We start from the raw sequence: 265,477 nt of genomic DNA on the forward strand, positions 1-265,477 counted from the left end.
CAATAATTTACATTAGATTGAACCATATATTTGACCATTTTTAAGCCGCTTGTTAACTTATACAATGGCAATTAAAAAAAATTTTTTTTTTGAAATTTATTTATTTTGAGACAGAGAGAGAGCACACTCAGGGGAGGGGCAGAGAGAGGGAGAGACAGAATTTCAAGCAGGCTGCACGCTGTCAGCACAGAGCCCGACTCAGGGCACGAATTCACTGTGAGATCGTGACCTGAGCCGAGATTAAGAGTTGGATGCTTAACCGACTGAGTCACCCAGGCGCCCCTACACTGGCAATTTCATATGGCTTAATCAAATATAATTATTCCTTTGTCATAGGACATTTAGGTCCTTTCCAGATCTTTACCAGTATTGTGATGAACATATTTTAGCTGTCTTTTTTTTTTGGGGGGGGGGTGGCGGGGAATATGGTTTCTTAAAGTATAATTAGTTAATAATTAGGTAATAGATCTTTTGCACAACTTTATTTTTTAACTTTTTTTTTTCATTTCCTTAGAATTCCCAGAACTAGAATTGCTGGGCCAAAGAATAGATATCTTTCTATAGTATTTGATATTTTTGCCAAATGCCTTCCAAAAAGATTAAATTCTTTATTCCTACAAGCATTATTTGAAAGCGCCCATTTCTATACATCCTAGCTATCATGGTAGGATAATTTAAGAGTCTGGGTTAAATAATAGTGATAGCTAACATTGAAGAGTTCCCACTTAATCCTTACAACAATACTAGAAGGTAGGTCTTAATCATTATCCCTATTTTATAGATGATGACCCTGAGACAGAGAGTTTAAGTAACTTTCCTGAGGTCACACAGCTAGTAAGAGGAAGGGTTAAGATTGACTCGTAGGCAATATAACTGAAATTTGCACTCTTTTCCTCTACATTGTATTGCCTAACTGTATCATTGTTTTAATTTGAATTTTTCCGGTTAATGGTAAGGTTAAAGATTTTTCATATATTTATAGATTGCGTGTATTTGTGTGTGTGTGTGTGTGTGAATTGCCTATTTATGACCTTTGCCCATTTTTTTTTTTCTTACAAGTGTTTGTCTTTTTCTCATGGTTGTATCTACTGCTGCCTTTCTGGGAAAAGTTTAAAGCCCGACATTAGAGTTAACTTCCTTGATTCTTTCTAAGGGTGAGGTTTTGGCGGCATGGTTTCTGAGAAAATTCTCTCTATATCTGAATTTAGCCTTGTGCCTTCAGAAGTGAATTATTGTGCTCACTCTAGAGTTTCTGTCACCCAAGTCTGTTGTGTGTGTGTGTGTGTGTGTGTATGTGTGTGTGTGTGTGTGTGTGATGAGAGGAAAGGGGCTTTTTTCTCAGCCCCTTGGGGAGATAATCTGTTTTATTATTCCATCTCATTGTTTCACTGAGACCAAACATACATTAGCATCTCCCTGGGTGTTGTCCTCTGCTTAGGGAAGAAGGAGGGCTTGCCTTTTGGTCAGGCTTTGTATGGCTGGTTCCGATTAATATGCTATGTTCACCTTCCTGTATAGGATTTCCAGACCAAGTGTGATTTCCCAGCTGGAGCAGAAAGAAGAACCGTGGACGCTACCGCTCCAAAATTTCGAGGCAAGAAAGATCCTACGGGAAAGTCACACAGGTGAGATGTGACTATTACGAGGTGGGAAGAAATCTAACCCTTGCTTAGATGAAGAATTTGGAATGCTGCCGTAGACTTCTGTTCTCACTTTTACAGATTTAAGTTGGACTTCTTGGGCAGTCAGTAACGGACCAAATAAAGTCTTCATTTGGTTCATTTATTTAAAAAAAAATTGTTTTACATTTATTTATTTCTGAGAGACACAGAGAGACAGAGCACAAGTCGGGGAGGGGCAGAGAGACAAGGAGACAGAGTCCAAAGCAGGCTCCAGGCTCCGAGCTGTCAGCACAGAGCCTGACGTGGGGCTCGAACTCATGAACCGTGAGATCATGACCTGAGCCGAAGTCGGACGCTTCACCAACTGAGCCACCCAGGCACCCCCCCTTTTTTTTTTAATTAAAAAAAGTTTATTTTTGAGAGAGCGTGAGTGGTGGAGGGGCAGAAAGAGGGGGACAGAGGATCCGAAGCAGACTAGGCGCTGACAGCAGCAAGCCGGACGTTGGGCTTGAACTCACAAAGCACAAGATTGTGACCTGAGCTAAAGTCCCTTCATTTTATTTTTTTTAAGTAAACTCTTTGCTCAACATGGAATTTGAATTCACAACCCCAAGATCAAGAGTCCCAGGCTCTGCTGACTGAGCCACGCAGACACCCCTGAAGTCTTCATTTTAAAATAAGCATTTCACTTTTGTCTATACTATAACATCTTTGAAAAGAGTTGCCGGATTTGGACAATATGTGGCATATACTCTTGAAGGATATCAAGGTTACTTCAAGAGTCATCTTAAGGGGCACCTGGGTGGCTCAGTCGGTTAAGTGTCTGACTTTGGCTCAGGTCACGATCTCGTGGTCTGTGAGTTCGAGTCCCACGTCGGGCTCTGTGCTGACAGCTCAGAGCCTGGAGCCTACTTGGAATTCTGTGTGTGTCTCTCTCTCTGCACTTCTTCCACTCACTCTGTCTCTCTCTCTCCCTCAAAAATAAACATTGTAAAAAAAGAATTCATCTTAAAAAGGGTTTAGGAATTTAGGTTTTGTAAGCTTGATAAACTTCACCGAGTTCATCTGGCTGGTTCAGTCAGTACAGCCCATGAGTCTTGATCTTGGGGTTGTGGGTTCAAGCCCCACATTGGGTATAGAGACTACTTAAAAATAAAATCTTTGCAACAGCAAAAGCGGCTGTATAATATAGATATGATAAAATAGATGGGATACACCAGCCTGTAGTATAAAAATAAAATCAAATCTTTAAACAAGTAAATAAAACTTTTCACAAGGTTTAAAATCAGAGTAGTCAAATTAAGTGTAGTCTGTTGCAAAACCACTAATCTCAGTCTTCCTTACTGCTTTCTGATGTTTTTCCGGATAATTGGTTAACTTGTGTTAATTTTTCAGACTTTGAGAATCAGGTGACCAAAGTCAGTCGGGACATTTCAGAAGCAGCAGAACGGTGTGGAACATCCTCAGAAAGGGCCAATAAGGATATTTCTCCTCCTCCTAGCTGGGGAGGAAACTGGGAGAGGGACCTTGAGTTAGAAGGGGAACACGGGGCCCTCCCAGGAGAGGGCCAGCCGGAGCCCTTTCCGCAAGAGAAGGATTTAAACGAGCTCCTGGATGGATACGCAGGAAAGAAGCCCGTGTGTGCAGAGTGCGGGAAAAGCTTTAACCAGAGCTCCTATCTCATAAGACACCTACGAACCCACACTGGCGAGAGGCCTTATAAGTGCATCGAATGTGGAAAAGGCTTCAAGCAGAGTTCAGACCTTGTCACCCATCGCAGAACGCACACGGGAGAGAAACCCTACCAATGCAGCGGCTGTGAGAAAAAATTCAGTGACAGCTCTACACTCATCAAACATCAGAGAACCCACACAGGCGAGAGACCCTATGAGTGCCCCGAGTGTGGGAAGACCTTTGGGCGGAAGCCACACCTCGTCATGCACCAAAGAACCCACACGGGAGAGAAGCCCTACACGTGTCTCAAATGCCATAAAAGCTTTAGCCGAAGCTCAAACTTCATCACCCATCAGAGGACCCACACGGGCGTGAAGCCTTACAGGTGCAGCGACTGTGGGGAGAGTTTTAGCCAGAGCTCAGACCTGGTGAAGCACCAGCGAACTCACACCGGAGAGCGGCCCTTCAAATGCGCTGAGTGCGGAAAGGACTTCCGAGATAGTTCTCACTTTGTAGCGCACATGAGCACCCACTCGGGGGAAAGGCCTTTCAGCTGTCCTCACTGCCGCAAAAGCTTCAGTCAGAGCTCACACCTGGTCACGCACCAGAGGACACACACAGGTGAGAGGCCGTTCCAGTGTGACAACTGCGGGAAGGGATTCGCCGACGGCTCTGCCCTCATAAAGCACCAAAGGATCCACACGGGGGAAAGACCCTATAAATGTGGCGAGTGTGGGAAGAGCTTCAACCAGAGCTCCCACTTCATTACCCATCAACGAATCCACGCAGGAGACAGGCCCTATCGCTGTCCCGAGTGCGGCAAAACCTTCAGTCAGCGTTCCCATTTCCTCACACACCAGAGAACCCACACGGGGGAAAAACCTTTCCACTGCAGTAGGTGTGACAAGAGCTTCCGCCAAAAAGCACATCTCTTATGCCATCAAAACACCCATTTGATCTAGGAAATGGTCTGCTGCCCCTTCCAGATTTTCATTTCTCTTGTCTCCAAGTGCTCCATGTAGAGAAAGCCTGAACCTGGGCATCAGAGGCTCAGGTTGGGCCCCGGTCTGTCCTCTGTCTTCTTCCCTGCTTTAATGGCGGAGATAAACTCATAGGCACCAAATAATATCCTGAACACAAAAGGCATTCCTTCAGTGTTTTTGACCGACCTTAGGGGTGAGTTTGACGGTTGATGCTTGGTAAGTAAAAGAGAAGTGAGATAAATGTGGCCACATTATCACTGTTAGTGAATAATATTTGAGATCTTATCATAAGCCCTTAATACCGTATAATGGCTGGCCCTTAAAAGGCGCTCAGTACGAAGTTGGTTGCGTTTAACTAGTCTTATAACTTGATAAGGAATCCGTTAGTGCAGCCCCGCAAGCCCAGAACTTGCCAGAAATGAGATTGCCACTAGAAGATTTGGGGTGTGAACACAGAAAACAGAAAACACTCTCCCAATCCAGGGCTGTGCAGACATTAGTCACCAGATGTCTCATTGCCATGACGAGGCAGAATTCTCGAAGAGGATGTTTGTGGTCCTGTGATTTAGAGGCTGAAAGAATTTCAGAAGCTCTTTGTACAGCCGTGTATGAGGTACTCCCACTGGAGGTCTGCTGTCATCTGAGGCACAAATATCCAAGCCCAAGGGACCTGGAAGGGGACTATAAAACTATGGAAGCAACATTGCTGTTAAATATTACAGGGATCCTTCCTTCCTGGCATTTAGCTGAAGGAAACAACTCCTGTCTTTGAATCGCCTGGGTCATTGGCCCGTGAGTTTTAAGTTACTGTGACTCCCTAATTTTTTTTTAAGAGTCATTCATTTGAGGCACCAGTACATTTCTGTATTTAACTGAAATAAATTGAGGGAAGGCAGTGTGTTGGAAAGAACACTGACTTCCTTGAGAAGGTGAGGTGTTTGAGACCCGGCCCTGACATTTAATTTGGCCAGACTTTACCTTCTCTCAGCCTCTACCTTACCTACCTCACAAGATTGTTGTGAGGCTCTAATGCGCACACATGCACACACACACAAGCACTTTGTTGTTAAATTATAAAGTAATGATATCTCTAAAGTGCAGTGTTGCAAATGTCTTCCCTCCAAGGAACTCTGGCTAATATTTCCCAGGCGTCCCATTTTCTCTCATAATAACAGACTTCTTTCTCTACCTGTTGAAAACCTAAGGCCCGAAAATGCTAAGCAACTCCTCGTGGGTCACCTAGGCGACACAGAGCCAGGATTTGGCTGCGAGTCTCTAACAACATAAAACAGACCAGCTCTGACATTTGTTAGAGTGTCTCTGAGACATTACGTGTAGGACTGGCCGCCCCATGTTATCTGTACCAAACCGTTCTGAATTTGGAAACGATGGAAGGATGTAGCCTAAGTTCCAGGGAGCTTTACAGGACCCTGGGCTGGAGGTCCTTGATCGTCATGGAGTGAGAGTGGAAAGGCAAGGACAGGCACACGTGGCTTGGGGGGGGGGGGAGTTCACACTCTAAGGGAAAAGCGGTGAGCCAAAGGTAGTCTTCTGAGGCAAACACAGCCACAGTACTGGAAAAAAAAATTAACAGTAATTCACAGTATCATCAAATATTTCAGTCAACGTTCACATGTCCCTAACTATCTTATGTTGTTTTGCATTTTTTATTGTTTTGTTGTTGTTGCTGCTGTTGTTTGTTTGAATCAAAATCCAAATAAGGTCTCCATAGCGATTGAGGTGGTATTTTCCTTACAAGCCTTGATCCGAAGTTCTCCCCTTTCTTCCTCCCTCTCTCTGTTCTTGTAACTTCCTTGTTGAACAAACCTGGTTGTCCTGTGGTGCCTCCCACAGCTCTGCGTTTTTGCTGATTCCATCCTCTGGGCCCTTTAACGCGCTCCTCCAGCCTCCTAATATTGGCATTCGGATCTGTAAACATGATCAGATTCAGATTTGCCGGGGCGGGGGGGGGGGGGGGGGCGGGGGGGGGCAGGCAGGAATAGTCCAGAGTGATCTCGTGTCTTCTACCAGGAGGTACATAGTGCTGTTTTGTCTCCGATATTAGCAGCCATCAACACGCCCTTGATTCATTTGGGTTTGCCAAACGGTGAGGCTTTATTTATTTCTATCACTTATTCCTTCTTCGTTTATTAGCGGGAATGCTTCTATCAACAGAACTCCCTCTTCTCATCTCTCTGGTTTCCCTGAGGTACAGTTTGTATAGGAACAGCACACCCACTGTTTTATCAGAATTCCTTCACTCTTTAATTTTTTTTTTTTTAAACGTTTTTTATTTATTTTTTTGGGACAGAGAGAGACAGAGCATGAACGGGGGAGGGGCAGAGAGAGAGGGAGACACAGAATCGGAAACAGGCTCCAGGCTCCGAGCCATCAGCCCAGAGCCCGACGCGGGGCTCGAACTCACGGACCGCGAGATCGTGACCTGGCTGAAGTCGGACGCTTAACCGACTGCGCCACCCAGGCGCCCCCCTTCACTCTTTAAATATCGCCACCTGCATATCAGCCTCCGTGCCCTAGATTTCGAAGCTCCTTCCGTGAGAGGCTGTTTCTGACAGGACATTTATACACGCATTAATCTCGCTTTTCCAGTGGACTCCTTTGGTTTTTTTCCAGCCTTCTTCCCCGCCAGTTTGTCTGGTTCCCCGTGAAACAGTGCGCTAAAGAGTTCAGTAAATACTTGAATGATTCCTTAGGGACGGACTGTAACTTGCCAATTCGTACTTCCCATCACTATCCTGGCCTGAAGCAGGAGAGGCAGCCGCGGCCGTATTAGCAGGGAATGATTTTACATCCCTTTTATGGCACTGTGAGAGTATAGCATCTTCGCTCATTTTATCTGCCATTTTATCACTCATTGTATCTATCTACCCAAGTATCATCCTGAATCCAATACGATCCGTTGTTAAACAACAGTAATAATTTGTAAAATTGAGATGAGAAGGCAAGGGAAAGACTGGCTGGCGGAGGTAAGGGGTAATTTACGTGAAGTCCAAGGGTACATCCCTCCAGGGGGAGAGTGCTTTGTCCAGGGTAGGCTGTAGAATGAGGTATACAGAGGTGAGCATCATATCCCTCAGAAGTGACATCCTGAGAATTTTGCACTGAGTTTATGGAAGGTGTCTTGGAAGGGTAATCCCACAAGAAGGAGCCAATTAGGGACTCAGAGGGACGCAAAAGCTTCATTATTAAACACAAGCAGCATAACCCTGAACCCCGCCAGAACTGCGATGCGCACACATTGTCTGCAAATGACACGTAGGGGGCAGGATGTAGAGGCGGCACAGAACCAGGGGGCACAAGACCCAGTTTCTGGTTTGGGTGCAGTTAGTTACCAGCCGACGGTCCTTGGACAGGTCAGCTGATCACCGTCAGCCTCAGCCCATCAGTTCAGGCAGAGAAAGATCCTTCTGGCTGCTGCGCTTCACACACCCGGGGCTCTCGGAGCGCCCAGCACCGTCCGCCGCGGGGCACGGCTCTTCTGCGCGTGCTCCTTCGTGCTCTGGGAGGAGGAGAGCGAGGGGCCCATGGCCTGGGTTTTTCTCCATCTCCCAAGCCTCAGCCCCCCCCTCCAGGCGCCTGGCTGGCTCATCGGTGGAACTTGCAACTCTTACTGGTGAGTTGCAGCCCCACGTGGGGCTGGGCAGAGCGCATCCAGAAAAACAACAAGCGACACCACCCCCCCCCCGCCCCCCCCCCGCCAGCCCCATTGCCGCCAGTAGTTAGCACATTACCTCCAAACAAAAAGCTCTGCAGGCTCCAGCCTCTCCTATCTCTACTTCCTCCCAACGGTGTTTAGTAGACACCACTGGCTTGTCACATATTAAGTCTTTTTCTAGTACCTTGTTTTTGATGATGTGTATCTACAAATGTGTCCAGTAAGATGTGAGCTCTTTTTCAACGTTTTTTATTTATTTTTGGGACAGAGAGACAGAGCATGAACGGGGGAGGGGCAGAGAGAGAGGGAGACACACAGAATTGGAAACAGGCTCCAGGCTCCAAGCCATCAGCCCAGAGCCTGACGCGGGGCTCGAACTCACAGACCGTGAGATCGTGACCTGGCTGAAGTCGGACGCTTAACCGACTGCGCCACCCAGGCGCCCCAAGATGTGAGCTCTTGAGGGGCAACGTGTGACTTGCTTTGTGGCTCTGCCCACCGCCCCCCCCCCCCCCCCCCCATACACAGAGCCATGAGCAGGAAGACTCAAATACTATTGGTGAGAGTTGAGGTAAGTGACCTTCCGTATTTTCCCTTTGTTTCTACCCTATTATTACTGGGCCATTAGCTTCTTGCACACACGCCATATCTCCTCCCTCCATCACTTCAAAATGCACATCGTTACCAACCTGTACCAATTTCACTTCTCCCGATTCCTTTCAACCCTACGTCAGACCTCCATCTCTCCTGCCACCTCTCAGCTCCAAACGACCACCACTCTCTTCTCTGAATTCCTGCCCTAGGCTCCTACTGCTCTCCCTGCTTTTGTTTTTGCTCTAATTCCTTCTCACAGAAACCAAAGTGATTGTTTAAAATCCTAAATCAGGGGTGCCTGGGTGGTTCAGTTGGTTAAAGCATCTGACTCTTGATTTTGGCTCAGGTCACGATCCCCCAGTTCGTGGGTTTGAGCCCCATGTCGGGCTCTGTGCTGACAGTGCAGAGCCTGCTTGGGATTCTCTCTCTCCCTCTCTCTGCCCCTCTCCTACTTGCTCTCTCTCTCTCTCTCTCAAAATAAAAAAAAAAAACTTAAAAAATAAAATAAAATCCTAAATCTAATCACATCACGTATCTGCTTAAATAAAGCCCACAGCTTCCCATTGCTTTTAGTATAAAGACCCAAATCTTTAACCAGACCTACAAGCCCCCCCTTGGCCTGACACCCCCAGCCTCTTCTGATATCACCTTCCTTCTCACCCACTGTGCTTTCGCCTGCCCACGTTCCCTCCATTCCTTGATCACAACAAGGTTGTATACATCTTAGAGCCTTGGTCCTAACTGATCCCTCTGCCTAGAATGTTCCTCACCCAAATCTTTGCTTAGATTCCTATTTGTCAACCAGCTTTCAGCCTGAAACTCACCTTCTTGCAGAGACTTTCCCTGACTGTCCCTATCTAGTCAGTCTTCCTCTCCCAGTGCCCACTATCCCATTGCCCTCTCTCATTTTCATCAAAGTCCTTACACCTGTCTGATATCTTCTCATTTATTATTCTGGTAAAACTCCATATTAGGAGGGAGCCACTTCTCTTGTTTCCCCGTCTGTTGCCTGCACCTAAAAGAGTGCCCGACATGTGGTAGGCGGTCAATAAATGCTCACTGGATGGATGGACGCACACTCACAGGCAGGGATCTCACTGTGTTGGAAAAGTAACAGCACGAGACGAAGGTGGACAGAGAAGGTAAGTGCGAGTCACACCAAGAAAGCTCTTAGTTGTCAAATTGAAGATTTCAGATGTTATTCTCTGGAGAAGGGAGTGCTGCTAATGGTCCAGTAGAGGCCAAGCAAGATCAGCAGCTGAGGAAGTTTGGTTTGACAGCTATCTGTAATTTACATTATCGAGAGAGACACTGAAGGCATTGCCAGAATCTATGATATAAAGTGTTTAATAGCACAATGCCCAGCCCACGCTAAGTCATGGTAGGTGGTTATCATCATGACTGAGCACCATGGCAGGCGCTGGAAGACACCAAAACAATAAAGCAAGATCATTAAATCTTCCTACCTCAAAATGAACTCTCCTAGACCCCATTATATTTCTTTCTTCTTCAGCTTCTTCTTCTTCTTTTTTTTTTTTTTTTTTTTAATCAAACTTCTACTCACATGTAGTTATTCTCAGACTCTTTTAATAGGGCTTCCCAGCCCCAGCATGCTTTTGGCTTAGATTCCTCTTTCTCCCTTATTTGCTCTATTTTGTTGGTGCCAAGTTACATAGCCACTGCCTCTACCCTGCTTTTTCTCTGTTTAAATTTGTAAAAGCATCATGAGCTTTCTTTAAAATTTTCCTTGGGGCGCCTGGGTGGCTCAGTCGGTTAAGCGGCTGACTTCGGCTCAGGTCATGATCTTGCGGTCGGGCTCTGTGCTGACAGCTCAGAGCCTGGAGCCTGTTTCAGATTCTGTGTCTCCCTCTCTCTGACCCTCCCCCATTCATGCTCTGTCTCTCTCTGTCTCAAAAATAAATAAACGTGGGGCGCCTGGGTGGCGCAGTCGGTTGAGCGTCCGACTTCAGCCAGGTCACGATCTCGCGGTCCGTGAGTTCGAGCCCCGCGTCGGGCTCTGGGCTGATGGCTCGGAGCCTGGAGCCTGTTTCCGATTCTGTGTCTCCCTCTCTCTCTGCCCCTCCCCCGTTCATGCTCTGTCTCTCTCTGTCCCAAAAATAAATAAAAAACGTTTAAAAAAAAAAAATTAAAAAATAAATAAATAAATAAATAAACGTTAAAAAAAATTTTTTTTTTTAAAAATAAAATTTTCCAGAAATACAGAACTACCCAAAATAATAAATAAATAAATAAGTAAATAAATAAATAAATAAAACAGGAGGGGCGCCCGGCTGGCTCAGTCGGAAGAGCGTGCAACTCTTGTTCTCATGGGTGTGAGCCCCATGTTTGGTGTAGAGGTTATTACAAATAAATAAACCTAAAAAAATAAAATTACTGGTCCCTGAGCATTAAAAAAAAAAAAAAAGGAAATCCCTTGTCTCTTCCTCATTCCCTCCCCCAATTTCACCACCCAGATTTCAACTCTGTAATAGCCCCACATGCCACATCCTGTGTCTAGCTCCTCTTCTCCAACCCTACTGCCATCATCTGAACTAAAAGGATGGTTTTCCATCTGGTCTCTTTAACTTTTCCCTTCACTTCAGCTCAGCAAACATTTACTGAGTGCTTACCACACACCAAAGCCTACACTAGACCCTGGAGGTATAAAGACAAGACAGTGAAAGAGGTCCATGTTGAAGAGCTCTTGAACTTCAGGAAGTTACCGACTCTTTCTGACCCTTATCTCCTTATCTGCAGAATGAGGATAATCCCAGTGCCTTCTTCATGGGGTTGAGTGCTGATCAATGGGATGACACACAGAAAACTGTCTATACAGTATCTGCTTTCGTCTGCCCCATAAATGTCAATGACAACAACGATAAGGATGATAATCTTTGCCTTGGAGGAGTTTATCATTTAATGGGGAGACTTGAAGAATAAGAATTTTCTAGGGGCACCTGGCTGGCTCAGTGGGAGGAAAGTGCAACTCGATCTTGGGGTTGTGAGTTTAAGCCCCATGTTGGGTGTAGCAATTACTTACGAAAAAAAAAAAAAAGGAATTAAAAAGGTAGGAGTAGAGAGCTGAGCCACTGAAGTGTAGGAGCTTGGACTCATCCTCTAAGAATACGTTTCAAAGCATGAGCCAAGGGCACCTGGGTGGCTCAGTCGGTTAAGCGTCTGACTTTGGCTCAGGTCATAATCTCATGGTCTGTGAGTTCAAGCCCCACGTCGGGCTCTGTGCTGACAGCTCAGAGCCTGGAGCCTGCTTCAGATTCTGTGTCTCCCTCTCTCTCTGCCTCGTCACTTGCACTCTGTCTCTCTCAAAAATAAACATTAAAAAGAAATTTTTTAAATAAAACAAAAAGCATGAGCCAAGGCTCACTTGCATTAGTAACACTGGGGGTGCTTGTTCAAAATACAGATTTAGTGGTCCCACCTCTGACCAACGTGGTAAATTCACACTGTGGAATACTGTACATCAGAGAAAATGAACAAACTACAGTTACATGCATCAACACAATGAGCCTCAAAAGCTCACTAGTGAACACAAAAATAGGACAAAAATACACATAGAAGAGTCGAAAAGCCATAAAGATGAACACAGGAAATATTAAACAATATATTGCTTGGGCAGTAGGGATGAACACAAGTTATAATGAACAGCGAAAGGTTTATGAATACAAAATCCAGGGTAGAGGTTAACTGGAATGGGAAAAAGAATGTTATATTTCTATTTCTTTTTTTTTTAAGTTTTTTTAATGTTTATTTTTGAGAGAGAGAGAGAGACAGAGCATGAGTGGGGGGAGGGGCAGAGAGAGGAGACACAGAATCTGAAACAGGCTCCAGGCTCGGAGCTGGCAGCACAGAATTTGATGAGGGGTGGAACTCACGAACCGAGAGATCATGACCTGAGCCGAAGTTGGACACTTAACAGACAGCCACCTAGGTGCCCCTAAGTTTCTATTTCTTAAGCTGGGTACCGAGCACACAGATTTTCTTTTTATCATAATTCCTCAAATTAATATGCATCACTTACATACTTTTTATTTATATTTCACAAGGGGGGAGAAAAAAGAAACAGGAAAACAGAACAGTTTTCCAGAGACTGACCTTTTCCACTTAAATCTCACAAAGTTAAGTTATAGTATGAGGGAAAAAAAATAAAAATAAGAAAAGGGCATTCCAAGCACCAAAGTCTAAATAGACACTAGGCCAATCCCCACCATTCTTTTCCAATCACACCCTCATAATTTCTCATTTTTCTTTCAGCTAAAAAAAAAAAAAAAAATCCCTATATGTATAAATTAGTGAAAATAAATGTCCAGAAGTTTCTAGGCCCACCTTCTATAAACAGCCAAATGTGTACCCCTGTCTAAATGAAGATACCCTGCTACATTGGTAGTGCTCTTCCGAACGATTTTTTTCCCCCAGAAAAAAATGTTCCCACCTTTTAGATTATTTCCACAGGGTGTGAATATTTTTACAGCTCTGATTAATTGCTTCCAAATAATTTTCTGAGCAAATTGTACCAATATACAATGCTATCAGCAATAAATGACTAACAGTTTTACTACACCCTTATCCTTGAGAAACATTTTGCTAATTTAATAGACATGATTCTCACATATTGTTTTCATTTGCATGCATGTCTTTGATTGCTAGTGAAGTTATGCCTGTGTTTCACATGTTAGCTTCTTTCTTGTATTTCTTCTGTTGTCTGTCATTTGTATACTTGGGGTATGGGATCAGGATCAAAAACTCGACTACTGAAGGGGTACCAGGCTGGCTCAGTTGGTAAAGTATGAGCCTCTTAATCTTGGGTGGTGAGTTTGAGCCTCATGTTGAAGGCAGGGTTTTCTTAAAAACAAAACAAAACAAAACAAAACAAAAACTTGACTATGTGAATTTGAGAAAGTCACTTTTTTTTTTAAGTTCATTTATTTGTTTTGAGAGAGCGGGAGAGAGACAGAGCCTGTGAGTAGAGGAGGGGCAGAGAGGGGGAGAGTGGGCTCGATCCCACAAGTCACTGATTTTTTTTTCCTGTCTTCTTCCCTCCCTCTCTCTACTATACTATTTTTTTTCCACTTGATATGTTATACATGTTCATTTTAGAAATATCAGAAAATACAATTAAGCAAACGAAACAGGTAAAATCACCCATTATTCCGCCTTCTAGAGATCAATACCATTTAATACATATCTTTTTAAACCTTGCTCTAACATAAGTAGTAACAAATATATCACCTAACCTTTCTGAGCCTGTTTCCTCTTCCATAAAAAAGGAATGAATACTTGCCTCTCAAGTTGATGATTACATGAGCTGGTGTATGTGAAAATGATTGATAAAGTTCAGGATGTTATATAAATGCAAGTTGCTGCTATTAGGACATTAAATACTCTTTTCTCTGCTAAGCAAAAGAAAGTAGACACTTCGTTCACTGAACGCAGCCCGCCCAGCCAGCACGGTTTTTTCTCTCCCTAGAATAACTTCCTGATGCAAGTATTCACTCTATTTTTCAAAAAGTTCAATACATAAGATCTAGAAAAAATATAAAGGGTGGTGCAAAGAACAACCATGTACTTACCACACAGATTAATAAAATTTTAGGGGTGCCTGGGTGGCTCAGTTGGTTAAGCATCCGACTTCAGTTCAGGTCATGATCTCAAGGTTGGTGGGTTTGAGCCCCAAGTCAGGCTCTGTGCTGACAGCTGGGAGCCTGGAGCCTGCTTCGGATTATGTGTCTTCCTCTCTATCTGCCCCTCCCCCGCTTGTGCTGAAATAAAAACGTTAAAAATTAAAAGAAAAGAAAGAAAGGAAGGAAGGAAGAAAGAAAGAAAGAAGAAAGAAAATTTTACCCATACACATACACATAACGGTTTCTGTGAACATCTCCTCAATTACAGTCTTTCCTTCCCTGAACCTCATTCCACTCTTCTGAATTTGGTATTTCTTATTCTGTGATATTGTGATTTATAATAAGAAATACATATTTAGTCTTCATCCCCATTTCAGGCACAGAGCTTCCAAAACTCTTGAATTTCCTAAGCAAGCATGAAGAGTGATAAATGTGTCTTTTCTAATGTTAATGAATGACTTTTGGAAAGCAAGTCCCTTTGGGGCCTGGTTGCCAATGGAGCCAACCACGTGGTCGGAGGGTTGGAATTTTCAGTCCCACCCCCCTGAGCTCTGGGGAGGGAGAGGTGCTTGAGTTGAAGCCATAGGCGACTACCAACAATTTAATCAACTGTGCCCACATAATGAAGCCTCCATAAAAAATTAAAAAAAAAAAAAAAAGGTGGGGTTTGGAGAACTTCTGGGTTGGTAAATGCAGGGAGAGGGCAGGAAGAGGGCACGGAAGCTCCACGCCCCCTCCCCAAGCCTTTCCCTCTTGCATCTGTTCTGTCTGGCTGTTCCTAAGTTATATACCTTTGTATAATAAACCATTAATCTACCAAGCAAAATGTTTGAGCAAGCCACTCTAGCAAATTGACTGAATTTGCTAGAGGAGATCCCAGGAGGTCCTAGCTGATTTATAGCTAGTCGTTCAGAGAGGCACAGGTAAACAACCTAGGCTTACTGGTCTAAAGTGGGGATGGGGTGGGGCAGTCTTGTAGATCTGAGTCCTTTACCTTGTGGAATCTGATGCTGTCTCCAGGTAGATAGTGTCAGAAATGAGTTGAATTCTCAGGCATCCTGCTGGAGTCCAGAGAATTGTTTGATGGTGTAGGAATGCCATATTGGACTCTGAGTCTCAAAATACACTCCTATGCATATATATATATATATATATATATATATTTACATAGATTTTTTTAGCTTTTTTTTTGCTTATTTATTTATTCTTGAGAGATAGAAATCATGCAAATGGGGTAGGGGTAGAGACAGAGAGACAGAATCCCAAGTAGGCTCCACACTGTCAGTGCAGAGCCTAATGCAGGGCTCAAACTCACGAACCATGAGATCATGACCTGAGCCAAAGTCAGACACTCAACTGATTGAGCCACCCAGGGGTAAAATCATATTTACATTGGTTAAAAAAAAAATTTTTTTTTATTAAGTAAACTCTACACCCAACATGAGACTCAAACTCATGACCCTGAGATCAAGAGTCACATGTTCTCCTGACTGAGCCAGCCAGGCACCTCTACATAGAGATACTGATATAGATCCCTAAGCAATATATAAACTTGTTTAAATTGGTTTGTATAAACCAATGTGTAAACTCAGTTTGCATAAATTTGCTTAAGTTGTATATGAATGGCTATCCCCCCAGGTAAGTATTCTGTACTTTCTCCCTCTTCAATATTGTATTTGTGAGATTCATCCACGTTGGTACATGTACTTCATTCATTTCCCTGATGAGCATTTTGGTATGTCTCCTTGTGTACATATATAAGAATTCCAGATATATATATATATATATATATATATATATATATATATCTAGAAGTGGAATTCTGAGGTCATATGGTAAGCGCACATCACATCTTTAAATAGATATTGCCAAATTACCATATTCTCCAAAGTGGTTGTACTAATTTCCATTCTCACCAATAATGTATAAAAATTTCTTTCACCATTCTTCCTTGTCAACCCTTAGTTTTGTCAGACATTAAAATTTTTCTGATCTGATGGGTATGAAAAAACATCTCATTGTGTGTGTCTGTGTGTGTGAGAGAGAGAGAGAGAGTGCAGGAGTGGTGGAGAGGGGCAGAGAGAGAAAGAGAGAGAGTGAGAGACAGAGACAGAGAATCTCAAGCAGGCTTCATGCTCAGCACAGAGCCCAATGCAGGGCTTGATTCTGTGACCTTGGGATCATGACCTGAGCCAAAATAAAGAGTCAGATCCTCAACAGACTGAGCCACCCAGGCACCTTGACATCTCGTTGTGGTTTTAACATGCATCTCCCTAATTAGTAGGGAAGTTAAACAGCTTTTACAAGTTTATTGAGTATTGGGGTGCCTGGGTGGCTCAGTCAGTAGAGCATGTGAGTCTTGATCTTGGGTTTATGAGTACAAGCCCCACATCGGGCATAGAGCTTACTTAAAAATTGAAAAGAAAAAAAAATAACCCATAAAACAAGTTTATTGATTGTTCATGTTTCCTCTTTAGTGAATTCTATGTTCATAAATTCTATGTTCATAAATTTAGGGCCCCTTTGAAGCACTCCCTTTCTGTGAAATATTTCCAGATCTTCTCCATCTGGTGGACAGGATCTCCTTTCGATCTCTCTAACCCTTTGTACATCTTGGGTTTCACTTACTTTATTTCATCGTTTATACTTGTCTAAAGGACAGAGACTACCTTTAACTCAACTTTATGTCCTTGTTAGTACCTAGTGCAAAGTAAACATTTCATGAATCTTTGGTGAACCAAATCATACTCCTCCCCTGCTAATAAAGTCTTAAATAATTCCCTATTGTCTACAGGAGAGCATTGGATCTCCTTATTGTAGAACTGAAGACCCTTACGTGAGCTCTGGCATTGACTCTCCTTTCTTGTCTCTTCTGGTATGACCCTGCCTTTTGCCCCAGATACTGGAGTCTTCATCCACAATGAGGCCCCTGTCTACAGATGTTTAGCTTCTCTCCCTGCAGCCAGGATGACATATGGATCCCACCTGTTTTAGCCACCCATCAGATTATCTAAAACACAATCTGGGAATTCTGAAGCCAGAAGCTTGCTTTTACTCCTGAGCATGGCTCTTGCTCTGAATCTATCATTTGTGTACTGAGTACATACATCTCTTTATCTAGGTGACTTGGATTCAACTGATGGAAACCCAAAACACTTCACTTCAGCATCTAAGCCTTGAATTAGCCCCAGCACAGCCTGTCCTACCTCTTCAGAGTCCGAGGTGTATCACAAATAGAATATATGAATACATGCCCATCCCCACATTGTATCTCTCCACCTTATTCAATGTAATTCACTAAACACTCATTACACACCTGTTATATCCAGACCCAGCCCAAGGTGCTGGGAATACAGCATAAACATGACAATTCTCTCAAGAAGCATATGGAAGAATGCCTGGATGGCTGAGTTGGTAGAGCCTGTGACTCTTGATCTTGGGGTCGTGAGTGTGAGCCCCACGTTGTGTATAAAGTTTAATTAAAATAAATAAGATCTTTTAAAAAGTTAAAAAAAAAAAAGGAAACACATAGAATAGTTGGGGGAAACAGACCTACAGACACATCATTTTCAATGCAAAGAAGAATATGAGTGGCACCTGGGTGGCTCAGCTGGTTGAGCACCCGACTCTTGATTTCAGGTCAGGTCATGATCCCAGTGTTGTGGGCTCTGAGCTGAGCCTGGAGCCTGCTTAAGGTTCTCTCTCTCTTCCTCTGCCCCTCTCCCCTGCTTGTGCTCTCTCTCTTTCTCTAAAGAAGGAGGAGGAAGGAGGAGGAAGGAGGAGGAGAGGAAGAAGAAGAAGAAGAAGAAGAAGAAGAAGAAGAAGAAGCATCCGAAACCAGAGATGGGCTATACTCCTGAGCATCAAGGAAGGCTCCATGAAGGAAGTGTCACTTAGGGCAGTTGGTATATAAACGAGTAGGTGAATACAAGGCCTGATCTTGAAATTTAAGCTTTGTTTGAGCTTCACATGCGAATTCTGCTACATAAGACACTCTGATACATGAGGGTGTTGCCAATGAGTCCACTGAACTGAACAACACGATTGGTACTTATGGTTCAGGGAACCCAGTTCTATACTGTGAGGAACAAGCTAGAACTTGGCCATTTTCTCACCAGGCTGGATGTGGGTCAGTTAATTAGTGTCTGAGGGAGGAACATGGCTACATGTGTCTGTGTCTCATTTTTTTCCGTGACAGTCTTTATCTATGTTTCAAGTCTCACGGTACTTTACATTGCTCTATTCTAGCAATATAAGTGGTGGTAAAAATGTTGCCAGTTTGCCCATAATCTCACGAAAAGGCCTTGTAAGATTTTCTGTACTCCGCTTCTGGAGGGGCCCATAGCAAAGCAGCATTCCTCCAAGAATGTGAGCATTCTGCCACCTGAATACCAATCTTGAATGGGGAGTGAAAAAGGGAGAGGTGACTTGTAGCCCTTCTCACCCAAAATATCCACTCATTACCCAACCAACAACCCATGGTCTCTGAGGAAAGAGGAGGTCACAGCCTCTACAAAGATTGGGCATATTTCCAAAGAGGTTCCACTTGGACTTCTTGAAGCATCATGTTGGCTTCTACTCTTGGGGAAGAGTGAGGCAGCTAGGAGGTAAGTGGGGCACATATGCACAAACACATGCCCATACACAATACATTTTTATTTTTATTTTTTATTTTTTATTTTTTTAATTTTTTTTTAACGTTTATTTTATTTTTGAGACAGAGAGAGACAGAGCATGAACGGGGGAGGGTCAGAGAGGGAGACACAGAATCTGAAACAGGCTCCAGGCTCTGAGCAGTCAGCACAGAGCCCGACGTGGGGCTCGAACTCACATACCGTGAGATCGTGACCTGAGCCGAAGTCGGAGGCTCAACCAACTGAGCCACCCAGGCACCCCCACAATACGTTTTTATAATTCCCTGGCTTTGTTTATAGTTTTCCCAAGTTGTGCTTTCTCACACTTTCCACTGGTTATTCCTTGGAAGACTTGCTTAAATAACACCTCTTCTAGGAAACCTTCCAACATCTAGTAAAAATCAACTGCTCTCAGGGCTCTTGGCTGGCTCAGTTGGTAAAGCACGTGACTTTTGACCTCGGGGTTCTGAGTTCAAGCCCCACATTGGGTGTAGAGCTTACTATAAAAAAAAAAAAAGGCAACTATTCTGTGCTTAGCACTCCTCAAATGACAGTTTTTTCCTTCCTTCCTTCCTTCCTCCCTCCCTCTTTTTAAAGTAGGCTCCATCCCCAGCGTGGGGCTTGACCTCACCACCCTGAGATCAAGACCTGAGCTGAAATCATGAGTCAGATGCTTAACCAACTGAGCCACCCAGGCACCCTCAAATGATTTCTTGATGTCCAAAAGCTCCACGAGAGTACTCTGTCATGGCAGTGCTCATGATGTTCTTGGTGGATGTGGCCTCACAAATCTTTCAACTCAGTTCTCTAGGTAGCTATGGCCACAGACAGGGGTTGGCACATCAGCAGACGAGTGTTCACATACATGGGCTTCGGGTCAAGTGCAGTTTGAATTCTGGGTATGTCACTAATTACAAGTGTAATCTTTGGAAAATAAGGTAAACTCTTTTTTCTTTTTTTAGTTTATTTATTTATTTTGAGAGAGAGAGAGACAGAGCACATGAGAGGAGACAGAGAGAGAGAGAGAGGGAAAGGGAATCCCAAGCAGGTTCCGCACTGCCAGCATGGAGCCAGATGTGGGGTTCGAACCCCCGAACTGTGAGATCATGACCTGAGCAGAAGTCAAGAGCCGAACGCTTAACTGAGTCATCCAGGTGCCCCAAATTAGTTAACCTTTCTGAGTCTGTTTCCGTATCCTTAAATTGTCTCGTAGGCCTGTTGCGATGATCCAAAAAGATGATTCATGTCAAACATTTAGAATTGGACCTGGATGGCACTATTACAAGTTCACTGTTGTACCTAGTGGCCTACTGTCATCGTGTCGATGTTTAAAAGGCAGGCCACGAGAGAACTCTGCCCGTGCAGGCTTCTCTCAGGATCCAGGCCTGTGAGGAGGGGGCTCCTGTTTCAATGACCTCTTTTCTCCATACTTTGATCTGGGTACCTTCTGAGCTCATGGTTCCTAACTATGTCTCTTGGTAGGTCCTTGTAGTTATCCTTTGTCTTTAGCCTTGAGACAGCAACAGTAATGTCTTGCGGCCTATTCTAACCCCAACCCGGAAACCAATGCCCCAACTCCATTCTGGGCTGACTTCCTGTCTTCCTCCCACAACGTCCGGGTCTTTCTCGTCAGTTGTCCCTCGGCCAGGACACAGATGTTCACGAATGTTTCTCCAAGGGTTTCCAGAGGGAATGAGGCACGTGCAAAAAGCGAACAAACAACTTCTCAGTGATATGCTGTTTGTAACTGGGAGGTGGAGTGAATGGTAATTTGCCAGAGATTTTAGAATCAGAAAGACCTAGACCACTGGATTCCTAACTCTGAACCTTACAACGTTGAGCAAAATAGCTAACCTATTTGTACCTGCTTCCTCATTTATAATATGAAGATAATAATATCTTTCTCATAGAGTTATTATGAAGATTATATAAGAATATATATATATATATATATATATATATATATATATATATACGTATATATACATACACACACACACACACACACAGCCTAGAACATTCTGGAACATAGTAAGTTGGTAAATGGCCGCAATTATAAACAGGTAGTTAAAACATTTTGCGCCTGGGGCAGCTAGGTGGCTCAGTCGGTTAAGCATCCAACTTCCGCTCAGGTCATGATCTCACAGTATGCGGGTTCAAGTCCCGTGTCATGCTCTGTGCTGACAGCTCAGAGTCTGGTGCCTGCTTTGGATTCTGTGTCTCCCTCTCTCTCTCTGCCCCTCCCCAACTTGTGCTTTTTTATCTCTCTCAAAATAAAAAAAAAATTTTTTTTAATTAAAAAAATACCACAAAGACCCGCTTGATGCTATACTGTAATTTGCTGCCTATGATTCCTTTTGCATTTCTACCCTTAGTTTACCCAAGTTGTTTAGGCTATAAGAAGACAAAGAAATCAGGTCAGAGATCAGATTGAATACCCATTTATTATTGGATACATCTGCGCAAAAGACTCATTGAATATATGGAGTCAGTCCTGTTGGAGAGGAATAGGGTGCCCAGCTAGCTCATGGTCCATTTTATGCAAGGTTTTGTCATTAGCATATTTAGTAAGACCACCTCATTCCCCTCCACATACACCCAATGTCTTTGGGCATATGCGTTAGTTTTCTTTTTCTTTTTTCTTTAATCTTTATTCTTTTTTTTAATGCTTATTTATTTATGAGAGAGAGAGAGAGAGAGAGAGAGTGAGCAGGGGAGGGACAGAGAGAAAGGGAGACACAGAATCCAAAGCAGGCTCCAGGCTCTGAGCTGTCAACACAGAGCCTGACACGGAGCTTGAACCTGTGAACAGTGAGATCATGACCTGAGCAGAAGTCAGATGTTTAACTGACTGAGCCACCCAGATGCCCTATAATGTTTATTTATTCTTAAGAGAGTGCAAGCATGTGAGGGGCAGAGAGAAGGGGAGACAGAGAGAGAGGGGGACAAAGATGTCACATTTGTTAACTATTCATGCTGAGTTTAGTTACCCAAATGTCTGTCTTTGAGGAGTTAATGGTCTGTTTGGGAAGATGGATAAGTAAATAACTAATTGTAATTCCATGAACTAAGTGCTATAATGGACTCACATAAGGTTGCAGACTTCCTGGAATCAAAGACACCTTTGCTTGTGGGATTGCATCATCAAATTCCAACAGCCTTTTGGGACATTTAGAATATCCTAGGGGCGCCTAGGGGCGTTGGTAGAGCATGCGACTCTTGATCTGGGGGTCACGATTTTTGAGCCCCACCTTGGGGGTAGAGTTTATATCATCATCATCAGACTATCCTATCAAATGTATGTTTTAAAAAACTTGATCCACAACAGCATACATTTATCCCTGGAATTACTTACTTAGCCTCTTCTGTAAACCAAAGTTGGAGCCAAGCTTTTTGTGAAGAGTCTAACTTTATTTGGATCCATTTAACTATTCCGAAAGAGTGGATCTGTCATTAATTCTAGCGCTGACAGTTCTTTGATCTTTTCTGAGAAATTAATTAAGATTGCACATCTGCAAGCAATGATAATTATGTTACTTTCTCATCTACTTCTTATACTGGTAGCTGGCTAGTTTTTTGTTGTTTTGTTTTTTTTATTATTATTTTTTTAAATGTTTAGTTATTTTTGAGAGAGACAGCATGGGCTGGGGGAAAGGGAGAGAGAGAGAGAGAGAGAGAGAGAGAGAGAGAGACTGAGAATCCAAAGCGGGCTGTGTACTGTCACTGCAAAGCCCAGCGTGGGGCTCAAACTCACGAACCGTGGGATCATGGCCTGAGCCGAAGTCAGTCACTTAACCTGACGGAGCCACCCAGGTGTCCCTGTGTTTTGGTTTTTTAAATGACTGATTGTAAGTCCTATCCTGATTTCAGAAGCATTAAAATGTGAAAAACTTGGGAGTTCTTTTTGAAGACGTGTGGTTTCTAGAGTCCTTCTGGGAAATGAATGAGGAAGTGATTAATTTTGCCTGGGGGGAGGAGGTGACATGTAAGTTAGGTCTGGGAAGTTGAGTAGCAGTTTCCCAGGCAGATAAGGGGGTTAAAGGTATTCCAGGTCAAGAGAAACTTGTATTATGGTGCTTATCTGAATCTGTCCTGTTAATATTACTCCATTCCCAGGAGTCTATAAATTCCTTGAGCTTATGAACCAATTTTATCTCCCAAAATGGCCATTTGGCTAATTATTTTGTAATTTATTACTTTTTAAAATTTGAATTCAAGTTAGTTAACATACCACGTAGTATTGGTTTCAGGAGTAGAACCCGGTGATTCATCACTTACATACAACACGCAGTGCTCGTCCCAAGAGGTGCCCTCCTTAGTGCCCATCAGCCACCTGTCCTCAGTGCCCATCCCCCACCTAGCCCGTCCTCCTACCTGCCTCCACTGCAGCAACCCTCAATTTGTTCTCTGTATTTGAGTCTCTTATGGTTTGCCTCCCTCTCTGTTCTTATCTTAGTGTTCCTCCCCTTCCCCTACGTTCATCTGTCGTGTTTCTTAAATTCCACACAGGAGTGAAATCTATTTGTCTTTCTCTGCATGACTTATTTCACTCAGCACAATACACTCTGGTTCCATCCACGTTCTTGTAGATGGCAAGATTTCATTCTTTTTGATCGCCGAGCAGTATTCCATTTGCATACATACCACATCTTCTTTATCCACTTGTCAGTCGATGGACGTTTGGGCTCTTTCCATAAATTGGCTATTGTCGATAACGCTGCTATAAAATGGGGGTGCATGTGTCCCTTCAAATCAGCATTTTTGTATCCTTTGGATAAATACCTAATAGTGCAATTGCTGGGTTGTAGGGTCGTTCTATTTTTAATTTTTTGAGGAACCTCCATCCTGTTTCCAGAGTGGCTGCACCAGTTTGCATTCCCACCAGAAGTGCACAAGGCTTCCCTTTCTCTGCATCTTCGCCAACATCTGTGGTAATTTAATTTTCATTCATTTATTTCATAGTTACTAACTTTATTCATATTTATTCTTACTGACAAAAGAGTATTTTAAGTACCTCATCGTAGAAAACTTGGTTAATAGAAAAAAGCAAATAAACAAATTCCACAACATCCATTGTAACTCCACTACCTGGGGAAACTACTGTTAATATATTGATGTGTATGCTTCAAAGCTCTTTTTTTCTATTCACATGCACATCTATATGTATTTATTTGTATACTTTTTAAAAAAATATTTTAATGTTTTATTTATCTTTGAGAGAGAGAGACAGAGTGTGAGCAGGGAGGGGCAGAGAGAGAGGGAGACAGAATCCGGAGTAGGTTCCAGGCTCTGAGCTGTCAGCACAGAGCCCAATGTGGGGCTTGAACTCACTGATGGGGAGATCATGACCTGAGCTGAAGTTAGACACTTAACCGAGCCACCCGGGTGCTCTTATTTCTATGCTTCTAAAGCAAAAATGGTATCATAATATATTTATTGGTTTGCAATTTGTTATTTTCATTTAGGCATCATATTAGAAATATTAGAAATACCCACCATCAGGGGCACCTGGGTGGCTCAGTCGGTCAAACATCAGACTCCATGTTGTTTCAGATCATGATCTCACTGTTCGTGAGATCAAGCCCTGTTATCAGGCTCTGTGCTGACAGTGCTGAACCTGCTTGGGATAGTCTCTCTCTCTGTCCTCTGTCTCTGACCCTCCAAAGCATGTGGGCACGCACACTCTCTGTCTCCAAAATACACAAACATTAAAAAAAAAAAAGAAGAATTAAAAAAAAATACGAGTCACCCAGAGATTGACAGCATTGCCTAGCCAGCCTCCCATTGAAGGAAACATTGCCCAGCTCTTAGTTTTCTATCCTTACTTGGCTGTATCTCCCGACCGCAGCTAAATGAACCAAAGGATTGGCATCTGATTGAAGGGCAGCCTCCTGTGGGCGATCAGAGGCATACCTGGGAGGTGGAAAGATGAGCTGGGCCAATCATGCCACTGGGTTATGGAATTGGGCAACTGAGACTATCCTAAAAGGAGCTGATGCCGTAAGGATGTCATGGCTTTGAATTAAGGCCATGGGAAGCCAAATAAATAGAAGTCATAGTTGTGAAGGAGCAGAAAAAACTAGAATGGAGGAGGCTGGTTGTCAAAAAGAGGAGGGGGGTAAGAGCAGACCTGTAGAGAAGCAGAGATGCTCAGAGGAACAGAGCCATGCCTTCAGCCTTCCACGAGTCCTGTTTTTCTCTTGCTGCAGTTCTAGTCCATATATATTTTCCCGGTAGCCAGTCAAACGTGACCAGAACCACAAGTTATCGATGTTAGGGGTGTCTAGCATTTCATTGTGTGGAGGTGCCATTGCTGATTTCAAAGCCTAATGATGGGCATTTAAGACATTTCCATAAGCGTATTTATTGCTAATTTTTGCACCTTAAAAGTATTTTCATTATGGGGCACCTGGCTGGCTGAGTCAGTAGAGCACGTGACTCTTGATCTTGGGGTTGTGAGTACCAGCCCCATATTGGGGCAGAGTTTACTTAAAAAGAGCAGGAAAGAAAGAAAATAGTTTCATTTTGATAAATTTCAAGAGAGGAATTCCTTGGTTGAAGGGTAGCTGCCTAATGCCAATTTGGACTACAGAAAGATTGTATCAATTTACAGCCCAAGCAGCTGTGCAGGAGAGTGGTTGCTTTGTCACTTTTTGCCAACAGTATCAATGAAAACAAACAAAATATTTCTACTCTGATAGGTGAGAAGTACTAAGTGGCCAAGGATGGTCTTCATGTGCATTTCCCTGAATCTCAGGTTTATTGACCAGGCATGGGGGCTTTGTCATTAGACCTGGCGTTTCAGTTCCAGCTCTGCCTCTTACTACGTGGCTTCAGTTGAATTACTTAGTTCTCCACTTCTCATCTGTAAATTAGAGATAATAATAGTTCTTTCCTTTCCTTTTCTTTCTTTCTTCCTTTTTTTTTTTTTTTTTAAAGTAAGTTCTGGGGCGCCTGGGTGGCGCAGTCGGTTAAGCGTCCGACTTCAGCCAGGTCACGATCTCGCGGTCCGTGAGTTCGAGCCCCGCGTCAGGCTCTGGGCTGATGGCTCGGAGCCTGGAGCCTGTTTCCAATTCTGTGTCTCCCTCTCTCTCTGCCCCTCCCCTGTTCATGCTCTGTCTCTCTCTGTCCAAAAAAAAAAAAAAAAAAAACAAACGTTGAAAAAATAAAGTAAGTTCTACTCTACTGACTGAGCCAGCTGGCACCCCTAGGAGTTCTTACTTTGTAGAATTATCAGGAAGTTCAGAAAAGAAAATAAATACAAAACAGTCTCGTAAAGCCTCAGTAGCTTTCAGTTAGTATAATTATGAAGAATGGCTTAATTTGTGAACATCAGATAAAGCTATGTGAGATATCTGAAATTCAATGGGAGATTGATTTAAATACCTGTTAGAATTGCATGTTTCTAGGAATAAGAAAGGACTCACAGGGGGTGTCTTGTTGGCTCAGTGGGTAGAGTGTTTTGGGTCATGAATTCGAGCCCCACCTGGACCTAGAGCTTACTTAAAAAAAAAAAAAAATGCCTGAGCGTATTAGGTTCATAACATTTATCATTAGAGATAAAACACATTTATGTATTTGGATTCCATCCATTCCAAAGGTCTTTAGAATTAAAATGAAAACATAGGTAAGTGTTTTAAAAGCCAAGACATAGAAAATAAAATCAAAAGGTAAACTGGATAGGACTTGCTGGTTTCTAAGGGTAGTCAGAGGAATAGATAACAAGTTTTCAAATCTATGACATAATATAGAAAACAGCTCAAAGTGACAGTTGGCACAATGAGAAAAATGGTTCTGAAAGTCTGAAGCTCCAGGAGTTATATCTAATGGAAATCTCTGATCAAAAGTAATCTTGGGGCTCCTGGGGTGGCTCAGTCGGTTGAGCCACCAACTCTTGATTTCGGCTCAGGTCGTGATCCTACGGTTGTGGGATCCGGCCCCTCGAGGGGCTCTGAGCTGGGTGGGGAGCCTGCTTGGGATTCTCTCTCTCTCTCTCTCTCTCTCTCTCTCTCTCTGCCCCTCCCTTGCTCGCAGGCCTGGGTGGTGCACTCTTTCACTAAAATAAAATAAAATAGGGGCGCCTGGGTGGCGCAGTCGGTTAAGCATCCGACTTCAACCAGGTCACGATCTCGCGGTCCGTGAGTTCGAGCCCCGCGTCAGGCTCTGGGCTGACGGCTCAGAGCCTGGAGCCTGTTTCCGATTCTGTGTCTCCCTCTCTCTCTGCCCCTTCCCCCGTTCATGCTCTGTCTCTCTCTGTCCCAAAAATAAATAAAAACGTTGAAAATAAAATAAAATAAAATAAAATAAAATAGGGGTGCCTGGGTGACTCAGCAGGTTAAGTGTCCAACACTTGATTTTGGCTCAGGTCATGATCTAAGGTTTGTGAGTTCAAGCCCCATGTCAGGCTCTGTGCTCACAGTGGAGTCTGCTTGGGATTATCTTTCTCTACCCCTCCTCTGCTCATTCTCTCTCTCTCTCAAAAATAAAATAAAATAAAATAAATTTAAAAAGTAATCTTAATTAACTAGGTTGGAAACTTTCTTAGCAGCTATGTACCTTTCAACTCAGAGACACTTTAAAATTAGTACAGAAAAGCTTAATGGGGTAAAAACTATGGGACTAATATGTTAGGGTTAAGAAGAAATATGTGCAGGGGCACATGGGTGTCTTAGTCGGTTGAGTGTCTGACTTCAGCTCAAATCATGATCTCACAATTCGTGAGTTCAAGCTCTGCATCAGGTTCTGTGCTGACAGCTCAGAGCCTGGAGCCTGCTTCAGATGCTGTCTCCCTTTCTTTCTGTCTCTCTCCATCTCACGCTCTTTCTCTCTCTCTCTCTCTCAAAAAAAGTAAACATTAAAGAAGAAATATATGCATATTTCACATTTTATGCACTTGCAATGTTTAAGAAAATTTGGCTTATTAGAGTGACAGTCTTATATGTCTACTGGATTAGTTTTAGACTTAAGATTGTGAGTTGATATCTTACTAAGTTTGCACATGGAACTGGGCTATTTAAGAGAAATTTAGATTCATTTTTTGTAAGTTTATTTAATTTATAAGAATTGCTAAGCCTTGAAAAGTTTCTAGGTTAGAAAACTGAAGAAATTAAATGGGAAACCAAATAAATTAAGTTTATAGACATAATTTTAAATGATTGGAGATGTTGAATTAACTAAGTTTGTAAATGGGACCAAAAAGTATTCAAAGTTTCTGAAAAGTGATTGGTAAAATATGCTAGGCTTAGAATAATAAAATTTGTAAGCTGAACTTGACAATTTTAGAAAGAACTAACTTTTGAATTTGTAATAATTAAACCTTTGCCTGTTTTTTTAATTTTTTATTTATTCTCTTAAGTTTATTTTGAAAGAGAGCATGAGTGGGGGTGGGGGGAGGAGAGAGAGAGAGGGAGAGAGAGGGAATCCCAAGCAGGCTTCTCGTTGTCAGAGCAGAGCCTGATGCTGGGCTCATCTCCCGAACCCATGAGATCATGACGCTAGCCAAAATCAAGAGTCCAGCGCTCAACCAACTGAGCCACCCAGGCACCACCCTTTGCTTGTTTTTTTAATGGAAAGTGTTTTGTTCTAGGTTTTCAAGGTCCTCACTTTAATATTTTGAAGGAAGAGCAAATAGTTGAAAAAAGGCTAGACCAAAAAGCCTGGAGTCAGGTTATGAAGGGGCTTATTCGGCATGCTGAGGAACTTGGACCATATCCTGAAGGGAATAATGAGAAAAATGTAAAAAGGAGGAATGCAAAGGCATTTGCACTTTAGGAAGAACACGCTGGTGACAGTGAGGAGTGAGTTGGCCAAAGAGAAAACAGAGATGGTGACAATCTAAACAGTATAATCACAATGGGGATAGAGACAAAAGCAAGACACTTCAGAACACCGGCTGGATGTGCGGAGTGAGGCAGGGAGGCTGGGGTGTCCTGATGGCCAACAGAGCACTTCTATTAACAAAGACTATCGTAGGAACAGAGTCGGTGTTCAACACGTTAAATTTGAAGTGTCTGCAGGATTCACAGGGGAACATGTCCATTACACAGCTGAAAATACCGAGTCGGGTCTTTTACAGAGCCTGGTCTGGAAATGTACAAGCTCTTCAGCAGTTTAAGGTGAGTAAGAATAAAAATACCCAGAAAGAGTGCGTAAAATGGGGGGGAAAAAAAAACCCAGAAGGAGCGGGCAAAAAACAGAAGAGGCTAAGAACAGAATTCCAATGAATACCAATATTTTAAGGGCAGGCCACAAGCTGCAAGGGGAAGAGGCATCCTAAAAAAGGGCAAAGAATCCCCTGAGAAAAGAGGAACTTAGGAAGAACAGAGGCAGGGGAAACTAAGAGAAGGAGGCTTGGACAGTCTCCTGTTTTAGCATCCACTTCTCAAGTACGCGGTGTGTGTGTGTGTGGGGGGGGGGTGTTAAGCCGTTCTAATCTGGTGACGAGGGGCGAATCTGGAGAGAAGACTGAGGCCAGGCTGCAGGGCTGTGCCTCCCTTATGGCAGTTTGGGTCCTGCTTCTGTTCCTCAAGAACACTTTGGGTCACTGCAAATGCAAAGGACGCCTTCCTGGAGCGCTTTGGTGCAAAGGAGTTTAGCTCCACCGGCAGGGGAAAAGAGGAGGGGCCATGGTTTTTATTTCAAGCCTTTTTTTTTTTTTTTTTTTTTTTTTTTAACTTTTATGTGCTTTTATTTAACGCTGCATTTAATCCCGGTCCATAAGCTTTTGTTTCTTCTGGAATATCTTTTTCTTCTGCGCAACCTCCTCTTCTAGTTTAGGAACAATATGCTGTTTCGGTTAGGCGGCGTTTTCTGTCCCCGAGGTGCGGTCGGGGCGGCGGCCGGCAGGGCAGGGCTCCAGGGCGGGGGCCGCCTTTCCCGCGGAGCGAGGCGGACCGCGAGCGCGGGGGACGGGTGGGCTCCGCCCCCTTCCTTCCGCCTCCAGAGGGCGTTACCGCCGGGGGCGGGGGATTGGGCGGGGCTGAGCGGCTCGGGCTCCGCCCCCACCCCAGCTGCCTTCGGCGCGGCAGGGCGAGGCGCGGCCGGGCGGGGCCGGAGGGGCGGGGTCGGATGGGGCGGGGCCGACGGGGGCGGGGCGGGGCCGACGGGGCGGGGCGGGGCCGACGGGGCGGGGCGGGGCCTCAGGGAGCAAGGCAGCCCGCGCACTCTGCAGGAGCCTCAGCTGCCGTCGGCCGCGCCTTCAAGGTCTCACCGCTTCCTCAGCAGAGACCCGGGCTCGGCCGCCATGTCCGCCACGGACGATGTTGACGGACTGGGCGTGGTCCGGCCGCACTATGGCTGTGAGTGCGGGGCTCTGCGGCGCGGGGGCTTCGGGGCCGGGCTCGCTGCCTCCGAGGCGCCTTTTTCCCGGGGGGCTCAGGCGGGCGGGCGGGCGCGGCAGGGCGGCTGCGGGCCGCGCGGACCCGGAAGAGCCGGCCGGGCCGGGCGGCGGGCGGGAGGGGCGGCGAGGCGCGCGACCTGGGCTTGGAGGCGGCGGCGGCGGCGGCGGCGGCGGGGACGCAGGCGGCCCTCTTCGCCTGAGCCCGGGCGCCGCGACGCGAGGGGCCCCACCCAGAGCCTCCCGCCTCGCAGCGCCGCCGAGATTTGGGGGAGACGGCCTAGGGTGAGGTGGCAGGAGGCCGGGGCAGGGCGTGTCCCGGAGCGCTGGGCTCCGCTCGCGCTTCGCGGGGAGGCGCTGCCCCGGGTGCCGCCTGCGACGTGGACCCGGGGTCGGGACCTGCGGGGGGCCCCGGGCCAGCGGAGACGTGCGGCCCGGGGCGGGCCACTTCACCTTGCTCGGGCTTCGTTCCCTGGGCAGGCTTTCAAAAATTAAAACAGAGAGAGAGGAAAAAAAAAAAAAAAAAAAAAAAAAAAAAAAAAGAAAGAAAAAAAGAAAAAAAAGAACCCCTGTGACTTCCTCATTTTTCCGAACCTCGTTTTCTGTAGCCGTCCAGGGGACGGCACTGAGCTTGTAGGCGGCCCAGCTACCGCTGGCCGCAGGAGGGTCCTTTGGAATCCTGAGATTTCGTTTTTATTTTCTTTTGTGAGAGTGATGGTCCGCTTTTAGGACAATTTCACTCAACAGTTACGTGTGAGGGATTGTGTCACGTTTGTGAAATTAGTAAGAGCAGGCCCTGGCTGCCAAGAGCGTCTCAATCAGAGAAGGACAGGTGTACGAGCTAATGATAGTGAGGTGTAAGAAAGATAAGAGATGCTGAGCCAGCCGGGCAAAAGCAGGAAGGTGGATGTGGCGGAGGGGTGGGGGGAAGGCAGTAAGAACGCAGGTAGTGACACGTGAACGGAGCTCTGGCGGATGCTGCGTGACGTTGGGCAGCGTGGGGTCAGAGACAAGGCTGGGGGAAAGAGCACCAAGGGCCGGGAGTGGTGGGGGCTGAGCGGGTAGGGCACACAGTGGTGGGGAGAGGGAGAAGAGTTTCCAGAAGTAGTTGGGGCCAAATTGGAAAAGGCCTTGAATGCCATCCCAAGGAGTCAGGAGTCGATGCCATACCCCGGGTGCCCATGAAGTTGGCAGATTTGAGACAGACTGCCTGGGTTGGAATCCAGGCCCGGCAACCGCTTATTAGCGGTAGAGCTAAGAGCACCCGGCCTCAGTTTCCTCATCTGTAAAATGGGAGTGATAATCAGAGCATTGTTGTGGGACTTCCGTGAGAGAATGCATGTAAGGCGTTGCACATAATTACCGCCACTTAGTTCTCAATGACTGCTGCCTTGGGTTATTAATAAACAAGGGAAAAACAACACTCTCAGCTCTGTATTGGGAGAGAGTCTGGTAGATAGACCAGAACAGAGTTGGGCCAAAATCTCAACTCAGTATTTGTCAAGTTTCAACAAACTTGTACTAAAATTTCGTACAAGTCTGTATGATGACACTTTTAACAAAAGGGTAAGACGAATGTAGTTGAAACCCCCTAGTTCCTGTTTTAGGAAAGTCCTTGTAGTGCATCTGGCCATCCACACGTCCACAGGTTACCCTGACCTGCCAGGTGACTAACAGGAATTTGATGCCGTGGCTTTCTTTTATCTGTCAGAAAGGTTACAGATTCTTGTGTTTACATTCTTCCTTTCATGTTTTAGCCGTCCTGGATAATGAGAGACTCACTGCAGAGGAGATGGACGAAAGGAGACGTCAGAATGTGGCTTATGAGTACCTTTGTCATTTGGAAGAAGCAAAGAGGTAACGATTGGCCGGCTGCAGAGAAGGGAGCTGTTGTGATGTGAACACAGATAAAGATCTCTTTGAATATGTCCTAGGTGTGACTGTCGGAGGCTGGTAGTTTGAAGGAATAAGTATAGGTAGGGTATTTATTCGCGGGAACAAGTGGCCTCGATAGCAGCTTATCGTGAAACTCTGATGGGCGCTTATGTATTCTGAAAAATTCCCAGATCTGTGTTTGGTTTTATGCGTATCGTGCATGTTTTGGGGCACTACGAGCTGTAGGGGAGAATAGCAGTTTGTGGGGGTTTTTTCCCCCAAACTTTTCTTTTGCGTGTGTCTTTTTAAGTAGGCTCCACACCCAACACGGGGCTTGAACTCAGGACCCTGAGATCAAGCATCACAGGCTTTATGATTGAGCCAGCCAGGCGGCCCAGAAATAGCATTTTGGGTTTTTTTGAAACCGCACTTTTTGAAGTTTAAAGTTCTTAGCCTGGTGTTTCACTGGTTTTGATTTATATACGAATTGGATTCATTTTCCTCTTGGTAGGACTCTGGGGAAAGGTCCACCGGTTGGGCAGTGTTCAAAGTTTGCCGGAGTCACCATCCTCTGCATTTTTTGGGAAGTGAACGTCTAAGGGCGGTTTTCCCTTTTCAGATGCTGGGACACCTGGTGGTCTTACTCTGAGAGTGTCTATTTGCTACCAGTGGTTCAGTTTTGTTTTGGTGCTGGTATTCCTTTGCAAGGCCCCAGGGCAGGTAGATATAATTACAGATCTTGTTTCGTACGTGTGAGCTTTGGTGGAAAAGGCCAGCAGGGGGTAATGAAAGGTATTTGTGATCAAAGTCCAGTGAAAATCAAGGATGTTTCAGTAGTGTTAACAAACAAGAGTATTTTTGTTTTGTTAATTCCGAGGCTCTTAAAACACTTTTAGGAAAGTCCAGAGAACAACACAACAAACATCCATGTGTTCCTGAAGTTACAAGTGTTAGCCTTTCAGCTCTTTTCCTTTTCCTCTTGAAAGACATGGTCCCTTTTGTGCCCCTCCCTGGTTCTGTTTTCCTGCTTCCGTCCCTGGGACTCTCTAACAGCATTCTGATGCCTTGAATCCAGGCTTCTTTGCTGAGCTTAAACCTCTTCCCTTAGACTGGGTACAGGGGGGCGGTTAGTGGTGATTTAGGTGGGGAGAATGATAATAACACTTGTTTTTCTAAATAGAAGGTTAGACAGCAGGAAGTGAATATGTGATTAGAAAAGAGGAGGGGCGCCCGGTGGCTCCGTCGGTTAAAGGACCCACTCTTGATTTCGGCTCAGGTCATGATCTCGGTCCCGAGATAGAGCCCCACATCAGCTCTAAGCTGAGTGTGGAGGCTCCTTGAGATCCTCTCTGCCCCTGCCCTGCTTGCTCGCTTGCTCTCTCTCTCTCAAAATAAATAAACCTAAAACAAAAAAGAAAAGGGGATGTTTCTCATATGAAGTGTGCAAGGGCCCCATGGAAAACAAAGATTAGGTCCCTGTTACTTAAACTGTGGACTAGATCTAGTTTTGGAAAGTCAAAGAATTTGAAAGCCGCAGCTGGAATGAGAGGCCATCCTGTGTCTCTGTTGCGGTGACCTGGGGATGAGAGGGAAGAACCCCAACTCCCTTCCTTCCTCCATCCGAGGCAGTTCTGCTTTTGTTTTAAACTTGGGTTTCCACAGTAAAATTCCCTTTTTACAGAGCGTCTTGGCTTCCACTCCCTTGCCACCGCTACTCTAGTTCAACGCTTCTTCCACTTTAACCATTTCATGTCAGTGAGGAAGCTGAAGCCTGAGTCTGCATGGTCTACTTGTAGTTTTCTTTTTTTTTTTTTTTTTAATTTTTTTTTTTTTAACGTTTTTTATTTATTTTTGGGACAGAGAGAGACAGAGCATGAACGGGGAAGGGGCAGAGAGAGAGGGAGACACACAGAATCGGAAACAGGCTCCAGGCTCCGAGCCATCAGCCCAGAGCCTGACGCGGGGCTCGAACTCACAGACCGCGAGATCGTGACCTGGCTGAAGTCGGACGCTTAACCGACTGCGCCACCCAGGCGCCCCTACTTGTAGTTTTCTTGACTGAAGATTAGTTTTTTGAAAGGCAGTCGTACAGTGGTTCTCAACCAAGTGTGTGCATTAGGTCACCCGGGGAACTTAAAAATACAGATATCTCGGCCTTACCATAGAGACTCTGATTCTGTAGGTCTGGAAGGTCCAGATACCTGTATATCTTATTTAAGTTTATTTATTTTTTGAGAGAGAGCGAGCAGTGAGCGTGGGGTGGGGGCAGAGAGAGAGAGGGAGAGAAAGAATCCCAAGCAGGCTCTGCACTGATAGCACAGAGCCTGATGCAGGGCTCGAACCCATGAACTGCGAGATCATGACCTGAGCCAAAATCAAGAGTCGGACACTCAACCGACCGAGCCACCAGGCGCCCCTATACCTATATATTTTAAATGGTTCTGGTGGTTCTGATAGGCTCCTCCTTAGTTGAGAAGCAAGATTTAAAATAGTTTTAGAGCTCTGCGTTATGATAGCCTGACGAGAATGGTGCTTCCTATCACATTTCCTTCTTTGCGTATTCTGTGTGCTCATTTCCATCTGCTCTAGGGCCGTTCTTTTCTGTTGGGAGTTTTCCCTCAACCCTGAGATCCAGAGTCGGACGTTTAACCGACTGAGCCACTCAGGTGTCCCTCTGAGGTGTTTTTTCCAGAATAGAAAAGTAGCCCATTTCCTTTAACATCCATGATCACCTGCAGTGTTTTTTAGTTGGCTACTTTTGCATACTTAGGAAGTGACCGAGGAAGTGAGGCATTGGTGATACTCGTTATTTTTTATGCTTTGGGTTATAAGGGAGGGTATAATAGTGGCGTATTGTCCTTTTGGCCTGGCATCGCGGAAACGTGCCTGATTTATTTTAGGGAGGCAATCCCAGGATGCGGTGGTGGTTGTTGTTGAAAGCTTTGATCAGAAAATCAAGTTGGGAGCGTGTATTTAGATTTTACTACCAGAGGGGGCTAGGAAGAAGCCTGGGGTGCCCTGCAGAGAATAGAAGACTGGGATCCCTACTGGCCGTATGAAGCGGCTGCTGCCACCCTTAAAAAGTGTTTGAGGTAAACCACGGACAAATCACATGCTCTCCCGTCGTAGCTGGGGCTTTAGCTCCCGTTGTGTTTTCTACCCTGGTGAGCTGGGCTGTCCCCGTGTGCTGTTGGCGCCCCACTTTCCCCTCTAGCGCAAGCCCAGTTTGCCTTTTTGGATCGGCCCCCATCCTGTTTCCTTCATCACCTCCACCCCTCCTGAGTTGGAGGAGCCCCAGGGTCTGGAATTTACACCCCTTCCAAGTCCAGGAAGAAAGGTCAGAGAGATCCAGGAGAGAAAAGGTTTCCCTCTTCGGTTCTATTTCTAGTACTGATACTCCTCCCCCTGGAAGCTCCACCTTCAAGTACAGTGGCTCCATTGTGTATCCCAGGGCACTCCATTTTCTCCCGTACCTGTAACAGAGCTCTTCCCTGGGAAGAGAGGAGATTGTGTAGAGAGGGTGAAGACGATGTGTGGAGACAGTGAGTGCAGGGGTGTTTGTAGAGAAATGAGGGTGTGCTGTGGGTTTATGTTTCCCTGAAAGGTTGAGTGGGAAAATTTAGGAGTGATTCCGTGAAAGTGTGCACCTAGAGTGATTGGGAATAAGAAAATAGATTCTGCTTTCCCCTATTTTTTGGAGAGTAGCTTTAATATGGAAATTAAGTCACTATTTTAATGAAATATCTGAGGAGTCAGGGCTTTTTGTTACGAGCTGCAGAGCAGACCAAGGACTTGAAGTGTGGGTTTATTTTTTAATTTTTATTTTTTAAAAAAGTTTTGATGTTTTTATTTATTTTTGAGACAGAGACAGAGCATGAGCAGGGGAGGGGCAGAGAGAGAGGGAGACACGGAATGGGAAGCAGGCTCCAGGCTCTGAGCTGTCAGCACAGAGCCCGACGCGGGGCTCGAACTCACAGACTGTGAGATCATGACCCGAGCTGAAGTCGGACGCTTAACCGACTGAGCCACCCAGGCGCCCCAAAATGTGGGTTTATTTTGATCTTTTTGCCTGTTCTGATTGTCTTCACATTTGTTTGGTCTGTGGAATAGCTGTATGGTAGAGACGACTAGCATTTTCACTTAGTTGAGAGAGGCGAAGTGTAAATATGTGAGCTACACTAGGCGCTCAGGTCTTGGAGAGGAGAAAGTGATACAGAGAAGGATCAGAATGTTCACGTGAACAGACCCAGGAAGAGAACATATCAGGCCGGGCAGGACGTGTAGTCTGCAGTGAGGAGAATGTATAAATGGAAACAGGAGAAAATTCAGTTAGTTTAAAGGTCACAGGAAGAAAGTTAATCCCAGCACTCTCTGGGGTCGAAGGTTAAGGGTCCCTTCTTTCAGAGGCTTGCTGTAATGCCCTTTCAAGACCTGTCATGGGCCACCTTTCTCTTGCTGTGTCCATACGCTACCTGAAGGGGCAGGGCATTACCCCCCCCCCCCCCCCCCCAGCACACCCCCAGCCCCATGTAGAAGGGAAAGCAGGGCTCTGGCTGGTTGGAGACTGGCAGAGACTTTGCATTGTTAACAAGAGCATGGCACTAAACAGGCACTCTTCCTTCTGTAATTTAGGGGAATTGAAACAGTGTCTTGGAAAAAAATCAGTTCTTGAGAACAGATTCTCTTTTGTGCAGATGACTTTGTTGTTGGCATTGAACATTTTCTAGGATGGGCTCTTTAGATCTCTACATGCAAGCAGAATTCAGTAACATCTGGATATATCCAGGCTGGCACACCATGATCATGAAAGCAAGTTAAAGATATTTAAGATTAGGCAAGAAAAAAAAAACGGGTAGGTGAGGGGATTCAGAAGAACAACACCTTACCCTTCAGCCTCTACGATTCTCAGATGGAGGAATATCCCTTCATTTTTTAGGAGGTTGACCTATGTTTTCCTTTTACAGATGAGAAAACTAATTTAATTGCCTCATGAGACCCTGTGTGAGTCAGAGGGTCACATAGATATAGCTACTTAATGGCACATTGGGACTACAAGCCGGGTACATTCATGTATTCATAATTAGCAAGGTGAAGTATGGGGTGGGATTTAGTCTTAACTCTGAAAATGATGATACAGATGGAAAACCTCACTTCTATTTTCTGAAACTTACCTTGGTGCACCTGCCTTGGATAGACTCAGAGGTAAGAAGTTGGTTGCATTTAAAAGTGCCTTTATTAAAGTTGTTCAAGCTAAGAGTGCCTTTTGCACAAACGGAAGGATTAGTTCCTACTGTGGTCAGAAAAGCGTTTTACTGCTTTTTACCCTGTGGTGTAGCTGAGACACTCAGCAAAATTTACAATGAAGAAATATGGAGAGTAATCTGGTATGTATTAGGCAGTCAGCTATCGTTGGTACTAAGAAAAGTCATACTACTCATAATACTGAGTAATTATAAGTATTAGGAGTAATCTCATAATACTTATAATTAATTAAAACAGACATTTAAAAAACCTGAAACATTTGGGGCACCTGGGTGGCTCAGTCTGTTAAGCGTCCAGACTTCAGCTCAGGTCATGATCTCATGGTTTGTGAGTTCAAGCCCCGTGACGGGCTCTGTGCTGACAGCTCAGTCTGCTTTGGATTCTGTGTCTCTTCTCTCTCTGCCCCTCCCCCACTAACACTCTGTCTCTCTGTCTCTCTCTTTCTCTCTCAAAAATAAACATTACAAAAAATAAACAAACAAACCTGAAATGTTTTAAAAAACTTGGCTGTTGGGATATGCGAAGTGGGATATGCGAAGTGAAAAGAGAGGATTTTCAGTTTTGGCAGGTGTGATTTCTGATTCTGGTTTAGCAAGTTGTTTAACTTGAGGGAGTGAGCCTAAATTTGTGCTTTGCAGAATGGAGATACTCCGCATCTTCTGGAGGTGCTGTGAGGGCTAAGTGCCTGGCATAGTGGCTGAAATGCAGTGGGCACTGGGTAAATGTATTCTTTATCCTGGCCCTTGGGGCAAAAGCAGATTTAACATAAAGGTGATGAGGCATTAGTAAACTTTTCTGGAGAATTTTCTGGGCACTTTCAAAGTCCTAAAGGTTTGTAGCCTTAGTTTTTTCACTTCAGATTTAAGCTTGTGTTTCACAGGAAACTCAAATAAGAAGATACGTCTAGGGAGTCGGGGTGGAGGGTGTGAGAAGACTTTTTCTTTTCTTTTTTTTTTTTTTTTCCCATTAAATGTTTATTTATTTGAGAGAGAGGGAGGAAGAGCAGGCTTGAACTCGGGGCTTGAACCCACCAATGGTGAGATCATGACCTGAGCCAAAACCAAGAGACACTTAACTGACTAAGCCACCCAGGCACCCCAAGACGTTTCCTTTTTATTTTAGTGCTCTTCGGTAGATTTAAAATGCTTTTCACAATGATCATGAATTTTATAATAAAGAAAAAAGAAAGGGCCTGAGTAAAAGGAAAAGTTGTAGATAATTTTTAGATAGTTGTATTCACAAATTTAGATCTTTTAATTGCTATATCGTTGTCTTAATTACTATTTTCAGTGGTTACATAACATCCATAATTTATTTAGGCTTATTCCAGTTTAAAATGATATTGCTTTGATTGCTGGAAAGTTTAAACATTTTTCCCATGTACTTGTTTATCAATTTTATTTTGGGGCGCCTGGGTGGCTCAGTCGGTTAAGCGGCCAACTTCAGCTCAGGTCACGATCTCACAGTCCGTGAGTTCGAGCCCCGCATCGGGCTCTGTGCTGACTGCTCAGAGCCTGGAGCCTGTTTCAGATTCTGTGTCTCCCTCTCTGTCTGACCCTCCCCTGTTCATGCTCTGTCTCTCTCTGTCTCAAAAATAAATAAACGTTAAAAAAAATTTTTTTTAAATTTATTCACATTGTGGGTGAGGTTGTCTAATAGAGTCATGATGTTAACTTTCATAAGCTCTCTTATAATATGGTCAACCTCCTGTTGTATTTGCTACCAATATTTTCTCTTGATTTGCCATTTTGGTTTTTCACTGTACAGAAGTTTTTTTTTTTCATTTTGTTACATTTCTTTAAGATTTTATTTTTAAGTAATCTCCACATTCAACGTGGGGCTCAAATCTACAACCATGAGATCAAGAGTCACGCACAATACTGACTGAGCCAGCCAGGTGCCCCTGTACAGAAGTTTTCAATTTTATGCAATTCAAATGTTAATCTTTCTCTTTGCAATTTCTTTGATCAATTCAAAGCCATAGTTCAAATTCTCCAAAGCCTTGCTAAAATGTGAAGTCTTATATTGTTAGCTTTTTTCAATTTAATGCTTAATTTTTGTTGGGAATCTAAGTCTTTAAATCTCATGGTGTTTGTAAATTATTCTGTCATTTTAGGGGTGCCTGGATGGCTCAGTCGGTTAAGCATCTGACTCTTGATTTAGGCTCATGATCTGATGGGTCATGGGCTCGTGAAATCGGGCCCCTCATTGGGCTCTGTGCTGATAACACGAGTCTGCTTGGGATTCTCTCTCTCTCTCTCTCTCTCTCTCTCTTTCTCCCTTCCTCCCTTCCTCCCTTCCTCCCTTCCTCCCCTCTCTCCCCCTCTCTCTCTGCCCCTCTCTCTCTGCCCTTCCCCTGCTCACACCCTCACACTCAAAATAAATAAATTTTATGCAAATTATTCTGTCATTAAAAAAAAAAATCCCTCTTGTTGCCTTTTTAAAAAATACTTATCTTTTTTTTATTAAAAATTTTTTTTTTAAATGTTTATTTATTTTTGAGACACAGCATGAATGGGGAAGGTCAGAGAGAGAGGGAGACACAGAATCCGAAGCAGGCTCCAGGCTCCTAGCTGTCAGCACAGAGCCTGACGTGGGGCTCCAACCCACAAACCATGAGGTTGTGACCTGAGCCGAAGTCGGACGCTTAACCGACTGAGCCACCCAGGCGCCCCCAAAAATACTTATTTTTGAGAACGAGAGAGAGCACGAGCTCACACAGGCGAGGGAGGAGCAGAGAGAGAGGGGAGATACAGAATCTGAAGCAGGCTTCAGGCTCCCAGCTGTTAGCACAGAGCCCCATGCGGGGCTGGAACCCACAAACCTCGAGATCATGACCTGAGCTGAAGCTGGGTGCTTAACCAACTGAGTCACCCAGGAGCCCCTAAATTATTCTGTCACCTAAAAATAATTTTTTTACAACCTGTTAGCAATCAATGTCTACTTTGTCAAATATTAAATTAAGTACAGTTCTATTTCTACACTCTTATGGTAAACTATATTTCATTTTTCTTGAGAAAATGTGTAGAACTTAGAAACCTCTAAAGCTGGCTTGATTTTAGCTCCATGACAAATGACTTTTTTCTGTTTTGTTTTTGCCTCACGATTTTCCATGATTTGAAACTTGTGGAGTTCTTCTTTCTTAAAGTTTCCTTGAGTTATATATTAGAGTTGATGTTGGCTTAGTAATTTTGCCTGTAATGTGGAGACTCTTGATTTATATTATCTTTCTGGTTTGTTTGTTTTTGTTTTGTGTTGTGTTTGTTTTAGCTCTAAGGAGTTGTACCTCTAATAATTAGTTCTGACTCATTAGTTCCGTCTTGGGGTACCTGTTGGTAGGTTAGATCTCTGTAGTTTGTTTTATGGCTATTCTACATTTTGTCTGTTTATGTTAAATCAGGACTAGATATGTGTCCCGCATCTATCTTTTGATTTACTGGATTTTTCTACTGTCTTGGTTTTTTCCCCTTTGGTTCTGTTAATGGTAGTTTCTTTGTCTTATTGCAGTTTTCATTTTGGGCTGTTCACTCCTTTTCCCTCTCTATTCTTGTTAATAGATTTAATGGTCTCTAGTTCATGGAGAATAGTGTGACACATATAGCATTCTTTTCAGGTGGAAAAAAGGAGGTTGGAGCCAAGAGTTGGGTTGAATACTTTACCAGTTCCCCTTATTTTCAGTAAGTCTCAGAGTGGGTGTGACCACAGGAAACCAGTGTTAAGAGACCAGCTAACTGTATAGATTGCCCCCCTCCCCCCCATCAAGATTGGGAAAGTCTAATTGGGCTAAGTGGGCTATTTATTTGACTGAATTTGGCATTTATTTCTTCTAGTCTTAGAGTCAGAGTAACAATCGTGTTTGTGTATTTTAATGTTCCCAATGAAAGAATAGTAAAAATGTATTTGGGGGCCTAAGTTGGCATGTTCTAGGAATTTAATTTTCTGGCTTTGCATGATGACCAATCTCTGATTTCTGCAGAATTTCTTCTGCTTCACAGTTTAGCGATTTGGGGATATCTGTTGGTAGCAGGACCTATTCTGAACATTTTTAAGCCATGTGGTATTTGATGGCTTCTGGTTATTTCCAATTGAGACTGCTAAATAAACCCCTCGCAGGAAGTATTTGTGTAAGAAAGTGCTGGTAGGCAAAGTGAGACCATTCGGAAGTGATTCATATGACTGGGACTGTTTGTTTAAAATTTGGGACCTGGTTGCTTAGAGACCATATCTTTGAGCAAACTGAGTAAAGTGACACTCGAGTGCACAAGTTCTGTGTCCCACCTGATCCAGTCAGGACTGTGCCGCTTGGTTTTTCTTCGAGATGAGCTCCTGCTATTCCGATTGATCCCTGTGCTTTGACAGAACATGAATCAAAAATCTTAAACATATAAATGAAAGATCTGGTTAATGTTTTATTTTGAAGAGAAAGTTTGCTTGCTTAAGCTTGAATGTTGTTTTGAAATTTTTTCTTAAAATTCTATGTTGGGAAGAATTGTTATTTTCCAATAAGGCATTTTATTATAGAAATCTCAATACTTCAAATACTTCAAATAGGGTTACAACGGTTAAAGGGAAACAAACACCCCCCTCTCCCCCCCCCCAAAAAAAAAAACCCCAAAAAACAAAACCAACCCAAAACTCAAGCCTGCAATTTGCCAGGACATCATGATATAAAATATTTTCTGTCTGGGGCATCTGAGTGGCTTATTCGGTTAGACCTCCAACTCTTGATCTCCGCTCAGGTCACAATTTTGTGGCTCCTTTGGTCGAGCCCCACGTCGGACTCTGCACTGACAGTGCAGTGCCTGCTTGGGATTCTCTGCCTCTCTCTGCCCCTCCCCTGTCCGAGCTCTGTCTCTCTTCTCTCAAAATAAGTAAATAGACATTAAAAAAAAAAGATGAAGAACATTGTCCTGTCTGCCCCGAGATCATCATGTTCCTCTGCCTCTTCACCGTCATTATCAATACCGTGTATTGAGCACTTATATGCGAGTCGCTGTGCTAAGCACTTGGTATGCATTAGCTGATTAGCTGATTCGTGTGATTAGCTCTTCTTAAAGAGGTGCTTATTCTTATCTGCATTTAACAGAAAAGAAAGCAAAGCTTGGAGAGGCTGACTTGCCCGTCTAGTGAGTGGCAGAGCCGATTTCAGTTCTGGCAAGTGCCCAGGCCTGGCAAGTTTGTGCTGCAGTACCACTGCTTCTAAAAATAATGACAGCGGCAGTAACTGCCTGTAATTAAGTACTTTACACACAACATTACTGCGAGATGGACATTATTTTTATTTTGAAGAGGGGAAAAAATGAATTAGTATCGCTTGTCTGCTGGCCTCGTGACTATCTGTGGGGTTCTAAGCCCAACTCGACAGTAGTGCTGTTGACCTCTATAGGCACAGAAGGGGCGACATTGAAGTCCACCATTAAGTCAGCTGGTTCCCACAGGTGTTAATTGCCTACCTGTCTGATGGGCAAGCCTGCCCACTTACTGCAGAGTCTTTTGCCTGCCACTCTGTGTGAGGACCGTTCTCTGATTTGTCCCGTAGCTTTGTGTCTAACTGGTGTTGGACTCTTTTATTTTTTTTACTTCGTTTTATACTTGTTTTATTTACTGAAGAGCTAAAGATAGTGATGGACGTACATAAGTAGCTGTTAAATGTTTGTTGAATGGTGAAAGAGTTATTCATGCTAATAAGAAATGTAGTAAACATAGGGGTGCCTGGCTGGCTCAGTCGGTGGAGCGTGCAACTCTTGAATTTGGGGTCGTGGGTTGGAGCCCCACAGTGGGTGCAGAGATTACTTAAAGTAAAATCTTAAATATAGCAAATGTAAAATCTTAGCTAAGTGATTTTTATAGGTATCTGTGATAAATGTGTATGTTTAACTTTTTTGATCTAACTCTCGCTCGGTAAGATGATTTCCTTGGAAGGGGGAGCGGTTGCAGCAGAGGTGATGTAGTTGAATACGGTGACTTTGGGGAGGCCAGAGAGTTCTGGTTTGGCTTTCATGTTCATAACCTGGGATTTGCTTGTGATTCCGCCTAGAAAGGCATGTCTTCTTCCCAGTTGCTTGTTTTTTACATAATGACCTCATGCAGACAGGAGTGGCAAATTGGATTGGAAATTGCCTCGGATCCTTTGGCAAGAACTGTATTTTTTGGTGTTGTGGGTGGAGGAAAGTCCTGTCTAAAGGCCTCTATTTCTTCTTTACTCAGAATACCTTCCTGTTGACTCATTGGAAATCATAACGAAAAGCAGAAGGAGCATTGGAGAGGCAGCTGCCAGCCCAGGGCTTGGCTTCTGTTGGGGCAGATGTTTGGGAACTAAGAGGACTCTGGCTTTAGGAAAAATTGTGAGACTTTTATAGTAGAAGGGAAGTAACTATTATTGTGATAGGTATTATCCATAAGGTAGAAATTATCCACCTGTTTCTAGGGATTATTAATCTGCAACATAAAAAACAAGGTATATATTTTAAAAATTATTTACTTTTGACAGGGGGAGGGAGGCTTGGTTGGGGAGGGGCAGAGAGAGAAGGAGATAGAGAATCCCAAGCAGGCTCCATGCAGTCAGCACAGAGCCCAGTGTGGAGCTCAAATCCACGAACCGTAAGATCATGACCCGAGCTGAAATCAAGAGTCGACACTCAACCGACTGAGCCACCTAGGAGCCCCGAGATATTTTCTTGAATAGGGTTAGTGTTCCTACAAACTGAAGCAGAAGGAACTAAAGTACAAAGGAGGGAATGAGACAAAATTAGAAAAGGAAAAATTGAAAAGAAGGAGGAAAAAACCTGTGATTATTGAAGATAGAAAAATGATATAAAAATAAAATTTAAATACAAAAAGCCTTACAGTAGAGCAGATCATTTCATTACAAATAACACATAAATATCTGATGACCTCTAGATAAGCTAAAAGGAAACAAAAGTTACTTACTACTTGCCAGGACTATTGTAACAAAATGTTTTTCTGCTCTGAAGGCATACTGTTATGTCATTAGTTTGGACAATGCTTCTTAATCATTGATTGAAAAGGTGGTGCCCAGCAGTGGTTTGACTTTGGGGATTTCCTTTAAAAACTTGAGAAGTCCCACAAAAATATTCTTAGGCAGATTTTAGGTTTTTTTAATTAAAATTTTATTCTTAATCATTAAAAAAAATAGATAATACACGAACATGATACTTAGAGGCTATGCTAGGATATATAGTGAAAAAAAAGTCTGTGTCCCAGCTATTCCGTTTTTCCCCAGTTGGAACCACAGTTATGAATATGTGTCTTTCATTATTCAATGCATATAAATCCTAGTCACTTATTTCCTTGTCATATTCTGCTTTCCATCTCATAACTTACTCCACATGAATACATCAGAGTACCTCATTTTTGTCTTCACAGTTGCATACTTTTTCAGTGTATAGATTGAACCTACCAGTGCATATTTTACCCCACCTTTTGCTATTCTAGTGTTGTAGTTAGCAACTTTGTATGTATGTCATCTCGCACTTGGGGGTATTGTAGGATACATTTCTAAAAGTGGGATTTCTAAGTCAAAGGGAATGTGTACATTTAGTTTTTTTTTTTAATTTAAAAAAAAAATTTATTTTTGAGAGACAGAATGTGAGCCAGTGAGGGGTAGAGAGAGAGGGAGACACAGAATCTAAAGCAGGTTCCAGGCTCTGAGCTGACAGCACAGAGTCTGACGGAGGGCTCGAACTCACAGACTGTGAGATCTTGACCTAAGCTGAAGTTGGATGCTTAACCGACTGAGCCACTCAGGTGCCCCAATTTTGATAAATATTGTCAATTTGGTCTGGAAGTTGTACCATCCGTAATGTATAAGAGGGCTGCTTTACCCATAATTTCATCAACCTGCAGTATTATAGTTTTTTTAATATTTGAGAATTTCATAGGTGAAAATGGTATTTCATTGTAGTTTCATTTTCAGATTATCTAATTCTGAGTGAAGCTGAACATCTTTTTTGTTAATTTAACTTTTTTTTTAATTTATTTTTTTAAGTAAGCTCCACACCCAGTGTAGGACTTGAACTTACTACCCTGAGATCAAGAGTTGCATGCTCTACTGACAGAGGCAGCCAGGTTTCCTGAGGATCTTTGTTTAAGAGCCATTTGTATTTCCTTTTCTGCCAACTGTTTTGGTAGAATCCTTTGCTCATTTTTCTGTTGAGTTTTTTCTTACTGATTTGTAAGAGCTGTTTATATATTGAGGGGATTGATGCTTTGGATGCCACATGTGCTGAAAAGAATCCAGTTTGTCCTTTAAGTTTGACTTTAAGGTTTTTAAAATAATTTAGAATTTCATTTCATTATTATTTTTAACAATTTAGAATTTTAAAACATGTTTGATTTTATAAATTTTTTTTTATTTTTAGATTTTAGGCTTTATGTCTTTTTTAGAGTCATTTATACCAATACCATACAAAAACATTCCTCTGTGTTTTCTTCTAGTATTTTTAGGATGTAAAGAGTTTTAACATGTAACCCCTTGATCCATTTTGAATTTTTTTGGTATGAGGACTAAAGTAGAGATCCTGCTTTATCTACTTATTTTCTCTAGATGTTCGGATAATACATATTGAGCATCAACAATGACTCTCTGATGAGATGTTCTGTGTAGTTTGCCTTGCTGTCTAGTCTTTGAATTGAGATCTTAATTTTTTTTTCAGAACAAGGCAGGTTCAGCTGTTGACTTATTTATTTATTTTAAAATTTTTTGAGATTAAAGAAAAAATGTTTATTTTTTTTATTAAAAAAAATTTTTTTTTTAACGTTTATTTTTGAGACAGAGAGAGACAGAGCATGAACGGGGGAGGGTCAGAGAGAGAGGGAGACACAGAATCTGAAACAGGCTCCAGGCTCTGAGCTGTCAGCACAGGGCCCGACGCGGGGCTTGAACTCACGGACTGCGAGATCGTGACCTGAGCCGAAGTCGGACGCTTAACCGACCGAGCCACCCAGGCGCCCCGAAAATGTTTATTTTTTGAGAGACAGCGCAGGTGGGTAAGGAGCAGAGAGAGGAGACAGAGGATCCAGTGTAGGCTCTGTGCTGACAGTAGAGAGCCCGATGTGGGGCTCGAACTCATGAACTGGGAGATCATGACCTGAGCCGAAGTCGGATGCTTAACCAAAGGAGCCACCCAGGCTCTTCCAAATGTTGAGATTTTTGAAACATAAAAATACCATTTTAAAGAAACTGCCTAGAATTTTCCAGAGTACTTTGAAGCAGGTTGTATTGTGCCATAAAAAACGACTAATCAGTGTGTAATGAAGTTGGCATTGAGAAAACAGGTTTTGGATTAACAGCTTTGGCATACAGACTCTGATGAGATGAATCAGCTTGCCAAAGTAACACAGTTTATTCTTTGTGTTAAAGGAGAATACAGTTTGGGATTTGGAAACTGTGTGGCTGACTAGATTTGACTGACTAGATAGCCTATTTGACTATATAGGCTTTTTATCGTGGGTTGTAAGTTCCGAATCTCAAAGGGAGAAGATAGTGTAAGCAGGATTTCTCACCCCTCGTTTCCTCTCAGACGCTTCTCACAGACTTTCTTGCTTAGAACTAGTGTTCCAGAGTACACTGGTTTGGGAAGCACTGTTTTTGTGTCAGAATAATGGATTTGAGGGACTATTTCAAGTGACAGTTTGGAACATGTTCCTGGTTAGTTCTCAACTGTTATATGTTTTATCTGTAGTTTCTTTCTGTTCTTTGAGTTCTGATGTTCTCAGCTTAGAGAGCTTAAATTGAAGCCATTACTGTACTAACTGGGTAGGTATAATTGCTAAACTGTCATCAGTGATCTTTAAGGCATTGTGCAGAACTGGAGTGTGGTTTTTAAAAGTGGAGGAGGGTGGGGCACCTGGGGTGGCTCAGTTGATGGAGCATCTGATTATTGGTTTTGGTTCAGGTCGTGATCTCATGGTTCGTGGGTTCAAGCCCCATGTTGGGCCCTGTGCAAACATTACAGGGCCTGCTTGGGATTCTCTCTCTCTCTCTCTCTCTCTGCCCCGCCCTCGTGAGTGCACGTGTGCGTGTGCATTTGAGCTTTCTCTCTCTCTCAAAATAAATAAACTTAAAAAAGTAGAGGAGGGCAAATGTACTAATTATTAAAAAGGAAAAGAAGATAATCATAAATTCTAGTCTAACGAATTAGTCTGGGGCAGAATTCCTAGCATATTGTCAAGTAGATGAGCACTTAGGAAACAAGTGATGCTTAGGAGTCAACCAGGGCTTTCTGAGACAAGCTCTGTCACATTAAGATCATTTCCTCTTTGACGACAGCGTCACCAGATTGGTGAATCAGAGAAACACAGTAATGTCTAGATTTCAGTAAGGCATTTGCAAGTGTGTCTTGTGATACATTAGTGACAGGTTTGACAAATGTGGACTAGATTGTAAGGTAATTAAGATTTGTAGCCAGTTGAATAAACCATATTCAAAAAGAGCTGCTAGATGAGGAGTAACTGCTTAATGGGCGCGAGCTTTCTCTTTGGGTGGTGAAAATCTTCTGGAATTAAGTAGTCATGGTGGTTGCACAACATTTTGAGTATACTAAAAAACACTGAATTGCATACTTGAAAATGGGTAAAAGTGGTGAATTTATGTTATACGAATTTTATCTCCATGATAAAAGGAGCTGCTAGGTTTTAAGTTCAAAGAAAGCTCTCTAGGGCATGTTACAGATAAAACATTTTTCTTGGGGCTTATCAGTGATGTGTATTGATTAAATTTGAGTTTGACTTGTTGCTGGAGGGATGGTTAATACACTTCATGACAAGTTCTGCATTCAAAATACCCTGAATCTAATGAGATTTAATAGTAATAAATGTGACATCCTACATTGGGGTTCAAAAATGGAGTGTTTAGGTACAGGATAGAGTAGCAGCATTTATGGCAATAGCATTAGTAGGAAAAAAGAACACAATGAAACAAATCTGTGTTGTTTACCAGTTCATTAATAGAAATGTGGTATATGTCCCTTTGTCCTCTGTACTCATCAGAGGCTAACAAGTTCATCTTCAGGTCGGGAGGCCATACCTTAAGAGGGACCTTGATAGTCTAGAGCAAGGGTGATAGTTGTGTGATGGGATTCTTTCACACCCACAGCAGGCATTGCTGATAGATCAGAATCCTTAGAAAGTGAGGAACCCCATCAGTGGGTGTTGGTGCATTGGTTGAGACATGGTTATTGTTCAAGGACTCGTGCATGTTGAATCAGCTTGACCAGGATGGTAAAAGGTCTATAAATTATGATGTATGAGAAATCCTTGAAAGGACTGAGAGTATTTAATATGGAGACAAGATTTAGGGGGACTATAGAAACATAGAATCTCAGAAGTGCAATCTTTCACCCAGTATAGGAATTCATTCAACTGTTAACACTTTGCCTATATTATTAAAACATCTGAAATATGGAAGAGGGGTTCAATTTATCATGTGTGGTACCAGAGGAACAGAACCAGGCAATGGAAATCTGCTTAATTTGAGGAAGAACTTTATAGCAATAAGAAATTAAAAAAAAAAAATCTGCTTTGGAAAAATCCATGTTGCAGAAGATTTTCAAGCATAGACTATGTAACAATTGATGGAAGATTATGTTCTAACCTAAGTACTTTCCTGAGTTACTTCAAACAATTTTTATTTTCATCTCCTGTGTTATTCAAAGGTTTTTTTTTTTTTTTTTTTTAATGTTTATTTATTTTTGAGAGAGAGAGAGAGAGTGTGTTTGAGCAGGGGAGGGGCAGAGAGGGAGACACAGAATCTGAAGCAGTCTCCAGGCTCCGAGCTGTCAGCACAGAGCCTGGTGTGGGGCTCGAGCTCACAAATCACGAGATCAGGACCTGAGCCGAAGTCAGATGGTTAACCTACTGAGCCACCCGGGTGCCCCAAAGGTATTTTTATTTTAAGTGATAACATTCTATTGCTCAATTTTTTTTTCCCCCTTGGCATGGCTAAACCAGTTGGGAAAAGCACTTCCAATAAAATAAAACAGGTAGAAAGCATTTGTGGTTCCTCGTTGTGCAGGACTCTCTAATATAGAACTGGAAAAGATGGCAAATGGCAAATGCTTATTAACCCAGTCCTGTCCATAGGGGCGTTACAGATTAATTGGACAGATAGGGCATCACCATTTGAAAAAAAAAAAAAAAAAGTTACCTAACATCAAAGGTTGGAAGGTCCAACTAATGTCACAAGACAATATAAGATTGCCAATGAAACGATGCAGTTAAATGTGTGAGAGTTTAGATGAGGGAAAGATTATTTTATGGCTGAGCTTTGCAAGATAAGCTGAAATCAGATAGGCAAGAAGGGAAAGCAGAAATATACATATTTTTTGTGTTCCTTTAGAGATGAGACTGCCTTGTTCTACTTTTTGGTACCCAGGAGCACTCCCTTCCACAGTGCTTTTCCACAAAGTAGCTGCTCGGTAATATTCAGTTAAATTGGTGCAAAGCTGTGTGGAGTGTGGGGTTGGGGTGGTTAAGAGAATTTCAGCATTGTGGGATGAGAGTTTAGGATGATTTTTTTTATTATTACTTGGTTATAATTGAGACCAGTGCTATGGTCCTTAAGCAAGAGGGAAAGAACAGTTTGTTATTCAGCAGTTATTTTTTGAGCACTGTACTTGAAAGGTAAATCAGAAAAGGATTCCACCTTTATGTACTTAAATAACTATATTAAGAGGTAAAGAGGTACAAAGTGCCAGTGGAAAGTTTAGAGGAAGTTTGGAGGAAGGAGAGATTATTTCCAAGGGTAGATCATGGAAGAGTGCATGGAGGAGGTGACTTTTGAAAGTAACATTTGAATTGTCAGATGGGGAAGGCCAATCAAAAAGCTCTTACCAAATCTTTATTCTTAGTAGTCGTCTCCATCCTTAGCTTCCCATATTACAGCTTGATGACCTCTCTTTACAAACTCTCTCAATTTCTCTGGCCCTAACAAATTTATCCCATCTTATTTAACATGGCAGCTTGACCTTCCCCGTAGCAATGGGAGAAATATCTTTCTTCCTAAGACTCCATCTTCTATGTGTGGTCTGGATCATATTCCTTTTTGTCTTCTAGGGTTCATATTCCAGGATTGTTTTCTTTTCTTTTCTTTTTTTTTTAATGTTTGTTTATTTTTTTTGGGGGGGGGGAGGGGCAGAGAGAGAGGAAGACACAATCTGAAGCAGGCTCCAGACTCTGAGCTGTCAGCACAGAGCCCGATGTGGGGCTCAAACTCACAAGCGTGGGATCATGACCTGAGCTGAAGTCATTCGCCTAACCGACTGAGCCACCCGGGCACCCTTTCCAGGATTGTTTTCTTAACTATAACTTAAACTTTTTCCTGTTGATTCTTTTCTCTGTAGCACATAAACATCCTCACCCATTCCAGATCTATTCCCTTAATACTAGACCCTCCTCTGATTATTGTATTATCCCTTCTTTTCTTCCTTCAGGAAGAACTTGTCTTTACTCCCCGTACCCACTTCTTTATCCTAACTTGTGTGGGTGTGGTTTGTGTACCCTTCTTTCCCCCTACCAGATTTCTCTTCCTGGAATGACTGATGACCTAATTGTTATGTCCATTAGAAAATTTTCAGTAATTCTCTTAATCTCTGTGGCATATGACACTCTTGTCCATTTCATGAAATTTTCTTCCTTTTAAATGGGTATCTTTTTATACTTTTTGAATTTTGACCTATGTATATATATATTGCCTATCTATGAAAGTAAATTCAGGGGCCCCTGGGTGGCTCAGTCGGTTGAGTGTCCAGCTCTTGATTTTGGCTCAGGTCATGATCTCACAGTTGTGGGATGGAACCCTGCCTTGGGGCTCCACACTGTGTGTGGAGCCTGCTTGGGATATATTCATTCCCTCTCTCTCCTGCTCTCTCCCTCCCTCTTCCTCACACCTTCTCGCCCTCCCCCAACCCCCACAGTCGATCTTTCTCTCTAGAAGAAAAAAGAAAAAAAAAGAAAAGAAAAGTAAATTCAGGTAGCATCCACCTCCTCCAGGAAGCACCCACCACCTTTACCCTAGGTCTGAGTCAGGTACTCCTCTCGTGTTTCTACCTGTCCCTCCCCACCCCTATCTTTATAATACGTTATCAATGCCTTCTACTTTTCTCTTCCCTAACATACTGTGAGCCTCAGAGGGCAAGGATTATGTCCTTAACGATTAAGACAGTTAACCCGTCCTCCTGACATGTTCTCACTGAGTACTAGGTCTGAAATTCAAGTTTCAGACCTAGTTCTTGCTCTTAGTGTTCAGACCTAGTACTGGCTCTACAGGCTCTCCTTGGTCTCCGGGGCTCTGGGGGGCTCTAGCAGCTGCGGCAGTAGGCTGAGATGGCTGACTCAGAGCCTCGCATTTGCAAGGAAATGGGTACCTGTCTTCCGCCTCCTAGAGGCCTCTCACCTGTGTCTTCCCCCAAGTTCTGCTCAGGCCGGCAGTGACTAGGCTGCAGCTGGTGAGACTTAGTATCGTCTAACTCAGTTTGAAGATTTTGTTTTCATTGAAGGTTAAGAGGTCTTTCACGCCTTGTGATACGTGGTAGAGATGGACGGGTAGATCAAACGTGGTAATGTTTCGCCAGGCTCTGCATCTGACGATGTGGTCTGGGAGTCAGCAGTGAATCCTGTTACTGCAGGGACTTTTTAGAAAAACTTCTTTGAAGTAATAATTTACATGCCATAAAGGTCTCCCATTTTTTAAGGTGCAACTTAATGAGTTTTAGTAACTTTAGCGAATGGTGCAACTGTTACCATAGTGTAGTTTCCGTCACCCCAATAAGAATGGGGACTCTTGAAATATAACATTTAGACGTTTAATTTTGGCAAGTAGACTTTACATAACTTATCCAATTTAGCAAAGACTAAAACTATTTGCTCAGAGATGTTTAGGTTAAATAAGTTATTACTTAAGAAGAATGGCCTCCTGGGTAGCTCAGTCGGTTAAGCATCTGACCCTTGATATCAGCTCAGGTCATGATCTCACAGTTCATGGGTTTGAGCCCTGAGTCTGGCTCTGTGCTCTGAGTGCAAAGTCTGCTTGGGATTCTCCCATCCCCTCCCCACCCCCCCTTCCCCTGCTTGTGCACTCGTTCACTCTCTAAATGAATAAGAGAAGGAGGAGGAGAAGAAGAAGAAAGTTTCTTTTCTGTTTCTCATTCATTCCTATAGCTATTCAGATTGGCTTAATTTATACTCAGAAGTTTCTTTTAAAGCAGATACTATCAAGGTTTCTCACGTGCTTGCATGGCTTGGGAAACAAGCCTTTATAAATCTTTCTTGCCTGGATTACTGCCAGTACTTCTTAGGACTGTGTATCCTTACCCATTCTTCCTCCTCACCCTACTGCTTAGAGTGATCTGTCAAGTTATATCTGATCATTTCATTCCTGTTTCAGATCCTTCAGGAGGTTTGTGTATTCTCTTCCCTTGGCCTATGACTTGTTCTCCCCACCTAAACATTACCCCCCCACCCCCACCCCCACCCCCCAGTCCTTCAAGACCTGAATGTCATTTTCTCTGGGAAACTAGCTCTAATTCCCTTCCTCTTCAGGTGGTGAGTTCTTTATCAAATACATTCGTTTCTCTCAAGACTTGTTCCTGCCACACTGGATTATAATTTCTAGGTATTTCCAGTGCCTGGATGGTGCTTAGATAAGTTAGGGTCTTAGTAGAATCCTAATTGCAAGGAAAGACTGCCCAGCTTGGGAGGTTTTCAGCCGCGAGTAACCCTGGCATGAGGGAGCATCGGCTCCGCACGCCGGGTGTGGTAACCGGAGGAGCGGAGGAGCGGCTCCTGGAGGAACCGAATCTCAATGGTGTGGAGCGTCAGTTCCGGCATTGGTCTGTTCCCCTTCTGTATTGCACAGAGCTGGGAAACCGCTGAAGTCACGTGCTCTGCAGAACTCGTTCAACTCGTTTCCTCCTCACAGACCCCTAATTCTGAGTCCCAACCTGAATCTTTCCTCCATATGCTCTAGGTCTGGGCTTGTTTTAGGGCTTACCACACTAAGAATTCTCTGAATAGTGATTTCTTTGTCTTGCTGCAGGGGTGGAATGGGTAGGGCCAAGTATGAGGTTCCTGTGACAGCTATCATAGGACAAGGTAGGCAGGTATTAGGCAGGTTACTAGGTGTCAGACTCTAGAAGCAGGTTTATTTCTGCAATCTAGCTAATTCGTGCACGTACTTGTAACACAGATACACGGCTACCGTTACTTAGAGTCTGTTGCTTGTATGCATTCTCTCATTTGATCTTCAGAACAGTCTTATGAGAGTAGGTGTTTTTGCAGACAGGAACGTGAAGCTCAGAGAGGTTACTTAGATTACTAGTCATTCTTGCTCATTCTTATTTCCTTCCTTCATTTCTCACGGAAGAAGTGGGTATGTTCCTGTCTATAACGAGCTGCCCCCTGTACTGTTCAGAACCTTGCCTTCTTTATTTCTTGTATCTTTAGTCCCCTGCGCACTTGTTCCTTTCTTGCGGCCTGCAAATAACTGCCTCTTCGTGAGTCATCAACAGAGAGAGGTGCCACCACCTCACATCTACCCTTTCTCCATTCCTCCGATTTCTCTCACTTCTTCAACTTCCCGAAAAAGAAGTCTACTTTGGCTGTTTCTAGTTCCTCACTTCTACTTACTTTCCTAGTGTAATCTCACTCTTCATGCTCCACCACTCCACTGAGGTCCCCCGTGAGGATGGGGCCTGCTTCCTTGTTTGCCGCGTCCTTTTCTCTGCCGTTCACCTCCCTGCAGCTTCCTGACAAGTTGTCCTTCCTTGCTTGCCATCATGTGATTCTGCCACGGTTCTCATTTTACCATAGTGACTGTTCTCTATTTGTAATAGTGTTGGTGTTCTCTGAGGCACAGTCTTGACCATTTATTTATTTTTTAAGTTATTTACTTAGTTAAGTAATCTCTACTCCCAACACGGGACTCGAACTCATGACCTTGAGATTAAGAGTCACATGCTCCTCTGACTGAGCCATCCAGGCAGGCGTCCCTTGACCATATTTTATTTTGCTCAACGTCTGATTCTCTGGGGAGCTCTTCCACTCCTGTGGTGCCCCTCTTCACACTGGGGTCTCCAGCTGGGCCTCTGTCCTGAGTCTTTCAGACTTTCCACTGCCTGTAGGATGTCACCACCTGATGTCCCGTTCTTATTTCAAGCTGAACATGTTTCCGGCATGAATTTATCATTCTGGTCTTGTGTCCCAGCCTCGTCGGCTGGCAGCCTCTTTCACTTAGCCATCCGCGCCACAGGTCACCAAGTCATATCTTAAAGTGAAGCAACCCTTTGCCTTTTATGGAAGTGTCTCAAAGTTTACTAATGATGGTACACGTTGCCAGATTTCCTTCTGGAACAGTGCAAGAATGTGGGGTTTCCTCATGTATTGGATGATAAGTTGCTATTGTCCCTTTTTATCTTTGCCATTCTGATAGCCGAATACGGCATTGTTACCTTAATTTGATTAGTAGTGAGATTAAGAATTTTTCCTATAATTACTGGCCATTTGCATTCTTTTTTTTAATTTAATTTTTAATTTTTTAAAATTTACATCCAAATTAGTTAGCATATAGTGCAACAATGATTTCAGGAATAGATTCCTTAGTGCCCCTGACCCATTTAGCCCATCCCCCCTCCCGCAACCCCTCCAGTAACCCTCAGTTTGTTCTCCATATTTAGGAATCTCTTCTGTTTTGTCCCCCTCCCTGTTTTTATATTATTTTTGTTTCCCTTCCCTTATGTTCATTTGTTTTGTCTCGTAAAGTCCTCATATGAGTGAAGTCATATGATATTTGTCTTTCTCTGACTAATTTCACTTAGCATAATACCCTCCAGTTCCATCCACGTAGTTGCAAATGGCAAGATTTTATTCTTTTTGACTGCCGAGTAATACTCCGTTGTGGGTGGTGTGTGTGTGTGTGTGTGTGTATACATATATAGGTATATATATGTGTGTATACATGTATACATACGTATATATGTGTATATACATGTATATACATATACATATATGTATATACACATACATATACGTATGTATACATGTGTATATGTATATATATGTGGTGTGTGTATACATATATATGTATATACGTGTGTGTATACATGTATATATACATGTATACATGTATACACATATGTATATATACATGTATATATGTATACATATATGTATATATACATACATATACATACATATATACATGTATACATGTATACACATATGTATATATACGTGTATACATGTATACACATATGTATATATACATGTATATATGTATACATGTATACATGTATACACACCACATTTTCTTTATCCTTTCATCCACCGATGGACATTTGGGCTCTTTCCATACTTTGGCTATTGTCGATAGCTCTGCTATAAACATGGGGGTGCATGTGTCCCTTCAAAACAGCACACCTGTATCCCATGGGTAAATGCCTAGTAGTGCAATTGCTGGGTCGTAGGGTAGTTCCAGTTTTAGCTTTTTGAGGAACCTCCATACTGTTTTCCAGAGTGGCTGCACCAGCTGGCCTTCCCACATTTACATTCTCTTATGAGTTGCCTGTTTGTGTTTCTAGTCCGTTTCTCTGGGGGAAATATTTGTTATTTTATTTATTTCAAGCATTTAAGATGTACATATGCAAAAAAAATGTACATATGCATGTAAAGATTATAGATTATTAATTCCTTGTAAAGATTATAGGAGGTTATTAATTCCTTGTTATGTGTTGCAGATTTTTCCTCCAGTTTATCTTTTCTTTAAGAAAATACTTTATTGCCTTATAGACGTTTAACTGTCTTTTGTTTTTAATTAAAAAAATTTTTTTTAATGTTTATTTTTGACAGAGAGACAGAGAGACAGAGCGGGGGAGGGGCAGAGAGAGAGGGAGACACAGAATCTCAAGCAGGCACCAGGCTCCGAGCTGTCAGCACAGAGCCTGACACAGAGCTTGAACTCACAAACCGTGAGATCATGACCTGAGCTGAAGTTGGACGCCTAACCGACCAAGCCACCCAGGCACCCTTGAATTCTTTATATGTTTTGGATATTGACCTTTAAAAAAATGTTTATTTATTTTGAGAGAGAAAGAGAGAGCATGCAAGCAGCAGGGAGGGGCAGAGAGAGAGGAGAGAGAGAGACTCCCAAGCAGGCTCCATGTCGCCACTGCAGAGCCTGATGCTGGGCTTGAACTCACAAAACTGTGAGATCATGACCTGAGCCAAAACCAAGAGTCGGTCACTTAACCAGCTGAGCCACCCAGGCGCCCCCGGATATTAACCTTCTATCAGATACGTTCTTCAGTTTCATAGGTTGTCTTTTCATTTTGTTGATGGTTTCCTTTGCCTCTGCAGAAGCTTTTAGTTTGGTGTAGTCCCACTTTTGTTTATTTTTGCTTTTGATGCCTTTGCTTTTGGTGTCAAATCCAAAAAAATCATTGCCAAGACTGATGTCAGGGAGCTTAGATCCAATATTTTCTTCTAGGAGTTTATGGTTTTAGGTCTTAGGTTTCAATCTTTGACCCATTTTGAGTTGATTTTTGTGTGCAGTGTAAAGGATCTATATGTAGATTTATTTAAAAAAATTTTTTAAAGCAAAGGGCACTGGGCTGGCTCAGTCGGTAGAACATGTGACTTGATCTCAGGGTTTTAAGTTTGAGCCCCACATTGGGTGTAGGGATTACTTAAAAATAAAATCTTAAAAAAAAATAAAATGTACTTATAAAGCCAGATTAAATGCTTACGTTTTATTTTTTTTTTTATTTTTTTTTTCAACATTTTTAATTTATTTTTGGGACAGAGAGAGACAGAGCATGAACGGGGGAGGGGCAGAGAGAGAGGGAGACACAGAATCGGAAACAGGCTCCAGGCTCCGAGCCGTCAGCCCAGAGCCTGACGCGGGGCTCGAACTCACGGACCGCGAGATCGTGACCTGGCTGAAGTCGGACGCTTAACCGACTGCGCCACCCAGGCGCCCCAATGCTTACGTTTTATAAGAAAACTCTATCTGAGTTGAGAATCAGTGGTGGGTTTAGAGTTAAACTGAAATACGTAAAACCCTATTTAGTGGACAGGAGGTGGAGAGATACCAGCCTTTTTCCTGGGAGGGTTATCTGACACTTTGCCGTGTTTAGACTGTCCTGTGGAGCTCAGCCCTGTTAGGCTCCTGGAGTGACGTGGTAAAAGCAGTCATTTACTGAGGGAGGATTCTTAGCTAGGAATCAGGGTCTGGTTATTCTGCCTTTGCTGCTAGCTAGCAGTGACCTTGGATAGGCCTTACTCTAACTTGTAAAATGAGGGGCTTGTGCAGATATGTCTAGCCTTCGGGTAAGCTTTTGGACAATAAAAAAATGTTTCTTTAATGTCTATGATTTTTTATTTTGGAGTTACACTTCTAAAGCCCTTTCCTTAGGAATTAATTGTAAATACTTGTGTACAAACATGTTCCTTGGAGGATTATTTAATAGCTGAAAATATTTGGAAGTGACTAAGTGTTCAACATAGGTGACCAATTGAGCACTTGGTAGAATTTTTATGTAACTTAGTCTTCAGAAGTTATATAATAACATGGAAAATATTCATAAAATATTAAGAAATGTCTAATAAGTTTTTCTAATAGATATGTATTATTATATTAAAAAAAAAAAAAAACCCAAAGGGATTTGCCCTAGAAGTGCTTTAAGTTCCTGGCTCTCGTCTTGTGATTCTGTGGTTTAGTGGCAGAGGGGTAAATGTCTCAGATGGCTGTGGAGGGCAGACAGGAGAGTTTGTGGTATATTCTTGGGACCATGGTAGAATCTAGACTTCTGCTGATATTGAAAATGACAGAGTAACGTAGCACCCTGCTTCGGGCTCTTAACTTTTCAAAGCGGTTTGGTCCTGATTCATCTTACTTTATTTTCAGCCACGAACCACGTGGTACTCTGTCGCGAAGCAGAGTCCACCCAACGTGTGGTGACTTGGAGGGCACTGTTGGTTTGGGGCCGGTGGGAGACGCACTGTGTTTTGCCCTCCTTTACCCCTTTTCACCAGCTCACCGTCGGCTCTTCCGGCCTGGCATCGTGTGATGCGCACCGTGTCCTTGACCGCACAGAACTTCTGAGCCTTCCTGTGACTCAGGACTGTCCCCCAGGGAGGGGCCAGGGTGAAGGCTTGGGGGGGGACCTTGCGGTGGTCCTCCTTTCACTCTGATTTTGGTGTGGTCGTCTCAGAGGACAACCAGAACACCTTTGGAAACTGGCTCCAATTCGAGGCAGAAGCACACACTGTGCTCTTCCTCCGTAGTCTTGTATGTGTTTACTGTGTTTGGAGGAGAAAATTAAGTACTTTTTTCCTCGGGCCATTACATGGTGAAGGGCTGGTTTTGGCTTAGACTACCGTTGTTCTAGGTTTGTTTCTGTTAATGAGAACGCAAGTTAGACTGTCCCCTGAGAGCGGGGGCTGCCAGGAGGCGTTTGCCACGAGCTTTTTAGCAGTAAAATAACGGAGGGCCGATGCTATGAGATGTGTCCTTGGGCTGCAGCTGCTTTCCACACTGGCGACCTGCATTCTTTTTCCACATTGCCCTTCTGGTCTTTGGGCTCTTGCGGAGGTGTAGTTTGGGTTTTGTAACGGTTACCAGTTGGTATCTAGTTTTAGTTACTGTGACAATTCTTCTGGAAAACTCATTTGTTCCCCCTGCCCCCGACCCCGTGACCTTTAAGTTCTACCACCTGAAAGAAAAGCCAGAGGTGAAAACTTATTATTGTCGAGTAGGGAGAATAATCACAAAATTCCCCAGCCATGCCTATACCCAGCCAGTATTTATTTACTTAAGCACATATGACTATTTATAGAACCTGAGAAAAACAAGGAAATTGTTGCTTTTCCTTGTCATTTTGTAAAAATTCTGAGCAGTAATCTCAATTTGGAAAGATAGAATTAATACAAGAAAGCTTATTCTGAATTATAAAAGGAACAGTTTATTTAAAAAGCAACAATTTACAGAAGTACGATAAATCTAAGTGTTGTATATCCTTGAAACAATTTTATTAATACAAAGAATTATATAAAAATACATAGATACATGTACATATTATGTGGCCTGTTTTTCTATTGGTACATTAGTGTTTTCATGTAAATTTTCACGGGTATGTGTGTGTGTCTATAAAATATGGGATAGTTAAATGTTTCTTCCAATTTTACTTGGCTTTTAATTTAAACTTCTGTATGTCAGTGAACATAAATGCTTCATTTTTATGTTGTCCTGCTTGGTAGTAAATGTAGTTTTTACTTCAGTTGGCTATGTCTTTCAGTATTTTTTTTTGTCTTTTCACAATTTAACACTAGTAAAATAGACCAGGCAATAGCCAGGGTCTGGGGAGTTTTTTATCAGTATGTAGGGATACCAGAATGTGGGGATAACATTGACTGTGTAAAATTTGAGTAGAATAATTTTACACACACACACACACACACAAACACACACACACACACACACACACACACACACACACATAAAAGTAAGCTCTATGGCCATTGTGGGGCTTGAACTCGGGACCCAGGTGCCCCAAATAGAGTAATTTTATTTTTTTTTATTTTTTTTATTTATTTATTTTTGGGACAGAGAGAGACAGAGCATGAACGGGGGAGGGGCAGAGAGAGAGGGAGACACAGAATCGGAAACAGGCTCCAGGCTCCGAGCCATCAGCCCAGAGCCTGACGCGGGGCTCGAACTCACGGACCGCGAGATCGTGACCTGGCTGAAGTCGGACGCTTAACCGACTGCGCCACCCAGGCGCCCCAATAGAGTAATTTTAAATTAGGGGTTTTTAATCTGGAGTCTGTGAAATCTCTGAAATAACATATTAAATTTAAGTACATGGCAAGGTAGACTCCATTTTTTTCTGGGGAGGGATTTCCTTAGATATTCAAAGGATTCTGTGACTTAAAAATGGTTTAAAAAAACCATTGCCTTAAATGATTTTTAGTTACCTACATTTCTGTTGGCAGAAAATATATTCAGATGTGCTTTATTTTACCTTGGGCCTGCCTGACATCTCTGGAGAGGTCTTCTAGGGGAATTGTAACTTTCTTTTCCTTTTCCCTTGACGGCCTCCTCCCCCCATCCTCTGAAAAACATGAATTAATTTTTACTGCTTCCATTGGCATTTTCTTCCCTATTTTAGCTGAGATGATTGGCTGTTCATGTAACCCCAAAACAACCTCAAAATCTGAATGTAGAAATTCACTGTGGATTCTGAAACTGGAAAAGAACATCAATAAATTTAAATTTCTGAACAGTTGACATCATGGCTTCAGTTATAAATGATTTTTCTTAGGAGTTCTGCAGGAATAACTTAGGGACTGAGGGTTAGAGCCCGAGGTTCCTGGGCAGTTGGGGTCTGAGGAGCCAGGTGTCTGCTGTGATGGGAGAGGGGAGCCGTGTGGAGAAGAAGGTGGCCGCGATGCTTGGGGTTTTTCGCAATTTCCTCGCCTCTGAGATCTGACTGGGTCAGGACAAAGATGTGGGTGCAATTGGATCTTAAAGGAGTATTGCTTATGTTGAACTTAAACTCCTCCAACAAGAAGGGAAATGAGGCTCAAAGTCTCTTAAGGAAGAGCTCAGACCTTCCCTCTCTTCTCATGTCCTCTGCCCTTTTGTGCAGGTGGATGGAAGCATGCCTCGGGGAAGACCTGCCTCCCACCACAGAGCTGGAGGAGGGCCTTAGGAATGGGGTCTACCTTGCCAAACTAGGAAACTTCTTCTCTCCCAAAGTGGTGTCCCTGAAGAAAATCTACGATCGAGAGCAGACCAGATACAGGGTGAGTCCTTCTTCGCTCGGTGCTTTAATTTCCATAAACTTAGGAGAGAAGGTTAGTGGACTTTATCCTGTGTAAGAGTTACCGAGAAATATGTGTAGGTGTGTTTATTCCGACAAAATAAAGCATCTGGCAGAGTGGAGAAAAGGGTGCAAAGTCGGAGTAGTAAAAGATGGCTATCTGTATTTCTGATACAATTCTTATGATGGTGTGTACCTAGAAATCTTCATGGTCCTTGATGGATTTTTCATTTCTTAAAAAGTAGAGGAAGTAACTAGGGGGGGATTACTACTTTAATCTTCACCAAGCACTGAGATTTGTTGGCAAACTGAAAGCAATAGCAACTTTAGGCAAAAAGGTCCCCCTGGAGTTCAAGGTAAATTGGGAAAGCAATCCAATTTCAGGAAATTGAGGTACCTGAAAGGGTTTGATTCCTGTGGCCCAGGGCTCTGAAAAAGAAGACTGCTTGGTTAAGTTGGAGTGTTGACAAGGACCAAAATCTGTTGTGGGGGAGGTTTCCCATGAGCACCTCTTTGGAAAAGGATGGGCATAAAAGGCGGAGGATTGAAAAACCAGGGGCAGATGGAAGCGGGGCAATGATAGGAATTGGGCCAGAACCTGGAATGAACCAAGGATGAAGACAGAATCAAAAGAGATTTTTACGTCTTATGTTTAAAGTCAAAGGACGACAGGAGTGTAGGCAGACCAAAATTGACATCCCAAAGAGAAACTTTCCTTTTCTGAAGGCAACTCTGTTGAGTGGCGTACCGTGTGGGACAGAGCAAGAAGACACTTAAGGAACAGTAGAGAGTGTATAGCAATAAAAATAATAGTCCTGCCCCTCCTCCCGTCTGGAGAGTGAATCTTGCTGAAAAATAGCAGACATAGAGGTTTAGAGGGGGATATTTGTATGTGTGGTATCCAAACCCTGATTAATATGTTTAATATGTCAGTCTGTAAGTATTTTCTCTCTGCCAGCCACCACACTGAGTACCTTATGTACATTTCCCCCTTGTGTGTTTATACCAAATACATACAGTGGGTGTTACAGTTGGGGACACTCAACAGGGTGAAGTGACTTGCCAGTGTCACCAGTAGACGGCCAAGCCGGGAGGCGAATCCAATATAATTGGACTCCAAAAATCATGTTCTGTAAGGCTCAACTCTACAGGAAGATTCCCTGGATGGTTCTATTTTTTTTTTTAAGATTTTATTTTTTTTTAAATAAATCTGTACACCCCATGTGGGGGTCAAACTCACAACTCTGGGATCAAGAGTCATATACTCTACCAACTGAGTCAGCCTGGCTTGGCTCCAGGTAGTTCTTAAGTGAGGGGAGCTGAGATTCGGGTTTTGGGGAGTGGAATCTTAACACAATGCTTTAGACAGACCTTAAATGTAAGGGGACCTTGCAAAGTCTCATAAGGGGACCTTGCAAAGAGTCTTTATTTAGTATTTGCTTCAACATTGCCAACAGTGCCTAATTGTCTCTTGTTTGTTCTAGGCAACTGGCCTGCACTTTAGACACACTGATAATGTGATTCAGTGGTTGAATGCCATGGATGACATTGGATTGCCAAAGGTAATTTATGTGATATTCAAGTTCGGGCTTAGATAAGGTTGTTTTGGCATGTAGTTGTCATTCTGCCTGTAAAATTATTCTCAGTCAGATCTTTGATGATTTTCTTTCTTTCTTTCTTTCTTTCTTTCTTTCTTTCTTTCTTTCTTTCTTTCTTTCTTTCTTTCTTTCTTTCAAGTACTAAAGGATCTCTTCTGTTTGTTTTAGGAAATAGTTTTTTTTTTTTCTTTTGTTCTTTTTCTTTATTATTACTCATTCCTGCTTTACCTTACCCTAGAGAAATTCCCTATGATGTCATTTACTTTTACTATATCAAATTGTAGACTTAGATTAAAATTCATGTACCATGAAATCTACCTTAAAAAATTTTTTTTTAATATTTATTTATTTTTGAGAGACAGAGCACAAGTCGGGGAGGGGCAGAGAGAGGGGGACACAGAATCTAAAGCAGGCTCTAGGCTCCGAGGTGTCAGCACAGAGCCTGACGCAGGACTCGAATTCACGAACTATGAGATCATGACCTGAGCCAAAGGCAGATGCTTAACCGACTGAGCCACCCAGGAGCCCACAAATCTACCTATCTACCTTTTTAAAGTATATAATTCAGTGGTGTTTTTTTTTTTTTTCCACAAAGTTGTTAAATTAAAATTTGACTTTAGGAAATATTTTAGAAATGTCATTTCCCAGATGCAGAATAATCATATCTGCAAGAGAACATAATGGGTTATTATTTTATGTTTCAAATTGTAGAGGCAATATAATAACATGTACTTCTTTTTTTTTTTTTTTTTTTTTTTTTTTTTAATTTTTTTTTTTTTTTCCACATTTTTAATTTATTTTTTTTGGGACAGAGAGAGACAGAGCATGAATGGGGGAGGGGCAGAGAGAGAGGGAGACACAGAATTGGAAACAGGCTCCAGGCTCCGAGCCATCAGCCCAGAGCCTGACGCGGGGCTCGAACTCACGGACCGCGAGATCGTGACCTGGCTGAAGTCGGACGCTTAACCGACTGCGCCACCCAGGCGCCCCAACATGTACTTCTTATATCTTGTTTTGGTGATTTTTTTTTTAAACATTTTTCTTGAGGTATAATTGCTAGACAGAAACTGCACATATTTAATGTGTATAGTGGATGAGTTTGGAGTAAGTGTACATCCTTGAGTGTTCTGCTCAGGAGTTTATTTAGCATTGCTGTTAGATTGCTGTCTCTAGACACCCCCCCCCCCCCCCCCCCCCGTTCTGTGTTGAATCCATAAAGCCATGCTGTATTGTCAACTCTTAGAGGTGTGGACATCTTTTTTTTTTTTTTTTTTTTTCCTTTTTCTCTTCCATATCTTTTGACCTAAGAATTCTACTTCTAGGAATTTATCCTTCTAGTAAATCAGACAAGCCCAAAGAGATGGATATGTAAGATTTTTTTTCAGCATTGCTTAGGATAGGACAAATTGATAGCACCCACATATTCCTTCACTAGAGGTATTAATTGTATTGCAGCCAATCATACACTAATGCAGCCATTAGAAAGCATGATATCAATCTGTATTGGCAAAGGAAGTTGTCTGTGATGTGTTAAGTTGGGGGGAAAACAAAACAGGCTAAGGTAAGAGTTTGTGTTTTGGCTAAAGTGAGATTGCTATTTTTATGGAAAAGTTAATATTCTTGGGAAAAGTCTATAAGGAGATAGTAGTTTTCATTTCTGTGAATGGGATTAAGGGGTGGTTTTTATTTTCTTTATAATTTCCTATAGAGTCTAAATTGTTGTAAGCAGAGAAAGGTGAAGAAAAAATGGGAGATGGGGAGTACCAGAGAGTGACTAGAACCACTCAGAAATGAACATTTGATATTTAGCGTTGTTTTGCACATCTGTGTCTTGAATTGAGCTCAATCCAGAGCCAAATCTTTGTAGAAGACTAGCTTTTGTCCTCTTTTTTTCAGAGCCAGATACTGAACTTCTGTTCCTCACACTGGTGGGTTTGAGAATTAGGCCCCACAAATGTCAGGAAAGGCAGTATGTCAAGTTCTTACACCTACTTTGCCTTTCTGTGCACTTGTATCTTCTTGTGTTTGTTTTTTATGTGGTATGCCCCATTGGCAATGATGATTTAACCTTTATAAACACTATTAAAAGCTTTGTTAATATGTGCTATTATGAGTAGTATTGTTACTACAAAATGCTTTTTTTAATGATTTAATTTTACTACTTTTTTTTGTTTACTAATGGTAGTATGTTATCCTGGACCACAGTTGCACCAAACATAGAATTCCCCAAAGGCTTTCAGGGACAACAGGGTTAACCATGGCTATCAGCCTTGAAATGTCCACCCTACATGATTTAGGTCCAGAAGACTTGAGTAATGTGGACTGATGATACTTAGCCTAAAAATTGTTGTCCATAATAAAATGTATGATAGATAGTTGACAATACATACATATAGTGATTTGGGGGATGCTCTTTCCTAATCTCTTCATATGGTATAAGTAAGCTAAATATAGAAACTTAAGGTGATAAAGCTTTTGGTTCTTATCCCTTTTGTCTCTTTATTATAATTGGTCCTCTTGGCTACCTCCTCCAGGAAGTATTTTGTGGTTTTGACTTTGATTTTTAAATTGTTTTAAATCTGTTCAACTAGTGCTGTCTTCCTTATGTGTTCTATCCTAATGGTGGGCGTCCCTTGAGATGCAATCCTTATTTTAGCTACATTCTCTCATTTTCATGGTTTCAGTTATTTTGAGGACTTTGCTATAAGATAAACACACTGTCTTCAAATGGCTGCTGGACAGTTCTCCTTGGATAGCTTTTTACTAGCTAGAATTCCTCCTATCTAAAAGTAAACCTTGCCTTTTCCCCAAGTGAACCTCCCTCCTCTATACTAAATGGTAGCCTGTCTTCATTTCCCCAGTCATCCCGTCTCAAAATCTTAAGGTTACCTTGGACTCCTAAATGCAGTTATTCCCCAAACCTTCCTCATGTATTTGAAATGTTTCTTTTATCCGTTCAAACTGCTTATCAGCCTGCCTCCTTAGCTTCAGTTTCTCCACTATTCAATATATCCTGTATCCTGTCTCCAGTCAGATCTTACAGAGACTCTGTTTTTATCCTTGGCTCCAGAGCTAGGACTTCTCCGTGGCCCGCATATCAAGTTCAAACTCGTCTGACGTTCGAGGTCTTCTTAATCTGATATATCCTACCCTACCCAACTGTATTGTTCTGTTACTTTCTAAAATACAGTCTGTACTTTTTTTGGGAAGGGTGTCTCACCGTGACCATAATGTTCACCTTTCAGGAGAAGACATCTCAGTCTTGGGAGGTGAGCATGTAGAACTTGAAAAATTATCAAAAAAGAGGATTCTGCTACATCCCATGTCTCAAGGGGGGTGGTTCTTTCTAGTTGAGAGCCGTAGGTATTGTGAGAAAAGCATGAAAACAAACACCATGTGTCAAGGACTCTAATGGATACAAGGTGCTGCAGTACTCTTCCTATTGCCTTAGTTAAGCCCTTTTACTCTTATCCAGATTCTTCTCATTGCCTCATAATTCAGTCTTTCACTTCTCCAAACCGCTATTACTCCTTCTCCCCCTAAGTTATAGAACGAATTATATGGTGCCACATCACCATGAAGATAGGTCTTGAAATTGAAGATTACTCCCAATCTAAACTTGCTATGTTCCTATTCAACCTCATTCATTAATTCATTAAATATAGAGCCACTCCCATGACCTTGGCTCTGGGCTTGGCATTGAACAACATAGACCTGACCCTTGCCTTTCATGTAGCTTGTAGTCTGTTGGAGGAGTCAAACAGATAATAACACAGGTAACTGATTATTTGTGGTAAGTGCTACCAAGGAGAACCACCTATCTTCCACATTCCCGTACATGTCCTCTGTTGCAGATACTTCGTCTGTGTATCTTTTCACTTCTGCCAAGCATATAACACATTTTTAAAAAGATTTTATTTTTCAGTAATTTCTACGCCCAACATGGTGCTTGAACTCACAACCCCGAGATCAATCAGTCGCACGTTCCGCCAACTGAGCCAGCCAGGTGCCCCACATACAACACATTTTAATTTTTTGTAGTATTTTTCAATGTCTAAATGTAGTGGTTTGCATAATTGAAAGCACCCAAGGAAATGTTCATTGGTTAGCTACTACTCAGTCTAGGCATGGTATATAGTAACTGGGAAGATTGTAGTCCTTCAGAGCTTCCTACATTTGCCAGTGATTTCAACTGGATGAGAGCTTGGTGTCATCTGCTTGTAGCTGAGTCGGCAGTAAACAAATCACTTTCGCATACCTGGTGAAATTCAGTGGGTTGACCAGATGAGGCTTTTCCAACTAGTGCTTTTTCTGTTTGATAGGATTTTGTTCCTTATATGACTTGTGATGAATTAATTGTCTGTTCCCCCTAACGAAATTACTTGCTGAATGGCAATAATGTTTGCTAACTGTTTTATTTGTATTGTTGATGATTGGTGAATGATCCAGTAGATGGATACCTTACTCTGCTTCTTTTATTTCTCCTTAGATTTTTTACCCAGAAACTACAGATATCTACGATCGAAAAAATATGCCAAGATGTATCTACTGTATTCATGCACTCAGGTAATCGGATTTTCTTGGTAAAATGAACAGTGTATGTAGATACAGAGAACGGATTGCCGAATTGCCAGAGGTGGGGATTAGGGGGTAGGCGAAATGGACGAAGGGGGTCAAAAATTACAAACTTCCAGTTATAAAATAAGTAAGTCCCGAGGATGTGATGTACCACACAGAGATTGTAGTTAATAATAGTGTATTGTATATCTGAAAGTTGCTAAGAGAGTAGATCTTAAAAGTTCTCAGTACAAGGAAAAAACGTCAGTAACTGTGGTGGTGGCCGTTAGTGGAACTTACTGTGGTGAACATTTCACGGTATATGCATCTATTGAAGCATTGTGTTGTATAACCTGAAACTAGTATTATATGTCAGTTCTCTCTGAGTAAAAGAAAGCAGTTTAGGAACAACATCTGAATAGAAGATACAGCTTTTTGTCCATGGTGTGATGAAAAAGTTTTGCATCAGCTTCAGAATTTTCAAATAGCATAGGATACAGTTGTCTGAATGAAATGGTGAGAAACAGCTGTGTTTTTCTAGGAAGCAGAGAGAAGGGATTTATTCCCATAATAGCAGATAATTTGGCTCTGAAAACATAGGATAGTGTTTCATTATTGATCTACTGTTTCTGTGAGCTGTGCATTTTAGTGGAGATGCAGTTCCTTTCCTTCTCATTAAAATTTCTTTAAAAAATTTCTTGAAAATCGCAAAAAGTATATACATTTCAAAACTTCCATTGTTTACTATTTCGTTGCAGGCCAATAGCTGAATTAAAAAATGCCCTGTGTTAATACTTTAGTAGTATAACTAAATTTTGTCAACATCTTCAAATAATGCCAGCAAATATCAAATGGCTGATTTTTAATTTAGTTTTCTAGGTCCTCACCAAGCCATCTGTTCAGTAATTTTTATGTCAAACAAATACGAGAAATAGGAACTGAAACTAAGTATATTTTTTTCATAATTTCATAATAAATTTGGAAGATGATTTAATTTCAGGTCCTTGGCTCTTGGAATCAACAGAGTACTGTATTGGAAGGAAGAGGTGGTTTGCGTGGAGAGAGGGGTGCGGTCGGGTGGGAATTGGAGGCAGTAGTGTGGTGAGTCAGAGTGCTACAAATTTACGTGATGGCTATAGGGCTAAAGTAGAAGGTGGAAGAAGTAAGTGGGCCATGGGTATGGGGTTTCTTTGCTTGGGCTGCCCATTTTATTTTGTTTTGTTTTGTTTTGTTGTTTTGTTTTATTTTATTTTATTTTATTTTATTTTATTTTATTTTATTTTATTTTATTTTATTTTATTTTATTTTATTATTTTTAAAATAAAGTTTATGTGTTTTGAGAAGAGAGAGCAAGTGAGCAGGGAAGGGGCAGAGAGAACAGAGAGAGAGAATCCCAAGTAGGCTTTGCACTGCCAGTGCGGAGCCCGACATGGGGCTTGAACTCACGTACCATGAGATCATGACCTGAGATGAAATCAAGAGTCGTGTGCTTAACTGACTGAGCTACCCAGGCGCTCCAGTGGGCTGCCCATTTTATAAAGCATCCTGTATGTGTGCTTAATAAATACTAATGATGTATATAAATACATGTATAATATTGACGCATGAGAAGCCTGTTGTCTCCAGTTTGATTGAACATGGGCCAGACCCTTGGTATCTCTGGAATATTCTGAAAACTACAAAAGAAAGACTAGAGCTGAGGACTGGTCGACGTGCCACACACTCTTGTGCCTTAGGTTATTCTGTTTCCGTTGCCTGATTGCCCTTTACTCCCTGGCCCGTTGCCTGACTGCCCTTTACTCCCTGGTTTAACCCATGCTCCTCTCCAGCTGCCACTGTTCGTTGATACCTTCTTTTCCTTTTTCTCCCTCAGATGGAATCAGCTCCTTCCCATCTTTGTGCTCTTCTAGCATCTGCACATACCTCCTCCTTCAAGTCTAGGGCTTTTACACTGTACTCTGCTTATTTGTTCTTGTAGCTGACTTTCAGTGGTCTCCTTGGGGACAAGGACTATTTCTGTTATTCTTTATCTTTGTGTCTCTAGTACTTAGATGCCTAGCATATAGTAGGTAGCCAATAAATGCTTGTGGTCACAATCCTACATTATAAAAAATCTTCCTTTCCCCTGTTCTGGCTCAAGGGGATATTTTATACCCATAAATGAAAAAAGGAAATGGTTCTTTCTTTTTATCAGATGCCTCTTCATGTTTATCTCAGTGTATCCAGTCACATTTTAATTGAATTCCCACCTTCTTGGTGATGTTTTGGATTTCCAGTGACTCCAGCTCAGTCCTTTGTTTAAACTCCTGTGTTTCTTGGTTTCTAAGTTATATATTGTTTCTTTCATGTGTTTACTGTCTTTCTCTCTCTTAGGTATTAGCATCTTAGAGACAGAGGTCATGCTTTACGTTTCTTCCCCACCCCCACCCCCCCAAGGTTCATAGCATAATATTGGACAAACAAGAACAACATGAGAATTTTTTAAAAATGTTTAGGAATAGGTGGGATCTAGGGGAATGTTCAGATTGCAGTGATTTCAAATGTACGGGTCTGAGCCAAAATCAGATTAACTCTGAGTATTGTGACTGGCTGTGAGTTACGTGAGGTCTGTGTTGATAACCTTGTGAAGGTTGTACCTACAATGGGTATCTGAACTTGGCAGGCAAGAGGCCGAGCTGGCGGAACTCTCTACGAGTTCTGCAGCCATGGCCTTCTGCAGCATAACCTGGGTCCTCAGCCTTCAAATTCTCCGAACTAGAGATGAAGAAGTAACTCTGCCTTTCTCATGATGGAGTCAGAATCGGGAAGGAAGGAAGTCTGCTCTTGTTTTTCATTTCTCTTCAGTTTGCAGCCCATGCTTGGGAAGTATACACAGAGCAATGTGTTCTGGTTGGTGATTTACGATTTCTTTCCTCCCTAGAGTGTTTTTCCTGAAGTGCCGTCAGCCCTTGCTATATAGGCACTTAACACCTGCCGGGAGCCTCTTCTTTACCATATAGGACAACAGTATGGAGGCAGATTCCTTGCCTCACTGTGAGGGGTGAGGCACCATCTCCTTTTGGATCAGTAGCAACAAAGAAGCATTATCTCCTTGTTTCTTGACTAGCGTTATTCCAGAGATAGTCCCTGTATTTAGTCCTGCTAAATTACTTTTCTGGATTACATTCCACCCTCAGATAAGACCCTAATTCATTATTATTTTGCATAGGTTTGTATACTTCATTTCCATTTCCTCTGGTGTTTTATCTTTCTAAGAACTGATTTGGAGGTTAAATGGGCCCATAGTCATATATCCTAAATTCAAAAGAGATATAAAAGCTGAAAGTTACATTTACGTTTGGTTCAAACAGATTTGTTGGTGAAATCTGAACAGAATTAATTGAGGTTATTTAGAATATGTATCTACTTACTGTGATTATGTGTATGTTTCTCTTCAGAATAGTAGTGTTTTTGTTTAGGGGTGCTGCCTCAAGGCTTGCTGGGGATGTCTTCTAATACTGTATATACTTACATAAGCAAACATTACATGATACTATATATACTATAAAACGTTTCTAGTATCAGAGAAATTCTAATCAGAGATCAGGGATCGTGCTGCACTAGATTCTGTTTCCTGTCAACTGCTGTGTTTGTATTTAAGATCTCTGCGATCAGCCTAGTGACTTCCTCCAGGTTACTCTGTAGTCAGCAAAGATAATAGGAATCCCAGTAGGCTAACATAACCTCCTTCCCCCTATTGCTGTAAAGTAGAGCTTAAATAGGAAAAAAGAAAAGAAAAATAAACCTGAGCTCAGTACAAACTAAACATTGTAGGTGCCTAACAGTTATTTGTAAAAGTAGGCATGGGAGAATAGGAGCAAAGATTGGAAAAGGGGTGTTTACTGGTAGGACTTTAAAGGTTCAGCTTTTAGGTTGAATATTCTCTGTTCTGTGCAAGAGGATCTGAGTGGTCCTTGTGATTATATTCATAGCTTCACCATCTCCTTAAAATATTCCTAATCATTGAAATGAGATAAAAGAAAGATGATGCCTATGTCTTAGCTTCTCCTCTACTTTATTTATAGCAGCTAGCGACATCGTAACTTTAATTTACTGTTGGAAGACCTTAAAAACGAATTCGCTCCTTGAGGCTGTTGAAATGACACTCTGGCGGGGCGCCTGGGTGGCGCAGTCGGTTAAGCGTCCGACTTCAGCCAGGTCACGATCTCGCGGTCCGTGAGTTCGAGCCCCGCGTCAGGCTCTGGGCTGATGGCTCGGAGCCTGGAGCCTGTTTCCGATTCTGTGTCTCCCTCTCTCTCTGCCCCTCCCCCGTTCATGCTCTGTCTCTCTCTGTCCCAAAAATAAATAAAAAACATTGAAAAAAAAAAAAGTATAAAATGACACTCTCGCAATTTCTTTTTTTAAAATTGTATTTATTTTTGAGAGAGAGAGAGCACACGCGTGAGTGAGCAGGGGAGGGGCAAAGAGAGGGAGACAGAATCCGAAGCAGGCTCCAGGCTCTAGGCTCTGAGCTGTCAGCACAGGGCCCGATGTGGGGCTCAAACTCACGAACTACGAGACAGTGACCTGAGCCGAGGTCGGATGCTTAACCGACTGAGCCACCCAGGCGCCCCAGACGTTTGCAATTTCTTAAAGTATGGCAGCCTCTTTCCTCTTTCAAAGTAGAAATAAAAGAGGAAGAAATTCCTCAAGAAACGTATTCTTACTAATTTGGAATGCAGGTGGGACGTATGTGGGAGAAACAATACATATAATGGGGACATTACAGGTGTAGAATGTTACTGGCTAATTTGCTTTGGAAAATTTGTTAAATAGAGTTAAAATCTTCTGAGAGAGGAACTTTGTATAGTTCTATTTTGAGCATTTTACTCTAAAAAAAGGACTTAATCATATACGTATGGTTCATACTTGTATTTATCTTAGAAAATAATTAGGTACTCTGAATGCATAAATTTGAATGTGTTTTCAGAATGCTTGACTTTTTTTTTTTTTTTTTTTAGATTATACATGTGAGTTTATTATATATAATTTAAATTCTGGTCAGTTCTGTGAATGCAATGTGTATGATCCATATTTGTGTTCAGATAATACTGAGCTTTACAGATTTTTTGCAAAAACTGGAGATTGTTCTATTGTGTTTATGATTTGTTTCTCAGGGTGTTATATTTATTCCCTTATTGCTAGGCTGTCAGTGTCTTGCCCATGTCCATCCCTGTCAAGCACCCTTCTGATTTACTGATACTGATCTGCTGGATCCTTAGAATCCACTTAGGCTAACTCAGGCTTATAGACATTTACTTATCCAGCTATCCATCTATGAAATATAAATATTTATTAAGAGGTTCTGGGTAGACATTGGTGAACAACTTACTGTTCCTGCCTTCATGAAATTTGAAGTCTACTAGATTTTTTTTAAACAGTAAATATATATAATATTTACTGTAAAACTCATAAATTACCTGAATGAAACTTTTCCATCAGCGATATAAATTCAGTTAATTTAATTTATTAAAAAAATTTTTTTTGATGTTTGTTTTTGAGAGAGAGAGAGAGAGAGAGAGACAGTGTGAGCAGGAGAGGGGTAGAGAGAGAGGGAGACACAGAATCTGAAGCAGGCTGCAAGCTCTGAACTGTCAGCACAGAGCCCGATGCGGGGCTCGAACCCATGAACCGTGAGATCATGACCTGAGCTGAAGTCAGACGGTTAACCGACCGAGCCACCCAGGTGCCCCTGAATTCAGTTTAACTAAGACTTTCTATTTGAATCATTTTCATGGGACTTTTCTCAAATATCTTATTTTACTTAAAGCTTATTGATCACAGGAAGGTAAAAGTGAAGATTCTCCACTTAGATTAATTACATCCACATGTATGTCAACATCTAATTATACACTAGATTTGTACCAGGACTGGGACTTGAACCTGTGTCTTCTGACTCCCAGTCTGGTGCTTTTTGCATTGCATTATGGAACTTTCTAGGATAATGTTATGTAAAACTGAAAAAAGGTTCTGAGGTAAAGCACGGTAACTGCAAAGGGGAATATGGCAGCATGCAAGGAGTCTGTGTTCAGAATGTTTCTGTTCTTTATGTTTGCTACCTTTCCCCTTCAGTCTAAGAGCAGCAGCTAGATGCAGTGGGAGGCCTAACTCTTTTCTGCATATCGTGTCTTCTAGTTTGTACCTGTTCAAACTAGGCCTGGCTCCTCAGATTCAAGACCTATATGGAAAAGTTGACTTCACAGGTAAGGAGTTGCAAACTTGGCAGGAAATGCTTGATTTATGTAGAAATAGCCTGGAGAGTCAACAGTACCAATCTTAAAGACATAGGGCTTTAAAAACACTCTGGCAACAGAGATCAAAGAAGGATAAGTAACTTATTTCTCCTGGTTTGCTGAGAAGAATGCTAACGTTGGAATTTTAAACTCTGTTCTCTCGTTTCTGACGTGAGTATGGTTAGTGAGTGTCCATTTTCCTATATGTAAAGTGGGAATAGTATTAATATATAACACAGAAAATATATAATACCGTATTAGCATCTAACATGAAATATCCATGCATGGTGAAAACACTTAGTCTTTTCCTTTGCTTCTCGCAAGTCCCTACTGTGGGCAAAGCAAGGGGTATGCTATGGGGACGGAGATAATGCAGAGGTGACAATTAAGTAATTAAAAAGATTACCTTATTTACCTTATTCTATGTGTATTTGCTCTAGTAGATGCTTGCTTGAAGAGATGGGGGCCTGGGAAGAAAAAGAACATTGATAATATTGGTTAGGGGCAATATAGATTCAAATCTTTTGAACTGGTCATTATTTTGTAGGCTTGGGAATTTTAAATTGAATAAAACTTTTATCTATGATATTTTTCCTTCTAGGGAAGTTGTTCACCAGACCTAGGGCAAAGGGCCAAACCTCACATGTTGTTTCCTTTATCATTTGGCTTCCTGCCTTGGAAGGAAAATTGTTTAATAGCAGTAGTGACTTGGTGTGTGAAGACCGAGAAGGCTGGCTGGCCTGTGGGTCACTTGTTGTTGAGCTCCTTTTAAAGCTGCTCCATTCATAAGTTCATTGTAGAAATGCCACAAGTAGCAGTTTTGAAAAACTATCTTCTGTAGGGCTGTTCTCACGTTCTAGTTATTTTTGATGTTCTTGATAATAGTAATAACAGTTAGTATCTACTCAATGTACGTTATGTGCCGGATACTCTGTTAAGTGCTTTCCATAATTATCTCATTAAGTCATCGTATCAACCCTACGAGGTAACTACCACTTTATCCCATTTTGTAGTTGGGGATGCGGTTTCCTTCTCTGAGTTATGGGAAGGTGCTTAACTTGCTCACCTGGGTCTTTATCCCTTCCTGCAGAAGAGGAAATCAACAACATGAAGATTGAACTGGAGAAGTACGGGATCCAGATGCCCGCCTTCAGCAAGATCGGGGGCATCCTGGCTAACGAACTCTCAGTGGACGAAGCTGCATGTAAGAAGAGAGAAATTTTGTGGGTTCAAATGGGATTGTTGCTACCACTTTCAGTAATGAATACTATAGTGATGGTCTTGGAATTAGGAATTTTGCTAGCAAGTCAGTAGATGTAGCTTTTTTTTTTGAGTTTGAGTTTGAGAGAGAGAGAGAGAGAGAGAGAGAGAGAGAGCGAGTGCACGCGCACGAGTGGGGGAGGGGCAGCAAGCCAGAAAGGAAGAGAGAATCCCACTGTCTGTGGGTCTTAAACCCATGAACCATGAGATCATGACCTGAGCCGATGTCGGATGCTTAATCGACTGGGCCACTCAGGCACCCCAGTAGATGTAGTTTTAACACTGTTGCCATCTTCTGTGCTGTTATTTGGGAGTAAGTGCTTGGTTCTGATGAAAATGAAAGCATTTAGAAATTGAGTTCTACATTTCAGCCCCTCTTTGAGTGTCTTATTTTTTTTAATGGTATTTACATGATGATTAAGGGCGAACATTTCCATAACGTACACTCCTTGCAAGGCTCTTTTATGAATATTTCCCTGTGGGATTCCAAACTCAGCCTCCCAGACATGGATCACAGGCAGAGCTGTGACTTTGTGCATCCAAAGGAAGAGACGAGGCTTACAGGATTCAGGGCGCCATTCCTTCAGCCCCAGTCATTGTTTCTCTATCATGATGAGCCTTTCTCTGCAATAGGGGGTTGTAATGTTGTTTTGTATGCGTCGTGTACGTCCCTTGCTGTATATAACTTCTGTGTTCTATGTTTTGAATTTTTTTTTTTTTTTTTAGTGCATGCTGCTGTTATTGCTATTAATGAAGCTATTGACCGTAGAATTCCAGCTGACACGTTTGCAGCTCTGAGAAACCCCAACGCCATGCTTGTAAATCTTGAAGATCCCTTGGCTTCCACTTACCAGGATGTGCTTTATCAGGCCAAACAGGAGAAAATGACAAATGCTAAAAACAGGGTAAAAATGGAATGTCTGTTCTTTCTAGTTGATCGATATTCTTTCATTGTTCGCTATAACTCCATTTTTAAAATCACTTTTCTTAAAGTATGATTTACATACAATAAGATTCGCTCATTTTATGTGTATGGTTTGACGAGTTTTGACAAATGTATATGGTTACAAAACCATCATCCCCCAAGTCCCCAGGTCCCTCTTCATAGTCTGCCTCCACTACTCCTTACCCCTTGCCCTTGACCCCAAGCAACCTCCAATCTGAACAGATCACTGTATTTGCTTTTTTTAGAATTACATATAAATGATGATTCACACAGTATGCAGTCTTTTGGTATACGGTTCCAATTTGACTTTTAATCTTGAATTTTGTACAAACTGACGAGAAGTTCTGACATCTGGTCTTAGGGTGTGCCCGTTCTGCTCGGGTCTGAGGCAAGGATGCAGGCTCACAAGTGGGCAGGACGGGCTTCACCTGTGCTTCCTGCTCAGACTCGTGTTCTCCAGCTCTGGGAGAACCTTCGGGCTTGTCATTAACAAGTAGATCTGCTTTTTACGTTTTTACTTGATATTTGTGTAGCGTCCCACAACTTAATGAAGTTGTGCTTCATTAAGGATTGCAAGCCACACCCTTACTCTTTGTTGTCTTTTGGTGGGGGAGAAGTGCAAGTATGTTGCTGTGGGTCTTCTTAGAGACCTGAACTGATCTGTGACTTTTTTACTCATCTTCAGACAGAAAACTCTGAGAGAGAAAGGGATGTTTATGAGGAGCTGCTCACGCAAGCTGAAATTCAAGGCAATATCAACAAAGTCAATAGTAAGTATGTCCCTGACTCAGGTACCTGGGGAGACGTTACAGAACAATAGGAGTGTTGATCTGTTCTTGTACCGATGACATGGTTTGAGTTTATTTTAGGTATCAGTGGATTTGTTTAGGAACTATTGCTTATTACTATTTTTTTGTGTTCGTATGTCTTCTGTTTTAGCTACTGTTGTCCTCAGGTGGGCCCGCACTATTCTGTTTACTCATCTGTCTGCTGTAGCTTCTGGACTTGCCTTGTTGGCTAATTTCACTCTCTCACCCTGTGTTAATACACTTTTTAAAAAGTGTAGTGACTTTTCCTGTTTTTAAAATAATATTTTTATTTTTTTTCAGAGAGTAATACAAGCTATCCAGAAGTAAACAAAAAACACACAGAAAATTAACCCCTCATCCCCTAGAAATAACCACTATTGGCATTTTTTATGAATATCCTTTTCAAAACATTTTTAAACAAAAATGAGATTAAAAAAATGATTTTTGTATATACGCGTTACGTTCTTTTGAGAAACTAATTTCTTGAAAGTGTCACTTTCACTTTCTCACTCTTCTGCTAAAGAACCTGCATGATTATTTGCTGGACAAAATGTAGACCCCCTAGTCTAGTGGAGTTCTGTATTTTGTATTTTATGCATACTACTCTGTACAAACTCATCCGCCTAATTGTCTCCCATATTCACTCCGTCCATTTCATGACTCATGAAAGAGTCCTGTTCTGGAGTGGCTCAGACCTGGGACTTGGTCTCTTGGCCTCTTATTTAAATTTTTTTAACGTTTATTTATTTTTGAGAGCCAGAGACAGAGCACGAGCAGGGGAGGGGCAGAGACACACACACACACGCGCACACACACACACACACACACACACACACACACACAATCTGAAGCAGACTCCAGGCTCTGAGCTGTCAGCACAGAGCCTGATGAGGGGCTCGAACTCAAAAACTGTGAGATCATGATCTGAATCAAAGTTGGACACTTAACCGACTGAGCCACCCAGGTGCCCCTCCTGGCCTCATTAATAGCACCTGTGGTATAAGTCGTTATGCAGATGATGAGATAATGCGTGTAAATTACATGGCATTTAGTAAGTCCTCAGTAAACATTAACATTATTACAGCTTTTGCTAATGGGGTAGTCTCCTCACTATAATGGCCTCATACCTTATCTCTTAATCTGATTCAAATTATACCCATCATTCAGGGTCCAGCTCGATTCTCACCTGCACCCATTCCATCTCTCCCACAGCATTTATAGGCCACACGATTTTATATTCAATTACATATTGTCTTATATTGCTTGCCTTTGTTTCTGACATCTCTGTAAATTCCTTAAAGTACAGATTACTTATGAGTTCTGCTTCTTTTGAGATCCCTGTAATTCCTAGCATAATGGTTACGTTTGATTTCAACCAGACTTGACCTTGTTTTGCTAAAGATAATAATAATAGTAATAGTAATTCATGTCCTCTTTGTTCATTGGGAGGCCCTAATTTCTCTCTTGAACCAATACTCTGAATAACTAGAGAGACTTTATTTATTTATTAATAATTTGAGACAGAGAGAGAGCACGAGCTGGGGAGGGGAAAAGAGAGAGATAGAGAATCCCAAGCAGGCTCCGTGCTGTCAATGCAGAGCCCTATGCAGGGCTTGAACTCACGGACTGTGAGATCGTGACCTGAGCCATAATCAGGAGTTGGTCGCTTAACTGACTGAGCCACCCAGGCGCTTCTAGAGAGCCTTTAGAAGTTTTTAGCAATTCCATATGATCAGAAACTCTTAAATCCTGACCAGGAGTATTTGTATTCTGTTGCATTCTAGTTCATTTGAGATAATGGTTTTCTGAACAGAGTAATAGTTCCATGCACGTATGAGTGATGTGTTGTCCTGTATCTATATGAATATTTAGGCCAGCAAATTAAACCAGAGTGTCCTTTTATACTTACTTGTGTGAGAAGAAAGCCCAGCATGTTTCCTGCTGCACACGGTGCATATAACAGTCTTTGTTTCGCTAAGTTTTTTTTTTTCTATATTGTTTAGGATTTTATAACCGTGGTAGCTTGACTTGGCAAAGTGTATGAGAGTCTGTTATAAACCTGTGAGAGAAGAGCCATAGTATATGTTTTTAAAGTGTTCCATTCATATTCTCATGTGGTCAGAGGAGCAAAATAATACAAATTCCTTCAAATAGCTTTCAACGTGGTATGGATGATAAATGTGCAAATGAGTAATTTCAGGGCAACTTGCTTAGAACAAAATATCAAAGCTTGTATGAGGTGCATCATAAAATAAAGAAGGGAACGATGACTTCTCGTTGGAGGTTTGTATGGGAACCTTCTCTGGATAAATAAGGCAGGATTCCTCATAGAGGCACAATCTTTTCTAATCGTAGAACCAGTCTGAAGCAAGAGAAAGTTGTATGCTAGGAAGATACAGGAACTTTAGGTCCAGAATTATCTTAACATAATTTATAGATAAGATTCTTCCCCTAAGGCTGTGAGAACCAGCAGTGAAGTCAATGCCCCAGGAGAAAGCTGCAGGCCAAATACTTAAAAATGAGAAAAAGTTTTTGAATAAGGAAAAGTGATTAAAGCTTAGTGGAAGGAAATATTTAAATAATGTTCTAAACTTTATCATCTTTGTAGTATAAATGTTAGTAAATGTTTATTTAAATATTTATGTTTTATGTAGTAATTTTATGCTTCCAGTAAAAGCATAAGTGACTAGATGCGTTTGTAGATAGGTAATCTGAGATTCTACTTTGCAGACCTAGAGAAAGCCTGCTAGTTACCTGATTTTGTTGATTTTCTGTCCCCGTTCCTGTAAAAGTTCCACAAAGATAGAGATAACTTGTTTTGTTCAAAACTGTATTTGCAGCATAGAGCAGGTGCTCAGGAAGGGTTGAAGGAATGGATGGTTAATTGGCTAATGGTCACATAGACCTGTAGCCATGACTGAAAGAGCCATCACCTTGGTGTGGTAATGAATTACTGAATTGCAGGTGTATTCTTTGGGAAGAAGTCTTAGGAGTCTACAGTGAGACCACAAATCCATTGAAATTTAAAATCTTTTTCTTTTTGACACCTTATATTATTTTTTTATAATGAAAACATTAAAAATTTATAAGTGCTGCTATGTCCCAAATATTTTGATTTTTAGTATGTTATTATTGATTTGTTTTTCTACTTCGGTGATAAAATCAGTTCAACTGCATGGAGGGAGAATTCTTTTCTCTTTTAAAAATAAGGAAACTGAAAATCATACAGTAATTATCATTTTCCAGTGGTTATTATTTCTGAAATCAGAAAGTACTGTATTCTGACTTCCAACCTAATACCTTATCTATTTTACAATATGCAGAGTGCTTTCGTGTACATTGATAAATGTATTTAATCTGAACAATAACACTATGGGGAAGGTGTCTTTATTATTTTCAGGTAAAGGAACATCTAGGTTTTCACTGCCGGATGTAAAAGACCTTATGTGACCTCAGGTTCTCAGACCACCTTTGCTATCTGGACTCTGACTCCTGGGTGGAGTGTGTTTAGGAGATGGGGGATAATGAAGGGATTCGGACTGATGCTATAAAGAGGAACTAAGGCTGTTTCTCCTGGGGTAGACTGTCATGGAGAAAGAGGGACTGGATGTATTCAAGTGTCAACACTAGGGTGAAAGCTTTAATAGTTTTTGTTTTGTTTTGTTTTTTAAAACAAAATTGCCCAAAGATGTAGTAGGTTGCCATGGGAGAAACTTTCTCCTGTGTGGTAGTTTAGGCAACAATTTGGCATTTAGAGGGAATTTAGACACGGATTGGTTTGTACTGATGCCTCTTTTGGTGCTTCCCATAGTGGTGCCAGGGTGTCTACATCTGGAAGCTTTTAAGTAGGCCTGAGGCGTGGTCCAAGAATCTGTTAACTCTGATGAACAGCCCGCTGGGGTCCCTGGACTTGATGCCTTTAAGGTTCTCTTCCAATGCCAGGATCTTGTGCTTCTGTGATATTCCAGAATAAAGGCCATCTGAACTATATTTCCCTCATCTGAAATTGAGATTGGTTTGGGGGAGGGAAAAATACTCTAGACCGATGTTTACAAAGTGTTTTCTTAAGCTTTGGCCTTTTTTCTTCCTCAGCTTCTTCTGCATTAGCAAATGTGGATCTGGCCTTGGAGCAGGGCGCTGTACTGGCCTTGTTCAAGGCTCTGCAGTCCCCTGCGCTGGGCCTTCGAGGGCTGCAGCAGCAGAACGGTGACTGGTACCTCAAGCAGCTCCTGGGTGATAGACAGCAGAAGAGACAGGTAAAAGTGTCCTGGGTCGAACCCGCAAGCTTTCACATGTAGCCATTTGAATCCTGTATTCAATCCTGTATCATTTAAAGATATTTATGGAGGCTTTTTCCCTTATAGTTATAGTGTCACCCATAGTTTTTAGTATAACTTTCTCTCGCATATAAATGCAGGATTTTATTTATTGAAAAAAAAATTTTTTTTAATGTGTATTTATTTTTGAGAGAGAAAGAGTGTGTGAGCAGGGAAGGGGCAGAGAGAGAGAGAGAGAGAGAGAGAGAATCTAAAGCAGGCTTCAGGCTCCGAGAGAGAGAGAGAGAGAGAGAGAGAGAGAGAGAGAGAGAGAGAGAGAGAGAGAGAGAGAATCTAAAGCAGGCTTCAGGCTCCGAGCTGTCAGCACAGAGCCTGATGTGGGGCTCGAACTCACGACCCAGGAGATCATGCCCTGAGCCAAAGTTAGATGCTTAACCAACTGAGCCACCCAGGTGCCCCAAAATGTAGGTTTTTAAAATATCCTCAAGTGGGGTGCCTGGGTGGTTCAGTTGGTTGAGAGTCCGGCTCTTGATCTCAGCTCGACTCTTGATCTCAAGGTCCTGAGTTCAAGCCCCGTGGTGGGCATAAAGCCTACTTAAAAAAAAAAAAAAAGTCCTCGGGGGCACCTGGGTGGCTAGGTCGGTTGGGCGTCCAACTTCCACTCAGGTCATGATCTCACAGTTTGTGAGTTCAAGCCCCGCATCGGACTCTGGGCTGACAGCTCAGAGCCTGGAGCCTGCTTCGGATTCTGTGTCTCCCTCTCTCTCTCTGCCCTTCCCCAACTTGTGCTCTCTCTCTCAAAAAAAAAAAAAAAAAAAAAAGTCCTCAGTTAAAATACACATTGTTTTTAGCTGTCTTTTGCTTTTAGAGTTGTAAATCTTCTTAAACACACCCACCCTCCGAACCTGACCACCCTTTCACTGAAGCATCCTTCTTAATCCCCCAACTAAATGCCGTTGGGGAAAACTTGAATCTTTTTTACATTCTTACTTCAGGAATTTCTACTTAAAAGAAAACACACGTCACTAGTTTCCTCTGGCCAACTCTGGGAAAGTACTTAACGTGCAGTAAAAGTACACTGTGGAATTGTACTTAGTGGGTTTTTAGAACAAATATGAGTAGCTTTCTTTTTGTCTGAATGAGGACAGTGTACATTATACAGATTCCCAGCATATATCAGCCAAAGTCAATAGCATTAATGTGCTAAGGAGTCTATAAACATCTCATCTCAATATTTTGATGCTTCTCACGAACTATTTTTTTTTTACATGTACTGGTGTCTGGAAAGTCACTCTACCCCAGATTTGGCAAGGGCTTTGGCTCTACCCAGGGCTGCTACTTTGCACGTAGCCTGAAGCTGTCACTTAGGCCTCTGGTTCTTTGTCCCTGTGACTGCTGTTGAGATACGACAACTATAAGACCTGGGGCGCCTGGGTGGCTCAGTCGCTGAGAGTCGGTGACTCTTGATTTCGGCTCGGGTCATGATCTCGCAGTTTTGAGATTGAGGTCGAGCCATATCAGGCTCTACCCTGACGGCTTGGAGCCCGCTTGGGATTCTCTCTCCCTCCATCCCTCTCTTTGCACCTCCCCCACATGTCTGTGCACTCTCCCTCCCTCTCTCTCTCAAAATAAGTAAATAAACTTAAAAGAAAAACCAAGTTGTTTGCTTTTCTTAGGGTGGCCAGGCGGATCCCCTGCAGAAGGAGGAACTGCAGTCTGGAGTGGATGCTGCCAACAGCGCTGCCCAACAGTATCAGAGAAGTAAGAGCCCCCCCTGAGAGGCCGAGTGGGGCTGATGTCACGAGGGGCGTCTGAGGTCAGATTCCGTCACTCCTCGGCCCCTCCCCAGGCCTGCTCGCCATCCACCACCGGGTGCCTCCGGCGGCGGCGGCGGCGGCGGCGGCTCCCCTGGTTTTCAAAGTAGAGCTGAGCCCGTGGAGGCTCACTCGGGCCGGGAGGCACCTGACGGTTGGGGGAGGTGAGACTTAGGGGCTTGATCGGTAAGATCCGGACGGTGGAGGAGGGAGGAGAAGGAGAAGGACGCTCCTAACGTGGGAGAGAGGAAGGAAGGACGCGTGAGTAGAGGTATAGAAGGTGAAAGAGGTCTGGAAACAACGGTGGTTCGAATAACATTTTTGTACGTGTTTGGAGCTGAGCTGTGTAAGATAAAGGCTTGGAAAGACCGGAAACCTTTGCGTGGCAGCTTAAGGAGCTGGTCCTTTACTTGCCAGGCTGCAGGGGATGGAAGAGACGTTTTAGAAAGATGTTTTATAAATTGGAGTGGAGGGAAGATATGGGTGAGGGAGAAGGGAGGCCACCCTTTCAAACAGCTTCGTGGAGATACAGTCGGCCTGGCCTCCGGTTCACCTTCATACAAAGGGGGAGCCTGTCCCGTAAAGATGAAATTTCCACTTCAAACATTAGGGCTGATAGTTTATCCACAGAACGTAACTTTCTTCTGTGAAGACGACTCTCCTTCCCCTCGGGGCTTCCCACGCCAGCTGCATTTCTCACCTGTTTTCTACCAGGATTGACAGCCGTGGCAGCGATCAACGCCGCCATCCAGAAGGGTGATGCTGAGAAGACGGTTCTGGAGCTCATGAATCCCGAGGCCCAGCTGCCCCAGGTGTTTCCATTTGCTGCTGGTCTTTATCAGAAAGAGCTGGCTACCCTGCAGCAACAGAGTCCTGAGGTAAGTCAGCTGAACCTGTCCTGCTTGTGAGCAAAATGGAGTGGCCATGAACTTGATACCTGCCCCTTGGAGTCGTTGGCAGAGCCTTTTTTTTTTTTTTTTAATTAAATAAACCAGAAGCTTAGACTTCTTATGCCTTTATTACACTTGTAACCTTGCTTGGTGTCCAAGAATGTCTGTCCTCCCCTTCTCCCCCTCCCCCTCTCTGTACAGCATAACCTCACCCATCCTGAGCTCTCTGTCGCAGTGGAGATGTTGTCATCAGTGGCCCTAATCAACAGGGCGCTGGAGTCGGGGGACATGAACACCGTGTGGAAACAGTTGAGCAGTTCCGTGACAGGCCTTACCAATATTGAAGAAGAAAACTGTCAGAGGTGGGTGCCCAGAGTGGCGGCAGCTTGAGTCCATCAGACGGCTCTTACTCTGTCTGTTGCTGGTCAGCAACACTCCCGTCTTCAGGCATTGTGACCTTAGTGTGATCTTTTCTTTTTTTTTCCTATTTTGATTCACTTTATTAATTGTTATGCTGGACGACTTACTGTAAATTAGCTATTATCATGACATTCGACTCCTAAATGTATAGATATGCTTATGTGGAACAATGAAGGTACTTATTTTGTAGACACAATAGTGCTGTCTTCTACCCTGACAAAAGCAGTACTTCATCTTGAACATCTTCTGAGCCTAGTCCGTTTTCATGCTTCTTCACTTGTTCCAAAACTGTCCTTTTCACCTGGTCTCTTCAAACCAGGGTCGAGTGCAGGGCCATGTGCTACATCTGACTGTCGTCTCCCTTAGGCATCTTCTAATCTAGCGTGGTTCCTTTCTTCATGACGCTGGTTACAGAGCTGGGACCAATTTGTATAAAATGTTCCGTCTTCTGGTTCTGGTTGCTTCCTGATACGTGGCTTATTCCTGTAGATTGGAAATTCCATCCAAAGGGTTGTCAAGATTCAAGTCAACATTTTTGGTGATGTGTGTTTCATATCTCTTAACTAAAGGCATATAAAATCTACTTGTGTCACCGTTAGAGACACTAAGATTGATCTTTGAACCGGGGAGACAGCTTATCCCTCTAATGTATATTTATGTTTTTCCCTTAGCATAATCTCTTTTTGTACCTTTGTACCATCAAAATATCCAGTTCCCCTTTAACCATCGCCTAGTGTTTTTAACTCTGGTTGATAATTCTTGTTTAAATCAGTACTTAATATTCAGTAAGAGTTGCTTAATGATGATATCCTTTTTTTTTTTTTTTTTTTTTTTTTTAAAGTAAGCTCTACACCCAACGCAGGGCTTGAACTCACGACCCCAAGATCAAGAGACACACACCATACTGACTGAGCCAGCCAGAGACCCTTAATGATATTTTGTTAGCTGGTGTATGGCCTTGTTTTTTTGTCTTTAGGAATTGGTTGAGACACTGCCTCTGGTTATTAGTTGGTGATACCTGGAATTTAGAACATGTAACAGGCTGTTAAGAATGAATGATATCCTGGGGCGCCTTGATGGCTCGTTTGCCAGAGCGTGCGCTCAGTCTTGGGGTTATGAATTCAAGCACCACATTGGGTGTAGAGATTACAAAAAGAAAAAAATAAACTTAAAAAAAAAGATAAGGGAAGAAGTAGTGATGCCTTTACATTTTCACATTTTGTTGAAGGTAACTCCTCAGTCCCAAAGTTTTCCTCCAGAGTATGTCAAACTGTTGGGATACCTTAGCTGTCTTTGTTCCTTGGATAATTTGTTCCCAGTCTTCTCATTCCTGTCATCTGTGACAATCCTGAAGATTCCTTTTACTTTCCTTTTCTTTCTTTTCTTTTTTTTTTTTTTAATGTTATTTATTTTGAAAGAGAGAGAGAGAGAGAGCAAGAAAGTGTACATACACACAAGGGAAGGGCAGAGAGAGAGAGAATCCCAAACAGGTTCCCATGCTGACAGCACAGAGCCCAATGTGGGGCTCGATCCCATAAACCATGAGATTACGACCTGAATTGAAACTAAGTGTTGGACACTTAACTGACTGAGCCACCCCTGAAGGTCCCTTTTCTTATGTTGTCCTTCATTGTCTTTTTTGTTGGGGGAATGGGGCAGGTATCTCGATGAGCTGATGAAACTGAAAACTCAGGCACATGCAGAAAATAATGGGTTTATTACATGGAATGACATTCAGGCTTGTGTGGACCATGTGAATCTGGTGGTGCAGGAGGAACATGAGAGTGAGTAATCTATTTAATTATCCCCTCAAATAATGACACAATTAAAGATGGTGTGATTCCATGACCTGATTCTGAACACTAGTCCTAGAAAGATTTTTGGAAATTGGGTGTGTGTGTGTGTGTGCGTGTGCGTGCGTGTGTGTATCTCAAAAAGCTAAGGTTAGATGTTGTTTTCAAAACCTCAGGCAACTGCTACAGTTTGGTGTGTGTGTAATAAAAACTAAAATATTCAGGACGTCCCTTGAACATGATCTTTTATTTTCAAACGTTTTGTAACAAGTAGTTGTGATGCTAACTAACTACCTGGAGTTAGGTCATCTTGCACGGGTGCAGGGCACAGTCCTCCTTAAGACTCCTCTCATTTCAGACACCAGTCACAAACTCTAAGGAGTTCCCAGGTCACCACGCTTCTGAACGACTGGCTATAAATTCAGAGGTTCCCTCAATCTCCCCCCGCAGGTTCAATAATTTGCTAGAGTGCCTTGCAGAACTCAGGGAAAAGCCTACGTTTATGATGATAGTTTTATTATAGAGTATACAAATCAGAAGTGGTCAGAAAAGGAGACCTGTAGGGGGATGTCTGGTAGGGTCCCAAATGTGAAGCTTATGTGTCCTTAGGATGTGTGTCACAACCAGGGAGGCTCACCTGAGTGTGGGGTGTCCAGAGTTTTTAAGGGGCTTCGTTACCTGTGGAGGATTGGTTGTTGGCCATGTAACTGAACTCGGTTTCTAGTCTGCCTCCCCTCCCTGGAGATAGGCAGGCTGGGCTGATACCACGATATCACACAGCTCAAAGCCCCAGTATTTTGATCGCGTGCTTGGTCTTGCTGGCATGACCAGCCCCCGTCCTGAGACCATCCAGGGGCCCGCCTGGTTCGCATAGATAGACTCAGGTGTGGTCCTAGAAGCCCGGCAAGAATAACACAGATAATCCTGCCATTTAGGAAATTCCAAGGGGTTCAGAGGCTTCATCTCAGAAACTCGGGTCAAAGGTCAGCCAAATTTTTCTTCTACCACCGAGCCTTTACAGAAGTAGTACAGCTGCCTGAGATACCTAAGGAGTGAATGTTTTTAGTTTTAATTTGTTCAGTTTGTACTTGCTGTAAGAAAAATGCCGTTGGTTAGTGAGCCCTCGGGTTGGATCTGCCATCGGCCACCTGTTTGCGGTGTGATCTTGAAGAAGAAATCTCTAAGCCTAGTCTTTTCTTACATAAAGATGTTGATCAGGTGACTTTTTAGGATTCTTTGAACTCTGACTTGCTGTGAATCAAAAATGGTTTTGATTACACATTGCAAAGTACTTGAAAGCTAGATTATTAAAGCCAGTTTTATCAAAATTCTCTCAACTTTTCAGGTAGAGCAATTAAAAATAAAACAGAAAGACTTGAGGTTTCAGTGGCAATATGGATACCAGGGAGTTTACTTTAAATGAGATAAATACTAAAAAAAAATTAAATGCTGCTTAATATTATAGGTGTCAAGTTATGATTTGAATCATAATGCTTGGGTGGATTTATGATGACTTAGATTTGTTTAAATAATTTCTTAATTAAAAGAAAATAACCTTTGTCCCTTTGTCCCTTCATATTTAGGGATTTTAGCCATTGGTTTAATTAACGAAGCCCTGGATGAAGGTGATGCCCAAAAGACTCTGCAGGCCCTGCAGATTCCTGCCGCTAAACTTGAGGGGGTTCTCGCAGAAGTGGCCCAGCATTACCAAGACACGCTGATCAGAGCAAAGAGAGAGAAGGCCCAGGTGAGTGGCACTGAAATTGTTCTTTTCCCTTCAGAGCACTTCATCCCTCATCCCTTCAGAGACAGAGGAAATGTTTCCCTTCATTTCCTCAATGACTGTTTTCTGGCACCTTCGGATTCGGAGCACTGGAGGGACACGAGACGTGACAGTGCATATTTGGGTGTTTTTGTGGTTCTCTGTTGTTGGAGACACATCTCTTGTGTCTCTTTAAGTAAATTCTGTGTTGAAATATAATGCCAAAATTGTGTAAGTTATGTAAGTTGCGTAAGTATATATGAGAATTAAAAGTGGCATAAATTTTCAAGAGCATACCTGTGTAATTGGTACTCAGATTATGAAAAGCTTAACGGAACTGTCCACCCCATCCTTTTCTGTCCTAGTCCACCCCCCACTCACCCACCTGCTGGTAACCACTATCCTGATTTTTAATGCCACGGTTGATTTTTGCCTGTATTTGAACTGCCTGTAAGTAGCATTTTATACTCTCTTGTATCCGGTTTCTTTTGCCCAACATAATGTTAGTGAAATTCATCTGTGTAGCTGCAAGATGTATGAGTTTGTTCATTCTCATTGTTGTGTGCTATTCCATCACAGGGTTATATATTCATCGTTGGTAAATTTGGGGTTGTTTCCCATTCTTTGGCTATTGCAAATAGTGCTTCTGTGAATATTTTAGTACATGTCTCTTGGTAAATATATGTATCATTTCTATTAATTAGGTGTACATTTAGAAGTAGAATGGATGGGTCATAGGGAATACACATAAGCTTTAGTAGATAAATGCCATGTTTTTTATAATGGCTTTACTGAGATGTAACTCTCATACCATAGATCTCACCATTTCAAAGCGTACATACAATTCAGCAGTTTTTATTCTGTTCACAGAGTTGTGCGACCCTCTCCTCAATCAGTTTTAGAAGATTTTTGTCACCCCAGAGAGAAACCTGGCACTCATTAGTCACTTCTCATTTTCCCTTAGTCTCTCCAGCTCGAGGCAACCAGCAGTCTGCTTCTGTTGGTGGATTTGCCTCTTCTGGTCATTTCGTCTACATGGACTCATACAATATGTGGTCCTTTGTGATTGGCTTCTTTCATTTAGCTTGGTTTATCCAAGTTGTAGCATGTGTTGGGAGTACATCATTTCTTTTTACTGTCAAATTATATTCCACTGTATGGCTGTACCACATTTTACTTATCCATTCATGAGCTGATGGACACATAGGTTGTTTCTACTTCATGGCTATTAGGAGCAATGCTGCTATGAACATAAAAGTTTTTGTGGGTGATTATAACACAAACATACCTTTTAAAAAGTTTGTCTTACCTCTCAGCTAGGTTGTTGAGGAAATGGACAAGATTTGTACCTCTTTTTCTCATGTTGCTGAGTAGGAAGTTGCTTTGTATATAGTAGGCCCTCAGATGTTAGTTGCATGATTAAGACATAATTACTTCTGTTTTTCTAATTGTGACGGATCTCCTTTTAGGTTCTTCCTAAGTAATAACAGTTACGTAGGGGGGACCACACCTTTCTTTTCTGACTGAGAGGATCCCTACAGTGAGGTCTGGTAGCAAGCAGAAGAACTGAAAGAAAACTCTTTTCTTTTTTTTTTTTTTTAAATTTTATTTTTAAGTAATCTCTACACCTAATGGGTGTCTCCAACTCACAACCCTGAGATCAAGGGTCTCTCTACTGACAGGGTCAGCCAGGTACCGCCTCCCCCCCGCCACCCCAAAAGAAATTTTTAATTTAGGGGGTCACATTCTTTCTGGGAAACCAAAGGTGGAAAAACAGACCAGAACTTTTGTGTTATTGAAGCTTTTGTATGCTCCCGCCGATGCAGGCTCTGTAAGCGTGGGCTGGGATGAGGGGTCGTGGCTAACACTGTAATGTTGATTGGCCTCCTTTGATTGCATTGTCAGGAGAGTAGTTGGCATTACCATGTCCTAATCATATAAATACAGCAAGTACCAGATTTCACTTAAGAGGCACATCATGGTGCAGAATGTCAGTGATCTGAAACACAAGTCCTATTTTGTAGTCAGGAAACTGAGAAAAAGGGATCGGATCTAATGTGATAAATACTTGGGTGAGAAGCGGTTGTAAATGGCGTTCTCTGTCTTTGATATTAATTTTGGACCATTTGGACCAGAGCTTCCCAAACTTGGCTGATTGTGAAAACACTTGAAAAGTCATTTTATTTTATTAAAAAAAATTTTTTTTTAATGTTTATTTATTTGTGTGAGAGAGAGGGAGACACAGAATCCGAAGCAGGCTCCAGGCTCTGAGCTGTCAGCACAGAGCCTGACACGAATGAACCATGAAATCATGACCTGAGCCAAAGTCGGATGCTTAACCGACTGAGCCACCCAGGTGCCCTGAAAAGTCATTTTATTTTTTTTTTTAATTTTTTTTTTTCAACGTTTTTTATTTATTTTTGGGACAGAGAGAGACAGAGCATGAACAGGGGAGGGGCAGAGAGAGAGAGGGAGACACAGAATCGGAAACAGGCTTCAGGCTCCGAGCCATCAGCCCAGAGCCTGACGCGGGGCTCGAACTCACGGACCGCGAGATCGTGACCTGGCTGAAGTCGGACGCTTAACCGACTGCGCCACCCAGGCGCCCCCTGAAAAGTCATTTTAAAAATACAGATTCCTAAGCTTTAACTCTATTCCTGATTTAGAATATCTCACCCGGGGCCTGGCTGCCCTGATTTTGTGAGGGCCAGTGGTGGTGGCGTTTGTTTTTGCTACCATATAAGTCCAGAAGGAATCTTAGATCTGACTGACAGAGGAGTGGGCTTTGAGAGAATGAGCTAGGTCTGGTTCCCTAAAAAAGGAAACCTCTAAAAAAGGAAAGTCACTGGGGCACACAACTTGTACCTGCTCTCACATGCTGTGAGCCTGACTGCTCCTTTTGTTTGGGTCGTGGGAGTTAAAGTTTTAGAGGATGTGACTAGAGTTTGAAGCATTTCCTTTTGCAGGGGAGTAACTTTCAGGATCCATCAAAAGGGGAGGAAGGGGGGCGGAGTTAAGGGAAAATTTGCTTGATAGTGCCAGGTCCAGCTGTGTAGACAAGTATTTGGAGGAATTGGCTTTTTTTAGGCCTCAGCTTAACAGTTCCTCTGAGCCATTTTTGGGAGTGGTTTTAAAAATAATCATCTGAGGGGCGCCTGGGTGGCGCAGTCGGTTAAGCGTCCGACTTCAGCCAGGTCACGATCTCGCGGTCCGTGAGTTCGAGCCCCGCGTCGGGCTCTGGGCTGATGGCTCGGAGCCTGGAGCCTGTTTCCGATTCTGTGTCTCCCTCTCTCTCTGCCCCTCCCCCGTTCATGCTCTGTCTCTCTCTGTCCCAAAAATAAATAAAAAACGTTGAAAAAAAAATTAAAAAAAAAAATAATAATCATCTGAGTTCTAAAATTAGTGAACAAAAATCTTAATTTAAATTTGGTCTGTAGTTTTCTTGTGATATCTTTGTGTCTGGTTTTGGTATCAGGGTAATACCGGCCTCAAAGAATGAACTGGGAAGTATAACTTCCTCTTCTAGGTTTTAGAAGAGTTTCTAAAGGACTGCTGTGATTGTTCTTTAGACGTTTGGTAGAATTCACCAGCGAAGCCATATGGCCCTATGTTTTTGTTTGTTTGTTTTTGTAGAATGTGTTTCCATGTCTGTGTTTGTTACAGGCCTATTCGGATTTTTTTTCCAGTATTCTTTATTCCTCCTTCCCTTTCTTGTTGCCCTCTGGGAATTCTGTTATGCATATATTGATATTATTAATGGTGTCCACAGGTTTCTGAGGCTTGATTCATTTTTTCTCATTCTTTTTTCATAACTGTTCCTTAGACTGGATATTGTTCCTCAGACTGTAAATTTAAATTGACCTATCTTCGGGCGCCTGGGTGGATGCCCAAATGGTTAAGCATTTGACTCTAGGTTTTAGCTCACGTCATGATTTCATGGTTCGTGGGTTTGAACCCTGAGCTGGGCTCTGTGTTGACAGTGCAGAACCTGCTGGGGGTTCTCTCTCTCTCTCTCTCTCTCTCTCTCTCTCTCTCTCTCTCTCTCAAAATAAATAAAATAAATAAACTTTAAAATAAATACACAAACAGACCTGTCATCTTCAAGTTCACTGACTCTTTGTTTTGCGTGCTCAAATCTGCTGAGTCCCTCCAGTAAATTTTTCATCTCAGTTATTGTCTTTTCAACTCCAGAATTTCATTTTAAAAAAAATAATTTGTTTCTTTATTGCTATTCTCTGGTAAGATACTGTTCTTATACTCTAAGTTTTTTAGACATGGTTTCCTTTCATTTTTTGAACATATTTAAAATAGAAAATTTAAGTCTGTTTGCTTTTTTCCCCTGTTTGAACATGCTTTCCTGTTTTGTTCTTTTTTTCACTTTGGTAGTTTCATAGAATTTTCTTTTTTTCTTGTTAATCCCTTTTTAAATTTTAATTCCAGTATAATTACATTACATTACATTACATTACATTACATTACATTACATTACATTAGTTTCAGGTATATGATACAATGATTCAACAGTTCTGTACATTACTCAGTGCTCATCATGGTAAGTGTACTCTTTAATCCCCATCATCTATTTCACCCATGCCCTCCACCCATCTCCCCTCTCGTAACCATCTGGTGTAGTTAAGAGTCTTTTTTTCTTTTTATTCATTTGTTTTGTTTCTTAAATTCCACATATGAGTGAAATCATATGGTATTTGTCTTTCTCCGAGTGACGTACTTCACTTAGCATAATACTCTTTAGCTCTATTGATGTCATTGCATATGGCAAGATTTCATTTTTTTTTTAAATTTTTTTAATCTTTATTTATTTTTGAGAGAGAGAGAGTGAGAGAGCAAGCAGGGAAGCAACAGAGAGAGGAGACACAGGATCCGAAGCAGGCTCCAGGCTCTAAGCTATTAGTACAGAGCCTGATGCGGGACTCGAACTCATGATCTGCAAGTTCATGATCTGAGCCAAAGTCGGATGTGCAACCAATTGAGCCACCCAGGTGCCCCAGTTTCATTCTTTTTTTTGTGTGTGTGTGATTTTTTAAAATTTATTTTTGAGACAGAGACAGAGCATGAGCAGGGGAGGGGCACAGAGGGAGGGAGACACAGAATCTGAAGCAGGCTCCAGGCTCTGAGCTGTCAGCGCAGAGCCCGACACGGGGCTGAACTCATAGACCGTGAGATCATGACCTGAGCCAAAGTCAGACGCTTAACCGACTGAGCCACCCAGGCGCCCCCCCTCTCCCCACCGATTTCATTCTTTTTTATAGCTGAGTAGTATTCCATTGTATGAGAATACCACATCTTCTGTATCCATTCATCTATTGATGGGCAGTTAGGCTGCTTCCATTATTTGGCTATTGTAAATAATGCTGCTAGAAACATAAGGGTGCATATATCTTTTCAAAATAGTGTTTTTTGTATTCTTTGGATAAATACCCAGTAGTTAGAATTATTGGATCATATGGTAGTTGTATTTTTAATTTTTTTTTTTCAAGCAAAACATCTCACATCTTTGTTACTGAACCACCCTACTGGTGCAGAAGCAAAGTAACAGAAGAATCATTTCCTGGATAAAACATGTCTATTGTTCAGGTAGTAATGATGCTGATAGAGTGACAGGATATGAGCAGCATAAATATGTATGCCATCTCATGTGGAATTCCTTACAGACCCAGCTTGGTTCTTCTCCAGTGCCTCCTCTTGGAGTTGTACCTGATTTTATTACCAGTTTTCATCCATCCTGGAAAAATGGGGAATGGAACGATTCTGCATTTGTCTCTTGGCCAGGAATTGCTTTATCCTGAGAGTCTTTGAGAAGACATGGTGAGGAACTGCACATACCATGATGGTGGAGAAAAGGAGAGAGCTATTTCTAATTTTTGAGGAACCCCCATACTCCTTTCCACAGTGGCTGTATCAGTGTGCACTCCCACCAACAGTGCACAAGGGTTCCTTTTTTTTCCATATCCTTGCCAACACTTGTTGTTTCTTGTGCTTTTGATTTTAACCATTCTGACAGGTGTGAGGTGATACCTTATTTTGGTTTTGATTTGCATTGCCCTGATGATTAGTGATATTGAACATCTTTTCATGTGTCAGCCATCTGTATGTCTTTGGGGAAATGTGTCTTCCTGTCTTCTGTCCATTTTTAATTGGATTGTTTTTTGGGTGTTGAGTCGTATAAGTTGTTTACATATTTTGGATACTAATCCTTTATCAGATATGTCATTTGCAAGTATCTTCTTCCATTCAGTAGGTTGTCTTTTAGTTTTGTTGATCATTTCCTCTGCTGTGCATAAGCTTTTTATTTTGATGTAGTCCCTTGCCTGTTGTTTCCCTTGCCTCAGGAGCCATATCTAGAAAAATGTTGGCTATGGCCAGCCCCTGTCAGAGAAGTTACTGCCTGGGCTCTCTTACAGGATTTTTGTGGTTTCAGGTCTCACATTTAGGTTCTTAATCCATTTTGAGTTTACTTTTGTGGATGGTGTAAGAAAGTGGTCCAGTTTCGTTCTTTTGCATGTAGCTGCCCAGTTTTCCCATCAGCATTTGTTGAAGAGACTTTTTCCCATTGCATATTCTTGCCTCCTTTATTGAAGATTATTGACTGTGTAATCGTGGGTTTATTCCTGGACTGTCTATTCTGCTCCATTGATCCAAGTGTCTTTTTTTTTGTGCTAGTACCATACAGTTTTGATTGCAACAGCTTTGTAGTATAACTTGAAATCTGGGTTTGTGATACCTCCAGTTTGGTTTTTCTTTTTTAAGATTGCTTTGGGTATTCAGCATCTTTTATGGTTCCATACAAATTTTAGGATTATATTAGTTCTGTGAAAAATGTTGTTGGTATTTTGATGAGGATTGCGTTAAATCTGTAGGTTGCTTTGGGTAGTATGGACATTTTGACAATATTAATTCTTCCAATCCATGAGCATGGAATGTCTTTCCATTTGTGTCATCTTCAATTTCTTTCATCGGTGGTTTTTGAGTTTTCAGAATTCAGGTCTTTTATCTCTTTGGTTAAGTTTATTCCCAGGTATTTTATTATTTTTGGTGCAATTGTAAATGGGATTGTTTCCTTAATTTCTCTTTCTGCTACCTCATTATTAGTGTATAGAAACGCAATGGATTTCTCTATGTTGATCTTGTATCCTGTGATGTTACTGAATTCATTTATCAGTTCCAGCAGTGTTTTGGTGGAGACTTCAGGGTTTTCAATATATGATACCATGTCATCTGCAAATAGTGAAAGTTTTACTTTTTCCATATCAATTTGGATGCCTTTTATTTCTTTCTCTTTCTCATTGCTGTGGTTAGGACTTCAGTACTATGTTGAATAAAAGTGGTGAGAGTGGACATCCTTGTCTTGTTCCTGACCTTAGGGGGAAAGCTCTCAGTTTTTCACCATTGAGTATGATGTTAGCTGTGAGTTCTTCATATATGGCCTTTATTATGTTGACACATGTTCCCTCTAAACTTACTTTTTTTTTTTAACAGTATGTATTTTTAAGTTTTTATTTATTTTTGAAAGAGAGAGAGCATGAATAGGGAAGGGGTAGAGAGAGATGGGGACAGAGGATCTGAAGCGGGCTCTGCTCTGCTCTGAGCCCGATATGGTGCTCGAACTCCTAAACCATGAGATCATAACCTGAGCCACAGTCAGATCCTTAACCAACTGAGCCACCCAGGCACCCCCCTCTCAACCTACTTTGTTGAGGATTTTTATCATGAATGGATGTTGTACTTTGTCAAATCTTGCTTTCTTGTTTCTTTGCATGTCTTGTAATTTTTTTGTTGAAAACTGGACATTTTATAATGGGGCAACTCTGGAAATCAGAGTCTATCCCTTCCTCAAGGTTTATTGTTGTCTTTTGTTAATGTTGTCTGTTTAGTGACTTTCAATCCTGTTATGTCATATGTGGCCTGCTTAATTAGCTAGAAGTCATCTAATGGTTAGGCAGAGTATTTTTTTTTTTTAAGTTTATTTATTTTGAGAGAGAGAGAGGGACAGAGAGTGAGGGACAGAGAGAATCCCAAGCAAGCTCCACACTGTCACCACAGAGCCTTACATGGGGCTCAAACTCACAAACTGTGAGATCATGACCTGAGCCAAAATCAAGAGTCAGACGCTCAACTGACTAAGCCACCCAGGGGCCCATAGGCAGAGTATTTTTAAATGCCTAGAACCAATAAAGCTCCCAGCTTTTGCTGAGGGCCAGTGTGCATGTTGGGGTGCATCTTCAACACTCAGCCAGGTACTTTGCAATTCTGTCTTACCCTTCACTTCATGCTTGCCCAAAACTTCAAGGTTGGCCAGAGGTGAGCCCTTACAGCCTTATCGGATCTTTTCTGAGCATGTGCACAACTCACAGATGTATTATGGCCTTCTGGATTCCCATCTCAGGAGTATGTCAGAGGCTTCCAAAGCTCTCTGTGGACATCTCGTTCTCAAATTTTCCTTTTTAAGCTTTTTGGTTAGCTTACTGTTTGCCTTAATTTTTATCCACTGCTCTAGACATTTGTGATGTTAAACAAGTGCCTCTTACTGTTTTTGATAAATGCCCCTGGAGAAAAGGCTGTTTGCACAGGGCATGCTCTAAGTCAGTTCAGATGAAGACAGCCTTGCTTGGTCTTCTAGGGATCTACCTACCAGGTCAGCTGGTGACAGTTCTCTGGGAATAGAAGGGGCTCTGAGGGAGGTGTGTGTGTGTGTGTGTGTGTGTGTGTGTGTGTGTGGTGGAGGGAGGCAGATGGAAATGGGGCCATTTGAAATGCCACAAAGCTCACAGTTGTTAATGAAATTCAGCGGTTATTCTTGGATAAACTGATTACTGCAAGCATTTGGTCAATTTACGTAGTTTTGAAAAAGTTGCCTCTGATGATTTTTGCCAGTGTTTTTGTTGCTTTTATGTAGGAGAGGATTTTCAGAAGTCCTTACTGTACTATTTTCACTGATGGTCACTTCTCTCTTCATTTAAATTTAGTGTTTTTGCAATACTTGTTAAAGTAGATTCCTAGTCATTGGGTAGTAATATCTGCATGCTAAGACATGGACATCAGGGAGTCTCCAGGGCTCCTTTTGTAATTACAGGTGTGAATGACTTGTAACTCTCTGTTCTGCTCCCCCCGCTACGGTGTGTGTACATACATACGTGCACGTGGCTAAAAATCAGCTGTGTGCACCAGTGCGACCGTACCAGTTGTTGGAATATTGAGATACTTTTGTTCGGTCCGCTGCTGCTGCCCTGACAATGTGTGCCACCCCCGGTTCTTGCTCTTTCCCTGGGCTTTGGCTGTGCAGCAACTAAAGGATTAATAGCCAGTCCAGCGGGCCATAGGACTGCTCTTCGGATTGTTGAGTGCTTGTGTTGCATTGTTGATGCGTGTGTTGTATAGATGCATGTATGTGTGTGTTGACGTGTGTATGTATATGTATGGTGTAGTTTGTGTGTGTGTGTATGTGGCATGGTTTGCATGTATGATGATAAGTAATATCTCAATGTTATTTAATATTAAATTAATATTCGTTAATAATTTAATAATATTTTATTTGTCGTCACACATGCAAATCATGCCCCATGTAACAGGAGAGACTTAAGGGGTAAGAAGTGCCCTATGGAGGCGTGTGAGTGTGTGCTGTGCACACACACACACACAGAATGGCCACTCTTTGCCCCTTCTCCCTTTCCTTTCCCCATATTTACCTACAATCATTGCCCACTCTTTTTGGTTCTTATTTCTGGTTTCTGTCTCTTTACCTCTTCTGAATGCAGCCAGTGTGCAAGTGGCAGCCTTGTTAAGGGGCAGAATTTCAGTATATTTTATGTAGCATTTTCACTTTAAGTCTTTTACCTCGGTATTCTCCACGGTATCTAGCCTAGAGTTTTAACTCTCTGCTCAATGATTTGTGTCAATCTTGGATGGTCTCTTTAGAGTGTGTGGGGGCATCTGGGTTTTTTGTCATCTTATTTGATCTGATTGGAGCTGAGAGAACCTGTCCTTTCCTTACACTGGGATGAGGTGGTGTGTGTCTCTTTCCTCCTTCAGTCTGGTGACGGCCATTCCTATATCATCTTTCCCTGCCACACCCGACACACCCATCTGTTCCCTTCTCTCGCTTCTGCTTCCGCTGCTCTCGCCCGCCTGCTTCTTAGGGGAGCGTGCATGTGTTTGTTTTGATTGTTTTGCCTCAGTCTGCCTGGGGCAGAGAAGGCACAACTCGGAATGGTCAGAATTCTTGGTAAGCTGGGCCTTTCTCTGAATGCAGGGGACATTGTGCCAAACCTCCCAGCTCTGTGTACAGTAGATTTCTGCTCAGGGGTATCTGATGTGCGATTAGCCTAAAAATGAACCAAAAAGGGCCTGGTTCTGTGGGAATACTTTTGTTTTTATGTGCGACGACTTTCAGGCTACCTCTTCTGGAGATTACGCCTCCAGCCCTCTAGTGTGTGATTTCTCAGTTTACGTTGTCACAGACCTGGAGCTGACTCACCATATTGTCTCCCGTTGAAACTATTGCTTAGCATTTCCAGTATTTATTGATACGATTTTAGGGGGATCGGGTGCGGCCGTTTTGTTTTCAGTACCAGAAAGTGACTAGTGGTAGGAACGTACTAACTTCTGAAGCTCTTAGGTTATATGTTCATGCATTCTATTTGTCCGTGTACTCATTTCCTTCCCCCAGTGTCAGTTTCTTAAAATTGGGACAGCGCCTCTTAAGATTCTAAGCCCAGCATTTACCTTAATTTGCTTAAATGACCTTTCTTCCTAAAACTCTGCATTTGAAAGGAATACATCACAGCTTTCAACGTCCCATGGCTTCCTTTGGCTTTCTCCTGTCACCAAGGTGCTTTGGCCACTGCCTCGCTCTGCTGATTGAAACATTGTGTCTCTCTCCACAATAATGTGGGAGGAAAGGGAAGCTTCCTCTGAGGTTTTGCTAGACTGTTGGGCCTCCTGAGGACACTGAAAAGGTCTGCTTTGCCCTGCTTCGTCTGGCAGCGTAATTGTAGTTCCTGCTCCCGGTTGTCTCATTGGTGCCTTGGCAGGTTATATGTACACCAAGCACTTAGAATGGAGTTTTGATCTGCTATTTACCCCAAATGCTATTAGCTCGAGCCTGAGAAACAGTTAATTTTATTGGATCTGCCAGGATCACCTCAAACATGACTCTCACAGCCTGGCCACTTCAAAACCTGAGGTGTCTTGCCTTTTCTGGAGAAGACTGCTGTATTAATCTTTAGTATTGGTGCTTTCTATTAAGACTTTTGGAGACATTAACAAACAGAGGACCCTCACTGTTGGGAGACGGTTGAAACTTCTGTAACCTCAGTATGACCACTGAAATCTAAGTTGGTATCAGAGGTTTTCAGTTCTGACTCTGACACTGACACAGGTGGAATGGTAGAATCTGTCCCCTCACAGCAGTGAGTACCTGGGGCTAATCCCTAGTGACGTGCCCAAGTCACAGAGTGTTAGCCAGATTCTTGGAAATTAGAAGATACCGGAGGACAATTCTGCCAATCCCAGTCTGTTTGACATGTCTTTCAGCGCAAACGATTGCCAATAAGCTACTTAAAAAAAATGTCTAAGACTTACTTAGAAAGAGGGAAGCAAGCCACTGGTTTTATTTCCTATCAATCCCCAGTATTCAACCTGGACTGCACTGTGGACCAGTGAGACTTTTGTTGGCCATGCTGAGCAAACTAATCACTGTTTATTATGTTTCTGTGTGGAAATGTGTTTTTAAGTTTCCAACAACTGACGTAACATTCAAGGTTTAGAATATAAGCTGGGGATAAGTTTAGATTGCCTGTAATGACTCCTGGCTTTACCTGTGGTGAAGTCTGGCAATCTTAAAAACAGCAGTCATAGAGAATATTAACTTCCTTTCAATATTGATGTCAAAGGGGCCTTCTAAAAAAGTACCACATGTTCCTATTCGTGCCGTGGCCCTCGTCGCACTAACGAAGTCCCAGGTCCCTTCCCAGTTTGGTCCTTTGCCGCTCCTAGCTGCTCGTGACTTCCTGAGCCACTTGCATCCATGTTCATGGAATCCGTCCCCTGCATCTGAGGCGTGTCTCATAAGCTTTGACCAGGTTTCGATGCCCAGCCTCTTCCAGTTGGCTGTTCGATGTGTCTTGTATGTTTGGAACTTCTTCTGCCTCTAATTGAGTCTCAGAAGTCCTCTTGATCTCTTGTACCCTAATGTCATGACTCTGATATTGTTTTGCTTTAATGGTGTGTAGGAAACCCAGGATGAGTCAGCGGTGTTATGGTTGGATGAGATTCAAGGTGGAATCTGGCAGTCCAACAAAGACACCCAGGAAGCACAGAGGTGTACGTATGGGTGTTTTATTTCTGTTTCTGGGGGGGGGGGGGGGGGGAGGGGGTAGTGCGGTGTCCCCTATCCCAGTCTTCCAGCTTGATAGCTGGAGTGGGGCAGGGGACAGTCTGCCATGGTGACACAGTGTGTGCATTTAGACACTTCTGAACTATTCTCGTGACCCTTCTCTTCTGGGATAGTTGCCCTCGGAATCTATGCCATCAATGAGGCGGTGGACAGTGGTGATGTGGGCAAAACACTGAGCGCCCTTCGTTCCCCTGATGTCGGCTTGTATGGAGTCATCCCTGAGTGTGGTGACACTTACCAGAGTGACCTTGCTGAGGCCAAGAAGAAAAAACTGGCAGCAGGTGAGTTATTGGGAAAGAAATCTGTGCCCTGAAAGGAAGAGCTCGAATCTCTGGGGGCAGCTGTAGGGACAGGTGTCTTAGTCCAGAAGCTTGGAAGGCAGGCTTGTTTTAAAGTCCCTGAGGAGGTAATGGCTCTATTTAAAAAACAAAAAAACACCCCCTCCCCTGCGAAGGCAGCTGTGTTAAAAAGGTCAGTTTCTGAAAAGGCAAGCAAGAAGGATCAAAATATTTGACTAGTTGTCTTTCATAGGGTGTCATTAGTTCTGATTACCTAATCCAATAGATGCTAGTTAAAAGTAGTTAATCTTCAGAAGGAGGGGGAATAAAGGTAAGATTTTTCATCCCATTGCATGGCCTTTTTTTTTTTTTTTTATTAACTGGAGAGGCTGAATGGTTGCAAATCTTTTTATCAGATTAGTTTTCTGACGTGCCAAGTTCTTACACGCAGGCTTTAGAAGGAATAAAGTTAGTCAAGGTTAGTTCCACAATTTTCTTTTTATGACGTTGAAATGAGTGAGCTGAGACATTACAAAGCCATCATTTTGGAGGGACTCAGGATGCCCCTTTACTCTTAGAGATATAAGAAACAGGGTTTTGGAATGGTTCTATTTAGACTGTTAATGCAGCCAGAATAACCCTGCTGTTTTAAACATAGGAGTGTGGGAAGTGTGGCTCTGGGTTTCTTTTATCTTTCCTTTATTTTCTGTCAGGAGATAACAACAGCAAATGGGTGAAGCATTGGGTGAAGGGTGGATACTATTACTACCACAACCTGGAGACCCAGGAAGGAGGATGGGAGGAACCCGCAGACTTCGTGCAGAACTCAATGCAGCTTTCTCGGGAGGAGATCCAGGTAGGTCACATTTCTTCCCAAGAGAAGAAGCTGAGAGAATGTGTTCTAGAGCGAATATTAGTGAGGAAGATGGGGCCTGTGGTTAGAAGCCCTAGACTGAAATTAAGGCTGTGGAATGAACTATTTGGAGTAGTTTTTTTTTTTTTTTTTTTTTTTTTTCCCCTAGTGGTTGGGAATGACTAAAGGCCTAAATTAGTAAGACCTCTGAATTGTAGAATTAAGGCAGATAAATTGTGTGCTCACTAAAGAAAACTTGGATGATCAGGGGAAAAAAAAATGAATAGTTGCTCTGACTCCTCATTAAATGCAGTAAATTTTTTTTATTATTAAAAAAAATTTTTTTTTAATGTTTATTTTTGAGAAAGAGAGAGCATGAGCAGGAGAGGAGCATAGAGAGAGGGAGATGCGGAATCTGAAGCAGGCTCCAGGCTCTGAGCTGTCAGCACAGAGCCTGACGCAGGATTCGAGCTCAAGAATTGCGAGATCATGACCTGAGCCAAAGTTGGAGTTTAACTGACTGAGCCATCCAGGCACTCCGTCTAGTTCTAGTTTTTATTTTTATTTTATTTTATTTTATTTTATTTTATTTTATTTTATTTTATTTTATTTTATTTTATTTTATTTTATTTTTTAATTATTATTATTATTTTTTTAACGTTTATTTATTTTTGAGACAGAGAGAGACAGAGCATGAACGGGGGAGAGTCAGAGAGAGGGAGACACAGAATCCGAAACAGGCTCCAGGCTCTGAGCTGTCAGCACAGAGCCCGACGCGGGGCCTGAACTCACGGACCGCGAGATCATGACCTGAGCCGAAGTTGGATGCTCAACCGACCGAGCCACCCAGGCGCCCCTACTTCTAGTTTTTAAAGTGAGCCGATGGGGCGCCTGGGTGGCTTAGTCGGTTGAGCGTCTGGCCTTGGCTTGGGTCATGATCTCATGGTTCATGGGTTTGAGCCCCTCATCGGGCTCTGTGCTGGCAGCTCAGAGCCTGGAGCCTGCTTTGGGTTCTGTGCCTCCCTCTCTCTCTGCCCCTCCCCTGCTCATGCTCTCTCTCTCTCTCAAAAATAAATTAACATTAAAAATTATTAAAGTGAGCCGCTAAGTTTGTGGTGCTTGTGTGTAGGAGCCACGTATCTTGTCCTTGATGAGCTGTTGAGCACTTGTGACGCTACTTGGTTCTGAGCTCACGCTCATTTAATTGGAATTGTCTAACGAACATTAGAGAGGACAAGGTATTGAAGGGAGATGTTCTGAGCTCCTATAGGTCATAGTTAGACATATTTTCCCCCCTACTTATTTGATTATTTTCTTTTACAGATTTAAATTTTTTTTTTTTTTTTTAATAATCTCTACCCCCAACATGGGGCTCGAATTCACGATCTCAAAATCAAGAGTCAGACGCTGTACTGACTGAGCCAGCCAGGCACCCTGATACACTTATTAACAGGCACAAAGATTCCTGGAGAGAGAGGATGGTAAAGGCCATCTGTTTCTGTTGGGCAGTATTTCCCAGGTCCTGTGTAGAATAACTAGTATATCTACATGTGTAAAAAGCGAAATGGTCCTGTTATTCAGAACGCCTGTCAGAAGGATGAGTTTCTGTCTTGTGTTTGAAGGTCTCCTCTTACCTCCCTGATGTTTGACCTTTTCTGTTAATGATTTCACCGTGATGGAATGTAATGAAAGCCCTTGAACTCTGTGTCAAGTGGGATATAAAGTTGTATCAGAGACTGTCCCTTCCTGATGTTCCCAGTGTGTGCACCCAGCTGGGAACTGAGTACTGACTGCAGGGGGAGGCAGACAGACGCGGATGCTCTAAAAACAGTAACATAGAGGCTACGTAAAGAAGCAGTTGGGGCGCCTGGGTGGCGCAGTCGGTTAAGCGTCCGACTTCAGCCAGGTCACGATCTCGCGGTCCGTGAGTTCGAGCCCCGCGTCAGGCTCTGGGCTGATGGCTCGGAGCCTGGAGCCTGTTTCCGATTCTGTGTCTCCCTCTCTCTCTGCCCCTCCCCCGTTCATGCTCTGTCTCTCTCTGTCCCAAAAAAAAAAAAAAATTAAAAAAAAAAAAAAAAAAAAAAAAGAAGCAGTTAATTGTGCTCTGGACAAAGAAGGCACAGATAACATTTCAGCAGGTGCGGAAAAGAGGAAAGGACTGTGTGGGGAAAGGCATCGAGGACCGGAGGAACATGGGCCATTTTACAGGAGGATGAGTGGTCCTCGTCCCGTTAAGCAGCCTGTGGCCAGGGTGGGGGTGCAGGTCAGGTCAAGTTTCAAAGCCCTAACGTGTTGTGTTAAGGAGGCCAGACTGCATCTTAACTTTTTTTGAGTCATGTGCCTTTGATTATTATATATATTTTGTTATATATATATATATAATCATATTACATATGATTATATTGTATTATCATTAACCTCCACAGAGACACGCCTATGTAGTGTTTTGTAGATGGACCTAACTAGAATTTTAAACCAGGAGGGATGTTGCTTCACTTTAGTGCATGACCTAGCCTCCCTAAAAAAAAACCCCAAAGACATAGTGACCATCAAATTGGATTCTCCCGCTCTCCATTTCCTGCATTTCCTCCATTTCAGTGAATCTGGTTTCTTTTCTAAAGCTTACTGTTCATCCTGTCCCTGATTTCATTCTCCCCGTTCCTCGCACACCTTGTACTCCTTCTCCTCTCTCAGTTCTGATTATTCTAACATGTAACCTGGATCTGTGCTTTTCTGAATTCAGTGTGTGTGAGTGAGAGAGGGAGAGACGGGCAGGAATCCCCCAGGGATCTTGGGTAAAGTGGAGACCGATTCTGTGGGTGTGAGGTGAGGCCTGAGAATCTGCATTTCTGACCAACTCCCAGTGAGGCTGATGCCATCGGTCCAGGGGTATGCTCCTAAGTAGGAGCCCGCATACATAATCGTGGCGTTTTCACTGTAAAACAAAACAAAACAAAACAAAACAAAACAAAACAAGACCACAATATTTTTAAAGCCTATGGAATATTCCTGATTTGGCCTTGCCTATAAATTTTTCATGTTTCTTCTTGCTGAATGCCTTCCGACTGAAGGTCATTCTGCCTCTCGCTAATTCATTCTCCATTACCATTCACTTCTTTGCTCACAGCAATACGGTTTCCTGTCCAGCTTTTACTTTAGTAAAAGCTTTAGAGCATATCGATAACCTTTTCATTGCCGAGTTCAGTTAGGAGCTGTCCTCGTATTTGACTTCTTACTCCGTTCTCTTCCTTGAACTCACAACCCCCTGGGCTTCTTCACTACACTTCTGTTCTGCTTCTCCCACTTCTGAGGGCCCGTCTTCATCTCCCTTGCTGCTGCCTTTTCTGTCCCTCCACTTGAATCACATCCGAATTCCACTGGCTTCCTTCTCTTGGTCTGTGTGTTCTTCCTCGATGGCCTCATTCGAGCCCGTGGCTCCAGCTCTCTCCATTGTGCTTGTGAACCCCAGGTCTTGTACTTCCAGACTGCAGTCCTCACCGCCTGCTCTACCTTTCCGTTTCCAATCCAGAAGTCCAGCAGACGCCTCTAACATAGTCTCACAGCAAAACAGGCTGAAATGGTAAATAAAAGTATATTTTAGGGGTACCTGGCTGGCTCAGTCGGAAGAGTGTGTGACTCTTGATCTCCGGGTTGTGAGTTTGAGCCCTGCGTTGGGTGTAGAGGTTACTTAAAAATAAAAAAGTCTTTAATGTTTATGTTTAAAAATTTTTTTGAGAGAGAGGAAGAATGAGCAGGGGAGGCACAGAGAAGAGGGGGACAGAGGATCCACAGTGGGCTCTGTGCTGACAGCAGACAACCTGATGCAGGGCTTGAACTCACGAACCATGAGATCATGACCTGAGCCAAAGTCAGACGCTCAACCGACAGAGCCACTCGGGTGCCCCCAAAATAAAAAATCTTTAAAAAAAAAAACCAAAAAGTGTTTTTTTTTCTCACATAAAATAATTCTGGAGTCAGGTAGTCCAGCAAAGGTGTGGCGGCTCCAGGATGCCACCTGTTCCCAGGGTCTGTCTTTCTCCTCTGTCATTCTCAGCACGTGGTTTCCACTCTCAAGGACCCTGTCATCTGGAATGATGGCTTGGAGCTCCAGCCATCCAGTTACCAGTTCAGGCAGGAAGTAGGAAGGGAGAGAGAGCAAAAAAGGCCTGATGCCAGCTGTCCGTCTGTCTCTCTTTTTTTTAATGTTTATTTTTGAGAGAGCGAGCAAGCACAAGCAGGGGAGGGGCAGAGAGAGAGGGGAACACAGAATTCGAAGGAGGCTCCAGGCTCCAAGCTGTCAGCACAGAGCCCGACGCGGGGCTCCAACTCACGGACTGCCAGGTCGTGACCTGAGCCGAAGTTAGACGCTTAACTGGCTGAGCCATCGAGGTGCCCCTCTCTGTCTCTCTCTTAAGGAACTTTTCCAAAGGTCTTCACAGACTGCTGCTAACACCACATGCACTGCCTACACCCCCAGCTCGTGTTGTCTTTTAGCTGCACATGTTGTTGGCCAGAGAAAACATGCCGAGGCTCTAAGATCAAGGAGAAGGGGAACGTGGATTAGGCAGGTCACCAGGTGTCCTCATCGTTCCTGCTGCTGCTGCCCCCACTCAGAGCCGGGCCACCTCTCACTTGCATCGCAGCAGCAGCGTCCTCAGTCACCTGCTCACGCGGCCCTGCCAGCTCCTCTGATAACAATGCTGCTTGTCTAAAAATAAGTCTGATGGGGGCGCCAGGCTGGCTCAGTCGGAAGAGCACACGGCTCTTTATCTGGGGGTCATGAATTTGAGCCCCACATTGGGTGTAGAGTTTACTGAAATAAATATTTTTTACAAGTCTGATGGCTTTATTCCTCTTTTGAAAGTTTGCTGGTTCTCTACTCGTGGTCACAGTCCATACACTCCAGGCTACCTTTCTAGACCATTTGCAATCCGGGCATTCCCCTGGTGTCCTTCCTCTGCTCTGGCATTCCAGGGGCCGCTGGGACTTGGTACCCAGCCCTGTGTTAGCACCTGCACTCCGTCCTCTTGTTAGCAAGCACAGTTTCCGGCAGTCAGTGCCGAGTGGGTGAGTGAGTGAAGGAGATCACATAGGAGGAAGCAATATCATATGTTTGTGACTTTTATTTTTTGGATGGGAGAACAGCTCGGCCTTTCGTTCCCACTGCCACTTAAAAATCTAGGACAGACTTAGAAAGCCATGAGGGTTGGCGTGTACGCTGTGGATGAGAGTTTGTGTCCATTTTCTCCTATGTATGTCTTCCCCTGTGACCAAATGTTTTTCAGAGCTCCATCTCTGGGGTGACTGCTGCATACAACCGAGAACAGCTTTGGCTAGCCAACGAAGGCTTGATCACCAAGCTGCAGGCTTGTTGCCGCGGGTACTTGGTTCGACAGGAATTCCGATCCAGGATGAATTTCCTGAAGAAACAAATCCCTGCCATCACCTGCATTCAGGTATCCCAGCGTCTGTTATACAGATGGCAAGTGGGCTTCTAGAGCAGGGGTAATGAGTGGTCCACTCTTGAGATCAAGTGGGCTTTTTGCCCCTGTGACCTCTTCTTGGTCTCTCCCTTTTTTGACAAGTATTTCCTCTTTGTTACTGCTACAGTCAGAACGGTCGGAGCGTGCTGGGTGGTTTTAGGGGTGAGCGGTCCAGTCCAAAAGCCGTTCTTGGGCACCTCATTATTTTCTAACACTGTTCCTTTGTGTGAGATTTGAGTATTGAGGGAAACAGCTGTGGTATTACTACAGTGACAGGGCAGCATGGTGTCCTGGGAAGAATTCGGAATTACGAGTTAAGGCCCCAGCATTTCCGGTAGTGGTGAACCCTGCTAAGTTTATTTCCTTGTCCGTAGATGGGAATACTAAAACTTCTCTTCCTCACCTGATTTGTTGTAAAGAGCCAGTATGGGGACCTGTGGGGGTGCCCTTAAAAGGTGTGAAGTGCTGCACTAACGTTAGGAGCGTGGAAGTTAGCGTGCTGTCCCGGCGGAGGCACGACCCACACCCTCATTCCCCAGCACTGGAGGGCGTGGGCCTGTTGAAAGCTTCATCATGAATCACACATGGGTAATCTATCAAGATGAGATTTTAACATCCTCTGATCCTTGGGAAGTAATACGTCAACTGTAACGTTTGATGGTTTCAGTCGCAGTGGAGGGGATACAAGCAGAAGAAGGCGTACCAAGATCGCTTAGCTTACCTGCGTGCCCACAAAGATGAAGTTGTAAAGGTATGGTAGTCCGACAGGGATTCTCAGTGTGGGGCATGAGTGATATGGGTTGAGAAGAAGGACTGTTCTCATTTCCAGGATCCCTTTTCCACAGATTCAGTCCCTGGCAAGGATGCACCAGGCCAGAAAGCGCTATAGAGATCGCCTGCAGTATTTCCAAGACCACGTGAGTACCCTCGGTGTGAGGACCGATAGAATTAGTTTTGCTGCATTGTTGGTGGACAGGCGAACAAAGGAATTTCTTCTTCTTTGTTCCTTAGATAAATGACATTATCAAAATCCAGGCTTTTATTCGGGCAAACAAAGCTCGTGATGACTACAAGACTCTCAGTGAGTAACTGTGCTCAGCAGACAAGAGTTGAGGCAGTGGTTGAGAGCCATCGGGTTCTGGGTATTCTCCACGGATCTCTTTTCTGGTCTTACAGGCAAGGCTTGGGGGTGGGGTGCTGCTTGTGACGTAAGCCCCTTTGCTAACCCCGTGGCTTGATGTTTTGTTGCTTGCTGTGTCAGCCTCTGTCATGGCGTAGCGGTAGCATGACCAAGAACACCGGACTTGCTGACTGTCCTTGCACATCTCACAAATAAACAAATAAACTTAAGTGTGAATAGAGTTATTTTTTCCAAACAACGCTGACATTTCCTCAAGATTTAGAACTTTTGCTGGTAAATCTCTCCCGTGTCTGACACGTATTTTCTTTCTGTCAGTCAATGCTGAGGATCCTCCTATGATTGTGGTCCGAAAATTTGTGCACCTGCTTGACCAAAGTGACCAGGATTTCCAGGAGGAGCTCGATCTGATGAAGATGCGAGAAGAGGTCATTACCCTCATTCGTTCCAACCAGCAGCTGGAGAATGACCTCAATCTCATGGATATCAAAATCGGGCTGCTCGTGAAGAATAAAATCACACTGCAGGTAGGCCCAGCGCCATCCATGGCCTTGCCCCCCCTGCCTCCCCAATTCCGACCTGCAGAGGGGTGGGCGCTGGCTTTCTTCTCAGCTAATGCCATACATTCTTTAAAGTTACATGAGAGGGGCGCCTGGGTGGCGCAGTCGGTTAAGCGTCCGACTTCAGCCAGGTCACAATCTCGCGGTCCGTGAGTTCGAGCCCCGCGTCGGGCTCTGGGCTGATGGCTCGGAGCCTGGAGCCTGTTTCCGATTCTGTGTCTCCCTCTCTCTCTGCGCCTCCCCCGTTCATGCTCTGTCTCTCTCTGTCCCCAAAAAATAAATTAAAAAAAACGTTTTTAAAAATAAAAAAATAAAAAAAAAATAAAGTTACATGAGAAATGAAATAATTCTTTAGCAGAATTTAAATAGAGGAAAGAAGATAAAAACCATCCCGTGATTCCACCACCCAGTAATCATTTTGTATCCTACATTTTCACTTAATATTAGAGCATAAGGTGCTTCCCATGTGATAAGTAGTCATAAATAATTTTTTAATGTTTATTTAAAATAATTTTTTTAATGTTTATTTTTGTGGAAGAGAGAGAGGCAGAGAGACAGAGGGAGAGAGTGTGAGTGGGGGAGGGGCAGAGAGCCAGAGACACAGAATCTGAAACAGGCTCCAGGATCTGAGCTGTCAGCACAGAGCCCGACATGGGGCTCGAACTCAAGAACTGTGAGATCATGACCTGAGCCAAAGTTAGACGGTTAACCAACTGAGCCACCTGGGTGCCCTTAAAATGTTTTATTTTTGAGAGAGAGGGAGAGGAGAGAGCGAGTGAAGGAGTGGCAATGAGTGAGGGGGGCAGAGGAGCCAAAGTGGGCTCTGTGCTGACAGCAGCAAGCCCAGTGTGGGGCACAAACTCACAAACTGTGAGATCATGACCTAAGTCAAAGTCAGATGCTCAACCAACTGAGCCACCCAAGCGCCCCATCATAAATATTTTTAATGGCAACAGCTATTTGACATTTAGGTTGTTTTTCTAGTTTGTAGTACAGATAACCTTACAGTTAATGTCTCCGTGAATACGTAGCTTTTATGGTACTTAATGCTTTCCTTTAAGATAGATTCCCAGAGGGGCGCCTGGGTGGCTCAGTCGGTTAAGCATCCGACTTCAGCTCAGGTCATGATCTTATGGCTCATGGGTTTGAGTCCCAGGTTGGGCTCTGTGTGACAGCTCAGAGCCTGAAGCCTGCTTTTGATTCTGTCTCCCCTTCTCTCGCTGTCCCCCCACCCCCTGCCCCAGCTCATGTTCTGTTTCCTTCTCCTTCAAAATTAAAAATAAACATTAAAAAAAAAAAAAATTCTCAGATGTTGGGTTTCCTGAGCCAGTGGGTATTTTTATGGCTCAGGTTCTTTTCTTTTCTTTTCTTTTCTTTTCTTTTCTTTTCTTTTCTTTTCTTTTCTTTTTTCTTTTCTTTTCTTTTCTTTTCTAAGATTTTAAGTAATCTCCACACCCAACATGGGGTTTGAACTCACGACCCCAAGAACAAGAGTCACAGGCTCTACTGACTGAGCCTGCCAGGTGCCCCTATGGTGTAGGTTAATAGGGAGGTGGAGGTAGGAGTAGATTGACTGGTGTGATGAAAGCAGGGTACAGTGTCGTGATTCTAAAATAGTTGATGGCGTCTGCCAATGCAGCAGACCTTCCTGCAAGTGTTTTGGGTGCTTTAGTTTTTTGATTTACATGTATGTTTTTGTTTACAGGATGTGGTTTCCCACAGTAAAAAACTTACTAAAAAAAATAAAGAACAGTTATCTGATATGATGATGCTAAATAAGCAGAAAGGAGGTCTCAAGGCTTTGAGCAAGGAGAAGAGAGAGAAACTCGAAGCTTATCAACATCTGTTTTATTTATTACAGGTGAGTGGTTCCTGGAGTTGGTATTGTAGGCTTTGGCTTCCTTTCCCACAAGAAAACCTTAGCCATAAATCTCAGAGTATTTCTCATTTCCACTGAGGGGTGAGCAAAGGGCTGTCTTCTTTGTTCCTTATGCACACTCTAAACCTTTAAGTTTAAAAGAACATGAATATTTGTGTCAGCCTTTATATTATCTAGAGATTACTTATCTCTTGGTTTTATTTCAGACCAACCCCACCTATTTGGCGAAGCTGATCTTTCAGATGCCCCAGAATAAGTCCACCAAGTTCATGGACTCTGTAATCTTCACCCTGTACAACTATGCGTCCAACCAGCGAGAGGAGTACCTGCTCTTACGGCTCTTTAAGACAGCCCTCCAGGAGGAGATCAAGTATGAACAGACTGCTGCTGGGCATGGAACCCTGTCCCACTGCCATCCACACTCATACTTTGGGATTCAGGCCTCCCCGTACCTTTGCTTTGAACTCAGTTAACATTATGATCTGTGTGAAATACTCCAGAGAAGCTCCCCCCGACCCCCGCTTTTTTTTTAAAGTTTATTTTGAGAAAGAAAGAGTGTGAGCAGAAGGGCAGAGAGAAAGAGGGAGAGAGGATCCCAAGCAGGCTCCACGCTGTCAGCACAGAGCCTGATGTAGAGTTTCAACTCACAAACCATGAGATCATGACCTGAGCCGAAACCAAGAGTAAGAGGCAGATGCTTAACCAACAGAGCCACCCAGGCGCCTTGAGAAGGTTCTACTTTTTAAGTCACTAATATAAAGTGTTGCTGCTTTGAGGAAGTGGTAGAATAAGATTTGCTAAAGCGATTTTAGGAAGATTCTATATTAAAAAAAAATTTTTTTTAATGTTTATTTTTGAGAGAGAGAGAGAAACAGTGCAAGTGGGGAAGGGGCAGACAGAGAGGGAGACACAGAATCCCACGTAGGCTCCAGGCTCTGAGCTGTCAGCATGGAGCCCAATGTGGGGCTCAAACCCATGAACCGTGATATCATGACCTGAGCCGAAGTCGGATGCTCAACTGACTGAGCCACCTGGGCACCCTGGATGATTCTATATTAAGATATGATTTTTTAAAAGCTGATCCGAACATGAAGATTTCACATTTTTATCTAAAAAAGTACCCGTTCATGTTCCCATGATTGAGTTTGCAAGCAGCAGGCTGTCCTGGGTTTAGGTCAGTGTCAGTAAATGTTTCTAGAGAAAGAGCACATACCTCTTTCCTTCCAACTATTTCTTTTTCTAGGAGATGGGGTCTCTAAGTAGGAACTCAATCTTTACATTGATAAAGTCTGTGATTATTTTAAAATGAATTTGCATTTGATGTTTTATAGGTCAAAAGTAGATCAGATTCAGGAGATCGTGACAGGAAATCCTACAGTTATTAAGATGGTTGTGAGTTTCAACAGAGGTGCCCGGGGCCAGAACGCCCTACGACAGATCTTGGCCCCTGTTGTGAAGGAGATTATGGATGACAAATCTCTCAACATCAAAACTGACCCTGTGGATATATACAAATCTTGGGTTAATCAGATGGAGTCTCAGACAGGAGAGGCAAGGTATGGTAACCATAACACCTTTTTCTTTTGTTTCCATTATTTTGTTTTTTTAAGCAGCTAACTTTTGATTTATAAACTGATAATTATTCAAGTAGTTTTTCCCTAGAAACTTCTTAAAATGTTGACCTCATAATTGATTCACTTATTTGGCAAATATTTACTGAGTGCTTGCTATGTGCCAGGCACTGTGTTAGACATACACACAATAATGAATGAAACAGGCAAGCTCTCTGCCCTCTGTTCATTGTTATTGTGTGGGAGAGACAGGTACATAGAAATGAAATCACAAATTGAGAATTTTACATTACATTCAACTATAATGGAGGGTACAAGACAGAGCTAACTTGGGTAGAGTGGTTGGGGAAAGCCTCTCTGAGAAGGTGAAATTTCACTTAGCTGAGGCCTAAAGGTTAAGATCGTGTCAGTCTTGCCGAGAGCTGGCTGCAGAGTATTCACGTCTGAACGCTCTGAGGTAGAAGGAGCTTGGGGGTCTGGGACCTGAAGGGACACTGGCCGGACTAGAGATGCAGTCAGATGGGACGCCTTATCTGAGGGAGATCAGTGGGTCTGGTTAAAGTGGGGGAGCTTGGCGTGGGGCTGCCTTGGAGTACTGGGAGTGGGCTGGATTAGCTACATCAACGTAACTCAGGGGACTTCTCTGCTGGGGCAGTAGTTTGACCACCAACAGCAATGCCTCCAAAGAAAGGTGTGCCAGTAGAATGTGGGTAATGCTGGAAAAGTACAGTTCACAGAGGCAGCATGTTTCTGGTTTTATCTGGTTTGGGTGAGCAGTTTGGTCCAGGGTGGTTCTTCCTGGTGGTCGTGGAGTCAGGTTAGATGGTGTGCAAAGATCTCTGGAGCTTAGGAGGAGTGGCTGTCTGTATCCTCGCTATCCGGAGTGTGGTCTGTGGACCAGAAACCGGAAAGCACCTATGGCTCTCTCTCAGCACACTGTTTAGTTCAGCTGGTGTTTTTCCTAGCCAGACTTCCTCAGTGAGGGGAGCAGTGTGTCGATTATATCCTGGCCCAGGCTCCTTCCCTTCTTGGACTGATTTGTACACTGGCACCAGCTCGCACTTTGAATGGTGCTGCTCGGTATGCCGCTACTTTCCAGGGACCTGGCCCCCAGGCAGAGAGGAAGGTGCACTCTGGATAGAGAACCGAACGCTTTGCTGACTCCGAGAAAGGGCTTATCCCCTATTGGGATCATTTGGCACCTGATCTGTGTCTCAGTACTGTGCCAGTCTGTCACCAGGAGGCAAGTTATTGCTGGGTGTGATGAAAACTCCATTTGTGTTTGACCCTGTGCACCTGAGGCTCAAATCTTGGAATGTGGTTGGCCGACCGTAGGACTGGACTGGGAAGCTTTGCCTGCCACTCAGGCCACCCCTAGAGGACAGCCCCGTGGACACTGGCTTGGGGGTACTGAGCTACCCCTTCTCACAGTGCAGGAGGCAGTCCATTTCAGGTCAGAGCTCCACGAGGCATGTCTGAGGGTTTTTCCCTTGTGAGTACCTGGGAGAAACTGGTGTCTTATTTTGTTTTTCCAAAAATGGAAATTGATTTCAACATATTTTTGTGCTGTTGCTAACTGGGGGGTATAAAGGTGCAGTGGGAGCCCGTCCTGTCTGCAGGTCTCATGGATCCTTGAGCTTCGGCCAAATATGTAGCAGGCTGGGACCTTGCCCCTCTTGGGAGTGTTCGCCTCTGAAATCTCAGAAATTTAATATTCTCTTCTCTGCCCACACTCATTGTGTTGAGCACCTTTATTCCGTTTGCTCATTACTACGTTTTATAAATGTCATCTGCACATAAAGTTACAAATTTTACTGATATAAAAGATGTATAGAACATATAATTTACAAATAATAAAACCTACGATACTCATATAAATTCCACATAGCCAGTTGTTTCAAACACAATGTTTTTTATTGATTTTTTGTTCAATTCTTTTGTTGGTAGTCTATTTATATTTGTAATTCAGCCACAATTTGACAAATGGTGTTGTATCCCTATATGCTTGTATCTGTTTGTTATTGCTCCTGTGACAAATTACCACAAACTTAGTGGCTTAAAATGACAGAAATGTATTCATTCCCTAGCGGTTCTGGAGACCAGAAATCCAAAATCCATATCTGTGGGCTGAAAGCATGGTGTCGGCAGGGGTGTGCTCCTCCTGGCCGCTCTAGTGGGAAATCCGTTTCCTGTCTCTTCAGTTTCCAGTGGCTGTTGCCTTCCTTGACTTGTGGCCGGACGGATCGCTGTGGTCTACCCCTGCGGTCACGTGGCCTCCTCTTCTGTGTGTACCAAATCTGCCCCTGCCTCTCTCTTGTTAGGACACTTGGGATTGGATATAGACCACCCATATAATCCAGGACAATCATTACTACCCTTTGACCTCACTGACGGCACCAGAACCTTGACTCCCACATTTCATTCTTTTGTCTTTCAGCCCCTCCTGTCCTTCCCAGTTAAGCCTAGCACGTCTATTTTCCTGCCGCTTTGTTCAGACTCAGTGCCCTCCCCTGAGAGATCTTGTCAGCTCCTCAGGCTCCAGTTCCTATATGTAACTGTCACTTCCTTCACCAGTACCTAGGACGTCACCAGGTGCCACTGGTTGTGTCTCCCTAGTATCTCTCATATCTGTTCCCTTGGTCTGCACTGCTGCCTCCTTGCTCATGACCTCATGATTTCTTGATCGGGCTGTGGCACTAACCCATCTCTTTCATCAGTGACTGTTCATCTTTTTTTTTTTTTTTTTTTTTTAAATTTTTTTTCAACGTTTTTTATTTATTTTTGGACAGAGAGAGACAGAGCATGAACGGGGGAGGGGCAGAGAGAGAGGGAGACACAGAATCGGAAACAGGCTCCAGGCTCCGAGCCATCAGCCCAGAGCCTTACGCGGGGCTCGAACTCACGGACCGCGAGATCGTGACCTGGCTGAAGTCGGACGCTTAACCGACTGCGCCACCCAGGCGCCCCAATGACTGTTCATCTTTAATTCATTCTTCACGGTGGGTCGGAGAAATCTTCCTCAAATTCAGATCGCCTGTCTTTCAATGGCCCTCGGTGACTTCTAGGAGAGTGCAGACCTCTTAGTGTTACGTATATTATGTACAGCGCCCTCCACAACCTGGACTCTCTTCACCTGCTCACTTCTTTTCTTCCTTTGCTTTGCATTTGATCTTCTTTCCTGGAAGACAAGTTTTTCTCCCGTTTTCTTGAGTTTAGGTGTCCCTTCCTGTTGGTGTGTGTCTCCCACCAAACTAAGAGACTTGGGAAGCTGTCGTGTCTCATACCCTTTTTTTTTTTTTTTTTTTTACCCTAAGGGCATATCATAGTGCATGGCACATAGTTCTAGACACTCAGTTCACAGCTAGGACCTGGGTTCAAATTCCGGCCCCACTATTTATCAGCTCTATGAGCAGGAGCAGCTTAACCTGATCTCTCTGGGTCTATGAAAGACACAGTCCTGCCTCAGGCTGTTCCTGGCTGTTGGTCTAACGCTTTTGGGGATGACTTTTGCTTTCCTAGCAAACTACCCTATGATGTGACCCCTGAGCAGGCTTTGGCTCACGAAGAGGTCAAGACACGGCTAGACAACTCCATCAGGAACATGCGGGCGGTGACGGACAAGTTCCTCTCAGCCATCATTAGCTCTGTGGACAAGATTCCGTGAGTGCCATCAGTTCTGACCCACATAGGTCCCGTGTTACTGCCCTTCTGCTCCCCAGCTGCTCTCATTAAGTTTTGTCCATCCCACAGTTACGGCATGCGCTTCATTGCCAAGGTGCTGAAGGACTCGTTACATGAGAAGTTCCCAGATGCCGGTGAGGATGAGCTGCTGAAGGTAAGAATCTGAACGCTGGCACCGTCCTTGCCCGTTCAGGAGTCCTTTGAGGTAAAAGTTAGAAAACGAGGCCCAACCTTAGACCTTCAGGAAGTGCGTGAGCATAGTTTCTGGCAATAGCTCACCATCGGTTGTGAGCTCTTGAAAGTAATTGTAAATAGTAAATGATACCTCTCTCCGTACCTGTAGAGTTGCTTTATTGTTTGGCACATAGACCTCAAACAAGTAGACAAGGTGGATTTTCCTGTCTTCAGATGAATTTCTCCAAGTCCTGTCTTTTCGCTGAAGAATTGCTCCCTCTGCTGGTAGCTGGGTGAATGGCAGCAAGCACCATGGTTTCTGCTAAGGCTGTTACTGATAACTCTTTCTTACTTGGCTGTGCTCCTCCTTCCCCACCTCCCCTCATCTTAATCTGAACGCTTTTTTCTTCTCTCTCCTAGTTCTGTGCTTTCCTACAGTGAGGCCTCGATTCTAGACTTTCTATTCAGGTGAATTAAAAATTTTTTTTTCTTTGAATGAAACTCCAGGGGAAGTGCTGTGACTGTCCTTGAATCCTTCTGTGGAGGAGATGTGTGTTGAGTGACTTTAATTTCAGAGGCATGAACTTGTCCACCATTGAAGTCTGCAGCATGACGCTGATGGGGTTGGGCAGACTGCACTGTGCTCACTGGGTCGTTAGCTATGTCTGTCAGTTTCTCTGAACGAAAGCCCGTCTACGTGAAAATAAGCAGTAGTGCACGTGGGTGACAGCAACCTGTTTGCTGCCATGATATGTGAACAAAGGATGCCCTAAATCCCTTAGCAATAGACTTTAAGTCTGTCGTTTTTACCTTCTGAGTCTGCTCTTTCATTGTAGTGATTGTCAGTTCTGTCCTTATTTTCTTTTTCTCTGCATCCAACCAAGGGATGTTCGGTTGTTTTAGGTTCAGACCTTGGAAGAGAGTGTGTGTGCGTGCATGCGTGTGTGTGTGTGCATGGTGTTTATTTTTCCTTACAGGCCTGCCTTTTCTGGTTTTCTTTGCTAGCAAAATCATTTGTGCCTTACTGGGTGGAGTGGTTTTTAACACCCGTCTTTCTTCTTCGTCTGTTCCCAGATTATTGGTAACTTGCTTTACTATCGATACATGAATCCAGCCATTGTTGCTCCTGATGCCTTTGACATCATTGACCTGTCGGCAGGAGGCCAGCTTACCACAGACCAACGCCGGAACCTTGGCTCCATTGCAAAGATGCTCCAGCACGCGGCGTCCAACAAGATGTTTCTGGGAGATAATGCTCACTTAAGCATCATTAATGAGTATCTCTCCCAGTCCTACCAGAAATTCAGGTAGGGGGAAAGGAACAGGGTACTTGAAGGGTCCCGTGGGCATGTTTCTCTGTGTGAGTGTCTGGACAAGATTAAATACCAGAACTTAGCTTCCCCGGGACTCTGCCATATCGAGGGATACATGTTTGATGTGCTCAGAGCCCTTGGAGGTGATGAAGAGGGTTTTGAGCCGTTAAAATGTATTCCGCTGACATAGACTGCACTTAACATAAAAGCAGTAAATCCTCATTTGGCACGGGTTACTTTGCGCTCAGAGAAGAATTGGAGAGTGCCTTTAATATTTGTAAGTTAAACAGCCAGTTGTGAGTTCAGGGCATCGTCTCAGAGATAAAGCTGGTTTGCCTAACAGCTTGGGTGTTTTCAGACTGCTTTAAATTATGGTTGAGCGGTTCTTGTGGGTGGAATTAAATTGGGTGGAGGGAGAAGTTGTTAAAACCACCCGCCCCAAGGCTGTGAAGTGAGCGGACGTGTGCAAGCTTCTCTACAGTCCGCGGCCTTGACTGGCTTCTCTTTGAACTTGTCGTTGTAAAGGTTTGTGGGATGTCCTCTCGCCAGCTTCTCACGTATGCGTCACTCGGGGGTCTGCCTCTTGCGTTTATTTTCAGACGGTTTTTCCAAACTGCTTGTGATGTCCCAGAGCTTCAGGATAAGTTTAATGTGGATGAATATTCTGATTTAGTCACCGTCACCAAACCAGTGATCTACATTTCCATTGGTGAAATCATCAACACCCACACTGTAAGTATTTTTTCTTTAATTACTTAATTTCATCGCTCTGTCCTTAATTTTAATTGTCTTCCCTAGATGCTGCTTACCGTCTCTGGAGAGCCAGATAACTCGCCTTCCTTTGATCTTACTGACTTCACGTCTTCCTTGTTTCTCTTTTCTTTGCATACTAACTGTATCTACTGAGTGTCTTAAAGTGGCCCCAGGCCCCCTGCGTTAGAGTCATCTGGGCTGATAGTCACAAATGGAGTTCCTGGTCCCCACCGCAGTCCTGCTGAAGCAGTCCCCACACGTGGGCTCCAGAGTCTCCATTGTGAGCGCCCATCTAGGGACTTGATAAAAAACTGTGTTCGCTGTTCCTTTGGTTTATCCTGGCCCTCTGTGTTATTTTTCTAACATCTAAAATACCCACTTTTTCCTCTGCGTCCCTTAGGTGCTCCTTTTATTCCCCCCAGAGTTTTATAATTCATTCCTTTCCCCATTGAGGGTATATAGAACAGGAAATGAGGAAATACATAAAACGTAAAGGAAATTTCAGGTGATATCCCTGGGGCATCCCCGAGGGTGATAGCGTCTTGAAGGCTTTGCTTGAGTGTCCGTGAGATGATGACGACATTGATCTGATGCACTTTTCTCTGAATTAAGAGGTACTGTCTGCTGGACACATTAAGAGTGTGAATGGGAGTCACTTGCACTGGCTGTACGGTACATTGATGCCTTTGGATATTAAAGTCGATGGGGTTTGTTACTCTCTTCCTGTGCAGGGTACATTTAAGTCCCTTCTATCCACAAGGTTAAGAGAGTGCCAGTATTTCCTTTCCATGCATTATCCATAAGTCATTCAGCAGAGGCCCGTGTGATGCTTTATATGTTATAGTTTACTTGGGTTAGTTTGCTGAGGATTGGCCTGTCAGTTCTTTGAATGTGGGAGCTTTGTTATCTGACCCCTTCTGTGCTGTTTGGCATTGTTGGTGAGGCTGAGGGCTGAGGGGCTGATGTTGTAAATGGACTTGATTCCTGGGTGTTCCACGCAGCTCCTGTTAGACCATCAGGACGCCATTGCTCCGGAGCACAACGACCCGATCCACGAGCTGCTGGATGACCTGGGCGAGGTGCCCACCATCGAGTCCCTGATAGGTAAAGCTCTGACCTAACTGCCCAGAAGGTGACAGGGAGGGTGACGGAGGGGTGCTGTAATTGCCACCTCGTCCGTTTCTGTACTGTTCCTGCTCCGAATGTACATTCGGGAAGAAAACAGATAGGATCGATCCCTGTCTTTGAGGAACTGAAGTCTAGTGGAAGAGAGAATTTTAAATATATATTATACACATAATCCTATAATTATAAGTCCTATAAAGGAAATGAGCAGAATATTTTGAGAGGGAATTACCATATTATAATTACTGAAACGAGGGGCGCCTGGGTGGCTCAGTCGGTTAAGCCTCTGATTTTGGCTCAGGTCGTGACCTCGTGGTTTGCGGGTTCAGGCCCCGCATCGGGCCCTGTGCTGACGGCTCGGAGCCTGGAGGCTGTTTCGGATTCTGTGTCTCCCTCTCTCTGCCCCTCCCCCTTCACTCTCTGTCTCTCTCTCCTTCAAAAATAAATAAACATCAAAAAAAGTTTTTTTAAAAAATAATTACTGAAACGATTTGTCAAATATTTATGAAATTATTTTATTAGGGAACCTTGGCTTTTATCATTTGGCATACATTTCCTTTTATTTTTCAAAGGTATCCTTGCCACAGTGTACGTGTTGGCTTATTCAAGTATCTTCTTAGACCCACATTCTCTTTTCTTTGTATTCATGTCTCCTCTCCGCTATCTCCTCCTTTGTTATACTGATCCTCTCTACTCCCCCCAAAACCACAGGAGAGAGCGCTGGCAACTTAAATGACCCCAATAAGGAGGTGCTGGCCAAGACAGAAGTGTCTCTTACGCTGACCAACAAGTTTGATGTGCCTGGGGATGAGAATGCAGAAATGGACGCTCGGACTATCCTGCTGAAGTGAGTATTGGAAGTGGGAAGAATGAGGTAAATATAGTGCGGTGATCCCTTGACCTTGCCCTGGTGAACATGTCCGCTTGCTCATACCGGAAACCATCGTCTTGGCCTTTTAAGCCTGTCGTAATTCTGGTCACCTTATCTATTATACATGGCACAGGACTTACCTGCCTCATTTCCTCAGTAGTAAGACGCTGAAGTGAAATTTATACCTTTGAAATCCTGACCCTGGTACCCACGCCGTCGTTGTCACGTAGATAAGCCTGAGGCCTCGGGTGCCTTGTGTTCACGGCGGCCTAGCGGGACCTCTCTGAGGTGGTGTGTGTGCTGCCGCTACTCAGGGCCATTCGAGAGGAAGTAGGACATTTGGTGACGTTTCAACCCCTCCCCCATCTCCTTTCAGCACGAAACGTTTAATTGTGGACGTCATCCGGTTCCAGCCGGGAGAGACCTTGACTGAAATCCTAGAAACCCCAGCCACCACCGAACAGGTAAAACTTAGGGGTTTCACATACGACGACAAGGCACACGGACGCTCCCGTGACGAGTGCGTGCCAGGGTTGAGGAGGGGGGGAGCCAGGGGCTGGCAACGTGGGGCTGGACTGGAGGGCGGTGGTGGTGTGGGCCTGCTCAGAAAGTCGTTGGCTCCTAAACTGGCACGCAGGTGCTCTGAGGGCAGAAGGCTCGTGGCATGTATGTGCGGCCTTGTGTGTGGCTTTGTGTTTTAATTTAACTGAGGCTGAGTCAGTGAGTCTGCCTAGTAATCAAGTGAATATTACATCCTTAGAATTTTGTTAAGTGCCTTAGTAGATAAAAGTACAGAATGTGGTTCTTAAACTCAGTGAACTCATGATCTACTTGGGGAAATGCGGTGTATATACCTGGAATAATTAGAAAACTATTAAAAATCGACTGTGCTGTTGGCTATAAAAATGCCAGAAGTTGAGGAAAGTGGCCAGTGAGGAGCAAGCCGTGAGGAAGGAGTGGAAGTGGAGCCACGCTTGGGACGCGTGGATAGGATCTGGGTGTGCACGTGAGAGAAGAGGCCTCTTGGGCCAGGGAGTCCACACAAACAGAGGCACGACGTGACCTGATGGACAGGATGGGACCAGACCGACTTACCTAGAATGCAGGTGTGGGTGAGGGTGAGTGGTGAGGAGTAAGACATGAGAACAAACCGTGTAGAGCCCGTGTTTGTCACTGGAGAGACACGGAGTAGAGAGCTTTTGTCACCCTGGGACCATTTGATACTGATCACTTAGGCAGTGCTAGCCAAGCAAACAGGACTTGAGTAATCTAGGTCCGGGATGGACTCCCAGGCCCACGTGGTTGGGGGGCGGGGGGGGGGGTGGGGGGGTGGCGGATGGCTCGGCATCGGGAGGGGATGATGGGGCACTTCGTGTTTAAGACCCCTCTTTTGTGTTTGTAAGATGCGACAGGTCAAGCCATTTGTTTCAAATTTTGAGCATATGAATTCTTTCCGATAAACGATAGTTTACTCAGAAGCCCAAGTATAAAGTAGGAAAAATTGGAGCTACTCAGCACCGGGAATAGGGCTGGGGCCCTTGGACCCCACCCTCTGGGGCTCTGGGTTCCTGCGGGAATCCCTTAAGGCTGCACATAGGACTGTTTGAAAACCATTGTTTTGATGAAGTCTCAGCTTTTCAATGCTGTGATTGATTACTGACTAGCTGTGTGTGAGGGGCAATAAAGAATCATAACCAACACCTGCACCTTGTTTAACCTGGAAGGAAGTTTCGAGTCGGGAAGGTGGAACCAGCCTTCAATGAGAGCCTACTGGTAGTTTGGTGGTTTCACCTGGGTTCTTTCATTTACTCCTCCCACTGTCCCTGTGAGGTGAGTCTTTTCATCCTTATCTTACAGAAGAGGCTAAGACCCTTGAGGTCACATAACTTGCCCAAGATTATCTGCTTGTGGTGGCGGAACCAGTTTGGATCAGGTTCTTACGCCAGGGTTTATGTTCTTCACGTTGTGTGATGCGGGGTGGTCTTGACATTAGCAAAAAAGGGCATACCTGGAGAGGGGATCGCTCCAGTTTGGGAGGAATTACAAGCCATTCCAAATGTGAGCATCCTGGCACAAACCGTTCAAGATGCAGCACCAGAACCTTAGCCACAAAGATGTGGGATCCGTAGCATAGGGACGATCACTCAAGTATTGAGAGTGAACAGTCACAGAGAAACTACCAGGGGTCACTCAGAGGTACCAAACTTGTGCCCGGGGCAAGGAGAGAATGTGGAGGGTACAAGCAAGGTGATAGCTAAGAAAAGGCACTGGATTCGGAGGAGGGGTGGCGAATTGGCCATGAGGGCAGAGCCGTAGAGCCACACTGCAAGGAGCTAGAGAAGGAGGAAGACACCAAAAGAATGGGCCAGCAGCGTGAGCCATGTCAGGCAGGGACGTAATGGGCAAACGCTGAATGTCGACTGGGAAAGAAGAATCATCGGAGGGACTGCTCCAGATACTGGCATTCGTAGCACGCTTGAAAGCAAAAGGAAGCCTTCAACCTGATCCAGCCTGAACGAGGTGGCAAAAAGAGTCGGCAAGAATTTACCAAACGCTGGTGTTGCATGGGTGTGTTTTTAACATTCACCAATGAATGAAGCTGTGTTTCAAGTCAAATTCAATGGCTCCCATGTCTCAAAATGTGATAGGAAAAAAACGAGGGATCTTGTAGCCACTTGGAGCCCAATCTCCTAACCATATGTGAGAATCCAGGGAAGAAGCGCTCCGAGACCGTGTGACTTCATCGACGCGATCTCTTCTAGGTGTGCTCTGTGCAGGTTCTCTGTCAGTTGTCAGAGGGCAAGTTTGTTCCCTCCGTTTCCAGAATGGAGTTTCAGGGCTATGTAAATTCAGGTGTGGATATGCCGTATAAATTCAGGTTTGGGATTAGTGTGGTAAACATGCCAGCAACTTCTTTTTCTTCTCTGTATCTGTAGGAAGCAGAACATCAGAGGGCCATGCAGAGACGCGCTATTCGTGATGCCAAGACTCCTGACAAGATGAAAAAGTCACAGTTTGTAAAGGAAGACAGCAACCTCACTCTTCAGGAGAAGAAGGAGAAGATCCAGTCAGGTTTGAAGAAGCTAACGGAGCTTGGGACGGTGGACCCGAAGAACAGATATCAGGAGCTGATCAACGACATTGCCAGGGTACTGCTTGTGGGGGCAGTGATGGGCTGGCCGTGGACAAAGCTGTCTCGGGAGCTCGTGAAGAGACAGCAGCTGTTCAGATGACAACATGCCTTCAGGGCACAGGCAGATTAGTGTCCTCTCCGCTGGGGAATTGGTTCTGAGTTTCCCAACATGAGGACCTTGCTGTCCTTTGATGATTTACTCCGTGGCCTAAATCGAAAGGGAGAAGGCCCTAATTAGAGCTGCCTGTGTGTTAATTTGTCTTTGGCCTTAAAGAATTCCTCCAGATCTTTTTTTTTTTTAATCTTTTTTCAACGTTTTTTATTTATTTTTGGGACAGAGAGAGACAGAACATGAACGGGGGAGGGGCAGAGAGAGAGGGAGACACAGAATCGGAAACAGGCTCCAGGCTCTGAGCCATCAGCCCAGAGCCCGACGCGGGGCTCGAACTCACGGACCGCGAGATCGTGACCTGGCTGAAGTCGGACGCTTAACCGACTGCGCCACCCAGGCGGCCCCCTCCAGATCTTTTTAATGATTACTATGAAATATAAATTCACGTCACGCTGGTCATGCAATTCTTGATTTGTGTGAATCTTCACAAGTAAGGGGCTCTGGTGTAGGCTGAGCGCGTAGGTGTTTGCTGCTGGTAGAAATACCATGCACATCGGGGAGCTTGATCATCGACACGGTAAAATTATCTTTTCTTCCCTCTCCTGCCAACATACTTAAGAGGTTTAAGTCAGCTTCTCAGGTAAATTCTAAGAATGTGGAAGTCTGTAAAAGTAACACATCTCCCAGGCGCCTGGGTGGCTCAGTCGGTAAAGTGTCCAACTCTTGATTTCACCTCAGGTCATGATCTCGCAGTTCATGAGTTCGAGCCTCGCATTGGGCTCTGTGCTAACAGTGAGGAGTCTGGTTAGGATTTTCTCTTTCCCTCTCGCTCTCTGCCCCTCCCCTGCTCATACACACATGAACATTCTCTCCCTCTCTCTCTCAAAATAAATAAACTTAAAAAAAAAAAAAGTAACACATTTCCGTACCTCTAGGTAGGGGAGAAAAAAGTTGACGGGATCTGAATTTCTTTACTAAATTTTGAACTTCAGTTGCTTCCTGTTAAAGCGTGGTCATGCAAAGTGGGGTTAAGCACTAGTGCGGATGACTCAAGAAGCGTATGATACTGATCATTATTGTCCTGACTTTAACAACTGTGTCTTAGGATATTCGGAACCAGCGGAGGTATCGACAGAGGAGGAAGGCCGAGCTGGTGAAATTACAGCAAACATACGCTGCCCTGAACTCGAAGGCCACTTTCTATGGAGAGCAGGTGGATTACTACAAAAGCTATATCAAAACCTGCTTGGATAACTTGGCCAGCAAGGGCAAGTGAGTATGTTTTGTAAAGAATCACCGTCAGTGGGGAAGGAAGGAGAGGCAGCTTGAGTGACCTTGGAAGTTTTTACTTTAAAACACGCTGGGTCTATTTATTGCTCTCATTCTTTTATCTTGTTTCTAATTGTTGGCATGATTTCCTAGATCCATCTGTTGTTGTGTGATGTAAATAAATAACGCAGGGGGTATTTCAAGGATGCTTACTTCTAAGCATCCCTTGTTCCAAAATATCTTCGTGGCCCTAGAAATGAAAGAATCATGGAAGGAGTTTAGTTACTGCTCCCCAAACCTGCATGTGCCTTCAGATCACTCAAGGAATATGATGGACATTTCGATCCTCTGGTCTCTCTCTACACCTCTTGGGGACAGGATCCCAGACCCCAGCTTTTTTCCCAGCTGTCAGGGAGGATCTGATGCAGCCTTCCTGGCGCGGCCACAGCCAGCATCCTGCCCATTTTATAGGGAGGGAAACTGAGAACCCAGAGGCGTGAGGTGGTAGTTGCAGGCTCTATCTGTAGGGTTGGTTTACTTTGTACTTCTCACTCTTCAGTGTAAGAATTTTCAAACCTAAGAAAGGTTGAGTGAACAGAACAATAAACACACACCCTTCACCCAGATTGACCTGTTTTTAACATTTTGCCACACCAGCCTCCCTTCTCTGGCTTGCTTACTCTTCTCCCTGCCCTCTGGCTGTCTCTTTCTTTCCTTCCCTGGAAGACCGAGGTGAGGCAGGGCTGATGTGCTGGGGTGAAAATCAGACCCACCTGACCCAGCTTGCAAAGCTGGCTCTTGTGACCTTTTGACGTGTCCCCATCGTTCTTCAAGCACTTACTGACTTTCTATTGTACAGTTGTAATTTCTGTACGTGTTGTAGTTCCTTCCATAGCAGTTACTCCCTTTTATGCCGGTACCAGCGTTCCTGCCCATTTCTTGAGACCCTTCCTTTGGGAGTCCCAAATCCCTGGTTCTCATCTAGATCTCTATTCTTCCCTCACTTACTTTTGAAAATCCCTTTTATCTTGATTGTCCCGATCCAGAAAAGGTCTTAAGGTCCGTTTCTTTCTCCTTGTTCCCACTCCTCTGTATTTGCTACACTGGTTTAAAGTCTTTATAAAATTACTTATTCTGAGATATGTTTATTTTCTCCCCGCACAGCTGAGGGCCTTACAGGGACTCCTTTGGGGTTCAGTACAGTTTCTTTAGGCTAGCGTTAGAGTGCTTCACACTTGTAGGTACTGAGGTGTTGAGAGGAACCTAGACAGATGACACGGCCTGTCAAATTTACATGGGTTTTCAAATACAGTTAAATTAAAGGCCCAAGCAATTTAGTGATGTTTCCACTGTTTTGCAAAAATATTACTCAGGCTAATCCTAACACTTACTGGCCATTTTAGAATCCGTATGTTACTTAGGCTAGTGTAGGGGAAGTCTGTTTTCTGGCCTCCAATCCATGAATTACCAACAGACTTGTAGTTACTGATAGAAAGTGACGTGATGTGATTTTTTTTGCAGGGTCTCCAAGAAGCCTGGGGAAATGAAAGGAAAGAAGAGTAAAAAGATTTCTCTGAAATACACAGCAGCCAGACTCCATGAAAAAGGAGTCCTTCTAGAAATTGAGGACCTGCAAGTGAACCAGTGAGTATTTTTTACTCTGTTCTCTATCTTGATTTTGTCTCTACATTGATCACATCTGATTCCCTTTATTTCTGGATGGTTGTTTTCATATCTTCTATTTACTTATATATCTATTTGGGGGCAGCGTTCCCAATGCTCGGAGTTAATTTGTCTGTCATAGAAGGGAAATTGTTGTGGAATATTTGCCCCAAGCCATGTTTGCACCTACTTATGTTAGCCCCATCTTAATTTTTTTGCTCTTTACCTTTTTTCTTTTCTTTTTCTTTTAAATGTTTACTTACTCATTTTGGGAAGGGGGATCCCCAAGCAGGCTCCGCACCGTCAGCACAGAGCCCGACGTGGGGCTGAATCCCATGAACTGTGAGATCACGACCTGAGCCAAAATCAAGAACCCGATGCTTAACCCAACAGTCCCCCAGACACCCCAATTTTTCCTCTTTAAAGCAGGAAAACATTTTGTATTTCTCCTGTGTCTAAACCAAGAATGAATAAGAACAAGAAGAGGAGTTTACTTTATTCCACCTGAGGCTAGGAATCAGGGCCTTCCCCTCATTCTCCTTCCTGGGAAGGGCCAGCTTGCTTTGTACAAGGTTCCTGGATCTGGCCTGGCTGTCATTAGCAGGCATTTATGGAGTACCTGTTCAGTCAGCCCTGTGACCGTACATAGCTGAGCTTTCTGATTTTGTGTCTGTTAAAACAATAACAACTTTGTTTAAAAAGAAAAATTTTTCTGATCCTAAGGTAATATGTATTCATTATTGAACTTCGGAAATTGCTAAAGCATAAAGAAAAAGAAAAAAAGCATTTATCATTTCACAAGCCAAAGATAGCCACTGAAGTAATTAGTGTATGTTCTGTGCCTCTGTTCACAGCGCATTATCTAACTTCCCACTTATTTATCTGCCTATTATTTTTTTAACATATGTTGTGAAAATAGTCACATATCCAACTTTTTTCTCATTATATTTTGAGAAATTTTCACATTCTTTGAAAGCATCCTTTTTAATGGCCACACAATGTTTCATTATTGTAGTTGAAATTTAACCATTCACCTGTACGACATTTAAGTTGATTTTACTTTTTACGTTATTACACTTGCGGTATGTCTTTCTTTATATATAAATCTTTGGTTTTACCTCTAATTATTTTTTTATGATGTCTAAAAATGGAATTTCTGGTCAAAGTGTTAAAATTATTAAGTTATTATTATAAAAAGTACAAGACCTAAACTTTACCATCGTAACCGTTTTTAAGTGTGTAGTTCAGTAGTGTTAAGTGTGTAGTTTAACACACTTGTAGTTAAGTGTGTAGTTAAGTGTGTAATTATTAAGTTATTATTATAAAAAGTACAAGACCTAAACTTTACCATCGTAACCGTTTTTAAGTGTGTAGTTCAGTAGTGTAGTTCACGTTGCTGTACAACAGCTATCCAGAACCTTTTCATCTTAGCAGACTGAGACTATACCCACTGGACAACAGCTCTCCATTTCCCCCTCCCCCAGCCCTGGACGACCACCCTTCTACTCCCTGTTTTCATGTGTTCGACGCCTCCAGGCATCTCGTATAAGCCATTGTCTTTTCGTAACTGGCTTGTTTCACTTAGCGCAGTGACCTCATGGCTCATCCATGTTGTGGCGTGTGACAGATTTCTTTTTAAGGCTGAATAAAATTCCACTGTACATATACGCACCGCATTGTGTTTATACGTCCGTCGGGGGCCTTGTGGGCTGCTTCCACCTCTTGGCTACTGCGAACGATGCTGCTGTGAACATAGAAGTGTAAACGTCTCTTTGGGATCCTGCTCTCCGTCCTTTTGAATCTATACCCCAAAGCAGGATTGCTGGATCACATGGTAGTTTTAAGTTTTTGAAGAACTGCCGTACGATTTTCCATAGCAGATGAAAAAATTTATATATATATATATACATGTATGTATATATGTATATCGCCAAAGAATCTGCAGTAGTGTCAGAACTGTATATGGAAGCGCTTAGTTGTCTATTTCTTTGCCATTATTGAATAGTAAAATAATTTTCAATGTTTTTGAATTCAGTAGTTAAAAGATAGTATCTGATTTTATTTTTTAATTTTCTAAAACATTTATTTTTGAGAGAGAGAGAGCATGAGTAGGGGAGGGACAGAGAGACACACAGATGGACAGATTCCAAAGCAGGCTCCAGGCTCTAAGCTGTCACCACATAGCCTGATGCAGGGCTCGAACCCACGAACCATGAGATCATAACCTGAGCCGAAGTCGGACGCTTAACCGACTGAACCACCCAGGTGCCCGATTTTAAGTTTTTAAAGAGAGCTTTTTTTGAGAGAGAGAGCGAGCCTGTGCACAAGCAGGGGAGAGGCAGAGAGAGAGACAGACAGACACACTCCCAAGCAGCCTCCATGCCTAGCAGAGCCCAACTTGGGGCTGGATCCCACAACCCTGGGATCATGACCTGAGCTGAAATCAAGAGTTGGACGCTCAATTGACTGAGTCATCAGGCGCCCCTAGTACTCATTTTAAAACTTGACATTTCTTAGAGTCTAGTTGAGTGTGTGTGTGTGTGTGTGAATCATGGCTTATTTGTATTTTCTCTGCTTGCTTTTCAGTTGGGGACCTTGGTGTTTTTGAGGTTTTTTTATGTGAGCACTTTATGCACCTTTCAAGTTTGTCTCACATTTATTGTCTTTTCTCTTCTTTTTGTCATTATTTTCTACTGTTCAAATGCCAGCCATTTTTTTGCCTGCCTTCTTTTCAATTTGCTATGATAGGCTTGGGAACCAAATAACAAAGCAAACTGGCTAAAATAAAATTGTTTATCACATGAAGTACCTTTAAGGAATGACCCCAGAGGACCTCCTGTCGAGTAAGATGTGCACGTTCCAGTGTGTGGATTTCATGTCCTCTCTTACAGCTTCTCCGTGGCCTGTTTTGCATCATTCGTGATTCTCGGCTCTGTTCCTAGTAGACGGGTTTGCTCCATAGCTGAGTTCTAGAAATCTGGGCTGATGTACTTTGATCACCCAGGGAACAACACATTCCCACCTTCTTCCACTGCCATAACATTTCTGGGCATGTAACATGTTGAGAGTGAGTGACACCTTAAGAATTTTCAGCAGTAGCAGGTGTATCTTTGGCAACACTCGGTTCATTTATATCTGTAGCACCTCCTGTCATGGTTCTTTTTGTCCTGACCCCTTTTTCTTACATACTTCTGGTAATCCTCAAACATGCCTGCATTGATACACACGCCTTTCATCCCTCTCCTTCCAGGCCAGTTTTCTGTTGATTATCCTTCTACCGTTAGATTTCAGCAGTGGCCACAGGGAAGGCCAAGAATTCCTATGACGTCATGCCTTCAGAGGCCATCGTGGCATTCCTCAGTGGTTCCTCTTCTGTGGTGTGTGAGGGCTGCAGGGAGAGATTGCCGGCCTCTCCCCAGGTCTCTGAGCAGGTGGCACGTAGAGTAGCAGCCCTGCGCTCCTCCACCCGCAGAAGTACTTGGACCTTTATTCTATACCCCTTTTCACTCTTGAAGATTGTCACTCTCCTTTCTACATTTCATGGAATACTGTTCCCCAGAACGTAAAAATATACCCTTACGATGTTATGTTTCAACAGGTTTAAAAATGTTATCTTTGAAATCAGTCCAACAGAAGAAGTTGGAGACTTTGAGGTGAAAGCCAAGTTCATGGGCGTTCAAATGGAGACGTTTATGCTACATTACCAGGTGGGTGTGCGCCCGGCAGAACCGAGAACTCTGTAGGTGAGGTGGTTGTGCTCTCGTCGAGGCAGGGAACCCGTGTGGGGACGGCCGTGCACTGCAGCACTGAGCTGGGCTCCACACGGGAGGGAAGGAGCCCAGGGGCCCTGGGCTCTGGTGCCCCTGGTCTGTAGTCCCCAGAAAGGTCTGGCGGGTACGTACGTCTCCCAAAAGCTTTTACCTCAAGCTTCTATTTGTGTTGCCACTAAATCCAACTGGTACCTTGACCTTGAACAAAATGCTTAAGTGTTGATAGTAGAAAATTGTAAGCCTACTCAGTAGCTTGAAATCTTTTCTCTCATTTTGACTTGATACAGGTGCTTACCTGTATTTCTGACAAGGCATGTATAAATTGGATCTTTGTAAACTGAATCCCATTTTAAATTTTTTTTTTTTCTCAACGTTTTTTATTTATTTTTGGGACAGAGAGAGACAGAGCATGAACGGGGGAGGGGCAGAGAGAGAGGGAGACACAGAATCGGAAACAGGCTCCAGGCTCCGAGCCATCGGCCCAGAGCCCGACGCGGGGCTCGAACTCACGGACCGCGAGATCGTGACCTGGCTGAAGTCGGACGCCTAACCGACTGCGCCACCCAGGCGCCCCTGAATCCCATTTTAAATTCGGAAAGAACTTTGCAGTGAATCATTTTATAACATAATTTTACCTAATTTTTATGTTGAAGTATCTCCGGTTTTTATGCGTGAGAAAAGCACCAGGCGCCACGAGGCCTCCCGGGCGCCGCCCCGAGTCCCGCAGCTTTGTGTGTGTCCCGGTCGGTTCCGGCCCCTCCCCTCCTCCCGCCGCCCGCTGCTGCGCTCCGTCGGCCTGGCAGGCGCCATCTCTGCACGCGCTGACCCTGCGTCCGCTCCTTTATTCCCCGTCGTTTACACGAGTGGGGGGGGGGGGGCTTTCACATGTGTTCCCACCTCCAAGCCGCAGCAGCCCCGGACGGTTCCTCCTCCGCCTCCATCGCCCGTAGAGATGCCTCCGTTGACTCGGTCGGCTCTTACCTCCCACCCCCCAAACTGCGAGCTCCCCAAGGGCCCGTAGCGTGTCTTTGCTTCCTTCTCAATGCCGAGAGGCCCTCCGAACACGTTAGCCGAACAGAAGTGCGAGGGTCCTGTGAGGCCCGCGCTCTAGTGCTTACACAAACGAACATCCTGTTGTGCCTTCAGTCTCACCAGACCTGTGCGCGCCTCGGGTAGCGCGTTCACCCGCGCGCATTCACAAAGTATGGAGTGAGTGCCGGGTGCGAGGTGTCACGCCGGGTGGGTGACGCAGCAGGGCCTTCGTTCTCATGGAACCGCTAGGATTTTTCCAGAAGATGAGTACGTTGATCTTTTGGGCGCTTCCGAGCTCTTTGACTCTTGCTTTCTCATCACCTCTGTTCTGAAGTTTATGGGCAAGACCCCTCAGGTTTCCTAAATTTGCTCTGGACAGAGGAGGGTGCTGGAAAAAGGGGCTTTGCGCTCAGATCTGCCTCACTCCGGCCAACTCTGTACTGTGGGCGAATCATTGAGCATCTCTGAGCCTCATCTTTAAACTCGGGATAATCACACCTATAGGATTCTTATCAGGACTTAAAGACATTAACGTGTTTACATGATGATGAGCGCATAGTAGGCACAGTGCACATTTTGCCCTTTTCCCTCTTGCCTTCAGAATATAAAAGCTTTCTCACGTGAAATAGAAATTAAGACGCTACCATTGAGATGACATTGGTGGCCTTACCTTGTTTTCAATGATTATGTTATCAGAGACTGAAATGCCTTCACCCTCTCCAGGTGACCCATCGCTTAGACAAACTAGAGACACGTTATTGTAACTTTGAAAGAAGTATGTGTGATCAATGAGCCTGCTGCTTTTTCTTTCCATGTTTTGTGCGTTTGGATATGAACCGCACGAGTTCTTATCTCCAGTTGTACCAGAAAGTTCTGTTGACCAGTGTGCCCTGTTCCTCGAGCTCTTGGGGTGGTTGTGCAGGGGACCGGCCCGTCGTGGGGCACTTCTTTCTCTCACCATTTCACACCTGTCATTCCTCATTCCTTCTGGATCCCTCCCTGCGCTGTGGCGTTTCTTGTTCCACAGACTTGATTAACTGTCAGAGTGTTTTTCCAAACAGGACCTGCTGCAGCTACAGTACGAGGGCGTTGCGGTCATGAAATTATTTAATAGAGCTAAAGTAAATGTCAACCTCCTGATCTTCCTTCTCAACAAAAAGTTCTACGGGAAGTAACCAGTCGTTGCCGCCAGCCCAGAGGGAGGAAGGGAGAAGCTCCTCACGGCCACCTTCCTCGGGTCCTTCTTTACTCAGTGGAAGCAGAGGCCAGCCCTCAACAAAGCCTCAACTCGATGCGCTCCCGACACCGCGTTTTTAGCTCTTCCCGCTCTCGTGGGATGCCTGCTGCCCATTTTTCATAGTGAAATTGTATTTCAGGCTTAGTCTGACCCTCCTGTTCCTTCATTTTCCTCTGTCACGTAGGAAAGAGTGGAACCCCCGCTAAAATCTCTCTCCATCGCTACGGTCCTCGAGGCTGCATTGCTATATCGTAAGCTTTGGTGTTTGTCTGAATCAGCAACAGGGTTGGTGGGATTTGATTTCTTGTTATTTGGAAGCAGGAGCATCAGCGCTGGTGATACACATGCTTATAAGGCACACAAGTAAGATGTCAGGTCATCTAGAATTAGTAGGTTGTCGTTTAACGGTGAAGTTCCTTTACATTTATTTCCATCCCCGACGGTCACGTGGAAGGACACGGGCTCACTGGTCCTCCTGTTGTTGTCCTGTGTGTGCAAGAGCTAACAAAAGTCACTGTTCTGTGTTGCACGTTTCTAGCAAAGAGGAGATACGGTTTTTAAATTTCACCATTAAATTGGAGCAGTGCTGTTGGCATAGCTCTCTCATCGGTGGATGGGACACTCCCGCTGATAAAACCCAGCTCTCTAGGCAAATTCACAGTGCTCTGCGGTGCCTGCTCGACTCTGTTGGTGCACAGAGGTGGGCTCCGTTCTGGAAGGCATCTGTTCCGTCCCTATGGCCAAGGGATGGGCGAGCCCTAGCGTAGAATGTAATTGTCTTCAAAACTGTTTTCTATCTTGAGTGCCTTATTAAAGTCTAGATTTATTTCTTAAAATTGTGGGTGATAGGAATTTTGAAGATTTATATAATGCTTTAAAAAGCCTTTAGAATACTGTAAGAGAAGGGTTTTTTTTAAAAATTGGCTTATCTGTATATCTGAACTCTTAAAACTTATAGCCAAAACACTAGGATTTATCTACAGGGTTGCAGGGAGATAATCCTGCTTTAGACAGACTGAGTCAAAAACGAAACCAACCGATGTTAACTGGGTATTAACATCTTCTTCCCATTTCTTTCTCTTGTCCTGCTGCCCACACTGTGCCTTTATTTTAAGAGCTCCCGTTTTCTGGGTTTAGTCAGAAATGATTCAATTCTAAACATTGAATTTAGGAAGCTTTTGTTATCAGATAAAATGTCATACACTTAAAGCAACAACAACAACAAATTGTTTATCCGGGAAAATATATTAGAAATCATGCTACTACACCTCCATTTACCCCAATGTTTTGGTTCAGTATTCTTTTATCATAAAACATAAAGTTTAACAAAATAAACTTACATGAAAAAATTTACTGCTGTATATTGAAAGCCAATAAACTGTTTCGTTAATAACAAATTATGTGATGTGTCCCTGTTACAAATGGAAGCGTTGGAGATGTGTTTTTCACGGGAGACTGTTTACCCGGTCAGGCCCACCGTTGTGCAAATCTAAGTCGTCTGAGTCTCCGCACACTGCAGGCCGGGGAGAGGTGCCGTGGCCGGAGACTCCACACCAGCCTGACCTTGTTTTCTACTGTATTCTGGAAGATCAGTTTTTAGGAGACCTTCTCCTCAGATCAAAAGCAGATACTATTACAAGTAACGTCACCTCAAAAACTGGGACCAAAGTTGTCAAGTCTTTTACCTTAAGAGGATGCCCATCCCAAATGCTTGTTGGGCCTCAAAGGCCACGTGCATGACAGACCGCGAGCAAAGTTTACAACTCCCGTGATGAAATACGATGTGTCAACTATTCGTAAGGATTACAGGGCCCTTGATGCAACTTCTAATGCAAAATGGCACAAAATGCACTTGCAGATTTTGCTGGTGGCGGTGTAGAATTACGGTTACAACAGCATCGAGAGTGCCCCGGCTGAACTCAAGTCAGGCTCTGAAACCTTGTAGCTCTTCCTATTTCTACTTATTGGCTGTGGCGCTCTCTGTCCCGTCCCTCCTCCTCCCACCTTGTCTTCCACCGGCTGTCGTGACATTTATCATGAATTTACTTCCAACGATTTGGACTGCCCATCAGATTGCTGCACACAATTGCCTTTGTATCTCTGTATGAAATAAAAGGTCATTTGTTCATGTTTGTGTTTATTTTTCTCAGTTTCATTGTTAGTAGTTCCTGTTCAACAGCGTTGACTAGAGCAAGATGTAATGATTGAAAACCACCACGGTCTCTCTGGGGGAGCCAACCCAGGTTATCTATCAGATATCTTTCATAATTATCTGAAAGTGGTGTTTAACATGGGAGTTGAGCCTTTTTTTAAGTAATAACTGCTTACAGTGGCCTGGACCTGAGGAGATCTGGGGGCGGGGAGAACACACAGTGTACCGCCTCTGATTGGCTGACGCTCAGAATCACTGGAGCCTTTGCCACTATCCTGTGAACCCCGCACACCGGGTGTGGGCATGTAGTCACAGGAGACCCCTCAGGGGCCTTCTCTGCTCCATCTGAGTGCCGGAGGGGACTGGGGGAAGTCACGTCCGGACAAAGTAAATAGCAAAAGGGGAAACAAGAAGTGGCTTCCTTTTAGGTAAAGCCCCAGGGGACAGCCTCACTTAAAAATACAAATATGTGTATACGCATCCTGTTGTGTTTATAAACTGTGGCCAGACTCTATTCGGAAATTAGGGAGTAGGAAAGAAGAGGAAAAACAGAATCATTCTCCAGTAAACCAGTGAAAAATGGGAGATGATGGCGTGAGGGGGATGGTGATGCCAGAGCAGGGCTCCCCAGCCAGCAGCCTCCGGGGGCGCCCCTGAGCCTCCACTGTCTCAGCCTCTGTCCTTGAAACAACTTCGGCTCTACTGTCGTCCTGCAAAGAAGCCAAGAGAGCTAGGTGTTTATCAAGACATAAGATGTTAAATAAGGAAACCACACAAAGGGAAATAGTAGGAAGGGAAGCGGGTACCCCAAGCGACACAGGTAGACGGCGCGTGTCCCCGGAGGCCTCTGCAAACTCATGAAGAATTTGGCACAGCTGCATCCCTCTGCAAATTTCAAACTTGACAGTTCCTTTTTTTTTTTTTTTATGTTTAAATTATGAAGTGTATAATTGCCAACATACTGTGAATTTCAAGATAAAAATTACTTCGCTTTTAACCTATAGAACAGAACCCCTGATCCTTTTTTTTTTTTTTTTTTTTTTTTTTTTTTTACACTTAGTGCTCACCACAGTGAGTGTGGTCACATCTGTCACCATACCCTATTACAATCTGTTCCCCACACTGTACTTTCCGTCTCCATGACTGACTCTAGCAAGTTTGTACCTCTTAATCCCCTTCATTTTACCCACCCTCCCACCACCAATCTGTTCCCTGTAAAACTCTGATTTTTTTTCTTTCTTTATTCATTTGTTTTCTTTAGACTTCACATGAGTAAAATCATAGGGTATTGGTCTTTCTCGGATTTATTTCACTTAGCATAATGCCCTGTAGGCCCATCCATGTTGTCTCAAATGGCAAGGTGTCATTCTTTTTATGACTGAGTAATATTCCATTGTATATACACAGTATCTTCTTTATCCATTCGGTGGACACTTGGGTTGCTTCCATAGCTTGGGTATTGAAATAATGCTGAATAATTGAATAATGAATTCTGGGTTCTCTATTGTTTCATTGATCTATGTGTCTATTTTTGTCCCCCTATCCATTTTTTAAACTTTTTTTAAAAGTTTATTTTTGAGAGAGAGAATGGGGGAAGGGCAGAGAGAGGGGAACAGAGGATCTGAAGCGGGCTCTGCGCTGACAGCAGAGAGCCCAATGTGGGGCTCAGACTCGTCATGACCTGAGCCAAAGTCAGATGTTTAACCGACTGAGCCACCCAGGTGCCCCCCCCCCATCCATTTTTAAAGATACAAAAAACAGTTTAATTTTTTTTTATGTTTATTTTTGAGAGAGAGAGAGAGCGAGTGAGGAGGGGGAGAGAGAGAGGGAGACAGAAAATCTGAATCAGGCTCCAGGCTCTGAGCTGTCAGCACAGAGCCCGCTGACATGAATTCATGAACTCATGAGGGGCTCGAACTCATGAACCATGAGATCTGACCTCCTTGTCAATTCAGACCTTCCATGTTTTTCCTCTTTAGACTCATGTTTCCATTGCACTTCCCTCAGATTTTTATCCTAACATTTAAAGCATAAGTCTTACTTTTTATTATTCTGTCACAATTATCTAAAAAAATAAAAATGTGTTTTATCTAAGGCTGTTAATGCAATCCAGGAAAATGTTTTGTCATTATAGTTCTTGTTAGTGTATATTCGATCCAAGTCATGTATTGTCTTGACTGTTGTAAAAGTAAGATATTTGAAATGCACTTCTTAGATAAATGAATTAAAAAAAATTTTTTTTTTAATGTTTATTCATTTTTGAGAGACAGAGACAGAGCATGAGCAGGGAAGGGGCAGAGAGAGAGAGAGGGACACACAGAATCCAAAGCGGGCTCCAGGCTCCGAGCCGTCAGCACAGAGCCTGACGTGGGGCTCGAACCCACAAACTGCAAGATCATGACCTGAGCCGAAGTCGGTCGCTCAACCTACTGAGCCACCCAGGTGCTCCTAAATGAAGAATTTTTTTTTTTTTTTTTTTTTTTTTATTTTTTTTTTTTTTTATTTATTTTTGGGACAGAGAGAGACAGAGCATGAACGGGGGAGGGGCAGAGAGAGAGGGAGACACAGAATCGGAAACAGGCTCCAGGCTCCGAGCCATCAGCCCAGAGCCTGACGCGGGGCTCGAACTCACGGACCGCGAGATCGTGACCTGGCTGAAGTCGGACGCTTAACCGACTGCGCCACCCAGGCGCCCTAAATGAAGAATTTTTTAATGAAAGTTTAAGAAACTTATGGATAAATGTTACTACTTGTCAGAATGAGATAGAGGTCATGACCAATTCTCTTCCTATTTTTTATTTTTATAAATGTAAGCTCTGAGACTCTTTGCTGTCATAATAAGCATATGAAAATGGAAGATGTTTTGTTACAGTGATGTTATCTATTTGGGGGGACTCCTTAGTTTATCCTAAGAGTCTCAATGATTTGTAATAGATAATTAGAACATGATTAGGTCTTCCAATTTTGTTAAAAGCCAAAAAAATTTTACCTGGTGTGGAAAAGAATTTATTATTCAGTCATGAGACACACCATCCACTTTCTCCAGACTTGGGAAGTAGACAAGGAGCTTTACTAAGACTTTTTAATAACTATGAATTACACTCTTAACCTTTTGACTTAGAGACAACTTATTTAATATGCTAAAGATGCTTGGAGAAAATGGAAGTATTTTAATTCTCCTTTACACTATAATTTTTAAAACATTTTATTAGGGGCGCCTGGGTGGCTCAATTGGTTAAGCATCCAACTTCCACTCAGGTCATGATCTCATGGTTCATGAGTTCGAGCCCCATGTCCAGCTCTGTGCTGACAGCTCAGAGCCGGGAGCCTGCTTCAGATTCTCTGTCTCCCACTCTCTCTCCTCCTCTCCTCTCCTCTCCTCTCCTCTCCTCTCCTCTCCTCTCCTCTCCTCTCCTCTCCTCTCCTCTCCTCTCCCTCTCTCTCTCTCTCTCTCTCAAAAGTAAACATTAAAAAAAATTAAACTTTTTTGGGCACAAAAACAGATCAGTAGAACAGAACAGAAAACCCAGAAATGGACCCAGAAACATATGGCCAACTAATCTTTGACAAAGCAGGAAAGAATATCCAATGGAATAAAGACAGTCTCTTCAGCAAGTGGTGCTGGGAAACTGGACAGCGACATGCAGGAGAATGAACCTGGACCACTTTCTTACACCAGACACAAAAATAAACTCAAAATGGATGAAAGAACTCAATGTAAGATGGGAAGCCATCAAAATCCTCTAGGAGAAAGCAGCCAAAAACCTCTTTGATTTCAGCTGCAGCAACTTCTTACTCAACACGTTTCTGGAAGCAAGGGAAACAAAAGCAAAAATGAACTACTGGGACCTCATCAAAATAAAAAGCTTCTGCACAGAGAAGGAAAAAATCAGCAAAACTAAAAGGCAACTGACAGAATGGGAGAAGATATTTGCAAATGACATCAGTTAAAGGGTTAGTATCCAAAATCTGCAAAGAACTTATCAAACTCAACACCCAAAATACAAATAATCCAGTGAAGAAATGGGCAAAAGACATGAATAGACACTTCTCCAAAGAAGACATCCAGATGGCCAACCGACACATGAAAAAATGCTTAACACGACTCATCATCAGGGAAATACAAATCAAAACCGCAATGAGATACCACCTCACACCTTTCAGAATGGCTAACGTGAACAACTCAGGCAACAACAGATGTTGGCGAGGATGCGGAGAAAGAGGATCTCTTTTTGCACTGCTGGTGGGAATGCAAGCTGGTGCAGCCAGTCTGGAAAACCGTATGGAGGTTCCTCAAAAAATTAAAAATAGAACTACCCTACGACCCAGCAATTGCACTGCTAGGTATTTATCCAAGGGATACAGGTGTGCTGTTTCTAAGGGGCACATGCACCCCAATGTTTATAGCAGCACTATCGACAATAGCCAAAGTTTGGAAAGAGCCCAAATGTCCATCAATGGATGAACGGATAAAGAAAATGTGGTATATATATACAATGGAGTATTACTCGGCAATCAAAAAGAAGGAAATCTTGCCATTTGCAACTACGTAGATGGAACTGGAGGGTATTATGCTAAGTGAAATTAGAGAAAGACAAAAATCATAAGGCTTCACTCATATGAGGACTTTAAGATACAAAACAGATGAACATAAGGGAAGAGAAGGAAAAATAATGTAAAAACAAGGAGGGGGACCAAACATAAGAAACTCTTTTTTTTTTTTTTTTTTATTTAATTTTGGGACAGAGAGAGACAGAGCATGAACGGGGGAGGGGCAGAGAGAGAGGGAGACACAGAATCGGAAACAGGCTCCAGGCTCCGAGCCGTCGGCCCAGAGCCCGACGCGGGGCTCGAACTCACGGACCGCGAGATCGTGACCTGGGCTGAAGTCGGACGCTTAACTGACTGAGCCACCCAGGCGCCCCTCCCCTGGGGTTATTTAAATCCCAGATACAGCATCATTTCAACCAAAAATACTTCAGTATGTATCTCCACATACATACATACATAGTAGGTATCTCTAACATATCTCTGACATATTGTTTCTAATTAGGGAGCCATTGTGTCTGCAGGAGACATTTGGCAATATTTGGAGATATTTTTTTATCCTAACTAAGGGGATGCTATTGGCATTTATTGGGTAGATGCCAGGGATCCTGACTAATATCTTAACAATGCACAGGACAGCTTCCCTCAACAAAGAATTATCCAGTCCAAAATCCAGTCAGTAGTACCGGGGCGAGAAATCTCAATCTTTACCTGTAAGGACTTTTGAAAAAAATCCCCAAACCATTATCATACTTAAATAATTTAAAAAATCAGACATGCAATGCTTCCGTTTCCCCATCTTGTACTTGCTCAAATAGTTCATATGTTTGAATCAGGTGCCTAACAATGTATACATATTACATTTACTTGACAAGTCTTTTAAATCTTTCATCTATAAATTCTCTCTTATCATTTTTGAGAGACAGAGACAGACCGTGAGCGGGGGAGGGGCAGAGAGAGAGGGAGACACAGAATCCGAAGCAGGCTCCAGTCTCTGCGCTGTCAGCACAGAGCCCAACACAGGGCTCGAACCCACGAACCGTGAGATCTTGACCTGAGCTGAAGTCGGACGCTTAACCCACTGAGCCCCCCAGGCGCCCCACTCGCTCTCTTTTTTAAAATCTTATAGTTTAGTTGATGTCGCTCCTGTAGAATTTATACATTCTGGATTTCTTATATCTTTGTGGACCTCACTCAGTTTCAACCTTTTGGCAAGAATATTTCAGAGTTTTTATTACATCACACCACCGACTTACCTTTTCATGATGTAAATAAAGACTGGTCAGTGGGTTCAAAGTTGCCCATTTGACATATTTTTTTAAATAACTTTCCCATCAGCTTTTCATCGCATACCCATGGATTCAGCAGCCACTGATAATGACGGCCTAGATTTCTTATTTTACTGGGGGTTGCAAAATGGTGATATTCCAAATCTGTCATTCCTTCTTCATTTATCAGTCAGAATTCTTCTAAAAATAATTTCCTGTCATCAACTATTTGGTTACCTTGAGGAATATTCATACAGGAAAAGATGAAAAATACTTGTTTCTCTCTCTTTATTTACTGGTTTCCCCTGGCACCTTCCAAAGATGACTGCTGAAGGTTTTTTTGGTTGTTGGGTTTTTTGTCTTTTTTTTTTTTTTTTTTTTTTTTGTATTTTTAAAGTCTTTATGACTCCTGGAGTTTTCATAAGATTATTTTTATGTTTATTTATTTTGAGAGTGACAGAGACAGTGCAAATCGGGGAGGGGCAGAGAGAGAGGGAGACAGAGAATCCAAAGTAGTGTGGAGTCCGACGCGGGGTTTGAACCCATGAAACCATGACGGATGCCCAACCAACTGAGCCTCCCAGGTGCCCCGAGTTTTTATAGATTTGATGTCTTTCAATCCACTGTAGGTTTTTTGTTTGTTTTAATCTTTATTTTTGACAGACAGAGAGAGAGAGACAGAGCATGAGTGGGGGAGGGGCAGAGAGAGAGGGAGACAGAATCCAAAGCAGGCTCCAGGCTCTGAGCTGTCAGCACAGAGCCCGATGTGGGGCTTGAACTCATGGACTGTGAGATCATGACCTGAGCCGCAGCTGGACGCTCAACCGACTGAGCCACCCAGGTGCCCCTGTTTGTTTGTTTCTTAAATGCTCAAATTGTCTCCTTTGCCGGTGGAAGTAACTTCACGGTGACGGCGATTGTTGTCACTTTTGGCATGACCCCAGTAGCCTTTGGTAGCTCCTTGCTTTCTGGGATATGTTTCACTTTCATCTTGTTTTTCTCACCACAGACCTGGAATCAACCGTTTCTCCAGGGAGCCCTGGCAACTTTTAGTGGGAAACAAAAGTAGGGAATACGGTCTTGGTGCTGGGAAGGCTTATGGCTCTTAGGTTGCCGTTGTTTCTAAGCTTTTTCAATGAAGTAGTTACTTTTGTTTGTTTTGTTTGAATAATCTCTCTGTTCAACGTGGGGCTTGAACTCACGATTGTGAGAACAAGAATTGCATGCTCTACCAACTAAGCCAGCCCGGTGCTCCAATGAAGTAATTAATTTTTTTATTTAAAAAAAAAATTTTAGTGTTTATTTTTGAAAGAGAGAGAGAGAGAGAGAGCGTGAGCAGGGGAGGGGCAGAGAGGGAGACAGAGAACCCGAAGTAGGCTCCAGGCTCTGAGCTGTCAGCACAGAGCCCAACTTGGGGCTCAAACTTGTGAACCACGAGATCGTGACCTGAGCCAAAGTTGGACCTTAACCAACTGAGCCACCCAAGTGCCCCTGAAGTAGTTACTTTTAACAGAACATTTCCTGGGGCCCCTGGGTGGCTCGGTTGGTTATGCATCCAGCTCTTGGTTTCGGCTCAGGTCCGAGATCTTAAGGTCATGATCTCTCCTGGTCGTGAGTTCCGCCCGGCCTCAGGCTCTGTACTGACACTGCACAGCTCGCCTGGGATTCTCTCTCTGTCCCTATCTCCCTGTTTGTCTCCCCCTGGCACGTGTGCGCTCTCTCTCTCTCTCAAAATAAATAAACTTTCAAAAAAGAGAACATTTCCTGAGTTCATAACAAGTTTTTAAATAAAACGCTTTTTATATATATACAGCCTTCTGAAAGGGAAAAATTAATGCCCTGATCAGTAGCATTTGCCAATTCCGTGGGGTCAGTGCTTCCCCGTCACTGATTTCAAGCTTGTTGACACTGGTCACTGAACGTAGACTTTGGAAGAGAGGCTGACCTCAGTTCTAATGAGCTAGGACTAAACCACCAATCTTATTCCAGGAATAATTGGGAGTAGTTATGGATTTTAAGAAGAATGAGAAATATTCAGATGTTGACTTGAGACCCACGGAGGAGGAATGGGGATAAGGAGGTAAGACTCAAGACAGCGTGGGCGAGGTATGTTTCGTGTGGCCCTGCAGACCCACTCTCCACCCTCACTTTCCTCTGTGCCCTGGGAAGCTGGCCACATGGTCTGGGGCACTGTTTCCCTCCAGCTTCTGCTTGTGTTTGGCCCACAGCGGGCATCCCAAGGAGACTGGAGGTCTGGGGGAAGGCAGGGTTAGTTAGGACTTCTTCTGGGTTACCACCAGGGCCTGCCTCTCCCTACCAAAGGCCAAACACCCACCCTCTGCCCTCGGCAGTAAGCAATCCCTCCCCAGGGCCCTTAGGGCACAGAGTGCTAATGGTTCCTGCTCTAAATAGCAGCAGGGGAGCCTGATCCCTAAACCCTGCCCGCTGTCTTTATTAACTTTTCTCCAAATTACCAGTTTGCGTGTGCCATCTGTTTCCTGCTGGGACCCTGATACACAAGTGGACCAATTAAGGCCTCAATCAGCGAGAGATTGGGTGGCCTGAATTGGATAATGAGCGTTAGTATGGACAGATGTGAATGAATTCTGGGGATAGTTAGGAAGTAGAGGTGACTTACTGGCTGTCGGGCACATGAACCCTGTGGGACGGGGCCAGGCAGCCCTCCGCCTGAGTTATTCACCATCAGGAGTGTTGGGGAATGGGGAAGCACTGTGTTCCATCATCCCACCGGGCGGGCAAGTCACAACGGACGTCGGCATATCAAAACCACGGGAAACCTGCTTAACTTCTTGTTACCGAGCTCCCCGCAATGTATTTGACATCGCAATCCGACCCCTTACGTTGCAGGAAACTTCTGTGAAACTCGTGTTCCTTGGGCCACACTCTGAAACGCTAAGCTTTTAAGAACTATTAAATATTACTTAGGAAACAAAAAAGCAAAGACGTGCATTTGTATCTCACGTTTGCTAAGGAGTTTTAGATTCCATTCTACATCTCAAGTTTGGTAAAATTATTGCTTAAACATCGTTGGCCTTAAATTGTACATATTGATTCTCTATTTTGCCCCAAATTGTCTAGGAAATAACTCTGATATGAGTATGTAAGCATGTGTACTTGAGAAAGATTGTACTTATTCATAGCCACTGGCCTTTGCCTCTGGAGAAACACATTCCCAATTCCAGACGCAGAGATCTGGAGGGTGAAGGAAAAATCTGGAGGAAGGTGTTGAACAGACACATAATAGAAAGGATGACGCGATAGGAGTTGAAGGGTCGCTCCTCTTATAAAAAAGCCAGCTAAGAAAGAATGAGCTTTGGAAAACAGAGCTGGTGCCCAAACACCTGTTTCCATGAAAAGAAACTGATATTCCTTGGAAAAATGGCTGATTCTGGGGCTGAGCAGAGAAGTGCTAGATAAGCCTAGATCATCTGGCTGTGTCCAGAAGAAAAACAACGACAACTAAAAAATGGATGGGGACATGTTACAAGGACACAGAAGCCAGCTTGAAGGTCAAATCTGGGATAATTTAAGTACAAAAATAGTAACAGTAATGGATCATATCCTATTGGGTAAAGTAAGAATTCATGAGCCCATTCTGAGATAAACAAATAGGGAAAGGGCACGAATCATCAATGGAGGCTAAAACTCGTGGGTGCAAGTTGGCTAGTGAGGTAGTTATCTATTCTCAAAGTCTCTCCCTTCAAGAGTCTTATTGGTTACAGAGGGAAAAATTAGAAACTTGACAGTGGAGGAAACTGGCAGACCCCACCTTCATCAAATGATCCAAGCTTAACATCAGTAATGGGACATCATCTGCCTCCTGATGGACAAATTGAGAAGAACACAACATTGTCCCTGTGGTATTCCTGCCAAAAATGCATAATCTGAAACAAACCATGAGAACATACAAGATGAACCCTAATTAACGGACATTCTACACAATAACGGACTCGTCACTTCAAAAATTTCCAAAGTCATGAAAGACACAAAAATTGAGCAACTGTTCCAGATGAAGGATGCCAAGAAACATAACTGAATATAGGGAACGATCTTAGATTTCCATTTGCCATAAAGAATATTACTGGGAGGGGAACCTGGGTGGCTCAGTCAATTAAGCATCTGACTCTTGGTTTCAGCTTCGAGCCCCATATCTGGCTTGGTGCTGACGATGTGGGGTCTGATTGGGATTCTCTCTCCCCCCTCCCCACATAAATAAATAAACTTTAAAAAATAAATAAACTTATAAAAAGGAATATTAGTGGGTAAGCATTCCAATAACATCTGTAGATTAGATAACAGTACTATATCGATGTCAATTTCCTGATTTTGATAATGACACTGTGATTATGTAAGAGAATATCCTTGTTTTTGTGAAATAAACAGTGAAGTATTTAGGGATAAAGGGGCACATACCAACTTACTCTCAAATGGTTTAGAAAAAACTATAGAGAGAGAAAGAAATGATAAAGTAAGTGCAGAAAAATACTTAGAGGATCTGGGTAAAGAATATATGAGTTGTTTTTTAAAATTTTATTAAGTAATCTCTGCAGCCAAGATGGGGCTCAAATTCACAACCCCAAGACCAAGAGTCGCATGCTCTACTGACTGAGCCAGCAGGCACCCTAAGAATTCTTTATTTTATTGCAATTTTTTTCTTTCTTTCTTTTTTTTTTTTTATAATGTTTGTTCATTTTTGAGAGAGGGAGAGATAGAGGCATGAGCAGGAGAGGGGCAGAGAGAGAGGGAGTCGCAGAATCCAAAGCAGGCTCCAGGCTCTGAGCTGTCCACACAGAGCCTGATGTGGGGCTCGAACTCACGGACCACGAGATCATGACCTGAGCCAAAGTCGGACGCTCAATTGACTGAGCCACCCAGATGCCCCTATTGCAACTTAAAAAAAAAAAAGTTTATTTATTTTGAGAGAGAGATCACGCATGAGCAGGGGAGGGGGCAAAGAGAGGGAGAGAGAGAATCCCAAGCAGGCTCTGCGCTGACAGTTCAGAGCCTAATGTGGGGCTCAAACCCATTAACCACGAGATCACCACCTGAGCTGAAACCAAGAGTCGGATGCCTCACCGAGTGAGCCACCCAGGCGCCCCTGCAACTTTTTTATAAATCTGAAATTATGTAAAATATAAAAAGTTTTAAAGAAATGAGGATCTTTACGTGCATCAGGAATGATTTTGGCTGCAAGAAAGGAAAGCTGACATCTAGTGATTTCAACAAATTTATTTCACATGAATCCAGAGGAAAACTAGGTGCTGGTTAAGCGATCCAACAATGGCAAAGTTGTTTTTTGTCTTTCTGAATGCTGAATTTGTTTTTATGCTTTCTCTTTCCATGGTTGCAAGACGGCTCCAGAGCTCCAGGCATCACCTCTGTGTTCAAAGTATATAGAAAAAGGGGTTAGCCGTGGCTAAATGTGTTCCTAGTATCTGAAAACCCGAAGTTTACCTATAAGCTTTCCACGAGGTTTGCCCTTATGTCTCAATAACCAAACTGGACATGTTGCTGACCCCCCAGATGAGGGAGGCTGGGAAGGGGCATCTGCCCCTCCGGTCTCTGCAATAGAAGATTGGAGGGAATGTTTGCCAGATTAAGAAGTTGAATGCTTTCAATCTGAAAACTACAGACCATATTAATTCTCGGACCCATCCTATGATTCCATTCTTAACGGCAGCATTTCTTAAGGTTTGACCCCCAAACCACCTGTAACAGAATCATTTGTTACAAAGGCAGAATCCTGGGCTACAGTCCAGTCTGTAAAAGTCATAATCTCTGGGGATGGGATATAGGAATATAAATTTTAAACAGACACCTGGGTTCCAACAAAGTCATAGACAAAGGCAGACGGAAAACAGTAACATACCTAGAAATACTGGGTAAAACATAACAAAATCTGTAATGCATACTTGAACTCACAAGAAAAGAAAATTCTCAAGTGACTAAAATAGTAAGCATGTGGTTATCTCTTCCAGCAATGTAGGAGTTTCGAGTTTAAAAACAAATCCACACTTTATTCAGATTTCCCCAGTTTTTGCCTATTATCCTTTTTCTGATCCAGGACTTCACATGACATTTAGTTATCACATCACCTTAGGATCTTCTTGGCTGTGAAAATGGGAGTTTCAGTTTTTAATGCCCAGAGAGTCCCAAGCCAGGACCCTCAGGTCCTCAGGTGTGTTGGGAGAAGCAATCTTCCTGAGCATTCTCAGACATTCTGGTTGGTCATGCCACAAATGCAAACCTCTGATCCTTCTTTACTGGGCATTTCTCAGGGATGTGTTTGCAGCAAGCAACTCTGAGAGATCAAGTAATGCCTTCTTCCGGCACAAAGAACAGGCTCGTTCTATTGTAACAGAACCCACGGTATGTGCATCACCCCAGTGGGACTTGATGGGTAAGGGGAATTGACACAAAAATGATGCTCATGCTGCTTGCTGTGTGGTGTCTCTCACTCAGGAATCTCATGCCTGCTGTCAGAATCCATGAAACAGTAACAGATTACTGCATTAGCTTGTAAGCAGGGTAAAATTTCAGCCCAAAAGAGTGAAATCTATCCACTGGCAAAGTTAACAAAGAAGTTTGGCTATTTCTGGCTGGGCTCCAGGGGAAAACAATCCCCTTAAGAAACCAAAAACTTGGATCTATATGGGCTTAGGGTCTGCATTTATAGTATCCATGTAATGAAATTCCCATGTCTAGTAACTGATTCTCCTATAGCTCATGAAACAAAGCAAAACTCCATTTCAGTCATATCCCCACTCCCCAGGATTCCCACAGGAAAAAAATAAAGCCCCCTAAAGATGAAAGCATAGCTAAAAACTTTAGGAAACAATTCATCATAAGCAAGAGCGAGTGGATACAACAAATAGAATCAGAGGTCCCCACACTTGTGCTAATAGAACTACATGCTGAAAGAGAATATAAAACTAGTATAAAGGCATGAAAGCAGGAATAAAAAATAAGAAAAGAACGGACTCTAAATAAAGATCAGCCAGATTTGAAAAGATTAGATGGGAAAACAGTTCTTAAAGAAGATAAAACTCAATAGACAGGTTAAGCAGCAGGTTAGACAGAGCTGAAGAGAGGAGTTAATAAAGTGGAAGATAGATCTAAGGAAATTACCCAGAATGTAGCACAGAAATAGAGTGGGAAAATATGAAAGGGAGGTAAAAAGATATGAAAAATAGAATGAGAAAGTTTGATATACATCTAACTGAACTTCGAGAGGGAAAGAATAGAGAATATAGAGAAGAAGCAGTGTTTGAAGAGATTTTTAGAAAAATTTCTAGAACATTTGAAAGGTGTGTAGCAGAGTCTTCCAGTTGTTCTTCAGTATATGTTCTCCCCTCATCTAATGCTATGGTCCTTGGAGTGAGGTCCCAGAGCAGGCAGCATCAGCATCACCTGATAGCTTGTTAGAAATGCACATTCTCAGCCCTACCCAAGATCTACTGAATCATACATTCAAAAGTGGGGCTCAGGAATCTGTGTTTTAATAAGCTCTTCATGATTCTGATGAATGCTAGTTTGAGATCCACTGTTCCATTATAATAGATTCCTGATTTTTAGCTGGGCAAATGGCTTTCTTGTATTTAGGTGTGGCCGTGTAAGTTCTGTTCAATGGGATGGATATAAAAAGACGTTAATGTAGCAGCCTCTGAGAACCTGCCTCAAGAGACACAGTGCATATGCCCTTTTCCCCATTCTCACGTTCCTCTATCTTGTTCTTAGAATGTTGGTGCCACCATCTTGCACCATGAAGTTGGCAAAGCAATAAGATAAATACCTTGACTTCCTTCCTTCCTTTCATTTTTCTTTCTTTCCTTCCATCTCTTTTCTTTTCTTTTCTTTTCTTTTCTTTTCTTTTCTTTTCTTTTCTTTTCTTTTCTTTTCTTTTCAGTGAGCTCCATGCCCAATGTGGGGCTTGAACTTGCAACCTCAAGATCAAGGGTCACATGCTCTACTGACTGGGTCAGGCCAGTGCCCTAATAATACCTTGAGTTCTACATGGGAGAGAAATAATCTTTCATTCTGTTTAAAGTCACTTTTTGGGAGATTTTCTGTTAGAGCAAAATCTAATCCTTATACAGGTCTTCAGACCGAAATATATCGAGTTCTAAACAAGATAAATAAAACAAAATCCACAACTCAGCATCTTGTAACAAAACTATAAAGTAACCAAGACGAAGAGAAAGATTATCTACAAAGGAAGAGAAATGAAGCTAACAGCACCAGCCCTGGCACCAAAAGAAGCCAGAAGACTTTTTTTAAAGTCTTCAAAGTTCTGAACCTTCAAATAACTGATACCATAAATCCTGAGCAATTCTCTTACAAACTTCATCAAACATGAAAAGGTATCAGAATAACTTAGACCAGGTTCAGCAATCTACAGTCAATGGGCCAAATCTGTCCCACTCTCTGTTTTTATAAATGAAGTTTCATTGGAATCCTGCCCTGTGAATTTATTTATGTGTGGTTTATGGCTGCTTTCCTGCTTCAATGGCAAAAGTGAATAGTTCCAAGGAGATAAGACCCTATGGTCTGCAAAACTTACAATACTTACTGTCTGGCCCTCTGCAACGAGAAGTTTGCTGATGCCTGACTTAGACAAAGGAGACATCTTAATGACTGTGAATTCCCAGTGTTTTCCTTCTGTTCTTCATAGGGAGATGCCCAGGGGGGTGGTGGCTGTGGTCAGCAGGCCTGAGGAGCTTCAAAATAAAGCTCCCAGGTTTGTAATTCCACTTCTGCTGGAGCAGCCACGTGAGCATCCGGAAACAACTTGGCTTACGGCAGCACACACCGTCTAGGTCCTGATTCTGGGTCCAGGTTCAGGTCTTGAAATCACTTTTTTTTTTTAGGTTTATTTATTTATTTTGAGACAGAGACAGAGAGCATGAACAGAGGAGGGACAGAGAGAAAGACACAGGATCTGAAGCAGGCCCCAGGCTCTGAGCTGTCAGCACAGAGCCCAATGAGGGGGCTCGAACTCATGAACTGCAAGATCATGACCTGAGCTGAAGTCAGATGCCTAACTGACTGAGCCAGCCAGGCACCCCCAGGTCTTGAAATTCTTGGGGTGTCCAACTTATGCCCCCTCTCCTTGCCTGTGCCTTAGCTTTGCACTTTTGTCCAGGTAGGGGCTTTCTGCTGGAAGACCTGGCCATGGCCCATCACACATACATCAGTTGTAAGTGACAAAGGGGAACAAAGACAGCTGAAACCAAATGCCTGAGAGTCATGATTTACATCAAAGAATCTCAGAGAGTGGACCAGAGGCACTAGAGGAGGGGAGGGACAGGACTGAAAACACAAATACTGCTTGAAAGCATGTGCAAGGAGTAATTAGATGCCCGGATCCCCTCCCTGATTGCTCAAAGCTAAGCGATGACTCCTTTCCTCCGTGACTGTGGACAGGAGGTTATACTTCTAGGGAAACTGAGTCAAGGAGATTCTGAACTTTGGGTAAGGCAAAGAAAAAGCTGGGAGTCAGGTGCCATCTGAAAATGGGTAAAGAGCAAGCCACATCAAATGGTGAGACACTTAGGTCTTTTTTCCCACTTGGCGCTCAGAATGCAGCAACCAGGCTTATTGTCCTGGAGGGTAGACTGGAAGATCCCTCAGGTGGGAGAAACTGAGTGTGTAAGACAAAACAGAACAAGACAAAACCGATCCTAGGGATACTGTTATCTGGGAGACAAGCAATGAAAACTCTGGGTTTCTCTCAATACCCTACAGCGAATTCACAAGTCAAGAAGCCCGGCACATGCACACAGAGCTTACAGTCAGTTGTTTAAAACTAAATGGCATTCATTCTTTTTTATTTTTTCCTGAGGTTAATAGAAATACATACTTCTTTTTAAAAATGCATATCATTTAGGGGCACCTGGGTGGCTCAGTCGGTTGAGTGTCCGACTTCGGCTCGGGTCATCATCTCATGGTTTGTGAGTTCGAGCCCTGCGGCAGGCTCTGTGCTGACAGCTCGGAGCCTGGAGCCTGCTTCGGATTCTGGGTCTCCCTCTCTCTCTGTCCCTCCCCCGTTCATGCTCTGTGTCTCTCAAAAATAAAAATAACCATTAAAAAATCTTTAAAAATGCATATCATTTAGAAATGTGTAGAACAGGGGTGTCTGGGTGGCTCAGTCAGTTAAGCATCTGACTCTTGATTTTGACTCAGGTCATGATCTCATGGTTCATGGGTTCAAGCCCCAAATCGGGCTGTGTGCTGACAGCACGGGGCCTGCTTGGGATTCTCTCACTCCTCTCTGTGCCCCTCCCTGCTTTCTCTCTCTCTCAAAAATAAACAAAAAAAAGGAGAGAGAAATAAATGTGTAAATCAGGAGATAATTTTCCCAGTAGTCTCTACATCCCCAAAAGCAACCATTGTTAACCATATGTTGATATGTTTAGACGAATTTTTTTCATTTAAATGTAACTGGTCCTGGTTTGATTCCTGTGACAAAGGCCAAAATAACAAGGCTTTAAACAAAATTGATGCTTATCTTTCAGTCACATAATGCTCTAGAAGCAGTCCAGAGCTAATAATTGTGGTTCCACAGTGCTGGGGTCCCAGGTCCCTTTGCTACCATTGTTCTGTCATTCTCAACACATAGTTTTTATCTAATGGTCTAAGATAGCTCGTCCTAATGTAGTTACTGCAACCTTATTCCAGCCAGTGAGAAGTGGAAAGCCACTCTCCTTTTGTCAAGTAACTGCTAGAGAAAGTTGCCTGTATTACTTCTGCTCACCCTCTATTGGGTGAAACATAATCACATGACCACACCTATTTGCTAGGGCCACCCTATTGGGTGGAACATAATCACATGTCCACACCTATTTGCAGGGGAGAGTGGGAAATGTAGTCTTTAACTGGCTTTAGTTGGGTGAAGCTGTGCCCAGCTAAAGGTGAGGGTTTCTTTTAATAAAGGAAGCAGGGGAGACTGAGTATTGGGAGATAACTAGCAGTCTCTGCTACAGAATACTTAAAAATACATATTTTAAAACATTTTTATTTCCAGAAACAAGGAATTATACATATGTAGCATCTCTGTCTAAATTATGAATTTAGAGTAAAGGATCACCAGAGATTTGGGGAAAGCCTCTCGATGGAGATCTAAACGAACAAACTAAAAAACTGACCTCTGACAAGGCACAGGCAGACAATGTAAGGAGCAGAAGAAAATGTAAAAGCAGAAACAACCTGTAATTAATAGCACGTCTATGAAATGAGTACAGGATGCTGTTAGAAAAGAAACATTCAGGGGCGCCTGGGTGGCGCAGTCGGTTAAGCGTCCGACTTCAGCCAGGTCACGATCTCGCGGTCCGTGAGTTCGAGCCCCGCGTCAGGCTCTGGGCTGATGGCTCGGCTCGGAGCCTGGAGCCTGTTTCCGATTCTGTGTCTCCCTCTCTCTCTGCCCCTCCCCCGTTCAAGCTATGTCTCTCTCTGTCCCAAAAATAAATAAAAAACGTTGAAAAAAAAATTTTTAAAAAAAGAAAAGAAACATTCAGAAACCAGGAAAAAGCTCTTAGACATTAAAAAGATAATCACAGAAATAAAAGTTGAATAGAAGGGTCAGAGGATAAAGTTGAGAAACTGTATCAGGAGACAGAACAACAACAACGAGATGAAAAGAAATAGAAAATAGAAGAAAATTGGAAGAGCATTGTAGAAGATCTGTTAGCTGACTGGTAGATATTCCAGAAAGAGAGAGCAAAGTAAGTGAAAATTCCCAAACAATAAGACAGGTTTTCAGAACTGAAGGGTGAGGTGTCCGGTTTCTGCACACGTATCGCCGCCCTGCACAGCAGACAACGAAAGCTCCACACCAAGGCACATCATCATACAACATCAGCACACTAAGCCTGCAGAGAATGGGGAGGGAGACAAAACAAAAATAAACAAACAATACCGGCCCTCAAAAACCAGGTCAGCCACAAAGAAAACAGAATGTGAGTGGCCTTCTCAAAAGCAACCTGAGAAGCGAGAAAACAGTGAAGCAATACATTCAGAGATCTAAGTGAACAAGACTTCCCGCGAACCAGACTATTCGTAGCCAAACTGTCAATCAAATATGAGAGTAAAATGAACACACACACACTCGGTTGCAAGGATTTTATCTTTTCTGTACTCTTTTTCTCCCCCCCCCCCTCAGGAAACTATGGGAGAATATTCTCCACTAAAATGAAGGAGGATGTGAAGCAGACCACAACCTGGGGTGTAGGAAGCAGGTCAGAGGACGGGGGACGACGGGATGGAGGTGAGGACAGGGCCAGCACGACAGCACTCAGTAGGCCCATAGAGCAAGCAGTCCGGGCGGAACAAGAGATCAAAGTACTCCAGGAGAGAAGTTCCCCCCCAGCTGACCATTCACACACACAGTGATGTCTTCCACTGCTCTGCTGGAGAGTTTGGGAAAGAGTTTGCAATGGGTTGATAGAAATGTAAGCAAATAAAAAGCAGAGGCCGTGATTACCCCCCCCCCCCCCGCCAACTGTATAAAAATGGAACTATAGTACACTATGTAAGCACTTAGTGACTTACCAAAAATGATCATATAACCACATTGAAAGAATGGGAGCAGGGAAGATCATATCTTTGTTGAGGATACAAAATAGCCAGGGCATCCTTTTCCATAACAAAATAAATACTTAATATCTAAAACTGAAAACAAAAATCACAAAACAGCAGGACAAATTTATTTCCAGTGGGAATTGGGAATTGCTTCTTTTTAAAATTATGGGCCTTGTTAAACTATTGCTAAACAACTCACGTGTATTTATTTGATTAAGGGATTAAAAATGATCAGGCTAACCATAATAAGGATAGAAATGGAATAGGATATCTTCCAAATCAGATAGGAGAAATATGGAAATAAAAACCAGTCATTCAGGGCAATAAAAGGGAGCTATGGTGGACAACTGCCTTGGTGAATCGGTGGATGAACATTGTGGAATTAGTTCAATGCCCATTCCGACGTCCAGCTGTGCCTTGCTGTATTTCGAAAGCTGGGATTCTGGATGCCATTTTGGCTCTTCCAATCAGATTTTCTCTCTGATTTGGTTTGTAAGGCGAAAGTGAAGCAGGGTCTGGGTGTGTGCTGTTTCTGTTTGTGAGGACAGCCGGGGAGGTGCCTGATTTCTCAGCAGCGGAGTCTTATCATCACAATAGCTGTACAGGTTCAGAAGCTGGCAGCTGTACGGACAGCTTTCCAATTCAGTAAGTAGCTTCCAGATTTCAGAAGGGGCAGTGGCTCTTCTGGTTGGCCTGGTTCTGCTCTCAAAGTCTCAAAGTGGCTCCCAAAGTCACTCCTGAATGTCCAACCCAGAATCCTCACCCTCCAGAGAAATCCTTAAGCCATTTTATACCCTAGAGTAAATCCTTTTGTACTTAAAGTTTCCAGAATGAATTCTGTTCTCTGAAACTGAACCCAGACAACATTAAGAGGAAAGCAGAAAGTAAGAAGAAAAAGTATGGTAAATACCACGAAATAAAACAGAAGAATTCAGTTATAATTAAACTTAATCCAGTCATAACAAAACAAGCTAAACTCTAGCTAGCAGAGATATAGTCTCATCCTAAAAATTCTAAGCAATCCAGCTATATGCTCTGAGACACGTGAAAAACAATGAAATACTACTACACAGCAGTCAAATCATAAACGAATCTCAAAAACATAATAGGAAACGACAAAGGTTGCAAAAGACTATTCAGCATGATGTCATTTTTGTAAAATTAAAAAACAGAAGTTGGTACTCCGTGCAGTTGGCAGATTCATGTATCATACGTAATAAAACTATAAAAACATGAGTAGAACGACACGCACAACAGCGACTAGGGAGGAAAGAGAAAGAATAAGGGTGGGCTTTAGTTAGGTCTAAATTTATCTTTCTTTAATAAATACCAAGCAAGTGGAGCAGAGTGTTTTAGGTTTAATCTCGAGTGGGGGGCGTGGGTGTCGTCAATACTCTTTTCTGTACTCGTCCGCGTGTCTCCAGTGTTGCCTAATTTACAAAACACAGCCCCACTCAGCGCTGCCCATATTCTGCAGGGCGACGTCGCGGGAGAGCAGCTGCTGGACGGCAGAAAAGCGGGGACAGCGGGGAGGCCGGCACCTGGCTGGGGGCGGGGAGACTCGGAGGGAACCTGGAAGAGGGGCGCGGAGTTTGCACGCGGGCGGGGACGGCGGCACCAGGGTGCGCACGTCGCCAGGTGGTTTTACAAACTGAGGTGCGGAGTTGGTGGCTGTCCCTGCGCGCGCCCGGGGGGACCGCGAGCGGAGCCCACCGAGGGCGGGCGTAGGCCCCGCGGCGCCGGAGCCGCTGGAGGGAACGCTCGGGCTTCGGGCGCCCCGTCGTCTCTCCCCACCCCCCCCCCTCGGGGGGGGGGGGGCGGCGGCGGGCAGGAGGGAGGCAAAGCGGCGGAACCGGGGTGGGGGTGGGGGGGCAAAGGGTGCTGGAAGCCGGTTCCCAAATCGTAATCCCCGAGGCCAGGATGGCCCCCTCCCGCCCACCTCCCGCGCTGCAGCCCGCCAGTCACGCCGCTGCTCGCACGCGTCGGCGCGGGTGTGCTTTGCAGACGGGGTTCGCTCCGGGGCGCCGCGCGCCGCGGGCCCGGGCCCGGCCGGGAGCGCCGGCTGCAGCCCTCGGGCGGCGGGGCGGCGGGGCGGCGGGCGGGCCGCGGCGAGGGCGGGGCCGGCCGCGCGGGGGCGGACCTCGGCGCGCTCCCGGCCGCTCGCTGGCTGTGGGGCCGCGGCGGCTCCTCTGCCGGGTCGCGCCGGAGGACGGGCCTTCGGGCGGCGGCTCGGGCGGCCTGCGGACCGACGCGCGGGCCGAGGCGCAGGCCCCGCGGCCCGCCGTCTCCCCCTCCCGCCGAGCCCCGGGCCCGCGCCATGGCCGCCTCGCCGGGCTCCGGCAGCGCCAACCCGCGGAAGTTCAGTGAGAAGATCGCGCTGCACACGCAGCGGCAGGCCGAGGAGACGCGGGCCTTCGAGCAGCTCATGACCGACCTCACCCTGTCGCGGGTGAGGGCCCCGGGGGCGCGGGCGGGGGCGGCGGGGCCGCGCGGGGGAGCGGGGCCGGCGCGGCCGCGGCCTCGGCGCTTCCCCCGCCCGCCGGCCCCTGGCGCGGCCCCGCGGAGGCGGGAGGGCGGCGGCGCGAGGGCGGCCTGAGGGGGAGGGCGAACGGAGCCCCGGGAGGAAATCACCAACGGCTCGGAGGCGGGCGGCGCGGCTTCGCGGGGCTCCGCACATCCCCCGCCAGCCAGCGCCTGTGGCCGGCGGGGCGGGGAGGGTCGCGGGGCCCGGGGAGGGGTGGGGGAGCCGCGGGGGTGGGCCTCGGGGAGGTTGGGGGGGGGCGCATCGCGTGCGAGGGAGGCTTCCCTCTCCGCCCCGCGGAGGTGCCTTCTCGGTCCGCTGTACTGCGCTCGGCCCGGATGTGTTAGGAGGGCTGGCAAGGTGCACGGCGTCGCTGGTGACGGAGGAGGGTCCAGGAGGAATGAGTAAGGCGCGAGCCGGGACAAACACCCGGAGGTTGGGAAACTGCGGAGTGAGGCAGTGGAGGATGGAGAGCCAAGAGGAGTGTCCGCGCAGGGCCGCGGGGAGGAGGGTCCGCGGGAGCCGGCCAGGCCTTGAGGCCCCCGAATGCTGACCTTGAAGGACCATCGCGAGCACCGCGGAGGATCTGCAGATGCGGGGCGGGCTGGACGCCGAGCTGGGGGCAGAGCGGCTGCGCTGCGGGTCCCCCGCTCACTTCAGCTGCAGACACGTTGTTTTTTTGGCCAGTACGGTGTTTGGGAAAACTTCTTGAATCTGTTGCCAGAAGTTTTTAATTGGGACATTTTCATATCAAATCAATCTTTCTTTTCTTTTTCTTCCTTTCTCTCTCTTTTTCTTTCTCTTCCTTCCTTTCTTTTTCTTTCTCTTCCTTCCTTTCTTTTTCTTTCTTTCTCTCTTTCACTCTTTTTCTTTTTTCTCTTCCTTTCTCTTTTTTCTATCTCTTCCTTTCTTTTTCTTTTCTTCCCTTGTCTTTCTTTTTTTCTTCCTCTCTTTTTTCCTTTCTTTCTCTTCCTTCCTTTCTCTCTCTTTTTCTTTTTCTTCCTTTCTCTTTTCCTTCCTTCCTTCCTTCCTTCCTTCCTTCCTTCCTTCCTTCCTTCCTTCCTTCCTTCTTCCCTCCCTCCCCAGTCTCTCCCCTCTTTTTCTTCTTTCCATTTCTGTGTATATTTCTATTTCTTAAAAAAAAATTTTTTTTAACATTTATTCATTTTTGAGAGTGAGAGAGAGCTTGAGTAGGGGAGGGGCAGAGAGAGAGGGAGACACAGAATCTGAAGCAGGCTCCAGGCTCTGAGCTGTCAGCACAGAGCCCAACACGGGGCTCGAGCTCATGGGGCTCGAACTCATGGACCCACGTGAGATCACGACCTGAGCTGAAATTGGACGCTTAACCAACTGAGCCACTCAGGTGCCCCTCTGTGTCTGTCTGTGTCTATGTCAATTTAAAATTAGGAGACCTGGTAGCAGTTATCCTGAATTCCCATATGACATCTGTCGGCTGGAGCTGGGTGGTGGTTGCCCCTCAACTGGGGCACAAATTCTCGAGTTGGTCAGGTTCACACCACACCCTGTCATGAGCTCCCACACCAACGCTGGGTGTCATTTGCCACTTACCATATTTTTGATGGTGTTTTCTTTTAGTGAGGCAAAAGGGAAATGAAATATTTCTTATACTTACATTTTTTTTTTAACGTTTATTTTTGAGACAGAGAGACAGAGCATGAACAGGGAGGAGCAGAGAGAGAGGGAGGCACAGAATCTGAAACAGGCTCCAGGCTCTGAGCTGTCAGCACAGAACCCGACGCGGGCCTCGAACCCACGGACCGTGAGATCATGACCTGAGCCGAAGTCGGACGCTTAACCGACCAAGCCACCCAGGCGCCCCTCTTATACTTACATTTTTATGCTAAGAAAAATATACAAAGAGAGAAAGAAGGCCGAGGGTTTCAATAATTTTTTTTCTCATGCCCTGGCCAGCTGCCCTCGTTTATTATCTGCCTGGTTTCCACAGGCGTATACATGTGTGACCTTGGTTAGACTCAGGAGTGAGCATCATGAGCTCAGAGCCCGTAGAGAATGGTTGGGTGAAAGCTGAGGTTTACTGCTGGGATGTGTGTGTTATGTGTTGTTTAGATACATAAAGTGTGCGCACAAATTCTTGCCCTCTGCTTGTCTGTAGAGCTGGAGTTGGTCCAGTCTCTCACCCAGTTCATGAATCCTCTTTAAAGCACTCCTGATGGGGTGCCTGGCTGGCTCAGTTGGAGCCTGCGACTCTTGAACTCAAGGTTGTTAGTTCTGGCCTCACATTGGGTGTAAAGATTACGTTAAAAAAAATAAAAAAAATAAAAATAAAGGGTTCCTGATAGATGAAGCCATGAGTAATGTATAGACTCTTTTTTTAAAAATGTATTTATTTACATATTCCGTATTTATGTATTTATCTACATATTTACAAGTTTATGTATTTATTTTGAGAGAGAATGTGCGTGCACGAGCAGGGGAGAGGCAGAGACAGAGACAGAGAGAGAGAGAGAGAATATCCCAAGCAGAGAGAATATCCCAAGCAGGCTCCTTGCTGTCATCCCAGACCAGACTGTGAGATCATGACCTGAGCTGAAACCAGGAGTCGGATAGTCAACCAACCGAGCCACCAAGGCATCCCTGTATAGACTTTTTAAGGCAAATTTTTTTTCACAGACCCTCCATGTTCATTTAGTATATGTGCTGCCGAAGCGAGCACTCTCCATGTTCATTTAAATGAGTTTGGTTATGTTACTTAAAAATAATTCAAACATAAACTTGTACATAAAGTCCTTTGATTATAGTTGCGGTTCAATCATAACTAAAAGATGTGCACAGAACAAATTCACTCAGCATTAAAAAAGCAATAAATTCGAATTAACATCATTAATTTGATACGATAAATGCTAATTTGCCAAACTCAGTTGACGCTCTCAGTATGAATATGATGCTAACCCCTAATTCAGATTTTCTTGGGTTAAACGAGGCCGCTCAGGTGTGCTCCATGGGATAACTCAGTTCACCCACTGCTTTCGTCTGTTGTGATCACTACAAAATTATGATGTCACTTTTCCCTTTACCTGGGACAGTACATCATGTACATGTTAGTTCTTCCTGTGTTCTTTCTCTGCTATCAGTTTTCAGATAAAGTAATGCTACTTGGGTTCACCGTGTTTATTTTTTTTGTATATGTTAAAAAAAATTTTATGAGTAATCTCTATGCCAACCTGGGGCTTGAACTCACAACCCTGAGATCAAGAGTTGCCTGCTGTACAGACTGAGCCAGCCAGCCGTCCCAGGTCCAATGTGTTTACAACACAAAGGCAAATGATAACACTGGATTTGCTGGGGGATATTTGCTTATTTAAAAACTTTAAGGATTATTTTCATAATGAAATTCACAAAACTGAACACTTCTCATAGGGAACTCTTAGATTCCCAAAGTATATGTCTATAAACCTTCAAGGGTCCAAAGATCCCAGATGGAGAAGAATCCGTCTAGTTCATTATCGGTCACTGGATGACATATGTACTGACTTTCCCATGGCATGGCGTTTCCCATTTTTCCATCAGCCCATGGCACAATGGATAATCGATGTAGGTACTCTTTCCTCTCTGAGCCTGGGCTGCTCTTCAAGGCATTCTCTGCACAATCAGAGCCAGTCCTTCAGAGTTGGAGTTAAATCTTATTTGCCTAGTCGGTGGGATAGACTAGATTATGGAGAATTTTTCACTCTAGCTGTAGGGGCTCGGCCTTACTAGGAAGCAGTGGGAATATTTGGAGAAGAGAATGCTGTGGGAGGGTTGCTTTAGTGGCAGTCCTTGGGATGGTAGGAAGGATTCACAAGTGGATCCTGGTATGCCTGGAAAGAGACCGTTCCTTTTTTCATTCATTTGTCAGTACTGGAGTACCCGCCGTGGTTGATGGGGTGGGGGGTGGAGGCTAAGACTTGGCACCTTGCTTCAAAGGTCTTATTAATTTGTTCATCAGATGCTTATCGTATCCCTGGTGTGTGCCAGAGATTAGGATGCACACAGGGCATATCATAGCCAGCAAGCAAAAACAGTCTCCTCATGGATTTTAGGGTTTAATGGAGAAGATATTCCTGTGACAAGTCAGGACACGTTTTGATGAATATTGCAGAAAGGGAAGCAGGCGTAGCTCTGGGAATGGATGGTGGGGAGTCCTCACCTCTTCTAGTGGCCTAAAGGATTGGTGGGGTTGGGGTAGCCATTTGAGGGTATGTGCTTGTGTGTTGAGGGAGAGAGAATGTTTCAGGTGTAGGGAACAGAGGCCCAGCCAGGGGACAAAGATGGTGATCTGAGCTGAGGCATTCACAGGGATCAGATTGTAGAGACAGGACCTGGGACTTGATCCTAAGGACAATGGCGAGTCAAGGAAGGGGTTGATGTAGGGGCGATTTGCGATGCCTCTAGCTCCAGGATCGTGGATAGAACAGAGGAGAAGGTGGCAGAGAAAGCATTTGGAGGTCATGATAGTCCAAGAGATGTGATGATGGCCTTGACACTAGGGGGGGCGGCAAGAGGAAGGCAGAGAGGCGAACAGATCGATACTTTATAGGAGCTAGAAATGACCAGATTTGGCAAATGGACGTTCCACAGCTTTCAGACTTGAGCCATTTCTGGGTATCTTCTAGAAAGGGGGGCAGCACTGGTGGGAGCAGATGCTTCACTGTCAGGAGATGGTGAGCGTGAGATGCCTGTGAAGCACGTAAGTAGAGATGGCCTCGCAGGCCGTTCTTTACATGGTCCTGAAGCCACATGAGGATCTCCGAATAAGGGGGGGAGGTCTGGACCAGTGACAGAAGTATGGGGACCTTTGGTGTGTAGTTTTAGGAGTAGATTCAGCTGCGTGGGAAGAATTTCAAGAACACGTCTTGCAAATTGGTGAACTAAACTCTAATTTGACCCTTGCAAGGGTAGAAAGGTGTACGTGTGCCCAAATGTGTCTTTTTTTTTTTTTGAGACAGAGAGAGACAGAGCATGAACAGGAGAGGGGAAGAGAGAGAGGGAGACACAGAATCTGAAACGGGCCCCAGGCTCTGAGCTGTCAGCACAGAGCCCGACGCGGGGCTCGAACCCACGGACCGTGAGATCATGACCTGAGCTGAAGTCGGACGCTTAACCGACTGAGCCACCCAGGCGCCCCATCTTTTTTTTTTTTTTTTTTTAAGTTTATTTATTTTGAGAGGGAGAGAGTGCATGCACAAATGGGGGAGGGGCAGAGAGCAAGGGAGAGAGAATGAATCCCAAGCAGGCTGTGCCCCACGGTCAGTGCTGAGCCCAATGTGGGGCTCGAACTCAGGAACCGTGAGATCGTGACCTGAGCCAAAGTCGGATGCTTAGCCAACCAAGCCACCCGGGTGCCCCCAAGTGTGTTTTTTAAAAAAAATAATAATTAGGAGCAACAGTGAATATTGGGATTTGACATCAAAGTCAGGATGCTGGCTTCTTTTGAAAAATGAAATCATGTAACGACACTCCCCCTATGTTTCTGCCTGGAGCCCTGCAGTGGCTTCCCCCAGCAGAAGGGGCATGTGACGTATGTGCTCCTCAGTTTGCCACCGTCCGCACTGCTCCCTGCGGTGCCCCTCACAGTGACCCCTGCCGCTTCACCTCTCTTCCGCGCTTGGCACCTGCAGGCGTTTGGGGTTGTGAGGCCTGCTGTGGAGGGAGACGTGGACAGGCCCAGAGAAGCCCAAGGAGCTTAAAGGGAAGGTGGGGGAGGGGAGCCAGCAAAGAAGACTGAAGAGCAGCCAGAGGGGGAAAAGCGAGAATGTCAACCAGCTGAGCCCGGTGCTGCTGCCTCGGTCTGACATGATGAGGGACGCGTCGTTTGGTCCAGTCAAGTGGCGGTCGCTGGTAATCCTGGCGAGAGGCCCTGCATTCACGGGGTGCTGGTTGGAAAGGAGGCTGGGAGGCACTGAGGACCAAACGGAAGGAAAGAGGACTGCAGACTTGTTCCAGAAGTTTGACTTTGAAGGACAACTTGTAGTTTTGACACCGCAGGGTAAACACAACCCATCAGCCTGGAGTGCTCGTTTAGTTTGAATGTTGGGGGAGAATCATCTTTGTGTTGAAAGCAAACAAATATCGGACGTGTTCTGTAAGCAGTGAGGCCTCTAAGGCGGAGTAAAGACTAGACATACTGGATTGGGGCTAAATATTGAGCGCTGTCTGTTTGCCAGGTACCGACTGTGCTGACTCCTTTACATTCGTTATCTCAGATGGTTTTCACAAAGACCCTATGGGGTGCGTATCCAGAATATCCTTTATTTTACAGATGACCAAGCAGGCTCGAGAGGTGCGGTTGCACGGATGGTTAGTGGCAGGGCTGGGGTTTGGATGTGGCTGCTCCGCTGAGCGTGCCCTCGACTGCTTTCGTCCCCCATCCGGAGATCTAATTGCACTGGCAGCCTGTGTCGAGAACACTTTCCCCATTGAATTGCCACGATCCTTTTGTCAAAAATCAACTGGGAAAAAAAAAAAAATTCAACTGGCCAGATACCGTGTGGGTCTGTGTTCGGACTCCCTCTTCTGTGTTGTTGACCCGCACATCTCTCTTCTTGTTAGTAGCACTCTGCCTGGGTGACTGCGGCTTTGTAGTAAGTCTTGAAGTGAGGTAACTTCAGTCTTCCAACTTTGCTCTTTTTTTTAATGTTCATTTATTTTTGAGAGAGAGAGAGACAGACAGAGCGTGAGTGAAGGAGGGGCAGAGAGACACGTGCACACACACAGAATCCAAAGCAGGACCCGGGCTCTGAGGCATCAGCGCGGAGCCCGACATGGGGCTCAAACCCATGAACCGTGACATCGTGACCTGAGCGTTGAAATAGGATGCTTAACTGACGGAGCCACCCAGGCGCCCCTACTTTGCTCTCTTGAAAAATTGCTTTGGGGTGCCTGGGTGGCTCCGTCGGTTAAGCGTCCGACTTCGCCTCAAGTCATGATCTCGCATTTCATGAGTTCGAGCCCCGCATCCGGCTCTGTGCTGACAGCTCAGAGCCTAGAGCCTGCTTTGGATTCTGTGTCTCCCTCTGTCTCTGCCCCTCCCCTGCTCACACTCTGTCTCCCTGTCTCTTTCAAAAATAAATAAGCATTAAAAAAGCTTTTTTAAAATCGCTTTGGCTACTGTAGGTTGGTCATTTGCACATCCATAAGTTTTAGGATTCTTTTGTCAGTTTCTATAAAAAGGCCTGCTGGGCTTGTGTTTGGGATCCATTGTTGGGAGACTTGGATCTCATTTCAGGTAGACATTGAAGGGCGGTCCACCCAAGTGTGTGACTGTCGGCTAAGGGTCGCTGACTTAAGTTACAGGGTGAGGCATGTAGGGAAAAGGAGTGGAGGAGCCAGGAATGAGGTAAGTGGGAGCCGATCTCGGGCCACAGTCGAGGAATGGTAGGGTGCCATGAGGTCTTGGGCAAGCCCTGTGCGGGGGGAGCAGCCGCTTCTCAGCTGCATGCATTGTGGCCACGCAAGAACGTACACTCAGCGTTGTTCGATCTTCCAATCAAGAGAAGTTGGGAATCCAGATTTTTGTACAGTCTTCCAACGGGAAAATGAAAGTGTAAAGCATCGAGTGGGTCAGGATCCTGTGGGTCAGCCAGAACTCGCTAGGCTAAACGTGGCCTCTGGCCTGCCAGTCTGTGACCTCTGCCTTAGGCTACTCATTCTTTGATGCTCACTTTCATTATTAGTAAGCATTATGGTGTTGAAGACCGTCTCGAAGGTTCTTTCTAGGTCGCTGACTCTATATTTCAAAAGAGGAAAATAGCCAAGTTACTTGAGGGTTTAGGAGGTAGTTGAGAATGTCAACAATGATAATACTTCGAGAGGTTGTCCGCGGCTTTACGTTTTCTATCCCCCTGTCACGTCTCTTCTCTCTCTTAATCCTCACATTGTCTCTGTGAAGTAGACAGCAGAATAATTTACCCAGCCAAGTGGGGGCTTCGGGTCACACAGGTCTTTCAACTTCAAACCCGGTACTCTTTTTACTGTGGCGCAACAGTCTCTGAAGACCCTAGAATAGGCACTTGGGGATGGAGCCCACCCATGGGAGGCTGTGAGAGGGCCTTCCGCTCAGTGGAAGGCATGTCTCCAGCTAGATTCAGAACTTAGCCTGCTGCAGTGCTAAGGCTTTCGCGTAAGAGTGAAAGCCTTTGTGGGAACTCTCTGGAGGCAAGAACTTTGGCATGTGTTCATCTTAGTAGGACAGTGCCTGGTATGGTGACACACACAGTGAAAAGTTTTTGTGTAAGCGAATAAGTGGATGGATTGATGGAGGAAGGAATCAAAGGCTTTAGATCAAGGGGTCCAAGAGTTTTGTCTAGAGAATATCAAGGATAGAGAGTCACGTGCTTCTGGTAAGAGTTTCGAGAACGTTAAGATCAAAAGCAGAGACTTTATTCTTGTAACTCAGCTGATGGATGGAAAAGGCTCACTATGTCCTTCCTCCTCCTCCTATTTGGCTCTCAGATCTGGGTTTTGATGAAAAGATTACAACTGCTTCCCAGTGCAGTATGTTTGAGAAAGCAGATACTGTGGGTTTGAGGAAGTTAAGGCCACCAAGGGGTTTTGTATGCCTTTAAAACTTCCAGCCAGATACAGGCTTTTATCTTTTGGGGATGCATATTGAAATATGGAACGATACGACGTCTGGATTTCTTTCCGTGAGGGGCGGCACGGGTAGTGAAGCTGGCAAAGATAAATCAAGACTGGACATAAGATAATCGTGGAAGCTGGATAGATGGGGTTTCATTGTACCCATCTCTATTTTGTATATATTTGAAATTTTTTATAATAAATATGAAAACCAAACAAAATCAGAGAGCTTCATAGGGCCAGTGATGTTTGTTTTTTTTTTTTTTTTAAATCTTATTTATTTTCAGAGAGAGAAGAGAGTGAGCGAGCAGGGGAGGGGCGGAGACAGAGAATCCCAAGTAGGCTCCACGCTGTCAGCTCAGAGCCTGACGCGGGGCTCGAACTCATGAAATTGCGGGATCGTGACCTGAGCCAAAATCAAGAACCAGACTCTTACCTGACTGAGCCATCCCGGCGACCCCCCAGTGGTGCTTTTGATCCATCAAACTTCACTTTTCTCTGAGCTTGTAAATAGTATGATCATCGAGAGAAATGAACAATGGAAGGGACCATAGCACCTAGAAAAATGTGGGTTTTGGGGCGCCTGGGTGGCTCAGTCGGTTGAGTGACCGACTTCGGCTCAGGTCATGATCTCGCAGTTTGTGAGTTCGAGCCCCGCGTCTGGCTCTGTGCTGACAGCTCAGAGCCTGGAGCCTACTTCAGATTCTGTGTCTCCCCCTCTCTCTACTCCTCCCCTGCTCACGCTCTGTGTCTCTCTGTCTCTCAATAATAAATAAACATTAAAAAATTTAAAAAAAAATGTGGGTTTTGAGATAGCTATAGCTTGGCCTCTTCTAGCTGTGTGCCCTCAGGCAAATGGTGAACTTTCCTAAGTCTGGGTCTCCAGGTCTGTAATGAATGGCAGGATAATACGAGCTTGGTGGTTGTGGGGAGGGTTAGGGATGAAAGGAGCAGAGCACCTGAGGACAGCATCTGGCTCATCGCAGGGGCTCTTATCTGGCAGTTTTCATTATTATCAAAGGGCCTAATAATGAAAGGGTAAAAAACCTGCTTGGGGGTTCCCACCTACTGTTTCTTCCCTATGTGAATTCTACGTGCCGAGCGCTCTACAACCACAAAGGTCGTTTATTATTTTAGAAACAGAACCTTAAAGACCAAATGGGACCACCTTGGGGTTTCCAAGAACTGTAACCAGTTCACTGCCTTTGGATATGAAGCAAGGAAGAGCTCGCAGAAGGAAGTGAGAACAGTGGGGTGCCATTTGATAGCTGTCGAATTTGCCTTCATCTTTGCCCCAGTTAATGACGATCTTCAGTGTTAGTGAGTTTTGTTTGTGATAAACTGTTTCCTCACATATACATGGGTACACCCCTTGGGAAATCATTGTGGCGTTATGTATTGAGAGCCAGCTGAAGGCCCATACCCAGAGACTTAGTACTCACTCTTTGGCATGTGTTCTAAAGAAATGATGCAGAAGAAGAAATTCTATATGGCCGTTCAAAAAGATTAATATCACAGAAAAGGGGCGCCTGGGTGGCTCAGTCGGTTGAGCGTCCGACTTCGGCTCAGGTCATGGTCTCGCGGTTCGTGAGTTCGAGCCTTGCGTCGGGCTCTGTGCTAACAAAACACCTCAGAGCCTGGAGCCTGCTTCGGATTCTGCGTCTCCCTCTCTCTCTGCCCCTCCCCTGCTCATGCTCTGCCTCTCAAAAATAAATAAATTAAAAAAAAATTTTTTTTAAATATCACAGAAAAAAGTTAAGATGTAGGCATGAAAGATTGTGGCTATGATTACCGTTGTGCAGCTATTATACATGTAGATGGAGACAAGAGCACGTAGAAGGGAAAACAGCTAATGTGTTAGAGTCACCGAGTGTGGCTTAGATTTCCTTTAAGAAATTCTTTTATTGCCGTTAAAGATTGTGCCTGCACACCTACACACGTACTCAAAGGCCTTGCAAAGGCCTCACTATCATGGTGCATGGGACATTTGGAATGTGGGTAAAGTCTTCCCCCAAAATAGGCTAATCAAAACCCGGAAAGTGGGGTACCTGGGTGGTTCATTCGGTTAAGCGTCCAACTTCAGCTCAGGTCATGATCTCACAGTTTGTGGGTTCGAGCTCCGCATTGAGCTCTTCTGCTGTCGGCACAGATCCTGTCTGTCTGTCTGTCTGTCTCTCTCTCTCTCTCTCTTTCTGTGCCCCTCTTTGGCTTGCTTTCTCTCAAAAATAAATAAACATTTAAAAAAAAGAATTTTTTAAGTGGAATTTAGTGGAATACTATTTAAAAAGAATCCGAAAGCACTGGAAACCTGAAGGTTTCAGGTAGGAAAAGGTAGAAGAGAAATCGAAACCAAGACTTTCACTCTTGAACCATTTTACTACAAAACACCGCACATCGATGCTCCTCTCGGATCTTTGCTGTCCTGTCTCACCCGTCTCGAAATCTCTTTGTTTCCAGGTCCAATTTCAGAAGCTTCAGCAGCTCCGCCTTACGCAGTACCACGGAGGATCCTTACCAAACGTGAGCCAGCTGCGCAGCAGCGTGCCAGAGTTCCAGGTACCTCCAGATACTTCCTTTCTTCAGGCTGAAGCGAGTGTTAAAAAAAAAAAAAGAAAGAGGTTGTCCTTACAAAGATGAGATCTTGAAGGATGCAGTTCAGTGTTCTTCTGGGAAGTCGACCATTCTTTTTCCTAGTTCCTGCAGCAGGAGATAGTGTTATCTCACAGGCCAGCGGTCTAAGGCTGCCCTGTCCGGTAGAGACGTGCTGTGAGCCACATGCGTAATTCAAACCTTTCTAGGAGCCACATTAAAGAAAAAGGAACAGGTGTCATTAATTTCAATACTGTTTAAATGACTTAGTTATTTAACCAGTGTATCAGAAATGTCATGTCAACATAGAAGCAGCACAACAAACACAAAGGAGATATCTCACGTTCTTTTTTAAATCAGTCTTTGAAATCTGGTGGGTGCTGTATGCTTACAGCCCATCTCCGTTCAGACTCGCCATAGTTCACTGCTTTCATGTGGTGGTTTTCGGCCGTCTTGGACGGTACGGATCTAAGGCACAGATACGTGGTGTCTTTTGCACTTAGATTAGTGCAAGGTCATAGGGTGCTTCAATCACTCATATCAAGTGGAGAGTCTTGTACAGAACAACGTGGAATTGATACTTCAGACAGTGGTGTGGGATGCTGTTGTTAAGATCCAAGTGAGAATTACTTAGGTACCCTAGTCCCTCAGAAACCAGAAGCCTGTCGTTCCAATTAGACAATGTAAGATTTGGTATTCAAATTGGGATATAAACTTTAAGACAGAGCATACGTTGATTTATTTGAGTGACTCCCATTTTCAAAGTGCTGTCTTCTTTCTTTGTTGTAAAAGCCGGGCTCACTTGTTTGATGATGTCCCATAAGGCAAAAGTATTCTTTAAAATGGAGACTTCCATTTGATCAAATGGGAGTGCTAATAGGAGTTCTTAAATATAATGGTTATTAGAAAAAGTACAATATGACCATATTTGTGCCTTATTACACTGGAGTCTTGTCTTTACTATATTGATATGAATCTCACTGTAGTGTTGCCTGTATTTGGGGATCTGCCTCTATAGATCACATGCTCTTCTACATGGGCCTACTGGATCATTTGGTATCCAGATAAAGTAGATCTCTGCTTTATGCTGGATTTCTGGCTTCTGAAATCGTCTTTGTCGAGGTTTGCTGTGTTTGAGATCCTGATTTTGTGGTACTTTGTAGTCAACTTCAGAGGAATATAGAACTTCCCATCCTGCCCCTGCCCTGTCGCAAAGGGGAATGAATGGGATGAACTAACAGCCCTTGACCCTCTCAGGATTCTTTCTTTGGATACTTTCATTGCTTTGAAACAATCACAAATTTACAGAAAAATTGGAAGTTCAGTACAAATAACAAAAAAAATTTTTTTTCATGTTTTTATTTTATTTTTGATATATATATAGAGAGAGAGAGAGAGAGAGAGAGCGAGTGTGTGCGCAAGCGGGGGAGGGACGGAGAGGGAGACACAGAATCCGAAGCAGGTTCCAGGCCCTGAGCTGTCCGCACAGAACCCGATGCGGGGCTCGAACTCATGAACCGTGAGATCATGACCTGAGCTGAAGTCTGAGATTCAACCCACTCAGCCACCCAGGCGCCCGCACTTTTTCATTTTCTTTTTTTACCCCTTGAGAGACTAAGTTGTGAACCTGATGCTCTATCAGCCCAGAGTATTTCACTGTGTATTTTCCTGTAAGCAAGGACGTCGTCACTCATAACTCAAACAGAGCCATCAAAATCAGAAAATTATCAGTGGAATGTTATTACCGCCTGATCCATAGACCCCGTTCACATGTGGTTTCACTGCATGGCCTATTACGGCCCTTCCTAGCAGAAGGATCCAGTTCAGAATCACATGTGTTCAGTTATTGTCCTCAGTCTCCTTCAGTCTAGAACGGTTTTTCAGTCAGTCTTTTATCTTTGACATTAAAAATAATGTATTTTTTTTTTTTTGACTTTTGTGATCTGGCCACTTTTGAAGACCATTAGCCAGGAATTTTGTAGAATGTCCCTCATTTGGGGTTTGTCTGATGTTTCTTTGTGATCCAAGTCAGATTATGTGTCTTTGGCAGGAGTGGCACGGAATGACGCTGTTACTGTGTCCCCTTGAGTGGGTGATTTTCTTTCGTCCTACCACTGATGGTAGGAGTGGAGTGTGTCCCATGCCTCTTTGCGTTAAAGTTACTTGTTCCCTTTGTAATGAACAGACGCTTTGTGAGGAGATACCGTGTCCTGCTCCTTATCAGGCTTCCTTACATCTTTTTATTTATTTCTGAATATCCAGTTTTGTGGCTTCTTCTTTTTTTTCTTTTCTTTTTTTTTTTTTTAGAAGTTTTATTTATTTATTTTTTATTTTTGGGACAGAGAGAGACAGAGCATGAACGGGGGAGGGGCAGAGAGAGAGGGAGACACAGAATCGGAAACAGGCTCCAGGCTCCGAGCCATCAGCCCAGAGCCTGACGCGGGGCTCGAACTCACGGACCGTGAGATCGTGACCTGGCTGAAGTCGGACACTTAACTGACTGCGCCACCCAGGCGCCCCTTGTGGCTTCTTCTTTAATTCAGTGGGTTAGTCTGTAACTATTAGTTACTTTGATGCCCGTATCATCCCCGGTTAGCCCAGTACGAGCCTTCTTCCCAGGATTCCTGACAAATTGAGAAGAAAAAGGAATCCTAGGAATACAGATTTCAAAAGAAAACAGGTTTGTTTTAAGTAGGTTCCACACCCAGTGTGGGGCTTGAACTCATGATCAAGATCAAGATCATGATCAAGAGTCACGTGCCAACCAGGCGCCCCCAGATTTTTTTTTAAGTAAGCTTTTTTGAGGTGTAATTTGCCTACAATACGATTGGCCTGGCTCAGGCATACAGGTCTGTGTTGTATAATCACCACCGTAGTCAAGATACAGAAGAGTTCCATCATCCCCCAGAAGTTCCTTCATGTCCCTTTGTAATCTGGCTCCACCCCCCACCTCCAGCCCCTGGAAACCACTGCTCTGTCGTTCAGCCTGTCCCAGCGTGTCCTATAAAGGGAATCAAAAGTGTGTAATTTTACAAGCTCTTCTTTCACTGAGCAGATCACATTTGGGAAGCATCCACATTGTTGCATGAATGAGTTTTCTAGAGCTGCCATGAGCTGGGGGGCTTACGACAGCAGAAGTCTAGTCTCTGAAGCTGGAAGTCTGAGATCAGGGTGTCGGTTGGGCCCCGCTCTCGGAAGGCTCCAGGGGAGAATCCTGCCTTGCCTCTTCCTAGCTTCTGTTGGTTCCTTGGTGTCCCTTGGCTTGCAGCTGCTCACTCCAGCCTCTGCCTCCCTCCCTCTGACCTTCCTGTTTTGTAGGTGTCTCTGTGTAGGTGTCCAAAGCTCCCTCCCCCTTCTCTTTTAAAGACACCAGTCCCAGGGCTCCTGGGTGGCTCAGTCGGTTAAGTGGCCGACTTCAGCTCAGGTCACGATCTCGCGGTCCGTGAGTTCGAGCCCCGCGTCGGGCTCTGGGCTGACGGCTCAGAGCCTGGAGCCTGCTTCCGATTCTGTGTCTCTCTCTCTCTCTGACCCTCCCCCCTTCATGCTCTGTCTCTCTCTGTCTCAAAAATAAATAAACTTAAAAAAAAAAAAAAAAAAGACACCAGTCCCTGGATCAAGGGCCCACTCTAATCCAGTATGATCCCATCGTAGTCTGATTTTATCTGTGAAGATTCTGTTTCCAAATAAGATCACATTCACAGGTACTGGGGATTTGGGCTTGAGCATATCTTTTCAGGGGAACATAATTAACTCCCTGCATTGCGTTTATCTGGAGTTTATTCCTTTTTATTGCTTTCTATTCCATTATATGGGGGCGCTAGGGTTCCTTGATCCTCTCATCAGTTAACGGGCGTTTGGATTATTTCCACACTTTGGCACTTGTGAATAAAGGTATTCACGTATAGTTTTTGTGTAAATACCTAGGAGTGGAACTGCTGGGTGACATGGCACGTGCAGCTTCAACCTTACAAGAAGCTGCCGAACCGTCTTACAACGTGCCTGTGCTGTTTCACATTCCCGCCAGGAGGTACAAGAGAGAGCCCCAGTGGTTCTGCCCTGCTTTCCAGCACTTCGTACTCCAATATTTCCGGGGTTTGTTTTTTGATTGTGGGAAAAACACGACATCAAATTTACCATCTTAACCATTTTTAAGTGTCTAGTTCGAGTACAGTGTCATATACACAGTGTCAAGTATATTCACATGGTTGTGCAGCCAATCTCCAGAACGTTTTCATGTTACACAACTGAAGCTCTGTCCCCATTAAACAACCACTCCCCACTCCCTCCTCCCCGGGGCCCCCGTAACCACCACTCTCCCTTCAGCCTCTGAATTTGAGTGCTCCGGGCGCTTCGTGTCAGTGGAATCCTACGGTACTTGTCTTCTCCCGACTGGCTTATTTCACTCAGCAGGTGTCCTCAGGGCTCATCCATATGGTAGCACGTGACAAGACTTCCGTTTTATTCAAGGCACGGCAGCATTCCATCGTATGTGTAGACACATTTTGCTTATCCGCTCACCCGTCACGGACATTCGGGTCGCTTCTACCTCTTGGCTACTGTGAATAACGCCACTGCGAACATTGGCGTGAAAACATCTCTTAGAGACCCTGATTTCAGTTCTTCCGGGTGTGTTCTCAGAAGTGACCTTGCTGGATCAGATGGTAATTGGATTTTAAATATCTTGAGTAACAGCCATACCATTTTCCACCGCGTCCGCACCATTTTGCGTTCTGGCCAGCAGTACGCGAGGGTCCAGTTTGTCCACACCCTCGCCAACACTTGTCATTTTCTGTTTTTGTTTGTTTGTTTAATAGCGGTCGTCCTAATGGGTGTGAGGTGATGGAAGTTCAGTTTAAAAGATTTTTGTCGTTCTAGTGCATGTGTTGTGCTATCTTATTATTATTTCTTAATGTTTATTTATTTTTGAGAGAGAGACAGTGAGAGTGCAAGCTGGGGAGGGGCAGACAGAGGAGGGGACACAGGATCTGAAGAAGGCTCCCTGGGCTGACAGCACAGAGCCCGCCACTGGGCTTGAACTCGCCAACCATGAGATCACAACCTGAGCTGAAGCCAGATGCTCAACCAGCTGAGCCACGCAGACGCCCCAAACTTTTGCCTAATTTTTAACTTGAGTTGCTCATTTCCCTATTACTGAGTTGTGAGAGTTCTTCATGTTTGGATGCCGTTTCCTTGGGAGATACGCATTTGCAGCTATTTTCTCCCTGTCTGTGGCTTGTCTTCTTTTCCCAACAAAGTCTTGAAAAGCAGAAGGTTTTTTTTTGTTTTTGTTTTTTTTTAATGTTTTTATTTATTTTTGAGACAGAGAGAGACAGAGCATGAATGGGGGAGGAGCAGAGAGAGAGGGAGACACAGAATCGGAAGCAGGCTCCAGGCTCTGAGCCGTCAGCCCAGAGCCCGACGCGGGGCTTGAACTCACGGACCGCGAGATCGTGACCTCAGCTGAAGTCGGCCACTTAACCGACTGAGCCACCCAGGCGCCCCAGGTTTTTTTTTTTTAATGTTTATTTATTTTTGAGAGAGAGACAGAGCGCGAGCAGGGGAGGGGCAGAGAGAGGGAGACACAGAATCCAAAGCAGGCTCCAGGCTCTGAGCCGTCAGCACAGAGCCCGACACGGGGCTCGAACCCGTGAACTGTGAGATCATGACCTGAGCCGAAGTTGGACGCTTAACCGACTGAGCCCCCAGGCGCCCCAGAAGTTTTTAATTTTGATGAAGTCCAGTTTATCACTTCTGTCATTTTATGACTTATGCCTTTCGTGTCTTATCTAAGAATTATTTGCTTAACTCAAGGTCACAAAGATGTTTTTCCTGTGTGTGCTTCTGGAAGTTTTATGGTTTTGGGTTGTACACCTAGATATTTCAAGTTAATTTTTTTTTTTTTTTTTTAACGTAGTGCAAAGTACGGGTTGAAGACCTCTCTCTTTGCCCGTGGATGTTGAATTGTGCCGGATCATTTGTGAGAAGACTTTTCTTTCCCTATCAAATTGCCTTGGCATCTTTGTTGAAAATCGATGGACCATATATGCGTGGGTCTCTGTTTCTAGACTCTATCTTCTGTTCCATTCATCTTCATATTTCTCATTTTGCTAATGCCATACTTTTTAAAAAATTAATATTTTAAAGATTTTATTTTTAAGTAATCTCTACGCCCAGTGTGGGGCTTGAACCCACAGCCCCACGATCAAGAGTTGCATGCTCTACTGACTGAGCCAGCCAGGCCCCCTAATACCACATGTTCTTAAAAAATTGAGGTATAATTGACATGTAATGTTATATTAGTTTTAGGAGTAGAATGTAGTGATTTGATATTTGTACGTGTTGTAAAATGATCACTACAATAAGACTAGTTAATTTCTGTCACCAAACAGAAAAAAATTTTTTTTATGATGAGAAATTAAGATTTACTCTCTTTGGCAACCTTCAAATAGGCAATACAGTTTTATTAACTGTAGTCACCATGCTGTACTTTATGTCTTCATGACTTTATTTTACAACTAGAAATTTATACCCCGTGAGCTCCTTTACCCATCTTATCCCCTCATTCCCCTTTTTAAGATTCTGTATATAAGTGGGATCCTCATACCACACTCTTTTTGTTTTTTTTTTAATGTTTTTATTTTTGAGAGAGAGACTGAGCATGAGTGGGGGAAGGCCAGAGAGAGGGGGAGACACAGAATCCGAGGAGGCTCCAGGCTCCAAGCCATCAGCACAGAGCCCGACGCGGGGCTTGAACTCCCAAACCGTGAGATGATGACCTGAGCCAAAGTCGGACGCTTAACCGACTGAGCCACCCAGGCACCCCCATACCACACATTGTCTGGGTTGAAAGCCTTACCTTTACAGGCAGGCTTGGAATCAGGTAGTAAGACTCCTACAAGGGTGGTCTTTTTTTTTTTTTTTTTTTTTAATGTTGTGTGGTTTATTGTAGTTCTTTTATCCACATAACTGCAGAGTCAATGTGTCGATTTCTACAAAGAAAGCCTGCTGGGATTTTAGACGGGATTGCATGTGATCTGTATATCAGGTTGGGGGGAGGGGGGAAGTGACGTCTGAATAATAACGAGTCTCCCAATCCATAAACGCGGTACAGAAGCACAGATTTTGATTCAAGTTAAGTTGCTTATAATTATTTATTTAGACACAGTCCTCTTCCTTTTATGTTTATAGATCACTTTGGGGTTTACCAAATGTGTTCACATCCATTATTTTACTTGACCTTCACTACATTAGTTTGGTAACCACAGTACTATTTTAATATTGGTGACAGAGCAATTTTCTGTCCTAATGGAAGATCTAAAAGCACATTCTTTTCCTTTAACCCATTGGGCCCTTTTGCAGAGGACAGAAACTTATCAGATGAGTAAAGCAAACCTAGCTTCTCAGGCTGCCTTCTGATGATCCTCAGCGAGGGGTGGGCCATCAGTCGGGGGGTGGGGGGCTGGCTAGAGTTACAGCTCCAGGCGGGGCCTGGCGTCTGTACACTGAGGGCAGAGAGAAGGAGGTGGCATCTCTGAAGGCTCGGGATGTGTCTCCGGGTTAGGGGAGAGCCAGCCATTCTTCAGCCTTGAGCCAGCCTAGCCTGCCTCACAGCTAAGGCACCTGCTGGTGTGTGGCCCGATCGTCAGGCAGCTGCAGAGAGAGGGCTGGCTATCCGGGCGTAGTTACAGCCTCTCCCAGCCTCCATGCAACCTGCCTCGTCCTTTCAAATTGTATCACTAAAAACTCATGGCGCTTTTTACGTTCCTGATCACTACATTTTAACAAAATTGCGTCATCTTGTTGATAACTGAGGGTCTGTAAGTTCTAGCCAATTTAGGGAACGATCTGGTAGCCAAAGGGAGAAAGCCGTGCCGCGTGGCAGGAAAGATGTGGAAGGCCAGGTCCGCGCTGGTGATTTTCTTGAGGCCTGCTGCCCATGTGAGAGCGTATAATGAGTCCTAGAATGTGCACAGTAAGTGTGGGAGAAGACCAGAACTTAAACACTCTGGCTCCTAGTTCCATTTTTATGGCTTTCTTTTCTAATTTTTATAAGATTCTTTAAAAAAAAAAATGACTGGAAAAAGATACTATTATCAAATTCCAACAAATGGAAAACATTAGTAGTAATCTTAGTCCAAAAATACTGTTGATAATAGCCAGCATTTATTGAGGATATGCTGTGGACCATACACTTCATTAAACTCTGCCTAGATTATTTAGTCTTCACAAAACCCTTTGGGGCTATTGTTGTCTGGGGGCTCATCTCATTTTTCTAGGAGTTTTTGCTTTTCTGTTTTTTAATGTTCATTTACTTTTGAGAGAGAGCAAGAGGGACAGAGCGTGAGCGGGTGAGGGGCAGAGAGAGAGGGAGACACAGAATCTGAGGCAGGCTCCAGGCTCTGAGCTGTCAGCACAGAGCCCATTGCAGGGCTCGAACCCCCGAACCGTGAGATCATGACCTGAGCTGAAGTCAGACGCTCAACCGACTGAGCCACCTAGGTGCCCCAGGTTCACTTTCTTAAAACACTTCCATTAGGGAAGATTTCAATCATATTAAACAGTCATATTTGCATGTATCTTGATCCCATGTGAAGAGCTGTTGGCCTGAGATGATTTATACTTATTTATAAGCTTGTATTAAATATAAAAAAAAATGGTTGCCTCAACTTCCTATGGCTGGTTTTCTGAATCTGTAAAATGTATCCAAAGGAAATTGTGGACAGTGTTTCATAACTTGGTATTAGTTTGGACAGGCAGACAGGGAGTTATTTGAAACCTTTGCTTCGCTCCCTTTAGCAGTCTTGTAGCAGCTTTTGAATCCTCCTGTGTCCTCATGTAGAAAATCCAGTCCTGTCCACGTATTTGAATTCCAGACCTTGAGAGCCGCTTCTTGGAATTTCAGAGTAATATCATAAGTAGGGTATAGGCGTCAGCATGTAGCATCTGAAACACCTTCACTTCCTACAGCCAGACTCAGCTCTCAGCTCTGCTGGCTCTTGTCCACACTGAAGGCTGTGAGGGCCTGAGAGGACCCAGGGGGGCAGAAGCGGGTTTGCACGGAGCACTGAGCTCTGCCTGCCCACCCCATGGCACGAGGGACACTCTCCCAGCCTCCGGAGCTGAACTCCAAGCAGGTGAGAAGGTAGGTGGTGAAACAAGACGGACTGATGCTCTCTGAGTCTCCTCGCAGATAGTGGAGGGCGGGACAGGTAGGTGAACATCTTGTAGTCCTTCGTTCCGAAGGGAAGAGCTGAGGTTCCTCGATGCCACCTTGAAAGCTCTGGAGGGGCTGCAGACCACTGTCCCCGAGTCCCCCTAGGCACATCATACAATTCCCTGAACCCTGTGATGGTAATGACAGTCACTTGATAAGAGTTGGTACAAGGATTCGATGAATGCAGAATGAAAGCAGAAGGGCTTTGGAAACTGGTGTCCAAAGCTCCCATCGGTCATTGACACAAGTAGTGCTTAGGGACACTTTTGAAGGAGGAAGTTTGTACTTGCCGCTTTCTACTCTTTTTGTTCAGACCTCTTCTTACTTCCTCTCCCCACACCCCCAGGGCCCACGCTCTCCAGGTATGGTGGTCCCTCGCCGGAGGTGGCTCTTTACCTTTAAATTAACGAAGATGAAATAACATTCAGAATCCAGTTTCTTGGTCACACAGCCCTACGGCTGGTGGCTGCCGGGGTGGTGGGAGTGTCCTCACGCTGAGCTCTGGGCCCCAGTCTCAGCCCAGCCCAGCCCAGCCCAGCCCAGCCCAGCCCAGCCCAGGCTTCCTCTTCCCCTCCCAGCCCAGCTTCAGAACCATCCTCCCGCCCTCCCTCCCTTCAGCAGCCAGTCAGATTTCTGTGTCCTGGCTAAAGTGCTTACTTGGATTGTAAGAAAAGCATTCTGATTAAATTGCATACCAAAACAAACTCAGCCTCCTCTGAGTCTCAGAGGCACACGCGTTTCACAAGAGGATGCTTGCGGGGGCGCCTGGTGGTCCAGTCCCGTAAGCGTCCCACTCTTGATTTCGGCTCAGGTTGTGATCTCGTGGTTTGTGGGTTCGATCCCCGGGTCGGGTTCTGTGCTGACAGCATGGAGCCTGCTTGGGGTTCTCTCTCCTTCTCCCTCTCTCACTGCCCCTCCCCTGCTTGATCTCTCTCCCTCAAAATAAACAAATAGACCCACCCGGGACGGCTTTGTGTTCTCCTGTCCCCTCTCCCCTCCAAGAGAGGCGTTCACTACTCTTCCTTTTCACTTCTCGTTAACTGACAGGCCGATAAATGGTAAATAAGTTCAGCACGTATTTCTTAAGTACCTGCTACGGGGGTGGAAATAGAACACGTTCTGTATGAGGTGCAGGAAACCAGCTTTGTGTCCTGAGGGTTGGTGGCCTGCACGGGGCCACTGCCCCTCCCCCCAGGCAGGCTGCCTGGCCTCGGCCGTGAGTGGTCCACGTAGGGTGAGGTCTTGAGTCACAGATGAGGGGGTGTCCACAGAAACCTCGAAGCTGCCCCTTGTACCGCCTGTCCTTTTTTTTTTTTTTTTTTTTTAATTTATTTTTGGGACAGAGAGAGACAGAGCATGAACGGGGGAGGGGCAGAGAGAGAGGGAGACACAGAATCGGAAACAGGCTCCAGGCTCCGAGCCATCAGCCCAGAGCCTGACGCGGGGCTCGAACTCACGGACCGCGAGATCGTGACCTGGCTGAAGTCGGACGCTTAACCGACTGCGCCACCCAGGCACCCCTCGCCTGTCCTTCTTTAGACAGTCTGTCTGTGTCTGCCTTCAGCCTCCAGCGCCTTGTAGTTCCTGAGGGTCCCTCATGGGTTCTTTTGCCCCCTGGAGCTTTGGCAGCGACATGAGGCGTGAATGGGCCACCCGCCAGCCTCTGCCTCCACTGGGTGCTCCCCAGGAGAAGGCTCCGGTGGCGGGAGGGGCCTGCGTGCTGGTCTGTGACCCTGGGCACGTCCTCAACCTCTCTCAGCCTGCTTGTTCACATGGAAAATAGGGACAGTCATGTTTACCTGTAGATAACGGGGGGCACGGAGGAGACACCAAGGGATTTGGGAGCTGGAGTGAGCTAAGGGAGCTAGGATGTAGAGATAAGTGATTCCTTCCCAAGCCACTCACCAACCTCTGCTTATGTATGCTCGTTCGTCACAGCCCCGTGGCTTCTGTGGCACAGTCATCGGCTCCAAAGTTAAAAGTGAGAGAGAATTTTGTTCCCAAGGTCATAAACCTTAGCCAGTGCTGCTCTCGGGTACAGATGCTCTCTACGAGCCATGAAACAATACCCTTTTATCCCAATACCAGCAGATATGACAAGATAGGGCAGTGACCTTCTGCATGAGAGTTAGGAGACATTCACACGTTATCTTAGCGTGTTTTATTCCCAGGAAAGATTTTTACTGACGACCAATATCTATTTTATGTTATGTCTTAGTTTCTTTTTAGGAGAATGGCAATTTTCTGACCTGGTCCCTAAATTCTGCTTAGGAGTCCGTACCTCAAACTACATGCATTTTGCAACCATGATTTTTTTGTTGTTGTTGTTTTTTTAACTATCTCTGTATTGGATTTGCTCACTGGTTTACCTTTGACTTCTGACTCCCAAAAGCACGTTCGCCTCTTCTGCTTGAGGAATTAGTGAGACACCCAGAAAGGGGCTTGTTTAATAGCTTCGGAATGCGCATCTGCCCCAAAATAGGAACTGTGACCAAGAATATAGTAGCTGTAATTTTTAATACAGACTTGGGCAATACTTTTCCCTTCCTTTTAATCTAACGCTACGAATTGAATAGTGGATTTAGGAAGTAAAAAAAAAAAAGAGGAAAGTAGACAACTCATGAGTCTCTAGCCGCTGGGAACTGAGGTCTCTGAAACCGTGCACGGGGCTGGGAACCACACACCGAATCACAAACATCTGCATCCACAGGCACTGGAACAAGGAGTCTGGCGCAGTGCTGCGTTCATTCTGCCTCTCACATGCTCCCGGTTAGTCACAGCCGGGAGGGTCAAGCATAGCTCGGGGGCTCCAAGTAGCCCCTTCAGAAGGCACTTATATACCGGTAATTTAAAGTTTCCATGCCAGAAAAGTTGCAAGAGATGAGAACTTCTGAGAATCCATCTGTCGGATGAAACCACTGAAAAGCTCAGTGAGGACTAAACATGCCAACATGCGGTTTGTTTACAAATTCAAGCTTTAGGGCAGGGCTGCCTGGGTGGCTCAGTCAGCTGAGCATCTGACCCTTGATTTTTGCTCAGGTCATGATCTCATGGCTCACGGGTTCGAGCCCTGCTTCGGGTTCTGTACTGACAGCTTGGAGCCTACTTGGGATTCATTCTCTCTCTCTCTCTCTCTCTCTCTCTCTCTCTCTCTTTCTCTCTCTTTCTCTGCCCCTCTCCCACTCATGTGCACCATGCTCTCTCTCTCTCAAAATAAATAAGTAAACATTAAAAAAAAAAAAAACAACTTTAAAAAAAAAGGCTTTAGGGCAATACAGAGGCTACACAGTACGATGGCCGGAAGGCCAGACTCTGACTTTCAAATCTGGCCTCTGCTGCTTCCCAGCTGTGTGGCCTCGGGTGGATCATTTAACATGCACCCCCCCCCCCACCTCAGTTTCCTCAGCTGTGCAGGGGGGATGGCACGGGGACCGTGTGGGGGAGTCTGACTCTCAGGATTGTCTCTCCCACACACACACCCCCGCCCCCGCCCCGCTGTCCTTGCCTCTGGAGCTGCTCCTGTACCATGGGTGTGACTTCCAGTCCTGCCACCTGCCAGTCCTGTTCAGCCTCCTCTCCGTTTCTGCGCAGGGGGAGTGGGGGTGGGTGTGATAGGACCTCCCTCAGCGGGTGATGCTGAGCCTGGAATGTGCCCCTGTCACTGTTGCTGTTGCTCGGGTGGCTCCCGGCCCGGGCGGCTCTCCGCACTGCGAGATGTGTCACAGGTTAACTTGTTCTTACTAACAGCTAAAACTTACAAGTTTAATTTGAGTCGGGAAAACGTATTTTTAGAAAGCCATTAGAGCTATGTCCGGGTTATCCCCACCGTATCGTTATTGCTGTTGATTCCCGTTTCGGGAGGTGGAGAGTGCCCACAGAAGGCTGCCCTGCGCCCCCAGGGTTGGGCACGGCCCGGGGATACCGGTTGGAACACGGGTCCCTCATCCAAACACTGAGTGTCCCGTGTGGGGGCAGAAAACGTGTTTGAGAACCGCTGGTCACGGGTGCTGTGCCTTCTGCCACTCTCATGTTCCTGCTGTTCCACGCGGCAAAACTCTGTTCCCGTTGCTTGCCAGACTACAACCCCCACAGCCAAGCCTTCTTATCCTGTGCAGACATACCTCCGTGCAAGGAAAATACGTGTTTGACTGTTGAAATCACTTTTCCATTATAGTAAACAGCTGCTGTAACTTGCCCTGACTTTATTCATTAATTAATATTTATCGAGTGCCTGTTATGAATGAGGTATTATCGGGTTTATGAGGATAATTGAGAAAATGTCCATTTAAGAAGCTTATAACTAAGCCTGATGGACAGATCACAGATGCAAGGACTACAGCTGAAAAACATTGATTCTGGGCTTCCTTTTCTTCTTTAGCTTCCATTTTGAAACTTTTACATTCAGGAAAAGTAATACATTGTATCCATTTACAGCCTGTTAGTCTTTGTTTTTCATTATAAAAGTAATACATGCTCACTGCACACAATTTGGACAATATGTAAAAATTAAAAGGGAACAGAAAACATTTCATCAACAAAAATTACCACTTTAATGTGGTTTTTTTATTTTTTATTATTATTCTTTTCTTTAATGTTTATTTATTTTTGAGAGAGACAGAGACAGAATGTGAGTGGGTTAGGGGCAGAGAGAGAGGGAGACACAGAATCCGAAGCAGGCTCCAGGTTCCGAGCTGTCAGCACAGAGCCTGACGCAGGGCTCGAACCCATGAACCATGAGATCATGACCTGAGCAGAAGTCGGAGGCTCAACCGACTGAGCCACCCAGGCTCTCCTTAATGTGGTTTTTTAGGTTATTTTCAGGGGCGCCTACATGGCTCAGTTGCTTAAGTGTCGGATTTCTGTTCAGGTCATGGTCTCGCCGTTCCTGAGTTTGAGCCCCATGTCCGAGCCTGAAGCCTGCTGCATATTCTGTGTCTCCCTCTCTCTCTGCCTCTCCCCGCTTGTGCTCTGTCTCTGTCTCTCAAAAATAAATAAACGTTAAAAAAAAAAAAAAGTTCCTTTCATGCAACTTGTACATAGGTAATATTCTCTATGTTTATATCCTGTTGGGTTTTTTTTTTTCATTTCAGCCATTATGTAATCATTATTTCCCTATGTTATTAGAATACTTTATAATTTTAAGAGCAAAATATTTCATCATATATGACTTACGACCACTCCCCCTATATGTTGGGCATTCGGGTTGATTCCAGTTTTTCTTTATTATAAGCAATATAATAATAAACACCTTGGTGTATGAGTCATCTGTATTTGTGATCATAGATTTCCAAGGGGGAATTATTCAGCCAGGGTAGAAATATTTGTAAGGTTATTAATATATGTGGCTTTGTTGCTTTTTGGCACAGATATGTAACCTGACAATTTTTTTTATTTTGCTTTGAATATTCATTGCCTTAACTGTAAGAGATCCTAAACCTTTGCACATGCTGCATTCCACGTGTTGACTGTTCCACAATGACTCCAAAGTTCATGACATAAAGTAGTTTGCATATTTACTGAAGCACAGAGTTAATCACATGGGCCTTGGGGCTGGTGTGGTGCAGTTGAGTCCCTTGGCTGTGAGTGACTGAGGCTGCCTGGCTCCTGTTTGATCAGGGCTTCATGGTTCTTTGCAAGTGCTCTCGTACATTGCTTTGTAAATTTACTTATTTTTTCATATGGAGAACTTTTGTGAAAACTGAGATGGCTGTTCATTTATGGCCTACAAATGTGCATAGATTATCTGTATCAGACATATGTGACCCAAGGCAAAACCCAGGAGTTTGCACAGATATTTCCATATTAACAAGTGTGAAGTTTTGCAAAGGCCACTCCTTTCTAGTTGGTTGGTATAGTAAGTACGAATCTCTCATTTCCGGGAAAGAAGTGTGATTTCATCTTCAGTGCAAGCTGAAGAAATTATGCTCTCTGTAATAACTGATCACATAGAATAAGTGATTCTATGTATCTTTATAAGAAAACGTGAAAGTAAATACACAGACGAAATCCTCAGACAAGGAGCCGCTACGGAGATTGTCCCCGTCCTTGCTTTAACTTTAGAAGAAGTTCTTTGTATTTGGGTGCGAATATCTTATCCTCCAGCTAGGAAAGAGAGCGTGTGGAAAACAATTTCATCAACGTCGAGGACTCTGAGAACAAGCGCAGCGAAAGAGACCTCGCTCAGGCCAATCACGCTAATCTCTGCTTAACCTTGCACTGGTAAGCGCCAGCTTCCCAGGCCGCAGGCCAAGAGCGGCCTCCCCCTCACCCCTCTGTCTGGGCTCTTGCTCCCTGAGGTCGCTTCCACCCCCCACCCCGCCCCTCCCGTCTGGCTCCCACAACACTTCTGGCATTTGTTTAGCAGGCTGCTGAAAAACTGGCACCCCTAACCCTTCTCCTCCTGGGACCTACCTTTCGCCCCTCCCCATGCGGGTCCCAGGCACATGCAATGCGGGACCTCCTTTTGGAGAGACTTGGGTTTTTGCCCACCTGGACCTTTCACAGAGTGATTGGCCTGGTGGCCTGCCCATGTTCAAGGTCTCGAATCAGTGTGTCCTACTCCAGCGTCACCTGATGATGCGGCTGTGGGTGCAGATGGAGTCGGGTCTGTCTGCGTTCTGGCTTCGGTCCCAGGCTCCCGGGCCACCTGCCCCCTGACTAGCCAGCCTGTCCGCCGTCTCTAGGACCCAGCCCCATCTGAGGCAGAGGGACTGAGGCCGCCTCCCACTCAGTAATTTGGCTTCTAGTCACCATGTTGGCCTCGTGCCTCAGCTCGGATCACTGGACTCTTGTCTGGTTCCTGGGTGCCAGGATCCCATGGTAACCTGCTCATATCCCTGTGCCTTGTTTTTTATCAGCTTCCCTCCCGGGGACTGAAGTCCTGCCCTGAAACACAGTGAGCGATGCACTTTCCTGATTCTGTCTCTCTGACTGGATTCCAGAGCGCCCCGGATCTCTCATTGCTCTGCAGGGCCTGTGGTCAGGAAGCCTCCGTTCTGGACACTTGCCCCAGCCAATGGCAACTCCATTCTTCCAGTTCCTTAGGCCAAAGCCTTGGAGTCATCCTTAACTCCTCCTGGCGCGTCCCATCCCACATCTGAGCCTTTGGCGAGTTCTTGGTTCCACGTGGAAAATATATCCAGACTCTGACTACCTTTGGTCTAAGCCACTGTCATCTCTGCCCTGGATGCCTGCAAAGAGCCTCCTGCCTGCCTTCCTGGCTTCCGTCCTCGTCCCCTTCCACTTCTTCTCAACAGTGCCATCTGAGTGGCCTGTGTAAAATAGGGGCCGGGGCGCCTGGGGGGCTCCGTCAGTTAAGCGTCCGACTTCGGCTTAGGTCATGATCTCACCGTTCATGGGTTCGAGCCCCTCATCGGGCTCTACGCGGACAGCTCAGAGCCTGGAGTCCGCTTAGGATTCTGTGTCTCCCTCTGTCTCTGCCCCTCCCCTGCTCACGCTCGTGCTCTCTCTCTCTCTCTCTCTCTCTCTCTCTCTCTGTCTCTCAAAAAGAAACATTAAAAAAATTCTTAAAATTGGAGCCAGACCGTATCACTTGTCTTTCTAGAACCCTCCGACGGCTTCTCCCCTCACTTGGTGTAGAGCCAAAGGGCTGCGTGCAGCAGGGCCCGGAAGGGCCCGCTCGCCTCTCTGCCTTTACCCCCTGCACATCTGTGTAGCTCCTTCCTCGCACTCCCGTCTCGAGCCACACTCACCTTTTCCTTGGCTCCTTGAAGCCTCTCTAGGATCCCTCTGCCAGGAACACTCCTCCCCCAACAGCGGCATGGCTCCCTCCCTCCATCTCCGTCTCAGGTCTTTTGGTGCTTTGCTGTGGCACCTCCCATCCTCCCATCCGCATCCGCCCATCCACGAGGCCTCCTCTCTCTAAAGTCACAGCCCCCTCCCCTCTCTCTCCCGCTCAGCCTTTTCTCCTTCTTACTACCCAACATACCGTGTGTTTCTGATACTTTACCTTCCAGATATCCTGTCTCCTCACCAGTCTGCATCAGAGCGTAAGCTCTGCGCGGGCAGGGCACTTCGGTTCACTGTCTGACTTCCAGAGTCTGGAACGGTGCCCGGCCAGGGGACGAGCTCACTGACTGTCTGTGGAATGAATGCAGCAGAGAGTTGAAGATCTGCCAAGCGGCGGCACCAACCCCTCCCCACCGCCTCGCATTTTACATGCGTTATCCCATCCCGTCTCACTGTACCCTTGGGTGACGGTCCTTTTGTGATCCCCATTTTGCCAATGAGGAAAGCTGAGTCTCAGGCTAACTGGCTTGACTTAAGAGGATCCGAGCTGTGACACAACTCTCCGGGTGGGGGCAGCACGTCGGAACAAACACAGACTTTGTTGTTAGGACTGTGTTCAAGTCCCAGCTCTGTCCGTTACTGGTCGAGGTAAAAGCTCCTCAAGCTTGAGTTCAGTTATGAGATATGGACAGTGGTTCTATCTGTTGGGGAGAACGGTTAAGTGAGATCCTGGTATCTTCATAGGCACTTTCTCGATTGGTGGCCCGAGGTTGATATTTTTTTCGTATATTTATTGGCCATCCGTTCTTCCTGGAGCTTTCTGCCCATCACGTTCGCCAACCTTTCTTTCTCTCTCTCTCTCTTCCTTGTCAGGTTGCAGTCGTTTGTACGTTAGAGATACATGTTGTCTTCTGTGTTGCGAAGAGTTTCCCTCCCACTTAGTCTTTTAATAATGTTTTTGGAATACTCCTTTTATTCATATAGTTTCAAGTCCAGTGTTAGTGATTGGGCCAGTCAGTGAGAATACAGATTATTCATTCAACAAATATTTACAGAGTGCTAGAAGCTTGGGGGCTGCTCTTTCAGCCGGGACAGCTGTAAATCCTTTCAGCTTTCAGTCTGCGTCACTGACGGTGGCTCTCAGCTTGGGTTTTAGCAGATTCTTGAAAGAGAATGTGTTTTCTTAGAGTCGAGGAGACCCAAACATTTCCCAGACTCGGGCCGCATAATCAGAAATTTCAAAAGAGTTCTGGAATTTATGGGCTGGGCTCCAACTGGTCAGGCATACGTTGTCTTCTCTGTGGGCTCTCCCCGCCCTCCGTGCCACCAGACGGCGTGAACCGGGCGGCTGATGAATACCTCAGACGTCCCCCCTGTGGGCCGGACCGCAAGGCAGCCTCAGAAACTGGACGCACAATTCACACAGTCCGAACCCCAGCGGCTCTCGTGCAGTCGTGTGACATTAACGGCCCGGACGTCCACGCTGCCCGCGCACATCCTCGCGGGCCTGGCTGCCCGCCCTGCAGACCTACTGTGAGTCTGAATCGCGAAAACACCTCGACGGTCACCTGGGCCCCGGCTCCAGCTTCCGTTTGTGGGGATGTCGCCCCCCCCCCCCCCCCCCCCGCGAGACCTGTCCTGGCAGCCGCCCGCGGGCTCAACACAGCGGGTCCCTCGCAGACCTTCAACACCACACGAGCCCTTGCTCTGAAGAAGCGGCTTCGGGAAGGCTCCTCCACGAGCCTCGACAGCCTGCCGCCCAGCGTGGCACAGCAACCATGGTGCTCACGTTCACGCCGCGTCCCAGCACGGGCGCGTCCAGGAGTCAGGCCGTGGGGACCTGGCTGCCGGGGGCGCCGCCGGCCTAGCCTCGGGACCGCAGACGAGCTCCCAGACCTGACCCTGCCTCAGCGCGCTCATCTGTCACGTAGCCGCTCCGTGGTACCTCCTAGAAAGTTGGCGTGAGGATTGAGTGAGTTAACGCGTGCGTGTCCCTAGAACCACACCCAGCACGTGGTTATTGCTCAATAAACGGCGCACGGTTCCCGCTGCGCATTCTCCCGTCGGGCCAAGTTCTGGTAGCCGGGCCTCCCGGCCTTCTCATTCCCCTCCGGCACATTGTTGGTACCACGTTCCTCTGTCTCCCTGCAGGCACCCTGCCTGGGGCCCGAGACCTAAGCTTTAGCTATTTTTGTCAAGCTTCTTAAATTCCAGACAGACTGGTTAGATCCTACCCATTCTCTGCCGCCCAGATGAAAACACATTTACTGAAAGTCTTCCCTGGGCCCGTCCTGGGGTCAGCCGGGCTGTGTGTCGATGAGGGAATCCCCGGAGAGAAGGCAGGCCTGGGGCGGGGGGGGGGGGGGGGGGTGTCTGGTGGGGGGTAGTGCAGAGCTGGGGCCAGGACACGGCCCCCGTCCCTGGATTCCCTCGCGCTTTGGCTCCACGTGAAGCTCAGGTCGGATTGACTCCCTCTCCTCTCCAGCCTGCCCTTGGACCCCAGGTCGTAACAGAGGGGGGGAAACGCCATGTGTAGAGCAGTGCTGTCTCTAACTAAACTTACACGTTCTCCCATCTTTGGAGGGGCGCTTCGGTGGCTCAGTCGGTTGAGCGTCCGACTCTTGGTTTTGGCTCCGGTCGTGATCCCGAGGGTCCTGAGATCAAGTCCCGTGTCGGGCTCTGTGCTGAGCGTGGAACCTGCTCGGGATTCTCTCTCTCTTTCTCTGTGCCCACCCCCGCACCCCCTCTTGTGCATATGCACACATTCTCTCTCTGGAAAAAAAAAATTATAAAATAAAATAAAAAAATAAAAAATTAAGTTCTCACATTTTTTTTGTTTTGGCTGTGGAGCCCGCCAGAGTTTTGTCCCAGTTCCCTGCAGTTTCACAATCGGGAGCCAGCATCAGCCCCTCTGTTATGAAACAACCAGTTTTCATACTTAAAAATGAGGCCTTACTTGTTCATGGTTACTTTGGACGTTTTCCAGGAGTCACGATAACATCTGTGGAAGATTCTACACCGCCCATGATGCCAGACACCAAAGTGGTTTCCCTGTTCAAAGGCAACAGTCTGTGCTTCAGGGAACTCCCCGGGAATGGGACTCTGCTGCCTGGACAGCAGCGAGCTAGCTAAGGCCTGAGCCCTTTTCGGTCTTTTTACCCCCAGCCTCCTGGGGGTGTCACGACTGCAGAAAGCGCTGTCTCCGCCCGTTTTCTCCTGCGGCCTCTTCCCCGCGGCAACCGCTTGCTCTCATGCCCGTTTGTTGGGGTGCAGGGGAAACCCTCCCGCAGGCCGTGATGCTCCTGATTCGACGGGGTGGCGGTGGGAAAGAGGAGAGGATCCACGGCCACCGTTGTGTGCCCTGTCTCGCTTAATCCTCCCGTCGGCCCTCTGGCATAATGTGCCCAGGGTCACACAGAAGTTAAATGACAAGAGTCAGGATTCAAACCCGGATTCATCTTTCCCAGGCTTTTGGTCTTTTTGCAGATGAAACACGGACAGACACACAGAATCACTCTGTGTTCAGTTAGGCAAAGTGTCCTATTCTTTCCTTTTCTCAGCCTGGACGGATGCCTTTTTCTAGTTGCCTGGGGCTATCAGATGTGCAGGTCAGTGTGACCCTTGCTTGGCTCCCCTCTTTGTTCGCTCCCTCGGCCACCTGACATGTCTTTTTGCTACTTTAATCCTACTTCCAGGCCTCCCCTGACTATCGAGGAAGCCTTTCCTCGGGTTAGCCTTGCTCCCCGCTGAACTAGGATTTCCACCCTGGAAATTGGTCAGGAAAGGCCAGTACTGGGGCATTAAAAGCAGGGTGGGGGCGGTCGGCGGTTGACAAAGAGTAGGCGAGTGGGGCCCAAAAGATTGGAGTCCTTGTGTGTGTGTGTGTGTGTGTGTGTGTGTGTGTGTGTGTGTGGTGGTGGGGGGGGGCGGTCAGTAGAACAGACGTGGCCACACAGGTTGTGACTCGCAGTCCGCTGAGCCTGCCAGGATGCCTGTGGCCTCAAGAGTGCAGGGACCTGAAGTTGAACTAGAGGTTGTGTTACGTCTTCTTAGTATCTCTCGTCCACCGTCTTGTCTCCGCGGAATTGCCCAAGAGAGGCTTTCAACTAGTCTGTGCCTGTTGGGTCTCTAAGTGGTTTTGGGGGGCGTTAATTTAGAATTAATGAAGTTAGAACTATCATTTAAAAGGTTTGAGCCAGCTTGCAAGTTAAAACGTCACTCAGAACAAAGCAGAGAGAATATTAAAGAGGAAACGTTTATGGGAAGCCACTCCTGCCCGTAACGGACGGCTCTAATTTGGAACAGAGATGGACCACTTGCCCTGGCAGATGAATCAGAATTCTTAGAACCAGGATAGACCCTGTCGCTCTTTTGATGCCACACTCTGACTTTATAGGTCAGAAAAACTGACAAGCGAGGAAAAATTAGTGTAACGTTACTCGGTTCGTATAGTAAGTGCCTGGTGCTGGACTCAAAATCTGCTTACTTAGTGGTAAGTTTTTCAACCACTTAATACCATTTCATCGACACATTTGCCCCTTGTTTGTTTCTTTTTTTTTTTTTTAATGTTTTTAATTTATTTTTGAGAGATAGAGAGCAAGTGGGGGAGGGGCAGAGAGAGGGAGACACAGATTCCAAAGCAGGCTCCAGGCTCCGAGCTGTCAGCACAGAGCCCGACGCGGGGCTTAAACTCGCAAACCGTGAGATCATGACCTGAGCCGAAGTCGGATGCCACCCAGGTGCCCCTGCCCTTTGTTTCTGAATGTAATGGAAAAGGAAACTTACTCCTTCTGTCCCTTTCACCCTCTCCTCCCCCTCCTTCCCTTTCTCCCTCCCTCCCTTCCTTCCTCCCTCCTTCTCTCCCTCCCTCTCTCCTTTCCTCCCTCCCTCCTTTCCTTCCTTCCTTCCTTCCTTCCTTCCTTCCTTCCTTCCTTCCCTCCCTCCCTCCCTCCCTCTCTCTTTCCTTTCCTTTCCTTTCCTTTCCTTCCCTTCCCTTCCTCCCTCCCTCCCTCCCTTCCTTTCCTTTCCTTCCTTCCTTCCTCCCTTCCTCCCTCCCTCCCTCCCTCCCTTCCTCTCTCCTCCTCTCCCTCCCTCTCTCCTTCCCTCCCTCCCTCTCTCCTTTCCTTTCCTTTCCTCTCCTTCCTTCCTTCCTTCCTTCCTTCCTTCCTTCCTTCCCTCCCTCCCTCCCTCCCTCCCTCCCTCCCTCCCTCCTTTCCTTTCCTCTCCTTCCTTCCTTCCTTCCTTCCTTCCTTCCTCTCCTTCCTTCCTTCCTTCCTTCCCTCCCTCCCTCCCTCCCTCCCTCCTTTCCTTCCTCTCCTTCCTTCCTTCCTTCCTTCCTTCCTTCCTTCCTTCCTTCCCTCCCTCCCTCCCTCCCTCCCTCCCTCCTTTCCTTCCTTTCCTCTCCTTCCTTCCTTCCTTCCTTCCCTCCCTCCCTCCCTCCCTCCCTCCTTTCCTTTCCTTTCCTTTCCTTTCCTTCCTTCCTTCCTTCCTTCCTTCCTTCCTTCCTTCCCTCCCTCCCTCCCTCCCTCCCTCCCTCCTTTCCTTCCTTTCCTCTCCTTCCTTCCTTCCTTCCTTCCTTCCTTCCTTCCTTCCTTCCCTCCCTCCCTCCCTCCCTCCCTCCCTCCCTCCCTCCCTCCCTCCTTTCCTTCCTTTCCTCTCTTTCCTTCCTTCCTTCCTTCCTTCCTTCCTTCCTTCCAAACGGAATTACCACTGTTAGTATTGGTGCTGCTCCCAGTCCCACCGTTGATGAAAATGTACTGAATTTGTACCATATGCACCAGGTACTATGACTAAGTGCTTTTACACACGTTATTTAATCTTCCTGGTACCACCCCCCTCCCCCAGAGGTAGGTTCTGTTACTTTCCCTATGTATGGGGGACACAATGGAGGCTAAGAAGGATTAAGCAACTTCCTTAGATCACACAGCCGGACTAGAGCCAGATTTCAAGTCTGGGCTCTTTGATTCCGGAGTTCACGCTTGTAACCACTAGCTATCCTTCTGGCAGTTTTCGTTGTGTCGTTCTTTCGTTGAATCAGTGAAACAGAACACTTTTGTCCGAATGCAGAAGTTAAAACCTGTTGAGGAAATTCAACCAGAGTTATTTCTTGAAGAAAAAAGAAATCATTTCCTGATTTCTTCATTTGTTAGCCCCATGACCTCACCAGGGCTGGGCCTAGCGGCGCTCTCGCCTTCGCAGACCAGAGGCAGTGGGAATCATTCTGTGGGAACTTCTGAAGCTATACGCAGGGCCAGGCTCTCGACCATCCTCTTTGGTTCTCTATGCTCCGCATCTGGCCTTTAAGCCTGTGGAGCTGACCATCCCAGCTACTGAGTAAAGACAGGCTCCAAAGGCCCCAAGACTCGTCTCCGCAGATACCGCGGGCGTTCTTTCCTTGATCCCGATCCGCTTTTACTACAAAGTCTGTCCTGTCCGTTGTCAAAACTTTGGCTTGGAAACGGCAGCTCTCAAGCTGTCTCTGACCCTTTGGACTTGTTAGTATTTGCCATGGGTAGAAAAACCAGGAGGTAGGAAATTCAGCCAGCAAAGAAATCTTCGGGAGTATGTTTGTTGTCTCTATAAGCCGTGACATGTGGCTTAAAACATGAATGACATACCCGAGACAGGAGTGGTTAGCAGATGGACAGAGGGGCTAGATGGCTTGGGTCAGAAGCCTCCTGTGCACCCTCCATGAGCTTTGCACCATTCCACAGGGTCGTTGTACCGTTTAAATAAGATGGCACATACAAAGTGCCTTGTACCCTACCTGGAACATTGTAGGTGCTAATAAAAGTTAATTGCAATCGAAGGAATAATTTAGCCTTTTTGTTCCTTATGTCAGGGAGAAATTTTGAGTTAATACTCAGGGTTGGTGAAGGAATTTGCCCTTGTGTGCAGTCCTACAGCCATCGTCAGTTGGTAGATGCCTTTTTGAAAGCAGTTCAGGAAGGAAGAGTGAAGATATCCAGCAGGCAGAGTGTTAAGATAGCCTCACTCTTTGATGAATTCTGCTTATGGGACGCCATCCTGAGGAAGTATTCCAAGGTAGGGAAAGAAAACTTTAGGCCTCGTAATGTTGCAGGATTACTTTTCATTGTGACTCACTGATCTGAGTAACGTATCATGCACCTGGTCAGTACAGTTTAAAATTTTTAATGGAAAGGCTCTGCAGCTACCTAGGAGAAGGTTAAGCAAAAAATGTAAAAGGAGGTAAAAAATTGTACACACCCGTGGTTACAGGAGACTACGGAGTTTTCTTTCTTCTCTCTTTTTTAAAAAACATATTTCCCAATTTTTATTCCTAGTTGTATGTGTTAGTGTTCCTCTTCAATATTTGGAATTAACAGAACATTTCTTAAATGTTTTTAATGTATTTTGGGGAGAGGGAGAGACAGTGCGGGCGGGGGAGGGGCAGAGAGAGAGGGAGACCCAGAAGCAGAAGCAGGCTCCAGGCTCCAAGCTGTCAGCACTGAGCCCCCTTTTTTTAACCCCATGAAAAGAAAAAGTAGTCTCAGAATGGCACCTGTCAGAAAGACCCTGGAGACAAATCAGCTATGTCCCAGCAGCTGTATGAAAACTCTGTAGGCTGGGGGCATCTGAGGGGCTCAGTCGGTTAAGAGTCCCACTCTGGCTCAGGTCATGATCTCAGGATTCATGAGTTCGAGCCCCACGTCGGGCTCCGTGCTGACAGCTCGGAGCCTGGAGCCTGCTTCCAATTCTGTGTCTCCCTCTCTCTTTTCCCTTCCCATGCTCCTCTCTCCCTCCCTCCCTCCCCCCCCCTCTCAAAAATAAACATTAAAAAAAAATTTTTTTTAATCTAATAATGAGCAAAACAGAAACTAATCCCACGCGTGGGTCTCATCACCTCAAGCTCTAATCTTGGGCCGGGGGTAGTGAGCCATGAGGCAGGGCTCTGAGGATTCACTAGCATCTTCTGTGGGTTTCTCTTCAAACTCAACCTTCTCTGGGAAGACCCTCTATGGGGAGGCAGGGGAGGGGTGTGTGGGCATCACTGTGATCTCTTACTCTTGACCTCACTGCTGTTAATGGGCGTCCTCAATGAAATGCTTCGCAGTTTCCTCAGGAACACATACATGTGTTACATTAATGTTCTAACGCTTCTTTATAATGGGAGTTTAGGGAGTAGAACAGTAAGTTTTCGCAAGGAATCCAGTCGGCTATAAACCAGTCAGTAAGGGCAGAGTGAAAGTCCCCAGGGAGGAGAGGTGGGTGAGTCACAAGAGATGATCTGGGATGTCTGTGGTCTGTTGTGCACAGTACTTGATTACCAAAACAGTAATCTTTACTTTGGCTTATAAAAGCCTCATGTTTTCACAGGGTGCAGTGAAATGTTCTCTACCCAAAATGACTGTGTCCCGGGGGTCTTGTCAAAAGGTCTGGCTTGGGAATACAGCTACGAGAAAACACGCCCGGGGAACATAACTACTAGAGGGACGCTGTGGTTGTGTTTGGACGGCAGGACTGTAATTCCCCCTTCGCTCTTCTGTGCTAACTTGTCTGTGATGTGGTTATATTTCCTTTGCAATAAAAGGCCAATTTGACAAATACTTACCGAATACCATCTATGTGTCAGACTTGATGCTGGAGATGGGACAGTGACCCAGACAGGCATGGTCACTGCGTGGCCAAGCTTCAGCCCAGTGGGAGAGGTAAATTGTGAGACTGTGTGATGAACCCAGGGTAGAGGAGTTCACAGAGTGGGCCGGACGCATCTGACTGGTGCCCTAAACCCAGGCTGGGGGTCGGGGGGAGCACCAGGGAAGGCTTCCTGGAGGAAGAGAGGTCTGAGCTGGGACCTGAAGGCCCTAGAACTCATAGACGGGGTGGGCGGTGTTCCAAGCAAAAGCAGGAACGTCTGGCAAAGCTGAGAGGCAAGAGAAAGTGTATCCTGTGTGACAAACTGGCAGGTGGGGAGACTGGAACAGAGATTGTGAGAGCAGGAACCATATCATGAAGGACCTTTCTTTGCGTTTTGTTTTTGTTTTTTTTTTTACTTTGAGAGAATGCATGCTAGAGTGGGGGAGGAGCAGAGAGAGAGAGAGAGAGAGAGAGAGAGAGAGAAAATCCCAAGCAGGCTCCCTGCTGTCAGCCCAGAGCCCAACTCGGAGCTTGATCTTGAGATCATGATCTGAGCTGAAACCAAGAGTCGGACGCTTAACCCACCAAGTCACCTATGTGCCCCAAGACCTTATTTTGTTCTTAAGGAATTTAGATTTTGTCCTAAGGGCAGTGTAAAACTATTGGAAAATATTTATTTGCTTGCCTGCTTGCTCATTTTTTCTACCAAATTATTTTTTTTTAAGATTTTTATTTTTGTCTCTATGGGGGTAATCTCTACGGGGCTCATTTATTCTACCAAATTAATTATTTTTAAAGATTTTTATTTTTATCTCTACGGGGGTAATCTCAATGGGGCTCAAACCCACAATCCCGAGATCAGGAGTGCCGTGCTCCACCAACTGAGCCAGCCAGGCGCCCCCAAAATTTTTATATGAAAATAATACGTTTGTTGCAAAAACTCAAATAATAAGAAGCATATAAGATGAAAAGTACAAATTCCCCTTTCTCCCCTTTACATCCTCCCCGACTCCTAACCCCCAGAAGTACATACCTGAGTATTTCTTAGACAGCCTTCCAGAGGTTTCCTGTGCCTATGCAAGCATATATCACATATACATACTTTCTCTTCACACAAAGTGGAAGCATGCCCTACCAAATAACTTCTACCTTAAAAACGAAACTTGAACATCTTGGGCATTTTTTCAGATTAGTACATAAAGATATATATTCTTTTCAACGGGTGTATCGCAAGCCTTTATATAGGTATCCCCCATTATTTACCTAACCAGTTTCTTAGTTTTTAATAAAGTTTATTTATTTATTTTTGAGAGAGAGAACATGTGCACAGGCAAGTAGAGAAGGGGCAGAAGAAGAGGGAGAGACAGAGAAACCCAAGCAGACCCCGCGTTGTCAGCCCAGAGCCCGCTGCGGGCCTCAAACTCACCAACGCCAAGATCATGACCTGACCTGAGCCAGCATCAGGAGTCAGAGGCTTAAACGACTGAGCCCGCCAGGTGCCCCCAGAGACCACTTTCTTATTGACACATTTAGACTGTATCCACCTTTTCACTCTTAGGAAGGAACACTGCAGTGAGCTTTCTTTTTTTTTTAACGTTTATTTATTTTTGAGACAGAGAGAGACAGAGCATGAATGGGGGAGGGGCAGAGAGAGAGGGAGACACAGAATCGGAAGCAGGCTCCAGGCTCTGAGCCATCAGCCCAGAGCCCGATGCGGGGCTCGAACTCATGGACCGCGAGATCGTAACCCGGGCTGAAGTCGGGCGCTTAACCGACTGAGCCACCCAGGCGCCCCTGCAGTGAACTTTCTTAAGAGTTACATATCTCTTTGGGTATTTATATAAGGGTGTCTGTAGGATACATTCCTCGAAGTAAAATAACTGGGGAAGGAGTGTTTGCACATTTAAAGTTGAGGTAGATGCTGTAAAAGTCTTCCCTATAAAGATAACATTTTTTGCTCCCACCAGTGTTATGAGAGCGTTTCTTCATAGCCTCTTCACCACGGAACGTACCCATTTTTACGCTTGTAAGAAACACATGAAATTTATCGTCTTTACTATTTTGTTTTAAATTTTTTAACATTTATTTTTGAGACAGAGGAACAGAGCGCGTGTGGGGGAGGGGCAGAGAGTGAGGAGACCCAGAATCCGAAGCAGGCTCCAGGCTCCGAGCTGTCAGCACAGAGCCTGACGTGGGGCTCGAACTCATGAACCGTCACATCATGACCTGAGCTGAAGTCGGACGCTTAACAGACTGAGCCCCCCAGGCGCCCCTCATTTTTACTGTTTTTAAGTGTACAATCCAGTAATGTTAAGTATGTCCTATGGTTGTAGAGCGGATCTCCAGACTGCAGACTGTCATCTTGCAAAACAGACACTTGTACCCGTTAAACAACCGCACAACCGCTCCCTGTTTACCCCTCCCCACCCCCACAGCCACCAATCTATTTGTTGCCTTTGAATTGGCCTCCTCCAGGTAACTCACAGAAGTGAAATTCTACAGCCCTTGTCTTTCGGTGCCTGGCTTACTTCACTTAGCACGTCCTCAAGGCCCATCCAGGTTGAAGCGTGTGACAGGAGGCTGAATAGTATCCATCTTTTCAGTCTTTGCCAGCCTCATGGGTAAAAAATGGTATCTTGTTTTATTTGGCATTTCCTTGATTATGAGTGAAATTTATTCATTTATTCAGCAAATAATATCGAGTGGCCCCCCCGTGTGTCCGGCACTGTTCTAAGGACGTAACACAAAAGCCAGGTTGGCCGTCTCTTTATGTTTCTTTGGCCGTTTGTATTTGCTGTTCTGTAGGCTGTGTTTTTAAGTCTTTGCCGGTTTTTCTGCTGAGTACTTTATTATCAGCTTCTAAGAACTCTTTGTTATATATTAAGGGAATCGGCTCTTTGTGTATTAGTTTTCTATTGCTTTGTAACAAATTACCACAAAATAAAAATTGCCTTTTACGGGGCGCCTGGGCGGGGGGGGCAGTGCTCAGTCAGTTAAGCATCTGACTTCAGCTCAGGTCATGATGCCACAGTTCGTGAGTTCAAGCCCTGCATCGAGCTTTGTGCTGACAGCTCAGAGCCTGGAGCCTGCTTCGGATTCTGTGTCTCTCTCTCTGTCTGCCCCTCCCCTACTCATTCTCTGTCTCTGTCTCAAAAATAAATAAAAACATTTAAAAAAAAATTTTTTTTAATTGCCTTTTATTATCTGACAGTTTCTGTAGGTCAGAAGTCTGGTTACAGCTTATTTGGACTTTCTGCTTTTGGGTCTCCCCAGGCTGCAATGCAGATGCTCACTGGGGCTGTGGTCTTATCAGAGGCCGATCGGGGAGTGTGCTTCCGTACTCCTTCAGGTGGTTGGCAGAATTCATTTCCTTGTGGTTGCAAGACGATAGCATCACTTTAAAAAAGTTTTTTTTAAGTTTATTTATTTTTGAGAGAGAGAGAGAGGGGAGGAGGAGCAGAGAGAGAGGGAGACGGAGGATCTGAAGCCGGCTCTGTGCTGACAGCAGAGAGCCCAGTGCGGGGCTCACACTCGTGAACCGTCAGATCATGACCTGGGCCAAAGTCAGACACTTAACCAACTGCACCACCCAGGTGCTGTACTCATATTTTGTTTCAATGCTATTTTTACTTTGGAGTTAATTTTGATGTGAGATTTGAGACAGAGGTCCCCCGTCTTTTCCTCTATGATTAGTCTCTTGCCTCAATTCTTGAATAATTTATTCTTATATGGTTCTTCCTGTTTTCTTGCTTTGTTCCACTGATATGGCTCTTTATTCCTCCTCCATTCCACATCATTATAGTTACTGTGGCTTTATAATATGGTTTTAATTTTAATATTTTTTTAATAGATCTATTCACAGGGTGCAAGATTAAAGATGATCGAAAGAGTATGCAAGAAAAATATTCCTTCTATCTCTTTTCTAGACAGTTCATTCCCCAAAGGCAGTCAGTGTTATCATGTCTGTTTATTCTTGCAGGGATATTTTTAGACATCAGCAAATGTGAATGCGTAATCCACTTTATCCCACCCTTTTACCCAGAAGGTAGCTAACCTACACATTTCCGTACCTTGCTTTGTTCAGCTAATATGTCTTGGAGAGCTTTCCATATCAGTTCACAAAGGACATCCTTATTCTTATTATTTTTTTTAATACTCTTGTTTATGGATCTGTTTATGGGTCTACAGTAATTTCTTCTACTAGTTCCCTAATTATAAACATTTAAGTTATTTACATACTTTTTTTTTTTTTTTAACGTTTATTTGTTTTTGAGACAGAGAGAGACAGAGCATGAACGGGGGAGGGTCAGAGAGAGGGAGACACAGAATCCGAAACAGGCTCCAGGCTCTGAGCTGTCAGCACAGAGCCTGCTGCGGGGCTTGAACTCACTGACCGCGAGATCATGACCTGAGCCGAAGTCGGCCGCTCAACCGACTGAGCCACCCAGGCGCCCCATTTAAATACTTTTATCAAATATATACACTGTGTTTCAGTGAACAACTTAAAATTTTTTTTAATATTATTTTTTGAGAGAGAGAGAGAGAGACTGTGAGCAGGGAAGGGGCAGAGAGAGAGGGACACACAGAATCCGAAGCAGGCTCCAGGCTCCGAGCTGTCAGCACAGAGCCTGACACGGGGCTTGAGCCCATGAACTGTGAGATCATGACCTGAGCCGAAGTCGGACACTCAGCTGACTGAGCTACCCAGGCGCCCCTCAGAGAACAATTTTATACACATACAATTTTATACACATGGAGGTACAGCTGCAAAAAAAATTTCTAGAAGTGGAATCGCTGGGACAATGAGTGATGCCTTTTTTAGTTTTGGTGGATGGCGTCAGTTCTCCCCCCATAGACATCGTGCCACTGTATGTCCCACCTGCTGTGTCTGGGGGGGTGTGTTTGCCTGCATCCTCCCCAGCTCAGTGTTTCATCAAACTTTTTGATCCTTGTCAGTCTTTTTTTTTTCAACGGTATTTTTTTTTTTTTTTTTTTTTTTTGGGACAGAGAGAGACAGAGCATGAACGGGGGAGGGGCAGAGAGAGAGGGAGACACAGAATCGGAAACAGGCTCCAGGCTCCGAGCCATCAGCCCAGAGCCTGACGCGGGGCTCGAACTCACGGACCGCGAGATCGTGACCTGGCTGAAGTCGGACGCTTAACCGACTGCGCCACCCAGGCGCCCCTGATCCTTGTCAGTCTTATAGATGAAACATCATGTTTCTGTGTGGTGTTAAACTGCATTTCTCTTATTATGACTGAGGTGCATTTTTTTCCATATTTATGAGTCATTTGTATTATCTCTTCTGTGAGCAATCTGTATCTTGTGCCCTGAATTTTTTTGGGTGCTTGATCTTTTTCCTATTGATTTTTTAGGAACTCTCTATGTATTTGAAAAAGTAGACATTTATCTGTGATATTTGTCTTTTAGCATTCTTTATGATGGATGCTTTTCCCATGCAGACTTTTACATTTTTTTGGCTTATTTATATTTATTTTTTGAGAGGTGGTAGGAGAAAGGGAGAGGGAGGGGGGGGGGGGAGAATTCCAAGCAGGCTCTGCACTGTCAGCATAGAACCACATGCAGGGCTCGAACTCACAAACCATGAGATCATGACCTGAGCCCAAGTCAAAACTCAGATGCTTAACCAACTGGGCCACCCAGATGCCCCATACATTTTTTTTTCTTTTTTATGCAGCAAGATTTAGTGTTTTTAAATGGCCTCTAGGTTTTTTGTCATGCTATAAAGTATTCTCTTTGTTTCTTGTAATACTTAATGCCTTCATTTTTAGATTTAAAATCTTTGATCCATCAGGAGCTTATGCCAATGTGAGGCAGGCATGCAGTGTGGACCTGACTTAATTTTTTTGTGTTTGTTTGCTTACCAGTTGTCCTAACACTGTTTGTAATCATCTTTTCTCCACTAATTTAAAATGCCACTTTAGGGGCGCCTGGGTGGCGCAGTCGGTTAAGCGTCCGACTTCAGCCAGGTCGCGATCTCGCGGTCTGTGAGTTCGAGCCCCGCGTCAGGCTCTGGGCTGATGGCTCGGAGCCTGGAGCCTGTTTCCGATTCTGTGTGCCTCCCTCTCTCTCTGACCCTCCCCCTTTCATGCTCTGTCTCTCTCTGTCCCAAAAATAAAAATAAAAAAATAATAATAATCAAAAAAAAATAAAATAAAATGCCACTTTAGGGGCGCCTGGGTGGCTCAGTCGGTTAAGTGTCTGACTTCGGCACAGGTCATGATCTCACGGTTCGTGGGTTCAAGCCCCGGGTCGGGCTCTGTGCTGACAGCTCAGAGCCTGGAGCCTGCTTCCAATTCTGTGTCTCCCTCTCTCTCTGCCCCTCCCCGTACTCACGCTCTGTCCCTGTCTCAAAAATAAATAAACATAAAAAAAAAATTCTTTTAAATAAATAAAATGCGACTTTTATCGTATAATAAATTCCCACATGTTTTGATCATATTTTGAGACTTCCTATTGTCTTTTATTGATTTATGTGCCTTCCATACACCAGAATCTCACTCGTTTTTGGTGTTTTTTTTTTTAATGTTTTTTTAAATTTATTTTTGAGACAGAGAAAGAGCATGAACGGGGGAGGGTCAGAGAGAGAGGGAGACACAGAATCTGAAGCACGCTCCAGGCTCTGAGCTGTCAGCACGGATCCTGACGCGGAGCTCGAACTCACGGACCATGAGATCATGGCCTGAGCCGAAGTCGGACGCTTAACCGACTGAGCCACCCAGGCGCCCCAGAATCTCACTGTTTTAACTGATTTTTGCAGCTTTATGTTACATTTAAAAAACAAAAAACAAAAAAAAAAAACCTGGTAGGGTTAACTCACTCTCATGCTTTTTTTCAATGATTTTTTTTTTTTTTTCCGGGCTATTCTTGCATGTTTATTTTTCCGGGTGAACTTTAAAATCAGCTTGATGGGATCTTTTTTTTAAAAAAATCCTGTTATTAAGGGGTTTTTACGCAGCCGAATAATTTGATCAGATTTGTATGGTGGGAAGATTACTCTGACAGCCAGGTGGAAAACTGGCTTGGAGGAACCAAGATTAGAGACAAAAAGCCCAACTGCAGAGTTGTTGCCGGAATCCCGACCGACTGACTGTAGTGGAGGGACAGGGCATTGAGGAGAGTGGTGGGCTTGGAGGCGTCGAGAAGGCCGGAGTGGCGGGACTCGGAGATGCCTGGGATGGGAAGGTTTGGGGGAGGTGGGGGGAGGATGAGCCCAAGCATCGTCCTGGGTCAGACAGCTGGGTGGTGCCATTTCCAGAGATTCAAAACAGATGAAATAGGGCTGGTTTTGGAGGAAGATGACGAATTCACTTCTAAACATGTTGAGTTCGAAGTGCCTGTCCCCGGGGCTGTGGAACACACACTTCCGAAGCCGTGCAGAGTGCTCTGGGCCGGAGAGGCAGAGCTGTAGGACAGCCGTGAAGGGTCCCCAGCGCCTAGACGATGGTCAGGAATCTGCAGAGAAACTGCCAGAGAGCCAGGAGGAGTCACAGGGAACCCGAAGAATGTTTTTAAAAGAGAGCAAATTGTCACTAATTTCAGACGCCACTGAGAGGTTGAGTAGCTTAGGAGCTGAACGTCTAGTTGGATTTAGCAACAAGGAAAGCCCACGGATATGTGGGGAAGAGGAATGTCAGCGGAGTTGGGGCTGCGGGGTGAGTGGGAGTTGAGGAAGTCCTGGGGGTGACCCCTTCATCTTGAAGCTTGGCTGCAGAGAGGAGACACGGGCGGGCGAGCCAGTAGAGGGGCGGAGGGGTGGCATCCTCTCTGAGGACCAGGTAACACTGAGATGGTTGTAAGGACCGAGGGAAATCGGCCAACAAGAATGGTCTAAGAGAGAGTGATCCCGGTACAGCGTTGGAATATGTTCTCTGACAGTTTTGACTTTTAATTTCGTGGGTTTTCTAATATTTTTGTTTGGCTCCTATTACATTTTTAGAGTGTAGACAAAGAGCTCAGAAATAGGAATCAGGTTTAGAAATGTAATTGGAGGTGGGGGCACCTGGGTGGCTCAGTCAGTCGAGCATCCGACTTCGGCTCAGGTCGGTCTGTGAGTTTGAGCCCCTGCGTCGGGCTCTGTGCTGACAGCTCGGAGCCTGGGGCCTGCTTCGGATTCTGTGTCTCCCTCTGTCTCTGCTCCTCCCCTCCTCACACTCTTTCTCTCCGTCTCTCAAAAGTAAATAAGCATTTTAAAAAAATGTAACTGGAGATTAAGTTTAAAAGCGAAGTACAGAAAAGTGTACAAGTATGCCACCATTTATGTAAAAAAGAAGGAGCAGAAGTGATATGTATGCCTATTCGCTCTGCGTGCGTAATCCGTATTTGGAAGGAGTCACAGGGAACTAATGATCAGGTTACCCATTGGGCGGTGGGAACTGAACAGAAGGGCATCTTCACTGTCCATCTTCATATTTCTCATTTAAGAATGTGAACATATTACTTAAGTCATTTCATCTAAGCTGGTTGGTTTCTTTAAAAACAACGGTTCTGGCAGAGCCTGAATTTTTAAATTTTTTTTTTCAACGTTTTTTATTTATTTTTGGGACAGAGAGAGACAGAGCATGAACGGGGGAGGGGCAGAGAGAGAGGGAGACACAGAATCGGAAACAGGCTCCAGGCTCCGAGCCGTCAGCCCAGAGCCTGACGCGGGGCTCGAACTCACGGACCGCGAGATCGTGACCTGGCTGAAGTCGGGCGCTTAACCGACTGCGCCACCCAGGCGCCCCAGAGCCTGAATTTTTAGTGAGTGATGGCTCTAATTGTCTGTGATTCAACTGTTCGTCCACATCCGCAAACCACTAAGAAGCAAACTCTTGTTTTGCGCTGTGAGGTGTGGATCTTTGTTCTTTCTCCACTCTTCCCCACAGGAAACCAGCACCCTTGGGGAAGTGGACAGTCCCAGCTCTTGGGTCAGGAAAGAGGACTATGGCCTGTCACCGCCTGGCCCTCTTAGCCACAGCTTGACCAAATGCACTATTAAGGTCTTGCGCCCAATTCCACCGTGGGCAGCAGGGAGCAGCTCTCCTAGAATTCAATCAGTTCTGACACTGCCTACCTGGAGACAGCATCAGATCCCACAAGATAGGGGCTCATTCCCACCGGACCGCCCCCCTCCCCCCTTCCCCTGCACACACTTCAGACGCCAGCTACAGGTTCAGGTCCCCAAGTTACCTACAACTTCTGTCCAACTTGGCCACCAGTCAGAAGTTCTTATGACCTCCTCCCTCTTTGGATTCAGTTAACTTGCTAGAGCGGCTCCCAGAACTCAGAGAAACGGTACTTACACTTGCCAGCTTATTGTAAAAGGATATGGTAAAAGATACAGATGAACGTCCAGAGGGAAGAGAGGCACAGGGCCGGTGTGTGGGAAGGGGCACCTTCTCAGAGCGCTTCACTCTCCCCAAGTCTCCGTGTATTGAGCCCCATCCTTTGGGGTGTGTACAGCAGGTTCCTTACCAGGTACGATTGATTAAATCATTGGCCGCCGGTGACTGATTCGACCCCCAGTCCCTCTCCCCTCCAGGGAGATGTGGGAGAGCGCTGAAATTTCCAGCCCTGTAACCACCTGGTTGATTCTCCGGACAACCAGCCCTCACCCTCGGGTGTGTTCCAGAAGTCACCTAATTAACATAATAAAAGACACCTTTGTTGCTCTCATCAGTTAGGAAATTCCAGGGAGCTCTGTGTCAGGAACAGGGATGGAGACCAAATATTTATTATAAATCACAGTATCGGTTATAAACCTGGCTTGTAGGGAGAGGAAAGGAGAAAGGGGGTCAGTCATTATCCTCATTATGCTGATACAGGCAAAAGTCTCACGCTGGCTCTCCCCTTCCCAGCCGTAGCACATCCCAGGGACAGTCCTGTGACTCTCCATCTCTCGGTGATCATTCTAAAACTATTCCGGGAGAAATGAAAACAGAATTTTTAACGAGATATCTGCACCCCCCCCCCATGTTAATTGCAACATTATTCACAATAGCCACGATGTGAAATCAGCCCTAATGCCCATTCACAGATGGATAAAAAGATGTGGTCCAGGGGCGCCTGGGTGGCTCGGTCGGTTAAGCGTCCGACCTCAGCTCAGGTCACGATCTCACGGACCGTGAGTTTGAGCCCCTTGTCGGGCTCTGGGCTGACGGCTCAGAGCCTGGAGCCTGCTTCCGATTCTGTGTCTCCCTCTCTGTCTGCCCCTCCCCCGTTCATGCCCTGTCTCTCTCTGTCTCAAAAATAAACGTAAAAAAAAAACACAAAAACATTAAAAAAATAAAAATAAAAAGATGTGGTCCATACGCATAATAGAATATTGTTATGCTAAGTGGCATAAGTCAGAGAAAAACAAGTACATGCTATACCCCTTCTATGTGGAATCTAAAATAATTAAACTTGTGAAAAACAGTTAAATGGTGGTGTCCAGGGGCTGGGCATGGGGAGGTAAGAGTGATGGTGTTCAAGCCTGTGAGCTGTGACAAGTGGTACATAAGCCATGGAGCTATATACCTGCAGCATAATGAAGGTTGACAATATTATACTGCGGTTACTATTAATATGACAGATACCACCATAGCAGCGGTCACGTTACAATGTATAAAATGTATCAAAGTAACACGCTGTATGCTTTAAACTTACACAACGTTAGGTATCACATTTATTCAATAAAAAAATAAAAAGTAAGCATAGAAAAGAAAAGAACGTCTTACCTGGAACTCCAAAAATTTTCAAAAGCTCTCAGAAAATTTCCCAAGAACAAGCAAATAAAATACACAGAAAATGGAAGAAGAAGGAAAAAAAAAAAAAAAACCCTGTAGCACTGCTGAGTACATTTCATTGTGGTTTTATAGCAAATATCTGAATTAGTGCACTGGTTAAACATATTTTACTTTTCATCTCTAGTTTCATAGTCCATGCTGATTGCATACCCCCACTATAAAACATCAGATGAAATACAAAAAAAAAAAAAAAAAAATCTCCTCAAAATGTTGAACCCCCACAGAAATAGCCAAGTTCACTGCTAGTTTTCCTTATCCACTTTTTAGGGTACCAGATACCGAAGGATATGTTTATTTATTTATTTTTAATGTTTATTTATTTTTGAGAGAGAGAGAGAGAGAGAGAGACAGTGTGAGTGGGGGAGGGGCAGAGAGAGGGAGACCCAGAATCCGAAGCAGGCTCCAGGCCCTGAGCGGTCAGCACAGAGTCCAACGTGGGACTCGAACCCACGAACCAAGAGATTATGACCTGAGCTGAAGTCGGACACTCGACTGAGCCACCCAGGCGCCCCACCGAGGGATACGTTTAGTTACGGCTGGGTTAATGGTGCCTAATCTGAGTCAGCGGATCCCACACCGGATAGAATCATTAGCTTTATTAGCTTCATGGCTGGCCACTCAGTAGCTCCCCAGGCTCCCTTGGGCTGGGCTCTGGGAACAAAATGGGACGTCCATCCCACCTCTTCCCAGAAGTGAGGCCATCCGAGCCTGCATGGGCAGGGCCAACCTGGCTGGGGCCTCCAGTCCCAGGCCAGCGCTGGAGGAAGGCCCACCTTCCCTGTAGGGGACAGACCCTGTGCACTAAGGTTGGAAGCTGTGGGCTGTGGGTGCTGCCGCAGGCGGGGAGCGCTGGGCCCTGTCCAGAGCCGGGAGGTCCCGGCAGTGGGGGGTTTCCCTCCCCTGTCTGTAGGCAGAGGCGGGGAAAAGCCTTCCTTTTACGAGCCCTGCCAAGCTTTCTGTTCGGTTGACAAAGGGAACGCCAAACCAAGTTAACTCAGTGTCTCCCAACAAGCCGCCCAACTCACTTGCGGTTCTAACTCACATTAAGTGAAGAACTTGCCCGCCACCCCCACCCCGGATGTTCTCTTCCACTTTTGTGGCTTGCTTCCTCCTGGAGAAGAAAACAGCCCTACGATGATGAATGTTTGGAAGCCTCTCCTCTGGGCCAATTCCCTGCAGAGAGTCCCCCAGGGACGGTTTGCAGCTCAGCCTATGGGGAAACATACCAGAGCCCCGCGGCCTGAGCCGGGAGTGGCTGGCCTGGGAAAGTGGGGGTGCCAGACTTCCGAGGGGCCGGTAGTGGCTGCGGGCTGACCTTCCCCGCCGCCCCTAACTCTTGTGGCTGAGAGTGCGGACGGACGGACGGACAGGACACTCCGGGTGCCTCTTCGTGAACAAGTGCCCAGATGAGGAAAAGTACCCTGCGCTCTTTGAAATCGAAAACAGGATGTCTTTTTTTTTTTTTTTTAAATCCGTATGCTTTATTTAGAATTGCCATGTGCTGTTAGAGCTAACTAAATATACCAGATTGTTTTATTCCCCCCCATTTTCTCATGATACTTTTCTAGTTCCTTTGTGAAATTATACACCTATTTTGTCTTTTTAAAGTCATGTAAAAACAGTATTTTAGTAGTAATTTTTGCTGGCTGCGTGTTCGAAAACCTAGCCTCTTGCATGTATAGAAGCTCTTGGAGGTAAAGGTAAAAAAGGCACCCTTAATGTATTACAGGGCCACAATATCAACTTTTTAAAAAATGGAACTTTTAATTTGGAAGTTTTAAATGTCCCCAAAGTAGGAAATAGAGTCATGAAGCCCCCCCGTGTGTATACTCATCACCACTTTCATCGTTCTGTCCAGTTTTACGGAGATACAGCTGACATGTCACATTACATTAATTTCAGTGTGCAACGTAATTTGCTGTCCGTATACGTTGCGAAACGTTACCACCGTAAGTTTAGTAAACATCCATCACTTCACAGTTACATTGTTTTTTCTAGTGATGACAACTTTAGAGATCTCTCTCAGCAACTTTCAGACGTGCAACATTTCCCTGGCCTACTTACCCTAAAACTGGAAGTCTGTACCTTGTGACCACCTTTACCCATTTCCCCCACGTCCCATCCTCTAATAATTTCCAACATTTTGTCAACTTTGTTTTATTTATACCCCCCCCCCACACACACACTTTTTTTTTTTTAATTCCAAATAACAGATTTCTTCTAGGCTCAGGGATGTGTCTCACCAGGTTTAGTCACAGTGGGGTGTGTGGTGTGGTTCAGGGCGCAGCTGACTGAAGGGGGAGGGGAGGAGGGTGGTGGGTAGGGGCAGGTAACAGTCTACTTGTCACCTCCCTTCCCTGAAGCAGAAAGAGGCCCCTGATGGGCTGCAGCTAGGCTCAGGCGCCTTGACCCCTTTCCTGCTTGATCTGAAGCACCCACCTGACCCGTCTGGCCGCCGAGGACCCCTGTGGCCTCCCTCTGCTGGCCAGCTGCTCTCTCTCCCGGGTAACCTGCCTCTAGGCCGGCCTCCTTTGCCCCGTCCCTGCTCACGTCTTAGCTCGCAGAAATAATTCTTCCTATCGTTGTTGTCCTCAGAAGAGGCAAACCCGCTTTTTCTGGAGGAAATAAATGGGCAGACCCAGTTTACCCAGAACTTCCCTCTTGGGTCGTGATCACATCAGCGGCAGAGTTCAAGGTCAGACTGCACTCAACAGAAGCCCTCCCCCCACCCCCATCTCCACCAAACACACCACACCAGGCAGGAGGGTGGGGTGGGAACGGGCAGTGTAAGACCTCTCCCTTTGTGGGGGCTGGTGGGGCATTTCCCGGAGAGATAGGAAGGTGCCTTTAGAGGCTTGGCATCTGGTTAGCCCTTGCCATGCCCGTGCTCATCCTTGAGGGTCTGAGGGGGGCGGGGGGATGCTTCACCTTATTCTGGAAGATTGTAGCCATCCACAAAAGCAGAAAGGACAGAATAACAGGCTCCCATACAGCTGTCACCAGTTTCAGTAACTTTCAACATTCTGTCACTAAAACTTTCTGATCGTGCACCCTAGCAGTAAGAGTGTTGTAGCCCCAGTCTGGGTATCTTTGTTTGTTTGTGAGTTACATACACATACACACGTTCGCAGAAAGCAGAGTGGAAACAGCTTCCAGTGTCTTCTCTCTCCCCTGTGCACATCCTCTATGCCCCACCCCCACCCCCCTCCCCCCACCGAGAGGCACACACTCTGGTCTGGAGCCCAGTTATTTGGAAACATAATGACAAACAGAGCAGACATGTATTGGACCCCACTGTCACGGACACTGGGAACTGAGAGGGAAGACGCTGGGGCGGGGTGGTGGGGGGGGGACGGCAGGATGACGGGGCTCAGTGCATCTGTGGGACGTCATCCCCCACCTCTCCAGATGAGGCGCGTGCGCAGCCGGGCCAGGACCCTGACCCATCTGTCCCTTCCTGAGCAGGAGCCCCCAGCGCGAGCCCCGGGCTCCACACTCTGGGTGTGTTTTAGGCTTTGCTGTTTCGACAGATTATTTTGCCTGAGGTCACTTTGGTTGGTTTCCTTTTCTGTGTGTGTTTGGACCTTTGCTGCCTTAAAAAAAGGTTTTGTCTCTGTCACTTTTTTTAGAGTAATCCTTTAGCTTAGTTTATCTTAATAATTTCACTCCCCTTTTACCTTTCACTTCACAATAAGGACGAGGAAGGGGCCACACGAGGGCCTCGGGCACAGCGGCAGGTCAGGCGTCCAGCTCTGCCCCTTCGTAGCTTCCTTTCCCCTGCGCCGCGGGGTTCACTTCTTCCTTTGGAGATTGGATCCCAAATTTGTGTGGTCAAAAAAGGCACAGTCTCCATGTTACAAAACAAACACACACCCAAAAAATCCCAACAGTGATTCAGGGGCTCTGAGGGTCAAATGACCCTTCCAGACTGGATAAGACCAGCCCGAAGACGGTGCAGAGCTGGCCGACTGCTGAAGTGACCGTGTTCCCAGAAGCTAGGACCTTCACAGCTTGGTGGACTCGGGACCTCGGCCTCTGGCACGTTTCTAAGCGTCAGCTCCTGCCCGTCACCACGGAGGGCGAAGGAAGGGGGTGGGGGCTGCTGTGAGGCAGGGCGAGCGCAGGTCTGACCCTGCAGATTTGTAAACCATTTTGATTTGCTCTTTAAGGAGTGTGGGGTTTTTTGTGTTTTTGTGTTGTTTTGGGGTTTTTTTTGTTTGTTTTTTGGGTTTGTTTGGTTGGTTGGTTTTTTGATGGTGATATAATAGAGTCTCTAATCCAGCTATGAGATCCTTTTTATTCTCTTCAGCTTATAAGGTAGAATGAAAACGGTCCATTTAACCCCAAGGCAGTGAATTCATAGCCTCTTCTCTGTTGTGGGCAGGCCTTCAGGGCTCCCTCTCCTCCTCATGAGAACCAAGGGGGATGCGGGCTCCAATTGTCCCCAGCTGGGTTCCCAGGAGAGGCACGGTTGTCCTTTTGAAAAGAAGAGGCCGGTCACGTCTTCCATTAACGGCATCGAAAAGCCCCGCCGGCCCAAGGAACCTGCCTCACCCCCACACTCCCTAAGTCTCCACTCTTCCCCAGGGCAGCAGTCTGTTCAGGCCCAGGGGCCAGTCTTACGTGCGTTTACCACGAAGCGATGTGAACTCACAGACGGAGGAATTTAGAAGGACTAAGGAAGCATTTCATCCTATCGGAGGAAGCTGTGGGATGGGCGGTAGAGAGCCTTGGGGCTTTCAGCTAACCTCTTAGCCCACGGGAAGTTAGACACCTACCCCAAACACCTACCCCAAACGTGCTGGTCCCATGAGCCAGGTGTGTGTGTTCTTTATGCTGCAAGATGGTCAGATATCTTAGCAGTGTTGTCATTCTTAGCTCTTCAGTAGATTTACAAGAACATAGTTTTGTCTGGAAAATCTCTCAACAAAATCGTTTTTACTTTTGGGGCACCGGGGTGGCAGTCGGTTAAGCGTCTGACTCTTGATTTCGGCTCAGGTCATGATCTCGTGGTTTGTGGGGTCGAGCCCCACGTCAGGCTTCACTGTTGTCAGCACGGAGCCTGCTTGGGATTCTTTCTCTCTCCCTCTCTCTGCCCCTGCCCTGTTTCTCTCTCTCGAAATAAACATTTGAAAAAAAATCTTTAACTTCTTTTCTGTAGTATGCCACACTCGCAAGCCTGATTTCACGTAGGCTACTTAGCAGAGGAGGCAAGATAGCGAGGTGAGGATCAGGATCCTGAGTTCAGGCTTCCAGCTAGTTTGTCACTAGCTGCATCACCTTGAGAAAAATCACTCCTCCTTCTGGATGCTGGTGTCTCCCGTGGAGAAGGAACGTGTGGAGTTGCGGTCCGCTGTGGCCAGCACCCCTTGGTTCTTACCTGTGAAGCTCACCCTAATGAGCTGTCAGCCATACACCCCCACCTCCCCTCCTTGGGCTCCTCCCACCCTGTTCCCGAGAGTGGGTGGCCCCACATATCGGGCTCAGGTGTGACGCAAGACCTGAGGGGGCCCCCTCGGGCTGCTCCCCTCGAGGGTTCCTGTTTCTGCCACTGAGATGGGTGAGGTTGCCACCGAGTAACCCCTGGTTTAGGCAAGTGGACTGTCCTCGTCCTCGTCCGTGTCCGTGTCATCGGAGCTGCCGGCCCGGACGTGTTTCTAGTGTTGACAGTGGTGTTCTAGAAAAATCCATGCTGCTCTTGCGGGAGGTTTACCTTTTTTCCCTTCGAGCTGTCGAACCGAAAGCTGTCTTACGTAGCCTTGTTTGTGTGTGAGTACCGATGGTGCAGCCCTTTGTAACGATGCTGAATTACAGGAACCTTGGTCAGGCTTGTCGAAGGAACCACATATGCTTCATCCTGGGACTCTGCATGTTTTAAATACATTTTTTTAAAACGTTTATTTCTGACAGAGAAACAGAGTGTGAGCAGGGGAGGGTCAGAGAGAGAGGGAGACCCAGAATCCGAAGCAGGCTCCAGGCTCCGAGCTGTCAGCACAGAGCCCAATGTGGGGCTCAAACTCACAGACCGTGAGATCTTGACCTGAGCCGAAGCCACCCAGGTGCCCCTTCAATACATTTTTTTTTAAATGTATTAAAACTTCTGACAATGCAAGAGCATACAAGAACATACTTGCATTTAGAGTCATCCAGCATTTAGAAATTCCTGTTTCACTAGAGAAAATTGGCAAATTCCAATTCTCCTGCTTTTAATAACATTGTGTAGAAATACAGCCGTAAGCTAGGATTGATCTTTGTTGCAAGAAAAAAAGAAAAAAAAAGCGTGGCTTGGTCTTTCACACATAAAGAATATACTGTAACATATGTAGAACGTGTGTGTATATAGAATATAATGTAGGATACTTTTAATAATGATAATCCCCTTGACGGGACAGTGAACAGCTCTCCAGCTCTCAGACTTGAGCTCAGGTCACGATGAAACAAGGGCTTAGTAGGAATCTGCTTGTGGTTTATTAGTCACGTGGAAAGATCTGGGGTTTGTGATTAACCACAAGCTCCACGCTATGCCAACAGTACGGTACATCTGCTAAAAGAGTTAATGCAAATATAGGTCACCTGATAGGTCAATGGTGCCTACTGACAGGAAGTAATTTTCCTCCTAGGAAAGGTAAGGAAATTCACCTGCAACTGCTCAGCCAGTCATCTCTGGCTGCAGCTTTCAGAGGCGATGTGGGCAGCAGGTGGGCGCCCACACCCACGAAAAGACACCTAAATGAGCTCTTGGTCCCGGGCGGGTGCGGGGTGCGGGGGTGCACTGAGCCTGCCGTACTCCCTGCCATTGGCCCTGGATTTCTGCCCAGAAACGCGCAACTCTGCTTCCTCTGGAAGATTCACACGTTCTCTTTCATCTCAGCCAGCCTCGACCCCCCCCAGCAGCCATCCTAATACCTGCATCCCTGATCTAATTTGCCATCCACATAGAGATACTTTCACAAGCAATCGGGGAGCCTACAGTCCTGCAAAAGGGAGGATGCCTGAGGGCGAGACTCTCTGTAAGTGGACGTCCCGTTCTCAGCAGCACCTTGAACCGCTTGGGGTCTGCCTCCTTCCCCGCACCCACCCCCCCCCAAAAGGCCCAACGACAGAAAGTAGGCAAGAGTCGACTGTAGCTGGTCTCCTTGCCGACTCAGGAGTCACCTTTACCCCCGACCCCCAACGCAAACCTACCTCGTTGCCCTTTGCTGTCGAGGTCCGTGGAACCTTGGTGCTTGGGCTGTGCTCCACCCTCAGTCTGCCTTCTGTCAAATTTGGCGACTTAAGCCCAGAATCCACCTTTCCCCTGCCTTGTGTTACCACTCGGTCCTTTCCTCTCACACTCAGCCTCTGCCAGTTAGGTCCCAACGTGGAACGGAATTTGAAAGCTGGCCCCTTCGCTGCGAAGGCTCCTGTGTGACCCTCCCGGTGCTGAACCTCATCGTCGGGCCATTGACACTGGCCCCACTGCATTGTCTCAGGCTGCCACCAAGAACGTGGCCGCCCACAGTGTGCCCTTTCCACCTGCTTCCTAGTGCCTAGAAAGGGGTGGGGGGAGCGTGGTAAGGCGTGTGCTGGTGCAGGCCCTGGAGAGGTGACTGGACCCCCCTTCTGTGTGTGTGTGTTCCTGAATAAAAACCACCAAGCTGTCCCCAAACAAACAAAAAGGCAAGGAAGCCCAGCTAAATTTTGAATTTTCCCACCACGAATACTTGAAACATTATTGGGCATCGGCTCAACACCCTCTTGGGTGTTGCCCTGGCCTTGCTGGGGCCCTCAGCACGCACTTGGTCTGCCTGCGGGTAGTGTGGCCCTGGGGCCCCCGTGGCAGCGGGGAGGGGCGGTTGAATGCGGAGGCACAGAAGCCTTCTCTTCTTCGTTTAGTGTCTGGGTCCCGTGTCCTGAAACAGGATGGTATTTATCAGAGCCCAAACCCGGGTCCATCCTCAAAACAGGTGCCAATTTCCCAGGTTCTTCTGACTTGAAGGAAAATCGGACTCTGCACATCACTGTAGCCTCTCTCTGCTGTCACTGTCATATTAGCTTTGTTGTGCTAACAACCGCTCCCAAAACTCTGGGACTGGGGCAAGCTTTTTTTTTTTTTTTTTTTTTTTTTTTTAACTCCTCTTTGTTGCTGGGGGCTCTCCTGGATAACTGAGGCTGAGGGAGCATCCCTGTTTGGGTCATGGAATTCTCAGGGCAGAAGGAAGAGAGTAGGAGAGTTTCTATTTGGACAAATGTATATCATGTCTGCTCCCGAACCGTGGGCCAGAGCCAGTCACACAGAGCCCTGCCAGCATTCTGTCTGTCCAGCCATTCATCCCAGGCTGTAGCTTTTAGAGGTGACCCGGCATGGGCAGCAGATGGGTGCCTAACAAAGATCTAGGTCCTTTAGGGATACTTTGGGAGGCTCAGAGTAGCGGGAAAACCCCTACCAATGGTGTTGCCCGTGCTGTCCATTAAAGGACTCTGTGGGGTGGCCTCACCTTTAACAAGATGCTTGCCAACACCCAACCACCTAGACATCCATCCTCCTTCTAATGCCCAGTGTTCTTAGTCTGCTCGGGCTGCCCTAACAGGACACCACAGACTTGGGGGTGGGGGGTGGGGGGAGGGCCACTGACACAGCAGAAATCTCTTGTCCCACAGTTCTGGAGGCTGGACGTCCAAGATCGAGATGTGGGCAGGGCGGGTTTCTGGTCAGGCCTCTCTTCCTGCCCTCACACGGCCTTTCCTCTGTGTGTGTGTGTCCTGTGGTCTCTTCCTCTTAACAGGACGCTGGTGCTATTAGATGAGAGCCCACCTGGAGGACCTCGCTTAACCTGCATTTCCTTCTGGGTCCACATACAGTCCCTCTGGGGCTTAGGGCTTCCACCTGTGCACTGAAGCAGGTGGGGGAGCAGTTCGGCCGGTAAGCCCCAGTGCCCCTGGGATAAGGCAGCTTTCGCATGCATCATCTAATTTCGTGTTCTCAGCAAGCCTGTGAGGAAGTTATCAGCAGCATCCTGTCCACTTTACAGATAAGAGAGAGGGGATGACTGGCTGTTAAGAAAACGATTCTGGACTGGAACTGTTTCTTTGACTCCAAAGCACATGTTCTTTGAATTGCAGCGTGGGGTGTGGGCCTCCTGAACATTGGAAGTGAAATACTGTGCACCTGCTGAATTAATAGCTATAAGGGTTACATACACAGAAAATAGGTACAGGAAATAGACCACAAGAATGTATGTGCTGTGTGGGTACAACCCACGTAAAAAAAAAAAACTATGGATAAAACTTGAAAAGGAACTGAAAGCACGAAGCCCTTGGCCTTCTAGTTCTTTTTTGTGTTAGAGTCAACCTAAGAGATACATTGTGTGTTTTTTTTTAATTTTTTTTTTAACGTTTATTTATTTTTGAGACAGAGAGAGACAGAGCATGAACGGGGGAGGGGCAGAGAGAGAGGGAGACACAGAACCGGAAGCAGGCTCCAGGCTCCGAGCCATCAGCCCAGAGCCCGACAAGGGGCTCGAACTCACAGTCCGTGAGATCGTGACCTGAGCTGAAGTCGGACGCTCAACTGACTGAGCCACCCAGGCGCCCCAAGAAATACATTGTTAAATAACAGACTTTTAGCTCTCAGCAGGCACAAGGCCATAGTGTTTCACAGGCTTCCTCTTCTTGAGTCTGCTCAGCCACACACCCGCCCCGCCCCCCCAGCTTCCCCCACGGAACACCTGCTGGAGCTCATGTCATGAGCAAGGCAGGTGCCTGTGAGTCCAGAAGGCCGAAAAGCTCAGTGTAGTTTGGAAGAAGACCAGCTGCTGTAGGGGCAGGGGGCTTCAGTAGTGTCTCGCTGAGCACGAGAAGAAAATATCCAATGTTGGCAGAGACCATCCCCCGCCCCCGAGCTGAGTCCAGGCAGCAATACAGGATTTGGGCCCATGCATTTGGTGACCGCAAAAGAGGCGAGTGTGAACAGCAAGTATGTGTGTAATAGGAAGTCTGCCAGACGTTCCAAGAACTCTCTGCTTTTTTGGAACCCCTTCTAGAGGCCCTCAGCCCCACCTCTGTAGGCCGGTCTCCGTACTCCGAGGCTCCTAGATGAAAGTGTGTTTCCAAGGACATGTAACACCACTCAGGTGAATGTTGGTCCTGTTACCAGAGAATCCTCCCTTTTACCCTGGAACAAAGTCATCTGTCCCTCGTGTTCCTGTGTAAACAGGTTTTGAAAACTGTGATGTGGGTGTGCGTCCTCCTGATTAACAAGGTATTTCAATTTGTCACTCCCTGGAAGATTATGCTGTGTTGTCTGAGATCAGCACCCAGCTTACCCATCACAACGGCTGTTTTTCATGCCCTCAGAAGTTGTTCCTCACGAAGATCTCTTTGTTTTAGGAGATGACAGATTTGGGTTGAAAAAGAGATTAGACGGGGCATCTGGGTGGCTCAGTCGGTTGAACGGCTGACTTCGGCTCAGGTCATGATCTCGCGGTTTGTGGGTTCGAGCCCCGCGTCGTGCTCTGGGCTGACAGCTCGGAGCCTGGAGCCTGCTTCGGATTCTGTGTCTCCCTCTCTCTCTCTGCACCTCGTGCTTTCTGTCTCTCAAAAATAAACAGAGAGATTAGAACTCTTAGACTCAATTAATTTAGACATTGTATCAGCCTGTTCTGGAGAAATAGGAGGCTTTCCCAAGTCCAGAGTGAGAAAATCCATGTTTAGCAAAGAAAAAGTAACCACCAATTCTTAGCTAAAAGAAACAGCTCCCCTATAAAAACATCCTCTGTTATAGGATTCCTTTCAGAGCAAGCTATTTATACATGATTCAGTTTAGATAAAAGAAAATCTGCTTTCGTATATTTCACAAACACATCCATCCCCTGTGTAACGTTATATATATACTACGCGCACATCATATGTGTGATACAGTGGTCCAGCCTAGCGTTTGGCCTTTGACAACCAAAAAGATTGCCTTTTATGATGCCAGTCTCAAAAATGTTAAGAATGTACCCCCACGGCACCTGGGTGGTTCAGTTGGTTAAGTGTCCGACTCTTGATTTCAGCTCAGGTCATGATCTCTCATGGTTCATGAGTTTGAGCCCTGCATCGAGCTCTGTGCTAACAGTGTGGAGCTTGCTTGGGATTCTCTCTCTCTCTCTCTCTCTCTCTCTCTCTCTCTCTGTACCTCTCCTGCTTGTCTGTCTCTCTCAAAATAAATAAACTTAAGAAGAATGTACCCAAGCCTCCCTTAAGAAAGGATTTTGGATTTATTGACCATGGGTTTATCTTGAATCTGTTTATATTTTCATTTGTGCCATTTTTGGAATAACGAGTTGCGCCATTTCCAACTTGTGTTGAGGTAGCATTCTTTTCTCTTTCCTTAACTGAGGGGTTACAGACTCAAACGTCTAACGTAGTTAGTCGGTGGTCTGGTTAAAAAAGCATTAAAAGCGCGAGAACGGGTGTCCCACCTACAGAGAGCAGCCACTCTCGATTTCAGTCCATTCTGCCACATGGGAACGTGGGACTGGCGTGGCCTGGGTGTTCAGATTTTTCCCTAGAAGCCTCAGACCTGAATTTTTAAACATTGTCAATTCAATTGGAAATTTAAAGACTCTGTGCAAAACAAATAACCCACAGTCTGTAGGTATTCCGGTTTCTTTCTGGATACTATATACCTGTATTTCTGGATACTATGTATATATATTTCTGGATACTGTATCTGTATTTCTGGATACTGTGTTGTGTGTGTGTGTGTGTGTGTGTGTGTGTGTGTGTGTGTGTACACATTTATGGATACTGTATCTGTATTTCTAGATACTATAGGTATCCAGCTTACCTCTGTCTGAAATAGACCTCTTGCGTTTCAAACATACTTCTGAGTGTCTGGGGTGTGATGTATGAACCTGTGGTCCTGCCTCGTAACTGTGACAGCTTTTAATGTGTCATCGATTTGGCTTTTATCTTAACACACTAAAGACCGTTTTCAGTTGTTCTGCACTCCTACAGAAACAGCCCCACGTGTTCCGTGACTGTGTTTACCTTGACTCGAGGCACAGTCATAAACACTCGTAAAAATCCGAATCTGCCTTTTCATCTGCCACCGCTGCTGAGGGTGAGTGTGGCGATTTCATGGTCACAGGCCGACTCCTCTCCCTTCTTTCCGCAGCCGTCCCTGCACCAGGCTGATAGCGCACGGGGGACCCGCCACCATGGGCTGGTGGAGAGGCCGGCCAGGACCCGCTTCCACGCGCTCCACCGACGGTCTGGGGACAAGCCGGGACGACCAATATCCTTTCTCGTTGTCTGAGGGCAGTATGACTTCTGAAATGTTTGAGAGGTTTTCAAGGTTTCTCTTCCCTACAGTTCCCCTTTGGCCTCCAAGCCTTCATTTTATCTGATGAAGGGAGGCAATAAAAACAAACGAGTTGGAAACTAGAAACATCTCTGCAGCTGAAAATTGGAAAGACCATCGCGGGTGTTGACTTGATGAAAACGGTGATAAAGCGGAGTTGGGTGACGTAACTGGACACAAGCAGAACCTGTAACCCGGCCCTGTTGCAAGGCCGCCTCAGGATTTTCTTCCGAGGTCAGCCAAGGCACAGTTAAACCTGACTTTGAACCAGGTTAGAGAGACCTGGTCTATCTAGCTAAAACAGACATGTGGGAATCTGGCTGATTTTTATTTCTGCTGACCTGGGGACCCTGCTGTGAGAACTTCCAGAAGAAAGTTCATGCGATCCCCTATTTATGCAGTTCCAAGCTCAGTGAGTGACGCCTTACGGTATGAAGTTAGGAAACTTCTTATGCAGTACTTACGCCAAGACCTATGCTGTTAAGTAGGAATGAAGAAGAGGAGATTTCAAAGTCCCCTGATAGTTTTGTTTTTCAGGGGCCGGGGCTTAGGCAGTGGGCGGGGTGGTCACCGCTGGGCCACCGGCGTTGTGCTCAGGGCTTCGGGGACACAGTTTGGCGGGAGGGGACGTGGAAGCAGCGTGCCGGGAGGCCCCGTGCCCTCCCTGCGCTCCCCGCTCTGGGGTGGAGGAAGGCACAGGAAGGCGGGGTGCGTGTCACTGCACAGCTGGTTCCTGGCAGTGATGGTAGAGCTGGCTTCTCGAGAAACCAGGAAGTGGGGGGAGGGCACGCGTGTTTGCCGAGCACCTACCCATGCCAGGCACCGCGCCGGGCCATTTCTGTGTCATTCCGTCCTCAAAACTCGCTGAGTAGTTCTTGCGTTTTAACCCGCATTTTCCAAGGAGGAGGCTGAGCGTCGAAGTCACTTGTCCCAGATTCGCGCTGTCGAGGTTGGATTCAGCCCGGGTCAAGCGGACTCCGGGCCTGGGCCTCTCCCCTGCCTCCGGCACTCGGTGGGTCGGCCCCCGGACCCCCTCCTGCCGTCAAGAGAGGCCCTGTAGGGGGGGGTTGTAGGACACACACAGGGGACACGCTTCTCCTGCCCCCGGGCTTCCTCCAGCTTCCTATTTGGAGGCAGGGATAGCGACCCCAGGGAACGTTCCCGTCTCCCCTCTCTTCCGCCTCCAAGGGACACACCGCGGACACAGGGTCCACGACAGACCCTGACTTCTAGTTTTATGTATTATGTGACTGCTGTCAGGGAGGGTGACGGTGACAGCTGATTCTGCGGGTTCCCTTCTGGAACACGTAATAACCCTTACGCAGAACGCAAAAGGGAGAGGAGAATCCAGACGAGTCTTCGGCTCATGTGCTCACGTGTGGGAGGAGCATGTACACCAAACCCTCATCGAGACTGCTGAGAATTTTCAAGCAAAAGACTTCTGAGTGTTTCTTTGCTTGATTTAACAATATGTCTTTTTCCAAAGTCTTGATTCTCTTTTTCTCCTGTAGGTGTTCTCTGTAAATAGTATAATACATACATGACATATTCATAGCCATATATATAAATACCTGTATACTTGCAACTATCTCAGAGCCTTTTTACAGCAAGTATGGTCTAAGTATGTACACATGCTCACAGCTCTTTTAACCAAGGGAATAACTTAGAAGAGGAGGGGATTGAAGGAAAGCGACAGAGGACAGTGTTCATTCACTTCAAAACAATGAGGGGCTCCTGGGTGGCTCAGTCAGATAAGCGTCCGACTTCGGCTCACGTCATGATCTCACAGTTTGTGAGTTTGAGCCCCGCGTCGGGCTCTGTGCTGACAGCTCGGAGCCTGGAGCCTGCTTTGGTTTCTGTATCTCCGTCTCTCTCTGCCCCTCCCCTTCTCTCTCTCTCTCTCTCTCTCTCTCTCTCTCTCTCTCTCTCTCAAAAAAGTATTAAACATTAAAAAAAATTATTTACTAGTGTCAGGCCCCGCTGAGACACTGCAGGCATAGTGGCGAACATAATATGGTCCCTGTCCTCATGTTGCTTACAGTGGTCACAGTGCAGTGTGGTGAGCTCTCGTCGAGGCAGCTCATAGGAGGGGCGGCCAGGACCAGTGATGGGAGGCTGGAAAAGGCATCCTTGCGGTACGTCTGAGGCTTGCAGGATGAGCCACCGGTAAGGGGATGATGTATTTGTGTACTCAGCAGAGATCTACAGGGTCCCTTTTCTGTACAAGTACTGTCCACGCGCAGGGGACTGGGTGGTGGGACAAGACGTGTCCCCGCGTTGGTGAGGTTTTGGTCTGGGGGAGGTGGTGGACAGCAAAGAGGTAAAGAAATGATTAAGGAAGATGATGGCAGAAGGTGGTAGGTGATGCAGAGAGAGGGAGGCAGCTGGAGAGGGAATGTTCCAGGAAGACGGTGTATCTTGTGCAGAGTCACAGAAGGGGCGACCACACCATGCGCTCAGGGGACTCGGTCTCCTCCCAGGTGATTTATCACGGGGTGTCACTTGACCCCATCTATGGGTCCCCTTGTGAAAACAGCAGCAAATACAGGTCACCTTCAGAGGGGAAGGGAAGCAAAAACTAAACTAATGCACAGAGAGATTGAAGTTCATCACACAGTACATGTCTGATCCACAGGTCGTGAGACCCCTCTCTCTGTTCTCTTCTTAAGCACAACCTAACTGGGCTCTGGGGACTGGGCATCTGCTGATACAAAAAAATTTTTGAGCTCAGGCCGGTCCGTTAATGGACAGCGTGTCTCTTCTGCGGAACCAAGGGGCCGTGAGCTCCTAGTGAGATATAGGAGAGGGATAATTATACGTCGAAGGTACTGACATAAATCAGAAGAACTTGGAGAAAGATTTCATCTTTCCTTTCGTGGCCACATTCAGTTGATTTCGAAATAATTTGCTTAAAACGGTGGCCTTTCACACAGGGTCTTCTGTTACCTCCTTAATGTCTGTCTCCCACTTCTGTCATTTGAAAGTGTTCACACCAGTTTGAACCTTTGTTAGAACAAAAAGAAAAGGAAAAAAACGTATCCAGAATTCTCTTCCTGCAGCTGTTTCTTGGCTTGGAAGTTACTTCAGCGCGGCAGACTGGCCCAGACAGGGGTTCAGTCCTATGATACAGGGATCTCACATGAAACGGACATTGTTTAACAAATATTCTGGCTTCCTCCCTGAGTGGGTAGCAAGCAGGGCACCGGCCTGGGGACATTCCTCGTGCAGTGGGCAGCTGTGGCCTCAGAGAAGGCTAGTGCCCTGGGCTTTGCTGCTGCCACAGGCAGCCATCACAAGCAAAGACCAGGGCGCTGTCCAGCTGGGCTGTGCCTGGGGCCACACTCAGAAGGCGGGGGGGGGGGGGGGGGCACCGCCTGGTCCCTGGCTGGGGCCTGGGCTTGCAAACTCAGCTTACGGGCTCTTCTACGTGTCCGCGGCCGCCGGTTTCTGCAGCAGCCCTCTTCCCTCCTCCAGGGCAGCGGACATGGGTCCCACACGCCGTCTGGTCACATTTCTGAACAACTAATGTGAATTTGCGGCAGATAGGATATTATCTTAGACCTGTGGGTAACACATCGAGAATGCAGGGGACACAATGGAGAATCATGCTAAACGCCTTCCTCTAAAGGTGTTTGTAGAAACAGAGAAAAATAAGTGTGTGGAAAATTTCTGATTTATGTTCCCAACAAGGCGCAGGAGTGCATCGCCATCTGGGAAACTAGCGTGAGTGGTCAGGAAGGGACGCCTTAAGACCTGCCAAAGTTAGGAATGGCTTTCCTCTTTGGAACAGACCTTGCTTTGAGTCTGTTTGTGCAACGAGATGAAAGTTTTAGGACATTGGTGTATAGAACACGGTTTCTTTGACATACTCAGCCTGTTACATTTGAGGAAACGCTACTCCACTCCCCACCACCACCCCCCGCCCCCCGCCGGCCCCCAGGGCTCTAAGAAGGCTTACAGCTAAAAAACTTTTTCTCTTCACCCGGGACTAACAAAATGCATTTGATCACAAAACCCAACTTTTACCTAATACCCACTAGCGATTTCCATCTTAAAGGGCAAGGAACGGGCTGATGTTTAGAGCTTCTCAGGAGAAAATGTTCAGACTTCAAAATTCCACATGTGACCTGTCTGTCGCTCGTGTGCCAAGGAGAGCAGAAAGATGTTCCCACGCAAGCAAGGACTCAGAAAGATCCCACTCAGATTCTCTCCGTGACATTGGACTCCAAGATGTTTTCTAGCAGGACGTAGTTGGAGGCAAAACAGGACAAGAGGAAGTAACATGATGGCGAAGACGTGGTTGAGAAATTAGGAAGGAACCAGACTGGGACCGGCTCTGTGTGTTCGCTCTGACCCTGGGAGTCGTCTTGCGGGCGGGTTCCAGGAAAGCAGACTCAGAGTCCACTCGCCCGGCCGGCTGCATGGGAGGTCCTGGGCCTGCCCCACAAACCACCCCCTGGTAGAACCCTGAGCTCCAGAGGCTCGGAGACAAGATGGCCAGCCTCCAGGCTGCCTCTAGAAGGCTCTTCCTGAGCCCTGCCCCAGGTGCGCTTACCACATGGGAACCGGAAGCCGAAAGGAGAAGCCGGGCTGTGCTCTCCAGCCACGAGGCCAGCAGCACAGCAGAGACAGGGTGGATGCGTCTGGAGCTTCTGTGGCTCAGTGACCCCACCCATGGGTAGATGGGCCACCAGATGTCCTGTCTTATCAGCAGAAGAGCTACTCCCCTTCCTTTGGGGAAGAGTGAGTAAGAAGCTTCCCTGTGACACTGCCCACGTGGAGGAGGAGGAGGGGAGGCCTTTGGTCAGCGGACTGAGGCAGGGACACAAGGAGCTTCCTCTCCAGATTCACAGGCATGTGGGGAGCACGTCGGTGGGTGAAACACAGTGGACGGGCGAGAAAAGGAGCAGACGCGAGGGAGGAGCGGGAGTTAGTGTCCGGGTGGAGTTTGAACGTACTTTTGGTGGCAAAGCCGAGCAGGCGGTGGGAAACTGGGGCTTGGCACGAACTGTCGGCGGCGGGTTTGGGGGTCCCTGGACTACAGGAGCCCAGTGCCGGTTGGAGCCAGAGGCCGGGGCAGGACTGACCCCCGCCCCCCCCCCCCCCCCCCGCCCCCAGTGAGCTTGGGTGGGCCCGGCTCTGTGTCCTCGGGCACTCCTCCCCGAGTGTCTCCAGCCTCCCACGCTGCCCCTACGGCATGATGCCCAGCAATTCCAAGGCCCTTGTCCCCGTCTTGTCCCTTTGTGAGCAACATGGGCTGAGAGGCTGTGAGGCCATGGGGCTCAGGGAGCATCAGGATTGGAGGAGGAGGAAGAGGAGGAGGCAGCAAAGGACCTGAAAAGGAGTGCGTGGGGCGGGTGTGCCAATAAAAATGTGCACACTAATGTGGGGACCTTTTAACCTAGGCTAACCGGGGGTGATGGCCGAGGAGCTGGTCTGGCTCGTTAAAAACTCTGCTTCTCCGTTGGCAGCCGGTAGACGCCACGGTCGTTTGTTGAATTGATGGTAAATTCAAGTTGACAAATAAGGGTATTTCCCCATCTTTAGGTTGTCCTGTAGGACATGTCGGTGTTGTGGACTAGTCAAAGCCACCTGAGTGAAAGCTCCTGAAATCTTAAGAAGACTTTTCTGGGCTTGCCTTCGGTTGACTGCAGCTTCGTGAGCCAGTGACGTTAGCGTTTCTCCTGATGCCCAGCAGCTCTTGCGTTTTTAAACGGCCAGTAAATGACATGTGCCAGGGAGAATTAAGAATGCTGAGCGGTCACATCTTTTGAGTTTTGCTGGCCCGGCCTCATCGCATCAAGAACCCCAGCCGGGCCCGGGGTGGTGTTCCTGGGTCCCGGCCCCTTGGGAGGCCGAGGAGGGCACGGCCCGAGCCCAGGGCGGCCGACCGGTGGGGCGTCCACGCGGACTTCCGCATCAGGGCGGCGTGGAGCTGGTGGGTGGGGGGATCTCACCTGTCAGCAGCCGCCGCACCCCGGCCTGGGCAATGCAGTGAGAACCCCTGAAAGTTAATTTCAGGAAACCACTACACGCCCATGCTGTTAACATGCATCAGAAAGGTTAACGTGCTGCCTCAAACCTCACCATTGAGGTAATGGGCGCTTGGTCATTCTGTTACTCTTAAGGCTCCACGTGCTAAGTTGTGTTAGCGGCACTGCCTCGGGGACTTAGGACGGCAGGGTACTGAGAGAAACGGGAACCTTCTGCTTCCTGACGTTCTGCTTCTCCCCACAGAGATCCATTGAACTCTGCAGGAAGCGGAAAGACAGATGCCCGCGGGTGGGGAGACTCGGTGCCTCCTGGCCGATGGCTCGGTCCACCAAGGCTCTGGTGGTTTTCATCGGTCAGGGGGCCTGCCTCCTTCGTGCTCGCCTCCTGTGGCGTATTCTAGCCTGCGCTTCACATGCACGAAGCCCCATCGTTGAGGAAGTGTCTCCCTTTTGAAAATCATCTCTTACCGTGTGGACTTAGGTTCAGATTAAGAAGTAAGCTAGCTGCAGATGACAAATACAGAGAGTGGACCTCGTGATCATAACGCCCCTCCCGGCCACAGGGGCCTTTCACACCCAGTCGTTCATCGGGGACGCCCAGGCCAGGCCTGCGTGACGGGGGCCCCCTCCCCTTCCTCCTGAGCCCACGCACGTGGTGGCTTCTGTATAGAATCATTACAGTTTGCAGCAGGAGATTATTATGATTAAAGATGTTTTGAAGAGACTGTTCTATGGGTGTAAATGAACTAAATTAACTAAACGCCTCTACTGCCCTCGGCGTGGATATTGTCGCATCACATCTGTTTCTCTCTGCGTCTGGAATATGTCCCAGGGCACCATCCCTGGAAGAGTACAGAATTTAGAAAATGGAGCCCCCGACAGCCCAAGGAACTTACCATTTCTCCACCATTTCTAGTGCAGCTCTCTTTTGGTTGTAAGTAACAGGAACCCTCAGCTTGAAAAAAGGAAACTTACTGACTTATGTCCCTGGAAACCCAAGGGCACTATCCAGGGGTTCGCACAACAGCCCTGAGACTGTATCCGCTACGTACCCCCTGGTGGGTAGGGGGATCACACCTGTCAGTCTGTGTTGACTTCCTGGGTGGATGGGCTTTGTCTCCTTGCAGACTGACGCTTCTCTTGGGCTCATCGCCCCAACTGAGGGCACCCTTTTTTCCTCCTCCGAGGCACTCTCTGGCTTTGTTTATGTCAGGAGCCCATCCCTGACCAATCACTGTGGCCGGGGGTATAAGGTACCTTGACTGGAAATACTGAGCCTTGGGACAGAGGGGCTTCCAAAGAATGGCGGCCTTACCGGGTTTGGGGTGAAGGGTGGAGGCAGTTCTTGAAAACAAAAGATGCTATGCCAGCCAAAAAAAAAAAAAAAAAAAAAAAAAGACAGACCCCACACATGAATCATACAGAGACAGCACTCTCCAGAGGCAGTTGTGGAGGGAAGGCCTGGAGGAAGAGCGATGGGTGTAGAGAAACAGATAAGAACCAGAAACCCTGTTGTCTGACTCTCCATGATTCTGGCGTCTTCGTTCTGCTTCAACTTGCCATTAATTTTATTTTCCTTTATTAAAAATTCCACTTTGATGGTAGTACTTTCGGAGCCAGTTACTCCTCACAGCCTCTGGATGAGAGTTGGCCAAGGTAAGCAAGCCGTATTTAAAAAATGTCTTTACTGTTTATTTAGTTTTGAGAGAGAGAGACAGAGAGCAAGCCGGGGAGGGGCAGAGAGAGAGGGAGACACAGAATCCGAAGCAGGCTCCAGGCTCTGAGCTGTCAGCACCGAGCCCGACACGGGGCTCGAACCCACGAACCGTGAGATCATGACCTGAGCCGAAGTTGGACGCTTAACTTACTGAGCCACCCAGATGCCCCAGCAAGCCGTATTTTAAAAAGATATGATGTGTTTGTCGATGGCTCCACTTAATTTTATCCACCTTGAATGCTGTTGTAGAGATTTCTAGTATAAATCATGGAATTTTGTTTTCTCTTACAAAACTTAGGTCCTCCACGAACAATCATAGGCTCATATGGAAGTCTAAGATGAAAAGTAATTTAAAATAAACCTAGATCTTCATATTTAAAAGCAAACAGAAACGCATTTTGAACACATCTACCAATGGAATGCTCTGATTTGGTATTCTTCTATTGAAGACACGGAAAAATAGGAAAAATAAACACCTTTGCTTGGGGTGTCCTCGTAAGCCATTGGAAGGAAAGAAAGATTTAAGAAGCTTCTAAAACTGTAATTTACACAGTGGATTTGATTTAGACTCTCTGAGTATTTTCATAGACAAAGGGCATATACAAAACAAAATTGAGTATTTTTAAGTATAGCAGGCGACAGAATATAAAACCAACTGAAAAGATTGGCGTATCCACTGTGTATGTGATATCATTTTCAGGTCACCGGGTCAGATTTAGGAGACACTTGAAGTGTACATATCAAAAAAAAAAAAAAAAAAAAAATCAGCTCTCTGTGTTGAGGTCGACTCTCCATCCACTCTCCGGGCAAATCCCGACTGAGCACTTCACCGTGAATAACATAGTCAGGACCTGGGAAGTCCGCAAAAGATGAGTGATGGCAGGCCCCTGCCTCCTTGGGTTGTCACCTGCCCTCAAGAATTCTGGGATGCGAGTCGTGGGATAAATACAATACTGCATTTTAAATCATAAAAAGGCATCTCTAAACGGATTGTTTTGCAAACTCGGATCCAAGAAAAAAATGTCTTCAGCTTCCCAGAGCCCTGGGATTAGTTGGATTGACGTTTTCATAAACTGGGCAATTACAACAGTTAACGTGTTCCTCCTCACGGCCGTCTACACGGGAATAGCATTTTTGCATCCAGGACGGCCAGGGCGCCCCCTCTGCAGACACGCGGGATGTGTGCTGGGCAAGACCTCATTTCCCCCAGAGAGGAGTCGGCCATAGAATCTAGAATCGAACTATTTCAAAGGTGCTTATAAATCCCCTTTTTAAAACAAAACCAAACCTCCTTATGTGCCCAGCCAGCTAATAACCCTGTTCTCGTGGATTTGTGGTAGTTTTTATCATGGAGATCAGGAATCCTAGGAGGTGGAGAGATCACTCAGTCTGACCTCATTTTAACACCATTGAGCAAAATGACCAAGTCATGGAGCGTTTGAAGTGACTTTCCCTCAGGTTGTACGGCCAGGTGAGAAGAGCCAGTTCTCAAACTCAGGCCCCAGGCTCCCCTTTGCTCCTGTGGATTGAACATCTTTTCTTTTTCTGTCACTCTGGTTTTTAAAGGCAGCAGCATGCTTGGAAAGAAGAAAAGCACCCTGGGTTCAGGCTGACATCTGCACTTAACAGGTACCTGGGTTCATTGCTAGTAGAAATAAATTTCCGAGACCAATCGATTCGATTGTCCTGCTGCCCTTGATATATTATCCGGTGGCCGGAGGATATTCGTATCAGATGTGTTTATGCGAAGTATTAAAAAAATGTCAAAGGCCTAAATCTCCCACCATTTTTCGAATGTCTGCACAGACAGCACAGGGTACGTAGACAGTATGAGAACCCGAGGTCCAGGGCGGGGCCGCAAGATTGGCTCTTACTGTGCGACCTCGAATAAGTTATTTAACTTCTCCGTGCCTCAGCTTACTCACCTGGAAAAGGGAGATAAGAATACCTGTATCAAGGGATGGTTGTGGGGATTAAATAAGGTACAAGAAACATGGGGGACATTAGCATTCGGCCAGAGTTGGCTTGGCATCGCGATCGCTTTGGGCTGGACTCTAGTGGTAAGTGCTCTCCGGGGGTCATTTTTTTTTTTCAATCCCGACAGCATCCTTCAAGAATGAATATTATTTTCTGTTTTAAGAGATTAAGTGACTTGTCCAAGGCAGTTTAGCTAATGTGCGGTGGTATGGGGATTTAAAAAAAAAAAAAAAAAAAAGTTTCCAGTGCAAAATACAAAACATACACCAAAGAGAAAAGAGCGATGGGAAGTCCCTGTGCCCACCCGTCAGCTTCGGCCCTCGTCGGCCCGGCTCCTTTCTTCGGAACCCCCTCCTCTCACCCCCGTCCCGCCACCCACTAGACAGAGTATCACACAGGTAAATATCTCTGACAGGAAAGGCTGGTAAGAACCTCTTTTAAAGAAAACACAACCACAATGCCATTGACAAAATTAACAGTGATTGTAATACCCAGGCTACCTTCACATTTGCCCAGTTATCTCTCTGCATTTGACTGATGTTCTCTTGAGCCTCTTTGACTCTGTAAAGGAGCCAGAATCCAAACCGAGGGGGTCTCTGACCCCAGGGGGCACGCTCTTCTTGATGCATCATGCAGCCTCCGAATCTCCTGTACCCCCGTCTGAGCACAGCACTGCCACGGTGCCCAGTCAGGCCACGCGGCTTTACTGGCCATGTGAGGCTCTCACCTGGAACAGACCACAGGGAAGCATTTTAGGCTAATCGGAGGTCTCTCACAAAAGGCAGGGAGTTTGACGGTTGGATAAGTAAATAATTGTCTCTTAAGAGTTAAGCTTATGCAGCCCCTGGAACCGTCTGGGAGCATTTCAGAAATTCACTCCAGATCAGTGGTTCCCAAACTTTCTGCCTTAGGACTCCTTTACAGTCTCCAAGACGTTAAGGCCCTCAAAGAGTGTTTGCATAAGTGGCTGTGTCTGTTGACATCAGGCTATCCCTACTAGACGTTCAACTGGGAGATTTATAAAAGATACTTGTGCACTTAAAAATAACAAAGTAGCAATCACAAACTCATCACGTGTGTATGTAAAAAGATGCCTTCTTCTAGGAAGCACAGTTACATTTTCCAAACCACAGAAGAGTCCACTGAGAAGAGTGGCAGTGCTGTGCCTTTTACAAACCTCCCCGAAGATAGAGATAGCGGGTCCTCGGCCTGACCCCACAGCTGCCATGTTCCTGACGAGAGCGAGGGCAGAAGGGCAAAGAACATGTAGTATTATTTTCAAAGTCGTCTTGGCCTTGCGTTCTCCCTGGAAGGGCCGGAGGAGCCCTGTGGTAGGTGGCCCTTCACACAGGAGTTATTCTCAGATGGAGAGACTCTGGTGCAGAGAATGCACGGGTCCCAGCGGTCTTCTGAGTTGCAAGGGGGAACAGGAAGCCCCTTAAGGGAGGCGGTGAGTCCAAGGTCTGCGTTGTCGGAGTAGATGGTTACGCCATTAGCCTCCAAGCACAAGACTGTGCAGGCACAGACTGCCATCTTTTTGGGTGTGGGAGATCCTCAGAGGCTGTGGTTTGATGTGAGGGACTTCAGGTAGGTTCCAACTCCTCATCTTAACAGATGATTGTAAATTCCTCATTCCTGCCTTCTCTCCTGTGGGCAATTTTCAGCAAAGAATATTGCCTTCTTACTAAAGACAAATGGATTTTCAGCCAGACTCTCTCCTCCTCCCCTTAGGACCAATTCTGATTCCGCCCTTCACACGAGTGCCCTGAGCGCCAAGCCCCAGGACCCCTATGGAGGAGGGGGCCAGTCGGCCTGGCCTGCCCCATACATGGGTAAGACACAAAGGCCCCTGCTAACAGCCTCTGTGCTTTCTCACTGTTTGGAATGACACGAACTCCGGGATTTGGCCTTCATTCACCTTCCTCCACCACTTGAACCACTCTGATGTGTCTTCCTGTTCCCGTCTCTTCCTCTCTCACCTACCCTGGCCTACCTGGACCAACACCCTTGGCTCTGTCGCCATTTCTGTGGAGCTGTCCTTGATCTTCCTCCCTCCGCCGACCCACAGCTACCCACCCATGTCCTTCCACCCCAAGTTCCTCCCTGCACATGCCTGTCTTGGCACCTGTCACCTGACTGTCTTTCTCATGGGTGTGCCTCTCCCCCTCTGCTCAGTGTGGATTTCCTGAAGTCGGCATTTTAACGGTCTTACTTCCAGCAGGGTGCCCAGCACACGGGAGCCCTCGGTGTTGGAGAACTGTGGAGAAGTTACACAGTGGCTCGCGTGCATGGAGCACTGGGCTAGAACGGACTCTAGGTGCTGACATCCAACCTGCGGGGCTCCCTAAGACACTTTCCAAGCCTGCCTTTCCCTCTGCGGTTGATAATCTAGTAGGAAAAATGGTGTTGAATTACCTGTTCCCTGTGCAGATTGGCTCTTGTCCACAAACAGTTAGGGCCGCGTGTTTGGTCTTAAAACAGGAGCATAAGTAAATCTTGGTCAAGATAATAGCAGCTTTTCTGGTTTTCTTTATTTTTGAGGCCATTGAAGCCCTAGATAGTCTCTGTTCCTTCCAAGGAGAATGTCCAAGGTCTTATTTCCTTGCCCACGGTAGGGATGGGATTAAGTTAGTAACAATTGTTGCTGTATTTGCTCCCTTGGTGCAGTTCAGAGATGGCTGCATTTGCCCAAACGTTCATTTACGTTTCAAGTGTCAGGTGGTTGAGAGGTGGTCTGGGCCACAAGGCTGTGTCTCCACCCACGGGAGTGTGAGCGTCAGGCTGGCGGTATCGTGGGAGCTGGACGGGAGTCCGGTGCTCACTGCCGAGGGAAATGGGGTGCACGGGAGATGCGGTAGTTTGGCCTCAGGAGAGGCATTGATGGGAGCAAAGAGAGAAACCCCAGAACGGCAGAGGCTGTGATCAGTGGAGGTGCCAGGAAGTACAGCAGGACCCTGGTCTCCCTGAACCGAGAGGGAACCAGATTGATGGATTTTCGCCCCGGAACCGTGAGTAACGAGCTGCATTTCTGCCCCTGCCGTTCCTTCATTTGTGTTGTCGTCCTCTCTGCAAAGTTTATGCTTCCGCAGAAAGGGCCAGAATCCTCGAGACAAGAAGGAAATCGTGGGTAATTTTAAGGAAGGAGCCTTTCAGGCCTGCGTGCAGAGAGGAAAGAAAGTAAGTGAAGGAGGCGATTAACTGAGTGAGCTAGCCTGGGTGGGGAGGAGATTGTCCAGGTCGGTCGGAGGGCAGAAAGGCAACAGAACGGAAACGTTGATCGCGGTAGACAGACCAAGAAAGAAACCCTGGAGCAGAATTTCTGGGTTGACCTGAGAATCAAGGTGGTCACTCCTTTGCAAATCAGCAGGTAGAGATTGTTGGGCCCTTGTGGCTGACAGCCGGGGAAGGTGGGCTGACCTCCCAGCTCGAGCCTCCGAGCTGTGTGCCTGCTTCTCTGCAGCAGCCTTGCAAGAATAGCATAGCTCAGAAACACATCCAAATAAGGATGTGTTTACATGGGAAAGCCAGCGTGTTTAAAGTATTCTTCAAGTCTCCAAGGATGGGGCTTATTTCTGGAGAATTCTGTTTGTTGGTGGGAGCTATTTTAAATAGTTTCGTGTATTTTCCCCCTGTAATTCATTAAAGTTTTTTTTCATTCTCTTTTCCTTTTGGATTTTAAAAATATCAATTAGCTTTGCAAAAAGGTATTTCTTATTATAGGACCAACCAAATAAAGTAAAGGTTTAAAAAGTGATGGGAAACTGTAATTGAAGCCCAGGATTTAGGCTCTGCAGCAGACACAGTAAAAAGTGCTCTTTCCCTGGGAATCTTCCCCGAGCATAATGATGTAGCTAGCTCAGTCCATGTTTTTCTTTGTTGGTTTGCTTTAAGCTGATAAGGGAGCATCTGCTCTTACGTAACTACATGAGCAATAAACTGTGATCCATCCATGAGCGGGAGTCTGTGTCCCCGGAGGAAGAAGCCATTAGTCTGATACATGGCTTCGCAATTTTCATAACGGTTATTGAGTCGCGTGACAATTAGGCGTCAACAGTAAGTGGTTGATGTAAATGACAGAAATAAACTTACACACCCAGACAAGGTTCTTACAGTTTCTCTCTTCTTACTTAATTATCCAGAACCTACGAAGAGAAGCGTTGACCATTTCCCTGGCAGCAGGTGCACTTGGCCATTTCACACGCACACAGCCCGGCCAGCAGAAGGGCTCCGTGTGAGCCTGGCTCAGTCTCCTAGCCTAGGACTGTCCCCTAACTGCCCTCCGCTCCCTCGCTCCCACGTTGCCGTGGAGGAGGGGGCTGGAGCGGTCCCTGTCCTTTCCGGGACCCAAGAGCGTGTGGGAATCATCTGTGCACCCACAGCTATAGATAGATGCTGAGTTGTACCAGCTTTGGGAACTGCAGCCCTGAGCCCCTCCCCTGGGAAAGAGGCATGGCTTGGACCTCCGGTGGCCTTTCAGCAGGCAGATGCTGTGACCCGCTCAGTTAAGGAGAAGGTCTCAAATGCAAATAACCCTGAAGGAAATGAGCCCGTTAATGACCCTTTGTGTATGTAGAGGACGGAGAGGGGGAGGGCACAAGCATCCCAGATCTTAAGAGGGTCCGAAGGTGTCACCCAGACAGCAAGAGTGCCAGGACGGGGAGGCTGAAGGGACCCACCTCCTGCTGCACCTGCCACATCCCTGCTCAGCAAACCCAGCCGGTGCCAGGAGTTTAGATTTGTCCGGCATGGGAGCGGGCAGAAGGAACGTGGTCTGGGTTGCATTTGGGAGGTCAGCCCTCCGTGGCTCCGAGGCCTCGAGGGTTCCCGGAACACAGATGGAGCCGTGGTCGTTGCCGTCCCCTGTGGGACCGATGTGGGTGAGTGTCCTCTGTTTCCAGATGTTCAGTCACAGCGCGTTCCCTTTTTTAGCGTTAGCGCTTTATTTATAGTTGTATCCTAGGGCATTTTTTTAATCCAGTAATAAAAAATCCAGGCTTGGATATTTTGGTTCTGTGTTGGGTTGGCGCTAGCATCCATTACCGCCACCCCCGTTCTTGCTGTTACCTGAAGCCGCGAGCCTGTCGCCCGTGATTTCCCCCATTCCCACACCCCTCGCACCGTTCAGCAGCCAAGTCCGGGCCGTTCTGTCCTGCAGTGAGCCTCAGAGCCACCTCCTTCTGTCCTCGCTGCCCGGGCCCACTGCCTGCTTGCCTGGACCGGTCTGCTGGTTTCCCGCCCGCTCTCCCTGCCTTGGGGCTTTCTCCTTCCCAGCCATCCCGCTCTCCCGCTGCTAGAACCCTCTCTCCAAAGCCCGACTGTGATCCCATCACTCCTGATTGCTGCGTCGTCACACCCGTAACTGGCAGGCTCCTTCAGTCCAGCCTCATCCGCCACTCCTCCCACCTTGTGCTCCGGCCATTCTGGCCCCTGCTGTACACACTGGCCTTGCCTCTCCTTCCCACTCTTCCCTTCTTCCCCGTCTCTTCCCCACCCTCCTCTCCTTCCCCTCCTCCTCCCGTCTTTACACTGGGGCATCCCCTTCACCCTCACTCCCCAGTGTCTAAATCCCTACACAGAGTCCCAGAATTTGCAGGCAGTGTGATCTTGGGGCTGCTAATAGTGACTGCCTCATAGGGCCGCTGTGAGGACGGCATAGACTGCCTCACAGAGCTGGGGAGCCTGGCACATAGTAAATGAACAGTAATGTTGGCTCTCAATGTCATCATCCTTGTCATTATCCTTCATGGGCCTGACTCAGATGCCTCCTCCTCCAGGAAGGCTTCCTTCTGTTTCATTGGTACCAACGGGATAGCAGAGGGGTGATGTCTGCTTGCCACTCCGTCTCACAAGGTAGCCCTCGGCTCCTCGCGTATGAGGGGGAGGTCAGCCTTCCTAATGGAGCCCAGGGTGGCTGGGGTCTTGATGACGAAGAGATGTTGCAACATAGCTCGCCAGATTGCCGATTCAAGCTTAGCTTATTATTTGTAATGGGATAGTCACTGTTTCCCGGTCAGAATGGTCAAGTTCCAGGCCCTTTCTCAAGATGAGGGTCCCCAAGGAAGCCAAAGTATGAATCAGAAGTTTCTCTCCCCTCCTCCTGACGCTGCTGATTGAGAGCCACGCCCTTTGTCTCTCTGCACCTCGTTTCCCAGTGCTCTCTGCTCACCTTGCTTTCCTTGGACGTGTCACATGGGGATTAAGCTCTAGCCTCGTCCGAGTCCCTAAGAGAGCAGGCGAGGACTGTCTGTGGAGGGTCCTCGGAGGTGATCATTAAAACCAGATTCCTGGGCCCATCCTCACACCCTCTGAATCAGTCTTCGAGACAGGCCCAGGAACCTGCGTTTTAACGGGCTTACCCAACTCTTGGCGTGCACCAAAGTAAAGTCCTGGGTCACTAACCTAGATTCTGTTTGCGTGGGCTGAGAGAGGTTCTGTCTTTATGAGTGAGCTTAATTTATCCACCTGTTAGCGCTCCTGGGGATTCTCAGCGGTGCCCCCTGCCTTGGGCCCCACCACGATGGGCCGTCTTCTACCTGTTTTGGAGAACTTGCCTCCTTGTTCCGACTTCTCCCCTCTGCCCTGCTATCTGGCCACGCCTAGCACTCGCCAGTGCAGGAACTTGATGAATGCAGGTTGAATGAATGATCGTCAGACATTTCCTTTAAGCTGCAGAGGCTCATCAGGTTAACTGATAGGTTGAGCTTTCTCCAGAAACTTAACTAAGCTTTACCCATGTAAGCCTCTTTAAAGACTTAGCACTTAAAACTTTGTCCCGATTTTATACCGAAAACTCACTGTGTTTCATTACTCCAAGGAGCATGGTAACGTATCATTCTTGGCATAGTTCGTGGGTTATCACTTAGAGCAATGGGAAATACTGTACTTTGTCATCTGCACTGTATTTTATGGGTTAAAAATGCTGGATTAGCCAGAATATATTCCCAGTCAAATTTTTTTAAAACTTTGTGAATAGCTGTCACATACACTACTTAAATTGACTGAGACTCCAGGTAAATTTATTTTTAAAATAACTTGACCCCCTTGTAAGCAATACTTATATATTTATGTAAAATATATTAAAAAATATATATATATATATATATATATAACAAGGCACAACATGGAACTTCCAGTTTGTCCCTCTAGATACACGTGGTAAGTGTGGAACAGTCATGTGGATTTTTGGATTTACCTGCCCTTCCCCCACCCCACCCCACACGTGGGAACATTTTGATCTTTATTTCTTTCCTTTGTGATTTGAATAGAGGTTCTCAGACTTTGTACATTGTCTTTCTTTCAGGATAGAGTCAGTTAAAAAAAATTAAGACGGAGATAATTTTAAAGGAAAAGGAAAGTAGAAAGGAGCCAGCTTTAGACTTAAATAAATCCTGTCTATTTTAATTTTAGTATAAATGCTAATGCACCTTGGGAAGAGCATCCGTGTACCAAAACCACCTTTTTCTATTTCAAAATTCTATTTTCTATTTCTATTTTCAAAATTCTATTTCAAATCAGAAAGAGTCACTGATTCTTGGCTAAATAAAATTGGAAGTACCACATAAAAGTGTTTTTTTTTTTTTTTTTGTTCCTTTCTCTCCCACTAGGTTTCTGTGATGGTGAGAACGATGTACACGGGGAAGGTATGAACTGATTTCACCTACCGGTGCCGAGCGAGATGCTAACCGCAGTATCTGTAGCCTCCTTTCCACTCTGAACTCTTCACAGTCCTGTGTCCAGGACTTCCCCAAATGCTGACACGAGCCACGATCAAGGGCAGGAGAGAGGAACCATGTAGTAGTTAGGTCACAGAAGTTGTAACCACATGAAAATATTAATGAATCAGTCACTGAAACCACTAGTTATCCAAACACTTTGTTTCTCAGCTGTCTCTTCGAATCTAGAAAGTTTTGCAGGTTAAGGCACCCGGCTGGTGCCTTAACTTAAGGCCCACATTCAGGGTAGAGATTACTTAAAAATAAAATCTAGAGGGGCGCCTGGGTAGCTCAGTCAGCTGACTGTCCGACGTCGGTTCGGGTCATGATCTCACAGTTTGTGAGTTCAAGCCCCGCGTCGGGCTCTGTGCTGACAGCTCAGAGCCTGGAGCCTGCTTCAGATTCTGTGTCCCCCTCTCTCTCTCCCCCTTCCCCCATACCCCGAGGCTGTGTCTCTCCCTGTCTCTGAAAAATGAATAAACCTTAAAAAAACCCACTTTTTTTAATAAAGTAAAATCTAAAAAGAAAAAGAAAAGAAAGTTTTCAACAGATGCAAATAACAGTGGGAGGAAAGGCAAACTGATTGCAAAGTGAAATTGCCAGTTTTGCAGAAGATACTGAGCTTCATAAAGCCATTTGGAGCTGGCAACCTACTGACGGAGGAGGGCGTGACCCGGTTCATTTATTCACTGAGCACCAGGCGCGGTTTTCTTTCTCTAAATCTTTATAACCTGAAACTTAATTTGACCAAATAAGCTTTTCAAAAGAAAGTGGCTCGAATAACAGGATGAAGAGGGACACCCTCCCACCCCACCCCCAGCCCCCACCAGGAACGGTGGTTCACCCTGGAATATCCAAGCCGAAATGGCAGCCGTGTCCTCATTCTCAGGATTTATTTTGCAAGTTTGGTCTCTGTTTCAAGTGACTTCTTTCTGGGGCCTCTTATCCTCGGGTGCACAGACTGTCCTGGTGTGGGGCCACGACAGTCACGCCAGAGGCCGTGTAGCCACGGAGACCCAACAGCAGTTGTAGTTCTGAGCTGTCGCCAGTGCCTCTCGGGTTGAATCCCCTTCCTGACATCAGATCCCCCAACCCCCGGTCTCCCCTGGCCAGACCCAGGACGTTAACATCCTCCCTGGTGTGGAGCTGGCTGTTCAGTGGCTCTGCTTCAGACCGTCTGGATTCTCAGTTCCCGTCCACCTGCCGCCCCCACCCGCCAGGGAGCAGCCTCCCTGCCACCTTCCATGCTGGGTCCCTCTTCTCTTTACTGCCCTCATTTCATCCCTCCTGGGCCACTGTGGCCTCTCCTCACCCCGCCAGCTTCCATGCTCTCCTTGCCCAGCTTTCAGGGCCTCCCCTCCCCCAATCTGGCCTCAACCTTCTGAACTTTATTTCCTGCCACTCTTTTCTTACGCCGTGCTCTGTTGAGAAGCGTATCTCCATTCCGTAGTTGCCCGCCATTTCCTTGCTTCTGGGCCTTTTTTCCTCATCTCATCTCTCGGGAATGTGTTTTCCTGTGCCCCCAAAGGGCTCCACCGGGTGCCCGGCTGCAGAGGCCTGCACTGTCTGTTCCCTGTCTGCACGGCAGCCCCCTGACGCCCTGGTTCTCACATGCGGCCCCTCGCTGCACCTTACACTCCAGGGCTGAATCCAGGGCTGCCCCACAGCAACGCGCAAAACCCCTTCTTCAGTAGCGAGTCCATACAGAACGTGTCCTATAAAATCACTTTTTTTGCAAAGATGATGAGTTTGGCCGAGGGTGGGATGGCCACCTTCTAAGCACAGTGAATATGCTTTTCCTCCCCCCTTTAGTGCTATCTTTCCCCGGCCCGCTGAAAGAAGAGAATCTGCTAAATGTTCCCAAGCCTCTGCCAAAACAGCTGTGGGAGGCCAAGGAGGTAAGCGACCGTCCTCAGCCGTGTGTGTTGTCCCCGGGTATTTGCACGCCCGACGTCGGTGTGAAGTCCTGCAGTAGGGAAAATAGGAGGAATTGAGAGAGAAGGAAGAGAGGGTGTCAGGGGACAGAGATGGACAACCGTTGGGGATGATGGTTTAAACGAAACTTAACAGTTGTGTTGATGAGCTGGTACAGTGATCTCCTGGCTTACGGTTTTCCTGTGAATTTACTCATTCCGAAAAGCCTATCCGTCCTTCTCACCTCAGTCCTGTTCCTAAAAGCACAGACACCTCGTTGCTGCTAGTCATGGGCACATTTTCTGTTTTATAGCCAGACCTCCTCCTCCCTGTCACCAGCTTCGGCCCCCTTTCTTGAATCCAGGGTATTTGACCTGAGTTCTCGGGGGAGTCAGTAAACAAGTCCTCTGTCTTGTGATTTCTGTGAGCCTCTGAGTATTTGCACGCACAGCTGTGCTAGCTGACCTCCGCCGTGGCGCTCGCCGTAAACCTCGCTGCAGAAGCAAGGCGTCCCCGGGTACTTGACTTGGCCTTTCTTCCGGTAGGGAGGCTGTGTTGCCTTTGAAAGAAAACAGTTTGTCTGTGCTGGCCACGAGCGAGACTCTGTCACCACTGCCTGTGCTGACTTAACTCTCCCACCTGTTCAGGGTCCCCTGGTCCAGTTTTAGTTTCTTCTGCCAAATGTATCGAAGTCATCGTTAGCATTAAGGGTGGGCTAGAAAGGGGTTTTTTTTGTGGGTTGTTTTTTTTTTTTTTTTTTTGTAAAAGCAAGATGTATGTGATGTTTCACCTTTTTTTTGGATGGAATTTAAAATTCACATACTTAAACATAGGAGAAGCACCCGCACTGTCTTTGGGGCCGTGGGAGGCACAGGCGGGTTTGGAGCCTTTTTTCAGAAGACACGCGTGGCTTCTCCAGCGGAGGGGTGGCGGTACCCACTCTTGCCTGAGCCCCGGGGACTGCTCTCTCCGGAGAGCCGTCCTCACCATGGTTCTTGCGGCCACGCAGCACTCTGTAGATCGTTTCTGGGACAAGAGTGAGTCAACGGTACATTCGGGTTTTTTCCCCAACATCTGTTTATCACGCCCCTACCGCCAGGCATCCTGGCTGCCGGGATAGATGCTACAATGAACAAAATGAAAATCCCTGCCCCCTCTCCCCAAGCTTCGACTCTAGTTAAAATGTGTATTTTCTTCTGACATTAATTTCCTCCTTCTTCACCCGGTTTTGTTTTCTTTCTTCTTTTCTTGTGAGGCCAGTTGGAAAAGTAATGTTTATTTAAAAGCTCTCTATATTGGGGCGCCTGGGTGGCGCAGTCGGTTAAGCGTCCGACTTCAGCCAGGTCACGATCTCGCGGTCCGTGAGTTCGAGCCCCGCGTCGGGCTCTGGGCTGATGGCTCGGAGCCTGGAGCCTGTTTCAGATTCTGTGTCTCCCTCTCTCTCTGCCCCTCCCCCGTTCATGCTCTGTCTCTCTCTGTCCCAAAAATAAATAAAAAACGTTGAAAAAAAATTTTTAAATAAATAAATAAATAAATAAATAAATAAATAAATAAAAGCTCTCTATAGAAAACATCGGGTTTTAAAAAATATATATATATATATATATATTTATTTTTGAGAGCGATAGAGCATGGGTGGGGGAGGGGGCAGGGAGAGAGGGAGACACAGACTCCGAAGCAGGCTCCAGGGTCTGAGCTGTCAGCACAGAGCCCGACGCGGGGCTCGAACCCTCAGACCGCGAGATCATGACCTGAGCTGAAGCCGGCCGCTTAAGCAACTGCGCCACTCAGGTGCCCCAACATTGGCCTTTTTGAAGGAAATAATACTCCTCTAGAAGATAAATTAACACGTCAAAAATCAAGAAACTTGGCTGTGGGGCTCCTGGGTGGCTCAGTGGGTTAAGCATCCGACTTTATCTGGGTCATGATCTCACAGTGATTTGGTCCGTGAGTTCGAGCCCCGCCTCGGGCTCTGTGCTGCCAGCTCGGAGCCTGGAGCCTGCTTCAGAGTCTGTGTCTCCCTCTCTCTCTGCCCCTCCCTCGCTCATGCTCTGTCTCTCAAAAATAAATAAACATTAAAAAAAAATTGTTTTCTTAAAAAAAGGAAGAAAGTTCACTCATGTTCTGCCTCCCCCCGGGCCGGGAAAAGTCTAGTCAGAACAGAAACGTGTGCCGTGCGAGGATGCTCCCCCAAGCGCTGGCTCTCCTTGCACTGACTGGGGCCCCAGGACACTGACAAAGACTCTTTCAAAAAACTGGCATCTGACTTCGCAGTGTGTAAGCCCCGATTACTGTTGTCTCTCCCCAGATTCAGTCCCTGTCAGGGCGCCCTCGGTCCTGTGATGTTGGAAGCGGCAGGTAAGTAACTTACGTTCTGCCCATTCACGGCTCAGAGACCGTACCGTGGGTTCTCCCGGAAGGAGAGCCTCATTGCTTTGTCACAAAACCCTGGGAAGCTTCACTTACCATGTGTGAATGGGAAGTCCACTGAATTTTTTTTTTTAGGGACAGCAGCTCCCCTTGGTACTCACGTTTCATTTGTTTAAAGTCGTCAAGTTGCGTAACCGCAGTGCCAAGTGAAACGGCCCTAGATGCACCCGAGAGGAACACAGCCGAGCGTTGGTCAGTACCCGGCTCCGCTGTAGAAACAGAAGCCGAAGGCCCGTGGCATCGGGGACGGTGGCCAGGGAGGGCGACAGCGTCCGTCAGCCTGGGGGCTTCCTTGCGCAGAAGGCGATTGAGAGTGTGTCCCTGAGCACCCTTCGTGCCACTGAGATACACGATTACGAGTGATACGTTTCACGTGAGGTACGTTTTACCACGATTTAAAAAACTGAGCGGAAGATGAACATCGTGGGAGAAATTTGCAACTACAAAAAGAGTGTTTTTGAAACCACTGATTCGCCTGTGCGTTCAGGAGCGTACAGCTTTACTCCCTAAAAGATTTGAGACAGCTCACAAGAAGTAGGTATGGTACCAACATTAATGCAGGAAGTTCATGAGGAAATCGGGGCTGCGGACGAGCGGGGAGCTGGGAGGGATAATGAAGCCCCCACGTCAACAGGCGCCCCTCGAACTGGCCCGCGAGATGGGGTACAGCGTGCACACCGACGGAGCCCTGGGGACCCGAGGGGCAGGGTCCTCACAGAGCCCCCCAGGGCTGTCCCACCGCTTCGAACCAAAATCAGCTGAGAAGCAGCGACTCTTTCCGGGTCTCGAAATAATGTGGTGTGAAAACGGGACCCTTGCACGATCTACCTGAGGACGAGCACACATTTCAGAGTCTGTGGACGGAGTTAATCGACCTCAGGCCGTCGTTGCGTGTTATTTCCCCAGCAAAGCTTTCTATGTGTTTTTCACGGCAGTTCATTCAGGGAACTGCCTACGGAGTCCCCTGAGTGCGGACTTTATTTCTTTCTCCCCTTTTCTTTTTTGGCTAAACCTAAACTCGTGCAATTAACAGTCCACCGAGCTGAGCTGAGGATTGACCTTCTCTTCAAAAAGTCAAAAAGCCTGGCAGGACACATACCTGGACGGAAGACCAGCACACCTGGGGCGCAGGACGTCCCCGCAGATAGGGGGCGATGTGGTTTTTATGGAAAGGGCTAAGATTTTCTTCAAGAACCAGTTTGGGCTCACCCCTCGGACAACTGAGGGATCAAGACTCCAAAGGCCCACGTTCCGGGGAACGAGGCTGCGAATTGTTGGCCGCCTCCCCTCCCCCTGACCAGAGCTTTAGAGCTGGCGTTTCGCAGATAAAGAGTGTTGTTTTCTTGCTCTTGTGTTAGAGGCGGGGTTCTATTCAGTGACTCTTAGTCATTCAAGTATTTATTGGCCCCCTGATTGTAGGTGCTGGGGTAGAGCAGTGAACAAAGCACATCAAGTCCCTGCTTTTCAAGGAGCCGATGCTCTAGAGGAGACAGACGGGCAGGGGCAGTTAGGCAGATAAATATGTCATGTGTTGGTGGGCGCCAGGAGGAAGAAGGCAAAGGCAGATCGGCAAGCCCCTTCTTGGCTGAGATGCTGTGTGACCCGAACCTGGGAGGAGGAGCCGAAGGGGGACGTGTTCCGGGCGGAGGGGACAGCAAGTCAGAGACCCTGAGGCAGGCGTGTGCCTGGAGAATGCGGAGGCTGGCGTAGCTTGCGTGGGACTTGAAGTCAGAGTGGAATCATCAGAGGGTTTTGAACTAGGGATACTGTCACATGCCTCATATCAGATTCAGGAGAGAACTCGGGCCGGGAGTAAGTATATCTGGAAAGTTACAGCTTGTATTTCTCTCAGCCAAAGAGAAACTGTTTTAATGTCACCAATGACCTGCTTCACACTGGCCAGTGATTTTCCCCATCCCTGTTACGAGCCGCGGGACCCTGCCTTCCGCCCTTCCTCCCACTGCAGTCCCTCCCCACCCACCCACCCCCACCCCCACCCCCACCCCCACCCCATGGGTCTCTCTTCTCTCAGCCCGAGAGCCCGTCTGCTCTCAGGGTGATCAGCTCTGGGTTCCCAAGCTCCTTTTCCTAGACCTTGACCTTTAACCCTACGACCGGTGTCCTGCATCCAGCCCCCCGAAAGACAAGGTTTCCCGTTCAGTTTCTCTACAACCAAAATTACCTTTCCTCCTCATCCGTCACATTGGACACCTTTCCTTCTTCCCCATTTCTTTCCAAGCCTCCACAGTTAACCCCCTTACCTGTACCCAGAAAGGGAGGCCACCCAGAAGGAACGCTCAGCTCCCCTCCTGCCCGATTCCCCTCACCATTCTGTTTTCGTGGGATCAGAGCCATAGGTGCCCCCTCCTGTTCAGGAGGTGCCCCCTCACCTTACCCATGCCCTGGCCCTACGTCCCCACTGGGCTCTCCGAAGCCTCTCCCTCCTGCTTGCCCTTCCCTCTCCTGAGTGTTTGGCCCTTCCCAGCCCTTCTACTAGGTTTTTCAGTCTACGTTTCAGTGTACTTACTAAGGAAGCTACACTGAAAAAGCCCTTCCTTAGCCCTGAGTTCCCTTTCCGTTCCTTCTGTTCCTTCCCTCCCTTCCTCCCTCCCTCCCTCCCTCCCTCCCTCCCTCCCTCCCTCCCTCCCTTCCTTCCTTCCTTCCTTCCTTCCTTCCTTCCTTCCTTCCTTCCTTCTCGTTTCCAGAATTCTTAGCCACACTTTTGGAAGAGTATTTACTGTTGAGTCTTCCTTAAGGCCTGTCCATTCCTCAGCCTACTGTGGCCTGGCCTCTGCCCCCGCTGTTCCTCAGGAGACATCCCAAGTACACATCCTCTTGCACTGTGGGGACTCCGTGTCTAAGACAGAATTCATTATCGTCCCCCGAGCACCTACCCTTACCCCCGGTGTGCTCATACACCCCAGTGTCCCTAGGCTGGCATCCCCATGCTGCAAAATCCGGAGTCCTTCTCGAGGACTGCTGCAGGTGTCTTCAGACTTCATCCGTGTCTCTCCATTCCCACATGCTCTCCCTTTGTCACCTGGGACTACTCAGCAGCAGCCACCACTGACCTTGCTGCCCCCAGGCTCTGCTCCCTGTGCGTCCTCCCTCCCCCGTCTATTAGCCACACTGTCCTCAGAATGACTAGGTCTCCCCCTGCCCCCCCACCGAGCCTTCCACTGGGTTCTTGTCTGTCTGAGCCTTGTGCGCTCTCTGCCTACCTATCCAGTCCCGCCTCCTATCGCCACCGCCTCTCCTGAACTTGACCTTCCTGCTGTATTTCCTGCGGTATCTAAATTCCTTGGGCACACTGTGTGGTTTCACGCTTCCCTGCTTTGCCCAGGCTGTGAACTCTGCCTGAAATGGTTTTCCCACCTAGATGCTCTGAATTCCTGGGCCTTCGAACTCAGCCCAGGAGCCCCCCGGGGAGTCCCCCCACCCCCCCGCCTGCCCGTCATCCCCTCCACACCTTATGCCACCAGGCTCTGTCACTGCACTACAGAATTGTGTTATATGGCTGCTTTGTCTGAGTCTCTTGAGGCCCGAATGCCTGTGGCTGGTCCCTGGGAGGTGACGTGTTGACATTGCCTTCCGCTGCTCCTGGCTAACGGCGCCTTCCTCCAGCTGTTTTCCTCCTCTTCAGCCCCACAGCTCTCCTCCTGGTCAGACCTGGACCACACAGGAGCCTTCTTTTTTTTTTTCTTTTTTTTTTTTTTAATTTTTAATGTTTTCATTTATTTTTGAGACACAGAGAGACAGAGCATGAGCAGGGGAGGAGCAGAGAGGGAGGGTGACACGGAATCCGAAGCTCTAGGCTCCGAACTGTCAGCACAGAGCCCGACGAGGGGCTCAAACTCACGAACCGTGAGATCATGACCTGAGCCGAAGTCGGGCGCTCGACTGACTGAACCCCCCCAGGCTCCCCCACACAGGAGCCTTCTAACAGGCTCTCCCTGCCTCAGCGTCTGCTCCCTCACGCCGTCCTCCACATTGTAACCACGGTGTTATCTCTGAGGCGGCATTCTCCAGCCTATGCTGGCCTCCCTACTTCTCACAGTCCCTGATCTGGACCCTTCAGAACAGCACATCCTCTCACCCCTTGTTCACTTCACTCCCCTCCTGCCTCATCTGCTACCCACCCCTTCCCGGCCTCTGCTCTCACTCCCTGGCCACGCTGCTTCCTTGAAGCGTGAGCACCCTGCCCTGTGCTCGGTGAAGGCTTCCTTCCCCCGCCCATCCTGACAGTGACAACTCCCGCTTCTGTGTCCTCAGTGTCACGCGTCCCTAACGGTCCTCCCAACCCCTTATCGGCCCAGGCCCCACACGCTTCCTTCCACACTGCAGTCGCTTGCTTTACTGCCGGTCTGTCTCTCCCGCCTGCCTGTGAACCCCAAGCGTGGTGCTCCTCAGGCCTGGGCTGGGCAGCCCCTCCCGGAGCCCCACACTTTAGAGGCCCCACTCCCCTTGAGTCTGGCGTCCCAAGGGGCCCCTGGGGGACACACCACCTGCCTGAGGGGCGGGGTGGGGGGATGTGGAGTGTGGCCGGGCCTTGGCCTGCAGGCTGGGATAGCCCCACGGGTGGCCCCCGGTGAGGAGCGGGCTGCGGTGGACGGAGGACGACACCCCCCGTGTGTCCCCGTGTGGAACTTCAAGGAACCGGGCGATTCTCAGCTTGAATCTGGCTTTCCAGAACTATCAAGAAGGTGTCGTTTTCCGGGACAGTGTAAGAGTTCGTTCACTTGATTCATAACTTTTAGAAGTTTAGACGCACGGTCTGTGGGCCTCCATCTGAGCTCTGGCTCCAGGCCTGCAGACGTCAGGGGTGAGCCTGACGGCGAATCCGCTGGCTCGGCTCGTCCTCACATGGCCCGCCCTCAGCCCAGCGCCTGGCACGCGGTGTCCCCCCCCCCCCACCCCCGGCACGTTACCAGCAGGCGACTGCCAGCATGTCTTTCTCACTTCAAAACTTACGAAGATTCTAACTGAAAAAATATATCTTAGAAGGTACCTGTTTGATGCCGACGTTCTTTTCGTTTGTTTGTTTTCTTGTCTTTTTTTTTTTTTTTTTTTTTTGGTGGGAAAGATACTTTTAAAATCTAGCAAAAAGAACTCCATAAATATAAAGCAGTGCCTCACATTTTGTATAGGGCTTTATAATTTTCAAAGAACTTTTGCACCCACAGTCCGATCTGCTCGCGGAAGATATTTCTGTAAAGTGGGCATAGGTGATGTCCTTAGTCTGAGTTAACAGGTAAGGCGGTTGCCCTTCAGAGAGGTTAAGCCAAGGATGCAAGTTCTCAGAACGAGGGAGAGTTAAAGCCCACGACGCCGGGGCCTGGGTGTTTGATACCCGCTGCCTTTATTCAACAAGCACATTCTGTTCCCCAGCAGCCAAATGCACTTTAGAAAGTAATCTCTCTCTCTCTCTCTCTCTCTCTCTCTCTCTCTCTCTCTCTCTCTCTTTCTCTTCCTCTCTCTCTTTATTTTTTTTCCCAGTGCTTTTCCACACAACGGCCAAAACATAGGCCTCTCCCCCTTTCTGGGGACCCTGAATACCGGGGGGTCGCTGCCAGACCTAACCAACCTCCACTATTCCGCGCCCCTGCCGGCCTCACTGGACACCAGTGACCACATCTTTGGTAGTATGAGTGTGGGGAACAGTGTGGGCAACCTGCCAGCCTCTATGACTCACCTGGGCATAAGAAGCTCTTCCGGTAAGTGCCGGCCACTCACTAAGGGCCGCACCCATGTAGGTGCCCAAGTGGCTGAATCACAGGTGGCCCCCAGCCAGGCGGCCTATTAGTCGTTCAATGAGAATGACTGCATCCGACTTAGAGATAAGTTACGTTATCGGTTCTGGTAGCTCTTGACCCCTGCCGATGTTTCCCTTTGGTGGTCTGTTTCTGCCGGGTTGGATGGGCTCTAGCACACTGGGCTAAACCTTGTCCTCTATCGTCCTCACCAGCCCGGGTGTCCTGGGACTGGGAGAGTAGGATGGGAGAGTCCAGGAAAACAAGGCCTTTCCTTTCTGTGTTCACTGAACAATGTCTGGGGCTCTTAATCAAACGTATGCTGGTGGTTTATAATTACGGCTCTCTCTCTAGATCCCTCTAATTTCCCATTGGGTTTCAAAAGAGAATACTTTGAATTTTATTTTATTTATTATTATTATTATTTTAATGTTTATTTTGGAGAGTGAGAGCGTGAGCTGGAAAGGGGCAGAGAGAGTGGGGAACAGAGAACTCAAGTGGCCTCTGCTGACAACAGAGAGCCCCACATGGGGCTTGAACTCGTGAACCGTGAGATCATGACCTGAGCCAAAGTTGGACGCTCCACCCAGGTGCCACAGAGAATATTATGGATTTTAGAAAATTTGTGAGGGATACGATGAAAATATTTTATACTAGATAGATAAATATATTAAATAGAAATCTACCACAGTTTAAAATTATTGGTTCAAATTATTGGTTCAAATCAGAGGTGCCTAAAGATGCAGCATATGGCTATATTAAAATGTTGCCACGGCAGGCGGGTGGGGGGCGGGGGGCGCCTCAGTGGTTCAGTCGAGTGAGCCTCCGACTCCGGCTCAGGTCATGATCTCACAGTTCGTGAGTTCGAGCCCCACGTCGGGCTGTCTGCTGTCAGCGCAGAGCCCGCTTCAGATCCTCTGTCCCCCTCTCTCTGTGCCCCTCCCCTGCTTTCTGTCTGTCTCTCCCAAAATAAATAAATAAATTAAAAAAAAAAAAGGGGGGATTAAAAAAACGTTGCCATGATGAGACTTGGGTTACTGTACAAGTTTGAGGGCCCGCAGCTCAGATCCTATGTTGGAACACGACTGAATTTACTTGAACCTCCACAGACGCTCTTGTCCATGCCTGAGGCAGGTATTGACCCCGTACTCCCAGTGGTGCCGTCCACCCCTCCCGCTGTAAGGGTTCCCAAGAACTGTGGTGTGGACCGTTCACCCTCTGGAAGGGCTCCCCAGTGATGGTCCACCAGTGGGAAAGGGCCTGCTGGTTCACTCAGGTCAGAATTCGCCACTCCCAGGGGAGAAGTCCCCTTTAGCTTGGGCAGCTGGAAGCTTCTCTAATGCTCGTTGCAGTGCAGCCATTGTCCCACAGAATTTTAGAGTTGATTTCAGAGATTACCTTTATTTACTTACTAAGATCATTTCATTATCTTGTCGCTCTACTTTCGTGTGCTTGCTGAATTCTGGAGGTACAAGGGCATCCAAGGTCACCTGAACAAAGCAGCATCAGCACTTAGCTCTCTGGGGTCTTGGGGCAGCTGGGGCAGCCCTTGGCACTTTGCTTCAGCTGCAAGTCCTGTGTTTACCACCACCCTCTATCTTCCTCAAAAAAGTAGTATTTTGTCCAGAACATTGTCAGACCCGATAGCAAGTATTTATATAATTTCTAGGTACTCCTTAAAATGCATGTATACAAGGCTGTACGCGTTTTTTAAAACATCTTTGAGCTTTCCCTCTGAATGAGTGGATTTGTTTTTTAAACTCAGTTCACGTCTTTAGCCCTGATTCTTGAGCCAGCTGGATCTCTGGTCTTTCCGTGGAGACTTACACTGTGCAACAGCTATGTAGGGTTTATCAGAGATGTCTTCCCTATTTAAAAGTTTTTTTTCTATGTTTTTATTTTATTCTTGACAGAGAGAGAGAGAGAGAGAGAGAGACAGAGTGTGAGCAGGGGAGAGGCAGAGAGAGAGGGAGACAGAATCTGAAGCAGGCTCCAGGCTCTAAGCTGTCAGCACAGAGCCCAACGTAGGGCTTGAACTCACAGACTGCGAGACCATGACTTGAGCCAAAGTCAGCCGCCCAACCGACTGAGCCACCCAGGCGCCCCTTCCCTATTTTTTTTAAAGTTTATTTATTTTCAGAGAGAGCATGGGGGAGGGCCAGAGAGAGGGGGAGAGAGAGAATCCCCAGCAGGCCCCAAACTGTCAGTGCAGAGCCCAGATACAGGGCTCGAACTCACGAGCCATGAGATCATGACCTGAGCTGGAACCAAGAGTCAGACACAACCAACTGAGCCACCCAGGTGCCTCTATTAAAAAAAAAAAAAAAAAAGCATTTTCCAGCAAAGAATGCTTTGTCATTGCTGAATTATAGTAACTTTCATCTAACACTGATTTTTTTTTTTTTTTATGAACATAAAAGAACACACAGTTCTGCTCACCCCACCTGCCAATACCAGAATGATGGACTGAACTTTGAAACACGGCATTCCCATTTGAGATGCGTGGTGGCATTGTTAAGTCACGGAGCAAGGCCACTCTGTGCCAGGCCTGGCAGGATGCAGGATACGGTCCCGGCCTCATAGAACTTATGCCCAGAAGCCTGTGCCGTGGAAATGCCTTTTCCCAAACTCTCTTGCTCGTGCTAAAATTCACTACCCTTCCCCCCAAATGACACAAAGAACCGGCGAAAACTTCATTTTCCCTGAATTGGAATAGACTGCCCTTAAAGATTTCTGGGGAGCCGGAAAAGCAAAGAGAAAACAGGAGACACGGGAGGGGGTCCCTTCCTGTGATCCTCTGGGGTGTCCAGGGTATTGACAGGGTCCCCGCCAAGGCAGCGCCCCAGAGCCATGACTCTCAGTGAAGGGAATGCTCTCTGAAGGCAGCGCAGGATCCAGGCAGGTGCCTGGGACAGCGCGTTCGGGGGCTCTAAACAGAATGTGTGCGCGGCCCTGGGGTCTTTTGGCCTGGTTGTGGCTGAGCACACACACCCCTGGCCTCTGTCCAGCCCGCCCAGCGGCCGTTTCCACGCTTCCCCGGGAGTACGACTCGCTGTCACCCTGCGGCCACCAGCTCTCAGTCCGAGTGCATCCTTTCCCCACCACGGCCACGTCGGCCACCAGTGCGCTTAGGGGAGCCGCCAGGAGCTCCCCACGGGCAGAACCGGCATCGAATACGGATAGTAGGAAGTGAAGCTTTCTTTCACCTCAGGGACACGAAAGATTGTGGCGAGTGACTTGTGACTCTGTTGTCCCGTAGGCCTCCAGAGCTCTCGGAGCAACCCCTCCATCCAGGCCACGCTCAGCAAGACTGCACTTTCGTCCTCCCCGAACAGCCACCCACAGACACCCGCGCCCAGCGCCTCTGCCCTTCACCCTTCCCTCCGGCTCTTTTCCCTCAGCAACCCGTCTCTCTCCACCACGGCCCTGAGCGGCCCCTCTCGGCGGCGGCAGCCCCCGGTCAGCCCCCTCACGCTGTCCCCCGGCCCCGAAGCGCATCAGGGTTTCAGCAGACAGCTGTCGGCCACCAGCCCGCTGAACCCCTATCCCGCCGCCCAGGTGAGAACAGACTCTCGGCCCCGCACGCTGAGGCACGCAGGGCCTGGAGTCGGCCCACCCTCCCGGGTGTAGACCCCCAGGTCTCAAATGCAGTCAGCCCTCTTGCACGTGAGGCGGGAGAGAGCAGAGTGGGAATAGCTCAGCGCTAATCACTCCCTAATGGCACATTTGTTGTGAGGATCACAGTTTCCAAACGCACAGATTGCAGGCACTAAGTCACAAAAGCTGGGGTTTGGGGAGAGAGCTGGGGTTTGGGCGTAGAGAACCCAATGCAGATGTGTCTAGGATGGGTAGGGGAGACCAGGTTGGGGTTTTTTTGTTTTGTTTCGTTTTTTATTTTTTTTCTTTTTTTTTTTCTTTTCCTTTCTTTCTCTCTTTCTTTCTTTATTTTATTTTATTTTTTTATTATTTTTAAAATTTACATCCAAGTTAGCGTGTAGTGCAACAATGATTTCAGGAGTATATTCCTTAGTGCCCCTTAACCATTTAGCCCATCCCCCCTCCCACAGCCCCTCCAGTAATGCTCTGTTTGTTCTCCGTATTTATGAGTCTCTTCTGTTTTGTCCCCCTCCCTGTTTTTATATTATTTTTGTTTCCCCTCCCTTACGTTCATCTGTCTTGTCTCTTAAAGTCCTCGTATGGGTGAAGTCCTATGATATTTGTCTTTCTCTGACTAATTTCGCTTAGCACAATACCCTCCAGTTCCATCTACGTAGTTGCAAATGGCAAGATTTCATTCTTTTCGATTGCTGAGTAATACTCCACTGTGTATGTATGCATATATATATATATATATATATATATACATACATACACACACCACATCTTCTTTATCCATTCATCCATTGATGGACATTTGTGCTCTTTCCATACTTTGGCTATTGTTGATAGTGCTGCTATAAACATTGGGGTGTCTGTATCCCTTTGAAACAGCACACCTGGATCCCTTGGATAAATGCTTAGTAGTGCAATTGCTGGGTCGTAGGGTAGTTCTATTTTTAATTTTTTGCGGAACCTCCATACTGTTTTCCAGAGTGGCTGCACCAGCTTGCATTCCCACCAACAACGCAAAAGAGATCCTCTTTCTCCGCATCCTCGCCAACATCTGTTGTTGCCTGAGTTGTTCATGTGAGCCATTCTGACAGGTGTGAGGTGGTATCTCAGTGTGGTTTTGATTTGTATTTCCCTGATGATGAGTCATGTGGAGCATTTTTTCATGTGTCGATTGGCCATCTGGATGTCTTCTTTGGAGAAGTGTCTATTCTTGTCTTTCGCCCATTTCTTCATTGGATTATTTGTTTTTTGGGTGTTCAGTTTGATAAGTTCTTTGTAGATTTTGGATACTAACCCTTTATCTGATGTGTCATTTGTAAATATCTTCTCCCATTCTGTCGGTTGCCTTTTAGTTTTGCTGATTGTTTCCTTCGCTGTGCAGAAGCTTTTTATTTTGATGAGGTCCCAGTAGTTCATTTTCGCTTTTGTTTCCCTGGCCTCCGGAGACGTGTTGAGTAAGAAATTGCTGCGGCCAAGATCAAAGAGGTTTTTGCCTGCTTTCTCCTCGAGGATTTTGATGGCTTCCCATCTTACGTTTAGGTCTTTCATCCATTTTGAGTTTATTTTGTGTCTAGTGTAAGAAAGTGGTCCAGGTTCAGTTTTCTTCATGTCGCTGTCCAGTTTTCCCAGCACCACTTGCTGAAGAGACTGTCTTTATTCCGTTGGATATTCTTTCCTGCTTTGTCAAAGATTAGTTGGCCATACGTTTGTGGGTCCATTTCTGGGTTCTCTGTTCTGTTCCACAGATCTGAGTGTCTTTTGTTTTGTTTTGTTTTTAATTTTTTTTAACATTTATTCTTTTTTTTTTTTTTTTTTTTTTTTTTTTTGAGAAACACCGAACACGAGCAGGGGAGGGGCAGAGAGAGAGGGAGACACAGAATCTGAAGTGTGCTCCAGGCTCTGAGCTGTCAGTACAGAGCCCGACATGGGGCTCAAACTCACAAACCGTGAGATCATGACCTGAGCAGCTGAAACTGGATGCTTAACCAACTGAGCCCCCCAGGGTCTCCCAGGTTGGGGTTTTAAAATTGGTATGAAAAATGACCAGTAACTGATGCTGTAAGTATTTTAAGCCACAGGGGAAAGCCAAAGAAGACATTTAATACCTTCCTGGAGCTTTGATACTGGATTAGACCTCTTCCCTAATTACACCTACAGATTGGAGAATTAGTACTTTTATTGTTCCTGAAGTAACAGGTATATAGTAAAGATGAGATCTCTGTAAAAGGCCCCAAAGAAATCTGTCTAGAGGAGGCACATTTAGGGGCACCTGGGTGGCTCAGTTAGTCGGGTGTCCAACTCCAGCTCAGGTCACGATCTCACTGTTCGTGATTTCAAGCCCCGTATTGGGCTCTGTGCTGACAGCTCGGAGCCTGGAGCCCGCTTTGGATTCTGTGTCTCCCTCTCTCTGCCCCTCCCCTGCTTGCGCTCTGTCTCTCAAAAATGAATAAATGTTAAAAATTTAGAAAGAGGCACATTTTGAAGTCACAAGCCTGTTACAAGAGTTTAGATGCCAAAATATCATATCTTGACTTGTTGACTTTGTATGTATGTATGTATGTATGTATGTATTTATTTATTTATTTATTTATTTATTTTACTTTGTTTTTATTCTAAGCTCTCAGGGCAGTTCTTAACCATAATCACCAATGACTATATTTTCAACCTATGGCTCATTCCCTGGATACATTGTGACATCATTTACTGCCCACCTCACCATAAATGAGTCATGTTTAGCAAGGAGGGGTTAACAGAACCAGTTACTACTCACTCTTACATGAGTCATCCCTTTGGGGAGAGGGAGAGAGGGTATTTCATAATTGTTTTTTTAAAGGTTCTGTTTATGTTATTGGATTGCCTTTAATTTTCAAGATCATTTTATGGGATATAAAAAAATAACACTCTTACTCTCTTAACTACATTTTAAGGAGACTGTAGAGGAGAGAGCCTCCTGTTTTGGATGTTTTCATTTGTGGTGTGCTTAATATTTTGATTTTTTAAAAATTAGTGTTATCCATGCACATGGTTTAAAAAGTCAGATAGTTCTGGGGCGCCTGGGTGGCGCAGTCGGTTAAGCGTCCGACTTCAGCCAGGTCACGATCTCGCGGTCCGTGAGTTCAAGCCCCGCGTCAGGCTCTGGGCCGATGGCTCGGAGCCTGGAGCCTGTTTCCGATTCTGTGTCTCCCTCTCTCTCTGCCCCTCCCCCGTTCATGCTCTGTCTCTCTCTGTCCCAAAAATAAATAAAAAACGTTGAAAAAAAAAATTAAAAAAAAAAAAAGTCAGATAGTTCTAAAGGGCTAGTTGGGAAATAACAGTTGTCTTCCCCTCCCTGACTGACCATGTTTCTTACTCCCTAGAGATGGTTCCTTCCAACCACTGTAACTTTTTTTTCACATTTATTTATTATTGAGAGACAGAGACAGAGTGTGAGCAGGGGAGGGGCAGAGAGAGAAGGAGACACGGAATCCCAAGCAGGCTCCAGGCTCCGAGCTGTCAGCACAGAGCCCGACGCAGGGCTCGAACCTACGAACCCACGAACCGTGAGATCATGACCCGAGCCCAAGTCGGATGCTTAACCGACTGAGCCACCCAGGCGCCCCTCCTTCCAACCTTTTTAGCTGATGTCTTTGGTATAACCATGTTATTTCATGCTTGTTTTGTTCTGGACTTCTCATGTTAGGTTCTATCTGCTGACATCCTCCCATGGAGGATTAGGATATAGCTGTCTCCCCAAACCCCACGCACCCACACACATATTTCCTACCTACCCTCCTCACACCCTGTGCTGTATTGTAATTTTGATGAGAGCAATATTCGGTGTTTAGTGCTTTCACAGTTATAATAGAGCAGTCAAGGGGCGCCTGGGTGGCTCAGTCGGTTAAGCGTCCGACTTGGGCTCATGTCATGATCTCATGGTCTGTGAGTTCCAGCCCCGCGTCGGGCTCTGTGCTGACAGCTCAGAGCCTGGAGCCTGCTTCGGATTCTGTGTCTCCCTCTCTCTCTGCCCCTCCCATGCTCATGCTCTGTCTCTCTGTGTCTCAAAAATAAATAAACACTAAAAAAAAAAAAAAAAAAAAAAGAACAAAATGAACATTTTTTTCTTCACCTGGGAGTTAGTAAATGTCTTACTTTTTTGTTAGTCTGGTTTTCTGTGTACGTATTATTTATCCCATCCCGGCTCTTGGGGCCTGGCTAGATTTCCTCTCAGTACTTTGAAACACAAGCCCTCCAGTAGCTCCCCAAGAAAGAGCACATGTGGTGCTGGCATGACTTAAATATGTCCTTAAACATGACAGGTAGAATACCCATCATTGAACACGTAATTGGTTAGATATAGAATTGAAATCTGAAATAATTTTCTCTCAACATTTTGAAGATACTAATTCATTGCCTTTTTGCAAGTGAGCAATCCAGTGCTATTCTGAGTTTTAACACTTCAAACCAAATCTCCTTTTTTTCCCCGCCAGGGGCTTGTAGGATTTTCTTTTTGTCCCCCAGGGTTCTGAAACTTGACGATCATGTGGCTTAACATGAATCTGGATGGTTGGTGGGTTTCCTCAACCTGGAAACTCTTATCATCCTTCATTTCTGGGAAATCCTCCTTAATTATTTCTTGGATGATTTCCTCCCTTTGATTTCCCTGTTCTCTCTTTCTAGAACTCCTGTTGTGTGAATGTTGGGCCTCCCATCCTTTCCCTCTCACGCCCCTATTTTTCTCTCTCCTCGTCTTTTCACCCTGCTCTCTGGGAGAACTGCTCAACTTTATCTGCCTGCTATTATGCCAAGTTTTCATCTCTGCTCTCATACTTTTATTATCTTATTTTACTTTAAGTTTATTTGTTTATTTTAAGGGAGAGGGAGAGAGAAAAAAGTCCAAGGAGGCTCTGCACTGTCAGTGCGGAGCCCGTCATGGGGCTCCAACTCACGAACTGTGAGATCATGACCTGAGCCGAAATCAGGAGCCAGACGCTTAACGGACTGAGCCCCCCAGGAGTCCCTGCTCTTGTACTTTGAAATTGCCAAGAATTCTTGTTTGTTCTCCGAATGTTCCTCTTTACAGCATCATACTCCTCCCGTGGACGCAATAGCAGTTTTTCACCCCTCTGAGGTTTTCAGTGGTAATTTTTGTTCCAGTTTCTTTTATTTTTTTTGTAATAGAAATCCTCCAAGTTGCCTAAAAGTAGAGAATATAGTGTCCTGAATCTTTCTATACTCATCATCCAGCCTCAACAATCATCAGTGTTTGTGTAATTCTGTTTCAGCCACATCCCTACTTTGAAAAAAATGTATGCAGAGATACCTATCACAAATATTTTATTACACGTGTTTAATAGATGAGGGTTTTCTTTTATAGCCTAAACAGTATAATGGTAATTTTGTTTTTCATGACTACTTCTTGTGGCACAGATTTCTCCAAGTTTCTTTTCTTTGTATGTCTGTCTTAGTCTCTGATTTCCATTCAGATGGTTTCCTCACAGTCTTGTGGTCCTTGGCCCTCTGCTCATCTTTTTTTTTTTTTTTTTTTTTAATATTTATTTTTGAGAGAGAGAGAGCAGGGGAGGGGCAGAGAGAGAAAGGGAGAGAGAGAATCCAAAGCAGGCCCCGCGCTGTCAGCATAGGGTCTGACGTAGGGCTGGAACTCACAGACTATGAGATCGTGACCTGGGCTGAAGTCGGACACTTAACCGACTGAGCCAGCCAGGCGCCCCTCTGCTCCTCTTTAAGAACAGGACACAGAAATACTGATTGGAAGCCCTGTGTAGATGGATGGGCTTGGTGAGTATGGTCTTCACTGTATACTGATCTAGCTTGGCCATTTACGTGGGGGATCCCTGGTGTCATGTAAGTTTCAGGATGTTCTCTCGGGCTGGCCAGATCCCCAGAGGACGCTGGCATACGCCCAGCATCCCGTCTTCCGAGACCCAAGCTGGGGAAGAAAGGGGGAAGCCTCAAGATGCAGTAGTGAGCTCTCTTGAACCCTGTGTTTTCAGTAGAGCGCCTCACCTCCTGGGCTCTGCTGTGCTTTGCGGTCCCTCAGCCGGGTTCTCTCCAGAGCGCTGTCCACTGCCCCCCCACCCAGTCTCCCCATAGACCAGGGCTAAGCCCACCCTTGCCTTGCACAAACTGAGGGGGTCCTTCTGGATCTTCACCCCTGCTTCCTGTTGTCCCCCAGCCTGCCACAGGGACCCTGTGATGGAAATCCGGCTGCCTCTTGGTTGGTCCCCACTGTCTCTGGTCTTTCTCAGCTCTGCTAAGCCAGTGCCTGTGCGTCCACCCACTTTTCGTTCTCTAAATTTTGCTGCCACTTTCTTCCCTCTCGTTTTCTTCGTCCCTGTGTTGTTTATTATTCTGGTGTTATTTCTTTTTAAAGTGTTAATTCATTACTGTTTCCTGTTGTTCAATGTTGTTCTAGTGTTTTTAGTAGAGTTTGGGGAGGCAGCAGAGATAAGTTATTTTTTTTTCCCCATCTTAAACCAGAAGTTATGGCTTTAAAAAAACACACATGATTTTCACTGAGGATGCTGGTTAAATTAGCAGGTGTTTGGTTCTGTTTTGTCTTTTTTTTTTTAAGACACGAGAGATTGTCATTGAATGGGAACTGTTTTGTGGGGAAGTGAGACTTAAGGTCACTTTGAAGGAGCAGAAGTGGGAGCCTAGCACAGAGGGCCCAGGGGAAGAAGAAGTTGGGCTTTTCCCTCGCCTTGACGGCTCCTAATCTGAAAGGATTTACCGCTAGAACTGCCAACCTAAGCTAATTAGTGGCTTTGTTTTACAGATGGTGTCCTCGGATCGAAGCCCGCTCTCCTTCCTGCCCACAGACGCTCAAACCCAGGTGTCCCCGCCGCCCCCTTACCCCACCCCCCAGGATCTCCCCCAGCCCCTCCTGCAGCAGCCCCGTGCCCAGGAGCCCCCTGCTCAGCAGCCGCAGGTGGCCTCATCCCTGCCTCCTTCTGGCTTCCAGCTCCTCTCCGCCCAGGTGGGTCCTGAACACCGGTCGGGAGGGAACACTTAGTTTACCCCGAGTTCCAAGCTAAACGTTCCCTTCCTTGTTCCAATAAGGGTTCACCTGTGACCAACTTCTTCCCGGATGTGAGCTTTGACCAGCAGTCCATGAGGCCAGGCCCGGCCTTTCCTCAACAGGTGAGTGATCACCCAGGCGTGCCTCTTCCTTCGACCAGGAACCGCACTGTTGAACCTGTTCAGGGTGTAGACTGAGCTAGCTCGGCCATTTCCCTGGGGAGTCTCTGGCATCCTGGATTAGGTGCTCCACTGCCCTGGGTTCGGGTGTGTTCAGTGGCCGAGGGGGCCTGGAATCTCCCCTAGCCCTCAGGTGCTGGTGCCGGCTGCCTTGTTTAGTGGCCGGCCTCTGCAGAAGCAGGTAGGAGATGGCTGGTGACGGTTTAGGCACAGACTTGTAGCATGGCTTATGGCAGAAGGGACCACCACGGTCCACTGATCTATCCTGCTGAGGAGACTGAGACACAGGAGGGTCTCAGGTGGGACCAAAAAGATCTTTTCTTTTCTTTTTTTTTTCTTTTTTAAATTTAAAAGAAAGTTTATTTACATATTTTTGAGAGAGAGCATGAGTGGGGGAGGGGCAGAGAGAAAGAGAGGGAGACAGAGGATCCCAAGCAGGCTCCATGCTCTCAGGGCAGAGTCCACTGAGGGGCTCGAACCCACGAGTTGTGAAATCATGACCTGAGATGACACCAAGAGTTGGAGGCTTAACTGACTGAGCCACCCAGGTGCCCCTCTTCCTTTTTTTCTGTAAAGACTTTTTTAAAATGTTTATTTATTACTGAGAGAGAGACAAAGCATCAGCATGGGAGGGGCAGAGGGAGGGGGAAACACAGAATCCGAAGCAGGCTCCAGGCTCCGAGCTGTCAGCACGGAGCCCGGCGCGGGGCTCAAACTCACAAACTGCAAGATCGTGACCTGAGCCGAAGTCGGATGCTTAACTGACTGAGCCCCCCAGGCACCCCTTCTTTTTTTTTTTTTAATATCTGTTTATTTTTGAGAGAGTGGGGAAGGTACATACATGCATATGCAAGTGGGGGAAGGTGCAGAGAAAGAGGGAGAGAGAGAATCCCAAGCAGGCTCCATGCTGTCAGCACAGAGCCCTATGTGGGGTTCGATCCCATGAACCATAAGATCGTGACCTGAGCCAAAATCAAGAATCAGACGCTCAACCGACTGAGCCACCCAGGAGCCCCCCCTAAGATATTTTCATTCAACCACTTCCTTTTGTTTTTTAGGTTCTCCCTAACGATCACTTAAAATATATCTAGATTTTATAGTGTTAAGTGTGGATTGGGCTTAGGATGGGTTAAGAAGAGAAGGGTTTGAGCTTTTTTTTTTTTTTTAAGATTTTTACAATGTTTTTTATTTGAGAGAGAGAGAGTGAGCACGTGTGACTAGGGGAGGGGCAGAAAGAGGAAGAGAGAGAATCTCAAACAGGCTCCCTGCTCTCAGCGCAGAGCCAGACAAAGACATGGGCTCCATCCCAACAAACCGTGAGATCATGATCTGAGCAGAAACCTGGAGTCGGATGCTTAACTGGCAGGGCCATCCAGGTGCCCCTACGGGTCTTAATAACAATTACAACAGTAAAATAAATAAATAACAGATGTTTCCCGAGTGGGCCATGGTAAAGACTCATGGCATAAACCGGTAGTCCCTGCCTTCTCATTTTCTGAAGAAGCCGGTTTAGTTTATGAGTCAGAGAGTCTCCCTGAAAAATGATAGGAATGCATACTTTTGAAAGATTTTTAAAAAATAGTTTGGAATATGCATTTCTGGAAAGGCACCGGAGACAGTGTCCAGTTCTGACCAGTCCTCACCGAGGCTTTCTCATGGAGAGGGACTTGCCTAGGGTTCCTTCACCTGAGAAGGAAAGGATATCACCTCCTCATTTTTCTGGAAACCAAAGGGGGAAAGAGTCCATTGGTCACATCACTTCCTTGGTGATACATGGAACCTTTGAAGGACTCCCACAGACGGTGTGTCCAAAGGCCTTGGTGTGGCTGGGGGGAGAAGGTGTGAGACCAGAGCTGCTGCAGAGACCATGACTGTTGATGTCTCCTGATGGCTTAGTGGGCCCAGCTGTGTGTGAACGGGGATGAGCCATCCACACTGTGGGCCTCAGGGACCCCCTCCTCCACCCGAGCACCTGCTTGCCTGAGAGGAATATTCTGTGTGGGATCCTAGAGAGAAGGGACCCTAAGATGGTCTTGCTCTGGGAGCACCTTGCATTATTCTCTCCTTGGAAGCAGAGGTCATTCCTCACAGTGTAACCTTGGATGCTTCCAGGTGCCCCTGGTGGAACAAGGTCCGCGAGAACAGGACGCGTTTCACTTGAGACCCAACCTGTATTCCAACTGCGGGAATTTCCCAAACACCATCCTGACAGGTGAGCGTGGGCCAGCCCTCAGCCTCCTTACCGTGTTCGTTTTGTTGTGCCTTCACACACACCGTTGTAAGATAGTATACACGACATCAGATGAGGCCAAAAATTAAGGTCTCCGGCGCAGCGTTGCCTTTTTGAAACGCAGGTGCCCGGCCCCAGAGACGGTGAGCCAGTGGGGAAAGGGCCTGGTGCTCCGAGCCTTTTCCGAACTAGTTAGTTTGAAGTTCAAAGGGAGAAAAGCCTGCAAAAATGGGAGGGTCGTGGAACTGACGGAAAAGCACGTAGATTCTAGAGCCACCCGGACGCCTGGGAGTGGGTGGGACACAGGCAGTCACTGTCACGGTGGGGAGGACGACAGGGACGGCCTCTGAGGGGATATCCTCCGTTGTGTGTGCCTTTTAACCCGCCCTGTTTTCCCCCTTGCTGCTCCCTCCAGAAGACTCGAGTACCAGCCTGTTCAAAGACCTCAGCAGTGCGCTGGCGGGCATGCCCGAGGCCAGCCTGCACACGGACACTCCATTTCCTCTGGAAGAAGAGCTCCAGATCGAACCCCTGAGCCTGGACGGACTCAACATGCTAAGTGACTCCAGCATGGGCCTGCTCGACCCCTCTGTTGAAGAGACGTTTCGGGCTGACCGACTGTGAACAGAACAGACCAGGACCAGAACTCTTTTCTGAAGGCGCCGAAATAGGACGGCACGGAATGGAGCCAGCTACCCCCCTGCCCACCGGGCTTGAGTCATCTCGGGCCTCTGACACGGCAGGAGCCAACGCCATGACTCCTGGCTTTGCGACGAGGTCCCGTCTCCTGCGCTGTGGCTTATTCTAGACCAGAGAGCCATGCACGGCCTCACCGGCCTGCGGCGAGGGTTAGGCTCTGCAGGCCGGCTGACCTGACCGGGAGCCCCCCATCGACTCAGTCATCACCATGCCCAGTGCGTCTTTTTCTTGGCCCTCTAGTCGGTCCATGTGTACGAGCAGAAAAGAACGCTGTGATGGGGGCGGCAGTCGCCTGGTGCTGTGCCCAGAACCACTGATGTCCGTCAACACTGAAGATCGGGCCCGGAGCGGAGGCAGCTGGGGGCCACGGGCCTCCAGGAGCTGGCTCAGCCACGAGCAACGGTACCACAGCACCGCGAGGCCGCCTCCGCCCTCGCGCTTCCTGCCGGGCACCCGCCAGCTGGTGGCGGGCGGTCCCGGGGCACGGCAGACGGCCGTGATCTCGGAGATGCCTTAATTCCAATATGAAGAATTCTTCCCACGATTTCGAGCACAGACCCGAGTTTCGCAAACTGAATGCTCATTTGTCTTCTCCAAGTATGTAATCTCCTTTCTGCTGCTTTGGGACACCTCTTCCTGTGGACGAGGGGGGAAAGGGAGGACTATTTTATTCAGTCACTGAAAACCAACAAAAATCCCCTGGTAACGGATGAGCCCGAAAAGAGGAAGGTGCTTCCTCTTGACGGCTGGGGTGGAAAGCACAGAGGGCAAGACACACGATGTCTTCCAGATGAGCTCTAGACAGGTGCCGGCCTCCCCCTCTGCAGTCGGGTGGGAAGGGGTGGCGGGAGGTCTGAGCAGCAAGGTGGGGGGTGGGGGGTTTCTCTGTGCCATGGGAGTGTGAATGTAACCCCGCTAGGCTGATAGGCTGTAAGCTCCCCGAGTGCAGGGACCGTGCCTTATTCGTTATGAGACCCCTAGTTCCTAACAAGTGCCAGCACTCAGTAGGTGCTCATAACTGTGCATTGAATGCATGAACGGACGAACGGAGGAATGAATGAATCTGCCTCTCACTACGAGGCAGTCTAATCTTTCGCGTACCCCCGTTCCCTGCCAAACCTCAAGGCTTTAGCTTTTTTTTTTTGGAACACTTGTGCGTGTTCAGCATGCACTTTAATATGCTTTTAACACTAGGTGACCAAATTCACGATAAGACAGGGCGCCCCGATCTCCTCGAGGGTGTGCGCCACAGCAGGTAGGTGGAAGCTGTCTTCTGAGCACCATCAGAACGGCACCAAGCAAACCGGGGCCTCCCAGGCACTGGGACCCCGGGGATCCCGGCCAGGCCCCCACCTCCAAAGATCTTTTTCCTTTCAGATCCGTGTTGTGCTCTAAATTGCTTTCAAAAAAGACCATCATTCTTTGAGATCGAAGAAACAGTCTGCAGTAAAAGGAAGGCCTAAATCATGAAGCTATCGTTAGTCATTAGCACTTTAGCATAAAGTAGTGTTAGCGGATTTCCACCACTGCCGGCCTTCTGACCTAACCCCTGGCCACACGCCTGACGGGTGGGTTTGAAGAGCACCTCTGGGGATGGGCCTGGGCAATGGGGCAGAATGTGGGCATGGCAGGAGGGGCCGGGGAGGAGAGGAGCACTGAAGGAAAGCTGGAAGACGCTGGAACTTTTGCCGGGACAGCCACGGCCTTTTCCAGAGACACCGGCAGAGTCGCTGAAGGTTGCTGGACCGCCCCCACCCACAGCAGCAAGACCGCCCTGTGCCCCACAACGAGAGGAGTCCGTAATGGGATCCTGGGCTGTTAACCTCTGCAGACCTCTTTCCATTTCTGTCTCCAGAGGGATCACGTCACCTGCAGTCTTTCAAATAACCCTGATGGCACAGCTGCCTCTGTGGGGCCCGAGTCCTCCGCTTCACGTTAGCCCCAAATCTCTGCCGTTGAATTAGGAAATCCACCCAGGGTCCTTGCCTGAGCTCCAAGCCCCATTCCCAGTTAAAACTTTCATACTGAGGATCTCGGGAGGGGGTGACTCTGTTAAAAGCACAAGCCTTTTCCCTGTGATGCTACGCAATTCCCCAGCGGGCGGAAGAAGCCGGCTCCATGCTGCCTGCCCTGTGCCACAGGCCCCGGGGAATCTGACCTGGCCTCTCAGACGGGGATCGGTGCCCCTGTTAGGAGTTTGGTTTTGTTTTTTTTTTTTAGGTACCAGCATAACCCACTCTTTGCACAGTGCCTTACCCGTGGGGCTGGGGGCCCAGCCCTCGGTCTGCACAGCAGTGCCGCCTGTATAGCGTGATGCCTGGGACCCGCGTGGTGCAGGCCCGCCATCCCTAAGGCATTCTCCCTGGGACTGGTGCAGAGGCTCCCAGGAAAAGTGACTTGTCTGGGGGAGTGTCATGACGACAATGAGGTTTAGCACTGAATTAAATTTGTCCTTAGGGCCACCAGCCCATTCTTTTCCCGTGAAAAGGTGTTGGGCATTATACAACCCACTTTGCTTAGCCAGCGTCAAGGACACCCACGGACGGGTGTCCCTCCGACCTCCAGCACGTAAGCCTACACTCATCGCTGCCTTTGCAACAAACCAGGCGAGGCCCTCGGCATCCGAAGTGGCTGCATACATCAGAATAAACTATCTTCCAATATTTAGTCTTGTTACAAGAAACCGATGGCTGTACTATTCTCATTTATTAGCAGTTAAACAATATAGAACTAAAAACCTATCTGTGTTCCATTTTTTTCCTCATTTCCATACAGTTGTGGTTTTTAGGACACGGTGTTAGGAGAAACATTTTTTGATCACGTCAAGACCACCATAAATTCTCCTTTGTCCCATCTCACTTCTCCTGTGTGCCGGCCCATGTGCGCATTCGAAGACCTTTCCAGCTCTGACTCCCGGCGGCTCTGTCATGCACGGACGGTTCCATTGCTTGGCGAAGGAGCCCTCACAGCAACTAATCAGACTTTCTGCCAGTGTCCTAACTCCCAGGTCCCTTGTTAAACAATATTTAAAGATTGGAATTTGTATAAAGTAGCTTCCAAGTTTTATAATACGTCGTTTTACATCTTTCGTAATTAAAAGCAGCACAATAAGGTTGTATCTGCGCTTGGTGTTTTCCTTCAGCCTCGGGCGACGTGAACTTGGGGAATCGCCGCCTTCGCAGCTAGGCCTGTCGCTGGGCTTCCGGGTCCTTGGCTCAGCGGGTCCTGCATGGGCCCCGCTTGCCATGTGTTCCTAGCACGCGCTCTGGCCCCTGTGCCCGGGAGAGCGGGGCCTGAAATTGGGCACGTGGTTCCTCTGAAGCCGTGGGTGCCAAGGGCAGAGGGCGGCCTGGCAGCGCCCCTTCCAGACCCCTGCTCCGGCCCTCACCTAAGACCCCTCCCCTTTGGAGGTTTAGGCCACTGATGCTCCTTCCCCCGGTGTTCTGCTGTCATGTTCTGCCCCCACCCCCAGCACTCCCCTCCTCGCCAAGAGCTTGGGCTCTGTTTTCTGCCCAGCCCCGTCCCCTCCACTTTCCAGCGGGTTTCCAGGCCAATTCACCCCCATGCCCCCTACCCCAGCCATGCCTCCTTCAGACCCATCTCCTCAGCCACGTCCAGGGCTTGTCACAAAGGTGACTCAGCCGAAGGCTTACTCAGAAATCCCGTCTATGGCCCAACTTCCTGGGCCACCATGTCTGCTCTGGTCCACACACCCCATGTCCTTTGACCCCACTGAGAACTCTCTCCCTTGACCCTTCTTTCAGCCTCTCGGGCCTCTCCTGGCTTTCCTCCCTTCCCTGAGCAGTGGCCTCCATGACAGGGAAGCAGCCCTCCTCCTGCTCTGATCCTCGGCCTTTCCCTGCTGGGATCCCCACGGGAGAAAACCAGCAACCCCACTCTGTCCCCTAAGCCGATCCTCTCCTGCCTCTCAGGAGTGTTCCGGACCTCCCCTCTCCAGACGCCCAGACATTCAGGCCCCTGGGGGCAGCTCCCTCAGCGCCCCACCTGCCGTCCATCCCTCCGCCTTTCCCAAATTACCCCAAATCTCTGTCCCTCCCCGGTACCTTCCCCCACCACCTTACCTAGTTCTCGCTTGCCACATGGTGGCTGATCTGCTCTTCCTGCGGTAACGTCCCGCCGCCCCAGACCTCATCCCTCCCCAGACTCTTCTTCCTGTACATATATGCCTTGTCTCCTCCTCACTAACAACAAACAGAAGGAAACAACCCTTCCCCAACCTGGCTTCTCCTTGGACCATTACCTTGTCTGCTCTCCCTCCTGGAAGAGTTGATCATGCTCTACTCATACCCTTCTCTTGACCCGGCTGCAAACCCCTCTGCCCAACACCCGGTCCCAGCCCCTCTCGCCTGTCAAGTCCCTCTCCTGACCTTTAAGCCCTGTGGCCACTCGCTGCCCCCCCAAACCCTCTCTCTGGTTCTTGTTCACTCAGGTCACATGTCCGTTTCCTCCGTGTATCCTCCTCCTTGGCCATCTTTTCTGCTTCAGATCAGCGGTCCCCAGGCCACCTGTCCAGTGCTCCAAGTAGACCCCCACACGCAGCCCCCTACCCCACCCACCTGTTCGCTCAGGTTCACCTGCACCCCACCCCATGCCGCCAGCTGCCTTCGTCCTTCGTGGATCTGTGTGCACCAGCGAGCACCCATAATCACCCTTGGACATCCACCTTCTCCGCGGGAGTCTAGACTGCCAGGACAGGGGCCACACTTGTGCACTAAAGTCCCCTTCTCCGGGCCTGGCATGTAGCAGGTGCTCAGGAAATACTCTCAAACTCCTGTATGCTCCCTCTGAGACCACGGTCTCCACCCTGACACTAAAGCTGGACGCAAGCCGTCCTGCACACCCCTCCCCTTCACTTGTCAGACCCAGCCCGAGTCCCAGGGCCATCTCAGCCTCCATTCTCTCCTCAGCCTCATGGCCTGGCTACCTCCTCATCTCCAGCCCCGTAAGACAGCCTCAACGTGCCTTCAGAAATCAACAGAGTAACGAATTTCACTGTGTGCCTCAGGGTCCCTATCTATAAAACGGGACAATAAGCGCCGTCCCCCCATTTAATAGCGCCGTAGAGGGTAAAATGAACTCACACAAAGGACCTACAATTGTGCCCAGCACCTGACAAACATTCAATAAATGTCAATCATTACAGGTATTATGTTGTGTGAATATGCTGCCCTCTCAACGGCAGGAGGCACAGACCTTTAGTAGCACTAACTTGTACAATGCTCGCTTTCAAATATGAAATCCTAGTACAGAGAGGAATGTTTTAACTTGACCTTATTTTCGTCCTATTTGCCTAATGAATGCTGTACCCTTGGCAAGTATGGAAGTCAAGAAGCCCCTTACATGCGACTATGTCCCAGTGTGGACACTAGATGGAGCTGAGACCATAAGAGTGGCTGTTCCGACCCAGAAACAGCTGGATTGAGCCACCTGACCCTCTTAAATTTAGCCTCTGGACCGGGGTGGAGGCCGTGCTGGTTCCAACTGGATCCTCTGACGGCCGAGTGCACCAAGAGGTCTGTCCAGTGACCACTCAGCCGCGGACGCCAGACACTGCCCACCACACGTCCCTCACGGCCACCTGAACGTAAGGCAGGGCAGGGTGACTTCCTGGGTTTACAAGAGGCGCAGTCACCCGGCTCAAGGCGGGGCACACGCTCTGCGCCCCAGGCCGGGCGCCTCCCACCGGCCGCAGCACCGGCTCCCGAGGCTCAGTTGTGCAAGCGGAGCTCCGGAAACCGCGTGGCCTCGCCCTCCCGCCGTGACCTCGCAGCTGGGGGCCCGGCCCCGCCCCGCCCGGCCACCAACGGGACGGGACGTTGCGCGCGTCCTCACCGCGGAGGGGGAGGAGGAGAGAGGGGGGAGGGGGGAGGGGGGAGGGGGAGGGGGGAGGCTGGGCGGGAGCTCCGGAGCCACCCCCGCCCCATTTCTCTTTTCCAGAAATGTATTTTTTTTTAAGGTTTTGTTTTTAGAACAGCGCCCCGCTCGTTATGAGACACTCGTGTCACACTCAAGAGTACAAACAGAAAATGCTCCAGTGGACACCAGCGCCCCCAGAATCCTCGGGGGCGACCTCTTTCTCCGTCCATCTTCAGAGAGAAGGACAGATGGACGGATGGAAATCTTTCCCAGAAAAGGGCTCCTGCAATGATACACGCTCTTCGCGGGGGGGGGGGGGGGGGGGGGGTGGGGGGGAAGTACTTAAATTCAACAGAACAAAAGGAAGCCTGGATGTAACTAACTGAAGACATTGCCCAACTGCAAATGATTGTGCTTCTTATGTTTCTCAATTATTTCCCTAAAAGGAAAGAAAAATACCAAGAGGCTGGATTCATTCTTTCAACATGTTTCCACTGTAGATGGCATCTCTTGACAGCCGGTGATTTGGGACGAGGAAATGAGCTCACCCGCTTCCTATCCCCTTCCCCTCCCAGAAGCTGTGAGTTCTTATTTTTACATTGTCGAGTTCTGTGCTCCTTGCATCCTGTCCTGTAACCATCCTTCCCACCATTGTTTGGCTCAGTTCCGTGCAAGCATATGGGTTTTCTGCTCACGGCCAGTCCTTTCCAAATGAGCTTCCTGGTCCTCTGTTCCCGAGTCCTTCAGCTGGGAGCTCCTCCTGACCCCTTGACTTGGCCTTCAAGGACTCTGTTCCCCGAGAGGGTCCTGTCGGTCCCAGCCTCTGGGTTGCGGCTGCCAGGCTGCAGGTCTGGAGACCTGAAGCGCGGCCCGGGGGTAGGTGGATGGTCAAACGGGCTGACGGATGCCCGGTGAAACCGGCACAAATCCCCAGTGTTGGGTCAAGCACTGCACTCTCCAAGATGATTCCTTGCTGAAAACCGAGTCTTGAACTTGTATGTGGTGATACACAGTTGAAGTTTTAGATTTTGGAAAGAAGGGAAACGACTAGGGCGTGGGGGTGCAGAGAGGGGTATGGAATATTGTGTTGAAAGAAAGGACAGGCCAGGCTTCTGGCCCAGGGAACCTCCATGACCATGTTTCCCATCGCTACCCTCACCCCCGTACATTTCATCCCGTTAACAGCAGTGCCCTCTCCTGTCTGCACTTGGAGAAATCCAACTTCTTCAGTGCCTAGGTCAAATGCCACCTCCCCTGTGAAGCCCTTCTGTGACGTTTGGATCATTATTTGGCAAATATTTACTTCCCTCCTCTCCCACTGCGGGAAGAGTGATGAGATGGCTGATGAGATGTTTAGAGACCAGACGTGGAGCCAACCACGGCATGGGCTTGGTGGCAGAGCATGCCTGCTTGGGCTTCTGTCATTGCCAGGAGCACAGTTCCCCCCTGCATAGCCCGCTCGTTCCAAAACAGACCTCAACCAAACCCCTGCCAGGAGCCAATCTAGCTAGGCCCAGCAAAACTGGCAGTAGAGTCAGAAGTGCATGCTTATAATGTAAGCCATTGAATGAAGGGGCCATTTGTTACGCAGCATTGCTGCGGTGATGGTTGACCAATGCACTTTCTCTGTCCATTTTCTCTTTTGTGCTTGAGCTGTACTTTGTCCCACAGCTTTACTTCATTAACCCTAGAACTGATTTTGTTGTAGAGTCTGGCTTCCCTCTGGTCTATGAGCAGCTTGAGGCGAGGACGGTGTCTGACTCAATTCTGACAACCCAGTGCCCAGTTGAATGGCACCCAAAGTCACCCTTTCCATCTGCAACCTCTCCAGGACAGCCGGTCTCAGTGGAGAGCCCAAGGCCTCTGCTTCCAGGACACATCTGCAAATTTGGACAAGAAGGTTCAAAAGCCCCACACTTCGGTATCCACTGCCAGGGAAAACACTCAGAGCACAGCTGCCCTCACCTGGGAGCATTGGGACAACGGCCTCTTTGATAGGCTAAGGAATGGAAACAGGGAGACGACCTGGTAAGTTCATATGAGAGGGGTGGGGACGGGAGAATATAAACAAAGAACCCTGGAGCCACAGAAACCTTGGAAGGCCAGTTTGCAAGGTGTCCAAGTAACCGGGAGGCAGTGATGGCACAATGGAGGTCTGTCCCAGGGGGATGAACACCAGAGCCAGGGTTCTGGGGTTGGGAGGGGTAGCTGCAAACTGGGGTTGCCAAACTCTGCCCACCAGCATCTTGCCATGACAACCTAGGTTCCAGCTAGCCTAGTTTCCTTAAAATTCATCATCCAGACCAGGACACTTTCTGAAGGCAAAGCAGACACTATTCATAATTATGCCAGGACGGGGGTGCCTGGGTGGCTCAGTCGGTTAAGTGTCCGACTTCGGCTCAGGTCATGATCTTACAGTTCATGAGTTCGAGCCCCGCGTCGGGGTCTGTGCTGACAGCTCAGAGCCTGGAGCCTGCTTCAGACGGTGCGTCTCCCTCTCTCTGCGCATCCTCCTCTTCCTCTCTGTCTGTCTGTCTCTCTCTCTCAAAAACAAAGAAACATTAAACAATTTTTTTAATAAAAACAATAATCGTGCCAGGACAACGGACATAATCAGGGACGGCCAACCAAAGAGAGACGTGCGGTCAGCCTGCATTGCAAGGAACCAGACCTAGAGGCCATATTGCTTAGGGGCTGAGCGCATGGGCTCTGGAATTAGAGACCTGGGTTCAAACGTGTCTCTGCCCATCCTGGCTGTGAAGCCAGGGCAAGTCAGTGGCCTCTGTGTGCTTCAGTCTCCTCATCTATAAAATGGGGACGACGATGCCCACCTCGTGGGCTTGCGCCTGCCCCTAGGAAGTGCTCCCTAAATGTTAGCTTGTCATGTTTGCCGTAATTCTTTTTAATAAGTCGGCCCTTTATTACCGGACTTCAGAAACACAGTAAAAGGATTTGTTGAGACCACCAAGCTCACACTCTGAAAGGAGCACTGAACAGAATTTTCTCGGCACGCAGAGGGGTCCTGTCTGAGCCCCCATCCTCTCTCCCTAAGGAAGCGGGGGGGACCGGCCAGTCTGGCCAGGGTGCAGGGGTCATCCTCAGCTCTTTCCCGGTTCCGGAGCCTCAGGACTCACCTCAGAGGATGCTAAGTCTCCACCTGCTCAAAGCCGGGCCTCGTGAGTACCGACTCTTCCTTAAACAGTTTCCACAGGGGCTGCGTTTCCCCTCAGCAAACCCTGCACCTTGCCAGGGCCGGGGTTACTGATGGGGGAGCCTCGCAAGCCGGGACCTCCCTTCCCCGAAGCCAGGCCAGCCCAGCCCCAGTCCCCTGGCCGCTCTTGCTCGATCCATCTGGCCTATCAGACGTTCTCTCCCAGGAACCCGAAGCTTGAGTGGGAGAGACACAGAGTCCGGGTGTCATTGAAATTGAGCCACATTCACGGCAGTGCCCCAGAGGGGAGGCTTCCACCGAGGCCCCCGAGCAGCTAGCATTGTGCCTGCTTGTTCGCCTGTTCCCCCGAGCCTGTGCAGCCCCACTAACCTCAAAAGTCCCCGGGAGTCCCCGGGAGTGAGGACTTCAGCGGCCAGCTC

At 46.1% G+C, this 265,477-nt stretch overlaps 3 protein-coding genes and 3 long non-coding RNA genes across 11 annotated transcripts in view; 5 read left to right on the plus strand and 1 right to left on the minus strand.

Moving 5' to 3' along the window:
• ZNF774 (zinc finger protein 774) overlaps nucleotides 1-6,014 on the plus strand; it is a 9,080-nt gene extending 3,066 nt beyond the window's left edge. For all 3 annotated transcript variants that reach the window (XM_058736492.1, XM_058736495.1, XM_058736493.1), the window contains 2 exons: nucleotides 1,519-1,625; nucleotides 3,018-6,014. In XM_058736492.1, coding sequence (XP_058592475.1) covers nucleotides 1,519-1,625; nucleotides 3,018-4,258 — 1,348 coding nt within the window. In that variant the 3' untranslated portion in view covers nucleotides 4,259-6,014. The remainder of the gene's footprint in view (nucleotides 1-1,518; nucleotides 1,626-3,017) is intronic.
• A 23,953-nt stretch (nucleotides 6,015-29,967) lies between these two features.
• Nucleotides 29,968-133,957, plus strand: IQGAP1 (IQ motif containing GTPase activating protein 1). Its single transcript, XM_058736496.1, has 38 exons — nucleotides 29,968-30,116; nucleotides 31,912-32,011; nucleotides 60,952-61,108; nucleotides 62,610-62,687; nucleotides 67,213-67,289; nucleotides 73,455-73,522; nucleotides 74,643-74,756; nucleotides 75,539-75,717; nucleotides 76,444-76,528; nucleotides 80,660-80,823; nucleotides 82,521-82,605; nucleotides 83,373-83,536; nucleotides 83,750-83,910; nucleotides 85,628-85,752; nucleotides 87,345-87,508; nucleotides 99,772-99,862; nucleotides 100,049-100,216; nucleotides 100,927-101,069; nucleotides 106,352-106,522; nucleotides 107,217-107,300; nucleotides 107,395-107,466; nucleotides 107,561-107,630; nucleotides 108,006-108,214; nucleotides 109,953-110,108; nucleotides 110,333-110,496; nucleotides 111,458-111,682; nucleotides 115,217-115,357; nucleotides 115,448-115,532; nucleotides 116,627-116,859; nucleotides 117,465-117,597; nucleotides 118,620-118,722; nucleotides 119,455-119,590; nucleotides 119,991-120,078; nucleotides 122,551-122,763; nucleotides 123,965-124,131; nucleotides 125,650-125,772; nucleotides 129,389-129,497; nucleotides 131,654-133,957. Exons 1-38 carry the CDS (start codon nucleotides 30,062-30,064, stop codon nucleotides 131,765-131,767), a joined length of 4,974 nt encoding a protein of 1,657 aa, XP_058592479.1. The 5' UTR covers nucleotides 29,968-30,061; the 3' UTR covers nucleotides 131,768-133,957.
• Nucleotides 133,958-154,528: 20,571 nt separating this feature from the next.
• CRTC3 (CREB regulated transcription coactivator 3) lies at nucleotides 154,529-264,426 on the plus strand. Of its 4 annotated transcripts, none has more exons than XR_009263794.1 (18): nucleotides 154,529-154,843; nucleotides 165,971-166,069; nucleotides 214,593-214,712; nucleotides 222,366-222,427; nucleotides 224,055-224,117; nucleotides 226,197-226,297; nucleotides 232,070-232,105; nucleotides 233,990-234,075; nucleotides 236,400-236,449; nucleotides 242,018-242,235; nucleotides 245,531-245,829; nucleotides 252,659-252,859; nucleotides 252,943-253,023; nucleotides 255,193-255,292; nucleotides 255,726-256,606; nucleotides 261,477-261,614; nucleotides 262,333-262,466; nucleotides 263,595-264,426. XR_009263794.1 is itself a non-coding variant. In XM_058736497.1 (15 exons), exons 1-15 carry the CDS (start codon nucleotides 154,712-154,714, stop codon nucleotides 255,932-255,934), a joined length of 1,857 nt encoding a protein of 618 aa, XP_058592480.1. In that variant the 5' UTR covers nucleotides 154,529-154,711; the 3' UTR covers nucleotides 255,935-259,127. The 4 variants fall into 4 exon arrangements, 1 of the variants encoding a protein (XP_058592480.1); XR_009263793.1 differs by having other exon boundaries at nucleotides 262,387-262,466; XR_009263795.1 differs by lacking the exons at nucleotides 261,477-261,614; nucleotides 262,333-262,466.
• Nucleotides 155,732-160,083, plus strand: LOC131515989 (uncharacterized). The gene is made up of 3 exons (XR_009263797.1): nucleotides 155,732-156,562; nucleotides 156,782-157,591; nucleotides 157,633-160,083. It is a non-coding gene; the product is annotated as an uncharacterized LOC131515989 (long non-coding RNA).
• LOC131515988 (uncharacterized) lies at nucleotides 178,804-182,815 on the plus strand. The gene is made up of 2 exons (XR_009263796.1): nucleotides 178,804-181,535; nucleotides 182,174-182,815. It is a non-coding gene; the product is annotated as an uncharacterized LOC131515988 (long non-coding RNA).
• LOC131515991 (uncharacterized) lies at nucleotides 201,371-203,835 on the minus strand. The gene is made up of 2 exons (XR_009263799.1): nucleotides 203,680-203,835; nucleotides 201,371-201,582 (listed from the first exon to the last, which is right to left on the minus strand). It is a non-coding gene; the product is annotated as an uncharacterized LOC131515991 (long non-coding RNA).
• Nucleotides 264,427-265,477: the final 1,051 nt, after the last annotated feature.

Source organism: Neofelis nebulosa, chromosome 7 (genome assembly GCF_028018385.1).
Source record: "Neofelis nebulosa isolate mNeoNeb1 chromosome 7, mNeoNeb1.pri, whole genome shotgun sequence".
Taxonomy (NCBI): domain Eukaryota; kingdom Metazoa; phylum Chordata; class Mammalia; order Carnivora; family Felidae; genus Neofelis; species Neofelis nebulosa.

What these genes read in the sequence shown, in the direction of transcription:
- IQGAP1 (XM_058736496.1), top strand. Translation starts at nt 30,062, where the DNA reads ATGTCCGCCACGGACGATGTTGACGGACTGGGCGTGGTCCGGCCGCAC. An exon ending in GTGAGGATGAGCTGCTGAAG is followed by an intron (nt 115,533 to 116,626) that starts GTAAGAATCTGA and finishes GTCTGTTCCCAG; the next exon opens with ATTATTGGTAACTTGCTTTA. An exon ending in GAGGACCTGCAAGTGAACCA is followed by an intron (nt 125,773 to 129,388) that starts GTGAGTATTTTT and finishes ATGTTTCAACAG; the next exon opens with GTTTAAAAATGTTATCTTTG.
- CRTC3 (XM_058736497.1), top strand. Translation starts at nt 154,712, where the DNA reads ATGGCCGCCTCGCCGGGCTCCGGCAGCGCCAACCCGCGGAAGTTCAGT. An exon ending in GAACGATGTACACGGGGAAG is followed by an intron (nt 232,106 to 233,989) that starts GTATGAACTGAT and finishes TCCCCCCTTTAG; the next exon opens with TGCTATCTTTCCCCGGCCCG. An exon ending in ACCCCTATCCCGCCGCCCAG is followed by an intron (nt 245,830 to 252,658) that starts GTGAGAACAGAC and finishes TTTGTTTTACAG; the next exon opens with ATGGTGTCCTCGGATCGAAG.